This window comes from Schistocerca nitens, chromosome 11, assembly GCF_023898315.1.
Source record: "Schistocerca nitens isolate TAMUIC-IGC-003100 chromosome 11, iqSchNite1.1, whole genome shotgun sequence".
Lineage (NCBI taxonomy): Eukaryota > Metazoa > Arthropoda > Insecta > Orthoptera > Acrididae > Schistocerca > Schistocerca nitens.
This window is the reverse complement of record NC_064624.1, coordinates 212,136,484-212,358,940: the sequence shown is the minus strand read 5'-3', so window position 1 is coordinate 212,358,940 and position 222,457 is coordinate 212,136,484. Positions and strand designations below refer to the sequence as shown.

Below are 222,457 nucleotides of genomic sequence, written 5' to 3'. Positions count from 1 at the left end.
GTGCCTAAAGGATGCTGGTTACAACAGCTCAAGTCAATAACATTAATGGTTTTTATTGCAATAAAGTAGATTGACAATACTTAACTTTGCGACGCAAGCAATTGGCGACATGCAAATAATCAGTGTCCTTCTCTATATACAATGTCCATACAAGTAATTCACACAAGATCATACAGACCACGGCCCATCTAGTGCCTCTCTTCTAGTGCGTGGTTTCTGGTCTGGGTCTACTTGTGCACGTCTTCCGCTGTCCGTCGAGGCTGGCAGGAGCGCCGCTTATATTCTCTTCGGGTAGAGGCCGCTCCTGCCGTGGTGCGATCCTAGTCAGAGTATTGGTGGCTGACGTCCTCTCACAGCCTTCTCTGCTCTTGCGTTCTTCATCTTCGTGTCGGAACTTATCGTTACGCCGGCACAATTACGTTTCAGTGCACACAACTGCAAAAATAATTTACATATGAGTCTTGGAGCGGTTGGAATCTGTATCTGAAATTAACCTACATAGGTTAATTATAGTTATCGTTTCCAATATTCTTTACTTTTTGTAAATATTTGTTTGTCATGTGCTGGTTTTCTTTTAGAATTTAGTATCTCGGTTTCTCCACATGTTATGCTACTGTTTCGTATTTGTTGTCATTCATTTAATTTTCCTGTTTTTCTGGTACATTTTACTTTCTCCCCACCCTAAACACCCACTTTTCTGCGCTTCTCCCGTTAGATTCAATAAGTAATAAAAGATTAACGCTATTTTATAACAGTATGACTTCACCAAGAACTTTACTGCGCTGCAATAAAGGTTCTCTGTGCTTTCCTAGTCACATTGATTATTAGAATACATCTAACCAGACATAAAAAAATTTTTAAATTCGTGTTAATTATTTTCGTTGTCTTCAGTTCGTTTCGATATAATTCATGACTAAGTATAGAACTACGTGAACGTGATTCTGATATTATCATAAATTACATCGTTTGTTTACGAGTATGATCTCTTGCTTTCATACATTGCCTATACATACCATTTTGTCTATAGGCATGTGTAGTGGTTAATAAAAAGGAAAAAAGAGAAGAGAAGAAAAGAAAAGGTTGAAAATGTGGGAAGAAATGGTGAATAAAAAGGAAGGGGTTTTTAAAATCGTTAATGACCGTGAAAAAGGGAAAGAATGAAATGCAAATCGGACTTCGTACTACAGAAAAGTTATCGGACTTCGTGATTCGGAAAAGCTATTGTTGGGGTGGTCCTTGTGGCGTTTCTGAGCAAAAGTCAAACCAATTTCCACTGCAAAAATTGTTTGAAAAAAAAAAAAACAGAGAATAACAAAACGTGATTAACAGGGGGAATGGCGTTAAAGTACTGCGGTTCATCCTTTACCATGTTAACATGTCTTCTTTCATGCGGCTTCCAGGTCTTCAAAAATCTCGTACTTCGTTTCTGCGTGAAAAGTAGTAGCTGCTCCGAAATCTTGCAATCGTCAAGGAATCACTAATTTATACAAATCAAAATCGTCTTGAGATTAAATGCAATGTATTTTATGTTGCTGCTTCCATCCTCTGAATTTCATACAAATTTCCACAATACGTCTGCATATCAATAAGTTGTTTTTCGTCTTAATCAGACCAAGACTAGCTAATAAGTTTTTACGTCTGCATTAAGCTTCCGCTCTCGAGAGTCAAAAGACGGATAGAAAACAGAAAGAGTTACAATTTTAGCACCTTCATTTTCATATATATTTTCTCTGCCGTCGAGCGCTCATAGAGCTGTGACGGTATAATTTATATCTGAGGGAACGAGTGTAGCGCGGCGAAATTCAAAGTCCCGCTACATATGACGTCATTGCTCAATCGGACACTAGAATTTATCCCGATTTCGGACTTTCTGATGACGTCATGAAGCAATTCCTTGCGGCCAACAAGTCGTACGCCATTTTATGCGCTGTGAAATCTATTATGCTCTTTACATTCAGTTGTTATGGTTTAACATAGGGAAATTCCGCAGGAATTTGTAAAGTATATCTATGAGAAATTCTGATGTGTTATTTGGGAGAAAGAATCTGTACTGTACAGAACATACATTGTTAAAGTACTGCGGTTAGTTCATTAAATTCCAATAAACATGCATCATCAACTGTTATGGTGAGGGAATTGATCATACTTATTATTATTATTTATTATAAGTACATTAAGCTTTCAGGGATATACTGGTTAAATTGTTGGTAGCAGACATGGTTGGCGACGAACCTGCACTCACATAGCAAAGATCTCAAACACAGTCACTAGAAGGAGATTCATTAGTCCACATTAACATTGTCTTTAGCATAAACAGAGTGCACAGTTCTCCAACAAAAATTTTTGATCACCTGAGCAATGATATAAAATATCTGACAACCAGCAAAGTAAAATTTGAAAACACACTAAAAAAGTTTCTCCTTGACAGCTCCTTTTACTCCGTGGAAGAATTTCTGTTACTGTATTGTGTAAAAGGTGACAGATAGGAATTACAAACTCATGTATCTATAACTTTTTTCCTTTTTGTAATGTATATTAAAAATAAAAGAGAGTAATGCATGATGTCTACAGTGACTATTGTAGCATAATATTGTCACACGATCTTTCACACAATCCAAAGAAATTGTGGTCATATGTATGGGCTGTTAGTGGCACCGAAGTCTGTGTCGAGTCCCTGGCGAATGAGAGGGTAGCAAAGCAAAAGCTGAAATTCTTAACTTCGTTTTCAATTGTTCCTTTACAAAGGAAAATCCTGGAGAATTGCCCCAAACTCAATTTTTTTTTTTTTTTTTTTTTGCTCTGAGCACTATGCGACTTAACTTCTGAGGCCATCAGTCGCCTAGAACTTAAAACTAATTAAACCTAACTAACCTAAGGACATCACACACATCCATGCCCGAGGCAGGATTCGAACCTGCGACCGTAGCGGTCGCTCGGCTCCCGCATAATACAGCGTCTAGAACCGCACAGCCACTCTGGCCGGCCCTAAATTTAATCCTCGCACCACTGAAAAGATGAATGAAATAAGTATTAGTGTCAATGATGTTGAGAAAAAGCTGAAGCCGTTAAAACTGAACACAGCTCCAGGGGCCCAAGGAATGCATACCAGATTCCATACCAAAACTATGGCCAAGTTAGCCCCCGCTTCTAACTATAAGCTATTGCACATCCATCAAACAAAAAACATGCCCAGTAGATGGAAGAAAGCACAGATCACACTTGTCTATAAGAAGGGTGGTAGAAGCTATCCACAAAACTAACGTCCAATATCCTTGACATCGATTTGTTGTATAATCTTACAACATATTCTGAACTCAAGTATAATGAGGTATCTTGAACGGAATGACGTCATCCATGGCAACCAGGGTGGATTCCGAAAACATCAATATTGTGAAACCCATCCTGCAGTTTTCTCAAGACATAGTACCGAACGCTTTGGATCAGGGCAGTCAGGTAGATGCAGTAAGTATTTCTTCATTTCCGAAAAGCATTTGACTCAGTACCACACCTATGCTTATTGTCAGAAGTAGCCCATATGGGGTATAGCATAAAGTTTGTGATTGGATTGAGAACTTTTTGGGAGGAAAGATGCAGCGTGTTATCTTGGATGAAGAGTCATCGTTAGACGTAGGAGTAACTTCAGGTGTGCCCCAGCGGAGTGTGTTGGGCCCCTTGCTGTTCATGTTGTGTATTAATGACCTCGCAGACAATATTTATAGTAAAATCAGGCTTTTTGCAGATGACGCAATTATCTGTAATGAAGTACTATCTGAGAGAAACTGCATAAATATTCATTTAGATCTTGATAAGATTTCAACGTGGTGCAGAGATTGGTAACGTGTGTTCAGAAAGGTAAAATTTTGCAGTTCACAAAACGAAAGAACGTAGTTTCTTATGACTATAATATCAATGAGTCACTGTTGGAATCGTCCAACTCATACAATTACCTGGGTGTAACGCTTTGTAGGGATATGAAATGGAATGATCACATAGGTTCAGTTGTAGGTAAAGTATGTAGTAGGCTCCGGTTTATTGGTAGAATACTGGGTGAGGGCAATCAGTCTACTAAAGAGATTGCTTACGTATCACTCATGCGACCCATCCTAGAATATGGCTGTATTATGCGGGACCCATACCATCTGCCATGCATCTCATGGTGGTTTTGCAGAGTGCAGATGTAAATGTAGGCTTGGAAATGTTCAGAATGTAACCATATGTACTAGTTAATTTGCGATGTTAATGTAAAACGACCAGTTCCACATCATTTCGATCCATCGTGCAAAACTAACTTACTACATATAATTACTAACTAACTACTGGTAACATAAAACTGGTCCACTTGACAACGCGGTACACTTTGCGCAAGTATAACCACACCAGCAGATATTTCTAACCCAAACATATCAAGAAGATCATTCAGAGACACGAAAGTAATTCTCCCGTTCACAACAATAGCAATATTATGCGCTTAAACGCGTTTTTATGACACATTTAAGAATGGGGACGGGGAGATAATAAACCGTTTATCTACTCTCCTTTGGCAAAACAATATCGCAGTTTTAAAACTAATTATAAAATTCATTCATAAATGGAACCTTAGTATGTAAAATCACCAGAACACTGAGAGCTGGCTGTACGGCTTCAGGCCAAATCCGACAATAAATTAATAAATAAATCTTGCATTTTCTCTGTCCATAGATGTATAGCCTTGAATCTTTGACGTTTGCCCAGCACGAAACGTTTCTGTATTGTTATTTTCTGGTGGCTAGGTTGTGATTGCAATGGATGTTAAATGTGAAGTTGGTTCTAGCGATGGCAATTGCTGTTACACAGATTCTTCGTCATCCAGTGAACTCAACGAGGATAATGATCGTAGGGACCAAGGAGTTGAGATAACTAAAGGGACTCTTAATTCGATTTTAGACGATAATTCACGTACGTTTGAATTTCTAAGAAGTTTTGGTGTTCTTGCTGATAAGTACATATGTGCTACATGCCGAAAGCCAATGTCCTGTACTAAGGTTCCACCAAAAAGAAGTAGGGATCAGCTTATGTGGCGATGCCGAAAACACAACATGTGGAGGTCCGTCCGCAAAGGGACATGGTTTGAAAGTGCGAGGCTTACCATTAGAGCTATAGTGTTGATGACGTACTGTTTCTGTATGCGTAAGTCTGTGTTGTCGACAAGTCGCATTGCAGGATTGAGCGACAGAAGTGCCCTCGACTGGTTTCTGTCGTGTAGGGAAATTTGTTCAGCGTTACTGAAGAGAAGAGGAAAGATAGGAGGCCCAGGTGTTGTGGTTGAGATGGACGAATTGCCTTTTAGGCGTGTTAAATATGATTTGGGAAAGTGGATGGCAGAAGTCTGGGTTTGGGGAGCAGTCGTTTGTGGGAAAGAACACGGGCAGCTGGTTTTGAAAATGGTCGAGAAGAGAAACGCGAGGACTTTGCAATGTCTTCTCGAAGAACATATCGAAGACGGGACTGTTATATGTTCAGATAAGTGGAAGAGTTATGAGGATGAAGGGGAAGTGGACCTTCAGACTTTTGCAGCTGATCACAATTATCAGTTTCGCAATAAATTGATTGGTACTATGGAGCAACATTGGGAGGGCATACAGAGAGTTGTGGGGAGAGGGAAGAGAAGGCTCGGTAGTTTGCAGGGCCATTTGGACGAATATGTTTGGAGGGAGAGTGTGATTGGACAGGGGTGTGTGTTTCATTCTTTCATGCGAGGTGTGGGAACGCTTTACGTACCGTGTGTAGAGGACCCTACACCGGCACTGCAGGACTCTAGGCGTGTAGCAGAACACTCCAAGCCGGCAGCCGGAGTGCTGATACCTGTAGCAGTAAAGCAAGAACCTTCCTCTCCATTAGCAGCTGGAGACGCATCGCCAGCAGCAGTAAAGCGAGAGCCTTCACTGTCACCAGATGAATTCGAAGACCCGACACCAGTAGCAGTAAAAGAAGAACCTTCGCTGTCAGCAGCAGGTCCATCCTCACCAGTAGCAGCTGCAGTGAACGTTACAGTGCAGCCAAAGGAGAGGCCTACGAGGCACAGGAAACGTTTGGTACGCGAGGATTTTTGGTATCCCACCTCGTTTCAGGACTTTTGTGATGCGGAGTTAGAGGATTAGGACAAGGTTTTGGTGTAATGTTCCTTTATTTTCGGTTCATCTGCCAGGTTGGCGTATCTGGCAAAACACTTTAGAAATGGTCATTTTGAAACTTTGTCTGTATGGAGGCATTTTTTGTGATGGCCCTTTGCTCATTTGCACTGTCAGTTTATCCTCGTGACATTTGAGTGAAGACTGTTTGTAACTTTGTGGTAAGTATTCTGGAGTTTACCCTTCCATTTACATTATTGACTTAGCATCATTTGCTGCACTGCAAAATGTAACAAATATGCCATGTTATGTTGTAAGTACAAGAAGTAACTGTGAAATATCAGCATTATTTTAGGAAAGATTGCCATCTTGCTATTTTATGGTACATCACTTCAAAAACACGGGGACTAAAAAAATATTTTCGAACACATCGTACACTTCTCATCCTGTCAGGGTTTTTCTTTTCTGATAGATATCTTTAGTTAATCAGAACGATCTTCTGTATATCGTATTCTTGATATGTGTCGAGGTATGGAATGTGTCAAATAAATCAAAGATTGAAACCTAATTGTCCTCAATATTGGGCTACTTGTTGCTCGTGTTTACCTGTCTGCATTCCAGAATCTTGTTAAGATATTGGAGCCATTGATCAGAAACAATTTCACTCGACATTTGAATTTGCTTCTGGTTTCCTTTAGACTTTTTTATATCTTTGTATAGGAGACATGTATGTTCTTTATTTCACACTTTTCTCTGCTGAAGTTAGGTTTGCTGGTGGAAATGGTAGCTTATTGTTCCTTGTAGTATTGTGTGCATGAATTACTCTTAAATTACAGTGAATTATTGATATCAGGTTTGAACAGTGAATAAATCTGCCACGAGGCAATGGTTAATATTTCGAGTTGCTTAAACAGATCTTTTCCTAAGTGAGGAGTCACCCCAAGAATCATCATCATCATCATCAGCAAATGAAAATCTGAAAGAAATGTTAACTGCATTCTTCCGCATCAACCTTAGCATTGGAGCCATCCACTTCAAATCAACTTAATATTTGCACCTCATAGTCTTAAATATTTGATTTTTCATTCATTGAATGTAGGTCTACCTAAAGAGTTGGTAGACAAAATGTGGTATTCTTCGATACAGCCATCATTGGGCTTTCAAACATCAGAAAATAAAAACTACTCATTTTTCTGAGTAGTGTGAAATGAAATTGGTAACTTCAAAAGATCTGATGATAAACAGGTGACATTGTAAAGGTCTTGGTTTAAGCTTTAATGTAATATGTAGAACAGTTAATGCTGTAACATTTGCTTGATTTTAGTAAAATTTAAAAAATATATACATTTCAGAAAGTCATTAAATGCCCCTTTTGCTTAAAAGGTGTAATATTTTTCATAAATGTGTTTACAGACAGTAGTTTAAATGTCCAGATGGGAAGAGAACAGAGTCTTAAAATATACTGTTTAGGTCATTGTATTATATAAAAGAAATACTGATTTTAGTTAAAAATCAGTACTTTTCTTCAAAAACCAAACAGCGGTATTTAGGTTATTAAAGTTGATTTACCTATTTATTAATCCTATTGTGAAACTGTCATGGTAGTTAAGTAATAAAAGCTACCTGAAATAATGAACATGATTTGCATTTTTGTAGTAAGCAAGTTGTACACCAACTATTTCTGACAGTAAAATAAAAAGGCTGCACAAAGCAATCACTTGGATGGTGTTACCTGTAGTCTCACTTGCACGACCTCTTCCATTTAGACACCTTTTTATTAGAATAAGTGATTAATGGTCTTTACAGACCCTTCCAGCAGGTATCGTGGGCTTAACCTTTGTTTGGATTCAGTCAGCTGGCACTGCTGAGATTTCAGGCTTGGAAAAAGGTAAAATAAAATACAAAGCAGCAAGGTTCTTGGAAAAACATCGATATAGAAATCCTCGGGCTGAGAATCATTTCAGACAATGCAGATAATATTCCACTAGCTCTACTGCTCGAGGGCTTATTTCATTTAAAACCACCCAAAATAAAGAAATCTCATTGCCATCGTGTCACAGATGGGTCATTCCATGTCAGTTAAACCAATTTAAGGAAATGTTCCAGCTGACAGCCTCAGATTTGGCTGAAATGTAGCACACCAATGCTACCAAGTGTGGAACACTCGTGTACAAAATTTTAAGTTCCCCTGCTAATTGGTTCCAGAATTATGGCTCGTGAAAGAAGGTGGCGTGACCCGGAAATTGCAACCCGCATCTGGCAATCTATCTTCAGACCCAACTTCAGGTCTTAATAACTTTGGAACTATTCCGCATAGTCCAGTGAAATTTTTACAACCCACTAACATCCACTTACAGAACACACTCTATGAATCAAAACACCAACAACATATTTCTGAGGGAAAATAAAAAATTCCAAAATATGATTAAAAATGTAATATGTTAAAAGGTATATATTCTAGGTGCCCTCTGTGCCAAATATAAATCACTCAAAAAGGTTTTTTTTTTTTTTGAGCTTAATGTGGCCTAACCACACACAGCACTCATCTTGCCCATATCAGTCACACAAACAGTTAAACCAATAAGCACACGAAAATATAAAAATTTGAAAAATTGCCTGAAAAACATGGATTTTCTAAGTGTGGTAGCACAAAAGGGACAAGTGATATCGAAGCCAAATTTCAAACACAGCATAAGTAGACCATAATACAATATGTGGCAAAATTTGAACTTGTTATTGCAAGGAATTTATGTACAACAAAAGCTGACAGAGATGTATTTGGTTACGTTCCTTTTAACACGATTTAGCAAGTAATAGTGATGATGCAGACAGCTTGTTTCAGATAAAGCTGCAGCAATTGTTGGGAACCATTAGGCAACAGAAAGTCAAACAATGGTAGTTTTCAGGGACTGAATGAGTCATTGTTAGGCAGGAACAACAAAGGAAACAAGCAACCATTACAGGTTACTCATATTTTTAAGATTCCAGATCAGACTGGTCAGTACTGTTGTGCAAGATTTGTTGCTATGGAGATCCGGAACACATCCTGTGGGCACAAGAAGTACAGTCCCAGAAAACTTTAGTGTTTGTTATCATCATATGAAAGTGTTTCTGGATAAGTATTCTTTCCTACAAAGAAGTTGTTTTGATCCATTTCGGATTCATAAGAAGACAGTGAAGTGTAGCCTCAGAGAAATTGATATAAAATCAGTATTGAAAGTGAATCAGTGCCTGGGGCTTAACATGAAACCAGGACAAAAGTTATGTTCCAGGTGTGTTACACTGCTAAAAAATGAAGAATATTCTGATAGGGTGAAGTGGGGTAAGTGTAAACACGTTTTGACATAGTTCAACTTTGACACCAAATTGCCAACTTGTTATTGAAGATATGATTTTGAAGTTTCTCATGCTTAAAGTTTGACTTATTGACTTTTAAACAATCTACATTTTGTTTTTGAAAAAAGAAATTATATGGTCAATTAATTGTTTTCAAAATTTTGTGTTGTGAGGCTACACTTGCCCCATGGTTCGGGGCAAGTGTAACCCCACATTGTTGTACCCATACAGAGACTTAGGGTAAGTGACCAGATTACCCAATTTTTACTGAATTTGAGGATTTTTAAATTATTAAAATATCTTAAATTTTACTCAAGATATGAACTTTTTTGCACACGCCTCTTTGTATATTATGAAATACACAGAAAATGTTAGCTAAACTAAAAAATAAGTGTTAGCCTAAACCATAAAACACTGAAACAGAATGCTTCATAGATGATTTATTTTTGTTTTAGGCCAGTAATTGATTAGTTTAAATTCTACAAAAGTAATATTTTTTCTTTAGTAGGCAATTTAACAAAAATAATAAAATATCTAGTATCAAGAGAAAAGAAAAATTTACTTTATAAGTTCGCTTTCTATTATTTTTCATGGTAATTGAACTAAAGTTGTTGGCAATTTATGTTTAACGCTAAACTGCCCTAATTTAACTTATTATATTCACACTTAGGCCCTAACTATTATTTAGTCACTGAATGTTGTATGAATCAAATGTAACACCAAATGTCAGGTCACCCTGTGACTCAAAGTAGGCTCAGGCAGCACTGAAATGACATCAGAGGATGGAACGTCCGTCTCATCTCTTCTATCAGGCCAGTAGAATGTGGTGCCATGCTTTGTCTTATTTTTGCATCTCAGGAAAATCACTTCTGGATCTCCTAAATCACTAATTTTGGCAACTTGGCCAATAAAATGAACTTTCTTACATTTTGTTGCAAAAGCTACCAGAACATAGTTTCCAACTATAATTTTATCTTTGGCTTCAAAAAAGTTTGCCTCTTTTTCTTCTTCACAGTTTATCATTTCTTTCCTGAGATTGTCCAGTGTTATTATGGTCCCATTTTCTTCATCACTACTTATTAAAGATAGGCCTCCAGTTTCACTTTCTTCAATTGTCGATTCAACTTCCAGTCTTTTTTTCTTGTTACCCACATGAGCAATCAGGGATTTTTTTCCACAACATTCCGAAATGCCATTTCGAATAAAGTAACAGCACTTTGTTTGGAAGATTTACTTTTCATTGCCGAGCCCTTTTTTATGTCGATAATGCTTTTTCGTTTTGCTTTCTCTGTATTATTCTTGTTTCCTTTAAAATCTTTTTTTAATAGATGGCATCATGAAAAGTGATAACTTCAGCTCCTGGTGCAATCCTTTTCTTCTTTGTTTTACCAGGGGGACTACACTGTCGGACTGTGTCATATTTTATAAAAGGAAACGTGGTTTAAAAATATAGTAGACTTAAATAAAAAATAAAATATATCTCACACAAACTCAGTAGGCCTACAAATCCAGCACATCAGGTATTCTGGTATCCATATGTACGGGAAGACCAGTTTAGTTGATCTAGTGTGATGGCAAAAACAAGGTTACGGCTTAAATAAATAAATCTGTTCCGGTAAGTTTGTTTGGGGCAAGTGTAACCCCCCGTGGTTACACTTGCCCCAGCCTGTTGGTTACACTTGCCCCACATGGGAAAAAGTAGGGGTAAGTGTAACCATGCCTGGCATATCAAGAGCTTTACCAGTAGAGTAAAATGAATCTCATATTTGAAATTGTCATGCAAAAGTTAGTTTGTAACCAAAAAATTGTGCAGTTATCTTTAAAACTGCAAAAATGACAGACCACAAAATTCTGAGCACGTCACTCGCTCGCAGAGTGAAAATGTAGATGTCAATTTAAGTTCAAAAATTAATTACCAATTTATGTCAGATTTGACAACTTATGGTGAAATATAACAAAGAAAGGAGTAAATTAATGTGTGTGATAGGTCAGAGGTAAAAATACAGCTTCTTTAAGGCACCATAAGCTGGAAGAGTATCAGCCACCTACCACCACAGCGGATGAGCAATTAAATACTTCAGTGACTGCTCTTGGTTTGTCTCCCATGAAGATACACAAAATTGGGAAAAGAGACAGGCCCAGCTATGGTAGAAGAAAACTACAAGAAGCTCAAATGGAATTAAAACGCAAAATAGCTGACACACTAGTGGTGGAAGGGGAAGAACTATCTGCTCCAAAGGAACAGAAATCGTGCCATAAATGCTCTGATTTGGACAAAATTGTGCACGATTTGAAAGAAAAATGTGCCATATCCACATGCCAGAAAAAAGTTGCTATTCTTACCCTTGCACCTTCCAGCTGGTCTATTGACTTCACAGCAAAGGAATTCAACGTTTCTACATACACGGTAAAGCAAGCTAGGAAAATAAAAGCAACCCGAGGAGTGCTTCCACAACTTCAGCAGGCTCAGGGTAAGCAATTGGGTTCCTTATAAACAATGGACGCACATGCATCGCACAAGTCTTGAAACAAAGCAGAGCACAGTGGAAGATTTTGTCAAAAACTGGACAAACTGACCACACACAGCTTCACAGCAATGGCACAATCAGCTTATCTCCAGTTTTGTAAGGATAATTTGAAACGAGATGAAATTATGGTAATACTAGACTTCTCTGAAAATTATGCATTTATAGTTCAAGATGCCATCCGAGGATATCATTGGGACAAAAGTCAAGCAACTCTCCAGCTATTTGCAATTTACTGTAGAGGTGAATCAGGTGATGTGTCTGTCACGAACCTGTTCGTTTTTAGTGACTGTTTAATTCGTGATGCCATTGCAGTTCGTGCCCACATTGGCACTGTCGTGGCATATGTGAAAAACAAGCTGCCTCACATACATTTTGCAAAATACTTCAGTGATGGAGCAGCTAGTCAGTACAAAAAAGCAAAAATTTATTCATGCATTACCACGATTTTCAGATTCACACAGAATGGAATTTTTTCGCAACAAGTCACGGTATCGGTGCTACCATTAAGCGCACGGCATCACGAGCTAGTCTGCAGCACCCTACAGGAGGTCACATTCTAACACCTCTTACATTATTTACCTGGGTACAGAAAAATATCTCTGGCATACTATCATTCTATGTTTCGAAAGACGAGTTGAAATCAGTCGAAGAGTTGCTAAAAAGCAGACTAGAACACGTTAAAACTGTTGCAGGCGCAAGGAGTCGTCATCACTTCTCTCCAATGGACTCTGACAATGCGCAGATGAGCGGACTGTCCGGTTATAAGTATAGGTTCGTGCACAACATGTGTCTTCACAGTGTGTCTGACTCAGGATTCAGAAGCATAACATACAACCAGGTTGCTATGATATTGCTGTTTATGATGACAAATGGTACTTGGGATGTGTTGCTGAGTGCTGTGAAGCAGAAGGCGATGTATTTGTGAACTTCGTGGCACCAGCAAGATCATTTCATTGGCCATGTTTGGCAGACAGGTGTTGAATTCCTTTTGAACGTATTCTTACGACAGTTCCAGTTCCTACCACAGTGGAAGACAGTACAATTTGCCACTCAGTGTACAGAGTACAGTAGCTAAAGTGTGGGAGAACTTCTGTTCGAAGCATAATCGACTGATTTTTAGCAGTTAAGATGCAGTGAACATTAATGATAGGTTGTGTTAATCTGTCTATATGTTGTTGCTTAGTGATTAAACAGTTGTGGGAGAGGATAATAAGAGGCAGAACAGTTTACGGTATGTTTTTACAAAATTGCGTTGTGGAACAATGGCCACATCACCAAATACACCTCTCAGCTTCCATTGTACACAAATGTCTTGCGATAACATGCTGAAATTTTGAGATATATATCATTATGGTCTACTTTTGCAGTGTGTGAAATTTGGCTCGGATATCACTTGTCCCTTTTGTGCTACCACACTTCGAAAATCCGTGTTATTCAGGTAATTTTTCAAATTTTTGTATTTTCGTGTGCATGTAACTCAGTTTTTGTGACTGATATAGGCATGATGAGATCTGTATGTGTTTAGGCCACATTAAGCTTACCACAAAAAATTTATACCCTTTTTGAGTGAATTATATTTGGCATAGAGGACACCTACAATATGTACCTTTTAACGTATTACATTTTTTTTGACATTTTGGAATTTTTTATTTTCCCTCAGAAATATGTTGTTGGTGTTTTGCTTCATGGAGTGTGTTCTCTAAATGGATGTTACTGGGTTGTAAAAATTTCACTGGACTGTGCAGAATAGTTCCAAAGTTATTAAGACCTGAAGTTGGATCTGAAGCTAGCTAGATTGCCAGATGCGGGTTGCAATTTCCGGATCGCACCACCTTCTTTCACAAGTCATAATTCTGGAACTAATTGGGAGTGGAAACTAATACTTTGTACACGAGTATTCCAAACATGGTAGAATTAGTGCTGAATTTCAGTCAAATCTGAGACTGCGAGCTGGAGCCCCTGGTTGAACTGACATGGAATGATCCAGATATTTGTGAAAATTTGGAGTAAGGAAGTACATAAATAGAAAGTGATAAATAATTTTTTTCAGATTTTATAGATCAAAATTGTAGTAAGTGGGCCATTTTGAAATGTCTAGCATTTTCTCCATCTGGCATCAGTACAAAAGGTAGGTTGAAAGTTTTTAACTACTATAACTCCCTTATTTATAAATCAGTTTTATTCAATTTGGTGTCATTAGAAAGATGAAAGGACCAACTATATCACTAAACTATAAAAATGCTGTAACTGTGCATATAAATATGTGCAAATCTGTAATTAAAATCATTTTTCAAGTTTTTTTTAGAAACATCATTAAGTTTTTTTGTCAAAATCACAAGTTTCACCATTTTAAATTTTGTCTCAAAGAATTCCTATTGTCATACATTTCAACATAAGAAAAATCAGAAGGGTGTTTGTTCTGTTTAATCATTTAAAACAGAAAGAACATAAATAATAATATACACATTTCATTTTGTGACTCTTACCTAGTGGTCACAAATGATGATCACATTCATAAAATTCTAAAAAGCATTCATTCTTTCAAACAAGTTTTCAATGGACAATATTATGTCTGATTCAAAAGTATGTAAACGACCAGTACTTGTGCTTGCACTAGGAGCAGGCAACGTCATTATAATGTTTTCATAAGGTATCCAGCAAACGTCAGTGTGAAGTGGCCACGAATAACTTGAGGAAGGGCCACTTGGACACATGATCTTGAGTTTAGCATATCCGTATTCTTCACTTATCTCTAGAAATTTTCCAAGCCACCACTGGTTATCGTAGATAGCTGCGACAAATGTTTCTTCTTTAATAGTGTTAAAGGTAGTGTTTTGAATTCCGAGAGGAACTCGAACGAATTTAGTAGACGAGGAGTCGAGCAGTATATTGCTCCCTCCTACGTATGTCTCGCGAAGAGACCACGAGGATAAAATCGGAGAGATTAGAGTCCACACAGAGGCGTACCGACAATCTTTTTTTCCACGAACAATACGAGACTCGGATAGAAGGGAGAACCGATAGAGGTACACAAAGTACCCTCAGCCACACACCGTCGGGTGGCTTGCGGAGTATGGATGTAGATGTAGGTGATGAAACGTGCTTTATCAGCAACTTGTTTTCATTCAGTGGTTTGAAAACATGATTCACTCTTGTCCCAGGAATGGTAGAACCAGTCTCACATCGTTTTTGTAACATGTTTGTGAACTTTATCTCCTCTGTTGTAACAAATGTGACTGTCATGTGGATGCTGTAAACTTGCTCTTGTTGCTAAACGTTTAATAGTACCATCAACTCCATCACATGCATTTTTGCCATGACTAGTGGCAAAAAAAATCCATTCTGCAGTTACTCCATGATCTTGCTTGTGATGACACAAATTAAAAAAGTTCTTAAAGTTTTTGTATTGTGCAGAACTGCCATCACTGAAGTACATAACATGCTGGATAGGTGGTAATTGTTCCAATACATATGTGAGAGCAGTTTTCTGGAAAACATAGAATGTGTTTGTATCATGCTGCAAACAGTCACTTATACACCACAAAAGGATGAAGGGTGACTCGAATGTTCTGCCAGTGAAATCCTTGTGTAGCATCCTGAAGTAAACAGGTACAGTTCTCTGCAAAATCCACTACGATGATGCACGTAGTATCACGGGGGGTTTCTTTGGTCGATTTGAAGTAGTGACTCTGAGATTTTGATACATAACGACGTTTTGTTAAGTTTTGAAGTTTTTGCACGATATACAAATTCGTCAGTCGTCTTCATTAGTGTCTCCACTGTAGGTCGATCAGTTTGCACCCGTTGTTTGAATACGACATTTCCACAATCTTGTAAGGACTCCAGCTCACTGTCCGTATTCGCCAGGCCACCGAGAACAGCGATGCAGCGTGCACTCCTCGTTTTCCAGATTGCACACGAGATTCTGTAGAAGTACAGTGTACGGTTCTTTCACACGTGCAGCATGCATTAACAGTTTTACCTTTCGGTGATAGGTGCATACACGTACGTTATGCATTCCACGACTGTATACAGTAACACATTCTTTTGGCCTAAGTTCACAAAATTTAGTAAAACCAATTTTATCTTCAGGGTATTTTTCTCTGAAAGCTAAGTATACCTGTTTCAGATTATGTAAAATTAGTCTTTTTGTCTTATACACTCTTTTGCCATTTTCTCAAGGGACAGACAGGCAGTCTTTTTTATTAGCAGAAATGCGACTTATATAATCTACACAGTGAAAATTCTGGACACGTTTTTCCACATCCTTACCTGTTCTGTTTCCCACTTCCCTTTCGACGAAATGTGATCTTCTTTTAGCACTACCCTCGATTTCTTTACCGTTTATTCGCTAGTGTTAAAAAACATTTGAATTTTTTTTTACTTTGTGAAGCTGGTACTAAGGGAAGTATTTGTAGTTTTTCTTTAACAAAACTTCTGCTGAATTTCTCTTTTAGTTTTTGCAGTAAAATATTACAGTTATTACACTGCAGTTTAATTTGCACATAGAAAAAAATACAGCAGTTGACATTTGCTATTTTGAGTGGATTGAAAATGACAAATGATTAGGAACTGTCACACATAGTATCTGCAAATGAAGGCACCTGGAATCCATACATACAATAGTTTAAATTTCACTACCAAAATGAAATACTTTTCAATAACAATGATAAAGTTTTGTTTTATTCTGATGAAGATCATTGGTTACTACTTGGTGATCGGTTTGAGGAAAAACAAGCTCATAGTTAACACAAAGAAAACCACTTACCTAAACTTCCACCTAAGATCAAATAAAATTATGGCCGATATGAAATTATACGGTTCCCAAATATCCCCAAATACAGAAACAAGATTTCTAGGCCTATGGATTTAGGATAATCTAAAATGGCAAACACACATTAGTAAAACTAATAGTAAGCTAAACCGAGTGTGCTGTGCCCTACGAATCCTCGCATACTGCACGAGCCCAGAAACTGTTCACGCAGCCTACTGTGCACAGTTCCCCAGTGTAATTCAGTATGGTATTATATTCTGGGGAGACTCTACACATAGGCCAAACATTCTCCTCCCCCGAAAGAGAGCTCTATAAGAATGACGAACGAGACAAAGCCGACTGATAACTGCAGACCTCTCTTCCAAAAGTTGCTCATCCTACCCGTTGGCAGCCTGTATATAGTAGAACTATGCAGATTTGTAAAAAGTAATATTACAAAATTTAATAAAAATGTAAATGTCCACGACTATGGTACTAGACAGAAAATGAAACTCCACGTTAAAGAAATGCGCATCTCTGCCTTTAAAAAGTCTCCCTTCAACAAAGGCATTAAAATATACAATAGCCTGCCATCAGAAATAAAAAAACAGTAAGTCCCTGACTGTATTTAATAAAAATTTAAAATCATCCCTACTTCATCATTGCTTCTACAGTGCAAGCGAATTTCTGGTCCACATGGGTGGAAAGAAACATGAAACAAATTGCAGCAAAGAATTTTGTGAAGAGTAAAACATTAATGGAAGTATGTGCAAAAATCTTGCATCTATATCATCTGCTACTAAGCAAATTAAGTGCAGAAAGAATATCCAACCTGGTACTGTTGTGTATATGTGTTAGAGGAATACAGCACTAAAATACAAATGTGTAACTGAGTATGTAATTTGTGTTTTCATAAATTTGTGTGTTCATAACTTCTCAGAAAATATGTTTGTGTAAACTTTTGGCATATTACTTCATGCCAGCAAATTATCATAAGGTCCATCATCAAATGTATGTATGTATGTGCATCACCATGTGCATGTCATGTACAGTATTGATTCAGATGACAATAAATAAACAGCTCAGTTTGTACATTCAGCACTGCCAGTTTCTTCAGACACATTTTTCACTGGAGCACGTAGCACTTCTGATGCTGTTTGCTGCAATTTTAAAGCTAAGTGCCGAGACTTGTAACGCGTGTATTCTGGATATTTGTCTTGTGCTCTCTTGGTAATCTTAAATTGTGAAATCTCATGTAATTCACAACTTTCATTAAGTTTCTGAAAAGCTGTAGATGGATCTGGTGTACATTCTTGATCTTCAACTTCACATTCATCCATCCCTGGAAGGTTATCCCCCATAGGAGATGGAATGTCCTTACGGGATGTTATGCACAGCTTGGTACCTGGGATAAGTCCGAGGGTTTTATATTTCCTTGCCACGGTTAAAGAAATGGGTTTCGAAGATTTCTTAGCAGTCTTTTTACCATGCTTCTTAAAAGGGTCACCGCAAAAGCTTTGTTTGTCTTCAAATGTTCCCAAATGGAGCCTTTTGTGAGAAGGAAAAACACTCTCCATATTTTAGGTGCATCCTAGCTTCAATAATTCAATATCAGCTTGATTCAGGCTTGACATATCTATTAAATCAAGCTCTTTACTACTATTACTACTACTACCACCACCACCACCACCACCACCACTTTTCTTCTCACACACAACTGCTGACACAAGACCTAAAGAACATTTGTGTTCCATTATGATTTTTAATCAACTGTGTATGTTGCAGAAAAGAACTGGATGATTTGAAACTTTTTCTTGTTCTATAATTAGTCAAGAATATACTATGAAGAATCTGTAAGGGGGAAAACGAGAAAGAGTTAATGACCACTTCATTAAGTGATCTCTGATATTCACATTATGGAACAACTTTGTATTACAGTCGGACCCTTCAATATGTAAAACCCCTCAATATGATATTCTAAAACCCCTCAACTTGATAGTGTGACATATTTTACGACAATCAGATGCTACTATAGGAGTGTAGTAAGATTCATAATACATAAAACCTCCTGTTGTGGAATTGAATTATGTTTATTATAAGTTTGTTTTATTTATTTTATTTGAATTAATGTATATAACTAATAAATTTTACATAAATAAAGAAAATATTTTTTGTTTAAATTCTGTGAAAATATGTAAAACACTTATAACCCTAAAAATGTATTTATCAATACTTAAAACCCTTTAAAATGAAATACCTTAAAAATTAACTTTCACCTGTCAATAACAAAAGCAATGACAAAAATAATTGTTGTTGTTGTTGTTGTTGTTGTTGTGGTCTTCAGTCTTGAGACTCGTTTGATGCAGCTCTCCATGCTACTCTATCCCGTGCAAGCTTCTTCATCTCCCAGTACCTACTGCAACCTAACATCCTTCTAAATCTGCTTAGTCTATTCATTTCTTGGTCTCCCTCTACGATTTTTACCCTCCACGCCGCCCTCCAATACTAAATTGGTGATCCCTTGATGCCTCAGAACATGTCCTACCAACCGATCCCTTCTTCTCGTCAAGTTGTGCCACAAACTTCTCTTCTCCCCAATCCTATTCAATACCTCCTCATTAGTTATATGATATACCCATCTAATCTTCAGCATTCTTCTGTAGCACCACATTTCGAAAGCTTCTATTCTCTTCTTGTCCAAACTATTTATCGTCCATGTTTCACTTCCATACATGGCTACGCTCCATACAAATACTTTCAGAAACGACTTCCTGACACTTAAATCTATACTCGAAGTTAACAAATTTCTCTTCTTCACAAACGCTTTCCTTGCCATTGCCAGTCTACATTTGATATCCTCTCTACTTCGACCATCATCAGTTATTTTGCTCCCCAAATAGCAAAACTCCTTTACTGCTTTAAGTGTCTCATTTCCTAATCTAATTCCCTCAGCATCACCGGACTTAATTCGACTACATTCCATTATCCTCATTTTGCTTTTGTTGATGTTCATCTTATACCTTCCTTTCATGACACTGTCCATTCCATTCAACTGCTCTTCCAAGTCCTTTGCTGTCTCTGACAGAATTACAATGTCATCAGCGAACCTCAAAGTTTTTATTCCTTCTCCATGGATTTTAATACTTACTCCGAATTTTTCTTTTGTTTCCTTCACTGCTTGCTCAATATACAGATTGAATAACATCAGGGAGAGGCTACAACCCTGTCTCACTCCCTTCCCAACCACTGCTTCCCTTTCATGCCCCTCGACTCTTTTATAACTGCCATCTGGTTTCTGTACAAATTGTAAATAGCCTTTCGCTCCCTGTATTTTACCCGTGCCACCTTTAGAATTTGAAAGAGAGTATTTCAGTCAACATTATCAAAAGCCTTCTCTAAATCTACGAATGCTAGAAACGTAAGTTTGCCTTTCCGTAATCTAGCTTCTAAGATAAGTCATAGGGTCAATATTGCCTCACGTGTTCCAATATTTCTACGGAATCCAAACTGATCTTCCCCGAGGTCAGCTTCTACCAGTTTTTCCATTCGTCTGCAGAGAGTACGCGTTAGTATTTTGCATCCGTGACTTACTAAACTGATAGTTCAGTAATTTTCACATCTGTGAGCACCTGCTTTCTTTGGCATTGGAATTATTATATTCTTCTTGAAGTCTGAGGGTTTTTCGCCTGTCTCATACATCTTGCTCACCAGATGGTAGAGTTTTGTCACGACTGGCTCTCCCAAGGCCATCAGTAGTTTTAATGGAATGTTGTTTACTCCCGGGGCCTTGTTTCGACTCAGGTCTTTCAGTGCTCTGTCAAACTCTACACGCAGTATTGTATCTCCCATTTCATCTTCATCTACCTCCTCTTCCATTTCCATAATATTGTCCTGAAGTACATCACCCTTGTATAGACCCTCTATATACTCCCTCCACCTTTCTGCTTTCCCTTCTTTGCTTAGAACTGGGTTTCCATCCGATCTCTTGATATTCATACAAGTGGTTCTCTTATCTCCAAATGTCTCCTTAATTTTCCTGTAGGCAGGCTAGTGAGATAAGCCTCTACATCCTTACATTTGTCCTCTAGCCATCTCTGCTTAGCCATTTTGCACTTCCTGTCGATCTCATTTTTGAGACGTTTGTATTCCTTTTTGCCTGCTTCATTTACTATATTTTTATATTTTCTCCTTTCATCAATTAAATTCAATATTTCTTCTGTTACCCAAGGATTTCTACTAGCCCTCGTCTTTTACCTACTTGATCCTCTGCTGCCTTCACTATTTCATCCCTCAAAGGTACCCATTCCTATCAATTGTTCCCTTATGCTCTCCCTGAAACTCTGTACAACCTCTGGTTTAGTCAGTTTATCCAGGTCCCTTCTCCTTAAATTCCCACCTTTTTGCAGTTTCTTCAGTTTTAATCTACAGTTCATAACCAATAGATTGTGGTCAGAGTCCACATCTGCCCCTGGGAATGTCTTTCAATTTAAAACCTGGTTCCTAAATCTCTGTCTCACCATTATGTAATCTATCTGAAACCTGTCAGTATCTCCAGGCTTCTTCCACGTATACAACCTTCTTTTATGATTCTTGAACCAAGTGTTAGCTATGATTAAGTTATGCTCTGTGCAAAATTCTATCAGGTGGCTTCCTCTTTCATTTCTTAGCCCCAATCCATATTCACCTACTACGTTTCCTTCTCTCCCTTTTCCTACTACCGAATTCCAGTCACCCATGACTATTAAATTTTCGTCTCCCTTCACTACCTGAATAATTCCTTTTATTTCATCATACATTTCTTCAATTTCTTTGTCATCTGCAGAGCTAGTTGGCATATAAACTTGTACTACTGTAGTAGGCGTGGGCTTCGTGTCTATCTTGGCCACAATAATGCGTTCACTATGCTGTTTGTAGTAGCTTACCCACACTCCAATTTTTTTTTTTATTCATTATTAAACCTACTCCTGCATTACCCCTAATTGATTTTGTATTTATAACCCTGTATTCACCTGACCAAAAGTCTTGTTCGTCCTGCCACCGAACTTCACTAATTGCCACTATATCTAACGTTAACCTATCCATTTCCCTTTTTAAATTTTCTAACCTACCTGCCCGATTAAGGGATCTGACATTCCACGCTCCGATCCGTAGAACGCCAGTTTTCTTTCTCCTGATAATGACGTCCTCTCGAGTAGTCCCCGCCCGGAGATCCGAATGGGGGACTATTTTAGCTCCAGAATATTTTACCCAAGAGGATGCCATCATCATTTAACCATACAGTAAAGCTGCATGCCCTGGATTAATGATTGGTTTGAATGTAATATATATTTCAAGTATATAAATTACATTTAATAAATATATATATATAAATCTTGATTTTTTAAAAAAATTTATAATTAAGTGGATGATATCATATAGTGAATAAATAATAATTTAAAGTGTAATAACTAATTATAAAAAACCTTCAAAATGGAGTTATAAATATAACAAAATTATAATTTAATTTATTTTTTAAATGAATTATCAGAAATCATAATATAATTTTGTATGAAACAAAATTATTTATTATTAATAAATAAAAATAATATTTATATTAATATGTCATTATTTCTAATGATAATTGATATAAAAAAAAACATGTGAAAAAACTTTAAGTAAAATTTGTGATCTTTTTTCACTCATTATAATATTTGATAAATAAAATTCACTAAAACAACTGATAACAAGCCACAGGTAAACAAAGCATATACTTCAACAACCGTTTGTGGGTTATAATGTGACCGGGTGGTCTAGCGTCACTTCGTAAAAGTTATACAACATCAGAGAACACTGTAATATGTCGAAAAAATGCAACCCATTGCACTTACGGAAGTTAAATTGAGTGTCCCCGGTTATACGTTACTGCGCAACTATGCACGGATCGGACGAGTTCTTTCTCTTTTTAATTTCAGTCATTCATTTTCACTATCTCATATCGAGGGCTTCTATTTCCGGAATGTTATCATATTGAGGGTTTCAACTGTACTTTCAAATAAATTACCAGACAGAATGGCTGCTTATGTAAGAAGCACAAAATCGAGACAAAAAAGTCCTTCAGATACATAAAGTGCACAGACACACAAAAACCTGACACACACAGCCTGTGTTGCATGTGAGTGTTGGTGCTAGACTGAATTTTTCATTGTTGTTTCATGTATTGTGGATTAGCTGTTTGAAGCAATTAATTGTTACAGCATTATTGAAAAAGTTTGAGATCTAACAGTAGAGGACAAACACCCTTGTGAGATGTTGAAACCTGATTCTGCTGTAGAAGGAGACCACATTTCAAAATAGTCTCCTAATTACAATTTTTGTCAAAAAATTCCAGAAAAAATATTTTAACTGTAACTCATTATGTACATTCTTACACCAAATTTTCAGAAAAAATCTGTGCCATAAGGGCAGTGGCCACTGGGTGATTTCACATGAAAACACCCCAAGGCAATTGCCACAAATCCAGCAGCAGAACTCTTTTTTTGTGTACTCTGTTATTCTCCCTGTGTACGTGTAAGGTTCTCAGCATTGTATTGCTGCACCTTAAATTTCTCTACATATTTATGAAGATATTCCTTCTCTCCTTGCAGTAGCAAGTGAAATCTATTAATTACACTAAATCTCAAAGTTGCTAACATTTTTTTTTTCTTTTTCATTTCTTCCCGGAAGCCCTTCTCATCCCCCCATTCTCGACTGTCGTAATTCAGCAGTTTTGTGTTCTACCTGTGTGGTACAAAAACTGCTCCTCCTGCCTGACCTCCGAGTTCTGTGGAAGAGTCTTACTGTACAGCCCAGTGTCTACCTGACTGTAACCACTGAAACAAAACCACACTAAAGCACTCGCAACTTAACACACCCGTTATTAATGTCCGTACTTGTCACATACGTCTAACCTTCCTCGGGAAAATTGAAACAGTAGATTAAATTTAAATAAAAACAGTAGGTAGTGAAATACAAAACTGTATGATTTACAGATATTTCCCACATATGAAATTAAACCTAGAAATACATCTGTTAGCACAAGAAGAAATAATACACTTGTTACACGATTTTACTATAATTATCCCAACACTAACAACTTCACTAATGTAAATATACTTAAATTGTGTTTATTCAGTGACCCGTACTTTAAAGTTGTTTGAAATCTAGTATTTATTTCATTATTTATGAAATTCACAACATTATGTTAACATAAGCTGCTATTAATCTGAGCCTCAGTTAAACCGTGTTTGTATTCATTCACTACATAATCTGCGGATATCGTATTCCACTGAGCGTCATTTTTCTGTTGTATTGGGGTGCTCTTCTACGTGATTATTGGGTTTAACGTTATGTGGTATATGAGGAACGGCTTCTTTGTTTTTGAAAGTCTGTTCGTCTTAAAGTTCATAGTTTTTTGATTGTACTGTGGAGGAGAGGGTAGGCGTATTTCAAAAACCACAATACGAGAAGTACAGATATTTTCCATTTTTTCAGTACAACTGAAATATGTGGCAACCGTTTATAAATGGTTATTGGAAATTACTGTAACATAACATCGTATTAATTTTTTATGTTTCAGGTCTGTGAACTTGACTTTTAACCGAAAGTGTAAGGAAGATAGAATGCCAGTGGTAATAGCTGATCAGGAAACGATGCAGCTTCCTCATCGAGATCTAGATTTGAAACAGGTATGCCATTTTTCAGTTCTCGATTGTGATTCTAGCAGTGAGTAGAATAACCTGCAGATTGTTGCGGAATTGGTCGATTCTGTCGTATTTCAATTTCCGTCTCAATGCTTTGCCGATCCCTGAAATGTACTAGAGTATTCCGAGAGAATTGAAATTTTTAAAAGCACCCTAAAAACTGTAATATCGAGTACCGACGCTCGTGCGTGCCTCGCGTGTGACGGGAACTCGACACTGCCCGTGTGACCGAACTCGGTGAGTAGCGTGCAGTACGACATTTTGTTCGAAATGGACTAACAGCCGCCGGCCGGAGTGGCCGAGCGGTTCTAGGCGCTACAGTCTGGAACCGCGCGACCGCTACGGTCGCAGGTTCGAATCCTGCCCCGGGCACGGATGTGTGTGATGTTCTTAGGTTAGTTAGGATTAAGTAGTTGTAAGTTCTAGGGGACTGATGACCTCAGAAGTTAAGTCCCGTAGTGCTCAGAGCCAGCCAAACTAACAGCCTGCCTAGAATAAAATTTTACAGTACACAGCATCGTTAGGCCGCAGAAATGGTATCTTTAGCAGTTTCAGTTTCTTAGCAAATTGTCACCATTCGATCTGTTTGAGAAGAAAGCAGAGGGTAGGGGTCAGTAAAATACTGGGAAACCAAATTACAAAAACAAACTTCCGCACGCACAACTACCCACGCTCGAATACATTACACAGTAATATGTCAAATTGAAACCGAACAGTCGGGAGGGGTGCCGAGATTTTACACGCGTCAGCTTGCCGATTGTCGGAAATGGAGGCGAGTGTCGACTACGTAATAGTGAAACAAAATGTCGTGTGGCGAGGGCCTCCTGTCGGGTAGACGGGTTACCCGGAGCGGGTCTTTCGAGTCGACGCCCCTCCCGCAAAACGCGCGTCGACGAGGACGGTAGAGTAATAGAGACGGCACGACACCCGGTCCCCGAGTGGAGAAAATGTCCGACCCGGCACGGAATCGAATCCCGGCACTCCGTACGGCAGTCTGCCGTACCGACTACTCGGCTTTGGATTACAAAGTAGCTAACTTTCGTATCGCAAATATAAGGTTAAATCCTCACAGCGTAAAGTCGATTGTGAGATATAGCCTTCTCGGAGGTAAAAACTAGCGGAACTACTATCGGAGGTGAGCCAGACGTACACTAGAAGTGCATCAGACGGCACCTGTCTACACGCGAAATCTGCGGATTGCGAACTGGTCACCGGCCTACACTTAGGCGTCCGGTACGAAATTGAGTTACTGTCGAATGTGTCGAAGTTAACTGTTTTTCAAATTTCAACTTAATTATTTCTGAAATTAGTAAAAACAAAAGACAGATCGATACTCGCCGTAAAGGTGGCACGTCGACTTGCGGATAGGTGCTACAAAAAGACACTCGCGTCAGCTTTCGACCGGAGCCTCCTTCGGAAAAGGAAACGCGGACACGTCCGTTCCCACGAGCGAGTACACCCCACACACACACACGTGGTCGCCACCTGTGGCAGCTCGGACTGCAGTGCGACTGTCGTGTAGGACAGAAGCGGCAGCCCGGAGGGGGCGGGACTGGCGTGCCTGTCAGTGGTGCGGAGCTCTGCCCACTCTGCTCTCCTCCCCTCCACCCACACCATCTACCCGTACCCTGCTATCCCTCCCCTGCCCACTGCCGACTGCTGCTTCCGTTCTGTGCGACAGCCGCATTCCGGTCTGAGCTGCCACAGGCAGCAGTCGTGTGCGCGGGAGGTGTACTTGCTCGTGGGAACGAATGTGTCTGTGTTTCCTTTTCTGAAGAACACTGTGGCCGAAAGCTGATACGTAAGTGGCTTTTCGTCGTGCCCGTCTGTAACTCGCCACGTCATTATTATGGTGAGTAGCAGTCTATTCTTTTCCTTATATTCTTGACATTCCAAACTAGTTTCTGTTCTTTGAAATCGATAAAGTTAATGTAGTGTTTTTTCTTCCACAGTGTGAGTATTAAACTGTAGTAATAAAATTTATAATCTTTATAATCTTTCACTTTAACAGATCAGGATATTAAGGAAAATAAAAATACGTCGACAAACTTAACCCGACCTCACGATTAAGTTGACCGATTCTCTGTTATGTGACAGTTGTAGATTGTTTATCACTCTAGGATGACTTTAATTGTTCTGGATCTGCTATAGTAATTAAATTTTAATATTAATTTCACAGTAACTTACAAAGAAAGTTTTAAGAACAAACAGTATGATCAGAAATTTACATTCGCAAATTCCAAAGAAAAACCACCACTAAAAACTGTCTGACAACCTCGTGTTTTACCGTGATGACTACGAATCCTGTTTTTGGCCTTCCTCTCGGAATTTTATTTTCTCAGCTAACCTCATTAATGCTTATCTTTCCATTTAAAAATTTCCGTGACAGTCATTTCTTAAATATCCAGGCTATATTTCTTCAATTCATCCAGTTTACATTTATTGTTGTTGTTGTTATGGTCTTCAGTCCTGAGACTGGTTTGATGCAGCTCTCCATGCTAATCTATCCTGTGCAAGCTCCTTCATCTCCCAGTACCTACTGCAACCTACATCCTTCTAAATCTGCTTAGTGTATTCATCTCTCGGTCTCCCCCTACGAGTTTTACCCTCCACGCTGCCCTCCAATGCTAAATTTGTGATCCCTTCATGCCTCAGAACATGTCCTACCAACCGATCCCTTCTTCTAGTCAAGTTGAGCCACAAACTCCTCTTCTCCCCAATCCCATTCAGTACCTCCACATTAGTTATATGATATACCCATCTAATCTTCAGCATTCTTCTGTAGCACCACATTTCGAAAGCTTCTATTCTCTTCTCGTCCAAACTATTTATCGTCCACGTTTCACTTCCATACGTGGCTACACTCCGTACAAATACTTTCAGAAACGACTTCCTGACACTTAAATCTATACTCGATGTTAACAAATTTCTCTTCTTCAGAAAAGCTTTCCTTGTCATTCCCAGTCTACATTTTATATCCTCTCTACTTTGACCATCATCAGTTATTTTGCTCCCCAAATAGCAAAACTCCTTTACTACTTTAAGTGTTTCGTTTCCTAATCTAATTCCCTCAGCATCACCCGATTTAATTTCACTACATTCCATTATCCTCGTTTTGCTTTTGTTGATGTTCATCTTATATCCTCCTTTTATGACACTGTCCATTCCATTCAACTGCTCTTCCAAGTCCTTTGCTGTCTCTTACAGAATTACAATGTAATTGGCGAACCTCAAAGTTTTTATTTCTTTTCCGTGGATTTTAATACCTACTCCGAACTTTTCTTTTGTTTCCTTCACTGCTTGCTCAATATACAGATTGAATAACATCGGGGAGAGGCTACAACCCTGTCTCACTCCCTTCTCAACCACTGCTTCCGTTTCATACCCCTCGACTCTAATAACTGCCATCTCCTATCTGTACAAATTGTAAATAGCCTTTCGCTCCCTGTATTTTACCCCTGCCACCTTTAGAATTTGAAAGAGAGTATTTCAGTCAACATTATCAAAAGCTTCCTCTATAGTCTACAAATGCTAGAAACGTAGGTTTGCCTTTCCTTAATCTAGCTTCTAAGATAAGTCGTAGGGTCAGTATTGCCTCACGTGTTCCGATATTTCTATGGAATCCAAACTGATCTTCCCCGAGGTCGGCTTCTATCAGTTTTTCCATTCGTCTGTAAAGAATTCGCGTTAGTATTTTGCAGCTGTGGCTTATTAAACTGATAGTTCGGTAATTTTCACATCTGTCAACACCTGCTTTCTGTGGGATTGGAATTATTATATTCGTCTTGAAGTCTGAGGGTATTTCATCTGTCTCATACATCTTGCTCACCAGATGGTCGAGTTTTGTCATGACAGGCTCTCCCAAGGCCGTCAGTAGTTCTAAAGGAATGTTGTCTACTCCCGGGGCCTTGTTTCGACTCAGGTCTTTCAGTGCTCTGTCAAACTCTTAACGCAGTATCGTATCTCCCATTTCATCTTCATCTACCTCCTCTTCCATTTCCATAATATTGTCCTCAAGTACATCACCCTTGTATAGACCCTCTATATACTCCCTCCACCTTTCTGCTTTCCCTTCTTTGCTTAGAACTGCGTTTACATCTGAGCTCTTGATATTCATACAAGTGGTTCTCTTCTCTCCAAAGGTCTCTTTAATTTTCTTGTAGGCAGTATGTATCTTACCCCTAGTGAGATAAGCCTCTACATCCTTACATTTGTCCTCTAGCCATCCCTGCTTAGCCATTTTGCACTTCCTGTCGATCTCATTTTTGAGACGTTTGTAATCCTTTTTGCCTGCTTTATTTACTGCTTTTTTATATTTTCTCCTTTCATCAATTAAACTCAATAGTTCTTCTGTTACCCAAGGATTTCTACCAGCCCTCTTCTTTTTTTACCTACATCTCCTTAAATTTCCAGCTTTTCGCAGTGTCTTCAGTTTTAATTTGCAGTTCATAACCAAAAGATAGTGGTCAGAGTCCACATGTGCCCCTGGAAATGTCTTGCAATTTAAAACCTGGTTCCTAAATCTCTGTCTTATCATTATATAATCTATCTGAAACCTTCCAGTATCTCCAGGCCTCTTCCACATATACAACCTTCTTTCATGATTCTGGAACCAAGTGTTAGCTACGATTAAATTATGCTCTGGGCAAAATTCTTCTTGGCGACTTCCTCTTTCATTTCTTACCCCCCATTCAGTATTCACCTACTATGTTTCCTTCTCTTCCTTTCCCTACTATAAAATTCCAGTCACCCATGAGTACTAAATTTTCATCTCCCTTCCCTATCCAAATAATTTCTTTTATCTCATCATACATTTCATCAATCTCTTCATCATCCTCAGAGCTAGTTGGCATATAAACTTGTGCTAGTGTGTAGGCGTGGGCTTCGTGTCTATCTTGGCCACAATAATGCGTTCACTATGCTGTTTGTAGTAGCTTACCCGCACTCCCATTTTTTATTCATTATTAAACCTACTCCAGCATTACCCCTATTAGATTTTGTATTTATAACCCAGTATTCACCTGACCAGAAGTCTTGTTCCTGCTGCCACCGAGCTTCACTAATTCCCACTATATCTAACTTTAACGTTTCCATTTCCCTTCTTAAATTGTCTAACCTTCCTGCCCGATTAAGTGATCTGACATTCCACGCTCTGATCTGTAGAACGCCAGTTTTCTTTCTCCTGATAATGTCATTGTCCTATGTTATGCCTGTGTGAAATTGTGGCTTTATTTACGGTTTGGTACCACAGTTTTTAAAAGGAAACATGTTACACTAGATCTAGAGCAGAAACTTGAAATTTTAGTCGAGTCGAACCGAGGTTCTTCACAGCGAGATGGTACTGCCGAGTACGGTGTCGGATGGGCGACTATCTACGGCAGAGGAAAGAAAGACATTGTTTGACAGTACGAAACCCAAACTGAGAGTGAGTCAGGAGAATGGGAGATTACACGGAAGAATGAGAAGTATCCTTTACAGATGCTCCGTACGACTCTGCATTAGAGCAGTTCCAATCAGTGGCCCGATAATAAAGGTAAAAGCAGCTACGTTTAACGAACGACTTGGCGGCAGTAACTTGTCTGCAGAAAGTGAAAGTCGGTTATTGAATTGGAAGAAAATGACACGGCGTATGTCAGCTTATAGTCATCGGCTGAGAAAAAAGGTGCAGAAGAGTTTGTAAAGAAGATACAGATGATAATGGTGGAAGAATATTTAACTGCATTTGTACAATGCAGATGTAATGTGCCTCTTTTACTAACCGCTACCGTCAAAAACATTTGCTGCCGAGACCAAAGGAAGTTCATAAGTACAAAGAATGGAAACAGTGCATAACATTAATGGCGTGTCGTAACGCAAATGGGAGTAATAAACTATTACTCGTGGTGACTGGGGAATTCCTACATCCACGTCACTATCGACAGTGACGGAAGTATCGGTGTAATATTGCCCTCTGAAGAAAGTGTGGGTAGACAGAGTTATATTGTCTCGGTGGTTTGACGAAACATTTTAACTGAATATAGCTGAGCAAGGAAAAGCTTCCTTATAACTGGCAGTGCTGTTAATCGTCAAAAGTACGACAGTATACGAGTACTGTTTCTTTCATCGAGTGGAGCAACCCCGATTTGGCCCGTCACTCGGGGAAATTTTAGGATCTATTAAATTTGGTTGTATACGTGCATTTCTCATCTCCTTGCCGAGTGGATGTGAAAACGATTCTACTGAGGTGATGTCAGAGATGTGGAAAGCAGTTAACTCACTCGATGTCGTTTTCCAAACACGAGAAGAATGCTACCGTAACAAAGGACTAGAGAAAACTGTGGTAATTTGTCGGTGCCGAGTGGAGGGTGTGCCGATTTGAATTTGCCAGCTGTTGACGTTTGGTACGTCGAAATGTCCCGAGATCGTCGAGGATGTGGGCAAATTGATGGAGGAGATGCTGCCAAATGAATAAATGAGGAAAACTGAGATAGACCAAATTTTAACGGACGGAGATATAATAAAAGTGTGGAGTAAAGCAATGATGAAAGCGACAGAGAGGAGAGCACAGGAGGAGATAGCACAAAGCGTCTCACACTGACGGTGCCGAAGATGTAGACTTCTTCCCCGAGAACGTATTGCAGCAACCAGACACCTGCAATACTGGCGTAGTGCCGGTATAGCTGTTGCACGATAAAGAATGCCACTGTCTAAAAATTTGGTATGTGTTTCATATTGACTGACATTACTTTATTTGTATGCGCACATATGAGAACTTAAGTTTTCTGCTAAAATGAAAGTATCTTTGCATTTTAAAAAGTATAGTTCCTATGTGTTTAAGTAAATTTCAGACACACTCAATAATCCAGCATATCTGTTAATCTGGCACCCGTACGTGCAAGGAATGGACCAAACAGTGAAAGTCTAGTGTATAAAAATATTGTCATGACCGTTGTGTAGTTAAGTAATATAAAATGTTTTTTGACCTTCTTAGTCAACTTCACCCCAGTGGTCAACTACACCACATTTCGTGGTACCGTTGTGCAGTCTCGAACTTCTCAGAAAGTAGCTCAGTGTACCGGTTCTCTCGTATCGGGAGAATATCGTAGACTTGCCACCGCTGGTGATTACTTTTAAAGTAGCGGATGACACGTGTAGGCGGGCGCCGTCTGGCCCGTCCCTAGTGTGTGGGTGCTCACCTGCACCAGTAATTTTGCACTAGTTTCCATTTCGTGAAGGGTACATCTCACAATTAGTTTTATATAGGGGATATTGTACTCTTATATTTGCAACTTGAAAGTTACCTACCTTTTGCCATTACAAAGCTAACTGTAGCTGCCAGTTCTGAGAATCATTACATACATCTGTGACGGTCAGTCGTACTTTGACGAGTCACTTTCTAACGTATTAGAGTGTGTGTAGTTGGTAGCAGAACTTGGTTTGTGTTTTTTACTTGGTCTCCTAATATTTTACTGCTTACTCTTTTCAGGTCATCTCGTGATTTCTTGTGTAGAAACTGAAACTGGCAGTGGTACCACTTGTGTGTCCTTAAGCTGAAACATATCATTAAAAAAATTTTCATAATGTTTCTCATTCACCATACATGTTTCAGTACCTGTGTGGCAGATCTCACATTATTGACGAGTCTAGTTCAGATCGTAAATTTACAGGGCACCATTCGTGGGGACATTTGTGTCAGTATATTATCCTCGGGTGTTCCGTACATTTTATGAACACTTTTTTAAAACTTTTACCTGCTTCACTGTTGCCTGACTTCTGTTATATGCTCTATTGAAAGAATGAAAACAAACTTTTGAGCAGATATTATAAGAGTATGCTAAATGTACGTGTACACTTGAAACTGGCTCGAATGTACGAACTGTCCGAGAGAGTGGTACGTAATGCTGTGTTTCGAATAAAATGACAGCCTCAGTGGTAAAGGATAGTTTCTTTCAATTTATTTGTTACGAGTGTTGGGCACAAGTATGAAAAATGACATTTATCAAAGTCAGATTTCTTTAGGAAACTGATAAAAATGACGCCTGTAACATTCCACAAGATTTTTAATGATTGCTCTGCTGATAATGCTATTATACAATCAGGAAGTGAAAACAAAAGTCAATGTAACAAGTATTTTAATACTTCAGTCCATTCCAACCGAGCGGCCGAAACTTCGCACGGCAACTCCTCGCCACAGAAGTCTCAATTTATTTTCGGCTGGGACGATAGTGAGATGTCTGTACACTATCGGCTCTGTACGCATTACGAGCTGCAGGTCGAGGGAATTACTCGCACTCTTTCTGACCGTTTGCGACTGTCACGACCAGTTTGACACGGGGCCAGAACGACTCGGTGCTCGGCCCCAAACGATCGGTGTCGGAAGAACTGCCATTTGATCGCCTCTTTTGTTGTGTGCACCCGTGTCCGTTAGTCAAAAACCTTCGAGTTTTGTTTACGTCAGTCCTTCCGCGTACGCCCCCTCGCCCGAGCTCGCGGTCTTCTCTTGGTCACGAAGCACCGGATCGCTGTCTGACCCCTCTTTGTCCGTACGGCTGCTTCGCTTTTCTCCGAAGGTTTCTTTAATTTTGCTCTGTCCGGTACCTGTCTTCTACAGCTTTGCTTTTTTTTTCTTCTAACTGTTCCTGACACATTTTGCGCTTTCTGTCGACCTACTTTTTTTATAGATCTGTACACCTATTTGGCTACTGCACATTTATATTTTCTTCTCTCATCCGTCGAATTTAATATCTCGTCAGTTATCTGAGGATTTCTGTCGAGTTCCACCTGTTTGGACATTTCCTCCCTACTTTGTTCTCTATCACGTCTCAAAGTGCCCCATATATCTCGTTTCGTATTTCTTTAACCTATTTCGGTCAGTCGTCACCCGACATTCCCTCCGAAGCTTTCGACAGTCTCCAGTCGTACGAACCTATCCGGGTCCCGTCTCCTTATTTTCCTATCTTTTAGCAATTCCTTCAGTTTTAGCTTGCAGTTTTTTACAAATGGATTAGTCAAATTTCATGTCTGTGCTTTGCATTTTAAAATGCAGTTTTAATATCTGTCTTAGCACCGTATAACCAACCTGAGAATGTCTCGGGTCTCCCGGTCTCTCCCTCGCATAAAAGTTGCCGTCCCTCCGATTTCTCGATCGCGGTCCGTATCCTCCAACTGCCACATTGTCGCCCGATTCTGGCAGTTCTGGTGGCGCCTAGTGCTGCGGTCCAGTACGAGCTGCTCCCTGCCCGAGTCGTGTCGGGTGTACCCGGCCCTCAGTTCGGGGATGCGTATAAACTGGGGACGCCGCAGCGTGCGGACACTCGTCTCGCAGTCTGACACGGTAGATTGATTATCTTGTAGTAGAAATAAGGGGAGGGCAGTGAATTCTCTCGCAATACTCCTCGTAACACGAGCGACACGGGACTGGAGCTGTGCAAGTGAACAGTTGTGTACGCACCTACTATTTTTCTTCTCGTCCTTTTCCAACTATAGTGTTTGAGTCCCACATCATAATTAAATCATCATAGTTGTTGTTGTTGTTGTTGTTGTTGTTTGATGCAGCTCGCCACGCTCCAAACTGCCTCATCACTGCGTAGGTCGTGCACGCAGCGTCCACTCGGACGTGCTTACTGCAGTCGATCTGTGACAGAGCCAGCCTGCATTGTCTCGGAGATAAAAGTCTTGCAGAATAACTGCGAGTTCTAGGAAGCGTGCAAATGATATTCACTACACAGATCTCTAAATGACGTGGGGTGTAATGGTACTTTGACTACCGCGCCTCCGCCAATACAAAGATATAATTTACGATCGCACCTGTGGAAGAGCGCTGCGCCAGCGACCGATTTTTATAAAAAAATTTTTTTTTGCTTAGGTTTTGTTTTTAACAGCTAATGGATTACTCTCTCTCTCTCTCTTGTCTTGATACGAAAGATGTGTATTTTTCTGCGCTGTGTTGAATGTGCTTTTGGGTGGAAATTAAAATTATATTACAAAACGAGGTTGTTTCAATAGTGATTCGAGGTGGTTATCGCCAAATTTGTGAATTGATCATGACAGTGACAACTTGAAGAAGTTTTCAACCGACGGAGAAAAGTGAAAGACGGGTCGTCCTACAAGGGAATTAGGAGGACAGCCATGAAGACTATATTGTAATTAGTACTGCGTTTCTAACAAGATTATAAGGTAAATTTCCACTAGTTTCTGATGCTATTTCCGTACAGTCGCTTTTTGTAGTGTTGCCGACCCGGTCTGCCATTCACGGTCAAATTACAGCACTATCTCAATCAGTGATACGAAGTCCGCCTTATCCGTAACTGAAACCACCAAAATTCAAAACCCAATCAGATTTTCTATTTTATATTTTCACGGCAGAACCCCGAGTAAAGGAAACACTACAGGGGGACCGATGACCTCACAGTTTGGTCCCTTCTCCCCTCTGTTAAACCGACCGACCTAAATGACGTGGCACTTTTCCACATTTAATACCACCGTAAAAACTACAATGATCGTGTTCAGTTTCACGTCAGACATTTTTATGCAAGTACGTACGTCCACCTCTCCATTTCACTATATACAGACGTGGCATTAACAACGTAATCACTGTGAAGTTAAGACTCCTTTGTAGACTCTGTATTTGCAGAACACGGTGGCCGCAAAGTACGTAAACGGTCCACATACTCGAGTTTTTGAGACAGTCACCGAGACAATTAAAAGTATAGTGCATAACGTGGTACGTTCGTAAATTTGAAAGAATCAGTACAGTCACTATGCGAGAAAAGTACACTGTATAAACTGCACTTACGAGCCGGTTAGATGTATACGGTCGAAAGATTTTCCTAGAAACGTTGAAGTGAACTCCACGGACACGGAATATTTGTACAGGTGTCGACAAGGTAACGGTGAGCTGCATCTTTTGCATACAGAACCGACACGTAGAGATGTGCCGTAAACTCGAGAATTGACTCTGGTGTGACGTGGACTAGCTGCAGCAACTCGGGATCCTGCACACGTGTCGTACGAGTGCTAGCTGGTCGTTTAATGAAAATTTTGGGTGACGTCCAGCTGTATAAAGACTGGCGTACAAACGTATTGTGATCTCAGAAACTGCGGAGTCATTTGAAAAATGGCTAGGTCAGATTTTTCCCCTGAGGATGGACTAAGGGTATTAACAATAACTTGGCTTATGAAATATGTGGCGGTTTAGAAAACCATTTTATGTGTCTGCATTTGGAATACCACCCTTACTGTTACGAGGGCCGTATTCAAAACTGTGGAAAATTGTGCAAAAATCTCTATCGATGGCTTAATTGATTAGTGAAATATGCCTTCTTTTGCTTAAAACCCAGGTCAGCAAAAATATAATGGCAAAGGTCGGAATATAATATGCACAGAAGCAAAATTTGCGAGGGAAAATTTCGTCGGGTAATTAGGGTAAATGAAATTTTAATATGTTACAGAAAACTTAGACATACGTGACTGGTGTCATTACATCCATAAATGCATATTAGCTCAGTCGTGCTGTAGTAAAAGTTGAGTTATTTGTATCTCTCAATTACTGAGGTTTCCAGGAAAAATAGACACCTAATTGTGACTGGCACTTTGTAAAGAATGCCTCAAATAATGAATTGAAATGGGGAATGGCTTAGTTAAGATTTTGAAAATATAATGTAATTATATGAATATAATAGAGGGAAACATTCCATGTGGGGAAAATATATCTAAAAACAAAGATGATGTGACTTACCAAATGAAAGCGCCGGCATGTCGATAGACACACAAACATACACACAAGATTCAAGCTTTCGCAACCAACGGTTGCTTCATCAGGAAAGAGGGAAGGAGAGGGAAAGACGAAAGGATGTGGGTTTTAAGGGAGAGGGCAAGGAGTCATTCCAATCCCGGGAGCGGAATGACTTACCTTAGGGGGATAAAAGGACAGGTATACACGCGCGCGCGCGCGCGCACACACACACACACACACACACACACACACACACACACACACACACACACACACACAAGCAGACATTTGTAAAGGCAAAGAGTTTGGGCAGAGATGTCAGTCGAGGCGGAAGTAAAGAGGCAAAGATGTTGTCGAAAGACAGGTGAGGTATGAGTGGCGGCAACTTGAAATTAGCGGAGTTTGAGGCCTGGCGGGTAACGAGAAGAGAGGATATACTGAAGGGCAAGTTCCCATCTCCGGAGTTCTGACAGGTTGGTGTCAGTGGGAAGTATCCAGATAACCCGGACGGTGTAACACTGTGCCGAGATGTGCTGGCCGTGCACCGAGGCACGTTTAGCCACAGGGTGATCCTCATTACTGACAAACACTGTCTGCCTGTGTCCGTTCGTGCGAATGGACAGTTTGTTGCCGGTCATTCCCACAGAGAAAGCTTCACAGTGTAGGCAGGTCAGTTGGTAAATCACGTGGGTGCTTTCATACGTGGCTCTGCCTTTGATCGTGTACACTTTCCGGGTTACAGGACTGGAGTAGGTGGTGGTGGGAGGGTGCACGGGATAGGTTTTACACCGGGGCCGGTTACAAGGGTTCTGGCTCCTACCCTTGTAACCGCCCACGGTGTAAAACCTGTCCCACGCACCCTCTCACCACCGGGTGTTGTCGGGATAAACAAAACTGGCATTCTACGGGTCAGAATGTGGTATGTTAGATGCCTCGGTCAGGTACTTAGGTTAAAGAATACGAAAAGGGATGCGGCTATGTCGAATGTAGATACAGTGGGAATCGGTGAAGTGCCGGCGTGGGAAGGGCGTGATTTGTGGTCGGGTGAGTACGGGGTTATCGACGAGAAATCGGATAGCGCTAATCTAGGAGTAGCCCCGGTAACGAATAAGAGAACAGGAATGCGGATAAGCTGCTACGAACACTGCAGTGAACGGGTTACGGTAAGTGGTACGGGTACGAGACCACCAGAGCGGTACGAGATCGTACTTCGACTCGCTCCGTACGCGACACACGGGTCGAAAGAACTTTAACTTTCCCCTCGAGTAGACACCCGAAGCGAAGTCCGGAATGCGGACGCGGTGCCGTCTGACGTCGCCTGTGTCACCTCGCCGGTAGTGGCTCGACCTCCTCTGCCGCTCCCGACTCCCGAAACGCGAGCCTAGGAACGGTCCGGCAGTTACACCTGTACGCGTGTAACACACTCGTTCTCCGGAACTGGCAGTACGCCGACTCCTACCCGTGCCTCTACGTTTGCCGGCCGCCTCTGCTGACGAGTTTGACTGTAGTGCCAGATGAGACAGCTGGTAAGGAAATTACTATGTTACTGTCTCCTCACTTTCTCCCAGATTGCAACTAAATTACAAAACTGCGATATGCGAATGTAATATATTTTTGTTTTGTGGTTTCCAGATGTAGAAACATACGGAAAAGGCAAATTGAATTCTCGAGTACGTATATCACAGAGCCGCCGCCACCCCTCCAGCCCTGCCTCCCGTCCTACACACTCGACACTCGTATCCGTACAGTTACGTTGCACCGGCGTAGTAGTGTGTGTGTGAGGGGAGGGGGGGGGGGGGAGTGGGCGCGCACGCACGCAATTGCGCGTGTGTACCTGTAAATATGTCTGTCTGCAGTAATTAGTAATATTTTCGCCATGCTGGTCGGAAGCTGCTGTTCTCGCATCTATTTACAATTCTTAAACAGAAGTGTAACAGGTAATACGTGTGGTAGAAAATGCACGTGCTAAGCTAAAACCGTGTTTAATGCGTGTCATTCACAATTGAACTGCACAGTTATTTAGTAGTACTGGACATAGCATATGTTTAATTATTTCCTGTGACAGTCAGATGCCCATTTATGTTTATTTCAGGATAGCAGTTAGACCCAGTCGAGTGTAAGGCTGCTATTATACACCAGAGACTGGCCCTACTGGTCCGACTGGCGTGTGTGGGCAGAACTGACAGAGCTGCAAATGAGCCCAGACCTTCACCTAAGGATAAAAGTTTGTGGTGAATGCCATTTCAGTAACAATACACATCAATATAAATTTAATTTCCATTTTATTACCAGAGGGAAGTAAACTAATTAACAAAACTTACAACTGCACCTGTAGAGTTACAATCCACTCCTAATACAGGTGACACACGTCCCAGACAATCAGCTCTGCTCACTCGAGTGTCGAAGAGGTCGGCTGTACGTTTACTGAAGAACTGACCCTCAGACTGTAATAACTCAGGTGCCAGGTTAGTGAACTAATTTATATATAAAGAAACTGCGTATGTAAATCCCGTGGTATTAAAAACATTGTCAAAACAGGTCAATTATCTTTTAAATCTGATAAATGTTTATGCGACGATTGCCACGTATGTGAATTGTGGCGTTACGCGGTTGAGGATTGGAATAGAAATGGAGGTAAATAATAATTTACACAGTGCACAGTAGCAACACGAGTCGGGTCTCGATATTAACTGCAGCAAAACTGCCGACGTACCGAGAGGGCCGTCAAAGTACGAGCCTCCGTTCGCCAAAATTATTCGGAGTCAGACACTCGCCACCCGAAAGGAGCCGAAGTACGTAACTGGTGCACCCGCTCCGCCATCGGGACGACCTCGTCGGCCGCCGAACCTACTCGTGACGGTCTGAAGTCTCCGGGCAAAAGACTGCCGTTCGTTCTCAAATACTTTCTACGATGTCGCACATTGCAGAATCCGTATTACGTATTGAAACGGTGAGCACTGTTTCAATGTAACACTATTTACGTGTGTACAAACGATGTTAGAATAATCTACAATGCTTACATTCATTTTGTGACCCACTGTTAAAAAATTGACAGTTTATTGGGAAACTGAGAAACGTGCTGATGTTCAGTTTTACAATACGAAATACGAGGGCGGTTCAGAAAGTAACCTCCGATTGGTCACAGTGCGGGTTGTGGGGGGAGTAGCGACGCCATCTGTGCGTTCACGCACTCGACAGGTCAGTCGGCATCAAGCCGTGGTCGAGTGAACGTCGTACCTGCGCTAGTTTAGTTTTTGTGGCAGTTTGAAATGTGTGCTGCAATAGAAAACCCCGCCAAATGTGAAGTGCGTGCTGTCGTAAGGTTTTTTACAGCCAAAGGATATTCTGCAGCAGCTATTCATCGTGAGCTTTGTGCCGTGTACGGACCGAGAGTTATGAGTGAAGGAGTTGTCCGTGAATGGGTACGTTTATTTAAAAGCCTCGCAAGATTTTCCTGCCAGAAAACTGATGGCAACGGTGTTTTGGGATGCCAGAGGGGTGTCGTTGGTTGAATTAATGGAACGTGGTACGACCATTAATCGAGACGTGTACTGTGAAACAATAAAAAAGTTACGACGGGCTATACAGAACAAACGCCGTGGTATGCTGACTTCCGGTATCGTTTTTTTGCACGATAACGCCCGTCCTCACTCTGCTCGCAGAACAACGGCCCTTCTCGAGTCCTTCAAGTGGGACGTTATCAACCGTCCACCTTACAGCCCAGACCTGGCGCCAAGTGATTATCGCCTCTTCATGCATTTGAAGAAATGGCTCGGGTCACAGCGGTTTGATGACGACGAAGAGCTCAAAGATGCGGTCACAGGCTGGCTCCAGGCACAAGCGGGTGATTTTTATGCAGAAGGAATTTCAAAGCTTGTGAAGAGATACGATAAGTGCCTCAATCGCTATGGAGACTATGTAGAAAAATAGTGCAAAGATGTAGTTGTAAGATGTATGTATTAAAATATTTTTATTTAACTTGGTGTATTTTTTTAAATCAACCGGAGGTTACTTTCTGAACGGCCCTCGTAGTTATGTTAAAATTTCAAAATACGTACGGCCAGCCTCGAGAAAATTTGTCCTTTGAGCCTCTAGACACGTGTTCTTTCAAGCAAATGTTTCACATTCATTATTTACACTTCTGTAGCAATTTAATATAACTGTTATTAATAGTCATTTACGTACATAACGATTTAAGTATATCTAGTAGTTATCCGTGGGCAGTCATTATCAGGGACGATTTGTACCGCGTGTAGCTCGTCGAGGATTTACACCTGTGTCACATCTGCATATCTAACTTTCAGAGAATTGTGTATAACGCTCAAACAATAGAAAATCTGGGACGGATTGTAACATTATTGTCACATATAAGAAGGTGTAATTAGACGAATGACAAACACTGACTTCACTCGACGAAGGTCTATTCGGCGAGAGTGTGAAGCGATCTGCCCGTGGCCAGAACACGTACGGTAAATATACAGTTACAGATCATTCCGGTGCAACAATTCTCGACATTTGTGGATACTTCTAGAATGTACTCGAACCGAATACAGAAATTAAAATTTTACAGTTCGGGCGAGTTTCGCTCTCTCGACCCTCCGCGCGACAGTCTAGTACCGTTACCACTACACTGCAGCGACCGTTGTACTCGACTTCTCCTGCGACAATATTACGAAAAGGAAAGTCGCCACTCACCGTACAGTGGAGATGCCGAGTCGCAGATAGGCACAAATAAAGCTTTCGGCCCGTAAGGCCTTCACAAAAAATACACACAGACGAGCACACACGCACACAGACACAGACACGGACACGGGTGCAACTCACACACACACACACGACTGCAGCCCGAGGCAACTGTAGGCACACTGCGAGCAGCACCGGTGCAGGGTGGGGGTGAGGAGGAGGCCGGTGCGGGAAAGGGGGGTGGCGGGGGACAGTGCAGTGCTGCTGGGACGAGGTGGAGAGGGTAGGGCAGCTGTGTGCAGTGAGGATGTTAGACGGGGGGAGTGGAAAAGGAGAGAAGTGAAGGCTGGAATGAGGGCTGTATAGTGTTGCAATGGGAACAGGGAGGCAGAATGGGTGAGGACAATGAATAACAAAGGTCAGTCACAGGAACACAACATATATTGTAGGTAAAGTTCCCACCTACACAATTCGGAAAAGCTGGTGTAGACGGGGAGGATCCGTACGGCACGGGCTGCGAAGCAGTCGTCTCGGCAACAGGGCGCTCCGCCAGTTTCTCGGCCGCAGTCTGTCTGCGGCCGTTCGTGCGGGCGGGGAGCTCGTCGGTCGACGTGCCCACGTAGAGTGCGGCGGCTTAGCTCGTAGATCTGGTTTGACAGGTAGCCCTGCCTCTGACGGGGTAGACGGTGTTTGTGATCGGACTGGAGTAGGTGGTGGTGGTGGTGGTGGGAGGACGTATGGGACAGGCCTCGCATCTGGGTCTGTTACAGGGGTATGAGCCACGAGGTAAGGGATTGGGAGCAGGGGTCGTGTAGGGACGGACGAGTACATTATGTAGGTTTGGTGGACGGCAGGATACCACTGTAGGAGGGGTGGGAAAGATAGTGAACGGGACATTCCTCGTTGCAGGGCACACAAATCGTATACACAGTGAGTCGTAATGATGTGGCACGCGTCTGCTGTCAGATGCACTATTTATTACAGGTACTTACTTAGCTTCATTTTCCACAAATCATATGCACAATCGTAATGGTGCGGCAAACATTGCAGATTAATTTGTAAACGTGCTGAACATTTTATTGTTTTTTTCCCCCCTTTCTTTCTTCCTTCTTCTTCTTCTTCTTCTTCATCCAAATATACAGATATGATTTAGTAATTTCATTTCACCACCTTTTACATTACAATAATAGAAATTCTTCTATGGAATAGGAGTTGTCAAGCAGAAACTTTTTCGGACATTTTATATTACTGGGTAGGTAATAATAGCTGCAGATTGTGCATCCTTTCTTGTGCTGCTAACAACAACATTAACATTGAGTAGTGAATGTCATTTTTCCATTCGGTAATGTGGTTATGTACGTCACAGTCCCTTTTGAGCTCTAGTGGATTACTTACAACAAACTTCACGAGGGAACGAATATACTGTGACGTAGTAGTCGGAAAGCGCAACTTCTTAAACAGATGTCTATGAGATAGTTGTGGGTGAGCGTCACGTATTATCCTTACGGCACATTTTTGAGCGATGAAGATTTTCTTTCTTAAAGACGGGTTACCCCAGAACACTGTTCCGTATGACATTATCAAATGAAAATATGAAAAAAAGTCAGCCTACTGATTTGCTTCTTCCCGAGACTTGCAGTGATTCTGAGTGCAGGTGTTGCAGTTGTTTTAGATGATCCAAAATGTGTTTTTTCCAGTTCAAATTCTCATCAGTATGGATACCTAAGAATTTTTGAGTTTCCACCCTATTTATTATTTCTTCACTATGTGCTGCACTTACCTCCAGACCTGCAGACCTAAATATGTTGTGTCTTTTTTAAATTGAGTGTGAGACCATTTTCAGAAAGCCAGTTTGTGATACTTTTAAGAACACTGTTTACAATTTCTTCTCGTTACTGTGTGAATGCTCGGATCGATTACAATACTGGTGTGATCTGCAAAAAGAACTGATTCCGCTTGTGGTATATTAGGCAGGTGATCATTTATATATATGAGGAACAGTAGCGGATATATGAAGAACAGTAGCGGACCTAAGACTGACCCTTTTCAGTTATTTAATTTTGACATTTAAGAAATTTCCAAGTCGCTGAGCTGCATCTGATAATAAATACTAAAGTCAGACATTCCGCAGGCAGTAAGCAGACGTGTTTCGTAGAACCCTGATGATCTGGATTGGCAACTGACAAAAATTACTCCTGTGGTGTGAAAACACAGCGGTTGTTAACATAACTAAAATAAGGAAAGCATGTGAGCTTATACATCTCGTCAACATCTGTCACGTACACTGTCTGTATAAAGGATCAAATACAGTGTCTCGTTATGAGAATGTTTCGTGAAACTGACAGATTAATAAAGCACTCTTAAGCAAAACCATCTGGATACAACCATCTTTTGTAGCGTTAACAAATATACTCCTAAGTGTGATGCGTAAAGTAACGGGAAAAAACTGAGAAATGAAACACTTTATTAAATGTGGAAAGGAGACAAAGATCTATAAATTAGCATATTAGTTACAACACTGTCTATTCGTGAAGACAGATACTCCTAAGAGTATATCTGCTTACGATACCAAGATGCGTGCACGAGCCTTTAATATACTCCTCGGATTGGCTGTAAGTTACTGATTTTACGAACGTTGCAACTGCTGCATTTTGGACACTTGGGTAGTTTTTGTCCACAATCAGTCCAGATTATTTCTTGAAAGTACTGTGAAACACGTACTTATTGCCTGTGGAATGACCAATTTTGTATTTATTATTGCTTGCAGTTTAGACACTTGAAAATTACTTAAATGCTGAAAATGAAAGTGCACATATTGTAACAAATTGTACAGTCCGTGGCAAAATGTTGTCGCTCAAAATATTCGACGAGACTGTGAACTGAGACAAATAACATTTTGTCAGGCATAAGACAATCTGTACAAGAAAAGCATTCGACATAAAGAGAAGCAGCTCTTTTTCATTGCGATGGCATAATTATTTCAGAAAGAGCTGAAATTGTTGTTCTTCAAAATACATAAGTCAGTGCCTATGATTAAATTTATAGTCCCCACTGATTTTAAATAAAACCCAAAGAAATATTCTTCACAACACGAGTAAAATTACTCTGGTCTTTATTTTCATTAAATAAGATGTTGTGCCAATGTTAATGTGAAAAAAGGTATAATTGAGGCAGAAGCCTACAAACTTATAGTTGGATTAGATTAGATTGTGGAACGTGTCAGGTTAATAAAAGGTGTCTATACAAGATGTTACATTAGACAAAATATTACATGACACTACTCTTCTTTTTTTTAGTTTGGGGAATTACCCACTTACTATATCCAAAAATTCATCTCACGAGTAGAAGGAGTTGCCATTAAGAAATTCTTTTAATTTCCTTTTAAATGCTATATGGCTATCTGTCAGACTTTTGATGCTATTAGGTAAGTGACGAAAGACTTCTGTGGCAGCATAATTTACCCCCTTCTGAGCCAAAGTTAGATTTAACCTTGAGTAGTGAAGATCATCCTTTCTCCTAGTGTTGTAGCCGTGTACACTGCTATTACTTTTGAATTCGTTCGGATTGTTAACAACAAATTTCATAAGTGAATATATATATTGTGAAGCTACAGTGAAGATCCCTAGCTCTTTAAATAAGTGTCTGCAGGATGATCTCGGATGAGCTCCAGCAATTATTCTGATTACACGATTTTGTGCAATGAACACTCTTTTACTCAATGATGAGTTACCCCAGAATATGATGCCATACGAAAGCAGAGAATGAAAACAGGCGTGGTAAGCTAATTTACTCAGATGTATATCGCCAAAATTTGCAATGACCCTAATAGCATAAGTATCTGAACTCAAACGTTTCAGAAGATCCTCAGTGTGTGTTTTCCAGTTCAACCCCTCTTCAGTGCATACACCTAGAAATTTTGAGTATTCTACCTTAGCTACCGATTTCTGATCAAAGTCTATATTTATTAATGGTGTCATTCCATTTACTGTGTGGAACTGAATATACTGTGTTTTGTCAAAGTTTAATGAGAGCCCATTTGCAGAGAACCACTTAATGATTTTCTGGAAAACATCATTTACAATTTCACCAGTTAATTCTTGTCTGTCAGGTGTGATAGCTATACTTGTATCATCAGCAAAAAGTACCAGCTTTGCATCTTCGTGAGTATAGAGTGGCAAGTCATTAATATATATTAAGAACAGCAGAGGACCCGAGGCCGAACCTTGCGGCACCCCATTCTTGATTGTTCCCCAGTTTGAGAAATCACCAGTTTTTTGCATATGACGTGAACTGTTTACTTCAACTTTCTGCACTCTTCCGATTGGGTATGATTTAAACCATTTGAGCACTGTCCCATTCATACCACAGTACTTGAGCTTATCTAGAAGTATTCCATTATTTACACAATCAAAAGCCTTTGAGAGATCACAAAAAATCCCAATGGGTGACTTTCGGTTACTCAGAGCATTTAATATTTCATTAGTGAAAGTGTATATAGCATTTTCCGTTGGAAAAACCCTTCTGGAAACCAAACTGACATTTTGTTAAAACTTTATTTTTACAAAGGTGTGAAGCTACTCTACAGTACATTATGTTTTCAAGAATTTTGGATAAGGCAGTCAGAAGAGAGATTGGGCGGTAGTTGTTGACATCAGACGTATCCCCTTTTTTATGCAGTGGTTTAACAATGGCATACTTCAGTCTATCTGGGAAAATAGCCTGCTTCAGAGAGCTATTACATATATTTAATGAAATTAAATGAAAAAAAAAATAAATATTTACCTATTTTTAAATTTGTTTTTAGTTGATTTGCCTTTCTTTCTTTCTGTACGTACGAACTTTGTTGTAGAACCTCTTATTTACGTGTGGTAATAAAAATTCATTTAGACAGAATTAAGTACATTTAAAATTACGTGAACTTAAGTCAACCCTCTCATGCTGATAAATTCATATTAACTGATTAAGAATATTTAGTTGAGAATTATATCTTTTACATAATTCGGCCTTGGCACACATTTTCTAAATGCAGTGGTGTTATATATATATATATATATATATATATATATATATATATATATATACTGAATTCTTTCCCGGCGTTAGCTATGGAACACAAGATTGTCTCTATTAGCAAAAAATGGTTAAATATTGCCAAGCCGACGTTTAATTATCATTGATAAAACACACTTCACTATACATTTAAGTTATTTGAAAGAACCAACAAATTGTTAAATTTCAACGTTAACTATCCGCCTATGATTGCACAAACGTGAAACTAGTAATAAATTCCGTCAGTCTCAGGATCGCTGTAAAAGAAAAACATTTTCTTAATTCACTGCTAATTTTTATCTGCTCCTGATTTACGGGTTTGGTTAATTTTTCGTAGTCGAACAATTTTTTAAATGTGCCGCCGCTGCAAATCGTTCGGTCGCTGCACAGCCCAGCAACACCGCTAAAAATGCTGAAAATTCTTTAAAGAAATATTATAGATGACATGGGCAAGCTAATTTACATTAGTAATACACACTTTTGATAAATTATAATGTATTTAGACCACAACAATAATTCAACTTACATTAGTTTGTAATTTCTCCTCTAATGGCAGCTAAATCTAGATACAGACAAATGAAGTTACCCATTCATAAAATGCTACGTCACAGGTTCCTCTCTCTCTCAGCTCTCGAGGAAGAAGACAAAGAATGCACACTATGTATTCCTATTTATACGACTCTCAACCGTTATTGTCTCTTTGCAATCTGCGGCTGTCTTTTACATTTTTCTTATCGCAGATATTGACACATTTCGTAATTACATTATGACTATAGAAATATTACTATCATAAATACATCGAGAATATTACTACAGAAAATATTACAATAATAACGAATGTCCTTTATACAAAATTAAATAATATTTTTTGTTAAATAATTACAGTATATACAAATTGCTTCATAGCGGCGTATATAGTAAAATTAAATTTTAGTTTATTAATAGTGTGTGTGCGGCCAGGGAACGTTACAGTATGTGGCTAAGAATCCCACTTATTTCTTGGGAACAAGATTTTATTATCCTGCTGGAAATGCCATCAATCCCATGTGAGCTTTTATTCTTGAGAGAGTTTATCATCTTCCTAATTTCAGATGGAGAGGTGGGTGGAATTTCAATTGTATCAAATGGTGTGGATAAGGCCTCTTCCATTAACTGCCTTGCGTCTTCTAATGAACATTTAGATCGTATTTTCTCTACAACATTTAAAAAATGATTATTCAAAATGTTTTCGACTTCCGGCTTGTTGTTTATCAAGTTTCCATTCGCTTTGATGGTGATGCCGTCATCCTGTACTCTTGGTTGCCCTGTCTCCCTTGTAATAATATCCCAAATTGTTTTTATTTATTTATTTATTTATTCATCTGTGGAACAATAAATATTGTATGGATGTCGTCAGATTACAACACATGAGCACACATACATTTACAATTAAACAGGTTTCTCATATTTTGTGTAGTTTTTATAACTATTCATACACATATTTATAATTACATAATATTTTGGTGATAATGTCATATGTTGCTAATAATCTACACCCATGTTAAATATTCTTTTACAGTATAACAACTTTTACTTACTAAAAAGGTTTTAAGCTTTTGTCTGAAAGTGAGGGGCTCATTTATTTCTTTAATTTCTTGTGGTAATTTGTTATACAGTTTTATCCCAATATAAAATATACTTTTTTGCGTCTTTGCCTTGTTCTTTCTATCTAGATGGAGGTGGTGACAAGCTCTTGTTTCATGGTCATGTATTAGGCTGTTTGTGTTGTACATGTTGAGGTTTTTTCTTAATGAACATTATGTTCTGAAAGATATACTCACAAGAAACAGAATTCCTAGCTTTCTAAATAATTCTAGACAGTGGGCCCTGTTGTTGCTGTTTGTTATTATCGTTATGGCTCTTTTTTGTACTTTGAACACAGTTTGTATGTTACTGGCACTTGTTCCCCAAAACATGATCCCATAGCTGAGGACTTGAGTGTAGATATCCGTAATATGTTATTTTAAGACAGGTATTATTGCATACCGGTGCAAGGATTCTAAGAGCATAGCATGCTGTGGATAATTTCTTTGCCAAAATGTTGACATGGTTTGTCCATTTCAGTTGGCTGTCTACATTCATCCCTAAGAATTTGGTACTTGTTACACATTCTAATTCATTATTATTAACTTTTATTCTAGTGGCATTGTGTTTTTTGTTCAATTGGAAGTTAATATAGTTAGTTTTCTTTACATTTAGGGTTACTTTATTTTTTAATGACCAGTTGTGGACATCATTGAGAGCCTCGTTTGCTCTTTCTGACAGTTGTGTTGGATTTTCACCTGTTATTACTATGTTGCTGTCATCAGCAAAAAGTATTTTTTCGCCATGTCTGATACTTTGTGGGAAGTCATTAATGTATATAAGAAACAATATTGGGCATCCCTGTGGGACGCCTATATTCACATTTTCTGGGTCAGACAGGTGTTTTATAAGGGAATTGTTTGAAACTTGTGATATCTCAACTCGTTGAACTCTGTTTTCCAAGTATGATTTGAACCACTTCTTTGTCACACCTCTTATTCCTATTTGCCCTAATTTATGAAGTAAGATTTTGTGGTCAACTGTAACAAAGGCCTTGGACAAGTCTAAAAAGATACCACTTACATTTTCACCTTTGTCCAGTGCTTCTAAAATTACTTTAGTGAACTGTGCTATAGCATATTGTGTGCCTTTTCCGGGCCTAAAACCAAATTGGTCATTGGAAAGAAGATTATATTTATTCAGGTAATTTAGCAGTCTCTTTTTGACTAGTATTTCTATTATTTTAGAAATGATAGACAGTATAGAGATCGGCCTGTAGTTCTCTACATTTTCCACATCTCCGTTTTTAAGGATAGGTATAACTTTTGCTTGTTTTAGGTACTCCGGAAAGTATCCAGATTCGAAAGATTCATTAATTATGTCTGTTAATGGGCCCTTTATGGAGTCTATACAATCTTTAATTACGCAGACTGGGATTTCATCAAGTCCTACTGAAGTTTAATTTTTTAGTTGGTGTACTTCTAGTGCCACTTCCCTTCCTGTAGTTGGCAAGAGCACCATTGAGTTTGTTGGCTGGTTCTGAGTAGGTAAATCATACGTATCTGGAAATTTCTGCTGTAATTTTTTTGCAATACTACTGAAATATGAGTTTACAAAATCAGCTAATTTTTTAGGGTTACCTACTGGTACATCTTTGTTTTTAATATGTGAATTGAGGTCCATTTTAGCAGAGTTAGATGTTTCCTGTTTGACGATGTTCCAGGCTGCTTTGCTCTTGTTTTCAGCTTCAAGTAATATTTTGTTGTTTGAAAGTTTTTTTGCGGCTAGCAACACCTTTCTGTAAATTTTCCTGTACTTTTTGTAGGATTGCAGAACTTCTGGGTTAGATTGATTATTTTTTATGGAGTTGAGATATCTAGGAGTTTCTGAGGATTTTTTGATACCTGTAGTCACCCACTGATTTCTCTTTGTAGTTTTAATTTGATAAAGAGTTTTGGGAAACATCTCTTCAAATCTGAGTTTAAAAATTGACATGAACTTGATAAATTTCTGATTTGCGTTGGTTTCTGCATAGACTTCCTTCCAATCTTCATATTCTAGCTGGGATTTAAACTGATGCAGGGCTGATTTGGAAAACATTCTTTTGTATGTACAAAGTTTAGGAGGAGTTTCTACATGAATGTTAGTTTTTAAGATCTGGCAGAGGTGGTCTGCTAGGCCCAGGTTTTGGACAACAATATGACATTTTTTACTATCAATATCTGTAGCTACATGATCTATAGATGAGGAGGATTCTTTCGTTATTCTAGTTGGACAATTAACAAGGGAGGATATTCCATAACAGCTTAGAATATTCACATATATGTTGCTAACCTTATCAGGCTTCATCATATTAATGTTTAAGTCACCACAGATAATTACATTTGCTTTTGGTCCAGAAACCTTGTCTAAGCTTTGATTCAGTTTTGAGAAGAATATATCAATGTCTCCACTGGGAGAGCGGTACACACAAAATATGACTAATTTTTTTGCTATGCCAGGTCCTATTATTTCAACAGCGGAAAGTTCGAAATGTTTGTCCTCACCTAGATCTAAAAGATCATATCTTACTTTAAATGACATACCTTTTTTTACATAGATACATGAACCTCCACCATTCATTGAGATTCTGCTATAGTAACATGCAACGTCAAATGAGGCTAATGCAATGTGTTCAATTTGCTTCCCTTTGCACCAGTGTTCAGTGATACACAAAATTTGGCTATCAAATTTTTCCAATTCTACTTCTAGCTGTTGTGCTTTGTTCTTTATGGCTTGAATGTTTTGGTGAAACACTGTTAGGCATTTGTTTTCACTTATCTTGGTGGCGCCTTTCCCTTTAGACCTGATGCTAAAAAATCCTTTAGATGAGCTGGTGGCATGGTTATTCTTCTGTTGATGACAGTGGAGGTGAGTCTGTTGCCAGTTTGACTTGGAAGTTGGTGTATCTGAAGGTATCTGCCTTATGTTAGTCTTGTAACTGAGGCCGGGTACCAAAAATCTTGCAGAGTTGTAAGTTTCCTGGTTCTTGTGCTTCTTCTGTGTGCTTCTGTTACTGCTGATGATGGTGAAAAGTCTTTCACTGTTGAAGACTGAGGAGCAGCCAATACTGATGAAAGGTCATTGGCTGTTGGCACATCAGGTGTTTTTTTTCTTGTTAATGATGCAGTTGCGTAGTATGTAGCTGCATCTGCTGAAGCTGCTTTGGAAACTTCTGTCCTAGTTGAATCATTTATCTCAGCTGTTTTTGAAGAAAGTGAAGATTCTAGTGCTGGACCTGTTGTCAGTGATTCAGTTTCATTTTCTTGTCGGAAATTTTCAGTTACTGTGTTCGGTGGTGGAAGTGGTATGGTCGTGCTATTCTTGTCCTTAACTGCCTTCACTGCATTAAGGATTTCTCGACTAATGAATGATTTTCCGAGTTTATTTCTGTGAAGCCCATGCCTTGTAAAATGACTTCCCTCTGCGGATGGTACGTCCACATATGTGGCATTTGGGAGGCTTCGGCAGATTTTCTCAAATTTCCTATTAGTAACTGTGATTTCTTTGTTGACACATGATTCTTCTATAAGATCATGTCTTTGTGGGATACTGGCAATGAAGAAGTTGACATCTGTAATTTTCTGTAATGTACTTCTTAGAGCTCTTGTGGCGAGTTTGCCCTCATTCCTATAAACATCATTAGCACCTCCTATTATTAGACAGTTGCTTCCCAGCTTCAAAGAATGTTCACAGTCTTTTAAAACTTCGCGCAAAGGGGCACCCGGTTTCGTTATTCCACTAACCTTGAATATAGTTTGCATGTTACACAAAATGTCGGCTAAGCCGTTTCCATGACTGTCTGAAAGTATGAAAATATCTTCTTTTTTCTTCTTACCTGTATTGGTAGATATCTCGTTTGCACGATAAGTATGTTCCATGAATTTTCTGGTATTTCCTTTCTTGTTATTACAGGACTTCGTAGGCCTACTGAAATGATTTGTGGTCGCTGCATTTGATGAAAGTACTTCCTTTCTTTGGCTCTTTTCACATATTTCATATTCATCACACGTTAAAAATTCAAACTTATTTGCTTGTGGGAGACGAAAGTTGTTTTCGTTACGATTAACACGACAAAACTTTTTAGGCCTAATAAAGTTACCGTTTTGTTCGTTTACAACCGTTTCACTACCCTTTGAATGGTCGATCACTTCTTCCAGCTTCTGTACACTATCTATCACTGATTCAAGCTTCTCTACATATAGTTTAGCTAACATAAGATCATATTTTAATGAAGAAGTCGTGCATTCTTCTTCGCATTCCGTTTGTAAACACACGATATAACGATAGTTACAGTGCACATTTCCACAGTCACAGGTCATGTTTTTTTCCTCTAAGACATTTAAACATTGACGATGGATCCATTTCTGTAACCACGAACATAATTTAACACCATTTTTCATCTTCTTACTGCATTTTACACACACAGGATTTAAAAACTCGTAATTTTCTGCGGATCGGTTTATTAGTACGTCTACACGCGTCGCCGTACTGTGTTATCAGAGGTATTAATCTCAGACATGATGCACATGCTTCTGCACTTTTTAATAACCTTTCTTAATGTAGCACAGTAGTTTTTATAATATTTGGCTGTTTCTGGGTCATTACTCTTTCTTGTTGTTAGATACAGTTCCCTTTTGTGGTTACAAGATATTTTTATTCCTTTAGTAAGCCAAGGTTTTTTTGCATGGTTTCTTATAATTAGATTTAACTACTTTCTTGGGGAAACAGTTTTCAAATTCTCTTACAAGAGTACCATGAAATAAATTATATTTTAAATTAGCATTGGGTTCCTTGTACACCAATGCAATGGATAGGGAAGAGAAAGGAAAAATTAGGTTTGTGCAAAAGTTCATTGCATTTTTCCATAAGTTTAGTAAACAAAAGATATACACATAACAGAGACTTTAGTCATCAATAATATATTCTCTTTCACTACCTGCAAATTAGCAAATTACCAATGCTTTTCGACTTCCTGATTAGAAATCTCGTGGTTTTGAGAAGAATGTGATGTTCGGAGCACATTTTGAACCGGAAAAAAAGTTCCTTGAAGGTCATTTGGTGGAAAACGGAAAAGGTGGAAATCTGAGAGTGCAAGATCAGGTGAACGAGGTGGGTGCAGAGCGACTTCCTAGCCCGACTCCTATGTAATGTGTTTTGTCAGCCTAGCAGAGTGTGGTTGGGCTTTATTGTGAAGTAGCACAACTTGTCACAGTTTCCTGGCCTCTGTTCCCAGACTGCGTCTGCAAGGCAGCTCAGTTGTTGTCAGTAAATGTCGACGGTGAATGTTGCACCTCAGTGAAGCAGTTCGTAGTACTCCACACGGTTGCTGTTGCACCGGATGTACAACATTACGTTTTGTGGAGACGTGCAGGTCTTTGTTCGGGGAGCTGCTGCTGTCTTTGGGCTCCACCATTCCTCTCTTTTTATTATGTTAGTGTAAGGACACCATTTCTTGTCACCTGTAATGACACGAGATTGGAATGGTCAGTATTGTTCATGAGCCAATTAATAATGAGTGAGCAGAGATGCTGTGGTGTTACCTTTTATTATTATTTTCTCATTATCTATTGAAACAACATCGCCTTGTAATGTAATTTTAATTTTTCACCAAAAGCACATTCAACACAGCGGGAAAATACACGTCTTTCGTATCAAGACAAGAGAGAGAGACCTCCATTCGTTCTTAAAAACAAAAAAGCTACGCAAAAGTAATAAAAAAAAAAAAAAAAATTATTTACAAAATCGGTCGCTGGCGCAGCGCTCTTCTGCGTGCGCGATCGTAAAATATAACTTTGTATTGGCGGAGGTGCGGAAGTCAAAGTACCATTACAATGCCTCCTCTACTGACACGCTCCGCAAGCGAGCGTGGCAGTATAGAAAATTTACATAGATACATACATATATGAGAAAATAAGAAATTTACATATTACAAAAAAAATATTTCTGAGCACAATGTTCTTTGCATATCAGTCTTTGTATACAGTCTTTTTGGTGTGTACCTTCTTTAGGAGTCGTAACATTAATGTCTTTGAATTGCAGCGTATTATTGTTGCTTAGCACAGCGTTTGAATTCGTTCACATGATTCGTGTTTACAATGGAATTAATTCGAACAATAAATGTTTCTATTATATTGCTCCAATGTCTTTAAACGTAGTATCGGATTCTGAGTGTGTGTGTACTGCCTGGATCTCTTGTGTGTGACTTGAAAAAAAATCCAAAGTTTGTTCAATGTGTCAACACGAAAATGTGATCTCCAGCAGTCGAATTTTGGTGGCGTCTACCGGGGTATAAATGGTCAATGAGGGCACAGGAAACACCTCACTGCCTACGACAGGTGATGAGCTTGTCTTTTACACCAACCTGAAGACCTGCCGGCTTCCACAACACCATACACTTCAAAGCATATTGACACTACGTAAATATTGCGTGACCAGTGTTCCATCATGTTGGTTTCTTCTTTGCATTTGCAGTTCCATTTATATGAATCATGTGCTACATGCACAAGTCCTTTGCAGCTCATTAACATCTCCTTAAAATACATTTCTTGATATAGGAAGTACAGAAATATACAAATATTTACAATTAATCATTACATGAGATACATTGTTGTCATACAGTACATATACAGAATTAAATGAAAAATATAGTAAATTTTTACGTTACATTCAATACCATTGTGCTGACATGTGAATTACATTACATTCAGATTGCAATATATATATATATATATATATATATATATATATATATATATATATATATATATATATATATATATATATATATATATATATATATATATTTTCGTTACACTTGCAACATTTGAAGATAATTGTGGCAACTCGCTAGAATATTCAACTTAAAATTCATCTTGCCTCCTGGAATAAAATTTACACATATTTCAAGCTTCAAGACAGCCCTCTGTAGGAGGATAGGTTCATGGGATGGTTGCTGACTACTTCATAAATACTAGTAAAGTCATCCCCTACAATGGACTACACAAAATAAAATATGATAAATAAAATACATGTTAACTTAATATAATGTAAAAGTTCCTATACCTAATACCGTTTAGTTTGTGTAGTTCATCTCCTTCCTTTCATGAGTATCAAGTAATATAAATAAATGTTTTACTTAATAGATAAATAAATCTTCTTAGATAATTGCTGCTGCGTTCCATGCTGTATATCCATTCTGTATTTACCTTGTGGTACCTGTAAAATTCTATTCATAAATAAATGTGTGTGTATGTCTCTCCATACTGTCAGATAATCACGAATTATATAATGTCAAATATTTTATCAACATGTATAAATTTTTCTAAGGGAGGGATGAGAGTATGAGCCGCAACAGAGGACTGACGTTTTGTTTTCTCCTTATTCTCCTTTCTATTTAATGGTGCATTAGTTCAGTTCAGTAGACGAGCTTTAATCATGTCACTAGATGACTGCTAAATATGTTCTCTTAAATAATTCTTCCAATCTGAAGTGACAAGCCTACATAACTCCAAAAATTTCATTACAAGTTCCCATTAGATTAGTGTTAAAGTATTATAGATTTAAATCTTCTGGTATATTTCCAACAGTGGCTGCTGTAAATAATTCTTTCCACATAAATCTATACTTTCACCTTTAGTTATAAGAATATATAAGACACCACATGAGTTATTATCTCAGGCATACCAATCTTTCAATAAATAATTTTCTTTCCACTACTTTCATTCTGTATTCCAAGAGTACATGTGATATAGCGTTCAAATCTAGTTTCTCTCCTCTCAACATATTCTCAATTACTCATAACATTCTCACCTATCCATTATTCATTCTTCGCAAAATAACATACTTATTCCTCAGCATTATATATATATTTTCCTCTTATTCATCACCACTTTACCTCTCTCCATATTACTATTTATCCTCTTATTAAACTAAAATTACATTCACTCATTACATTCAGTCACTCATATCAACATTACTATTATCACATGCCTCCTAAAGAAAATAATTCTGTTCAGTTCTCTGCCTCCTCTAATGTGTATATGCCTCAATAGCAACTCCTCTTATAACCAAATATCTTATTAGCTATTGGATGGTTCACATTGCTTTCTAGACTTACCTGCATTCATTAGATTGTAAGTATCTGTATAACTTAAATGTAGGCTCATCATAACTGTATATCATATTAATTATCTTCTTCTCATTGGCTAACATTTTACTGTATGTATTTTTTCAAATGTCTGTGTGGATGTAGACCTCTGGGTTTATGTGTTAATGGATATTCTAATGAATAACAGCCAGGGTGTGGAATATTTGCAATTCGGTATGGTCCAGAGTATAAGATCTGCCATTTCCTGTTTAAATGTTTCAGTTTTGTGGGTTTAGGATGTGTTCTTAGTAAAACTAACTCATCAACTTGAAATGTTTGTGCTTTCCTGACACCTCCTTAGCTTTGTCACATAATGTTGTGTAAGCTTGTCTTACCTTTTCTTCTAAACTAACATGATTTGTTGTTGCTGTAAGTTTAGGTAGAGGGTCTGTCCATTCATTTCTTTCTGTTTTATCCATAATTAATTCAGTTGGTGTGTATCCAGTAGAAATGTGAGTTAAATTGTTCACTATTTGTTCAAATGGTGCTAGGTATTCTACCCATTTTGTGTGCTTCTCTGGTGTGTGTGTTCTCATAAACTGTCCAAACTCTCGAAATGTTCTTTCTACTGGGTTTCCTGCTGCGTGAAATCTTGAAATTAAAATATGTTTAACATTCTGTTCTTCAATAAATGTCTTCCATTTTAAACTGGTAAAATATGCTGCATTATCCGTGATCATAACTTCAGGTTTTCCTATTCTTACAAAATAATCTGTTAATAGACGTCTGGTAATAGCAGTGGTAGAAACTGAACGTAAAGCATATAATTTTAAATACTTTGTGAAAACATCTAACACAGCAAGGATGTATTTCATTCCTCCATGTGCTTGTGGATAGGGTCCTGCAATATCTAAAGAAATTAGCTGTAATGGCCTCTTAGGTATGATTGGGTGCAATTCATTCATGCTTGTGCGATTAGAATATTTGGCTTTCTGACATATGATGCATTTCCTAATATTACTCAATACTCTTCGCCTTAAATTTGGAAAGTAGCAGTATTGTATAATCTTATCTGTACATTTGGTTACACCATAGTGTCCCCAAGTTCTGTGTGTAAATAAAATAAAATCATCAACATGAGCATCAGGTAAGCAAACACACCAATGCTGTGATTCAGGGTTTCGTCGGTGGAATAATACTTCTTTGTGCAACGTGTAATATTTTTCAAGATGTGGGTCTGTTCCTGCACGTAATTTATTCTTTATGTGGATCCACCTGGGATCATTGTCCTGCAATATGGCTAACTTCCTGCACATGTTTTTGTAGTAAGGTGCAAATGTACCGTCATACATGAGTAAAATTTTAAAATCTGATGTTTGTTCTGTCACATCTGAAAATTCTTGTAGGCCTTGTGGCAAACGAGATAGAGCATCGGCTATAATGTTGGATTCTCCTTTTATATATATAATATCAAAATCATATTCTTGTAATGATGCACACCAGCGTGCAAGACGTGGATGTAATAACTTGCATGATAGCAGGAAAGAAAGAGCTTGATAATCAGTATAAAGCTTAGTATGTTTTCCCCATAGAAAGTAGCGAAACTTGCGAAACGCCCATACTATGGCAAGTGTTTCGCGCTCGGTCACTGAATATGACTTTTCGCATTCAGTGAGCGTGCGGCTAGCAAAACTTATAGGTTTGATGACTGTTCATCTTCTACATGAATTTGGAATAAAAATGCTCCGAGCCCATAGGAACTTGCATCTGTTACTAGGCAAAAGTCTGACGTCATGTCAGGATGACATAACAACGGTGCATTAACTAAAGCATTCTTAATCACTTCAAAATCTGTCTGACAGAACTCTGTCCATTTCCAAATATTATTTCTTTTGAGTAAAGATAGAAGATGTGGACTGTTAAGAAGGTGGTAGGGTACAAATTTCCTGAAGAATGAAGATAGACCAAGAAAGGCTTTGAGTTGTTTACGATTCTGTGGGGATGGAAAATTCTTTATTGCATCAATTTTTCTTGAGTCTGGATAAATGCCTTCAGTTGATATGATGTGACCAAGGAATTTGATTTCTCTCCTCCCTAATTTCGTCTTTGATAAATTGATAGTGACACCTGCGTCAGAAAATTTAGTCAGAAGTTGCTTCAAAAGATTTACATGTTCTTCCCAAGTAGTGGTGGCAATGACAATGTCGTCAACATAAACTGTGATTTGCGATAACAATTGTGGTCCAAGAACAGCATCTAAGGCTTCAATAAATACTCCAGCACTCACTCGTAGACCAAAGGGTAGAACACAAAATTGATAACTACGCCCCTCACATAGAAATGCAGTGTATTTACGACTGTTTTTATGGAGGTTCACCTGCCAAAATGATGAGCGGAGGTCGATATTGGTTAAATACTGTACATTATGAAATTTTAAAAGTTGTTCTTCCAAATTAATAGGTCGTGTGTTGATTGGGATTATAACTTTGTTAATTTCTCGTGCATCCAGCACTAACCTTACACTACCATCCTCTTTATTAACTGCTAGGATCGGACTGCAATATGGTGAATGTGACCTTTCAATGATACCCCAAGCTTGCATTTTTTCAATCTCTTTCAAAACTGCGGGTTTCTTTGACCAAGGAATATTATAATATGTTCTACAGTATGTTTTGTGTGGTTTAACATCCATCTCATAAGTATAGCCTCTAATAATTCCAGGTTTCTCCACAAATACCTCAGCAAATTGCTGCAAAACTTCAAGTAATTCAAGTTGTTGTTCCTTCGTCAGATATTCAGATTCTGTGCATTTCTCATATAAATTATTAGGTTTAATTCCCTGAGATATAGCTTCATTAAAAGTTAAATCACATATGTTTATTGCTGGTGGATACAGAAAATGTAACTGTTCAAATTTACCTTGTTTACTGTTTAGGTTTTTACCCTGTGTTAACTCTATTGTCAGTTGTTGTTGGTTTACGGTTAAATGACATTTCCCTTTTCCTAAATCTATGATTGCTTGATATTCATTCAAAAAGTCAATTCCTAATATGCAATGCATAACTAATTTGTCTACTACCAGAAAACTGTAATTGAGTGGTATATTTGAAAATGTGAAGTTAATTAGCACTTGAAATTTCACATTCTTTGATTTGTTACCGGTGGCACTTATAATGTGACAATTCTGTACTGGCAATGTTTGTATGTTCATTATTTGTTTGAGTTCATTATATAAGGACATTTAAATGACACTTGCTGCTGCTCCTGTATCTAACATTACTTCCACTTCATAACTACCAATCATAACTCGTGTTATAGCCTGAATAATCTTCTTTGTTTTACTGTTACTATTAAAATCTACATCCTGATATAATTCTTTTTCTATTTTCTTACTGTCATCATATCGAAGAAAACAAATCGTCGGTTCCGTTGCGCTCTGCTCCCTATTGACCGTAACTCGAGCGCTTAGCTCGGTCGTCGTTCGTTTTCCGGCAAATTCGGTTGTTGCTGCGGGTTGGGTTCATTGCCCAACTCAATAATATTTACATTTCTGTCGCGCGTCACCCAAGTATCAGCTGTTTGGTTGTTGACATTACCCCGCGTCGCATTGGGAGTTCCGTTAGGTACAAATTGAGGGTTGCTGTATTGCCTGTGTCGTGGCGGTTGTCCATTGTGATTTCCCCATACATTATTTCGCCCATGACTGTAACTGGTATTGTCATTACTGTTATTCCTGCAATACATGTTTGGGTGTTGTTGGATGTTGTTTCTCTGAAAATATCCTGGATGGTACCTGTTATCGTCTCCTCTTTGATCTCTATAATTTCGGTTCGTTCTTCTGTTGTTATTTTGAATATAACTGTTATTGTTCTGATTGTAATTACTGTTCGGATAACCATTATAGTAATAATTACTGTTTCCTTGCCAATGCTGCGAGTTGTTTCTCCTAATATTGAATGGATTTGTCCCAGTGTAGTGCGAATTGTTTCTTTGAGTGTTTTGTTGTGGTGTCGGAGGCGGATTCCAATAGCCTGTCATTTCTGTTGTGCGTACGCGAATTGCTTGGATGGATCGGATACAATTGATTGAAATTCCTGATCTCATCTCTGTAAACAACATCTATCTCATCAACATAACTGAAAAAAATTCTTTATGTTGTCCTCGGACATTCCTATTAATTTATCACGGTAAGGAAATGGTAAGTGGCTTTTAAGTGTTCTAATTACGTCTGGTAAATCTGCTGGTTTTGTCCAATATAATGTTTTGTCTAGGTAGCGTTCAAAGTATTGTCGTAAAGTCTCTTTCTTCGGGTTGTAAATTTCTGGATTGTATACTTCTCGTTTTAAACTTTGCTGTTCTGTGATCGACCAGAATTCCTCAAGAAATGCTTGTTCAAACTGTTCAAATGTTAAACATTGTCTTTTAATTGCTGCTCCCCACTTAGCTGCTCTTCCACGTAACAAATTTGTAACATATCGAATTTTGTCGGCCTCCAACCAATGTCTCGGGAAAATACCATCAAAAGAGCGGATGAAAACAATCGGATGCACTTTGTCTTTCTCATCATATGAAAATGTCTGAAAGTATCCATGTCGTACTAATGTTTCATCAGCTACTCCTGATGGTATTATGGGTCCTGTATTTTGTGTCAAACTGTGCATAGTATGTGGTGATGTCTGATAGTAATTTTGATCTTGTGGTAGCATTGAAAATGGTTCATTGGGATTTGTGTCACTCATTGGTAATTCTATTTTCGGCTGTGTGCTGGGTCTAGGATTATTATGATTCTCATTTATGTTTTGGTTGTCTGTTATGGGTTTTGGTATCACTGACGAACTTGGTATTACATTCTCTTTAAGTTTACGTACCTCTTTCTGAATATTATCTGTTTCTCCCTTTACTTGTTCCTTTGTCTTATCTAAAATGATCTGTGTCATTGTCTCAAACTTCTCATCTAAATAATCATCACATTATTTGCATTCATGTACAAGTTTTTCTGCTAGAGTTGTGTCATTCTTTAAAGATGCTACATCTGCTCTGTCTTCAAGCTTTTCTAACTTTTCCTGTAAGGATTTCTGCTCCAATGTTACATCATTTAATCTGTCTGAAAGGTCTGTAATCGTCAGGTCTAAGTGTTCTTGGTTTGTTTTTACGGAATTGTGTGACTGTCGTAATTCGTCAACTTGGGTACTGGTTTTCTGTTGTTCAAAAACTACTGTTAACAATTTCTCATTACATCGTTGTAAGTCAGTTTTTGTCTCGTCACTGAATTCCACAAATACCTTTTCTTGTCTCGTAACCTTGTCTGATAAATCAGTAAATTTCCTTCCAAGACTACTGGTGGTGTCTGTCAAGTCGGCAATTTGTTTCGATTGTTTTTCAAAATTTTGTTTTATGTCCCGTGTCAGTTCATCGAATTTAGTGTCAAATCTTTTGTCTAAAGTGTCAAATTTTTTGTTTTGGTCACCAAGTAACTTCAGGATCTGGTTGAGCATGTCAGAGTCCTGTGTCTTAGTTTCGTCATTTTTTCGTGCCTGATTGATGTCTGGTTCTGAAGTTGACGTTGTCAATGTCACGTTTTGTCGCGTAGTACTCACTCTCCATTCGCCTGTATATCTGTTTAAATATAGGGGTTGTTGTCTTAATCGATCCGGTAAAATTATGTCTTGAACATCTTCCCTATTAAGTTCAATATTCATTTGACTGTCGGACATGTTTTGCAATGTCACTTTCACTAAGCTCGTCCGCGGAAACAATTTCTACGCGTCTAGCGTCCATCTTGCGATTTTCATAATTAATTGCAAATAAAATTTTCCAATGGTAAAATTTTTTTTTTTTTTTAAATATGATATGTTGAAATCTGAAATTTCTCTTATGGAAATGGATATTTCTATATGATTTCTAATTAGAAATGGAATTATTAAACTGGTACTGAAATTTCCCTCTCACAAATAAATGACTGTGAATATGCTCTTCACTCACCATTTCCAATAATAGTAGTAAATCAATTGTAACTACAATTTGAAAAAAAAATTTCGAAATAAATGGATCGGAATAAAGGAAGTACAGATGGCTGCTTGAAACTGGAAAAATGTAAATTTCTGTACTCACCAATTTTTTTTCAGTCTTATGTTGCAAATGTAGCATCAAATATAGTTTTCAATCCAAAATTTTTCTTTCGCGTCCGTGCAAATTATTTTATGGAACGTTATCCTTTTCCCATTTTTTTTTTACCAAATTAATTTCCTCAGCGTGAAAATGAAAATTAACACAAATTAATAACAGGGAAAACAATATTGTTGTAAATTTCATGCACGTAACATTACAATTGAAATGAATGAGACTTAGTCCAAATTCATTTTCTGATGCTATTAAGTGGTTAAAATTAGATAAAATGTCCAAAATTTATAATAACTGCACCTGTATCAAATCCAAACTGCACTTGTATCAAATCCGAACTGCACTTGTATCAAATCCGAAGATTGCAAGTCCTGTCACTAGGACGCCAATTGTGGTGTTACCTTTTATTATTATTTTCTCATTATCTATTGAAACAACATCGCCTTGTAATGTAATTTTAGTTTTTCACCAAAAGCACATTCAACACAGCGGGAAAATACACGTCTTTCGTATCAAGACAAGAGAGAGAGACCTCCATTCGTTCTTAAAAACAAAAAAGCTACGCAAAAGTAATTAAAAAAAAAAGAACAAAATTATTTACAAAATCGGTCGCTGGCGCAGCGCTCTTCTGCGTGCGCGATCGTAAAATATAACTTTGTATTGGCGGAGGCGCGGAAGTCAAAGTACCATTACAATGCACATATGGCCACCCATTAATTTGTGTGATTTTGGCTTAGAGCGTGCGGTACCTGTACACTTTATTTTTGAACCTTCCCCAAAGTGTGCCGATTTCACATAATGGTGAAATGATCACAGTTGTCAAGTACACTTAAGTGAATCATTGTGAACTAATGCATTTAAACAATCATCACGAAACCTAGATACAGATAGTCACTAATGTCAAAATGATCCTCCTCGAAATGAGAAAGGCATTTTCTTGCCATGCTCTGTCCGATGGCGTACGTGACGCAAATAGTTTCTGGCTGCCTCTTCTGCTGTCATTAGTCTATTGATGTCAAACAGAAAAATATGTCGAAAATATTCTGATTTCTCCTCTTGGCACTCCATTTTATAGCTCTGACAGCTCCATTAACTTTCTCCAAATGATGAAATGACAGTATGTAAATTTAGAAAGCAACAGTGAATTACAAATGAAAATTGAAAGTCTATAAATGAACCCGTAGCAACTAGAGTACGAATGTACAAAACAGAAATGCTATGAACTTATGCACCGATCTAATAGTTAGAGAATATGGACAGTGATTAGCTACGAACTGCAGACTACAACTGATCAAATTGCAGAATCCCATAAATCAGGGATTTGGGCTTTATGCCAACCGGAGGTTGCCGGATGTTTTAGGCGGAGCATTACGGAATATGTAACTAAAACAGATGAAAAAATACCACAAATGGGGGACGGGCATTTTCGAGAGATGAAATAGCGAAGGAAGCAAATGGACAAAGCTCGGTAGAAATCTTTGGATAATACACAATATATTAAATTTAATTGAGGAAAGGAGAAAAAGTATAAAATGCAGATGATGTAGCAGGGAAAAGGTAATCTGGCTGTCTAAAGAATAAAAATTACAGAAAATGTAAAATGGTGAAGAAGGTACTGTTAGAGGAAAAATGCAAAGCACATACTTGACTGGGGGAAAGTTAGATGCCACTTATGGGAGAACTTGAAGAATCCTTTGGGGAAGAGAGAGTAGTCGTACAAATGTCAGGGACTCGGTTGGTGAGCCAGTGCTGAGTGGGAAGTCTGAAAGGTGGAAGAAATATGTAGAAGGGCTTTGTAAAGGAAAGAAGCTGAAGACCGTATGATGGGAAGGGAAGAAGAATGGACAAAGATGTGATGGAATAGATAATAATGTGAGAATAATTTGACAGAGCACTGAAAGTCGTAAGTTGAAACGACCCCTGGAGTAGAGGACACTGCCTCAGAATTATAGAGAACCCAGAGAGAGAGAGAGAGAGAAGAGAGAGAGAGAGAGAGACTCCTAGACTGTGGCTAAGCCACTTTCGCGCGATATCCTTTCTTCTGGGAGTGCTAGTCCGGCAAGGATTGACAAGAAGTTCTGTGAAGTTAACTTCGTACAACTCAACTAAATTGCAGGCGGATTACAGTCAGTGAAATGAGTGACTGTTCCTCACACGAGCTAGTGTTCTATAATTAAAACAGTTATCAGACTTTTTCTTAATAGTGTGTGTGTAGTGACAGATGGACCCACGAGCTCCGTCGAGGATGAGGTAAGTCCGGCACACCAAATTGCTGTTCGAGGTCAGAGGTCAAAAAACTGTTGTGGATAACTTTCCAGAGCCCACGAACCTGTGCAGAAATTGTACAAGTAGGTAAAAATCACACTGATGTTCAGGGTCCAAGACCACGAGCCTTCGTAGAAATTTTACACGTCTTTAATACCGTTCTGCCAGTAGTGCCCACAACTTCTCAGAGTTCCTAATCTCCTGTAGAAAGTCTACGAAATGAAGACTTATCACCCGACAAGGGAATCGTGACCGACGCTCCGCTTGTCGCCACACGCCGCTAGGTAACACCGCCACTCCGCAGGTGTACTGAGCCCAGAAGACAGGTTGTGTGGCCCTGACGCTATCAATGATACTTTTTACCTTAGCTACTTTATCGCACAGAATTTTCTCAATGCAGTAGGCCTGCTGTGCAACGCCACCAACTTTTACCACGTGAATTCTCCTCAATCTGCAAAGTATTGAATGCTGGAAGAGAGCTTTGTAGTATTCCAGCTGTGAAATGATGTAGCTGTTTTTTAAATAGCTGTTATATAATGTATTGCTTGTATGTAACGACTAGTGAACCCAACGCAGTTTTGCAATTGCCAAAATTTACTGGAATTGGATATACATTCTGATCTCCTCATAAACCCCCACCCCTCAATAATGTCCATGCCCCCCTCAATTTCCTCCCTCCCCCTCTCTATGTCCATTTCCTTCACCCCCCCCCCCACCCCCTCCTGTCACCACACAGACACTCTCCTTTCCATCTCTTCTCCCCATTCGCTGACCTCAAGTCTGTTTTATCGTTATTGCCAACGAAAACTTTAATGAGAATTGAAGTTGCTGAAAATAATGGGTAAATCAGTTACTGTTATTGCTATATGGGGTACGAGAGACTTCTCCAGCCACTCGATCTATGAAGATGGTAGCTTCAGTGACAATATTTAGCATAGTTTTAATCAGCAAATGGGTGGGATTACAAAGTTTTGCACAGTACATATTCCGTAGTAGTATTCTAATCGTAAGGTGAGAAGCTGTACGTACAGCTTTCGTGTTTTCTGTTGAAACCGATGCATTGAAGAAAACAAAAAAGCAGATAGTTGTGTATATTATTTGTGTCTAAAATTACATATAAGTAGTACGAATAGTTTTTCGGCCACCAGCAAAATTGAGGAATTTATTGTGCTCAGTCAGAGACGATCTCGGCCTTAGGAAACGTGGCATGTATAAAATCCCGTGCAAATGTGGAAAATCTTATATCGAATAGACATGCTGAACCGTGCAAAAACGTCGCATCAAACACCGTCGTCATACGGGCCTGGGGCAGCCTGTTAAAACAGCAGTAGCGGAGCATTGCCCGGACACGGGACATTGTATGCTTTACGAAAAGACAGAAATTTTATCCCCAGCGTCATCTTTCTGGGACTGTCGTTAAGGAGGTCGTACACACCCGTACGGCAGACAATCTTATCGACAGGGATGCAGGTTTTCAACTGAGCCCTCCCTAGAATTGAGCACTGGCTGCCATTAAATCAAAACAGGCAAAACGAGAACTGCCGATTCGTCGAGTGACGCGACGCACACGTGAGATTTCGTTCAGATTTAACCCCGGGAGTGTCCGGCAGCACAGCCGTTGCCCGTAGTGCACGTGCAGATGGCCTTTCTGTGGCTCCCAGCAGGAGTACCACGAGCGCCGCTTTCCTCCAACTACGAGCATCTTCTCGTCCACGCTTATTGCCTGCTCCCGGCACAGTAAATTCTGCCACCGCTGCCGCACGATCGTCACCGGTCGTGCCTTGCGGCAGTGACAGCAGCACTTACCACCACCCGATTATGTCAGGCAGTTGCATCGATGAAATATTGTGCAAATTACACGGTACTAGCCTGCGGCAAACCAGAGAAGCGTATTTGCGACAGATCCAATGGGAAAGTGTGAAAAGCCACGGTATGAATATATGTGGGACAAACAGTGTATATAATTGTTCAAATGCACTGGTATTGTAGTTGACTGTGACAAGGAAAATGGTACTGCACATTTTCACAGCACAGCATTTTGTTTCTCACAGTTGATTTTAACAGAAAACATGTACGTAGCTATTTAAAAAAGTATGGAGTGCTCATCCATCTGAATGTATGTTAGAGTATTAATATGTAACATATGTCTGTGTGAATGCATAGTAGAGTACCGTTTAATAATTTGAAGCAAATCAGTCCAGGTCTTTTTGAGAATTTTTCTGGAAACATTTCCCCCATTTATATGTACTTCACATATCCTTAAAAAAATCGTAGTCATTGTCAGTTCATAGGTTTATCGGGTACCTTGTAAAATTTAGAAGTAAATTGGTCTAGAACTTTCAAGATTTCTGTTAACAATATTTTCTCTTCACGTATTATTATACACATATTTATATACGGCATGTATTTAAAAAATATGTAACCTGTGTCCGTCTCAACATTTATTAGAGTGTCGTATGAAAATTTGAAGTAAATTGCTCAAGAACTTTTTAAGATTTTTGTTACTAATGTTAAACATCGACTTCTCATCGTGTAGTAGTATAGATTTTAAATATTATTTGTATAACACATTTGTCAAAAAGCACTGCAGCTTATGTCTGACCCAATATTTGTAAGAGTTCCGTGCGAAAATTTGAAATAAATCGGCCAAGAACTTGGTGCTTGCAAAAACACACACACACACACACACACACACACTCACAAAACGGTGTTAAGCAAAGATGTGCGTACCACCCCTATATGGAGTCGATCTGTGGTTACAGAACCTACAAAACTACACATACTCTGTCCGATAGAAAGTGTCCAGACTCCCGTCAGTGGATATTAATACGGGCTGTGGCCCACCTCCACCTTTACACCAGCACGAACTCTGCCGGGGACACTTTTGGCGAGGTGTCCGAACGTCTACGGAGGAAAGGCAGGACACTTCCCGTTCCTCGAGGTCCGCCTCTGTAGCCGCGCACCCGACTGTCGTGCTGAGGTCCCGTGTCGCAATCTCGGCAGTGCGGCGGGTACGGCCCGCACTCGGCCACGCGAGTCCACCCGAGGGGCCTTTCGACCGAGAGGTAGCCGTTTCGACCGGTGGAGGATGACGCGGTGGTCGGTCGAGACCGAATGTGGAATTTTAAATTTTTATTCCTCCTCGAGAGCCAGAGAGAGAGAGAGGAGACGCCAGGTGCGGGAATCTGGAATGTAATTGACGTCGTAACTCGTCCCGCAGCCGTTTAGCCGGGTTCTGTCGGGAACTCTGGGCGAGTTGGCCCATTTTGGTAACATTATCGTCCACAGATCGTCATTCCGCAGACGCCGGTTTGACGGGGTGCACTGACGCGCTGACAGACTCGGTCGTCACCTCTGAACTGTTAGTCTACTGTATACGGTACACAGTGCTGTGTAATGTGTTTGTATCCTCCTGCATTTTCTATTTCCTTAAGCACAACAAGAGGATCACAGTCTCGCTACGAGAAACACCCCCGTACTGAAATACCGCGTCCTCTGTACTTCGATGTCAGTACTAGACACAGTGGCGGTCAGTTCTCGGGGCTATTTGTGAGACCCGAAACGTTCAGCAGGATTGCCAGAGAGTACGGCACGAGTGTGACTCCGCACCTTTGGTTTTCGGGTGTCCGACATCCGTTTACGCCGTCTCCGATCAGAATTTGCGAGTTATTCCTTCACCCGTGGTAGATGACACGAGTGTGACTAGCATTAAGCAGAATAGTGATAGTTTATTGGAAATACAGTACAAAGATGAAGTTTATACGATCTCTCTGTCCCGTATTAACATGTACCTGAACTCGTTCCACGTACGTCGAGGTTTTCTCCCTTCCCGGGATCTGCAGAACGCCGCGAACGGATGGACGAGTGTTTGACTACAATAAGTGGGTCGGAGTGGCGTGTGTTGCAAAAATGGAGAGGCTCGCACAGGCTACACTAGCACCGTGTGTCGTCCCTTTTATATTTTGACTGGAATCGGGAAATTTAATGCCAGTTTTCCGATCCGGTATCTAAAGATAACGACAGTGACCGTATCGGAATGTGCCGTACTGCGAGTCTGTAAAACCGGTGATTCAAATTCCCTGTGACAGGCTTCTAGGGACTGTAGAGCAGAATCGGTAAACGAAGTTTCGATAAGGAGATTGTGTCCGGAAGCACCGTTTAGACGTAAAATCAGTTAGAGAATCTCCCGCCCGATCGTACGCGTGCGGCGCACCCGGTGAGGTCCGAGTCGCGTGCCGCAGGAGCGCACGCCACGGGCGGGTCGGGCTCTCTCCTGCGTGACGAGGGACGTCCCCTACGAAGTCGAGAGTGTGGCGCACCACGGCCTGCCGGCCGGCCCGGTTTCGAATGTATCGATTTCTGTAGTCGTGGGACAGAGGTGTTACGTGACGTCGCAATTAGATGTGAACTGACAGTGGTGCCCTCTTCTCAGTTTTTGTGTTTACTGTGGCGTGGGAGATACGAAAATTATCTGACATTCAAACTTATTTCGTAGCCAAACAGTACATTTTCAGACACGGCTTCATATCAAAACTTCATTTACTAAGTTCCCTGAGAAACCTGCAATAGGAATTTTGAATAAAATCACCCTGTGCCCCCCCCCCCAAAAAAAAAAGACAGTTCCTTAAACGAAAATGAGAAAAAAGTCTAGCAAATGAGGACTCTAAAGAGCTCTTTGCTTTTTATATTTTGCAAGGAGATAGTGTGGACCAAAAAAAGAAAAAAGTTCAGCAAGCATGCACAGTAAAATGCATACAGTAAGAGGTATGAGTACTTCTTCAGTAGAAGAGAGATGTTTCACACTAGCAGAGATAAATGAGTGGTCATAGCTCTTTAAAGTAGGCCTATGCATTTTAGAGCCAATGTTTACTAGACATTTTTTACTTATTTTATGTTTAAGGAACCTGTTGGCATTTTTCTGACACTGTATGGAGGGGGGGGGGGGCGGGGGGCAGGTGGGCACATCTATGTGGATAAAAATGTATAAATCATTGCAACACCCTGTGTGTGTTACACACTTAGTACAGTATTTTGTGTTACTTTCTTCTTCTTCGTTTTTCCTTTGATTTATTTCTGTTTTGTTTTTTGCAGGTTCAGATTTAGGTCACAATGCAGAAAACAGAAGATTTCTCACAGAATAACATTCTTGTACACTTGCACCAATGACAAAGCAGTTACAGCAGAGGTAGAGAAATTTAAATACTTAGGGACATACATTGACAAAAGTGGACTGGGTAATAGCAAAGTAAAACACAGAATACAACAAAGCAGAAAAGCAATTGGATGCATCAGTTCTTTTGTGGACCGAGAACATTTCTAACGACAATAAGAAAACGGTGGGTAGGCCGATGGTCAAGTCTGACCTGTGCTACGGATCGGAACCACGGATTTTAAATGTTCACCTTTGAAGAAGACTAATAACTGTGGAAACCGATTATTTGAGGAGGAGCTTCAGAATATCGAGACTCGAGGAAAAAAGTAATGACGAGTTGAGAGCTCGAATGAGCGCAGACGAAACAGTGGTAGAACTGGAAAAAAATCATTAAAGTGGTATGCTTATTTACAGACTATGCCAGATCAATAGGGGTCAAAGAAAATTTTTTAAGGGAAACCACGTGACAGATATAAATACGGCAGACCGTAGCGTTCTCGGAAATGCCACATCGACTAAATAATGGAATGTTGAGGTGTGCACGAAGAGCGAGCCTCAGTAGAGAGGCGTGGCAGAAGACAACAACAATACAGCATAATGTTTTATTTATGTATGTATTAATCAATATAATAATAATAATAATAATAACTGTAATAATAAATAAGAAAGCTCTCGGTTTCACAATATTTATTTCAGTTAATGTATTCTAATGTCACAATTCATTGATTTCAATGTTCATATATAAACTCTATGTTATTACAGACAGTATTATCTTTTGACAGTCAGACGAGACCTGAATGACTGACGCAAATGCCACAGTACATTTACAGGGCTTTTACATTGCATTTGTTTCTGATTATTACAATGGAGCAGAATGAGGCTGTGCACAGTGTGGCTGACCCCCCCCCCCTCCTCCTCCTCCTCCTCTCTCTCTCTCTCTCTCTCTCTCTCTCTCTCTCTCTCTCTCTCTCTCTCTCTCTCTCTCTCTCTCTCTCTCTCTCTCTCTTTCTCCCCCTCCTTTCTTTCTTTCTCAGGTGTTGGCCGGCAGACTCCATCGTGGTGACCAGTGCTGCAGATTGAGAAAGATGATACGGCAATATCAGGATGTGCGGATTTGCTGACATTAAACTAATGTAAATACATTGGTGTGTAAAATTGTAAATGCTTACGTGGCATCGTTCAGCTGGGAAGGCAGTAGTGATATCACAGGCCTTTGTCACGCTCTCTGCAGTGTAACCACAACAGAAATAATCAAAATATTATTCGGGAAATGTCCGAGTGTTAACATTGAATGCTAACTGTAGTGGAGGAGAGTTCCTTTTACAAAAGTCCTGTCTTTTCAGAACCCATAGTATCAGAAAGGGAAAGAATGAAGTTGGTGTGTTCTATCCAGCAATAATTTTCCTTTCCTCCCTTATCCCCCCAACCTCTCACCCCAGTGTGACATCTGCTTTTTCTCAGTCTTTCCTAATTAAAAAGGTGAAATACTTCTTTCTAATACTGGTACAATTGTAACACAGTGAAAATGTTTAGCAGCAGATAAATCTGACAAACTTTCAGTAAAATTCGACATGCTTCCAATTTAGTTCCCAAATAAATCATCAACATCTTGTCCCCTGTATTCTCTAACAAAGTTTCCACGTAAAATTTATATGTAAGAAAAATCACATATCCAGGTTAATGCCACAGAATAAGTACAAAGGCTGTCACAAAACAGTGTATACACTCTTTGAAAATGAATACGCCTTTAATTGAAGCTGATATAAAAGATAATTTTTTAGTGTTACATACATTAAGGTGAAACTTGAGGTGTTATATCCTCACAATGACTGATGCTTATCAGTGACAACAGAACAGAGTGATGTACCTTTTGTATTGTTTCTGGCAGTGTGTCGTCACAATCTCCTGTCGTATTGCCGCGGACGGAATGTTGTCGCAGGCTTGCTCGGTACTTGCCGGAGGTAACTTTAACCTACCGAGGATAGACTGGGACGTCAGGAGGTGCAGACAGACAGTCTTCCGAAGTACTTTTGAACACGTTTTCCAAAAAGTGTCTTGGAGAGCAGCCCACACACAATGGAAATATCTAAGATCTCGTAGCAACTAATAGGCCGGACTTCATCGACAGTGCCAGTATAGAAACGGGGACTAGCAATAACGGTGTCATTATAGCGACTGTAGTTACAAAAGTTAATAAATCAGTCGAGAAGGCTAGGAGAGTATTTCTTCTAAGAAGAGCAGATAAGCAGCTAGAATCTCACACAGACAATGAACTGTAATCATTTAGTTGCAGAATGATGGACGGAATTATGGGCAAAGTTTAAACATATTGTAAATCGTGATCTGTAGAACTAGGTGTGTAGTAAGTGGATTACAAATGGAAAAATACTCACCAGGGTTTAATAACAAAATTTGGAAGGGAAGTACTGAGGAAGCAAAGGCTGTTGCACTCTCGGTTCAAAGGAGAGAGCACAAATGGCAACAGGCAAATATTAATAGAGATTCACGTGTCTGTAAAAAGATCTACGTACGAAGTGTTCGACAACTACCACCGTTATACCTTAGCGAGAGATCTAGCCGAGAACGTGAGAAAATTCTGGTCCCGTGTAAAATCACTTAGTGGGTCTAAGGCTTCGATCCAGTTGCTCCTCGACCAGTGTGCTGCGCCAGTTGAAGATGGCAAAACTAAAGCCAAAATTTTAAATTCCATGTTTAAGAAATCATTTGTGCAGGAGAATCGTACACATATACTGTCGTTTAACCGTCACACAGACTCCCTTATCGGCAGTGTAGTAATAAACATTCCTGCCGTAGAGAAACAACTGAAAGAGTCGAAAGCGAGTAAGTCGCCAGGTGTGGATGAAATCCCAGTTCTGTTTTACATAGAGTACACTACAGCATTGACCCGTTACTTAGCTTTCGCTTATCACAAGTCTCTCGCCCAGCATAAACTCCTAAACGACTGGAAAAAAAGTGCAGGTGACTTTTATCTAAAAAGGGTAAAAGAGTGGACCCACAAAACATCGATTTGCTGCAGTATTCTAGAACGTATTCAGAATTCATATATAATAAATTTCCTAGAGATTGAAAATCTTGTATCCACAAATCAGCTCAGTATTAGAAAGTACAGCCTGATAACTCAAGCTAGAAGTAAGATACAAATATGAAACTGGTGTCTAATTGTTTACAAACTATCAAAGTTTTTTTTCACACAGCGGTAAACATCCACATGAGCACCCTCGGTAGCATGTAGCATATCTAGGCGATATTCAGTTTCCGTCCACACATTAGCCAACATTACTGGAGGGACCGATTCGACGACTGTGGTTATCCGTTGCCGCAGGATTTCAAGATCTGGTACACGTGTTCGGTAGACCTCGTCCTTGACATAACCCCATAAAAAGAAGTCTAATGGGGTTATACCAGGAGAGCGTGGAGGCCAAACCGTTTGCCCATCATGACAAATCCATCGCCCAGGAAAGGTCGTATCGAGATATGCACGGACGTCCAAACCCCAATGAGGCAGTGCACCGTCTTGCTGAAACGAGACATTGGGGTGATACTGAAGCAGCTGAGGAACAGCATACAGTTGCAACATGTCCAGATACACTGCAGATGTGACGGTAGCCTCAGCAAATAAGAATGGCCCGATAATTCGATCGTACAATAGCGCGCGCCAAACATTCACCTTTGTACTGCCTCTGGTGCACTCCGTGACCTCGCCAGGGGGCTGTGAACCCAAATGCGCACATTATGGCGATTCACTACTCCACTGACAAAAAAGGTCGCTTTGTCGGAAAAGGCAATTCGTCTGAGATAACCATTATCGTCCTCAACACGTGATAGCATTTCGACCGCGAAGTCATATCGACGTGTACTGTCATTGAGCAACAAGGCCTGAACGATTTGCACTTTGTATGCACGAAACAAATGTTTGTGTAAAATGTCACGGAGAGAGCTTTTTGGCATCTGTAATTCACGCTAGGCCCTGCACACCGATTTCTTCGGACTTCGCAGAAAAGACTGCCTTACAGCTTCCACCCTGTCTGCTGAGGTTCTCGGTGGACCAGACCTCGGAAGGTCAGCAACCGATCCTGTGTTCTTGAACTTCTCGTACGAGGCTTTAATGCTCTCGACATCGGGTGGATTCCTTCCAAATGTGGTCTGGAAGTGTCTCTGCACTGTGGTTGGTGATCGTCTCTCATGGTACCACAGGACACACTGTGCTTTCTCCTGATTGGTTAACATGGCTTCTTGGACACTGCACCTCATCCACTACTTACGTACTGCGAACCTAAAACAGAAAAAAAACTTTGATAGTTGTAAACAATTCGACACAAGTTTCATATTTGTATCTTACTTCTAGCCCGAGTTATCAATTTATGTAATCAGGGAAAGACTTTTCGAATACCCTGTATTGCTCGTGTGAAACTTGCCTTGCCCTTTCCTCACACGATATGCTGTGAACTATGAATATGGAACTTGCCTGTTGCCTATCAAAGTTCCATATTTCTAGATTACCAAAAATTATTTGACACGATACCCTACTGCAGACTGTCAAAGAAGCTAGGCGTACGGAATATGTTGTTGAGATATGCGAGAGGCTGTAAGACTCCTTAAGTAATGGAACCCAGTATGTCGTCCTCAACAGAGTGTTCGTTACAGAGAAGGAACTGTCAGCAGTGTCCCATTGTAGTGCGATAGGAGCACTGTTATTTACTATATACGTAAACCGCACGGTGGACGGGGTGGGCAGCAATCTGTGGCTGTTTGCTTATGATGCTGTGGTGGACAGAGAGGTGTCGAAGATGAGTGACTGTACGACGATACGAGATGACTCAGCAAAGTTTCTAGTTGGCGTGACGAACAGCAGCTCGCTCTAAATGTAGAAAAATGTAAGTTAATGCGGACAAGTAGGAAAAACTCGACCCGTAATGTTCGGACACGGCATTAGTAGTGTCCCACTTTATACAGTCACGTCGTTTAAATATCTGGGCGTACTGTCGCAAAGCACTTTGAAATACAGCGAGCGTTTGAGGATTGTGGTAGTGAAGGCAAATGGTCGACTCCGGTCCGTTGGGAAAATACGGTTCTCGTGTAAAGGAGACCGCACGTAGGACACTAGTTTGACCTATTCTCGCATACTGCTCGAGTGAATGGGAACCGTACCAGGTCAAATTGGAGGAAGACATCAAACCAATTCTGAGACAGGCAGTAGATTTGTTACCGGTAGGTTTGAACGACACGTAAGTGGACGAAGATGCTTCGGGAACTCGGATGGGAATCCCCAGAGGTAAGGCGATATTTATTTATATATATTTTTTTTTTTAGAAACACTATTGAGAACATTTAGAGAACCATCATTTGAAGCTTATTGCTGAACAATTCTATTGCCCAGCAACATACATTGTGCATAAGGACCACGAAGATAAGACACAGGAAATTAGGGCTATACAGAGGCACATAGACAGTCGTTTTTCTCTCCGATCTGTAAGTGGAACAGGAAAGGAAACGACTAGTATCGGTACCATACGCCACGCACCGTACACTCGCTCGTGGAATATTTGTGTACGTGTAATATTTGCTCTCTTAAATTGTCCAGTGTCTGTGGCTCGTTACGGAACCGTAGAGATAGATGTCTGAAAGGATTAAATTTCTGGATACTCTGCAGCATTTCCTCTTCATCCTGTCCATTTCAAAGGGAATGTGTGGCACAGAAATACTCTCGCCTCGAGTTGAAAATTAGGTGGCACCGTATCCTGTCGAAGATAATTATCTTCTCTGGTAGAAATGTCGGTTTAGACGTGGAGTTACCGCGATCGTCCATTTCTAGGTGAGAGGCGTCTGTACGGCCGAGTTAACCGTCTGACACCAGAGTGTTACTTGTGGTCGATTAACGCAGCTTTCTCCTGTCGCATACGGATTCTAGTTAGCCCAGTACACACACGATATGGCGATTAATTGTTCTGTCAAGTTTAAAGCTTGCTTCCTCTGACATAGGAATTAGATCTCGAAACAGTCATCTTCTTCACACACGCTGGTGAACCGCTCACAAAATTCAGTTCACCTGTCGACACCGTCCCCGTTTGGGGCACGTAGAAGTGTCGGAATGTTATCCTTCCCTCTGTGAGCACGTGCAAACACTGGGTCACAGACTTTTCAGAGACTGTGTGTGTGCGCCCGAGTCACTGAATCGATACTTCGTGTTCCGAATGTCTTTTTCTTCTACTGCGTCCCTTCTATACATTGTGCGCTGTGCCACTAACTTCCAACCTGTCTCAATTCCTTCTAATTGTTAACCGTGAAGGCGGTGGTGGTGCTGCAAACTAAACTTCTGATGCTTTTAAATCTCACTTATGTTCTGTTTTCGGGTAACCTTTTAGCGCCCGCTTTCGGTCTTTAAGATGATAACACCTTTTTCATTTCAAAGCCTGTAACAAATGGAAGCCTTCCTAAGTTTTTCGCTGTATTCTGAGTTGTTACTGTCAAAAATTTATTTCTACCTGCTTTAATCGAGGGGAGAGATTCACTTTCAGAGATTGTACGCATTAATTATTTTGAGACACCCCATACAAAAAACGTTACAAATGTACTAGAGACACAGGTGTGAGCCCACTTTTATTTTGGCAAATAAAGCCATCTAGATTACTTAATCTGTAAGGGACAGTTAACTGACAGGGGGAAAATTTAGTAAATTGTTTATTATTTTGAAAGTAATCACCATATCTTTTAATACACGATCCCACTTTGGAAACAGATAGTAAGTGCCTTCATCGAAAAATGTTTGCAGTTTTGCATAGAACGGCCTTTGTATGTAGAACTGGACCACTTTGTTCAAAGCAGATTGATGGCCACGTATGTCTGAAGGGCTCCAAAAATATGGAAATAGAATGGAGGGAGAGAGGTCAGTACTGCAAAGGCAACCCAGTGAATTTTCGGCAGCATAGTCGAAACGACATCATTCTGTTGCAGGATAATTTCTGCACATGTGTCGTTGAGGTTGTTTAAAATACACTGGGAAGCCCTTACACATCCTCAGTACAGTCCCGATCTGTCCCCAGAGCCCAGAAGGACATCCTGGCTGACTATTTGCTTTGGACAGAGAGGTGCACTCCTGCATACAATCGCAGTTCCGTAGGCATCTGAAAATATTTTTCCATTATGGCATTGACCGTCTTATCTCACAGTGGCAGCTATGGAATTACTTTTGAAATAACAAACATTTTAGTTACTTTTTTAAATTGTTTTGTTTTCATTTGACTGTCCACAATATTTTCCTTTATTATGACATTTGGGCGATTCCCATCATAATACACTACTGGCCATTAAAACTGCTACACCACGAAGATGACGTGCTACAGACGAGAAATTTACCCGACAGGAAGAAGATGCTGTGATATGCAAATGATTAGCTTTTCAGAGCATTCACACAAGGTTGGCACCGATTTCCCATACACAAACAGCAGTTGAGCGGCATTGCCTGGTGAAATGTTGTTGTGATTCTTCATATAAGGAGAAGAAATGCGTACCATCACGTTTCCGACTTTGATAAAGGTCAGATTGTAGCCTATCGCGCTTGCGGTTTATCGTATCGCGACATTGCTGCTCACGTTGGTCGAGATCCGATGATTGTTAGCAGAATATGGAATTGGTGCTTTCAGGAGGGTAATACGGAATGCCGTGCTGGATCCCGACGGCCTCGTATGACTAGCAGTCGAGATGACAGGCATCTTAGCCGCACAGCTGTAACGGATCGTGCAGGCACGTCGCGATCCCCGAGTCGACATATGGGGATGTTTGCAAGACAACAACCATCTGCACAAACAGTTCGACGACGTTTGCAGCAGCACGGACTATCAGCTCGGAGACCACGGCTGCGGTTACCCTTGATGCTGCATCACAGACAGGTGCACCCGCAATGGTGTACTCGACGACGAACCTGGGTGCACGAATGGCAAAACGTAAGTTTTTTGGATGAATCTAGGTTCTGTTTACAGCATCGTGATGGTCGCATCCGTGTTGGGCGACATCGCAGTGAACGCACATTGGAAGCGTGTATTCGTCATCGCCATACTGGTGTATACCTGCCGTGATGGTATGGGGTGCCATCGATTACACGTCTCGGTCACCTCTTGTTCGCATTGATGGCACTTTGAACAGTGGACGTTACATTTTAGATGTGTTACAACCCGTGGCTCTACCCTTCATTCGATCCCTGCGAAACCCTACATTTCAGCAGGATAATGCACGACCGCATGTTGCAGGTCCTGTACGGGCCTTTCTGGATACAGAAAATGTTTGCTTGATGAACTGTGGTATCGTGTTGAAGCTGCATGGGCAGCTGTACCTGTACACGCCATCTGAGCCTTGTTTGACTCAATGCCCAGGCGTATCGAGGCCCTTATTACGGCCAGAGGTGGTTGTTCTGGGTACTGATTTCTCAGGATGTATGCACCCAAATTGGGTAAAAATGTAATCACATGTCAGTTCTAGTATAATATATTTGTCAAATGAATACCCATTTACCATCTGCATTTCTTCTTGGTGTAGCAATTTTAATGGCCAGAGTGTATATGAGCTAAGTTCAGTGTTCTTGCAAGAAAACGTTATGCCTAAGTGGAACATTTTATTGCTAAAACCACATTTTACACGTTCTAAGCTTTTACTGACAATTGCAGCCACTGAAATGTTGTCATAATTGAAAATCTGTTAAGCAATCTAGATGCTATACTCGTAAACAATTGTTATGATTGCAGGCTCATTTGGAGAACGTAGTACCTCTGTTAACCCTCTGTCAGGCAGTGTCACTCTCAAGCATTGTCAGAATTGCTCACATTTTCCGGCAACACGTTTCAAGTTTAGTCTTCGGCCAGGCGGCGGTTGTAGTGGGCGACATTCGAGCCCTCTGATCCAGTCTCAATCTGCTGTCCGTAGTGCAGAGTTTCCAGGCAGTGTGCATATTTAGGAAGACACTGTACGAGCTTACGCGAGTCGTCTGCAAGGATATAACAACTCGATTAGAGCCTCGATCTCTGTCACATCTATAAAATGGGCGTTTCTTTCACACCGGTATTTTGCTCGCTGATATTTTTCGGTGAGCTAATCTGTGTAATTCACAATAACCTGCGTCATTGAAATATCAAAAACTTGCTCCCAAGTTCTCACCCCAGGAGCTGAACTATTGTACCACTCAGTGTGTTTTGTTTTCCTCTTTTCCAGCACATTGGGGTTTTCTGCCATCGCAAACTGTCGATAATTTTATCCCTCTTTTTCTCTAAAATGATGAAATAATTGGTCTCCATCACACAGATAATTCAGCACATAATTATCCTGACCGTTTGAATCCTCGGTCCAGTCTGTTTCTGAATATCCTTTTCATTCGTCGACAATTTCTCGTCCATCTTCATAACTCAGAACTAGATCAGAGCCACCTTCTGTTTCCTCTAAAAGAAGACTATTATCTTCTTTACTGTGATTGGGGTAATTCAAATTGTACGGTTTTCACTTTCTCATTTTTACGTGTGAAAAACATCAGGACTGTGGAACTCACAATGATACCACAGAACTCGAGTTGTTTTTAAGGCTATTAAAAGTTTCGGTACCACAAATGAACGGTCACTGAAGAAATATATCATACATTATCTCACGTATGTATCACATCAGCTCTCACGAGAAAGAGTGTAGAGAGAAAAAGTAGTAGTGGAATTACTCGGGAATGTGTCATAAGAAGCGCACACGTGTCGATTTGATACTGAATGGAGACCTGCAGAAGCCGTCGGCAAACCTCACCCCCTCCTGCGGCCAGTGTGAGAACAGGCAACGATCAAATATGAAAACAGAGGAGACTTTACAGGTCTTGCATTCCCAAGGGTTAAATGTGAAAATTTTTGGTTAGTTTTTATCGTTACTGCTATTAATACTGCTACGCGTTTCGGTCGGATGAACCTCCACTGTCAGGTGAAATTACGTCATTTAATTAATACGGCACGTATGTGTCATATGTACGACCTTTGGGTAATCTGTGCTGCTGTCCAGTAGCATAAGACAAAAAGCAAAACATTATTTTAGTATGAGGCTCAAAATTGTGCGGGGCTTTAGATTGCAGAGGCCCAGTAACACGAATTTAAATGCCATTCCGTGGTCACGGGCTCCTTTCCCTGTTACGTTTACATCCACATACACTTTGTGTATGCCGAACTGAGGAAAGGTAGCTTATTAGAAAATGTAACACTTGTAAAGAACGTCCAAAATAATAATTAAATGAAAACAGCAAAGGCTGTCATTTATTTCAACTTTTTCTTTGGTTGACACCTAATTTCAGCTTTTTTAAGACACTGTCCAGTGTTTAGCTCGAAAGGGGATGCTACGTGTATTTGTTTTCACATTGCATATTTCCGTTTGTTTTGGTTTACAAATTTAACTTTTCTCAATGTTTCGACAGTGCACCAAGTATTAAGAACAGTTAAATTTGCAAATCGAAACAAACAGAAATTCGAAAATTAATACTGTGCAATGATGTTTACTGCACTAGGTTTACAATTCAAAGCACTTTAATTGCAACTTCAGTATTAAACGACCTGCTGCTTATGGCCAGATCTGACCTCATTCACTATAATTTGTGGACAGATGAAGGGTAAGCTGCGCGCTATGCTCGACTGAATTCCTGTGGTGGTGATTGTTTGAGTGCAGTAATCTGACACTGAAGTGACCCAGAAGTTTTCGTGTGGCAAGTAAATCGTTAACACAGTTGCTAATTACACTGTTCTCCCGCGTAGGTGGTAATATCAAAATGAGCATGCTGTGTACAGTAAGTATCACTTAGAAATGACACAGTCCACAGTCTGAGCCTATTGTCATTATTAGCAGAAGGCATTATCAGAAGACTAACACATTTCATGATGTTAATTACAAGTTCACACTCAGTCATTAAAAACATTTAGAATTTAGATAACTCGCGATACATTTTCGACTCGTATTCTGTGGTTAGCCACCTGTGGTACGTCGCTTCGTAACCTGCCACAGACTGACTCAAGTGGCTCCCAGAAGCCTCCCTCTCTTTTATTACGACTTCTTTCAGCTGTTGTTCTTCGCTGTCTTTTTACAAAAAAGAATGGCAATTGCTACTCAATTCTGCTGCCTTATTTGCCAGAATATAGTCTCAGTAATAATGTTTTTATGGAAGGTCTCAATTACTCTGAAACTAAACTAGCGCAAAAGTTACTAACGGATTTCCAGCATTAGCTGAATAAATGCTTCACTTATCGATATATTCTTTTGATCTACTTTATCTGAAAGTTAACAGCTGAGTATATGTTTACATGTGGACAATGATGATGAAGTTTGCAATCAATGGTATTTTAGTTATCACAGTTTTTAGGTAAACTAATTACACCAACAGATTCTGATTGACTAAATAAATGTACTGGATAATAAAGTTAAATCGGCTAAGCCCTGTATTAATATGAGACATTTGTGGTATTATGCATATGTCACATCAGTGATGATCTGTAGGAGATACTTGCAAACCAAAAATTTTGTTGGGGGTGGGAGGGGGGGGGGTGAGAAAAGCATAGCAAGGGGGAAAATCCACCTGCTTTGTTACAATTGAAACTTGAAAAAATGCCACATTCACTTAATAAATTTATACTTGAAGAATCAAGAAGATGTTACAACACACATGCCATATTTTAATTATTATTACTATATTATGTTAATACTTCTGAGTGTGTGGGTGGGAAGCCTCAGAGAGAGAGCATAGTTTTGATTATGACAGCTGTGAGTTGTTAAGCACGGGATCCCGCCTCCCTTCCTTTAATTTTTAAATAGGCTTTTGGCTTATGACACAAGAGATGGGAGGAGCTACAGGAAACCCAGGTTAAGATACATGTTCTGCGTCGGGTTACTCTCCCCTGACCCCGAGTTTTGGGTGACCTTTCGTAATAGTTCTCATTTCCCAAATCTCATCAGTTCATCAGTCCTTGCCCTTTGTCTCTCTTCCTTTCCCTTCTGCCAGAAAAAGTAACCACTGGCTTCAAAAACTCGTCCATTTCCACATCTTTTTTGTGTGTTTCTTCTTTTTTATCAGTCCTATTGTCGTTGTGGTCTTCAGTCTGAAGACTGGTTGGATGCAGCTCTCCATGCTACTTTTCATCTATGAATAACTATTGCAATGTACACCCATGTGACACTTTCCTCCACTGTTAAATTGGCGATCCCTCGATGTCTCAGAATGTGTCCTATCGACCGATCCCTTCGTCTAGCCGAGCTGCGTGACAAATTTCTTTTCCCCCAATTCTGTTCAGTACTTCCTCATCAGTTGTACGATCTACCCATCTAATCGTCGGCATTCTTCTGTAGCACCACATTTCGAGAGCTTCTATTCTCTTCTTTGCTAAACTGTTTATCATCCTCTTTTCACATCCGTACATGGCTACACCCCATACAGATACTTTAGGAAAGACTTCCTAACACTTAAATGCAGATGTGATGTTAACAAATTTCTCTTCTCTAGAAAAGCATTTCTTGCCATTGACCATCTACATTTTATGTCCTCTCCACTTTGGCCATCATTTATTTTGCTGCCCAAATAGCAGAACTAATCAGCTGCTTTAAGCATCTCTTGTCCTAATGCATTTCCCTCAGCATAACCCGATTTAATCACTACATGTCATTATCCTTTTTTTCTGTTGATATTCATCTCATATCTTCCTTTCAAGACACTGTCCATTCCATTCTGCTGCTCTTCCAGCCCTGTGCTGTCTCTGACAGAATTACAGTGTCATCAGCAGACTTCAAAGTTTTTATTTCTTCTCCCTGGACTGCAATTCCTAAAGCAAATTTTTGTTTGGTTTCCTGCACTGCTTGCTCAGAGTACAGATTGAACAATATCGGCGATATGCTACAACCCTATCTCACTCATATTATATATATTTATTCTCCAATTGGTATACGTAAATGGATTCTGCTGATGTGGGGATGTAATTAGTCGTGTCATTACTCGATATAATGTATCTGAGAAATGGTCGAGGCAATGTGTGGATTATGCCTATAAATCATTTAAACAGACAGGTATGCTCTTAACGTGACAGGCACGGGCGTGAGACATGCCAGGTAACTGCTTATTCAGAAACCACCTCGGATCAAACAAAAAAACTAATTAACAATGAAAATAATCAATTTTTGACAATATAAGGTAATCAGATGGATAAAAATCTGCTCACCGTGCAGCGGGAGAGAAACACAAACACAAGAGGTTTTACTTCTGTGAGCTTTGAGAGCCAGTGGCTCCTTCTTCTGGCACAAAGTTCGAAGGGGAAGGATGAGGGGTGATGAAAAAGGACTGGGAAGGTTTAGGAAACAGGGTAGATTTCAGAAAAGTCATCCAGAACCACAGGTCGGGGGATACTTCCACAGGTCCGGGAGATTCTTCCGAAGTCTCCCCCTTTTCCTAAACCTCTCCAGTATTCTTCCTTCACCCCTCTTGTTTCCCTTTCAACCCTCCCACTGGAAGAAGGAGCCACTGGCTCTGGAAGCTCGTGCGAGTGTAACCTCCTTTTACGTGTGCGTCTGTCTGCCACCGCTCGGTGAACAGATTTTTCTCTATCCTAGTACATTAAGTAAACTAATTCTTAGGTGAATACGATCTGTCACTCTCCATCCGAGATAACGTGCCGCATATTCCCTACCGAGAAATCGTCAGTCCAGTCACACATTCTTTTTCGTACACCACGCGAAAATATTTTTGTAGACAAACACTGGTGTCATCCCGTGCCAAATCCTTTTTGGAAGCCAGGAAAAACTGTGTTTACCTCATTGCCCCAGTCTGTTGCTTAAATTTATTTATTTATTTGTCCATATAAATCTCTTTTTTTCAGTACATACAAGGTGCATCTGAAGCGTTTGGTGAAAGGTTTGAGAAAATTGAGGAAGCAAGAGTTACAGGCAGATTACCTTCACAGGCTGTCAGATCAATCACCGTCAGCCACAGTGCAATTCTGACACCGGCTATAATGCTGTCGGAAATTGTCGACAGCTGCTCCTCGTGGAATTGCTCGGAGCCTCGAAATCGCACGAGAAGTTGGAGCCCTGGGGGCGACACCCAGACCGGAGAACTGACGCCCTCCTCCAGTCCTCGCCGAGAAGGGATCCCTCGGGACACTTCCTCCGTGGACTCTGCCGACGGGCAGTCGAGCCCCAGGTCGCAGGCCGTACAACTTCACGTCACAGAATCTCGGGGAGACCGGTCCTCGCAGAAGTCTAAATCGTCCGAGGACGAGAAGTAGTCTCCGAAAAGAGTGAGTGCCCGCACGTTCCGACTCTGTAGCCGAGGTGGCGTTTCCAGACCCCGATTCAGAATAAATGTGTTCTCGCGATGTATCCTCGCGACCAGTGGCAGCAGGTGGCTCTGAGGCACGACCTGCCTCTTTGCACCCCCACAGGATACTGGTACCGTGATCTCTAGTGGAACTGTAGCAGCTTTTTCCACCACTTGTCCTAGCTACGATTAGATTAGTACTTGTTCCATAGATCGTGAATGCGACACTTCGTAATGATGTGGAACGTGTCAGGTTAATAAAACGTGTCTATACAAGATATTAAATTACACAAAATATTACATGACACTTAATTTTTTTGTGGGGGTTGGGGAAATTACCCACTTACTACATCCAAAAATTAATCTAATGAGCAGAAGGAGTTGCCATTAAGAAATTATTTTAATTTCCTTTTAAATGCTATTAGGTAAGTGACGAAAGACTTCTGTGGCAGCATAATTTACCCCCTTCTGAGCCAAAGTTAGATTTAACCTTGAGTAGTGAAGATCATCCTTTCTCCTAGTGTTGTAGCCATGTACACTGCTATTACTTTTGAATTCGTTCGGATTGTTAACAACAAATTTCATAAGTGAATATATATATTGTGAGGCTACAGTGAAGATTTCTAGCTCTTTATATAAGTGTCTGCAGGATGATGTTTGACGAGCTCCAGCAATTATTCTGATTACACGCTTTTGTGCAGTGAACACTCTTTTACTCAATGATAGTTACCCCAGAATATGATGCCATACGAAAGCAGAGAATGAAAATCGGTGTGGTAAGGTAATTTACTGAGATGTATATCGCCAAAATTTGCAATGACCCTAATAGCATAAGTAGCTGAACTCAAAACGTTTCAGCAAATCCTCAGTATGTTTTTTCCAGTTCAACCCCTCATCAATGCATACACCTAGAAATTTTGAATATTCTACCTTAGCTACCGATTTCTGATCAAAGTCTATATTTATTAATGGTGTCATTCCATTTACTGTGTGGAACTGAATATACTGTGTTTTGTCAAAGTTTAATGAGAGCCCATTTGCAGAGAACCACTTAATGATTTTCTGAAAAACATCGTTTACAATTTCACCAGTTAATTCTTGTCTGTCAGGTGTGATAGCTATACTTGTATCATCAGCAAAAAGGTACAGGCTTTGCATCTTCGTGAATACGGAATGGCAAGTCATCCCCAGTCGCCCTCCAGGAACCTCGCTTCCCGGCAGTGCACACCCTTACCCTCTGTGGCTATTGGGGCTATTTTAAGAATCGCACTGACTGTGAAAATGAGTCAGGTGGTGTTTGCACATGTGGAGTGTGTTCAGTAAATTCCGAAACATTTGTAATTTGCACTCTTGGCGTGCCAGAGTAAAATGCAGTTGGCATCCCTGCACACGCTCGTGTTTAATGTGTAACTGCCGGAAGTTTCATTGTTGTAAGCCTGTTACTTGTCGTTCGGTGCCCTACCGAGTAGATCATTGTCGCACAGTTTGCGAATTTCGAGATAGCGGAGTTGGAGGAGCAAAGTGTCTGCATTAAATTTTCCACAAAACTTGAGAAAAACTTCACACAGAAACACCAAATGATGCAGGAAGCCGACAGTGCCGAGTGCTTAACCCGTACTCGGTGTTCTAAATGTTTCGTACGGTTTAAAAATGGCCGGACGGAAGTTAAAGACGGTCGTCGTCGAGGATGCCCTTCGATGTCTACCGGCGAAACTCGTGTTGGGAAAGTCGACGTAATTGTGCTTGACGATCGTAGACTGACTGTCAGAGATATAGCAGAAGAATGTAACTTTTCAGTTGGATCGTCTCACGAAATCCTGACAGAGCTTATCGGAATGCGTCTCGATGCCACCGAGTTGGCCCCCGGCTCTCGAGTTGAGACCAGAAAGATCTTCACCCCACATTCTGGTGAAGAGCTTTTGGATCTTGCAAATGAGAACGAGATGTTCTTTAAGAGAATTGTATCTGGTGATGAGAAGCTGGTCCATAGTTGTGACGTCGAGGCCGAGGGTCAGTCTTCACGGTGGGTCAGGAAAGTTTCTCCAAAACTAAAAACAGCTCATCAGTTCAGATCAAATGACAAAGCCGTGCAGGTAGTTTTCTCTGGCTTCAAAGAATTAGGTTATCACGAATTTGTGCACAGATACAAACTGTTAATAGAGGCTACTATTGAGTCGTGTCGGGGTGCCTGTGAGAAAATGTGAAAAGGAAATGGCCTAAAATGTGGCAAGACAATTCACGGTTCTCACATCACGATAACTCACCCGCACATTCGTCCCCGGGTGACTATTGCACGAAAAAACAAATCACTGTGCTGCCGCATCCTCTGTGCTATCCACACCTGGCCCCTGCAAAGTTGAAAAACCCGTCGGAAGGATGAAGATTTGCAACGATAGACGAGATAAAAGAAAGTCCGCAGATACTGCTTCGCGCGATCCGGCAAGAGTCGTGCCGAGACTGCTTTCGGAAGTGGAAATGGCATTGGGAGTGGTGCATTAATTATGGAGGAGAGTATTTTGAAGGAGGCCGTGCACAATAAGTAAAAGGCAAGTATCTAAAAATTTTATGTTCCAGAATTTATTAAACAGACCTTATATGTCCTGGAATCTGTCTACTGCAAACACGTGCCACTCGAAACGATTTTCTAGGCTGTGGCTTTTCGTGTGAGACAACATCTCTGGAAGTTACCACCTGTAACGTGTATCTCCCTCCCGACGATTAAGTGTCCCACGATGTGTCGTTTGCACTGTTTTCTTAGCTCTCACCACTCTTCATAATACTGGCCGACTTCAGTGGCCGCAAGAGTGTGTGGGGTGGAACTACGAACCCCGGGTTCAGTAAAGCTGTCGGAAACTCGCTCACAGATCTCGGTGTTTGCCTCGGGAATTCTGGCATTGCCACACACTTCATTGTGGTATACGGGACTCATTCGGCTGTTGACCTTTGCATTTGCAGAGACTGGTCGTTCTCTCCCTCTGCGTCACTGGCGTGGGCGTACACTGAGGTGGGCTCTCACCACTGTTGTTGCCAACTTGTGTACCCAGTTCTCGTCATTTGCGCGAAGCTTTAATTTTTTGCTTTAACATGAAGAAATCTGCGGCCGTTCCTCTTAAAATGCTGGATAAGCCCAGTGGTGAAGGAACTGTTAGTGGAAGAACGTGTAGAGAATGTTTTCAACGCCTTAAGAACGCCGATTTTGATGTCAAAGACTGGCACGGTGATGGAAGACAGAACGTTTTGGTAGCTACTGAAACAGACGAAGACAGTCACAGGACATTATCATCGAAAGCAAGTGATGCGTTCGAGCCCAGCACTGACACACAAACGGCCACAATACAGCGATAGACACGTAAAGGTAATTTTTGAGCAGGTCAGTGAAGTCCTGTCCCTCCCGCCGTGTTCTCCGTACGTTGCTCTCTCTCTCACTACCACCTTTTCCGACCAGTGGCATACAGTCTAGCTGACCAGCACTTCCGATCGGATCCTCACAAAAGACGCCCAGTTCTTCCGCCAGGACTCGTATGCTATCCAAAACATGGGAGAATGTGATGGCCAGCGATGGGCAATACTATGAATCATAATTTTTTGTACGTTTTTCACAATAAGCCCCGAACATCGAGGGGGGGGGGGGGAACACACAATGGCGGAAGCAAAGTTGTAGAGATAATATTTGAGCTGAGAACATGCTCTTTTCTTTTTTTTTTGTTTAATTATTAAGAACACATGTTTACATAGAATACATAATTGTACAAAGAAAATACACAAAAGTATGTTACAGAAAGGAAAGCTCGAGCCGTCAATTGTTTTTCCACACTGAATGTTTAACAGATAGAATGATAAGTAAACTGGACTTTTTGTGTTACCCATTGACACTACTTAAAATTTGATAAGTGATTCAGATAAATGAAAATATGAGTCCTACAGATTTTCCTCTATACTTTTAAGGAAACTGACAATTGCTTTATGCAGACAAAAGTTTGCAGTAAACAGAAGACGCTGACTGAGGGAGGAGGTAACCTGTACTCATCAACGTCTTCAGAAACTCTGATCGTTCATTGTACTGTCAATTTAAGAATACGAAAACAAGATGTGGTTGCAGCCTTATAGGAATTTGAAATTGTAACGCCACGTAATATTCGCCTTTCATTAGTTGTGACATATTCCACATATTTTGCCATTGCAGTTTTCCACGGCTCTCTACTTCACGTAACTAGTCTGTGTATGTTAATTTCAAACTGAGAACAGTTCCTGTAAATTTAGGTCACTTCGCTAAGATGTCAACTTTCTAATTACAGGGGACGCAAGCGTCAGACTCGACCGACAGCAGAACGGTTGTCTCCCCTCTCCGTTTACAGTGAATACAGTCCGGCACCACATCCACAATAGAACGGTTGGTTGTTTTATTCCATCTTCAATGTTAAGTATTTTCAAGAACTCTCTGGGAGAAGGAAGTTGGAGATACAAACTTAATTGCTTCCAAAATTGCAACAGTCTCCGCCATAAAACTGAAGCAGTTTGTAGGCTTCATTGATTTGGATCCGAGGGCATCAGTATATAACAGATATAACCGAGCCACTGAACTTCAGTCAGACAGTTAAATCTGCAGTTTATGTTAACAATCGTCAAGCTCGTCATATTATAAATAATAGACGTGCTCTAATATTGCACAACTGACAGACAACAATGACTCGGATGCTAGTTTTGTGGATCATTTCTGCTGTCCATCTCGTGGAATGCTGTGACCTCTGCTTCCTTCCAACCACTTGGCACGAGAGGGATCTGTGGTGCGTTACGGTTAACACGGGACCTAAAACAGTTGCGAAGAAAGTACAGAATCTGACGGTGAGATTTTTGGGGAAGAAGACCTGGACGCCGCACGAGAGAAGACGTGTTAACACGGTAAAGGACGAACTCTTATCTACGCCATTTCCCCCTGTTAATCACATTTTGTTATTCTCTGTTCTCTTTCAAATAACTTTTGTAGTGGAAATTGGTTTGACTTTTGCTCAGAAACACCACAAGGACCACCCCAACAATAGCTTTTCCGAATCACGAAGTCCGATAACTTTTCTGTAATACGAAGTCCGATTTGCATTTCATTCTTTCCCTTTTTCACGGTCATTAACGATTTTAAAACCCCCTTTTTATTCACCATTTCTTCCCACATTTTCAACCTTTTCTTTTCTTCTCTTCTCTTCTCTTTTTTTATTAACCACTACATAGGCGTTGTTAGTCAAACGCAACTACAGTTTGATTTTGAAGTTAATTTTATTACTTATTAAATTCTTCACAGGTTCAAAGATTCTTAGGGCCAAATACCACACTGCTTTTTCTGCCGTACTAAGGTGGGGTTATAGTGTAAATCATTTCTCCTTCTACACTGAAGAGCCAAAGAAACTGGTGCACCTGCCTAATACCGTGTGGGGCCCCCGCGAGGACGTAGAAGTGCCGCAACACGAGGTGGCCTGGACTCTACTGGTGTCTGAAGTAGTGCTGGAGGGAACTGACACCGTGAATCTGGCAGGGCTCTCCATAAATCCGTAACAGTGGGAGTGGGTGCAGCTCTCATCTGGACAGCACGTTGCGAGGCGTCCCAGATAAGGTTTACGAGGTTCGTGTCTGGGGAGTTTGGTGGACAGCACAACTGTTTACACTCAGAAGAGTGTCCCTGGAGCCAATCTGTAGCAGCAATTCTGGACGTGTGGGGTGTCGCAATGTCTTGCCGGAATTGCCCGAGTCTTTCAGAATGTACAACGGACACGAATCGGACAGGGTGCTTACACACGCGTCACCTGTCAGATTCTTATCTAGACGTATCACTCCAACTGCACACACCCCACACCATTGCAGAGCCTCCACCAGCTTCGACGATCCCCTGCCGACATGCGGGGTCCACGGATTCGTGAGCTCGTCTCCGTGCCCGTACACGTCCGTCCACTCGATATAATTTGAAACGAGGCCTGTGCGACCGGACGACACCTTTCCAGTGGTCGACAATCCGATGTCGGTGTCGACGGGCCCAGGCGAGGCGTAATGCTCTGTCTCGTGCAGTCGTCGAGGGTACACTGGCGGGCCTTCGGCTCCCGAAGCCCGTGTCGGTGATGTTCTGTCAAATAGTTCGCACACTGACACTTGTCGGTGGCCCGGCGCTGAAGTCTGCAGCAATGTGCAGGAGGGTCGCACTTGTGTCACGTCGAACGATTACCTTCGGTCGTCGTGGGCCCCGTTCTCGCGGGATCTTTTTCCGGCCGCTGCGCTGTCTGAGGTTTGATGTTTTACCGGATTCCCGATATCCACGGTACACTCGTGAAATGGCATTACGGGAAAATCCCCACTTCGTCGCTACCTCGGAGATTCCGTGTCCCGTCTCTCGCACGCTGACTATAACACCGCATTCGACCTCACTTAAATCTTGACAACCTGTTACTGTAGCAGCAGTAACTGATCTAACAACTGCGGTAGACACTTGTTGTCTTAAATAGGTATTGCCGACCGTAGCGCCACATTCTGCCTTTTTACATGGCTCTGTATTTGAATACACTTGCCTACATCAATTCCCTTGGCACTTTAGTGTAAATATGTATTAAAAATGTAGGTGTAAATATTTATTACACTATCATGCAAAACTTTCCAGTAAATTGTTCAACAACAATTTCACATTATTGTTAAGAAAATTTTTCCTACTATACACACACACACACACACACACACACACACACACACACACACACACACAGTGTATTTATTTATTAAATAAATAAATAAATATGTAGCCTATGTCTGTCTGACCATTTATTAGAGTATCATATAAAAGTTTAAAATAAATCAGTCACGAATATTTTGAGACATGTGGTAGTAACATTAAACAATGTCTTCATACAGTAGTATATATTTTATATATATAGTGTCAGTTAAAAGAAAGTTGCAGTACATCCTGTTATGTCAAAAGTCTTGCAGGAGCGGGGAATTCTGAATATTCCAGTAAGGTACGGGTGAAATGGTCTAAATCTTTTTCGGTATGTATCGAATACGGGCGCCAACTCGAAATCGGCCATATCGAACCTGGAGGTGCTTCTGAGTGCCAGTTGTTAAAATCTGCTACTGTGACGCAGAAATTCCACACTCCAGACATCAAAGTGGCTTCAGTTCTCTCCTCCTGGGTCAAAGCCATTTTCAGTTACCTGAAACAAAAACAAAAAAAAGTAACTTTTGAACCATAACCGCTACTCCGAATCTGTTTACTGCAATGACCTTGAACTTGTCAGAAAATATTGGTGTTATCTGATACATCACACGAACCTGTTCCCATTTTAAAAAATTGACAGATTCGAGATCACCGATTTCGAGAGGGGTCCACGGTCAGTACCTACTGTAACGGATAGACCGCCTCACCCGTACCGTAACGGAATATTCAGGTTTCCCCATTCCTGCTGGATTTTTGACATAACAGGGTGTACTGTGACTTTTGACTCACTCTGTATATTCATAAACCATAAATTTTTAAAAATTTGTAGGCTATGTGTGTCAGAATGATAACACAGGCCAACGATGGAAAAACCTTTTTTGCTGAAAATACCTTATTATTATGTTTTTTACGGTGATAATTCCAAATATGATACTTAAAAAACTGTGTCACCCACCATTTCTGCACATTTTGCAGTAAAAATTTATTAAATTAAGCAATTTTTAATGAATTTAACAGCTTTCATATAGTTAAAATAATTTAAAAAGGAGGTGTAATGAATGCAGATCACGTTGGTAGCACTGCTGAAAAACATTTGCTGGCAAAAAAAGGTCAATTCCATTTTTGTGTTAACAGATGGCGTTTTGTTTACTGCCAACCTAACCTCACTTTCCCGTTTTCTGTACATGCACTCAGTACAATGTCTAATCGTGGTTGTAAAATCTCTGCTGACAGTATATTTGTTATAGTTGTGGTGAATTTGTGATTAAAAAACACCAAAGAAACATTACAGACTTTGTGAAAAAGGTTTATTTGTCATACTTTGTATCTAAACTTGGTGATCGAGATAAATCTTGGGCACCGCTCAAGTATGTTATGTGTGTGTTGGACATCTGAGAAAATGGTCCAAAAAGGAGAAAAATGCCTTGAGATTTGCTGTTCCTAGGGTACGGAGGGAGCCAAGAAATTGCTACTTTTGCAGTGTCGATATTACTGGTCATAATTCGAAATACAAGAAGCTAATAAGCTACCCTAACCTTCCGCCCACCGTCCGACCGGTAGGGCACGGTGTAGATTTGTCGGTTCTTGAACCACCAGAAGATTTAAATTCTATTCCAACAGAAGTATTTTCTGATGTAGAATGTGATTTACATGAACCACATGATGATGAATTCCATTGTAATAAAAAAAGTCTAGAGCCCAAATTGTTTACTCAGACCGAGCTTAACAATTTGGTTAGGGATCTGGGCTTAACGAAAGAAAAAGCTGAATCGCTTGGCTCTAGATTAAAAGAAAAGAACTTCCTGGCAGTTGGAATCAGCATATATATGTATAGAAAGAGAGAGAGAGAGAGAGAGGGAGCAGCAATTGTCCAAGTTCTTTCAACAAGAAGGTGATTTAGTGTACTGCTCAGACATTCCAGGTCTGATGAATGAGTTTGGCGATGAATACCAAAAGGATGGCTGGAAGCTGTGTATTGATTCATCCAAAACTAGTTTAAAGGCTGTTTTATTGCACAATGGTAACATGTATGCATCTATACCTGTTGGACATTCTGTACATATGAAAGAAAGCTATGAAAACCTAGAAGTATTGCTAAATAAAATTGGTTATTCTGTTCACGGTCAGATGATACGTGGCGATCTAAAAGTAACGTGCATGCTCCTCGGTCAGCAAGGTGGCTTTAACAAATTTCCACGTTTCTTGTGCGAATGGGAGAGTACAGCCAAGGATCAACACTGGTGCAGGAAGAACTGGCCTGTGAGGGAGTCTTTAAAACGTGGCGAGGAGTACATTCTACGCAAAAACCTCGTAGATCCAAAAACAGTACTCCTACCATCTCTACATATAAAGTTAGGTGTAATGAAATAGTTTGTAAAGGCTTTGCCTGAAAATGGACCATGTTTTAAGTATCTCTGTCAAAAGCTTCCAAAGCTGTCTTTGTCAGATCTGACAATAGAAAATTGATGTTTGGTGTTAAATTTGAATCCACAATGACCTTAAATGAGAAAGAGGCAAAGGTATTATTCAAGCATGTCATTACAAACTTCTTAGGACACGAAAAAGACCAAGAATATGTTTCTGTTACAGCTACAATGTTAAAGAAGTTTAAAACTTTAGGATGTTTAATGAGCCTGAAAGTTCACTTTCTGAACAGTCACTCGATTACCTCCGGGACAATATGGGAGATGTTAGTGAGGAGCAAGGAGAGTGTTTTCACCAGGACATTAAAGTGATGGAAAAACGCTATCAAGGCTGCTGAAACACCGACACGATGGGGGACTACTGTCGGTCACTTCACCGAGAAGTTCAGCAAGCGCCTCATCATAGAAAAAGCTACACGAGAAGCTTCAAAGTAAAAAGAGAAAGAAAATACAAACCAATTTCAGCTGACAAGTGAAACCGCTATTAACACATATCATTGTTTTAAATAGCTTACTGTACATACAAACCGTGCTTATGTTGTAACAAAAGATTTCATTAATTTCCCCTTTTACCGTATAGCATAGGATTTTTATACTATATAATAAAAAGCAACTTGCTCGAAAACTATGGGTGATACAAAAAAACTAAGGTTAGATTTGGATTCAGCTCATAAAAATCTATCAAGATCAGCTACCAAAATAAAAAATGTTTTTCAAAAAAATTTTTCATTAGCCTGTGTTAATTAGAGTACCATTTCCCCTTTGTGTGTGTGTGTGTGTGTGTGTGTGTGTGTGTGTGTGTGTGTGTGTGTGTGCGTGCGTGCGTGCGTGCGCGCGCGTGTGCATGCTAAAAAAAAAAGTAGCCTGTGTCAGTCTGAATTTTTATCAGAGTACTGTGTAGAAATATGAAGTAAATCAGTCAAGAACTTTTTGAGATTTTTGGTAACTACATTAAACAACGTCTTCTCTTTATATAGTAGTACAGATGACATGAGGGATACGCTACAATCACGTCTCACTCTCTTCTCGACAGCTGCTCTCCCCTTTGATGTCCTACGACACTTGGAACTGCAGTCCGTATTCTGTTTAAGTTGTAGATAGCCTTTCACTTCCTCACTATCTCTGCTGCATTCGCAATTTAATAAGGCATAATCATCAACACTGTCAAAAGCTTTCCCTATATCTACGGATGCTTTAAACAATGGTTTGCCTGTCTTCACCCTGTCTTACCTTATAAATTTTAAGGTCTTCATTGCTTTAGGTATTTGAACATTTCTCTGGAACTCAAACTGTTTTTTTTTTTTTTTTTTTTTTTTTTCCAAAGGCCAGCTTCTACCAGTTTCTCGATTCTTCTGTAAAGAATTGGTGTTAATATTTTGCAACCACGATTTATTAAAGTGACAGTTTGGTCATTTTCACACCTGTCAGCGCCTGTAGATTTGAAATTACTTTATTCTTCCCAAAGCCCGAGGAAACCTCGCCTACCTCATACATCTTGCACACCGGATGCAATTATTTTGTCACGTCTGGCTTTACCTAGGATCTCAATAACCTCTACTACAGGTGCCTCGTTTCAACTTGGGTCTTTCAGTGCCCTATCAAATTCTTCTCGTAATACTGTAGCTCCCATCTCGTCTTCATCTACCTCCCCTCTCTTTCTATAATACAGAGGGGTCCATAAAAATGTAGACACTCTTCGATAGTCGATATTAATGAAAAAAAAAAAAAAAAAAAAAACAAACAATATACCGTTACAATCCTCGCTCACGGGGAATGTTAGTTCGTGTGCTCAAAGTGACGCCCATTAGCGACCAAACGACTTCGATGCCGCTGAACTGTCGACCAAACTATGGCTGTCGGTACTGGCGGTGTGACAGCCACACAGGGCATCTCGAGTTCCGTGCACATTACGCCGTTGCCGTTGTACATCCGTCATGTTTTCGTACTTCCTGTACCACTTTCGTACAGCCTCGTGTTGCTCAAACAACAATCTTACTTCATTCACTGTCAAACTGTCATCTGTTGCAAAGCGTGCACCGAGATCTGTCGAGAAAACAATGGACTACGCTACCACGCAAAATTGCAATGATATGTCATTTTTTCCAAAGGTATTAACTTTTCCTGGACTCGTCTGTATTGTCTTCAAGTTCGTCTCCCTCGTATGTTCCTTCTACATACTACTCCCCCTTTCAGCTCTCCACTCTTTCCTTAGTACTGCTTTGCCACCCGAGATCTCCATATTTGTATAGCTGATTCTCTTTTCTCCAAACATCTCTCTGCTTTTCCTATAATGACACCTGTCTTTCCCTCAGTCGTGTATGCTTCTATTTCTTTACATTTACTCTGGAGCCATTCTTACTTAGACAATTTGTACTTTCTGACCATTTCATATTTCAGTCCATCTGTAGTGGCTTTCATTTGCTTCATTCAGTGCATTTTTATATTTTCTCCTTTCATCAATTAGATTCAATCTATTCCGTGTTATCCAATAACGATTTCTACAAGTCCCCATCTTTTTACCTATTTGATCATCTGCTGCTTTCACTATTTAATCTCTCGAAGATACCCATTCGTCTTCTACTGTATTCCTTCCCCCCCCCCCCCCCCCTATTCTAATGAATCTTTGCCCAATGCTCCCTCTGAAACTCAAAACAACCTCCAGTTCTTTTAACTTATCCAGGTCCCATCTCTGTAATTTCCACCTTTTTTATAACTTCTTCTGTTTTAGCCTGCAGTTCGTAACTGACAAATTGTGGTCTTAGTCCGTATCTGCCACTGGTCATGCTTTACAGTTTATAACCTAGTTTTGAAATCTCTGTCCTATCATTAAATAATATATTTAATAATTTCCAGTATTTCCAGATCTCTTTATTTTATACAACATTGTATCACAGTTCTGAAACCAAGTGTTCACTGTAATTAGATTATGCTGTGTGAAAAATTCTACCAGGTGGCTTCCTCTTTCATTCTTTTCCTTCAGTCCATATTCTCCTAGTATTCTTCCTTCCTTTCAGCTTCCTATTACCAAATTCCAGTCACCTGTCACAATTAAATTTTCCTCTACCTTAATAAGTTCTTTTATCTTATCATACATTCTTTCAATCTCTTCTTCACCTGTGGAGCTACTTGGCATATAAACTTGTAGTACTCGTACTTCGGTGGCCTCTGGCTTCGTATCTATCTCGGCTACTGTAATGCTTTAACTATGCTGTCTGCACTACCTTTCTCACATTTCTGTTACAGCCATTACAAAGCCTACTCCTACATTACACTGACTTCCTACATTACACTGACTTTATTTTGTATCAATAACCCTGTACTAATGTGGCAAGAAGTCCCATTCTTCCTGCTACCGCACTTCACTAATTCCCACAGTCCCTAGTTTCAACCTGGCCATTTCCCCTATAAAATTCTCTTACCTCCGTACCGATTAAGGTATCTAACATTCCGAGCTCCGATTCACGCAATCCCAGTTTCGTTTCTCACGAGGATTATGTGGTGTCACCGCTAGACATCACACTTGCTAGGTGGTAACTTAAATCGGCCGCGGTCCTTAGTACATGTCGGACCCGCGTGTCGCCACTGTGTGATCGCAAACCTAGCGCCACCAAATGGCAGGTCACAAGACACGGACTAGACCTCGCCCCAGTTGTACGGACGACATAGCTTGCGACCAGACGTACGAAGCCTTCCTCTCATTTGCCGAGAGACAGATTGAATAGCCTTCAGCTTAGTCCATAGCTACGACCTAGCAAGGCGCCATTTGTATCAGTGCTTATAGCTAACGAATATTCAAGAGAGATGTATTCCAAGGATTCATTAAAGTTAAGTATATGACAAGCTCCATTCTTTTCTTTATAGTTTTCATCCAGTATCCTGTTTCAGAATTCACGCCCGTCTGCGTTAGCCTTGCGTGCCTATCTGCTACCTCGTTGTGTCTGGACGGTATGAACTGGACACAACAGATTATATCCTCCCGAGTAGTCCCCACTCGACGAACAGAACGGGAGAATATTTTACCTGCGGAATATTTTACCCGAGACGATGCAATCGCCGTTAAACAATACGGCAGAGCTGCACGCCTTCAGGAAAAATACTGGCTGTAGATTCCGGTCACTTTCAGCCGCTAGCAGTAGCAGCGGGAAAGGTCGTGTCGGCCAATGACGTGAGGCCGTATCAGTCGACTGTACAGGCCGTTGCCCCTGTAACTACTGAATATACAGCCGCAGCCTCTTCGGGAGCCACACACTTGCCCGACCTCCGCACACGTACCCCGTCCGTCCGCCGCGGTCGCAGTCGAGATGCCGCCGCCCGTACACACCTCGAGGCCCGCGAGCTGCCCCGTCTCGACAAGGTTCGCGGTTCCGAGGGAGGAGTATACGAGAGAAACGAATCGGAAGACGACAGTAGAGAAAGGGAAGGTGGGAGATACGATAATGTGAGAAGAATACGACCGGGCACCGAAAGGCCCGAGTTGAAACGAGGCCCCCGGAGCTCGCGACATTCCGTAAGAACCGCGGGCAGCCTCGGCAGAGCCGGCCTCGAGGAAGCTCTCCGATCTGGTGTGCGAGATGAATGGGACCGGCAAAATACTCTCAGACTTTGAGAGGAATATATTATTTACAATTCTGAAGATGGCAGTTTCTGAAAGGTGTGAAATTTACCAAACTATGTTTAATAAGCCATCATCATCATCATCATTTAAGACTGATTATGCCTTTCAGCATTCAGTCTGGAGCATAGCCCCCTTATAAAATTCTTCCACGATCTCTTATTCAGTGCCAACATTGGTGCCTCTTCTGATATTAAGCCTATTACTTCAAAATCGTTCTTAACCGAATCCGGGTACCAGGAGACTTGGTCTACCCCGACTCCTCCTACCCTCTACTGCTGAACCCACGAGTCTCTCGGGTAACCTTGCTTCTCCCATGCGGCGTGTAACATGACCTCACCATCTAAGCCTGTTTGCCCTGACTGCTACATCTATAGAGTTCATTCCCAGTTTTTCTTTGATTACCTCATTGTGGACACCCTCCTGCCATTGTTCCCATCTACTAGTACCTGCAATCATCCTAGCTACTTTCATATCCGTAATCTCAACCTTGTTGATAAGGCAACCCGAATCCACCCAGCTTTCGCTCCCATACAACAAAGTTGGTCGAAAGATTGAACGGTGCACAGATAACTTAGTCTCGGTACTGACTTCCTTCTCGCAGAAGAGAGTAGATCGTAGCTGAGCGCTCACTGCATTAGCTTTCCTACACCTTGCTTCCAGTTCTTTCACTATGTTGCCATCCTGTCTGAATATGCATCCTAAGTACTTGAAACAGTCCACCTGTTCTAACTTTGTTCCTCCTATTTGGCACTCAATCCGTTTATATTTCTTTCCCACTGACATTACTTTCGTTTTGGAGATGCTAATCTTCATACCATAGTCCTTACATTTCTCGTCTAACTCTGAAATATTACTTTGCAAACTTTCAATCGAATCTGCCATCACAACTAAGTCATCCGCATATGCGGGACTGCTTATTTTGTGTGTTCACATATCTTAATCTCACCCAGCCAGTCTATTGTTTTCAACATATGATCCATAAATAATATGAACAACAGTGGAGACAGGTTGCAGCCTTTTCTTACCCCTGAAACTACTCTGAACCGTGAACTCAATTTACCGTCAACTCTCAACTGCTGCCTGACTATCCATGTAAAGACCTTTAATTGCTTGCAAAAGTTTGCCTCCTATTCCATAATCTCGTAGAACAGACAATAACTTCCTCCTAGGAACCCGGTCATATGCCCTTTCTAGATCTATAAAGCATAGATACAATTCCCTGTTCCACTCGTAACACTTCTCCATTATTTGCCGTAAGCTAAAGATCTGGTCCCGACAACCTCTAAGAGGCCTGAACCCACACTGATTTTCATCCAATTTGTCCTCAACTAATACTTGCACTTTCCTTTCAACAATACCTGCGAAGATTTTACCCACGACGCTGATTAAAGAGATACCTCTGTAGTTGTTACAATCTTTTCTGTTTCCATGTTTAAAGATTGGTGTGATTACTGTTTTTGTCCAGTCTGATGGAACCTGTCCCGACTCCCAGGCCATTTCAATTATCCTGTGTAGCCATTTAAGAGCTGACATTCCACTGTATTTGATGAGTTCCGACTTAATTTCATCCACCCCAGCCGCTTTATTGCACTGCAATCTACTGACCATTTTCTCCACTTCCTCAAATCTGATCCTATTTCCATCATCATTCCTATCCCATTCTACCTCGAAATCTGAAACATTACTGATCGTATTTTCACCTACATTGAGCAACTCTTCAAAATATTCCCTCCATCTGCCCAAGGCATCCACAGGATTCACCAACAGTTTTCCTGACCTGTCCAAAATACTTGTCATTTCCTTCTTACCTCCCTTTCGAAGATGCTAATTACACTCCAGAATGGTTTTCCAGCAGCTTGAACCATAGTCTCCAACCTGTTTCCAAAGTCTTCCCAAGATTTCTTCTTGGATGCTGCAATTATCTGTTTGGCTTTGTTTCTTTCTTCAACATAACTTTCTCTGTCTACCTGAGTTCTAGTATGTAGCCATTTTTGATACGCCTTCTTTTTCCTTTTACAGGCTGCCTTGACTGTGTCATTCCACCAAGCTGTTTGCTTCATCCTACTTTTACACACTACTGTTCCAAGACATTCTTTAACCACTTCTAGTACTGTGTCCCTGTACCTTGTCCATTCCTTTTCCAATGACTGTAATTGACTACATTCAACTAACTGGTACCTTTCTGAGATCGCTGTTATGTACTTGTGCCTGATTTCCTTATCCTGAAGTTTCTCCACTCTTATCCTCCTACATATGGACCTGACCTCCTGCACTTTCGGCCTCACAATTCCAATTTCACTGCAGATTAAATAATGATCAGTGTCATCAAAGACTCCCCTGAATACACGTGTGTCCCTCACAGCCTTCCTGAGTTCCTGATCTGTTATTATATAGTCAATGACAGATCTGGTTCCCTTGCCTTCCCAAGTATACCCGTGAATGTTCTTATGTTTAAAAAAGGAGTTTGTGATTACTAAGCCCATACTGGCACAGAAATCCAAGAGTTGTTTCCCGTTCCCGTTGGCCTCCATATCCTCTCCAAATTTACCCATAACCTTTTCATACCCTTCTGTTCGATTTCCAATCCTGGCGTTAAAATCACCCATGAGCAGAACACTGTCCTTGTCCTTTACTCTAACAACTACATCACTGAGTGCCTCATAAAAACTATCCATCTTATCTCGATCTGTCCCTTCACAATGCGAATATACTGACACAATCCTAATTTTCTTGCTAGACACTGTCAAATCTATCCACATCAGTCGTTCGTTTACATACCTTATTGCAACTACGCTGGGTTCCATTTCTTTCCTGATGAAAAGCCCTACACCCGATTGTGCTATTCCTGATTTGACTCCTGATAGGTAGACCTTGTATTCTCCCACTTCCTCTTCTTTCTCACCCCTTACCAGAATGTCACTAACAGCTAATACGTCCAGCCCCATCTTACTTGCAGCCTCTGCCAGCTCTACCTTCTTCCCAGAGTAGCCCCCATTGATATTAACAGCTCCCCATCTCATTACCATTTGTTTGCCGAGTCGTATCTTAGGAGTCCCTGGTTTGTCAGTTAGAGGTGGGACTACATCACCTCCAAAGGTCCGAGGCATCTTGCTCTGATTGTTGCCAGCATCATATTTAAAGTACCAGGGAAGCAGGTTGCTAGCCTTACTTGCCCAGAGTCCCATCGGTTTTACCCTTAACGGCTGAGGGACTAACCGGTGGATTTGGTAGTCTTTGCCGTACGAGCACAAAGGTGACCACGACTCAGAATATGTCCGAGATGCCCAGCCTTCTTCCAAAGTAACTGGTATCCCGACTGTCGGGACCACTTACTTGGCCACTCGTACGTTGCCCGTCGTTCGTGAACTAGGACGTGACTACAGGAACGCACACCACGAACCACAGTTTAATAAGCCACGGTTGCAAAAAAAGTAACAATTCTTTATACAGGAATGGAAAAACTGGTAGAAGCCAACCTCCAGGAAGATCAATTTGGATTCTGGAGAAATATAGTAACACACAAAGCGATACCGATCTTACGACTTATCTTAGAAGATGGTTAAAAAAAGGCAAACAAATGTTTATAGCTTTTGTAGATTTGGAGAAAGCTTTTGACAATGTTGACTGGAAAACTCTCTTTGAAATCCTGAAGCCAGGGGGTGGTAAAATACAGGGAACAAAAGGCCACTGACAACTCGTACAGAAACCGGACGGCAGTTGTAAGACTCGAGGGGGGAGAGAAGGGAGTGAGACAGTGTTGTAGCCTATCCCCAGTGTTATCCGATCTGTACATACGACAAACAGTAAAGGAAACAAACAAAAAATTTGCAGTAGGAATTAAAGTCCAGGGAGAAGATATAAAAATTTTGAGATTTGCCAACTACATTGCAGTTCTGTCAGAGACAGCAAAGGACCTGCCGGAGCAGCTGAACAGAAGCCCGTAACAATCGTGAAACTCTGTCTGCCTGCAGACAGGCACAACAAAAAGACACTTACACATTCAGCTCTCAGGCAAAACCGTCTTCAGAAAAGGAAGCGCGTGCGTGTCCACACACACACACACACACACACACACACACACACACACACACACAACATATATATATTCACACAAGCAAGCACATCTCACACACTAATTACCACCACACGTGGCAGCTCTGAACAGAATGCTGGCATTTTCTGAAGAAGGCTTTGGCTGCTATCCCTTCCCGTTTCCAATCCCCGTCCCCTTCAGATCACTGTTGTCATTCCATGTGACAGCTCCATTCCAGTCTGAGCTGCTGGAGGTGGCGGCCACATGTGTGGAGGTGTGCTTGCTCGTGTCAATGTATGTGTGTGTGTGTGTGTGTGTGTGTGTGTGTGTGTGTGTGTGTGTGTGTGTGTTGTAATGGTACTTTGACTTCCACGCCTCCGCCAATACAAAGATATAATTTACGATCGCGCACGCAGAAGAGCACTGCGCCAGCGACAGAGTTTTATAAATAATTTTGTTCTTTTTTTTTACTTTTGCGTAGGTGTTTGCTTTTTAACAACTAACTGATTACTCTCACTCTCTCTCTTGTCTTCATACGAAAGGCGTGTATTTTTCGGCGCTGTGTTGAATGTGCTTTTGGGTGGAAATTAAAATTATATTACAAAGCGAGGTTGTTTCAATAGTGATTCGAGGTGGTTATCGCCAAATTTGTAAATTTATCATCACAGTGACAAGTTGAAGTTTTCAACAGACGGAGAAAAGTGAAAGACGGGTCGTCCTACAAGAGAAATTAGGACAGCCATGAAGACTATATTGTAATTAATACTGCATATCTAACAAGATTATAAGGTAAATTTCAATTAGTTTCCGATGCTATTTCCGTACAGTCGCTTTTTGTAGTGTTGCCGACCCGGTCTGCCATGCACGGTCAAATTACAGCACGATCTCAATCAATAATACGAAGTCCGCCTTATCCGTAACTGAAACCATCAAAATTCAAGACATCAATCAGATTTTCTATTTTATATTTTTCACGGCAGAACCCCGAGGAGAAGGAAACACTACAGTGTGTGTGTAAATATGTAACTGCCTTTTTGTTGTGGCAGTCAGCAAGTCGACGTGTCGTCTTTACGGCGAGTAGCAATCTATCTTTTCCTTATATTTGTGATGTTCCAAACTAGAATTTCCATTGTTTGCTTATGTCCTGTATAGATTTAGAGAAAGCTTCTGACAAAATTGACTGGAATACACAACGAAATTCTGAATGTAGCAGAGATATACGAAACAAAAGGATACCTGTGACTCTTACAGATCCCAGGTCGCAGTTAGATTCAGAAGGATGTAGGCTGCAGCAATTATTCAGAGACGGAGAGGCTCGCACAGGGTGAAGTACCGAGGAGAACTGCACCGAAATGTTTTTCGTACCGAATACAACAACCGATGATGACGAGAGTTCTGAGATGAAAATTATGGGATTGAACAAATTTATGATAAAATACAAGGAGTTACTGATTTGTTTAACTTAACTACGATGTGGGACTGCAACTCTGTGGTAGGTAAAGGAAGAGAAGAAAAAAAGTAGGCGCGTACGTAACTGTTCGGTGGCAGGCCTCGGGTCCCGCGCCGGCACACTCGTGTTACGAGCGAGCGGCGCGAGAGGACTCGCCGTCCTCCCCTCATTTCTACCGCGAGGTACTCGATTTATCGCGTCCGACTGCGACCCGAGCTTTCGCTCGCTGCGGTGTCTGCGAGTTACCCTCCTGCCCCGAACTGGTGGCCGGACACTACGGGCGGGGCCACCGGACGCGATTCTGACAGAGCAGCTCGTACCGGACCGGACGGGAGAGGCGCGGCACTGGGCGCCCGTAGGACTGGCAGAACGCAGCAGCAGGAGCGTACGGACCGGGATAAGGAACTCCGAGGGACAGTGGCACTCGATACGAATATTATACCGGCAACTTTTATGCGCAGAAGAGATTGGAAGACCGCAGAAAGTTTCAGACAGATTGTACGGTGGTAAGACAGAGATATGAAAACCAGATTTTAAAATGTAAAACACTTCCACGAGCAGATATGACGCCTGACCAATTCCTGTGTTACGAATTGTCGACTAGAAATGATGAAACTGCACCGACATAGGAGGTTACGGAGACGGAACCCCGACAGGTTCTTACGGACGGAGGTCGTCGAAAGCCTCGAAGAGAATGTCTGGCTACAACTGACACGAGTGATTTACCGAAATAAGGCGAGTAACGAACACCGCAGCTTTCAGAAATGCGAGAAAATGAGGTTCGGTAGAAATCCTCGCACGGTGCAGGAAACGATGAATTCGACTGATGAGAGGTGAAAATATAAACGTCAGCAGGCAAACGGGAATATAGGTGTGTAAAAAATGTAGACTGACAGAATGTGCAAAATGAGGCAACACAGGCAAAAAGCGGTGCCCGAATGGCAGTTCTTCGAACTCAAAATGTTCGGGACCGAATACCAAATTGTTCCGGCAGTACCTCAAAGTTGCAAGATCTGTAAACAGTTCGAGTACTTTTCTCGGACTGTAACCCTGAGCATGCAAAGAGCCAATCGTGCACAGACGTGACACTCTCCCGGCAGACGAAAATAAAATGAAACTTCTGTGACGGCAAGCTGTTACACAAATTTTCAATTGCAAACGTAGTTGCAGCAGACTAAAGTAATACGGTATTTGTTACACTGTCTTCTGTTTTCATTTTCTGATTGTACTACAGCATTATTAGCAGACCAAGAATAAAAGCTTTCACAGAAAATCTGAGGTGTTATCTTTAACAATTTGCTAAATGTCCTGTTTCAAACTTTTGCCCACATCCACAGTAAATAAATTAAAAGACACTGTCCTTTACCACTAAAGCTGTCAGATTATTTACAAAAAAAAAACCACCCATTCCACAGTAAGCCTTCGGTCGGTTTATACTGTTCGGCCAGTTTCAAGTGTGCACATACATTTAGCGTAAACTTATAATACGTGTCCAAAAGGTCCTTTGCATTCTTTTAATAGTGTGCTTAACAGAAGTCACACAGCAGTGAAGTAGACCAAAGTTTAAATAAAGTGTCCGCGAAATGTCTCAAACACACGAGGACGATATACTGACACGAATCTCCCGAACAGTGATACACTGTAAATTTAAGGCATAAACTAAATGTATCGGTGATACGAGATCTGCCACATAGGTGTTGAAACACGTGTGGTGAATAAAAGCATTCTGAACAATTTTTTAAATACGAGGGCACGGTGAACATTAATGTGTCCAAATTTTTTATGTCCAAACTCTTAAATCCTTTTAAGTAAAACAAACCGTATTAATATTCTACATGTTTATTCTTTGCCTCTACTTATTTATTTCTCAACACAATCACACCGGTGACGCCTAACTTCTCCCGACGAGAGACCAGTTTGTCGATACTGCCACTACAGAATGTGAGGCCACAACTTCACCACTGCTCGTGCCGCTTCATCACTGTCAAACTGAAGTCTTCACAGGTGTTACCGCTCGGGAAAGAGACGGAAATCGGAAGGGGTCGAGTCGGGACCGTACAGAGGACGGTCGACGACATCAAATCTGCGGTGTCAGATTCTCGCACGTATCGCAATCCGAGTGTGCAGTCTGGCAGTCGCCCTGGAGGAGAAGGTGCTCCGAATGTGGACAAACTGTCCAAATTTGAACCTCAATCACAGCACGCAGTTTCTCACAGACCGACACAGTTACGTCACATACTGCCTGCCACGTTACACACTACACTTCGGAGCCCTCTAGCAGCACAGTGCTGCAAACACGTAGACGTGAAGAATAAAGATGTAGAATGATAATAATGTTTTATTATTATTATTTCTTTTAAAAAAAAAAAAGAAGAAGAAGAAGAAGAAGCTCTAAGAATTTTCACTTGAAATATTTGGAGGCATTTCTTTTCATCATGCCCTCTTGATATATTTCAGCCTTATGACACACAAATGGTAAACTGTCTTCTGCACACACACACACATTACACAGTACAGGCAAGCAGCCCAGGAGTGTGAACAAATGTACGTACATTCTCTGGGGACCGATAACTCTGCGTTATGGTGCACAGTAGATAATTTTCAAATGGCAAATATAAGATTAAAATATTCACATATAAAACTGACTGTGACATGTGCAGTTCAGAAAGTGGAAACTATTACAAAGTGACAGAACTGCTGGTGTATGTGAGCCACCCACACACCAGCAGTCGTTCGTTCACGCGGCACCCACCTACAGGCACGGTCCACTACTTTCGAACTAACCGCCAGCGGTCATGCATCCGGTAACAGAGAACTGACGAACTGCGAGATAGCAGAATGGTACCGTCAACTGTGGTGACGTTTTACATCAAACAACTACACATTGGTGACAAAAATTCATTTATATCAGTTATTATACTTCCTGTTCACAAGTTCTTAACTCGTGGTAATGGCTAAATGTACAGACAGTACACTGAAGCTCCTCTGAATACTAATTGTTTTCAAAAGAACTGCCTTTTTTGCACTTTTTTAATGTACTAAAAATTTTATTTGTTTGACCAACAAAACAAATTTTGTGTCTAGGTCTAATGTATGTTGTGCTCTGAGCCTTCACAATGACAACCAGAGCAAAAACCAAAAATTAATGTATTATTTACTTGCAAGTATCGTGAGGTCGTTAGCATCTCTTCATTATTCTGTAATTTTCCTAATACTGGGTCGAGTACTAGGTGGTGGGCAGCCTTTCGAAATTTCTCGAGGGTATTTTTGTTGTTGTTGCAACTTCAAAAATGCGTGGTTTTTTTTTTTTAACAGGGTGCATTTCGCTTAATTGAGGTAAAGCATCAGCATTGGTCTCTAATTAAGTTATTTACACTTTGATTTGGTTTAAGATCGAAAAGCAGTTTCCTAAGAATATATCATTGTTTTCTGCATTATACACTGATAATTTTGGTCTAATTTTTAGTTGTTCTGCAGCACTATACATTTCTTATGTTTTTCAGAGCAAACTTTTATGCACACCACTGTTCTATGTTTTTTATTTTTTTATTAGATTATTGTGTGTGTATGATTCTATTTAATTATGGCTGCTGTGTATTCATATATTGTGTAAGAGTAGGAAAGGAATAGCGATGTACGATTTTTATTGTGTGTGGGGGCAAGGGGGAGGGAGAAACCATGATGAGTGGACATAAGTGTATAGTAGGGTGATGCAGTGTGAGCTAGAGGAGAAGGTGGGGAGCAAGAAGTAAAATGAAATTCTGAGGGGGGGGGGGGGAGGGAGGGGGACGAGTGGGAGGGGGACGAGTGGGAGGGGGACGAGTGGGAGGGGGACGAGTAGGAGGGGGACGAGTAGGAGGGGGTGAAGGATGGAAAAGGTCCTTTTCTTTTTCATTTAATTTCATCAACTATTTTATATAGAGTCTGGTTTCCAATATTTATTAGGTCATTGAGCAACTGTTTCTATTGTGTTAATGCTTTGTGTATGTCAAAATTTTCTTAGAAAGGAGAAAGATGTTTGTCTTTACTGATTTTTATGATATAACTTTTTCAATATTGCTTGATCTATGGTGTTCTGGTTTTAGATGATCTGTAAATGTTTAATTGGTTTGCACCGTATTCAACTGCTCTGATGTTTTCTTTATATCTTGTGTCAAATGTCCTACCAGCCATTTCAATGTATATCTGCAACAGAGCTGATAGATGCCAGATTGTTGGTGTCTGTCTGGTTTCGATTTCAGTTTTTGGATGTGCTTTTGTGTTGAGTTGTTTGTTTAGCAATATTCATGCCTTGTTTTTTAGAACAAGTTACCTATTTTACGTGAAAATTTGTTGTTGTAGGTCATTGTATGCCATTTCTTTTGTAGAAGTGCAAGTTGTATGAGGTTGTGTGGTTTGGTTAGTTTTCTCCATTATTTGTCTCTCTATTTTTTTTGTTTAGTTTGTCAGCCATTATTTCTATGTGTCCATTTTTAATGCCATTTGTTTTACAATGGCTGGCTCTTCCTGGTAATTAGAAGCGTTTAGGGGGATCCATTCAGCCTGTTTATCGTGTATCTGATTGCTGCTCGTTTATGGCTCTACGGGTGGTTTGAGGTTCCATTTAAGGTAATGTCACTTGTTGTGGGTTTTCTGTGTATGTCAAATGTGTGTTTATTATTGTCTTTTCTTATGGTTATGTCTAGAAACTTGAGTGAGTTTGCTTGTTGTTGTTCTGTTGTGAACTTTATTTTTATGTGTACAGTATTTGTCTTTGTGTAGTTGCTGTATTCCATTTTCAGGTTCATCTACCACGCATACTATGCCATCCGTGTATCTATACCAGTAGATGACAATGTAGCTTTTCTTTGTTAATATGTCTTCAGATATTACTTTTTCTATATGATTCATGAAAATGTTGGATTAATGTTCCTGAAACAGATGAACCCATGGGTAAACCACCTTATTGTATGTAGTATTCTTGGTTGAATTCAAAATAATTTTGTTGTGTTATTAACTGTAATAATTTTATTGTTTCACCTGTGTGTTCATGAGACAGCTGGTTGTGTGTTTTCAGGTTTTCTTCAATTATTTTTATGGTTTCATTAACAGGGTCCGCCCCCGGTAGCTGAGTGGTCAGCGCGACAGATTGTCAATCCAAAGGGCCCGGGTTCGATTCCTGGCTGGGTTGGAAATTTTCTCCGGTCAGGGACTGGGTGTTGTGGCGTCCTAATCATCATCATTTCATCCCCATCGACACGCAAGTCGCCGAAGTGGCGTCAAATCGAAAGACTTGCACCAGGCGAACGGTCTACCCGACGGGAGGCCCTCGTCACACGACATTTCATTTCATTTTCATTAACAGTGATACAACTGTACATACTTTCTAAATCTTAAGAGAGCAGTGCTGCTGTGCCGGGGATTTTAGTGTGTCTTACATGTTCAACCAGTTGAGAGGTATTTCTGATTGTTCTGACATTGTCTAGTTTACAGTGCTGGGTGAGCTGTGACTGCATTTGCTTTGCCAGCAGGTGTGTAGGAGCTGCTCGTACGCAGTCGAATCGAGAAGTGCCGGCCACCCTAAGTGGTCGTGTTCACCGTCGTGGCTACTACGTATTTATGCGGATTGTTTTTCACGAGTCTCATTGCCTAATTTATGAAGTCTCCTTGTCGACTTCACGCTTCTGAAACCGTACTGTCGTGAATCCATTCTGTGGAGAAGTCTTCTCTCCCGTCATGTACCACGTGCGACATTCTCCGAAACCTCGCCCGAGGTATCGAGAGGGCGAATGGGTCTGTAGGACTTCGGAGCTACGGGATCGTCGTCCTCACCTGTTTTAAAGATTAGCACATTTGCTTTGTCCACGTATCTCGTGTTGTGGAGAGAATCTCCAGAGGCAATGTGGACAGATGTAACACAGTCCTTTAACAATTATATTCAGTGGTGCCGAGGAGTCAGTTGTCTGTCGCATCTCAAAAGACCACGTACGTGCTGTTAAAAGGACACCTTTTACGAGGTCTGACGGTCAAATCGAGTGACAGGTCCGTAAAGAAGAAGCCCGTCACCAGGTATGTAGGCACCGTCTCAGACAAACGACACAATTATGTTGTACATATTGGAGAAATGAGTAACAGAGGGAGGAACCCAAACAAAATTATTACTCTCATCAGTTATAATTACGAGCTGCCAAAGTAGACAATAAGAACGTACCGTAACGCCGTCTTAACTGCGATCGTAGGACACTGTGCGGAGTGCTCGGGGCCACAGACTTTCGCTCGGAACACCGGCACGAATAGTTAACAGGGTGGGACACGGAATACTCGTCGAGATGTCGCGAGAAATAGTTGCGAAGTTTCCCCTCGACCTCTAGATACGGAAAAAGGTGGCAGTGTACTAGTCGGAGGAAGAACAATACCACGAAGTGCCGAATTTAATAGGAACACGGTCCACAAGTGGGCAGCAAATTCAAAATCGTGTTCTCCACCTGTAGCCAAATGTAAAACAGAAACGAGGAGTGAAGCACCCGAATCCCTCAAGGGGCCCGACACACTACTCAACCATTCACAGGCCCTATGCCACCTACCGGCATCGGATTGGTAGACGATAAATTCCCAAATGCGCCTACGGTGAGGAAGGTGCACCAAAACATACTATCCGTGGACTATCCGAGTAGCCTATACCGATCGCTAGCAACTAAATCTGAGAACAGAAGACTCGATGTCGAGACGTACTGCGATGTGAAACAGAATGGCAGATCTGAGACAATACTGCCGACACTATTTTTAGAAAGGCTCGGGTAGTGCAGTTATCTTACGAAACGATCCCCGACCCCGTCTACCGCACTAAGAGAGGTCGCGACAGACGATCGAGAAGCGACGCGGTGGAGGCAGCCGAGGTCGACGATTCCGAAAGGAGGACTGCCGACACCGTACGCGTGTCCGTCGGAACGACACCGCAGGTAAACGCAGCCACAGGTCGTATCTCGGCACCCGAGGAACCGGAACCCGGGTGCCGCGAGCCGGACCGCGACTACACTCGTCACCAGTAACGACGGTACTGGCTGGGAACGGGCCAGTCTACAAGCAGTGGAACGCGCAGACGCAACCACAGCACCCGAGGAACTGGCAGGGCGTGCCTGCTGGCCGAGGAGCAACGGACTGCATTGTGGAATGAGATAGAAAAAACTGAAGCTATCGTAACAGTGGTAGAGCAGATTTGGTACTAGATGCCATTTTTATTCACAGTAGAAATAGTTTTTTATATTAGTAGTAGTAGTAGTAGTAGTATTAGTAGTAGTAGTGTCCACGCTTCCTCCCCAAAACCTTCCTGGTGCAGGAATACAATACATAAGGTCGGCAAGTACTAGGTGATAAATACAGTGGACTATGGCATACAGATGTAAACAATGTGACATACAGAGGTCCGGCTCGGTACGGAAAGTGCGCTCAGATAGCCGCAGCGGGTAAGCGGGAAATCCGGGATTCGAGTCCCAGTCCGGCACGTATTTCCATACGTCAGTGACAGGTAATACGTCTCTACCTAATACAGCTGATGTCAAAGAATTCACAGTCGGCAAATACATTTAAAATTATTTTTTACAGCTGTCGATCATTAATGATGTCCATTCTTTCAGATATACAAGTAAATACTAAACTGTACACGAGACGTAAACACAGGAGTTGTTTTATGCGAGCCACACAAATAAGTTTAGTTCATTAAACGATGGAAACTCCGGGTGGGAATATCGACAATGTAGGATAAGACACATTGCCACTTGCCGTAAAAAAGACCTGTTAAGTTGCAGACGGGCACAATTAAAAGACAGTTATGCAAGACACTTATGTACGTATCTTAATTGTGCCTGTCTGTAACTTAACAGGTCTTCTTTACGGTGAGTGGCACTATATTTTCCTATGTTGCTTTTAATTCATTAAAGGAGTTAACAAATTCAGTTCTTTTCAAAGCTTTAGCTACTCAGAAAGAAATTAAGAATATTGCACATTTAGCAATCGGTGCGAATTACGAACTTTTTAACAGTAAACATAACTAATATAAAAGAATTTTCATCGCCTATGTGCACTTGTTTAACACACATTGTTTTTTGACCTTTTCGGTCAAATTCAGCAGACGAGACACGAGACGGTACCGGTAGACAGCCTCGAGCTCGTCACTTAGCAGCTCGGTTTACCGGTTCTCTCGTACCGGACGTGTACGGTAGACTTGCCGCACTGGCGATTAGTTTGAAAGTGGCGGATCACATCTGTGGGCAGGCACCATCTGAGCCCCTTCTAGTGTACATATGACTCACCTACACCTGTATTTCCACAATCTTTTACTACTTTTAACTCTGAGAAGGCTATATCTCACAATCAACTTTATACTACGAATATTTTAACTTGACATTTTTGATACGAGAGTTACCTACTTTCCACTGTTACGTAGTTGATTCTAAACTTCAGTTCCATCAATCAGAGAGCAGACAAATGTACAATCTGAGCAACCCTCCTAACTGTTCAGTTGTAATTTGATGCATTACCGTGTGAGGTACTCGAGTGTGTGTGTGTAGTTGTGTGTGTGTGTGTGTGTGTGTGTGTGTGTGTGTGTGCGCGCGCGCGCGCGCGCGCAGAAGTTGGTTGGTTTTCCTAGTATTCTACTGCCCTCTCCCCTCTGCTTTCTCCTCAAGCAGATCGTGTAATGTCATACTGTACGAATGTAACGTCCGACTGCCCGGGCACTTTCAGTTTACACCTGATGACATCCGAATGTACAGCATTAGCAGACTGCGCACTCTGCCGTAGTGGAGAACGAAACATTAGAGGGCGAGAACTAGCACCCGACGTCGCGCTCTCGAGGTACTGAAGCAAACATTTTACAGTGATCGGCAGTCGACACGGAAACTGAAACGCGGCACAAATGAGCAGTCCCACACTACCGCTCTATTCACTGCTGCAATCGCAGTCACAAATTAAAAAATGACAAACCTCTATCAGATATAGACTCTGGTGAGGACACTGCATTATTTCCTGATCGGCAACCGCACCTGGCACTCTGTCTTTCAAACTCTTTCAGTCGAAAGTGGAGTTCACGCATCTGCAACATAAAAATTAATGTCAGACCGTGTGACACTACTTTCCAAAAACCATTTACAAACAGGTGTCATATGTTTCCACATATACTCACTACGAAGGTATTCCTATGCACCGAAAAAGTTGCCAAGTTAACTGTCTCGATGTCGATCGACAGCTAAAAATAAGCTAAGTGTACGATCGAGTCTTCCCTGTCACTTGTCTGCTCTACACACCGAAAAACCGTTCGTTTAGGTTTTTACGTGAAATCCCCTGTGTGTAGACGACGAATAAATATAACGACAGTTGTATTTCAGTTATTATAAAACACGGATAAAATGTCAGTGAAACTTCCCACCGTTAATGTTTTGAGACGTACTCCAAACGGAAATTATATTTACTTCTAGTATTGTGGTCTTCGAAATATACCTCCAGACTTCCCCGAGCTAAGAACGTCGAAGTAAATAGGCATTTAAAAAGAAACGAACCATTCCTCGTAGATCACAACATTAAATGCAACGAGCAGATAGAAATCACCTCCACATTAAAACTGAATGTAATAAAATGTCCACAGATCCGAGCACTGAATGAACAGAGAATATAGTTTAACCGAGGCCCATATTAACAGCAGCGTACAATTCAGACGTAATAATGTGAACTTCACTTCGTAAGTAATAAAATAAATAAGGGATTAACAAAAATTTTAAGCACTCATTGGTGATACAAATAGAATTTAAGCATAATTACATTAGTGCAGTGTTGGGATGATTATAGTAATATCGTGGGACAAGTGTAACATTTCTTCTTGCACTAGCAGATGCATTTCTAGGCTAAATTTTACATGTGGCAATAACATCTACAAAGAGTATACTTTTGATGTGACTACACCAACAATTTTATTTACATTCAAGCTGCAGTTTAAATTCCCCAAAAAACAAATTAGACATAAGCCTATACGACAACCGTGGATGTGACCACCGGGAGTGCTTTAGCACTGTTTCATTTGGGTGATTACAGTCAGGAAGATATTGGGAAGACTCTTCCACAGAACTGGAGATTACTCTACAGAGATCATACAGGGGCAGCGATTTTCCCCTTACGGACACAAACTTGCAATTATGACAGCTAACAAGGGGGGACACAAACTTTAAAAATTAAAAATATTCTTATTACAAATATGAATATCATTTCTGTTAGCTGAAACACTTTTTTTTTTTTTTTTTTTTTTTTTTTTTTTGAAGCTTCATTTTCATGTTACAAAGTGCTGGAACTGAACAAATTGCTTTACAGCTTGTCTAAAATTTCAGCTTCTAGACCCTCTAAGAAATTAGTTTTCAAGAAAAGTACTACAATGATGCATTGTAAAGTAATTTATTAACAGAATATATCTGAAAAACTTTACAAATACCTTAGGTCAGCCCATTTCAACAGCTTCTATTGATTTTATTTAATTAGTTAAGTCCCCAGGCTGATTTATTTTTTATTGCTATCTCTTGTCATTCCGTTGCCAAAAAAAGTGTGAAACTTATTTTTCAGGGTCAATGCAATTTTGTAGAATCCTGAAAATAGGCAAGCAAATACAAATTTATGAGATGGATAAAAGTCTCACTACAGAGAAAAAAAAATCATTATAAACAATATTTTGTAGTGGTAACATCTACATGTTGGCTATACTGTTAGCAAAAACTGGAGGAAAAATGGGGAAATCCCACAAACCAAGAATGTACTTTTCCAAGAGACGAAACTTACATTCAGTGAGTCTGAAGAGTAACTGCTGAAAGGTGAATTAATAAGCTTCATTAGTGCAGATTACAATTAAGTGACTAAATGGCTGCATACTACATGTAGAATGGAGTTAATTATTTTGATAAACTGTATTTCTTCTTCCATAACCTATGCTTTCTATGGGAAGCAATAGCAATGCCAAAGCCAGCCGTTGTGGCCAAGCGGTTCTAGGCGCTACAGTCTGGAACCACGCGACCGCTACAGTCGCAGGTTCGAATCCTGCCTCGGGCATGGATGCGTGTGATGTCCTTAGGTTAGTTAGGTTTAAGTAGTTCTAAGTTCTAGGGGACTGATGACCACAGATGTTAAGTCCCATAGTGCTCAGAGCCAGCAATGCCAAATTGTATGAAAACCTTAATATTGCCTATAGAAAAACAAGTTACTGGCTTCCTATGTACTGCAACAGAATGTTGATTATTTCTGAAGGTCACTATGTATTATGCATAAATAATAGAGACACTTTTATGTATTATGTTGTTAGAAGATCACTATATTGAATTGAATTTTTTATTTAAAATAGATATTGGCTTATTTCTGACAATTACAGCGTACCCACAGTAATTCTCAAACAAGATATTTCATTTTTACAGTTCTTATCAGACCTCTCACATCAGCTGAGAAAATGAGACAATACCGGAAATGACTCTAGGAGAAAGGGTTAAATGATGATATCAAGGGGAAGGACCGGGAAAGGCAAAGTTTAACTCCTAATCAACATAAGAAGCGAAGAGAAAAAGCGACACTTAATCAAAGAAAATTCAGAAATAAAGTTAGAGCCAGCAGCAAAGGCGACGGTGGCGATGCTCGCATCATCGACACCGATCGTCCATATAAATCTCCCGCTACACTGAGGAAAGCAGTTAAACGTGTGGAAACTAGTTTACCTAGAAGTCCAAGAAAGTGCAAGAAACTTGTCTCGGAATTAGCTGCTGCTCACGGAGTTTTAGTAAGCGAACAAAAGGTGAAAAATCAGATTCGATGCCTAAATCCAGGCACAGAAGAACCCGTTGCTACTTTTTATGTTCGAGATGACATTTCGTGGCAAACTCCTGGAATGAAAGGTGGAAAAACCAAAGTCCAGAAGAGATACATGACCACGACATTGAAAGAAGCCCACACTATATATCGAGAGGATTTGCCTGACATGCCAATAAAATTGTCCAAGTTCCGTGCATCGAGACCAAAGTTTGTGTGCATCTCACAGGATACACCGCACTACGTGTGTCTCTGCTGCTACTGTGAGAACGTAAAGCTACTTTTGTAAGTTATACACGACATTGTTCCACAATTGAAAACCACATTTTCTGACCTCATTAGCACAATAGTCTGCAATCGAGAGAAAAACGTTTGCATGTTGTCAAAACGTGAAAAGTGTGCAAGTGTATCTTTGAAAGATAAGTACTCTTTGGATGAGAACTTAATGAAGAAGCTGATCAAAACGGATCCAATGGCAAACAGTGAACCGGCGCGGCGAATCACTCGGAAAGAAGTTCGTGGTACTGTTGGTCAGAGTCTTGTCTTGATGCTCTTTCAAACATGCTACCCCAATCCTTACAACATACATTTATTAAAAGACAACAATCAAAATTTTTTGAAAACAAAAAGAATTCTGCAGACAAGAACATCTTGGTGCAAGTAGATTTTGCAGAAGATTATACTGTTCAACTGCAGAATGAAGTCCAGAGCACCCATTGGTCAAAACAACAAATCACTTTGTTTACAGCATATATTTGGGACTCACAAAATGATGTATATCCTTGTGCTGTTGTTAGTGATGAACTTGATCGTGATAAATATTCAGTGCATGCTTTCCTAAGTAAAATTGTAGAGCACATTATATTCACGAACCCAGAGGTAGAATCTGTCACATTCCTGACTGATGGTGCGGCCGGTCAATTTAAGCAGCGTTTCCTGTTCGCCGACTTGACATTTTTCAGATAATGCCACAGAATAAATATTTCGTGGAACTTGTTTGCCACATCACATGGCAAAGGTGTCGTGGGTGGGATTGGTGGAACTGTAAAGCGTGCAGTCTGAAATACCTGCAAAGCTGGGAAACACGTTCTACCTCGTGCTGAGGACTTTACAAAAGTTGCACGTGAAAGATGTCGTGGCATACACATTTTTTATATCTCTGCTTTGCAAATTGCAGAGAATACAGAGGAATTAGATCAAATGTGGAAGGGAATAGTTCTAATAGAGCAGACAAAAACCATCCACGCTGTTACACCTATTGCTCCACGTATTATTGAGTACTAGCATTACTCGCTATCTCCCCAGAGGTTTGTGCACAATTTCAAAAAGCGATCTTCAGCCAAAGAAAATTCACAAGAACTGATCAATCGTACAGCTTTGCATCGAGGGGATTTTGCTCTGGTTTCCTATGCCGTAAGAAACAGATCGAGATTTTTTTGTAGGGCAGGTGATTTACGTGGAAGATGGTTACGAAACTTCACTACTTAGAAAGAATGACGCAAATGGACGGATATTTACATTTCCCCCCAAAGGAAGATAAATGTTAGGTAGGAAAAGGCCAAATTGTAGAGAAACTAGTTGCACCTACTATAAATGAATAAAACTGGTAATTTTCGAGTGAAAGTGTCATTCCGTTACTATTAAGTGTCATTCCATTACAGTGATTTTTTTAATTTTGTTAGTAAAATATTGGTTTCGTGCATTTATCTCACGCCATTTTGTTTCCAATTTATCCCTCTTCACAATATAATTTTTGTGAATTTTTATACAAAATGGATGAGCTGAATTACTGTTGCATTATAAATGAGAGCAACATGCATGTCTGAATTGTGCCATTCCGTTACCAGAAAGTTTCTTTTACATTAGTCTCATTATATGAATGAAACTTCAAGTATTAAATTACATATCTTGTGTTTCTTTGCTTATGTAGAAAATACAATATTAATTTTTTTGTCTTATCATGACTCTTGGCCTTTTCACTCCTTAATGGGTAAAAACAATCACCGAGTGTCATTCTGTTACTGACAGAACTACCCAGACATGTAAATGAAGTAGCTCAAACATCACAGTTTGGTTCCTGACGGAATGTACTGAATTCACAGATTGTTACTAAAAACTCTGTTTCTTTTATGTAATATAATGGCCTTAAATTTATATCTCAAGAATCCATTCTTTCTCCGTCCTGAAATTTAAGCCACTGTTTGCAAACACATATATGAAAATATATCTTTTTCATTTAAAAAAAAAGAAACAGCATTTTGACTTTTTCCAAAACTAAATTTTTTGAAATTTTACTAAAATCGCGCATATGTTGCAGCATAGTAGTGCAACATATCAAATGTTCAAATGTGTGTAAATTCCTAAGGGACCAAACTGCTTAGGTCGTCGGTCCCTAGAATCACACACTACTTAAACCAACTAATGCTAAGAACACCACCACATACACCCACAGGCTTCAACCTCCAGCGGGAGGGGCCACGCAATGCGTGACACGATGCCGCAACGTATCAGACTAGAGCTTAAGCCAAAAAGTTTTAAAATGTCATCATTTTAGTGTGCCAGTTACATGTTCCATAGACCATTTGAATGATTACACAGGTCTGCAACTAATAAACTGCACAGGATTTTTTAACTTTTTCTTGTAGATTTTGACCTCCCAAAAACTGAAAAAAATATTCAAAAAATTCTATCCCCTAGGTTTTTATGTATATTGCAGTATTTATATTCATTAGTAATAAACCTAATTTAATAATTATTAAAAATTATATCAATTATAGTTGATAAAATAAACTTAAATTTAAAAAAATACAATGTTAACTATTCTTTGTTACCACTTGCAGGTTTTACCACGAACTCCTGGGCGGCAGAAGCAAATGCAAACAATCTTACTGTTCAGTTTTATCGTGTTGCGATAAGTCAAATGTCGATTTGTATCTCGCATGAAATGAGGAGAAACTCACAGTAGACATAGCGCTATTCGAGTCAACAGTGCTGTCGTTTCTGTCTAGTCGTGGCTACGAGAGGTTGTATTATTTCTCCAAACAGTTTTTGTTATATCTGTGGTGAATACACTATTGAAAGTCAACAGGGAAACATAAGTGATTTTGCGAGGACAGTTTATTTTGCTTATTTTAAATTAAAATTTGGTGATCGAGATAAACCATGAGGCCTGCATAAGGTGTGTAGAAGATGTGAAGAAGATCTTCGTTTGTGTTTTAAGGTTAAGAAAAATGCTTTTCGATTTGGAATTCCTACGATATGGCGTGAGCAGAAAAACCGTACCACTGATTGCTACTTCTGTTCAGTTGACGTAAAGGGATTCAATTCAAAAAAACAAAAGAAGCAAAAGTTATCCTAACCTTGACTCAGCTACACGTCTAGTGCCCCATAGCTCTGAAATACCTGTCCCACGGCCACCTTCCAGTTTGTACGAATACCCGAGCGAGTTGCGAGACGAAGTTACATCATTTCCTGAGGGTGAATCGAGCTCAGATTTTTCTTCAGACGAAGATGGAAGGCCTCAACTATTTTCTCAAAGTGAGCTCAATGATCTAGTAAGAGATTTGAATCTTTCAAAAGATGCAACCGAATTGTTAGGTTCCAGATTAAAAAATAAAAACCTTTTATCATCTGGCACCTCATTTTCATGGTACAGACACTGAGAAAAAGAATTTACCCAGTTTCTCTCAAAAGAAGGAAATTTGGTTTTTTGCAGTGATGTGGAAGGACTCGTGCAATGCTTTGATATGCAGTGGGACTCATCTGAACGGCGCCTATTCACTGATTCATCCAAAACTAGTCTTAAAAGTAGTATTACTGCACAATGGAAATAAATTTGCACGGCTTCCGATGGTACATTCTGTGCAAATGGGTGAAAACTATAATGATTTGGCCCTTATCCTAGAAAAAAATCAAATATCGGGACCATCACTGGATGGTTTGTGGCGACTTCAAAATACTCACGATGCTTTTGGGTCGGCAGGCAGGCTCTACTAAATACCCATGGGATAGCAGAGCCAGAGAACAGCACTGGACTAGAAGTGATTGGCCATCCGGAGAAACTTTAAAACCTGGAGAGAAAAATGTTATCAATACTACTTTGGTACCACCAGAAAAAGTTTTTTTGCCCCCCCCCCCCCCTCCATATCAAATTGGGGTTGATGAAACAATTTGTAAAATTGCTGCAAAAGGTTGGGAACTGTTTTAAATATCTAAGTACAAAATTCTCGAAGCTGTCAGAAGCAAAGCTGAAAGAGGGACTTTTCACTGGCCCCGACATAAAAAAACTTTTAACTGACACCCTCTCTGTGGAAAGTATCAATGAGAAGGAAAAAGAAGCTTAGGTATGATTCAAGGATGTAGTGCAAACGTTTTTGGGAAATACTAAGGATACTGACTACAAAACCACTGTTCAATGGATGCTAGCAGCATACAAAGCTCATGGCCGCAAGATGAGCTCGAAGGTCCATTTTTTACACTCCCACTTCGACAGTTTTCCTGAAAACCTGGTAGCTTACAGTGAAGAACAGGGGGAGCAGTTTCAGCAGGATGTCCACGATATCGAGAGACGGTACCGAGGAAGATGGGATGTCACTATGTTTGCTAGTCGACAAAGATGGGATGCTTAAGTGGGAACCTGAAGTTGGAAATCGGGAAAGGACTCGGCGAAGTACCGAGGAAAAGAAGAAAAGTTTTAATAAAAAACATGAATAATTATAATAATGTTATTATATGTCTCAAAATAATGCTTCATTGGTTGTAAAAAAAAATTATGTTTGATAATTTTGAATAAACAAGTGCTTTTACAATTTTTTGTGTTTGAATTTGGAAAAAAAAGCCTTATGTGATAGAAAAAAATGGACATCACTTCTGAAATCAGCACATAATTCAGCAAAAGTATCTCGTGCAGCTGACAAAATTTTTTTTTTTTTTGCAGACCTGTGTTATTTTATTGAAATGATGTGGAACGAGTCAGTTCACAGGACATGTAGACAAGACCAGTGTTGACATCAATAAACACACCATTATTTCTAATCCTACTTGTACAACTACACTGTATACATAATTTTTACTAGCTACCAAGTTTTAAGCAGCATCCAGCAGTGGACTAGAAAGATCTGTCTAAGAGAAATGATTTTATATTAGATTGACAGTTGCTTCACTACATGTCAGACATTTTACGTATGGTGATTGGGCAAACGATCAAAAATTTTTTTTGCTGCATACGGAACTCATTTCTGAGTTACTGGCAGATTTAACAGGGGGTAATAAAGGTCATTTGTTTCTGTAGTACTGTAGGTATGTACATCACATTCCTTCACAAACTGTGAGGGATTATTTACAATGAAGCTCATTAGCAAAAATATTTACTGTGACGGCGCAGTTAAAATGCCTACCCCAAACACCACATATCATTTCTACTGCTCGCTTTTGTGCACTCAATACTATCTTTCTAAGTGATGACTAGCCACAAAAAATTATCGTCGAGCAAAAGTAGCTGAACTTAACTGGTTCAGAAGCTCAGTAATATGCTCCTTCCTGTTCAAGTTTTCATCAATATGTGCATGCAAAACTTTGGAGCATTCTTCCCAATCCACTGACTCCTGCTCACATGCTATCTCAATTGATTTGCTGAACAGAACTGAAAGTAGTGTAAAATGAGAAAACAAAACACCTTCAGGTGTCATCAGTTTCAGCACTCCATCATGCCATCTTCAGACCTACTGACCAACATGTAAGAAGAATCCCAACTCTAGTCCAGCCAAAATAGGGGCCAGCATTCAGTGACTGACACCTGCCAATTTTTGGCACAGTGATCCCTTCGATCGTCACTTGCCGACGGTGGCCTTACGGAGACTGAATGTAGTGTGTGTGGTCTTCTTTTTTTAAGGTTTAGGGAGAGTCAATTTTTAGAGAACTACTTAGTAATTCTTTGGAAAATATTATTTGCAAACTGCTCTGTTGTTTTCTCTCCAATGGTATTTATTGCACTACACTAGAATCATCCACAAAAGTACAAATTTTACTTGTCGAATGTTGAGGGTAAGGTCATTCACATATATGAGGAATAGGAATGGGCTCAAAATGTTTGAAAGCTCAATGATCGATCCAACGGAGAGAGCAAAATTTTGTTTACTCTACGAGTACATACAACACACGAACAATAATAACACATTTAACAGTACGAGGTCCAAATGTTCGTTCAATTTGAAGGGAATTGGACCGATGCTAAGGTGTGGCAGTCAGACCACTTGGCATGGAATAAAACAGTTCTTTTTTTCTGTAAATTTTCAGTCACTGATGCCCTACAGGATAATTTCTGTCTCAAATACTCATTTAGGGAAACAGTATTATTGCACAGTAGAAAATAATAAGAAATTATATGTGAGACTCACAAGTCTACATCTTCCAGGAATCTGCTTAAGCAAATGGGATTTAGCATCCACTGACAAAATTTTTTGTCACAAATCCACTGTAATTTTAAAGTATTTCATTTATATAATACTACAAGAATTAACGACTCTTGCCACCAGTGAACGTAAATTGGCAGAGGAAGCAGAGTTGTTTCTCCTTAATAAGTATAATACCACAGAGGGATTCTGGAATATGAAAAGGTAAATATGTCCGACACGTAGTCCCATAATAATTAGCTCTCAGTCATTGATTCACTTGAAACATTTTATACATTTACACTAGGCACAGACATGATACACAGAACTAAATACGGATATGCATCACAAAAAAACCTTGACAATATAATACATGTGTGATATGTCCAAAAACTTCTTTTTTAGTCCCTGTGTTAATAAATATATATACCATAAATTATATGGGTGGCATTTTTTCCTAAAAATCAACTTATCTATCACAGTTACCTGTTGTACTTACAATATAACATGGCTTATTCGTTACATTCTGCAGTGCACCAAGGAATGCTAAATCAGTACTGTAAATGGAAGGATTAAAATCAGAATACTTACCACAAAGTTGCCTAGTCTTCATTATGCTGGCAGACTGACAGTTCAAACGAGGAAAGAGCCATCGCACAAAATGCTCCACACAGTTTAAGACCAACCAATTGTAGTAAGTCTTTGACCATATACTCAATTTAAACAGCATCGGAACCACGTCACCCCTTCAACAACAACTTCGTGCTAATCTTCTAGATATGCAATGTGAAGATCACGGGTTGAGGGATACCAAAAATCTTCACGCACAACACGTTTTCTGTGCCTCGTAGGTCTTTCCTTTGGCTGCACTGCAGCTGCAACTGGTGAGGATTGATCTGCCACAGCCAGCAGAGGGTCATCATTTACTGCTGTCGGTAGACTCCCTCCGGCAGCTGGCGTAGGGTCCTTTATTGCTAATGTAGGATCTTCTACTACTGGTGTAATGTCTTCTACTACTGGTGTAGTATCTTCTACTACCACTGTAGGGTCCGCTACAAATGGAACATAAAGTGTTCCAACACCCTGCAAGAAAGAATTAAACACACACTCGTGTCCAAACACACTTTCCCTCCAAACGTATTCATCCAAATGGTTTTGCAAACCACTGCGGCGCCTCTTCCCTCTCCCAACAACTCTTTTTACTTCATCCCAATGTTGCTCCATTATACCAACCACTTTATTCCGAAACTGGTAATTGTGATCTGCTGCAAAAGTCTCTAGGTCCACTTCCCCTTCATCCTCGTAACTCTCCCATTTGTCTGAACATATAACAGTCCCATCCTCGACGTGTTCTTCGATAAGACATCGCAAATTCCTTGCATCTCTCCTCTCGACCACATTCAAAACTAGTTCGCCACGTTCTTTCCCACAGACGACTGCTCCCCAAACCCAAAGTTCTGGTAAATACTTTCCCATATGATTCTTAACACTTCCAAATGGCGATTCGCCCACCTCAACTACAACTCCTGGGCCTCCAATTTTACCTCTCTTCTTCACCAACGCTGAACAAATTTCCCTACATGATAAAAACCAGTCGAGGACAGAAGTCTCGCTCACTCCCGCCAAGAGACTTGTGGATAAAACAGACTCGCGTACACAGAAACAGTATGTCATCAGAACAATAACTCTAATGGTAATCCTAGCATTCTCAAACCATGTGGCTTTACGAATTGACCTCCACACTTTGTCTTTTCGGCAGCGCCACATTAGCCCATCACTAGATCTTTTTGTTGGAACCTTGACACAGGACATGGGCTTAAGGCATGTAGCGCATATGTACTTATCAGCAAGAACACCAGAACTCTTCAGAAATTCAAATAAACGCGAATTATCGTCCAGAATCGAATTAAGAGTCACAACAGTTATCGAAACTCCTTGGTTCCTTCGTTCATCACACGAGTTTGAAGCTCTTTTTCTTTTACAGCAGCTTGCCTCCCTACAACCAGCATCACTTGTAACATCCATTGCAATAAATCAACAAAAAGCGACATGAAAACAGCCATACGCAAACAAACGCTCAAGCGCGGAATGTCAAAGATATGAGGAAATACCGACAGCAAGATGTTTTGAGCCTGTTTTATATGAGAACTTGTAAGCTATGTGTATATAATGTATAAAATTACAAGTACTTGACATAATAACTTATAACGGCATAATCGAATTTATATGTAATCGAAATATCAAGTTTAACGAAGGTCAATATTCGACTACAAGGGATATAAAAGTTTACATGTATGCCCTAAACAGAATGCATGACGACGAAAAAATGTTAACTTGTTATGTGTGTCAGTACATTTATTTGTGACGGCTAAAAAGTTGTATGCTAGAAGCCAATAAACAAAAAAATAAATAAATAAAAGTCTATATCAAGAGAAGCGAATGTCAAGCCCTACAGTATTTTCATTATCACATGGAAATGACTAAACTATGTACAGCCAAAGTCAAATAAACAAAAAAATCAATATCTATGCCTCCATTTTGCAAAAATCTTTCGCGTTGCTATAGACATTCAGTGTGGAAGTGGGCCAAACGGTTATTTTGGAGTAACTGCTACCGCGGCTAAAGTTATTTATTGTTACCGTTATTCGCAACGCTATAAATAACAATCATTTATTTTTCACTGCCGAACCCCCATGAACGTCTCCATGTCCGTGTATTTTATTCTTGTTTTAGTTGTGTCACTCCTTGCCCCTGTGGGGCAGGGGAATTAAAAAAAAAAAAAAACACCTTGTCTTCTCTCTTCCTCTCCTGCCTCTTCGTGTACCCGCTGACGCCCCTACTCTCCTCATCCCACCGCTTCCCCTGCTGATCCCTTGCTCTCCCCTCCTTTTCCATCCTCAGCAGGTCTCACCTGGCAGTTTTATTCTTCGTCGTGTGTGCTCCACGAGTGTTTAAAGTGTGTTGTTCCGGAGTGTTTTTCATACTGTGGCCTACTTTTAACCTGTGCATGCGCATTCAGTGTCTTCTCTGTTTTAAGAATCGCCAACTGTGTTTTTTAACTTTCTGGTGACTTTTTTTAACTGTCCCCCATGAACGTTTCCATGTCAGTGTATTTTTACCTCCATTTTCTCCCCTTACCCTGTTTTATGTTCCCCTTTTTTATCGCCTTATGTGTGTAACATTTTATTCTTGTTTTAGTTGTCGTGTCACTCGGCTGAAGAGCGGCGGATTGTGCGCTGGCAGCCCTCCCCTGCCCATTTGGGGCAGGGGAAAAAAAAAAAAAAAAAATTCGCTGCCGAATACTCCAGTGTCCAGATCCAAAAGGAGTCATAGTTAAATAATGAAGTAGGTGGAATCCATCAGTTTAGCTAGCAGATTAATTACAACTGTTAGTAGTCCCAAGTGGCAGGAATGTCATATGAATCGTGCCATAGCCTTAGCTAATTAAATGCTCGATACATTTCAGTTGATATCCGGTTATTGGTGTTCCATTTCATATATGTGTAGGTTATCGGTTGCATGTTAGAAATATTATCCTCGCAGCTGCAACAGAAAGCATGCGAAACTTTGTCGCAGCACTGTTTAAGTGAATTGTTAAAAACGTGCTCTAATCCGTAAGCTGAATACAGTAGGTAAAATTCGAAGCTTAATTTCTTGTGCTGTTCACTTAAAAGAATAAGTTTACGGCCTTGTAATACAACACAAAAACGGCCTTGTAATACAACACAAAAACATACATAACATGGTAGATTCGTTTACCCTTGTACGAGATAGTCCAACTGAGGAAAGTGCGAGTACGCTAATCCAAGTCTTATGTGAGATTTGAAAAACTGCGTGATTTCTTCAGCTACTGTGAGTATCTTTGTTTTTTGGTGGTAGAATGACTAAGTTACATTTCTCCAAGCCTTCAGTTCGTTGAGTATCTCTTACATATGGCATTATTGCACGCAGAATTCCAGTGGACGATTGATTGTATTGACCTCTTAAGGTTAACAGATTTAAACACTTCAGACTTTTTTACTCTGTTCATCTTATTCTTATGGGATCCAGATTGTGAGAGTCTGAATTAATAGTATTGATGTTGGGAATACGAATTTGCATTTTCAGAAATTTCTCCTGGCCTGGGTAATATCTTACCTGTAGATCCAATGTTTTGCTTTTTTCCCTTCTGTCACATTTAAGAAGCATAACACTTCATCTGTCAATGCTACCCGCCTGCCTTTACTTTATTTTCATTTTTACAATTTAATAGGCCGGTATTAGACTATCAAATATCTTTGTCAAAGAAATTTGATGGTGTAATAGGGAACTTTGTCAAATCTCTTCTGTTGTCAAATAAATTTGATCAAATCTAGGGCATCGCTGTAGATTTGAGCAAAGAAGTCGCTTGTCTTCTGTTCAGGAAGACTCAAGTTTCACACGGAATTTGCAGTCTCCCCTCCACAACAGCCGAAGGCTGGTCATGTGATTCCACCTCCACACAAGGGGTGACTGCCAACGGTACTATTCAGCAGTTTGCTGAGAACGGCCTTCTGTTCACTGCAATGTATATGTTACCACGTGGAGCGCTAGCATCGCTACAGCGTTCTGTCATCTGTAGTGTTTTTATAAACATTTCCGGTAAATACAATTGGTGTGTGCCGACAACTACAAAATTAATAGAGATCTATGAAGCTGATGAGGCGCTTTACAACGTGAAGCACCCTGAATACAAAAATAGATTAAGAAGATTGGAGACCTTACTCTCTAGTCTCTCCTGTAGCGAGGAATCGGAGTGCTACAGTGAGACTGTCTTCTGCAGCTATAGCAGTTCTTAAGTGAGTGTTGTGCTTTGTGATATGAGGATAAAATTCACTGAGCACATACTGAATTGTATGCTCATCCGTTCTTAAGTAATTGATGTACGACTTTACGGCCTCCACTATAAGCTCACGTAACAAGTTTTGTTGAATGTGGTAAATAACAAGTTGTTGTTGTCAGACATCTTGAACTTTGACGAAAAATATTATGATAGTGTAATAAACTTTTTAGTGCCTTTTCAAAGATCACTGTCAAATATATTTGACGAATATTTGATCACATCTTTGACAAAGAAATTTGATAGTGTAATAGCGGCCATGTCAGTTTACTGTCTGAATATGTAACAGACTAATTCATGGACGAGATAGGTGAACACTCAAAATGAAGGACTAAGTTTTGCATATAACAGAACCTCAACACAGTAATGGGTGTGTTGCATACTCTTTATAATATTTCATAGCTTTCCATGTATAAGTTATTGCTTGTACTACTAGCCTAATAGTGACAACACAAAGAAACATAATAACACGAAATGGAAGTAAATATCCTCTTACGTAACCAAAGGCCGGAAAGTTACTGGCACCTCTTCCGGAACTACAAGATATGGAGACAACAGAATGCCGTTATCTGTCCACTATCTGCAACCCTCGATGGCCAGCGGTTAGGCCGGTATTACACTATCAAATTTCTTTGTCAAAGATTCGATCAAAGATGTGATCCAATATTCCGTCCAATATATTTGACAAAGATCTTTGACGTAGCGCTACAAGGGGTATTACACTGTCATCAAATTTTTCGTCAAAGTTCAAGATGGCTGACAACAACTTGTTATTAACCGCAGCAGTTCTACGTACTCCAATTGCATTGTGTGCACATGTGGAAAAGAAGTGGGGGGAAAAAATGGAACCATACATACGAGGTTGACAGTTTTAAAAGTCCTGGGATTACAACTTGATAATAAATTCAGTTGGGAGGAGCACACCACAGAACTGCAGAAACGCCTTAACAAATCTGTATTTGCAATTCGAGTGTTAGCAGACATAGGCAACATAAAAATGAAAAAGCTTGCATACTTTCATTCCATAATGTCATATGGGATAATATTTTGGGGTAAATCTTGAAGTCAAACAAAAGTTTTCAAGGTCCAAAAGCGTGTAATACGTATTGTTTGAGGAGTAAATTCACGGACCTCCTGCAGAAACCTCTTCAAAGAACTGGGTATACTAACTACTGCCTCTCAGTATATTTACTTCTTAATAAAATTTGTCGTAAATAATATATCTCTTTTTCATGATCTGCACAAGGACTTAAAAGCACGTACTTTAGTTCAAAAAGGGGTCCACTACTCAGGAACACTCATCTTCAATAATTTGCCAGGAAACATAAAAAATTTAGTTAGAAATAAAGATCAGTTTAAAAGGAGCCTGAAAGACTTACTACTGGCCAACTCCTACTCCATTGGCGAAATTTTTAATAGAAACAAATGATGTATTGTATTTATTCATACTATTAGTATTTTTATTTCAGCTTAAAAAAATCGACATGTTCCATATCCACGAGGATCTCCTCAGCACGGATCTATGGAACAAAAAACTAATCTAATCTGGGTGAAGCCGTGGTTTTTACGACGACACGATAAAAGCATTCAACAAAACTTGTTACGTGAGCTTACAGTGGAAGACGTCAAGTCGTACATCAATTACTTAAGAATGGATGAGCATACATTTCTGTATGTGCTCAATGAAGTGTATCCTCATATCACAAAGCACAATTTTCACTTAAGAACTGCTACATCTTCAGAAGACAGGCTCACTATAACACTCCGATTCCTTGCTACAGGAGAGGGTTATGTTAGGTCAGGTTAGGTCTCCAATCTTCTTAATCTGTTTTTGTATTCAGGGTGCCTCACGTTGTAAAGCGCCTCAAAAGCTTCAGACATCTCTATTAATTCTGTAGTTGTCGGCACACACCAATTGTATTTACCGGCAATGGTTATAAAAACACTACAGACGACAGAACGCTGCAGCGATGCTAGCGCTCCGCGTGGTAACATATCGCATTGCAGTGAACAGAAGACAAGCGATTTCTTTGATCAAATATACGGCCTCGGCCTAGATTTGATCAAATATTGGACGACATTTGTCAAAGATCCCTATTACACTATCAAAAATCTTTGACAAAGATATTGGACAAAGAAATTTGATAGTGTAATACCGGCCTTATTTCCGTAGCAGTACGAAAATATTTTGTTCACCCCAGTAACTGTCCTCTCTGGAAATATCACCGGATTCTACGACCTTTAACTGGAGTCGGGAACGCAGGTACCAACTTCCGGATTGCCTGTAGTTGTAGCCCCTAGCCCTTCAACTGCAGGAGAACAAGAACTGTGGGCGAATATGGTAACTGCCAGAGAAAAATACCGATCTCTGGCAGTTATTTCCATACTAGCTCGTATTCCTTATGGTAATTATTTGTACTATCTGCCCAAACTAAATTGCACACAGAGCGATGACTCAATGGAACGATCGTACATGTGTAATGCCTTTACGATCGCTCTTATCAGCTATTGCTCTGACATTAACTAAACAAATATAGGTGTATGATTACTAGTTTAGAAAATTTAAACTTGCTAATCACGGGAAATTTCATAAAAAATAAAATATTGCAAGAAATAAACAACGATACATGTAATAAACTGTCGACTAGCGACGCTGCCCTGTGAATACACACAAGAAAAGGAACAATGTTACTTTCAAAAAAGGTCTCAGATGCTATAACTGCAAGTACGGGCATGTAGCCACAATTGTCTTAGCAAGAGAAAAATTTATTTCGTCCATAAACGATTTGATAGAAAAGTATCAGACATGTTACATACACATAACATTTACAAAATATGATAGAATAAGGTGAGGAAATGGCAGGGAAACGGCTATACCAGAAAAATTAACCAAAGGGACAATGGTATGTTTTGCAGATGACACAAATTAATTAATCAGCAACAAGAGAGCCTTCAAAAACAGCTGCAAATGTAATACAAGATTTAACATAATGGTTCTGTACAAATACGATAATAATAAATTCTGAAAAAAAAAACTGTGTCACTCAAGTTTCACTCTTCACAGAAACTCCACCCGGCAACTCCAATTTTTAACACTGATGGAAAAACTGCCTTATCTCTGAATGTAACAAAATTTTTGGGTATACGTATCCAGGATAACCTGAAATCAGAGAGAGACATAAATAAAAAGCTAAATGACTTACACATGCTGTAAGAATCCTCTCACAAAATACAAGCCGTGCTTCAGTGGTCACAGTGTACGACAGCAGTATCTGTTCACTACTGATGTATGGAATTATCTTTTGGGAGAACTCCTATGTAGCAGAATTACATTTAGCCACAGAAAAAAGATGGTTAGAATAACAACACATGCTAAATACAGAAACTCATGTAGACCAATATTTTAGAGTTTCAGCATACTGCCCTTTCCTTGTTTGTAAATCTATGAAGTACTAACCTCCGTAAAAGTAAGCATATTAAAACAAGAAAATATCCTAAAGCATTATTGTGGTTTCCAATCTCATTATACTAGCAGAAGAATTACCTGCATGTCAGTTCAGTAAGTGCAGACATTTGTAGAGGAAGAGTGTATCATACTGGCATTATGTTATATAACGACATGCCATCCTTTCTGAAACAGATACAAAATTTACCTAAATTTAAAGTGAAACTAAAAGAGTACTTGTTTGGCCCTGCTTCTATTCTGTTTCTAAGTTTTTGGAGCACCAAGATGGATGAGTGGGGACAGTGACTAACTAAGGTCGAGGCCAGGAGGGTTACAGGGACGTAGGATTTATTGCAGGGAAAGTTCTCACCTGCATGGTCCAGAAAAGCTGGTGTTGGTGGGAAGGATCCATATGGCACAGGCTGGGAAGCAGTCATTGAAATGTTTGCCAGCGTGTTCAGCAACAGGGTGGATTACTCTCTAACTGAAAACTTTACAGAAAACCTCAGTTCACTCTTACTCAAGTTCCCCAATCATACTGTAACCATCAGTGGAGACTTTAATCATCCAACAATTAACTGGGAAAATTACAGTTTTGATAGTGGTGGGCATGACAAGACATCCTGTGAAACTGTACTAACTGCCTTCTCTGAAAACTACCAAGAACATGTAACGGGACATACTCCTCTAGCATTACTTTTCCTCAACAGTAGTTGACAATACCTGTGTTATTTTTTGAACATTGGACAGGGCAATATTTTCTCAGTTGCTGTCCTGAAAACATTCATGTAATTTTATACACAGTATTTCAAGCTAAAATTCATGAAAGTTAATTACTTTATAAAATGTTTTAGTCTAGATGTTGTAATTAACAAAACTAGTTATGAACGTACAGTTTTTTTTTTTTTTTTTTTTTTTAGAAATGTTTGATATTACAAACTATTGGCACACTTTAAAATTTCTGGTATTAATTGTGCAATACTGTGAACCCTTTGGAATATAGTTATTTTGACAGAGTGTGAGAGTCGTAAGCACACCTCTGATTTGATTGGACGTATTTTTGTATCTTGTGCGAACAATGTGCACTACCCTCCATAAGTCTGGAAACACCAATTGATTATGAGCAATGAAAGCAAGTACATTAGAAAACAAATTTTATTTCTCTTTTCTAAATGTTCATTAATCTCAACCAGTTCATAGTTAAATGTAACTATTAAATTTTAGATTCCTCAGGATAGGTACTCTTTACTTCAATCACCGTCTCGCACATTCTCGGCACTCGACGGGTCAATGTTGCCAGAGTTTCGCTTGGAATTAGTAACCATTCTCGCTGCAGGATGTCCCACAAGTGTGTCCCGCTCGTGATTACCAGTATTCGGATCGTCCAGTACAGCCCATCCGACAGTAACTCGATCGGGTTACTGGGGAGGCCATTCAGTCTTCTTCAAAATTTTCTGAACCTCTAGAGGTCTTACATAGTTCTCACACAAGAGCGACGTGTGTTTTGGGTCATTGTCTTGCTGCAAGACATACACTTTCCCAATCAGACGGAAACTGGATTTTTTGGCATGTCACTGAAGAATGGGTTACTAATCATTTCGGTTCATTTTTCCATCCACTTTCATCAAATATCTGACCTTATTCCCTCCGAAAGACACCCATACCGTCACAGAACCCCCTTCGTGATTCGCAGTTAGAATTATGCTCTGAGGAGTCGAGTGTTCGTGGGTTAAACGGCGTACAAATTGAGGGCGTTTACTTCCAAATATTTCAAACTTGCATTCACCAGTGAATAAGACTCGTTCCCGACCAACTACTGTCCGATGTTAAGTGGGTCGCAACGCAATTAAGCCTTTCCTTCTCGTTAACAGGCCGCAACCGTCATTTCCTTGCTGTTGCATAATCCAGGAACTCGTTTTCTGCCAGCCACCATCTCACACCCAGCTCACTCACTGGTGTGTCCCTAGTTGTGTTTAGTTAAGCAGTCAATTCACGGGCATTTTTGAGTTTTGCCAGTCACTACCAATTAGTTCTCCCGGCGTGCGGATGTTTCGTCAGATGCTCCTTAGCGAAGACGATCATCGCAGGAGCCCGTATCTCGACACTGGTGTACGGTATTGACAACTCTGCTGATGGAAATCTTCAATTTATCTGATATCTGTCGGACACTATTACCTTCTCGGTGCAAAGTGATTACCTTTACCCGTGAATAATAAGGAATCTGCCACTTTGGGACCATTTTCATTTCCTTTCGACGTGTGTACTAATTTTTTTCGCGGCGGGTCCTACCTTCGTACAGATGTAACTGCAGCTGTACGTAACTGTAAACGATGTACCTGTACATACTCTGGCCGTCCACTGGCACCCCGTCAAGTGTTTAGTGGTGCCACATGGTCAGGTAAAGTCACCTTATACAAAACTGAGCCATACCAATAAGCTTGAATATGTACAGTAATTATCTGCACAATACTGTGTCAATATTAATCGTTATTTGAGTATACTATTCAGTATTCTAACCAATAACTTACAAATATTACTCCCGTCTTGCACCGTTTTAATACGTAGCACGGTGTTTCCAAACTTATGAAGGTACAGTAATTTCGGCTTTGTTAATGGAAAAAAAATCAAGTGACTATCATATATTAAAATGTGAGAAAATGTATCTACATAAAAACAAATATCCTACAACAACAATCTTCAAATTTATTTAGACTGTAGGGAAGCAGCCAACTCACGCCTTATAAAATTCACATCAGTCTTTCCACTGTGTGCCAGCCTAGTCCGCTGTAACTAGCTCTCACGTCATAAATATTGCACAATACTTTAAAATGAAGTAAGTCACCTGAAATGTTTCTAGCATGTCAGGAGTAATACAAAATCAATATGTGTTGGATATCAGTTCAATAACTTTAACCCATTTTCGAAATTTGGATGTTTTCCTGTAAAAATCATTGGCGCAACAGAAAAGAGCTAGAAACTTAAAAATTTATATTTAGATTCCTTTTGCATAATAATTTAGAAGGAACAGTATTCTGGATCTCACAAATTAAAATTTTAGTTGAAATTCATGATTTTCTGGTTTTTGTCTTAGAAATTAAGGAAGCAAGATAGATTAAGTAGGCGAATAAATAAAGCTAGGATGTTTAAATTTAAGTAGAAGGGAGATCCGCTATAATCATAAAAATGTGAGAAGTTTCAACAGAATAACTATAAAACTATAGCTATAGCGTATCTCCAAAGAGCAAGTTCAGAGCTCGTCTACTGCGTGTAGTGTAATTAAATTAATTCTCTCGCCCAAAATATTTGACTTAGCCACGTCAGACTTTTATTATGATTACTTACTTGTGTGCTGATTGCACAATTAAATTGAGAGCTTCATCGGCCATCAGCAAAGGAAGCAATGATTTATTCGATAACTTACAGTGTTGCATTACTAGCCCAGCGGCTAGTCGAGAGAGCAGATTTGATCAGGCGTTCCCTTAGCCGTCCGCGCCGCGGCTTTATATGTAAGGACGCTGCGCGAGAAAGAAAGGAAGGCCCCAGTTCTGTCCAGAGGCTGATTGGCGCACCACCTGTGCCGGGAGTCGCGTCACGTCGGTATCGTTGCTGTAAACAGCCTCGGATGCAGTAATAAGTTACTCGGGATACGCGTAACCGTGAAATCGTTTTCGAGTGAAGTGTTAATTCTGGGATGACTTTAATGATCTATCTTCAGTTTGCGTATGTCGTATTTTCACGTGCCACTGCAGGACAGACATTCTACCATTATTTAGCGTGGCATTTGATGAAGATTATCATCAAATTATGACGAGCATTCACTTAAACATTTAATTTGAACAGTTATAGTGGCATCAGCGCATTAGACTCTGAACTACTCTTGTAGTGGGATTGTGTGGATTCTTTTTGGTCTGTGACTTTCAGAATATAGTGAACATTTTAGAGAGAATGGTTTTTGATTATGAATCCCAGACAATCTCCTAATTCCTCAGAGCTATAAGCTGTAGCTATAAATGTATTTCTCAGATGAAGTGGGCACTAGGAATTCTAATTACAAGCTTCACGTTTTGCTAATCACTTTCTGGTTGCCAATAATGTAGTTAGAGAGCCAGTGTTGAGAACGGCAAACAGCATAAATACAAAACATTTATTCTATTATTCCACCCGCCACCCCACAAGAGCAATAAAATGTGACATTTTCCTCTTCAAGAATCAGACCCCTAGACAAGAAGAACTGGAGCCAACTCTACATCACAAGCCAAGTAAACTAGAAAGTTCATTGTAATCTTCGCTCCTCTCAAATCTTCATAAAAGACTAATGTGGACAACAGATCGAATTAGGAAGAAGGAGGTAGATTACACACAGATATATAGAAACACCACTCACGATGGAAATAGATTTGATCTAATGGCAACAAATAGATCCGATTTCTTCGAGGATGTCGACATCGAAACTGGTATCATTGTACACGATATCATTCTGGCAACAATGATTAGCAAAATATAAAGGACAACAAAAACCAGCAGAAAGATACGTACGTTCAGTAAACCAGATAAAAAATCAGTAGTGTCATATTTCAAAGAGGAATTGAAACTTTCAGCACAGGACAGGAGCACGTGGATGAACTCTCGCTCAAGTTTAAAACAATACTTCGGCGTGCACTGGATAAATATGTACCCAGTAGAACAGTTTGTAATGGGAGGGAATCTCCGTGATATACAGTCACTGTAAAGAAACTTCTAAAGAAGCAGACACTACTGCATAATAGGTGTAAGACGAAGCATAGGGCTATAAGTAGAGAGATGTCGAGTAAAACGTGTTTGGTTGCCAAGAGAGCAACTGAAGAAAATTCTGGTCGTACGTAATGGCTGTCAGTGTCCAGTCTCTAGCAAATGAGACAGGTGCTGAAACTGAGGGTAGCAAAGCAAAAGCTGCTACGCTCAATTCTGTTCTCGAATGTTCCTTTACAAAGGAAAACCCGGGAGAATTGCCCCAATTCAGTCCTCGTTCCACTGAAAAGATGAATTAAATAAGCGTTAGAGTCAGTGGTGTTGAGAAACAGCTGAAATTGTTAAAATGGAACAAAGCCCCAGGGCCCGTGGAGTCCCTGTCAGATTCTATACTGAATCTGTGGCCGAGTTAGCCTCTCTTCTAACTACAATTTAGTTTAGATGCCTCAAACAAAAAACCGTACCCAGTTTTTGGAAAAAGGCACAACTCACATCAATCTACAAGAAGGGTAATAGAAGTCATCCACAAGATTACTGTCCACTTTCCTTAACATTGATTTGTTGTGGAATCTCACAACACATTCTGAGCTCAAAAACAATGAGATATTTTGAACAGAATGACCTCCTCAGTGCCAACCAGCACGGATCGTGTGAAACCCGACTTGCACTTTTCTCACTGAAAGCCTTCGATCAAAGCAGTCGGGTAGATGCAGTATTTACTAATTTCTAAAAAGCATTTCACTCGGCACCACACCTACGCTCATTGTAAGTAGTAGGATCTGTGGAGTATCGAGTGAAATTTGTGACTGGATTAGGACTTTTTTGGTAGGAAGAACACAGTAGATTATCTCGGATTGAGACTAATCGTCAAATGTACAAGTAACTAAAGGTGTGCCCCAGGGAAGTGTGTCGGGACTCTTGCTGTTCACATTGTATATCAATGACATTGCAGTCAATATCAATAGCGACATCAGACTTTTTGCACGTGATGCAGTTATCTATAATGAAGTACAATGGGAAATGAGCTGCACAAATGTCAGTCAGATCTCGATAAGATTTCACGGTGGTGCAGAGACTGGCAACTCGCTTTAAATGTTCGAAATGAAAATTCTGCAGGCCGCGCAGGATTAGCCGAGCGGTCTGAGGCACTGCAGTCGTGGACCGTGCGGCTGGTCCCGGCGGAGGTTCGAGTCCTCCCTCGGGCAGGGGTGTGTGTGCTTGTCCTTATGATAATTTAGTTTAAGTAGTGTGTAAGATTAGGGGCTGATGGCCTCAGCAGTTAAGTCCCTTACGATTTCACACACATCTGAACTTTTTCTTTTAATAGGGGATATTGAATGTATACAGAGAAGGGCAACTCAAATGGTCACAATCCACTGTAGAGTGAAAATCTCATTCTGGTCACAGGTTTATTTTCTCTGTGGGAGAGTGTCACAGAGATACTGAATGAACTGAACTGAAAGACTTGAAGATAGACAAACTGTCCTGAGAAAGTCTATTAACAAAGTTTCAAGAACTGGCTTTAAATGTTTATTTTAGGAGTACACACTAAATGGCCAAAGAAACTGGTATACCTGCCTAATATCATATAGGGCCCCATTAGCACACAGGAGTGCCACAACATGACATTGCATGGACTCAACTGATGTCCAAAGTAGTGCTGGAGGGAATTGACACCACGCATCCTGCAGGGCTGTCCAAAAATCAGTAAGAGTACGAGGGGGTTGATATCTCTTCTGAACGGCACATGCAAGGCACCTCAGATACGCTCCATCACATTCATGTTTGGGGAGTTTTGTGGCCAGTGGAAGTGTTTAAACTCAGAAAATTGTTTCTCGAGCCACTCTGTAGCAATTCTGGACATGCGGGGTGTCGCATTGCCCGAGTCCATCAGAATGCACAGTGGACACGAATGGATGCAGATGATCAGACAGGATGCTTATGTACGTGTCACCTGTCAGAGTCGTATCTAGACGTATCAGGGGTCCCACATCACTCCAACCGCACACGCCCCACACCATTACAGAGTCTCCACCAGCCCGAACACTCGCCTGCTCACACGCAGGGTCCAGAGACTCGTGAGGAGGTCTCCGTGCCCGTACATGTCCGTCCACTCGATACAATCTGAAATGAGACTTGTACGTCCAGGCAATACGTTTCCAGTTATCGACAGTCCAATGTCGGTGTTAGTACGCCTAGGCGAGGCGTAAAGCTTTGTGTCGTGCAATCGTCCAGGGTACAAGAGCGGGCCTTCGGCTCCAAAAGTCAATATCGATAATGTTTTGTCGAATGATTCGTACAATGAAACTTGTTGATGACCCAGCATTGAAATCTGCAGCAATTTTCAGAAGGGTTGCACTTCTCTCACGCTGAACGATTCTCTTCAGTCGTCATTGGTCTCATTCTTGCAATATCTTTTTCCAGTGGCAGCAGTGTCGGAGATTTGACTTTTTATCAGATTCCTGATATTCACGGTACACTTGTGAAACAGTCGTGGGGGAAAATCCCAACTTCATCGCAAGCTCGGAAATGCTGTGTCCCGTCGCTCGTGTGCCGACTATTACACCACATTAAAACTCACTCAGATCTTGACAACCTTCCATTGTAGCAGCAGTAACTGACCTAACAACTGCTGTCTTATGTAGGCTTTGCCGACTGCAGCGCTGTATTCTGCCTGTTTACATATCTCTGTATTTGAATACGAATACGTATACCACTTTCTTTGGCACTTCAGTGGACTACAATCCCATACCTATCACTCACATAAGGATCCTGAGGATTACATTAGAATAATTACTGCACACACAGAGACATTCGATAATCATTCTTCCCACGTTCCATACGCGAGTGGAATGTGAATAAATCCTAATAACTGGTACAGTGGGACATTCCCTCTGCCATGCACCTCAGGTGGTTTGCAGAGTATAGATGTGGATGTACAGGTAGTCCAGTGGCACAATTTCTCAGTTAAATTTAGCATTTTTGAAGCATTGTTTTTAGAAATACCACCAAAGGATCGACTGTTATTCTAAAAGTCTTCAAAATAAAATTACCGAGTGTGGCACAGAACACAGTTCACATTTACATCGTGCATCACTAAACACAGTGTCTTGAAGTAATGCATAAAAAAAGGTTCCACTGAGATATTTCTTTTGAATCATCTCCTACAATAATCATTTGTTAAAAATGGTCCAACTTTCCTATTATAAAAAAACACAATTCAGTCAAAATATTCACAAACATGAATTAAAGAATTCACTAGTGAGTTCTTAGACACTGACATTAGGAAAGAATGGTGACAGTTCAGAAAGATATTTTTTTTTTTTTTTGCTTCATGCTTAAACAAAACTGAAAATATCATGATAAACTTTTCATTTTTCCCATCAAATTATATAATTAAAAACATCAATTGGAAAATATGCAAATACAAAAAAAATAAATAAATAAATAAATAAACTGCATGAATGCAGAGTGGCAGGTAGAAGAAGAGAATGCACGGCCCTTTCTCGACTTCCCGTCTGCCACAAATGAAACGGATGCCTCGGCCACAGTGTCTCTAGAAAACGTACCCACAAGCCACCATCACCTGGCACAGAATCACACTGTGTTACAAACTTCGGTGCACAGTGCCAGAACGTATCTGACGCTTATAACCTGCCGCACGAACCGAGCCACCTACACACCGTCTTCAGGAACGACAGAGACAACATTCGTCAAGTAAGTGAAGTGACTTGAAGCTGCTGAAAAGACACACGAGGACTGCGGCAGCAATCACCCGACAGTCGCCACTCGAACGGACGAGGAGTACGTAGCCGGGAGCCCGAGAAAATGTAATCGGTACAGGTCACAGTTTCCCTAGGATAAAGCTTTCTGTCGAGGAAAACGGTTGTGGGGTCGGTAACGAGAATGACTGGTGTCGGGGAAACTGGAATGGGGCGCACCGAAGAATTAAAGGTAACCGCCCGGGACTAAAAGTAGCATTATGCAAATTTTGCCAGTTATTATCCGAGAAATGTGTTCTGCCCAGTGCAGTCGGCACTTACAGTACGTGCATTTGCAGTGTTTGCGAAAATGTGAACCTCGTCTCCGAAGGTTTCCCTCAGGGATACACAAACGACGTATTTTTTAGACGTACACGTTTGCAGCAACGTGTGCTCCGCGGAGTGCAGCAGACCTGCAATGTGCCGTTCTACGTAATTATCAAAGTAAAAATATAATTCACATTATTCCTGCATTTTCGTATTCAGAATTACTTATTTTGCCGTGCAGTTCCGACATTTCCAGATCGAAAGAGTCGGCACGTGACACAACAGTCAACTCGACGAACACAGACACCGTCCGACTCGTACCGTTTATAATCTCGCACAACCAAAATGTCGTCCGTCGACGTGTGGCAACTGCCCGGGCTCGTGTTCTTTCGTGTCGTACCTAGGAGTGTCGCTCGACGAAATCGGAGTTGACGACTTAACTTCCGAACCGTGGACAACTCTCCAGACACGTCTGTCTCCTGTGGGAGGCTTCTCGAAAAACATCGACAAGAAACGTAAAAAAGTTCCTACCGCGCTCCTCCGTAGCCACCCGACAGTCCGAATTTCTGCGACATCTGGAAGAGACACTCGGTGACGGTGAATACGTCGTTATGTGTGATTCTGCGGAGAATTGTGCATCTGTCCTGCAGGGTGAGGTCCAGGGTTTCAATGGAATGATACGTGGGCTACAATTCTTCCATTTGTTGTCGGCTTCAGCTATCCAGAAACCCACACAATTGGTCACATTTCATTTGTAATCGTATCCGAATGACAAACACGACAGTCTGAGGGTTTGTCTTTTCGGACATCGTTTGGTCGACTTCGCGATATCCCATTTCCGTACGACGACAGAGTGGACGTATCGGTTCTCTGACGGGGCAGTTGCTCGGTAGAATTTTGCAAATGTGTGATTTCGGTCTCTGTGCAACGGGGCGTTTCTCCGGTACGAACGGCGCCACGTGAGACCCGCTTCTCGTGCCAGGCTGCCGTGTGTCTACGACTCCCAGGTGATGACAGACACTCTCTCGTTCGAATGGTGTTCTGAGAAGCACAGAGGGGTTAGCGCAGATCTGCACAATTGTCGGCACCCGCAACCTGCACTGTGTTATTCCCATCATCCCTAACAGAATTCAAATGGAGTTTTTCTCCGGTGCACCATTCATCAGAAACGGGTATCCGACACGGAGACGACAAGCCTCTCGCCTCGGTGATGTCGGTGCCCCCACGAGAGACTTTCCAGTTTCTCAGACAGACACCTCCAGCCTATTACCCGCAGTCTGCTCTCCCGCGTAAAGTCCACAGCTCGTGGTCTAGTCGCTAGGTGTCGCTGCCTCCGGATTGTGGGGCCCCGCGTTCGATTCCCGGCCGGGCCAGGGATTTTCTCCGCCTCCGGACTGGGTGTTTGTGTTGTCCTCATCATTTCGTCACCATTCGGGTAGTGGCGAGACTGGAAATCGAAAGGTTGCAACTTGTACTGGCACTGATGACCACAGTGTTGAGCGCCCCACAAACCACCACCAGCACCACCACCACCACCACCACCACCACCACCACCACCACCACCCTGCATAAAAGATACTGACCATTTCCTCCAGCGATTCTCCGCAGATCCTGTTCCTTTGCCACACAGTGCCCGACTCATCATTACCGGTGCCACCTCCCTTTACACCAACATTCCTAATGCCCGCAGCCTCGCACTATCGAGCACTACCTTTCCCGACTCCCGACAGACTGAGGACCTGAGACCTCTTTCCCGATCACCGTGACCGACTAATCCTCACCCGCAATTACGTACCCTTCGAAGGCGTCACCTACAAACAAATCCGCAGAGCAGCTACGGGCACCCGCACGGCACCGTCCTATTCCTCCAGATGCTTAACATCTTCTCCTCCGCTCACTTCACCCGGTCCTCCTCGACCCTACGAGCCACATTCCTTGATGTCGACCTCCACCTCAAAGATGGCTACGTCAGTACCTCTGTCCGTATCAAATCTAGCGACCACCTCCATTTTGACAGGTCCCACGCATTCCGTAGTGAGGAGTCCCCGTCGTACAGCCTAGCCACCTGCGGCCGAAACACCTGTAGTGACGAGCGGTCGGTCTGTCGATATACTGAGGCCCTCGCAGACTGCAATTACTCTCCCGACACTGTACGGCGACAGATCTCCTGTGCCGTATCTCTCCGGTCACGCACCACCTCCGAAAGACCCGACGTCTGGCCGCAGAGGACCGTTCCCGTCGTGATGCGGTACCACACGGTACTGGAGCAACCGAATTACACTCCGTGCCCGGGTTTCAAATACCTCTCGTCATGACTCAAATGAGAAATACGCTACCCACTATCCTTCCGACCACTCCCACAGTGGTATTCCACCAACCACCGAACGTACAGAATAGCCTCTTCCATCGCTGCACAAACCCCGTTCCCGACCCCTCGCCTCTCGGCTCGCGTCCCCGTAATAGACCTAAATGCAAAACCTGTCCCGTACGTCCTATTGCCACCGACTACTCCAGTCCGGTCACAAACATCTTCTATCTCGACAAAGGCAGGACTACCTGCGAAACCGGCCACGTTATCTGAGAGCTGAGCTGCCACCACTTTGCTCCTACGTGGGCCCGACAACCGACGAGCTGCCGTCTGCACAAATGGCCGCAGACAAACTGCGGCCCAGAAACACCGCACACTGTTCTTCATTTTAATAACTTCTGCAAAGCCTGTGCAATACGAACCCTTCTTACTGACACCAGCTCTTCTGCACTGTGCAGGTGGGAACTCTCCCTGCAACACGTCATACATTCCCGTAACCCCCCCCCCCCCGGCTCTGACCTTCGTCGCCCACTCTCTTTTACCCACCTATCCGCATCCCTGCTCCCCCTCCGGCACTCCACAGTCCTCTATTCCACCAATGCACCCACAGTGTTTCAACTTCTCTCCTTTTCCGCCCCCCTGCACTCCGCCTAATCTCCCGACTGCTCTCAGCTGCCCTACCTTCTCCCAACCTTGTCCCCGTTTGCTCCCACAAGCACCACTTTACCATTCCCCACCCTACCCCACTATCTTTTCCCATCCCCACCTTACCCACACCAACCAGATAGCTTCTCCCATCGTGTGCAGTTGCATCCAGGCTGGCCTCGGCATCCGGAGACGGTGTTCGCGCGCGGGTGTGTGTGTGTGTGTGTGTGTGTGTGTGTGTGTGTGTGTGTGTGTGTGTGTGTGTGTGCGCGCGCGCGGTCTAACTCAGAAGAAGGCCTTTTGGCCAGAAACTTACTCTTTGACATGCCTGTCTGCGACTCAACATCTCCACTTTATGACGGTTAGCAACCTATTCTTTTCATAACATTACTACGAGAAGCCAAGTTGCCACTCACCGTATAGTGGACATGCCGAGTCACAGATAGGCACGACAAAAAGACTCTCACAATTGACAAGAGAAGCACAGGAAAGAAGAGAAGAACTGACGTAGGGTATAGTGATGCAAAAGAAAAAATTACATTCCATTCTGGATTTTCCATTGTTGGATTTATCCTTTTCATAAGATTGTAATGCAAATTATTTAGCAAAGATACTGTTAAAATACACCATTTTACCCAGAAAACAAAGGCTCCTCGTTCGTTCAAAACTGTTACGTTTTCACCGAGAATGCACATCACTCTTTAGTTTAGTTACTTGTCGTTCCAGTTGTCGGTGCAAAGTCTTAATGCCGTCGTGTATTCCGATATTCGACACCTCTCGTGTCGCATTTGGTGGTTTTCAAATCGTAATTTACAAACTAATATAATGAAATTCTTACGTACTCTAACACAATTGAGGTCGATCAAAAGTGTCTCATTTTATGACAGTTTGAATAAAATGTTGACAAATGTGACATAAGTGTATAACTGTGTTAACTCCAGTTTTTCTCTTTTAACAGTTCCACGTGTACTTCCTTTTAATGTGAACAGTACGATGCCTCGGTACCCCACACAAAGCTACTGGAACAAGAACACAGATTAAGGAGGCCAAAAACACATGTGCTCTTTCATTATAATTTGTCTTTTCATTTCCTGAATAGTCTTCCAAAATATCTGTATATCCTCAGGTGCAGACTACGTATGTTGTGATATGGGAGGTATCGACACCAAATAAATAACATTATTGAGACATTTATAAATTTAATCACACAGGTCTTGCATTGTCAGTTGTCTATTTTATTCCTGCATTGGGTGATGACATGATTATTTGAAGCTGCAAGAAAATGCTTCACACAATCATCAGGCAAAAAGGCTTCTAGATGATCACTGAACAAGGAAGGGACAGTGTGTTTTACTTGGCAGGTGAATGAAGCAGGTGACTTATGTAGTACGAATGTGCACTCCGACATGGGCAGAGCAACAATTCACTTTATCAATTCTGAAAAGCAACAGAATAGGATTGGGGTTAATACCAAGAGTGAATTTAGGATCAACAATGCCATTCACAATCACAATGCTGAAACTGATAAAACACACAAATAAAGCTAAAACAAAACTCTACAAATGATCTCTGTTGTACAGTCCATGCTACAGTAGCGGCCAAAGGTGTATACAGTGCAACCTCACTTAACGAGAACTTCCCACAATGCGCAACTCGCTTAATGAGTGAAACAAATTGTAAAAAAAATGACTCGCTTAATGAGCGATGTTTTGCTTAACGAGTGGCAACGATTTAGTGTGACGTCACCAGCCATTTGTACACAGTAGGGGAAACGTTCAGTAATACGAACACCTTTCACTGTCGACAGCGTCTACGAACAGTGCCTTTGGTACGTATTGCAGCCTGGGTTTAGTGCTCTTTCTGTTACGATCGTAGTGCAGCTTGACATCACACATTTTTCTAAACTTGTGTTTACACAGTGTTCTTTTGTGTGCAAATTCGAATAAACTTCACAGAAATGTCCCAAAAATAAAGCCACAAGTTGACGACAATAAGAGAGAGAAAATGACCTCGAATGTAGTGTGAACATTGCCGATTCAGTACACACACACAGTCGGTTTACAAAACTATTTGCACTAACCTCAAGAACGAGGACAAGATTAAGGACATAGATGCTTCAAAATGAGTAGGAAGAGTATCTGAAGAACAGTTTTGTATTCTGAATTATGTATAAAGGTTGCCCCATATATGTTTACATGAAAAGCAATTGTGCAATGCGACACTATTAACGAGAACAACATTTTTGAGAAGGCGAGAATGATTTTCACTGACTTTGTCGAGAAGATACCAGGATCACCACCGGCGGAAGAAGCATTCGGGGGATGGCGCGGACGGTTCGAGAAGCCTAAGAGAAGAACCGGTACCGACAGCTCTGCGAGGCGCGGTGAAGCAGCCAGCTCCGACACACAGGCGGCAGAGAACCTCGCCGGCAACTTCGAGACACTCGCAGATTCCGAGGGTTATCTGCCAAAACAGGTTTTTAATTGTGACGAGACAGATCTATTCTGGACAAAGATACCGCCCAGTCACGAACCGACGAAAGACCGTCTCACACAGTTGTTCTGTGACACTGCGAGTGGTGATTTGAAAATGAAACCACTGCTCGTTTACCGTTCAGAAACTCCGTAAGCCTTAGAGAATTGTAAAGTCCAGAAGTGCAGGTTAAACGTGATGTGGAGGTCTAACAACAAGACTCGGGTGACACGTGATTTTTGTGATCGAATCAATGAAGCGTTTGGTTCTTCGGTGAAAAAAAAATTTGCTCGGGATTAACCTGCCACTCCACGTCTTGCTTGTTATGAACAATGTTCCTGCCCACTCTCGAGGCCCACGAGACCGCCGCCTCAAAGAATTTCAGTTTGTCAAGATTCACAACACCATTTCGTTACTGCAGTCTACGGACCGTCAGATTATTTCTAACTTTAAGAAACTCTACGCTAAAGCACCCTTCGAGCACTGCTCCGAGTCGACCGAAGGTACCGATCTCACTCTAGGAGAGTTGCGGACTTATGACTTCGACACTGTCGCCGTCGTCGTGACGGTGGGAAAGGCGCGGGAAGGGGTTACTGACAACTCTCACTTCTGCTCGGAAGCTTTGCCCAGAGTGCGTTATCGAATGTGACTCTGAGCCATTTGGGTCAGTACCTGTGGAGTTTGTGTCTTTGTGCAAGTGCATGGGACGAGAAGTGAACAAAGATATTGATGAGCTTGTGGCAGATTACAGACAAGAAATGACCACCGGACAGCTTACGAGTTGTCGTGTGTTTCACAGCAGGAAGTTGTGGAGAGGAATTCTTCAGAGGAGGAGGAGGTAACAGCAAAGCAGCAATCTTCTGGCGCAATAAGAGAAATTCTGAAAGCACGGGGATCGGCTGCATCGCACGTTGAAAATCGTCACCCCAATAAAGCTGTTGCTAAGCGTGCTACAAATTTACTAGACGATAATGCTGTGTCACATTTTGCCAAGTGTTGAAGAGTCCTAAAAAAAAAAAAAAAAAAAAAAAAAAAAAAAAACAAGGAAGAGAGAGAGAGAGTGAGAGAGGGGGAGGCTATAGATAGCTTCCTAGTAAAGGAGGATTAGTTATGTGATTCTTCAGTTTCTCTCAGCATATTTCTTGTATGTCCAACGGACACTGTGGACCGGCAGTACACCCGTGGGCTGTTCGAGCAAGAATTAATTATGTATCACGAATAACAAAGTACATAATACTGTACGTACAATTATCTCTGAATAAGTGGCACAAATAAGACCAAACTTTCAGTAATTTTTCTGCATGGAACACATTATCGTATTTTATAGCAATTTATATGGGATAAATTGCTTTGCTTAACAAATGTTTTGTACTACGAGTAAGATTCTGGAATGAATTATGCTCACTACATGGGGTTTGACTAAGAATATGCAGTGTTACGTGGCTTTATGCTTAATTATAGACTTACTGTTTCATCCGTCGATTTGTTTTCTCCACGTAACGCCCGCGGTTTACGTCCTCCTTCGATGCCGAGCGATGTATCACTTTTCGTTCTGACGTTGCAACTCTTCCTTTCCTATATCTTTACTACTTTTTATCTATATAAATGACGAACTATTGGTTTTGCCGTTTAACAACTTCTTAATAACTGTGGAAGTATTACAGGCATCGGGTCCCACCTAATGTGTCACCCGCCTATATGTTTTACAAGAACCTTTCGAAACTCGATCGATCTGTTTACAAAGAGAAAGCAGAATATCTCTTCCTCTGACGTCGTCCGACAACCACCTAGGAGGCTCGACGCCCTCGCGGCCCGGGCTCTTCCGCGGCTCGAGGTAGTTTGCGGCATTCGTTTTATTCCTCGCCCACTTGCCGCTACGTCGAACTTTTGTGGTGATTGTCGAGCAACGTGTTCCACGTTATCTTCAACATAAATAAACTTTCTTCACACAGTATTTCTGAAAACCCAAAAACAAACTTAAAGAACATAATAATAATAACTGTTCTTACAATTTTTCGTATAAGTCTTGGTCGCTTTAATGAGGGGTGGGACAGGGCTAAGCCTTGCGACACCACAAATAATAATAATAATAATAATAATAATAATAATAATAATAATGATAATGTTGTTGTTGTTGTCTTCAGTCCAAAGACTGGTCTGATACAGCTCTCCATGCTACTCTGTCCTGTGCAAGCCTCTTCATTTCCAAGTAACTACTACAACCTACATCCTTCCAAATGTGATTACCGTATTCACGTCTTGGTCTCTGTCTACAATTTTTACCCCCCACACTTCCCTCCAATATTAAATTGGTGATCCCCTGAGGTCTCACAATGTGTCCTAACAACTGATCTCTTCTTTTAATCAAGTTGTGCCACAAATTTCTTCTCTCTCCAATACTATTAACAACAACAACAACAATAATAATAATAATAATAACAGCAGAACTCCCCAATGCTGGTTACACCCACAGACTCGTCTTGCAACTGAGGACGAAGGAGGAGGGTGAGGGATAACAACCTCATCCGGCTCTGGACGGTAGCACCGCTGCCTGCGGTTACTGGCGGAACCCCAAAACCCAGACACGTCTGCGAGGCAGCCACCCGTACTCTGGTCGGCCTCTGTGAGCTCGACTGTCATCAAATCCTCTGGTACTCAAAACTGCAGTCGAAATTATGAGAGATCCTTTGGGGTTTCACCATTAAAACTGGACACGAACCAATAATCGTGATAGAACAGTGTGAAAGAATCCACAACTCTGGGCCCCGACCCAATCATTGTATTCCGAGGGATCGGGCACGTCATGTAGAAAAGAATCGGAGCTTCTCGAAAACCCTCGAGACGGAGAGAATATTTTACACGGGAACAATCGACACGAACAAACTAGTGCAACCGGGTAAACTGAAACAACTGACAAAACACTGTGGATAAATTCCGTATCAAAATTCTGGCAATACAGGAAACACGATTCTGAGATGAGAACCTCACTGATTTGGAAAACTGAAGAACGAGGGGAAAACAGCCGTAACCGATCTGGGAAGGAATCTTACATTCTTTGGAACAGGGTTTGTAGTACATAGGTCAATACTAGACTCTGTAGTGGATTTCACTTCAAAGTCAGCAAAAAATATCAACACTCACAATTGATCTGGAAACAAAGCCAATACACTAATCAATACACGTGCCGCCACAAACAGCTTGTAATGGTACTTTGACTTCCGCGCCTCCGCCAATACAAAGATATAATTTACGATCGCTCACACAGAAGAGCGCTGCGCCAGCGACCGATTTTTATAAATAATTTTGTTCGTCTTTTTACTTTTGCGTAGGTTTTTAGTTTTTAACAACTAATTGATTACACTCTCTCTCTTGTCTTCATACGAAAGACGTGTATTTTTCGGCGATGTGCTGAATGTGCTTTTGGGTGGAAATTAAAATTACATCACAAAGCGAGGTTGTTTCAATAGTGATTCGAGGTGGTTATCGCCAAATTTGTAAATTGATCATGACAGTGACAACTTGAAGAAGTTTTCAACAGACGGAGAAAAGTGAAAGACGGGTCGTCCTACGAGAGAAATTAGGAGGACAGCCACGAAGACTATATTGTAATTAATACTGCGTATCTAACAAGATTATAAGGTAAATTTCAATTAGTTTTCTGATGCTATTTCCGTACAGTCGCTTTTTGTAGTGTTGCCGACCCGGTCTGCCATGCACGGTCAAATTACAGCACTACCTCAATCAGTAATACGAAGTCCGCCTTATCCGTAACTGAAACCACCAAAATTCAAGATATCAATCAGATTTTCTATTTTATATTTTTCACGGCAGAACCCCGAGGAGAAGGAAACACTACAAGCTGTGACAAGAAAACACACAGACAACAGAAGATTTCAGGAAAGATATGGAAGAAACCGCCAACAAAATCTTCACAAAGCAAGTAAAAGTTTTGCTAAGAGATTTTAACTTACAATTAGGGTAGGGAAAGAAAATTCACGGACACAACAGGAAAGCACGGGGTACACGAGAGGACAAACAAAATTGGAGAGAAACTGATAAACTTCTACAGGTATTTCAACCTCAAACTCACAATGACCATTTCACAAACCATACAAGAAACTATAATCTTTGAAATCCCCCAATGACACCCTATGAGAATTTCATATAGGCCACACACCAATATCTATGAAAGACACCAGCAAAATTACAAATGTAAGAAAAAGCAAAGGATTTTTCAAATCCAAGTATCACCTAGACCAAATCAAAATGAAATTTACACCCAACAGAAAAATCAAAACAACCGACAGAACTTTAAGGACAGACCCAGAGTATCTACAATCAAACAAGAAAAATATAACCGAAAACCTTAATAAAAGAAACAGTAATCATTGGACAAACTGTCAAAAAATGAAGGAACTGATAAAATTTGGGCAACCACCAAGAAAAAGGAAATGCAGATGGAACGTGACAAGTGACAGAGCCATAGAAGTTAGAATACAGGACTGGAAAAAATTCATAGAATTCAAAGAACATCTGAAAAATGGGAAGAATTCAACAGGATACAGGAGACCACTTCCAAAATAACCCTTAGAGGAAAAACAGGTTACGAAACCAACAGATTGAAAGAGAGAGAAGAGGACTTCAACAAAAATAGCACATCAATTTTTAACAGGACATTCAGAGAAAATATGACAGCAAATGGACCACTGAGCTTATACTTAAATCTATATTTTCAGAAGCCACAACCTACCCTCGATTCCAAACTGCGAATACAGAAGATCGTGAAAATAACAAAAACACTGAAAAATAACAAAGCACCTGGAGAAGATGGACTGATTGTGAAAATCTGGAAACTGGACCACGCACACACACCATACCCAAAAAAACAGAATCATCAAAAACATCTGGGAAACAGAAAAGGTGTCAGAAGGAAGGAAGTCCGTGATAATACACCCCCTCCACAAGAAGAGAGACAAAACAGACTCTAATAATTACAGAGAGATTTCCCTACTGCCTGTGATATAAAAAATTCTATCAAAAGCCACGTTAAATCGGCTAGAGCCACAGATAGGAGAATAACAAGGAGGGTTCAGAAAGGGAAAAAAATGCAGTGAAGACATCTGGTGCCTGAGAACAATACTGACAACAAGGAAGTCCAGGAACACCACAGTAACATTTGTCGACTTCGAGAAGGCCTACAACTCCACAGAAACACACTGTAACGCACTGCAAGAAATAAAGGTATACAAGGCCAGAAAGCTGATCCAGCAAAACATTAACAAAAACAACATACAAAGTGAAATATGTGGGACAGATTTCTGAAATATTCAGACAGGAGTGAGACAGGGAGATTGTCACCCATTCTATTTAACTCTGTTTTTGAGAAAATAATCAGACAAAGGAGTCAATGGGGTAAAGATGATGAAACACATGGATAGGACCATCAACATAAAACGTTTGGCCTTCACTGGTGATACAGACATCACAAGAAATTACAGAACAGAAGCTCTAGAGATGCTACACAAAATCTCAGCCAAAACATGACTACAACTCGCATATCATAAAACGCAGTACATGGACACAAAATCCACAGACACACACCCGCTGGTAATGAAGTATGGACAGTTAACACAACTAGAAAGTTTCAAATACCTGGGAGAGATTATACATTAAAAAGGACTGAGCTCTATGTTCGATAAAGAAAGGATCACAACACTACAAAAGGCATACGGACTTACATGGAACCATGAGAACAAAAGAAATATTTCCACCAATGTGAAATTAAGACACTATAATGCAGTAGCCCGACAAGAGGCCCAGTATGCTCAGAAACAACAGTAGCAAGGGAAGAACGAAAATCGAGGATATGGCGAAACAAGAGAGGGAAATAGCGACAAAGATCTACGGTCCGGTTCAGAACAGAGGATCCAGAAAAGAACTGTAAGAACAGATGGAGACGATTACAAATGTCTTCGTGAAAAGAGCAGCAAAGATGTTCGGACACGGACACGGACACACACAGAGCATGAATGAAAACAGATACTGTATAAGATTTTTAACATAGTGACAATCAATACAGTGAAAACCAACTGGGTAATGAAAATCGTAGAAGACCTCAAGAAATTGAACATCTCCACAGAAATCGAGCAGACAGAGAAAAATACAGAGAAAACATCAGGAAACAGAAATTTCAGCAAATGCCCAAAGAGAAGAAAACAAGGAAAGGGTGAACAGAAGAGAGAAAGAAGAAATACATCAAATATATGGGAGGTTTTCAGGAAGAAAAAAGAAAGAGAGAGAAAACGACACTCCTCTTTAGGAAAGAATTAATGGTGGTGGTGGTGGTGGTGGTGGTGGTGGTGGTAATATTACCAAATACACTATGCAGGGGGGCAAGACGGCAAAGTGCCGCACACGAAACCAGATGCTTGGGGGTTCAAACCACACTCAATGCTAGGATTCTTATGTGCCACTTATAACTCTGCATAGCACAACGGTTGGGAGTCCAGGCTGAGGAAAGCTAGGGCCTCGTAAATAGAGCACTGTCCGGTGTTCAAAATAAACTTCGGACTGATGACAACTCTACTACACCGTGCACTGATTCCTACAGTTCACAACGGAGTTGTATACTCTCCTGCAAATGTACAGTAGGTTGCTGTTGGATGTGAGGGGAAACTGAAAATCCCCAAGTATTCACAAACAAGGGAAAACTGTACCTTATTACGAAGTTTTACATGTCATTTAGGCAAATGACATTTCACATTCCTCGTGTAGTACAAGGGAAGACGATCGTGACAGAATAATGTTAAGTAGGGAGTATGTTGCGGCACACACACTGTGCACAGTCGTTTGTTTTCATACGTGCAGATATTGGACGGGAGTCGCAGAATATGAGAAAACGTCAAGGTATTACGACAAACGGCTACACCTCCTGTGGGCGGGGCCTTCTATGTTTCGGTGTCACGACCGTCAGAGACCGGCTGCACTCTCCGAAAATGAAAACAGAAGATAAGACGGTTCTGTGACCGATAAAATATATTGTAATCTCGAACATCGTGTCGAACCTTCGAGGCATATGTAGTACGAAAAGAGTTGTGTTCTCCTCTAATTCACGGTTCACTCTAATGATCTGCACACCCATTTGAGGAAATATATGTCTGTAAAACGAAAGAAGTGGACATGCTTTTTTGTGATACGAGTAGAGGTTATCTCCTTTGTTCCAATAACAGCTGCAGAATGTAAAGAAGTCGAGCCTTTCCTTGGTTACACAAGGGACTACTTCGAGAGTGTCACTACAGTGATTGGATTTTTTTTTGTTTTAATATATATATTTAAAAGAAGAAGAAGAAGAAGAAGAAGAAGAAGAAGGGGGGAGGGGGGAGGGAGAGGGATAGAGAGAGAGAGAGAGAGAGAGATAAGAAGAAGAAGAAAGAAAAAAGAAAAAAAACAATGGATAAATGCATCAGATATTATGACTGGTGACAAGTCTCGTGAAGTATTCTGACTCAGCTTCAACTACTACAAGGAGCGAACCAGCAGCTACGTAAAACCTTAAACTGACAAGAAAAACACTTCAATTAGGCAGTGCCACAATTTATCTCAGTATTTGGATTAAGAGATGCAAATTGTGCTCAGCTCCAGTGTTCATATTAAACAGGTTTTGACAGAAGAGCGATAATGGATGGTGTACTTTTTGGAGTTGCGTAACTGGTTTGTTTGAAATAGCAGCAGCAGATTAGTCCGAGAGAAGAGCTGTAGTCCTTTCTTCAAATCAGTAGCCTTTTCGTATGTACAGTATAAAGCAATTTGTAAGTAATTCCCTGTAATTGTCATTACAAGCACCGTTCATAATTTGTCATCAATACACTTTCCAGAAGCAGTGTCTATTAAGAAACGAATTTCAGTTGACTCGGTAATTCCTATTACGGTAATGACTCGCTCCAGACATTTCGCTCACACAGATTTTCTGCCACACGTCTTTGTGGTTTCACTGGCCCTGACAAGAGAGCACACAGTAAGTCTCTGAATTCGTCACACTCCTTGGCGAAGTGTGCAAAAAGTTTCAAAACACACAGGAAGGAAAAAAAAAAAAAAAATAATAATAATTTTTTTTTTCTTTTTTCTTTTAATGTACAATGTCAACTGGAATTTGAATACACTGGGTTTTACTTCTAAACAGGAAGGTTCAGCACACAGTGAGAACATTTATAACAAACTGAGACAGATAGCTCACGTCAGACTGTGCTTTTCCGTGTCGTCCTAAACAGAATACAATTGACGACAGACGGGGCAGACGCAGAGGCCGTTCTGCAGTGTTCCGTACTGCACGACACGGCACTTTAAATCGATTGGGTGTCACCTCGTCTCCGTCAAGTTGTTTGAAGCAGCAAAGCGAAATGTATTGCAGACAAAATAAAGTAGGGTTTATATGACTCTGAACCACACATTGTAAGTAACAGTTTGTTCATTATATCAGTACTTTATTCTGACGAGTGTAAATTAAAATGTACACTGTTTACAATTTAGCAGTTTTAGATTTTCGCCGGCCGCGGTGGTCTCGCAGTTCTAGGCGCGCAGTCCGGACCCGTGCGACTGCTACAGTCGCAGGTTCGAATCCTGCCTCGGCGTGGATGTGTGTGATGTGCTTAGGTTAGTTAGGTTTAAGTAGTTCTAAGGTATAGGGGACTGATGACCACAGCAGTTGAGTCCCATAGTGCTCAGAGCCATTTGAACCATTTTTTTTTACATTTTCCTCAAGATTTGATCCATACGTGTAGCTCCAGGCTCTTTTCTTCTGAAGGAAAAGTTGTTACCCACTTTTCGAGAGGCACAACGTAGAACACTTCCAAGGTTTTACTTTACCTGCAGCGGCCCACGGACCAAACTGTTTGGCAGGTGTAGATAGTGGTATTCTCCGCTGTTCTGTCACAGTTTTAAACTCGATTGGGTCGAACTGGTATCCTGAAATGAAAATATAAGAGCACACTATCGTAATAAGAAATGGTTAAAACATTCTCATGTACAAGACATCTACACACACACACAGTATGGCAAACAGTTGTCACACTTGCTGTACGTCTCAAAAAACAGAGTGGGGGCTGGGGTGCAGAGCAGCTGTCTTTGCAGTTCTTACAAAACCTGTATCTCAGTGGTGGTAGGATCGTTCGTACTGCAGTCAGTCTCAAATGCCAGTTCTCAAAACTTTATTGATGAAGTTCTGCGAAAAGAGCATCACCTCGCATCGAGTGATTCCCATCTGAGTTCACACGGCATTTCAATTCCCCGTGTGTCGACTGAATGTAGCAGTAACCTCTGAACTGTTTCAGTGTCTCTTTAGTTAGGGATCCCAAACACTCGACCAGTATTCGAGAGTGGGTCGCACGAGTGTTCTGTATGCATTCTCCTTTATAGGTGAGCTACACTTTGCTACGATTTTCCAAATTCGGCGCTCTGCCTTACCCTGACCTGTCTGTATCACTGCCCACCGTGAGATGTTTAACCGATGCGACTGTGTCGAGCAGCACACCGTTAAAGCAACAGAGTATTACAGGAGTGTATTTCGTACTCATTTTCACTAGTTTACATTTTACGACATTTAGAACAAGGTCCCAGTCATCACGCCAAATAGAAATTCCGTCCAAATCACCCCGTGTCGTTCTACAGTCACTCTGTGACGATACTTTCACGAACCCTAGGGCCGGGGAACGGTCGTCGATTGCTGCTCGCCCCACCGGCAGATTATTCACGTATATACAGAACGAGAGTGGTCCTACCGCACTCTCCTGTGGCGTTCCCGACGGTACTTCGGTCTGTGACGAACACTCGCCACCTGGAACAAAGTACCGGGTTCTACAGCTTAAAAGTGATCGAGCCTCTCACGTATACGACAACACGTTCCGTACGCTCGGATCTCTGTTAACAGTCTGCGTAGGCTCTGTGTGAAATGCTTTCTGAAAAACTAGGAATGCAAAATCTGCTCATCACGTTCCACCTGCGGGTCACAGGATATCGCGCGAGAAATGGGAGAGTCGAGTTTCGCACGAGCGAAGCTTTCTAAATCCGTCTTAGGGAAATTTATTAAACTCAAACTTTGAATATCCACAGTAATTCTACAGCAGATCAAAGATACGGGTACCGGTTCGTAACTTCGGAGGTCTGTTCTTCTCTGCTTCTCGTATACGACAGTCACCCACAGTCAATTGGGACATCGCACTGGCCGAGAGATTCGTGACAAATGCGAGCTAAGTAAGGGGCCAATGTGGAATAGCACGCTCTGCAAAGCCAAAGCGGGATTCCGTACGGCCCTGGTGACTTCTTCGTTTTCAACTCCCGCAGTTACTTAGCAACGCCGAGGGTGCTCGTTTCCACCTCCTCCGTGCGGGAGTCAAACGATGGCACACCTATCCGATCTTCCCGAGTGGATGATTTTTTTTAAGCAGAATTTAAAACTTCAGTTACCCTTCTGCCCTCCCCTATCGTCATAACAGACTGGACGAGTGACCGAAAGAGACCTTCGATCCACTAAGTGATTTTACGTAGGGCCAGAGCTCTCTCAGTATCTCGGCAAGGTCTCTCACTAGTCTGAGACACTAGAAGTTGTCATGAGCTTCACACGGTGCACTCGACATAGAAACTAATAATCAATTACGTGGTTAAATTTTGAGGGCGGCATTCATTCTGTGCCAAGAAATACGTACAGTTTACTCAAAACATCGTTTTCCTTTCAGGATAGATGGCACTGTAATCGACAAATACCAAATAAGTTTACTTCTGCAATTAAGAACTGACACATTTGATTCTATATTTAATTTCCAATGTAAATGTAAACTTTGTCTTTTAACGGTTGATATTTACTTCGGTGTTGCAAATTTGATTGTACAAGACAGTATGTTTCGCTCGTTCAGTGTCCGGTTGGAAACTGTATTTAGTGCGATCCAGAAGCGGCGATGCGGACGTAATCGCCTTCTGTGTCCGTCGGGGTGCCCGACGTCTGCGTGACCCCCGCCGCCCACCACTGGGGCCACCCTACTGCGACGAGTATCCGCGGCAGGTGCAGCACTTCTCACTGACGCTTCGCGGACATTCTAATTTGTTACGATCGCTGCGATTTCTATTCTTCCGTTGACCACGTAGCGGCCAGTGTGAAACGCAAGGCGGTCGGACGGAAACGAGCACCGAAATCGGTCACGCCGAGGGCGGGGTCCGAGGGTTGCCACCGAAATCTAGCATTCCGTAGAAGCATCTCGTCTGCCGGGATTGTATTGTACAATCACATTTGGAAAACTCGAGTAACGTTTGATCGTCAGTATCGACCATTACAAATCGAAGGTTTACATTTATGTTGTAAATTAGATGTACAATCAAATGTGTCTTTTCTCAATTGCAAAAACAAGCACACTCAGTATTTCAAAAACCTCGTAATAAATGTGCCTTTGCGACCTAGACCATCCTATGATTTTTAAAAACACAATATTTATCGATTACAGCACCATCTACCACAAATACGAAATGGTTCGAGTAAACTGTACATTTCTTTTCGAACAGAATCCAAATATGCAATAAAAATGGGGAGGGGGTTTCCCAATTAAAAATACGAAGTCGCCTCCTCCCACGCAGGAGGTGCAACCAGAGATGGCCAGTTGTAGCACGGACAGACGTCCCCTTTACTAATATTAATTTTCCAACGAGAACATTTTTTTTCGCACAGCACATATTTTTCGAGATATTTAGTCATTTCGAATTAAAACAACCACTGCGTACCACTGCTGCCAGTCCGACGTATCCGCGTCGGCCGAGTCTCCTACCCGTCGTCCGAAAGTTTCCCACCTGCGGAGATTGTGTACTCGTAAGAGACACACGTCGTGCGTCACGACACCGAGCCGTATGCAGGCGGCAGGTATATGGGATGACGCTTTCCACAGATGTGGTACTGCGCCAATACACTTTGTGACTTATTTCGGGTGAGTGCAAACTTCCTTTCAGTTGTCATTTTCGGTACAAACATCATTGTGAATTTGTGCAGTGAATAAATCATCTTTTAACACAGCAAGCAATCGTCTAAAAAGTGCACATCAAGGAATCTCCCTTCAGAAAGGGCAGTAGGTACTTAAATACAGACGTATACAGCCGTGACTCTCACTGCTGTTGAAATCGTTACCACCTGACAGTTGGGACGACACCATTGCCCACGGTGGTGAGAAAGCCGCAAGGGTAACGCTCGCTTTTTAATTAACTCTACAGTTAACTTACAAAATCGCTGTTTTATTTTTGCATTCCCAGCATTAGTAAATTATCGAGACACACGTAAAGCAGCAAAATAAATGTAAGACTGGCCGATTTCTCATATTCGGTGACACGAACTGCAACTTATTCGTGAAGAAATACTTTCAAATTGTGTACAACTGCAGCTTACTCTGCTGACAGCGAGAGAATATAAACACATATTTTGTTGACGAGAATCGTATACTTCTGTCGCTGTCTGTTCTTATCGTAATAGCCACTTTCCTCAAAACGTAACAATTTTGTACGTAGTCTACCGATTTGCACTTTCTAATACACGAATATTTTTGTACATGTAATTACTGTTGCTTCAAAAGCTAATGTCTTTAGCATCCTCTGTGTCTGTGGCTGTGATGTAGTGACAACTGTGAAGTTGTTTTTTTTTCTATTGTGTTGGACGAAGTTTTATTACTTTTGATGTTTTATATGAGACCACTATTATTTTCCCTTCAGTTACAGTTCTGATGGCTTATTTTGTACATTTAATAATGTAGGTATTGCATTCAATACACATTTCCTACATTCCACATTCACAGATTTGACCGAAAGTGTAGTAACGGAGACATCACATTACCGTGTAGATCTACCGTACATGCAAGTACGGTGTCAGCAATATCGTATTTATCCACCGACACTGGGCAAGTGGCTTTCAATTACAATCTCTCTCCTGTACGGGAATGTACATAACCGATGTACGAGTGCAGATTGTAGACACACACGGTTGACGATGTACGGAAGTTTGGGTCCGGCTGTGAAGTGCGCACGGATAGCCTAATAGCGAGACGACCACTCGCAATAAATGAGAAATCCAAGTTCGAGTCCTGGTCAGACATAAATTTTTATCGGCATTCCATTACACAGCTTACAGTTGTCCACAGTGCAGTTAAGATTTTGTCAGCGATACAATCGAGGACCTACGGATGCCGACATTCACAGACAGCATCGGTACTGTCTAAGGAATGGGATGAGTGAGCAGAGCAAAAAGTACTGGCCAATTACACGTATTGGCACAAAACGTCAAAAGAACTGGCCTTTCATCTGAGCACAGTCCAAGGAAATCAACTTACGAGGTCAGTAAGCAGCAGCACATACCGCAAACGGAGGTTTGGTATTTCTGAAAATGAAGTAAACAGTGTAACTGTAGGTAATTCGAATTTTATAATGTACAAATTACACTACGGCAATATCGGAAGTCTCATTTTTGGAGACAAGGTAGCTCTGTGTACGAGCGGCGAGATTAACCGACACGTCATTTGAACGCGGTGTGGAGAAAAGTCTTTGTGTGCATCTGAACATCATCGTGACTCACTGAAGGGCGTACAGTGTGGAATGGGTAATGACCTACTGTTAAATGTCATCTGCGTGATTCAGGGACGCAGTACAGAACACCTATAAAATAAGTACAAAAATTGTTTTGAACTTTCTTTTAAATTCTCTGTAATTTTTATCGACAAATCGGAAGGAATTAAGTAGTTACAACTGTTTGTTATCACTCGTGTAAACAGTAAAACAGTCATGTCTCTTTGTCTGTCTGAAAATGCTAATCTCCGAATCTACTGGACAAATTATCAAGATGGAACTTGAGAATAGCTTGGTGCAACAAATGTGCTTTACTTCTTCAAAATATGATCACAGCTAAAAACAGGGATTGTAATTTAAAGACTAATCTACAATTGTCATATCTGTCTGTCTAAACACACTAATTTCCAAAACAACTAGATGAATTTGAAAAAGGTTCTGGCAGGTAACTTGAGGGTAGCTTGGGACAACATACAGGCTTTACCTCCATCATAATTAGATTTATTAATAACAACAACAACAACAACATCCTAATATAAAGTGTTAGGGGTCTGCTAAGCTTAGTAGTTTGGATGTTTACAACTGTAGTGACACGATCATCAAGGGGTAGTACACCAAAGAAACAACAAATGGTTGGTATTTTTTTTTTTAAATAATAAAAAAAACCTGCAGTAGCAGAGTTAAGTGCCACAATATTATCTTTATGGATGTGAACTAACACTGAATTTATTTGAATAGGATACAAGGATTTACTGATTTTGCTTTGTGTATCAAAAACTTAATGAAATTGCTTTATTCTTTCAATACTTTTTACTTATATTGACTTCTTGTTTAGGGAAAACGGATTTATTGATGCAGAGATCCTACAGGGGTTGTCTTCTACCGAACGAGGTACACAACCATAAAAACTGACGGTATCTAAAGGCCCTTCTTTAAATTCCATTGCAAAGCACGAACGTATAGCAAGTTCTACACATTTTCTTAGAGATCTGTAGTGATTCCCGACATCAAATTTACAAAATCTAAATGTTGTTGTTGTTGTGGTCTTCAGTCCTGAGACTGGTTTGATGCAGCTCTCCATGCTACTCTATCCTGTGCAAGCTTCTTCATCTCCCAGTACCTACTGCAACCTACATCCTTCTGAATCTGCTTAGTGTATTCATCTCCTGGTCTGCCCCTACGATTTTTACCCTCCACGCTGCCCTCCAGTAGTAAATTGGTGATCCCTTGATGCCTCAAAACATGTCCTACCAACCGATCCCTTCTTCTGGTCAAGTTGTGCCACAAACTCCTCTTCTCCCCAATCCTATTCAGTACCTCCTCATTAGTTATGTGATCTACCCATCTAATCTTCAGCATTCTTCTGTAGCACCACATTTCGAAAGCTTCTATTCTCTTCTTGTCCAAACTATTTACCGTCCATGTTTCACTTCCATACATGGCTACACTCCATACAAATACTTTCAGAAACGACTTCCTGACACTTAAATCTATACTCGATGTTAACAAATTTCTCTTCTTCAGAAACGCTTTCCTTGCCATTGCCAGTCTACATTTTATATCCTCTCTACTTCGACCATCATCAGTTACTGTGCTCCCCAAATAGCAAAACTCACTTTACTACTTTAAGTGTCTCATTTCCTAATCTAATTCCCTCAGCATCACCCGACTTAATTCGACTACATTCCATTATCCTCGTTTTGCTTTTGTTGATGTTCATCTTATATCCTCACTTCAAGACAGCATCCATTCCGTTCAACTGCTCTTCCAAGTCCTTTGCTGTCTCTGACAGAATTACAATGTCATCGGCGAACCTCAAAGTTTTTATTTCTTCTCCATGGATTTTAATACCTACTCCGAATTTTTCTTTTGTTTCCTTTACTGTTTGCTCAATATACAGATTGAATAACATCGGGGAGAGGCTACAACCCTGTCTTACTCCCTTCCCAACCGCTGCTTCCCTTTCATGTCCCTCGACTCTTATAACTGCCATCTGGTTTCTGTACAAATTGTAAATAGCCTTTCGCTCCCTGTATTTTACCCCTGCCACCTTTAGAATTTGAAAGAGAGTATTCCAGTCAACATTGTCAAAAGCTTTCTCTAAGTCTACAAATGCTAGAAACGTAGGTTTGCCTTTCCTTAATCTTTCTTCTAAGATAAGTCGTAAGGTCAGTATTGCCTCACGTGTTCCAGTATTTCTACGGAATCCAAACTGATCTTCCCCGAGGTCGGCTTCAACTAGTTTTTCCATTCGTCTGTAAAGAATTCGTGTTAGTATTTTGCAGCTGTGGCTTATTAAACTGATTGTTCGGTAATTCTCACATCTGTCAACACCTGCTTTCTTTGGGATTGGAATTATTATATTCTTCTTGAAGTCTGAGGGTATTTCGCCTGTCTCATACATCTTGCTCACCAGATGGTAGAGTTTTGTCATGACTGGCTCTCCCAAGGCTGTCAGTAGTTCCAATGGAATGTTGTCCACTCCCGGGGCTTTTCTTTCAACTTAGGTCTTTCAGTGCTCTGTCGAACACTTCACGCAGTATCGTATCTCCCGTTTCATCTTCATCTACATCCTCTTCCATTTCCATAATATTGTCCTCAAGTACATCGCCCTTGTATAGACCCTCTATATACTCCTTCCACCTTTCTGCCTTCCCTTCTTTGCTTAGAACTGGGTTTCCATCTGAGCTCTTGATATTCATACAAGTGGTTCTCTTTACTCCAAAGGTCTTTTTAATTTTCCTGTAGGGAGTATCTATCTTACCCCTAGTGAGACAAGCCTCTACATCCTTACATTTGTCCTCTAGCCATCCCTGCTTAGCCATTTTGCACTTCCTGTCGATCTCACTTTTGAGACGTTTGTATTCCTTTTTGCCTGCTTCATTTACTGCATTTTTATATTTTGTCCTTTCATCAATTAAATTCAATATTTCTTCTGTTACCCAAGGATTCCTACTAGCCCTCGTCTTTTTACCTACTTGATCCTCTGCTGCCTTCACTACTTCATCCCTCAGAGCTACCTATTCTTCTTCTAGTGTATTTCTTTCCCCCATTCCTGTCAATTGTTCCCTTATGCTCTCCCTGAAACTCTGTACAACCTCTGGTTCTTTCAGTTTATCCAGGTCCCATCTCCTTAAATTCCCACCTTTTTGCAGTTTCTTCAGTTTTAATCTACAGGTCATAACCAATAGATTGTGGTCAGAGTCCACATCTGCCCCTGGAAATGTCTTACAATTTAAAACCTGGTTCCTAAATCTCTGTCTTACCATTATATAATCTAAATCTAAATATTTACAAATATACGGTTGTCCTAAATAACTTACTTTAATTCTCGGGTCATTCCACGTCAAATCGACGCAGAAAAAGACCATTTTCAACCTCGCGTATCATTTTTTTCTTGAAATTTGGCACAGGTGTACTACTGGTGTACACTTGAAAAAATACGAAATTTTACTGAGACTTGTCAATTTGTTTTTGAATTATGAAGTCGTAAAGTTGTCATAAATGAGCCCAAAAACAGGAAATCACCATTTTGGAAACTGCTGTAAAAGCTTTCATAACTGGTGACAGAATGAAGGTTCTCAAGACCGGATGACGTAGCTGCCGGTAAACCTTTCGGGGTATCGGGTTGTGGACAACGGTCTTATAGCCCGAAAGATTTACCGGCAGCAATTTCCTAAATGAGCCACACACCCAGTATCCCCTTTCCTATGACACACAAACACTGTAAAGGTTAACATTAGAAAAAAAATTTTAAACAAAATTTAAATTTTTAGTTTAATTTTTTTCAAAAAGCACACATTTCAAAAGTTATTCCACGAATAGTCAGTACAGGGTGTACATGCGGACACTTTTTCCCAAGCGAAAATACGTTATAACCCAGGTCGAAAGTACATTTTTTCCACGTTAAGTGACAATATACTTTCCTTCGAAGCTGTAAAACTTATCAATCCTTAGAATGGTAAAAGTTTTGTACACCAGCAGAGAATTTTCTGGGTCTTTAGAAAACTTAACCCAGTACAACACCACCACGGTTTGGAAAGATTTCCGATGTGCGGCAGCACGTAAACTGCGTATTTTTGTACCGTGAAAGTACAAACGTGAATTTCACCAAATACAGCACAACAACTTCCGAAGCACTGAAATCGAGATCACACTACGAGATGGGCTTTCGTCGGCCAATCGTAGCTCGTGTAATGTGATTTTATGAGCCAATGACAGAGGATATTCAGAGCACAGGGTATGTGATGTTGTCAGCCAACAGGAAGATCACTTAAGTAGTGCGAACATATAAATAGGAAAAGTTAATGGTTGAAATCAATATACATACAGTATAGCTACAAGAAAAGACAAGCTTTTACGGACAGGGTGTCTTCACCACCCTAAATAAGTGTTTGTCCAGATGCAAATTACAAAATGTTTCAAGCAAATGTCCTTTAGCCGTCGGGGGGACACGAATCGGCACGATTGCCTCCGTTGTAGCTTTGTTTTTTTACAAAGATACGAATGGCGGTATGACTTTTTGAAATGGCACCCTGTATTTTTTTATTCGGTAATTCATTTCCTCTCCTAAAGACCTATTCAAAAATGTATCAGAGTGTACCATTCATTGAAACACATTATTAATTACGTAGCACAACACTCACGTTGACGCTCCCAGCGCTCAGTGCAGGTACTGGGGGTAACGGAACACATCCACGTGCTGACATTGAAAGAGGACAAATGTAAACATACGTAGAATGCACACCCGTCATTCCGTCAACCACTGACAGTTGAAGAGTTGTGGGAGTAGAATGTACACCGACAAAGAGAAGGTAGAAATGCTACTCACCTGTAGGGGATGTAAGTCAGCAGAACAGTAACTGCAATACTGGTTTCTTATGTACAGGTACATTTAATACAGCAGTTTAGTCCTTTTAAATACTGTTGTGTAGAGTAGCCATACAGTAAAGGCTGTCCTTCCTACAAATTGCATCAACATAATATTTGTTTTATTGTTGTTGAAGGTAGGTGAAACGCTACGCAGGCAGCGGAACTGTACAGAGAGTGACAGCCTGACAAGAACCCAGCTTCCCGACAGACGTTTTCTCGTCCCGTTGCGACGCTTCGGGGAACGAGAAGTTTCAGCCCGAGACAATGCCGTCGTCACAGACTCGTACAGACGAAGCTGCCGAAGTTACCGTTCTCACTTCTGTCGCTACGAATCTACGTGTGAGCACACGACAGCTCGAATGTGAGATTGGCATTCCTAAAACCAGTGTACATCTTATTCTTACACGTCACCAGTTGCACCCTTACCGAATACACCTACATTAAGAATTGCGTGGGAACGATTTCCAGAATCTTGTACAGTTCTTTCAGTGGGCACAGCAGCAAATCCTTGCCAACCCGTACTTCTCCATTGTTCTATTTACTGACGAATGTTCCTTCTCAAACAAAGGACAGGTAAATACGAGGAACACGCATTATCGGTCCGGCGACAACCCACGACGGCTCGGACAGGTGGAACATCGGCGTCACTGGAGAGTTAACGTCTGGTGTGGGATACTCGCTACTACAATTATTGGCTCTTATTTCACCAACGGTGGTCTAAACGGCACAGCGTATGCCAACTTCCTCAGCCAAATTCTTCCTCCTCTTCTAGACGAGGTGCCGCTACGAACCAGAATAATTACGTGGTACCGACACGGTGAGTGTCCTTCCGTGCACGTCGCGTTCTGAACCGGAGGTATCCTGCCAGGTGGATCGGTCGAGGAGGAACAGTTGCTCGGCTCGCTAGGTCTCCCGATTTAAATCCTCTGGGCTTTTTTCTTTGGGGACGCATTAAAGATGTCGTCTATCGCAATATTCCGACAACTCCAGAGGACGTGCGGGAACGTATCGTAGTGCCTGTAATTCTCTTAAGCGGGCAACACTGGAAGCAGTAAATAATTCTTTCATTCGATGAGTGCGCCAGTGAATAGGTGTCCGGGGTCACCACTTTGTGCAACTTTGAATGTTCTACTCCTGGGCAATGGTACAGGAGAGTCAAAGTCAATTTTGTGTTACGTTTTTACTTGCTTTTCATTTGTTTTCTGACAACTCTAGCAAGTGGACGAGTTCGTGATCCCGGGATCAAAGTCAGTGTTGTGTTATGCAATTAATAACGTTGTGTTTCAGTAAATGGTACACTGTGATACATTTTTGAATAGGTCTTTAGGAGAGGAAATGAATTACCGAATAAAATATACAGGGTTCCATTTACCCAAGTCATACCGCTGTTCGTACCTTTGTAAAAAACAAAGCTACAACGAAGGAAATCCTGACGATTCGTGTCCCTCGGATGGCTAAAGAACATTTGCTTTAAAAATTTTGTAATTTGCATCTGAACAAAGTTATTTAGGGTGGTCAAGATAAATGGGACACCCTGTATAATACTGGTCATCAACACTGTTTTTCCTGTTTTCTTCCCAATGGTATGGTTAGGCAGGATCCTAAGAGCACAGCTTAAATTGCAGCAGGTGAATATTCTGACAAGCACAGTTATAAATTTCATTGCTGTGCACTGAAGATTTCATACGTTACCTGGCTGAATGTGTGTTCCGTCAAGCACTTCAACTTTTTAGAAAAGCCAATTATCTGCGAAACTGCTCAAGAACTGAAGTAGCACGCCCCTCCTCCCTCCCCCCCCCCCCCCCTTTTTAAAGGGATAATTATACTTTTTGCCATTTTTACTGCATAATTCGTAATCTATGAAAGAACTAAAATAAATATGAAAAACTAATCTTTAAGCTCTGTGTTTTTTTAGCATGTGTTAGACTTTAAGATACATCAAACTCAAATGTGCTAATAAAATTTTAAATAATTGGATAAATGGCTTCTTTTCTGGGCGCAAAATTTTTCTAAGTGGTTCATTCTCGAAGCGTCAAATTTTGAATGAGACTCAAAAACATGCGGAATTTAAGAAATTCGTCACATATTTTCACATTTACATAACTCATCTTGGGTAAAAGGAAATTTACTTTGAAAGTAACACTTCTCAGTCCACCATCCCCAATATTTTTCCACAACCTGTTAGATATGTGAACAGTTGTGATGTCTCACTTATCAGAAGCAGTTTGTTGTCAGGAAGTCCTCGTCCTAAAACCTCCGAAACATTTTGCTGTCGGGAGACGTTTGCGTGTGCACTGTGTTTTGTTGTTGTAAATGGTGCATTTTCTTTACAGCGAAAGTTTTATTTTGGTGTTATTCACTTGTTTACATTTTACTGCTGCAGTAATATTCTGCAGTAGCGGGCTAGAGTAAAATTCTTAGAGTATCAGTTCTTACAAGTCAAAATTACAAAAGATTAACTGAAAACTGAAACAATGAAAAATTTCCGAAATTCTAGAAAAAATTCACAAGTGAAATAATTCTTGAGTTTCACGCAGATTTCCTGATTGTCCAGGAGTGTACACACCTTGTACTTCTTGTACTCCATTCGGAGATTCGAGGGCCACCTTTCAAATTTATTTATTTATTTATTTATTTATTTATTTATTTTGTCTCAGTGTCAAATTTTTTTGTTTTTTGTTCCTTAAGTCAAATAAAAATTGTGTGGGCAGTGATTTTCCGCAGGTGATAAGTCAAGTGAATATAGATATCAAGACATTAATCCAATGGTCTTTTTCCACCAAATCTGCAATCGTTTGACGTGATGTGTGACACAATGAAGAATGACATGACATTTCCATTTTTTTCCCCAATTTTAGTAATGACTTATGGCAAACAATTTGTTGTATACCACTTGGCATTAACTGTTCCTCAATCTTCTAAAGCAAAGGTCGCAATGTATAAGTTTAACCAAAGGAAAAGGCAATCATTTTCACGGAACTGCTTTACGAACGAATCAAATTTGTAATATTCGGTTCATCTCAGTGCACCTAAATTTTTGACTGTAGCTTACAACACATATATTTCACCTCTCCTTACGGTGTTGCACACAGATTTTCCATCTGTTATGTCACATTTTTTGAGTCTTTCTTTATACCGATTGAGATAAGCCTGTTTTTCAGCACCAGTCTAATTCTGCAGAATCTACTGCAAACACATCTATTTCACGGCTAAATGTTGGTGCAGTATCGAATGTAATGGTATTCCTTATGCCACCTATCTCTCACATGACAATCTCCTTCAATTGTGTTGCAAATGGGAAGGATGACAGAATTTCATTATGAATATTCCATAACTGGGATAGGGATAGGGTCACAACTCTAGCATCTTCAGTTTTGTTGAAATTTGTGCAGAATGTCCCTAAAGGACTCACAGGGAAACATGCTACATTCTTCAAAATGAGAAACACAGTAAGCTCCTTATGTTTGGCAAGCCACTATTTCTGACATAATAGAGTTGGGCAACTCCAACTTTAAATTACAGCAACATTTTGGACAGAACACAGAAATGAAAGAAAGCAATGGCCATGCCAGAATCTCTCTTCATACTAAGTGAAAGTTTACCCCGCAACAAGTTCGTATAATTTTTGACAACGAATAGGTAAAGAATGAAAGCTACCGAAAACACGATCATTTGTCATAGCCACCCTGCTGGAAAATTAGTGAACTGTTAAGTTTCCCACAAATCTATTCACTACATTGTGAGCTGCTTAAGTTTCCAAAAATAGTTAATTTTATCTATACTCGATACCACATAAGGCTATTCTTATTAACACCAATGAAAAGATCATACCACAGTCCAGCAGAAACACGAGGTTGGCCTCCATCCAAAAATCTTTTAGTTGTTCTTCCAGTACCCATCCTGAGGACATGCCCAAGCCAGGCTATTCCTCTACTTTTTATAATTCTTACGATGTCAGCTCCTCGTACGAGGCGGTCCAACTCTACATTCCAATATCCCGAGCTACTGCTCGTCGACACTCGTCGGCATCAAGTTTCGCATCCGCAGGTTACAACTGGCCTGACCGTGACTTTGTATAGATGGAGCTTCGACTGCCTATTTCAGAACCTAAGGCCAACAATTTCTTAAACATGTGCAAGCATCTATCTGCTTAGGACGTGCAGTTTGATTTCAGTTGACATGGAATTTGTGTTGCTAATATTAGCAAAGTTCTGCACATGTTCAAAATCTAATTTAATAAAAGAAAATATCAGTTAACTTCATTTATGAGCATTCTGGTCGGCTACCTCAACTGATTCGATTTCATTTCGACCGTTTGTGCCCTCGAGTTACCCGCCGATACCAGCTGTGGACACTGCAAGTTCACTTTTACACTAGCAGTTTACCCCCATTTATACTGTTACTCTATTCTCCGTTGTCGGAGTTAGTTCTTATATAGAAAAGACTTGTGGGCAGTATAACTGAAATGTTCAATTGCCTCGAAAGTGTATTATTTTAAATGCAGCTCCTGTCAGATTTGATGTAACGCAACACCGCACGAGACGTAGTCCGAGGTTGTGGTCGTGAAAATGCCACGAGTGGGCTCAATTTTGGTGAATTTGAACAAACTGGTGCAAGCGCACAATGTTTTAATTGTCTACATCAGAACTAACTGGCCAAAGAAATGAAGGAAAACTCTAATATATCTAATTGTTGAGGAAAAAAGTTTCATTTTGACCTCAGAGCTAATCCATCATATAGACTATGGAATAAATTAGGTGTTTCAGAAAGAAAGGTAAAATCAGAATGAAGTTAGGAAGCAGGAATACTTGCACGTCCAAAAAGCGAGTGTGGAAAGTACCTTATCAAACCTACAGGGCAAAAGGTTACGAAACGTTTTTAAGATCAAGACATTAGTCAAATTTGTCCAACAAATGAGACTCTTCAAATGCTATTACAGCACTATCTGGAAGAAATGTCTATTGCTTATCAAAACAGACACGGATCTGAGGCTAAATTTTCAAAATTTTGTCAATTACATCCAAAGTGGCACGTGACTGTACACTCAGATCGTACGTGGACTAAATGACAGAATGTAATGCGATCGGCAGGGAACCGACACGACAATTAATATAATTCTTGTTTTTCTGTTTACAAATGTAAGCCGTACTTTTACAGCTCGGATGAAATAACACAAAAGTGAAAATAAGAGCATCTACTGGTGTTAAAAATTTTATCTTTAATATACACACTGCGTCAATTCATAATTTTCCAGCACATTTGAAAAGAGACAGTGCCAGGGGCACTGCTTTCTGATCTCCATTTACACCAATTCTCTGTTCCGAAAGAAAACACCGTCCAGACGACAAGTTGCCGGCTCCTCGCTCTATCGAGCTAGAAAAGACGACTCGCCAAACTCGAGGCGTTATCGTGCGTTTAGAGCTCTCGAGGGGGTGGCCCTCGAGAAGGTGGCCCCAGTACCTGCTGTAACTTTGCCAAAGTTCGTGCAGCACTCTTTAAGTACATTCTGTACAAATTTCAACAAAACTGAAGACCGGCCATTTGACGGCATCTCCCAGGCGGGGTCATTACGAATGCCAAAAGCCGATCCGAACCATTACCCCCCGACTGAGCCCGTATCGAAATCTTAAAAAAGTCACCCGATCGAAATCCTCGCACAAAAATCAAATTTTTGATAACACTATTTCCTTAAATCCACAGTGTAAAAAAATTAATCTTGTAATTTCTGGGCTGCCATTGTTCTAACAAAAGAAGATAAATTTAGAAGGAACGGTCCAGCCTAACAGCAATATTTAGTGACTGTAATAAACACTCAGAATAGGACCCCCGTAACGGCGCACCCGAGGCCGGGAACGAACGGCGGCACTCCGTGAGTTGCGAGTAGAGACCCGGACGAACGACAGGAGAAGTGAACCACTGCCATCACGGGGGTGCAGAATGCTTTTCGTTTTAAACAGAAGCCGTGTGGACAGGTGGAGTGTGGCAGGCATTCCGTTTCGTATCAGTCTGCAACCGACAGGACAGTATTTCAGCCCACGAGAGTACAGGACTTTACGTACCGTAGCCGTGTACAGAAAATACTGTCGGCCTAGAGTGGCACAGGGTTCGTATTTATACACTACGTGCAGAGAGGATTCTCCGTGTCGGCATTCTACTCGGTACCCGGAATTGTGACGAGGGTGCAAAATCTGAACCGCTAACTGCCCGCAGTGGTCCGGCGCGAGGTCTGGCCCGACTCCGCTGCCGTCTCACTGGAGTGAATTGTGACGACTGTGCTGCTACGCTACGGTCGTCACAAAGCTGTACAGAATTGTGACCGTATCTTAACTTATCCTAGATACAGATTTCTGTGAAAAGATTGGTTCATTACCCCAAAGATGAACATATAGTGACCACTCTCTTTTATAGACATAAAAGTTTTCTGGGTATAGTACAGCATTTAATGTATAATGAATAAAACTACTGTTGCCAGAAAAAAAACAATGTTTCGGCGACTGCAATCGTGGCCGAAACATCGGTTTTTATCTGTCTCTGACAGAATTACAACGTCATCGGCGAACCTCAAAGTTTTTACTACTTCTCCGTGGACTTTAATACCTACTCCTAATTTTTCTTTTGTTTCCTTTACTGCTTGCTCGATATACAGATTGAATAACATCGGCGATAGGCTACAACCCGGTCTCACTCCCTTCCCGACCGCTCCTTCCCTTTCGTGCCCCTCGAATCTTATACCTGCAGCAGCAGTAGTTTCATACATTACGATGCAGTACCAGATGCAGGCAACACTTGTGTCGAATGACTCTGGCTGTGGGAGCCTACACAATTAAACCCTCTTTTATGTTTTTCGAGCAACTTTAAAAATCGTGTAAATGGCAGAAAAATGTAAATGTTACGAAATAGGTATTCATATCGAGTAAAATATTCAACTTTTTAAAATATAATATAACTGGATAGATAAAAAGTCTACTCACCAAGATGCACCAAGAGAAAAGGCATATAAAGGAATTTAAATACGCCAGGTTTCAGAGCTAGTGCTTCCTTCTTCTTGCAGAAGGTTTGAAAGAGAAGGAGGAGGGGTGAAGGAAAAAGACGCAATATTTAGGAAATAGGTAGTGTCCGGTAAAGTTGCCCAGAATCCCGGGTCAGGGAGACGCATTGGACAGGATGAGAATGAAAGCCTGACCATTGGTGATTGCACTGGACAAGATTTGAGAGCTTAAAGGTCGAACATAGGATAATGTGCAAGACAGAGATTACTGACAAAACACTGTGCACGAGTTAGGTTCAAATGGTACTAAGCACTATGGGACTTAACATCTGAGGTCATCAGTCCCCTAGACATAGAACTACTTAAACCTAACTAACCTAAGGACATCACACACATCCGAACCCGAGGCAGGATTCGAATCTGCGACCGTAGCAGCCGTGCGGGTCCAGACCGAAGCGCCTAGAGCTGCTCGGTCACAGTGGCCGGCGCACGAGTTACTAAGTGCGGAAAGCTAAGTGCACTGCATGTGGTAGAGGTGGGAGGTGAAAAAAGGACAGGAAAGAAAATGAAAAATGTAGAAAAGTAAAAGGGATTGAAGAATGGAATAGTTACTTAGAAAGAAAGTAACAGTTACTTAGAAAGACAGCCAAGACTGAAGATACTGACCTAAGTCAATCCCAAGTGTGTTATCATGTTAGTTCTCACTTGCAGAGTTCTGAGAATCCGGTGTCTGGGGGGAAGAATCGAGATGACACGTGCGGTGAAACGGGCACCGAAGTCAGGACTGTCATCTCGCAGGGCACGCTCTGCAACAGGATATCGAGCGTTGCCAATATACGTCCTCCGTCTGTGCCCGTCGATCCCGACTGACAATTAGGTGGTAAACGCGCCGACGTAGGAGGCCAAACAGTGGTTACGTAACAGCCGGTACACGACGTACCGTTTCACAGGTGGCTGTCCCTCTGACAGTATACGTTTTGCCAGGGTCGGAATAGTCGGCGGTAGGAGGGCAGCAGGAACGGTCACAGGGGTAGGAGCCGCAGGATAGGCAGACGGGTCCAGGAGGAGCGAAGGGTCCGACAAGGATATTGCGGATATCGGAAGGGCGACAAAAGTTATCCTAGGTGTGGTGGGAAAAATCTCAGACAAAATGGACCTCATTTGAGGGCACGATTTTAGATAGTGACAGCCTCGGCAAAGTAGCCGATTAATACATTCGAGACTAGGATAATACTGGGTGACAAGCGGTGTGCTCCGAAGTTTTCTTTTTTGCAGCGATCGGCAGTAGCCGGTCCGGATGTGACGGTCTGAGAAATCTGCTTTCGAACTAGGCAGGTGGGGTAATTACATCCAGTGAAGGCAGAAGTGAGAGAGGAGGTGTGCTGCTGTAAAGAGTCTCCATCCAAACAAATATATTTGCCTCGAATGCAGAGGCCGTACGGGAGAGAATGTTTGACACGGAAAGGACAGTAACCGTCAAAATGTAAGTGCTGTCGTTTGTTAGTACATTCATTGCGGACACAAGCGCGTAGCTGAAATTCGACGAGGACGAGATCGACATCGAGGAAAGTGGCAAGAGATTCGGAATACGACCACGTGGAATTCAATTTGGAGAAGATATTTAGAGATTACAGAAATTTTAACAGGTCTGCCTCACCTCGAGTCCGTAGGGCAAACACGTCACCTACATATCTAAATCAAACCAGGTACTGAAGGTTTACGGATACCAGGAAAGCCACCACCGTGCAGTCCACAAAAAGGTGGGCATAAGAAGGAACCCACTGCTGTACCCCTGATCTGTTTGTACGCTTGCCCCTCAAAGTTGAAGTAGTTGTCTGTAAGTTTAAAGTCGATTAAGGTGAGCAGGAAGGATACCGTACATTTGAAATCGGGTCAGCGCCGACTGAGTAAATGGTCTGGAGCAGACAGACGACGTACGTGGGCGACGGATGTACAGAGGGAGTGGCAGCAGTGGGAGTAGGGAAGGCACGGCTTTCAGACGGTGTGGGAAACGGTCGGTATCTTTAATGCGGGAGACGAGTGTCTGTAGTATACGTCGAAGGTGTCGATCGACAGAGGCAGGTATACGTTCGGCGGGTGCTTCCGAGCCGGCAACTACGAGACGGTCGGCGGGACTGGGTACGTGGATCTCGGAAAGGAGGTAAAAGGAAGGAGTGTGCGGTTCGGACGGGATAAGAAGTTCTACGAACTGAGGTGTCAGTCCTCGTGAGGGTCGCGAAGTTTCGAGGAGGGACCGTAGGCGAGTCTGTACCGCAGGGACGGGTTTTCGACGGCAGACGCGTCCCTCGTCTGCCGGGAGAATAACGGAGTTGTCGGCTTTCGGGGAACGAAAAGCCCGGAGTTCTGCAGAGGACAGGTTAGGGTCACAACTGTAGAGTCCCGAGGGAGGTCGAAAAGCAATTCTGGACGCGAGGAATTCTCGGAAGGCTCGTAAGGGACGGTTCTGAGGTAGCGGTGACGGATCCGATCGGGACCGCGGTCCGAACTGTCGGAGGCAGTGTCCGACGTGGGGCTCGCCGTCGGAAAGGTTTCGGCGTCGGGTCGCAAAGTGATACTTCCAGTTTACGTTACGTGTGAAGGAAAGTAGGTCCTTCACCGAAGCGACACTATTAAATGCGGGTTTAGGGCCGAAAGCGAGACCCTCGGATAGTACAGATAACTCAGAGGGGAGAGTGCTTTAGACCGAAGGTTAAGAAGACTGCGCGACTGTGACTGGTTCCTGTGATTCTGAATGGAAACTGGTAGATGAGGCATACAGGTCACAGACTAGCCTGGTAAGTGCAAGAGGTTTCTCTATTTGAAACAGTTGAAGAGGCTGGTGTACAAAAGCATTATAGTCAGAAACGGGGACTTTACTTTTTATGTGTACATTCTATAAAATCTGCATAAGCCATTTTACTAACAGTACTAGCCTACAATTAAAAATGCTTATTTTTACAATAAGCATAATATTCCACTAAAATTTCTATTTTTCAATCAAAAAATGCAGAACAATTGTTTCAAATATTTCTATTTATACTGCAGGTAGCAGCTACTGTAGCTGTTACCGGACGACGCTTGCAGCTAGTAATGTAAACAGTAGTCACGCGCTCCGTTTTTCCGTGCGTCGAGTTCATTTTGTGCTACAAAATGTCTGAACCTCCCAGTAGAAGTGTGCAATCACTACACAAGAAATTCACCTATCTGCTCACATTTTGCGTAGTCAGACGTGCGAGTCTTCGTGCTCAGTGCGGGAATATTTCGAGGAGGCGGAGGAGGAGACGGCGATGCGACTCTACCGTCCGTAATGAAGGCAGTCTAAAGAACTGCAGACACTCTGAAGATGTACGAAAATACTGTCATCAGAGTTCGGAAGGAAAAATGCCGTGTCAAATGGGAGGAGGCCGGTTCGTCCAAACTGCGAACACCTGGTAAAGGAGGACGAACAGAACGACGAGCAGTTAAGTACGGCCCTTTTTGACAAGCTGCCGTTCGTCACCACATACACGGATATCATGGAAGACAAGAGCATTCCACTATAACAAAACTGTGTGTTACTGCTCACGAGGCAGAGTTATTCGGCGACACTTCTCTGGTAACGGTCGTCAAAGCTCTCCGTTTTTTATACAAAAAAATTGACGGACAAAAATTATAACGGAGAGAGTGACATCGTAGTGTGGCAGTGTCGGTTTTGAGAAACGTCATTAAGCTGCAGTTCGAAGAAACCTGAATAAATGTCTGTCATTCAGACAGAAAAGACAGGACAGATGATAATGTATGTGTGAGTTCTGCTGTTCCCATAGGCAACAGTGCAACAATTATTGTCTCGCAAACCAGAATTGCATCCGGTTTCGTACCTAACTGTCTCCTCGTTTACAAATCGAGGAAAACGAGTGACTACTACGAAGGAATGAAATGCAATAATTTTCTGAAGTGGTTCGAGGGATAGCTATTTGAAAACTCATCGTAATTAGTAATGCCCCGTAGCATTCAGTTACTAAAGATAAAGTCTCGACCACAGCGACAAAAGAAGCTGACGATGTCTAACAGTTCAAATGCGACAGTTTGGAAATTCCACACAATTTGTGTACAGCAGAACTCGTGGGAACGGTGACAAAAAATAAGTCAGTTTCAACGGCACATCGCTGACGAGGCAGTTAAAGACTGCGGTCACAGCATTCTGGGCTTCCGCAGTACGACTGTCACTTGCACACCGTCGAAACGGTGTGGACGCAGATTAAACGTTACTTGGCAACAAACGATAAAAGCTTCACTGTGGCAAAAATTTGAAAACTGTTAGTGGAAGCAGTGAAACAATTAACGCCAGAGAAGAGGGAGTTGTTAAGGAAGGATGCAAAAGTGAAGCGAAGCTAGTAACACTGAGAGCATAACCGTATCCTCAGGTAATTCGAGTGACTCTTCCACGGACCAGAGGTCAGATAATGACAGTCTCGAGGAAAAAGTTATCCTGAACTAAGTGGCATTTACCCTTTGCCGTCATTCCTCTCATTTCTGCTTATCTGTTTCAGATTTTTGGCATAATGGTGTGTTCTGCATTCACTGAATAAATCTCATCTCATTACTAAGAAATGCTCCGCTCCAAAAGTATCTGCAGGTAAATAGAGCGAGGGAAAAACGACACTCTAAAAGCCTCAGTACGAGCCCTAAATTCACGCATCTCGTCTTCACGGTCCTGACACAAAATGAATGTTGGCAGAGTAGAATGATTCTGCAGTCAGCCTCAAATGACAGTTCTCTAAGTATGCACAACAGTGCCTCGCAGAAAGACCGTCACTCTCTATCTAGGGATTCCCATCGGACTTCACAAAGCTTCCCTGTAACACCTGCGCGGTGATCAAATCTACCGGTAACAAATCTAGTGACACGCCTCCGACTGCTTCGACGTCTTCCTCTGACCCGATCTGGTGAGGTTCCCGAACACTCTGATGGTACTCGAGAATGGGTTTACTAGTGTTCTATAAGCTGTCTCCAAGAATTCTCCAAACAAAACGAAGTCGAGCATCCGTCTTATGTACTATCAACCTAATGTGCTCATTTTGCTTTGCAAAATTACACCTAGATATTTAAGCAAAGTGACTGTCAAGCTGCATTCTACTAATGCCGTATTCGAATGTTACACAACTGTTCTTCCTGCTCATAAACTTTTCCACAGTTCACAGTTTGGTGGGTGAGAAAAGTGCAAGCCGAGTTTCACGAATGATGTTTTCTAAAACTGTGCCGATTTGCAGACATAAGCTTCTCAGTCTCCAGAAAGTTTATTATATTTGAAGTGAGAATATGTCGAAGGATTCTGCAGCAAACTGAAGTTGGGGATATCGGTCTGTAGTTTTGCAGGTTTGTCGTTCGACCCTTCCGATACGCTACAATCGCCAGCGCCTCTTTCCATTCGCTCGGGACTTTTTGCCGGGCGAGAGATTTGCGATAAATGCGGGCTAAGTACGGGGCCGGTGCCGTAGAGTACTCTCCGTAAAACCGAACTGGGCTTCTGTCGGGACGTGGCTGCTTACTCGTTTCCAACTCTTCCGGCCGCTTCTCTAGACCGAGGAATCGGCACGACAGTCAAACAGTGTTACGTTCGTGCAGTTCTGTCGCATAAGTAATTTCTTAAACTGAAATTTAAAACTAGAGTTTTTCTTTTGCCACCACACTGGTCTGCAAGTGACTGGGCAGAAGCTCTACACGCACTCTACAGAGACCGGTAAGTACTTACGCAGTTCACATTATCTTAACAATGTGAGATATCGTATTTACACAAACGATTCAGATCCAGTTTAGCAGCCCTTTCATCGAATACGACAACCGAATGGGATTAATTCCGATTATTGTGAAAGATAGTGACTTTTGTCGAGATAAACAAATAATACAAACACAGTATCAATTTACACGCAGGAATGCATTCGCCAAGTCACGAGGATATTACGATCTCTTAACGCAAATTCGATACTGCCCATCGAAGGCAGCAAGAGAACACATTCGGTAACGAACTGCACAGCCGTAACCGCTACAGCCACGACGCGCGCACCTGCCGGCAAACCGACACAGCCCCCTCCCGTGCCCGACCGCGCTCCGGCGTCAATCGTCTCGTTCTTTCGTTCGAAGTGTAGTTTGTACATTTGACAAAAGAGGCGTCGCGTGCGTCGACAGTCCAAAACTGAGTTGTCCGTCATCCGGAGAATGCTCGACTGTGCTCTCACGTACTGCTGCCAACTTTCCTACCGTTCGGACCCAAGTCCGGCCCGACACGACACACTGTCGGCTGAGATTATTGGCGAAACACGACGCGACACGTAGTACAGAATATAATAGTCTCAGTTTTCGAGCGACGTCAAATCTAATAAAATTCTCGAGCTTCTCAGTGGTCACCTCTGCCACTGTCGTCAGGAGTAAAACTATCGACTGTCGAGGCCGGCACCGTTTTCCACTCCTACAGCCACAATTACGACCTGGCACCGATCGGAGAGGGCCGGCGGCGCCGGCCCGCCGTGGGGTCGACTTACGTCCCGTGGCGCCGCGCCGGAAACTGCCGCTCCCAGATCACTACGAGTGCCGACAGTCTGCCTCTGCTCTCGTCGACATTTAAAGTCCCCCCCCCCCCGCCCTACCGAGTGTGTACTCCCGGTCTCTGCTGAAACTGTCGCCGTCCGTTCGGATCGTGGCCACTTCCTCTGTAACGGAATTCCGAAACGTCGACTCCCGAGCCGAGAACTCTCGTTCTCTCGAATACTGTTTCGAGTCCATTTTCCGGGCGACGCTCAGCTACGGCCGGCTCCTCAATTTCACTTTGTTTAATATATCACTTGCGCCCGGTACAACTGTCTGCGACTGTACAAACTGTGTGACCCGTACAGACACTGCCACATCCGCGAGGGACACCGTACACGCGGAGACCCGTGTCGTCTCCGACAGGGCCCTCGGTGCTAGAGGCTACGTCAGAGCAAAATCGTGTCGGCTCTGCGGTCGGCAGTTTCACTCCCGACGGCAGTGGCAGAGACGGCCGTCGGACACTCGAGAATTTTGTTCGAATCGACACGGCTCGAAAACTGAGAACCGGCCGGTGCGAAAGCCTCTGAGGACACACGTCTTTCCTCTACGGCGAGGAGACGTAAAGTGCCGTGCGAGACTGCCGAAAAAACGGCAGAAAAAGAAATCGCGTCTGCCGAGTTGTTTAGCATTTTTGCAATGCCGCTGGGACGAGGAGGTAACTCTTCACTTTGCTGTAGTTGAGGATCACATCTGAACCGCTGCAGTAGAGAGAATTTTGAATAGCGTACAGCGGACAAGGTACGAACTCTATCTCTATGGCAGAAACCTACTCGACTGCCGTCAATTTTTGTCACCGACCTAGTCACCGTTCGATCGGTAGTGGGTGGGAGTAGCCGCGGCAGCAGAACGGTGCCAGATTCGTGCCACTTTGATCCCTTAACTCACAGAAGTGATGCGGAGAATGGTAAGTCCCACAGAACAGTCGTCAATCTCTCCGACCGAGAACCGGACGACGACTCCTCGGCAGCATCGATAGAGGACTCAAATTTTCACCGGTCCCGTGACACGTGCCAATTTTCGATATTATTAGTGGAATAGAGCGATGCACTCGGCACCTCTCACACGACGCAGCTGAGGACGTCAGACTGACCGCCGGCTGTACACTGGCAAAAGCTAAGCGAAATCAAATATTAGCTGGGACGAATGACGTGGCTTACGCTCGCTGTGGTTTCGAACACTCGAGACTACCACTTAAAGGTGCTACACACGTTACAGAATGACGCGTACCGGAAGCTCAGTCACGACGTCACACAGGTCGTCGCCAGGAAGACGGGGAAGTTAATAAATGACGTGGTGAAGACATTAATGCCTCGTGCCACCAAAACTCTCGGGCTTTACAGATTGCTGAAGATGTGTAAGGAAAATATCCCTCTTATGCTCACTGTTAGTGCAATTAGTTCCCGCACCTACAAACAGGCAATACATCTTGTAGGATTATTACTGCCAAAACTGGGATGTCGTGAACACTGTTGGAAACTCGCAGACATTTGCCGAAACACTCGAGAAAATGGAAATAATCAAAAAGCCGTAATGGTTAGTCTGGACACAGTGTCACTTTTTACGAGGATGAAAGTACGAGACACACTGGACCTTTCGACCTAACAGTTTCCACCTGGAATCGACAAATTGTACCGGCACATTCTGACGACGACGTACTTCTCGTACTGTAAGGAACGTTACGAAACGACCGACGGCACAGCGGCGGGTTCACCACTGTCTCTGGCAATCGAAAATTTCTTCGTGGAGCACTTTGAGGAGCAAGCTCTGAACTTGACGGCTCACATCCGTCTACACTTCCTGGGGTACGTCTACAACTCCTTCCCGATACGGTCACACGGTGAAAAGTTGCTGCAGCAGTATAACATAAACAGTTTCCATCCCAAATCAAATTTATCATCGAGATTGAAAACTGTGGCCGGCTACCGTTCCCGGACGTTTTAGTCCGACAGGTGGCAGGAGACCGTCTCGATCGTTCAGTGTACAGGAAACCGACGTGCGCCGATCGATACCCAAATGTCGACAGTTTGCACCACTTTGTACACGAGTAAGTGGTCTCTAACATGTTAATACACAGAGCAAAAGTTACTTCTGACGACGTCCGAATTACTGCACTCGAGACACGTGTTCAGAGAGAACGGTTACAGCAAGAGAGATATTGCAGACACTTTCAGTTGCCATCGCAGAAGGACACCTCACGAATCAGTGGGGCAGCCGGCAGCGAGTCTGGACACGCGCTGCAGAGGCACCGACTGACACCCGTGCTCTGGACCACCCCTGAGACACGAGATGTGCTGCGCCCTGTTAAAGGCGACACAGCTTTGCGCATGCCGGGTGTACACAGTGAATGCGGCCGCATCTATATAGATCAGAGAATTTATACAGTTGCAGTGCATTGTACCGAGCACAAGTGACATATTAAACAAAAGGAAGCTCGACGAGTCGGCCATTGCTAAGCACTGCCTTTAAAAAAAAAAAAACAGAGAGAGAGGGAGAGAGAGAGAGAGAGAGAGAGAGAGAGAGAGAGAGAGAGAGAGAGAGACCATACACTGTCTGAAAACATGACAGTCTCAGCTCGAGGGTCAACATACTGGAATTCCGTAATAAAAGAGGAGGCCGAGATTACAACAACAAACAGTAACAATTTCGACAGAGATCAAACGCGGTGCCAGACCTCGATGCCACTCGATCCTGCAGCGGACCAGAGCTGCTACGAGCTGCCCGATCGTGACCTGCACACGGGTTACTTTGCTCTTCTCCGAGTGGTGCCAGAGGCGGCAATAGTGGCTGTATAAGTGGAAAGCTGCGCCAGCCCGGACAGTCAGTAGTTTCACTGCTGGCTACTACAGAAATGGCCATCGAAAATTCGAAAGTTTTATTCAAATTGACGCTGCTCGAAAACCGAGAAGATTTTACTCGGACGTGCCGACGCGAAACATTCCGAGGGCACACGTACGTAGTACAGTTATTCCCAGGTTGGCAGCATTAGGAGACAAAGCACTAAATGCACAGCTTGCTGTGACTTCTACTGGTTCAAAACTACAGACTCCAGAAATCGAAGTTCACCGAGTAATGTTTGCAAGTAGTGCTCGCAAGTCAGTGCCACCTGTGCAAATCGACCAGTTTTCCATTCCACGCAAACACTGTTTCATTAAGTGTAAATGGGGGGGAATCCGAGTGGATGGACACAAAGGCAGGAGCTCATTAACATTAGGCACAAAAATTTGAAGAACCTTATAAAGAATGTTGTAAACAAATAAAAAATGCTAATTTTGGAGATGTAAAAGTGGGATTATACCAAAACACATTTTTGTCGGACTACCCTGGGGATACTAGTAGGTATCAGATAGATTATATAATGGTAAGACAGAGATTTAGGAACCAGGTTTTAAATTGTAAGACATTTCCAGGGGCAGATGTGGACTGACCACAATCTACTGGGTATGAACTGTAGATAAAACTGAAGAAACTGCAAAAAGGTGGGAATTTAAGGAGATGGGCCCTGGATAAACTGAAAGGACCAGAGGTTGTACAGAGTTTCGGGGAGAGCACAAAGAAACAATTGACAGGAATGGGGGAAGGAAATACAGTAGAAGAAGAATGGGTAGCTCTGAGGGATGAAGTAGTGAAGGCAGCAGACGATCAAGTAGGTAAAAAGACGAGGTCTAATAGAAATCCTTGGGTAACAGAAGAAATATTGAATTTAATTGATGAAAGGAGAAAATATAAAAATGCAGTAAATGAAGCAGGCAAAAAGGAATACAAACGTCTCAAAAATGAGATCGACAGGAAGTGCAAAATGGCTAAGCAGGGATGGCTAGAGTACAAATGTAAGGATGTAGAGGCTTATCTCACTAGGGGTAAGATAGATACTGCCTACAGGAAAATTAAAGAGACCTTTGGAGAGAAGAGAACCACTTGTATGAATATCAAGAGCTCAGATGGCAACCCAGTTCTAAGCAAAGAAGGGAATGCAGAAAGGTGGAAGGAGTATATAGAGGGTTTATACAAGGGCGATGTACTTGAGGACAATATTATGGAAATGGAAGAGGATGTAGATGAAGATGAAACGGGAGATACGATACTGCGTGAAGAGTTTGACAGAGCACTGAAAGACCTGAGTCGAAACAAGGCCCCGGGAGTAGACAACATTCCATTAGAACTACTGACGGCCTTGGGGGAGCCTGTCATGACAAAACTCTACCATCTGGTGAGCAAGATGTATGAAACAGGCAAAATACCCTCACTCTTCAAGAAGAATATAATAATTCCAATCCCAAAGAAAGCAGGTGTTGACAGATGTGAAAATTACCGAACTATCAGTTTAATAAGTCACAGCTGCAAAATACTAACGCAAATTCATTACAGACGAATGGAAAAACCGATAGAAGCCGACCTCGGGGAAGATCGGTTTGGAATTCGCAGAAATGTTGGAACACGTGGGGCAATACTGACCCTACGACTTATCTTAGAAAATATATTAAGGAAAGGCAAACCTACATTTCTAGCATTTGTAGACTTAGAGAAAGCTTTTGACAATGTTGACTGGAATACTCTCTTTCAAATTCTAAAGATGGCAGGGATAAAATACAGAGAGCAAAAGGGCTATTTACAATTTGTACAGAAACCAGATGGCAGTTATAAGAGTCGAGGGGCATGAAAGGGAAGCAGCGGTTGGGAAGGGAGTGAGACAGGGTTGTAGCCTATCCCCGATGTTATTCAATCAGTATATTGAGCAGGCAGTAAAGGAAACAAAAGAAAAATTCGGAGTAGGTATTAAAATCCATGGAGAAGAAATAAAAACTTTCAGGTTCGCCGATGACATTGTAATTGTGTCAGAGACAGCAAAGGACTCGGAAGAGCAGTTGAACGGAAGGGATAGTGTCTTGAAAGGAGGGTATAAGATGAACATCAACAAAAGCAAAACGAGGATAATGGAATGTAGTCGAATTAAGTCGGGTGATGTTGAGAGTATTAGATTAGGAAATGAGACACTTAAAGTAGTAAAGGAGTTTTGCTATTTAGGGAGCAAAATAACTGATGATGGTCGAAGTAGAGAGGATATAAAATGTAGACTGGCAATGGCAAGGAAAGCGTTTCTCAAGAAGAGAAATTTGTTTACATCGAGTATAGATTTAAGTGTCAGGAAGTCTTTTCTGAAAGTCTTTGTATGGAGTGTAGCCATGTATGGAAGTGAAACGTGGACGATAAATAGTTGGACAAGAAGAGAATAGAAGCTTTTGAAATGTGGTGCTACAGAAGAATGCTGAAGATTAGATGGGTAGATCACATAACTAATGAGGAGGTACTGAATAGGATTGGGGAGAAGAGGAGTTTGTGGCACAACTTGAGAGGAAGAAGGGACCGGTTGGTGGGACATGTTCTGAGGCATGAAGGGATTACAAATTTAGCATTGGAGGGCAGCGTGGAGGGTAAAAATCGTAGAGGGAGACCAAGAGATGAATACACTCAGCAGATTCAGAAGGATGTAGGCTGCAGTAGGTACTGGGAGATGAAGAAGCTTGCACAGGATAGAGTAGCATGGAGAGCTGCATCAAACCAGTCTCAGGACTGAAGACAACAACAACAGTACCATTTAAATATTCAGTCAGAGCAAATGACTAAACAGCGCTACAGTTTTGACTGGAATACAGCAGGTAGCAAAATGACCTATACTGACTAAATTCTGTATGTAATTGAGTTCATTGCTTCAATCAAACTCATTAACTGAAAAATTATGTACCTTTCACAAATCTGGTATTCGGTGGTGTCACACTGCGCTCTCTGGCTCTGCTATTATAGCCGGCACTCCGTACTACCGATACTCAGATGACTGTGACGTGAGGTAGCCTGCAACAGATAAATTTACGTAAGCCAACATTACTCAAATTTCCAAAAATTATTCGAAAATAGTTGCTCTATATTACACCTACACTGTGACTACAGTTGTGTCAACAACAGCACCCATTAAACTGTGCTAGAATTAAATGCTGCTAGAATCGAGTTCCGTATTCCGTATACAAAGGGAAACGGACCCTTCAGTGTCCGACATTAAGGTCTCGGCATCTAAACGACTGAATATAAAGGTGGCATCGATCCACCTACAGTCAAACGTCGCAGGAAATAAGACAGTGTGGTCCTGGGAATTGCGGTAACAGATACAAAAATGAAATGCGAGGTGTTTACTACACCGTGCAAGTAAATGTATTCACAACTGTTACTGGTCTGGTAACATTTGGACAACACAAAGTGTGGCAAACCCAAATGTGATTTAATACAATTTTCCCAAATGCACCACTGGCCTGCAAAAGAAGGAAAGGCTTCGAACTTTGTGGTAACTTTTTAGTTCACTACTGTGCAATACACAGCAAGAATATAAGAATTTAAAAAGCCACCACAAATTCCTCACAAGCCTCACCTACTGAGAGATAAAGCTCCCGTCAGCCAGAGGGTAATTTCAAACAGCAGACAGTGCTACGTTCATCTGCCGGGTGTGATCCCGCCACACGAGGTACGGCCTCACCTCGCTCCCACCTCTAAATTGACTCGTCTAGACAGTTTTTACAAATCGGGACCTACAATTCGGTGCAGAACAAAGCACTGTGCAATCCCTCAGTTTCGACAAAGCCAGAGGTGAAAAATGTGACAAATTACTGATAAAAATCTTACAAATGACTACGGAGCAAACCCGAGACCTTCGGATCCGAAGTCCGGCAGTTTACTGTGGAGCCACCAATCTGCACACCTCTTCGACAGTAGAATTTTTTTAACTCCCGAGGTGGTGTGCAATATGAAACACTATGACCAGAAACAAAATCACTTCAATTTAACTGACGATCGACGATTAATGTAACGAGATGCGTACAGATAAAGTGAATGTGACTGCACACAGAGTACAGTTAAATTAAGGTCTAGACGAATAGCATCTGACGGAAGGATAAATTCTCGGACGGGCAAATGTTAACTGACACTCGTTCCACAGCCACAGGGGCAAAGCGCGAAGCCTTCGGTAGCCGCAAAAGTAAAATATTGGCACAGAATCGGTCCCAAAATAACGGGAGGTTTTATCACGTGTCGAGGTTGTCGGTGGATCAAAAATCGGTGTCCCGACACCAGTGGACGAGACACAAAAGTTAAAGAGAAAGTAACAAAACAAAACCTCACGTGTGAGGATTCTGCGTCAAAATACTCCTTCGCAAAGGAAAATCGAGAAATGCTCCTACCGTCATTTAAGTGCCGTACCACCGCCAAAATGAGTGACGCGACAGACGTTACTCTCGGTGTCGATAATACGACGGGTACGGGTGGCCTCCGGTGGGGCAGGAGATCGGGTCGAGTCAAAACCGGCCAGTCGTCGCCAAAAACTTTATTTCCCTCACGGAGTGTACTGCGAACTCTTATTCCTGTCGGGTCGGCCCGGATTACTCTGGTGCCTGCAGCTACGTCTAACTCGCCACGGCGTTGTCGAGACCTACCGACACGCGCGTGCTCGGGCAGTGGGCACCGCCGCGGTGCCAGGTGACGCAGCTGGGCGGTAAGCGGCCGGTCCGGTCTCTCGGTTACAGACAGTGGAGCGGAGACCCACACTGCGGCAGACACTGACCGGTCAATTGGGAGACTGGTCGCCCGGTATTTATAAGAGCCAAAGGGAGCCTGTAACGGTGCCACGAACGTAGAGTACGTCACGTGCCGAAGCGTTTCCGGTTTCGGTGACTCGCCCTTCACTGACAGACAGCCGGGCCGAACCACCTAAATGCCTACTGTGCCGCATACTGTGCCGGCATATTACAGCCAGTGACTTCCCCGCGGCATTACGAGGAGTGGCTTCGATCCCCGACATTAATTAGGCCCTCCGGTCCGACGGAGACTGTATCGAGTTCTGCACAGAATTTGTAACCGAGTTAGCTCCACTCCCGAGTGTTCTTTATAGTAGATTTATTTTTCCCCGCATTTGGGAAAAACCACGAGGTACACTGTCGACAAAAATGTGGGTACAACTTATTGGCAAAATTACTCTCCTGTATCGTTCTTATCTAAATATGCTCCAGTATTTTGCAAGAAACTGAGTTCTAATATAATGAACTATCGAGCATAAGTGAACCTTCACAGAAATCACAATAGATTCCAAAAATATGTAACACACTAAACTCGACTCTCGATCATTTCATTTCACACAATTTCCTTAGTACAATGGACAGAGAAAATCGGAACGATTTGGTGTTCCTGGACTTTTCGACTGAGAATCCTATCAATGATTCCCGGAAAAAATACATTACTGAAACTTTACGAGGAGCTGTCAATGTTCTCTAAAACTACAAATCGGCAACGTCTGTTGAAGCTGTCAGAGGATGTGGATGTAGCGATTGGGATACGGCCAATTTGAGATGCTGTAACAATATTTGTGTGTCAAAATGTGTTTACTATAACAACAACCTTACCCACAGGGTGCATCAAACTGAACTTTTTGAAAACAAATCATCATTTAAACACAAACATACACTAAAGAACTGTGCACAGCACACGTAGTGACACCAGAATACAAAGCATAACGAGCTTTACAAACTCGCCAGCCGACAGACCGACTGGACGTGTGTAGGTTCTTTCTACAACTGACTGATTAATTTTTCCTGTAGGGCAGTCATACCCGACTGACTGCCTGACAAGAAAAATTGATCAGTCAGTCGGTCAAAGAACCTACACTTATCAGTCGGGTACGACCACCCGACAGCCGAACCCCCTGATCACTTCACCGGATAAGATGTGTCGCGCCAACCACCTGACAAAAGTTGGTCTTCTGTCACTCCGTGCACGATTAAACATTCTTCAAATGCTACTAACGTGACAGAAAGCAAGGTGGACGAAACTTTGTTGCCAGAGTTTCTAGAGAAATTTAAATGTTCCAGATGTTTCGAGAAATTCATTATTTAATGAAATGGGACATAGAGACAGCAAAAGATATTTTTTTATAACCTTCTGTATTCACGTTTTATTTCCGATACTTCTCGAAAATAGAATCTAAATGCTGAGATACAGACAGAATGGATTTGAGATTTCATTCCCGATACACATCGGAAATAAAACCCAAAAACAGAACTATAGATAGATGAAGGACTTATGAATAAAATATACTTGCTACATTGTTGGAAATGTTACAGAAAATCCTGCCTAGACTTCTGCTACAAAGAGCAAAGTATAAGACATTTTTCCAGTTCTGACAATTGCTAAATGCTTCACTTCTTATGCATATCTTTCTGTATTTATTAATTATAGGTGACACCATTGTAGCCTTTCTTCTCATAACCTGAAATGAATTTCTTAAATTTCTAGGGACATCTTTCATGCTGTATACAAAAATAAATTAATAAAGTTTACACACACATCATTTGTTTTATTTATTTTGCTTTATCACGATGTATTTCGACCAGTTACTACAAACCGCGTTGCAGGTTTCAGGAACCTTTTTAATAAATAACTGCGGTGTGGAGATACAACAACACTGAATCTGAGGTCCTCTTACCTTCCGCCAGAGGCTGGAAACCGTAGTGTAGCTAACAGCCCACCCTCGCAGCTTCCAGCCTCTCTCACTATTTTATTCCCGATATTCTGCCCCCCCCCCCCCCCCCAGTTCTGAATAGTTTCATGATGTTCAGCAGCTCTGAAAAGCATATGTCATTCATTCTTAGATAATTCTGGGAATCATTGGCTCCCAGCTCTTTAAACACAGAAGCGTGGGTGATTCCTTCTATTGCGTTAGCCACTCCTTTGCCCGTACTTTCTCTCAGTTTTTATTGGCCACATTACCTCTAACACGGCAAAGGTGAGTCCCCATTTTTGTTTTTGCCTCACACAAAGTGACACTTCATCGAACATAACCACAGTGAACTTACTGTAAACAATTCGCACTGTGGCACACTGCAATTGCCGAGTGGGGCCAGACGGGTCACGTGTATGGCCCTTAAATGAAAATGAGGTACCTCTTTTAAACCTAGACTTTGATCAGAACACTGCATCATTTCCTGATAAGATATTCCATTTAGCAGCCCATTTTTCAATCACATTTAGTTAAAAGTGAACTTCAGCATACTGATGTAAATATAATTACATTAGTGCAGATTTTAGCATTGGGAAAAATATAATAAAATTACGCAACAAGTGTATTCTTGTGCTAGCAGACGTATTTCTAGCCTTAATTTTAGGAGCAGAAAACATCCTCAAATCGTATACTGTCGTGGCTACCCGACACTGTCAGCCGAAGAGCGATCTCTGGATTTGAATACTGTAGTATTCTTCCTGGTGAAGTTCATTTGCACAGACTGCAAGCGGGGAAAAAAGTGCACTGTCATTTAGTCACGGACGTACTTCAGAGCAACACACTGAAGTTGCACCAGTGTAACATTATACAATAAAATCACGACTGTGCCCAACACACACAAAAATCTCTGATGAAATATATTTGGCTCACAGGATATCGCCTGCTGTGCCTGAGTAGACAATACTTTTGATTCCGATTGTCTACCTTTTTTTTTTCTCAATTTAATATACAGTTAAAATTTTCCCAAAAAGCTTAGAACTATGCGTCAAGTACGGACATTACCACAGGTTGATTAAGCTGGGAGTGCTTTCGCACTATTTCATTTGGGTAATTACCGTCGAGGACACACTAGGGTCTACAATAAGACTCTTTCATAGAATTTTAGATTATTCCTGAAAGATCAGAGAGGAGGGAGCAGTTTTGTACCCTGCAGACAGTCAGAATACACAAACTTTGAACTATGACATCCAAGAACAGGGGGAAAGAAGGCAAAATATGGAAGAAAAATTATGAGAAATCTTGAAACTTAGTGAAAAGATTTCCACTTGCTACCAGAATGACAGAGGGAATATCTTCATAAATATGTAGAGGAAAATAACATGCAGCGAAACATTACTCAAAACTTTACAGGTGCATACAAAGAAAACAGAATATGTAAGAAAGAGTTCTGATGCCGGTCATACAATGAAGGCTTCCACGACCGGATGTTTCAGCTGCTGAGAATTCTTCCGGGTCGTACGGCCGTGGTCCACGGAACTCTTCTATCCCTGATGTTTCGTCCGAGGCTGCGTCGGACATCTTCGAAGGTGCTGACGGTCGTGCCGAGTCGGCGAGGCTTGGCACAACCGGGGGCACCTCCGAAGATGTCCGATGCAGCCTCGGAAGAATCATTAGGGATAGAAGAGTTCCGCGGACCACGGTCGTACGACCCAGAAGAATTCTCAGCAGCATTCTGATGCTTAAAATTTCAAAAGGAAGGTATCTTACCACCTGAGAGTTCAGGTACCATTTTTCAAGAGACTGCTTTGTGCAGATTTTCTTGTTTTATTGTGTGGGAAAGTGGTCACTTACAATTCATCAAACAAAATACAGATTGTGTGCATTAAAGCCATTCTTACACAGCTGTTTATATTTCAAGTAACTTTCACTCCGTAATTTATGTATCAGTACAAATACAGTCCTAAGATTAATAAACAGGTAAATTGGTTATTAGTAATCCAGATATTTCAGTTTGGTTTTTCAAGGAAAGTACCCATTTCATCGATAGTTACCACTAAAATCTATTTCTTTTACGTAATAGGCCTACAGTGGTCTTAAATTTTATATCTCAAAAATTCCTTTCTTCATCATTTTGAAATTTAAAGCACTGCTTGAAAACACGCAGACCTATATGAAAAACACTACACCTTTTCTAAGAAAAAAAGTGTTTTGAGATTTTTCAAAATAATTTCTTTTTGAAATTTTACTAAACTCAAGCAACTGTTGTAGCATAGTTTTGCTGTGTAAAAAACTAAAACTTAAAGCAAGATCTTTACAATGTCATCAGCTAGCATCAACAGTTTTGAAATTAGGCCTACTGACTGTTTCACAGTAGGTACGCTCAGAAAAATGACATATTTCTAGTTTTTGATATTTGAAAACCAAATTATTGAAGCACTGAAGAGTATGCAATTTTGTTTAGTCTGAGGGTACATACAAAAAACTAAAAAGTAATACGAGGTGCAAACCTTAGGTCAATTTGAAGTGGACTGGCCCGATATTAAGGAAGGGATACGAGACACCTCAATAAAACGACACATTTAACACTTCTTTCAAATATTTATTCACTGATGTCCTACAGGATGATTTCTGTAAACTCCCCACTAAAGAGAAAGAAAATGATTAGAACTATGTGTGGGATTCACAAATCTACATCTTCCAGGCATCTGTTTAAGCACCTGCGATTTATTCACTGATGAAATTTGTTATCAAAAATTCACTATAATTTGAGAGTAATTCATTTATACAATACTACAAAAAACAATAGTGTAGCTAGCCTTCCCATTAATGAACCTAATTTTGACAGAGAAAGATACAGAATGCTTAAGAGAATGCAGAAGCAAATTCAAATGTCATTTGAAATTGCTTCTTCTTAACAAGTCAGACACCACAGAGATATTCTGTAATAGAAAAAGGTAAATACATCCTGCACGTAGCCCCATGTTATAAATAATTAGCCCTCAGTCTTTGACTCATATGACACACTGCATGCCTTGAGACCTATCACAAATATGGTATGTATGGAAGATGGCACTAACTATAAGATACACATCATAAAAGAAAAACTCTGACAGGATAATAAAAGTATTACGCACCCAAAAACTTTTTTTAAAGTCCGTGTTTATAAAAATGTACCATAAAATAGACGGGTGGCAGTGTTTCCTAAAAAAAACAGCTGATCTTTCACAGTTAGCTGTTGTTCTCACAATACAACATGGCACATGTGTTCTATTTTGCAGTGCGGCAAAGGGTGCTGAATCAATAATGTAAATGGAAGGATAAACACCAGAATACTTACCACAAGGTTACCCATAGCCTTCACATCAATGTCGTGCAGAAAAACTGGCAGTGCAAACGAGAAAAGGGCCGTCACACATAGAAAGTTTCAAAACAACAGATTCTAAAGTCTTCGGTGAGGTATTCCATAACTGACAGATGAATAAAAGAAAAACATTATATCCCCAACATCTCCTCTCCAATATGATTTGGGTTACCAAAAATACTCTCATACGACACATTTTCTGCGCTTCTTAGGTGTTTCCTTTGGCTGCACTGTAAAGTTCATTGCAGGTGCTACTGTTGAAGATGGACCTATTGCTGACAGTGACGGGTATCGCTCGACTTTTACTGGTGTAGAGTCCTCTGACGACTGCGAAGGGCATCCTTTTCCTTCTGCTGTCGTCATGGCTCTGGCTGACAGTTTAAGATATTCTGTTACAGGCGTAGGGTCCTCTACACACGGTACATAAACTGTTCCCACACCTCGCATAAAAGAATGAAACACGCACCCGTTTCCAAATACACTCTCCCTCCAAACGTATTCATCCAAATGACTTTGCAAACCGCTGCGCCGTCTCTTCCCTCTCCCCACAACTCTCCTTACTTTCTCCCAACATTGCTCCATGGTACCAATCACTTTATTACGAAATTGGTAATTGTGATAGTCTGCAAAAGTCTGCAGGTCCACTGCCCCTTCGTCCTCATAACTCTCCCACATATCTGAACATATCACAGTCCCGTCCTCGACATGTTCTTCAAGAAGGCGTTGCGAAGTCCTTGCATCCCTCTTCTCAACTATTTTCAAAACCAGGTCCCCACGTTCTTTCCCACAAACGACTGCTCCCCAAACCCAAAGTTCTGGTAACCACTTTCCTTTACGATTCTCAGCAAGTCCGAAACACGATTCGCCCATCTCAACCACAACACCTGGGCCACCAATCTTCCCTCTCTTCTTCAACAACGCTGAACAAATTTCCCTACATGACAAAAACCAGTCTCCGACTGATCTCTCGCTCAAACCTGTCATGCGACTTGTAGATATAAAAGACTTGCGCATACAAAAACAGTACGACATTAAAACAATAGTTCTAACGCTAAGCCTCGCAGTTTCAAACCATGTCCCTTTGCGAACGGACCTCCATACGTCGTCTTTTCGGCATCGCCACATAAGCCGATCTCTGCATCTATTTGGTGGGACTTTAACACAGGACATGAGCTTCCGGCATTTAGCACATATATATTTATCACCAAGAACACCAAAACTCCTCAGAAATTCAAACATACGATTATTATCGTCCAAAATAGCATTTAGAGTCACAATAGTCATCGCAACTCCTTGATCCCTACGGTCTTCATCTTCACATCGTTCACTACACGACGAAGCCGATGAGTCTCTTCTCCGGCGATTGCCCACACTACAACAAGTATCACGTCTGACGTCCATTACAAACAGTCAAACACGTTACACAGTACACACTACAATCCCGATGTTCGCAAACATCACACAGCGCGGGAACAGGGAAGTCAAAGATACGAACTACGAAGATATGCCGACAGACAGACTTATGCTTGGAGACTGCAAATTGTAGAGCCGATCGGGTGAACTCGGCTAACTTCGGTTTGGCAGACGACTGCATACGACGAGCTCCCGCTACAACATGGCTACCACAGCCGACAAGCTGTGGGTAGCATTTCATTTCACGCTAGGTGAGGACAGCTCTACGTCATAGTGACACAGGTTCGCGTCATCGTGACGTAAATAACCCAAATCGACTACATGAGTACATATATCGATCTTTGCAGTAGTACCGATAACGTCAACGGTAAATGTAAATACATGGGTGATCTATACAATCGAAGTGACAGGAGTTTTGTGATATGCTTATCCTAGTGGACCTATGGTCTGAACGGAGGAACCATAACGAAAGTATAAATATCATGTGTACAGAAGCGTGTGTTTCATGAAAAAACGAATGTCGGAAGGAAGGAATCATAACCATAACGAACGTTAAGAAAGTGTCTAGTCATTTTTTTATATCTGATTAATCGTGCGTAAATAATGTGGATAAAAACGTGGGAAATACGGAAGCGTCCGATCCCGCCCGTCTGCTTTGACCCATGACGTCACAAATATGGCGGAAACAAAAACAAACGCACACTCTTTCCAGAAGAAGCCTAATGACACTAACGGGACAAGCGCGGGAAATAGGGTGTTTTGGGTGGGGGGGGGGGGGGGGGGGCAAACTAAATATAAATAAATTCAGACGCCTTGCGTAGCTACGACGTGTAAGTGAAGACAGCCATGCATGAATACCCACCCACCTCCCCATGGGTCGTAACGCCTGCAACCCATAGACGATCAAGATGCTTCAGTAGCTGATTAGTGTTTTTTTGGCTTTTAAAACAAAAAAAAGCTCACGGGATAGAACGAACAGATCAGAAAGATAAATATAATAAACTAAAACAGAAATTGGAGGAAACAGATAATTAAAATAAGTAATAAGTGTTTTTAAATTTAAAAAAAAATCTCACGAGATAGAACGAACAGATCAGAAAAGTAAATAAAATAAAACAGACCTGGAGACAGCCACACTCAAACCAAACTCCACGACACCACACACGTCACGGGTCAAAGCCGACGCGTGGGATCGGACGATTCTGTCGACCAAAAACGTGAAATAGGGAGAAATTAAAGTGTTTCGTATTTTTATAAAAGCCGATGAATTGTACACAATTCATGTGGGCAGACACGTTAAACTGAAAAATTGTGGTGGTTCCGATGTTGGTGGAAATATTATACCTTCATGTTGTAAATTAACTAAGAAAATTTTGCTCTCCAGAAATAAATGTTTGCTGCTGATCATAATGTACTGACCATTTACAACATGCGTCATTATTTCTTTATAAGCTGTATATCGTGAAAAAACAACGATAAATAAGTCACATTTACCAGCATTTTAAGCATCTGAAAGCAGTGAGTACTGTGCCATTTTTAGCTACTTTTTGTATGACTTTCACTCGGTATGGAAATAGCTACAGTAATCATGCCATACACCCACAAAATGTATGCCATGTCTATTGAGAGAATAAGCACAGTATGCCACCATCACATATGAAACATCACACAGCTCAAGAATCATTCACGAGTACTCTTTAGTCACAAACTTTCTTTAAAAGGAACTTCATCCTTTGTGTATTGATAAACAAAATGTGCAGTTACTCATAAATTTTCCTATTAAGTGTATGGCTGACATTCATATGCTTCTAAGAAAATTCTTAATGCCTCGGAACACTTATCACATTCGTCCATATTACAAACAATCGTAAGTTTTTTAATGGGAAAAGTGTGACTGAAGCTGAGAAGGTTGAAGGAAACTTTTGGCATTATGTCAGTTATTTGGTTAAAGATGCAGTGGGTACCTGGTGCTTAAAGGTGACAGACATCTCAGTATTTGGATCTAGCAAGTGGATCTATACTCTAGGTGATCAGTTAATGTACTAGTAATTTGAAATGTAAAGTGCAAAACAGTTTGAAGTTTTCCCTTAGATGCTGCCACGAAATGAGGTAATAGTTACTAGCATTTAGCTCTCTGTATAAGATTCAAAGAAGTAAGGAACCCCCCCCCCCTCTTTCAAACTGTACTGATTCAGATATTGTACTTCTATACAGCTGCCAATATGCCTACTAGAGTTTTAACTGGTTGGATAAAAATACTAAATCCCAAGGTAACAACTTATAGAGAAGTATTTCTCTCCAACTGAAATAGTACAGTATATGCAAGAGAAACAGAAGAAATATATTTTCTGTCTTATACGAGATGAAAATTTCATTTGACTGGTTCCTACTGAAAGGACAATTGGTGTTTTATATCTTTTCTGCTGGTGCACTCATTAGAAACAGAGCTTCCACTTGTTTTCTGCTTTTGGTCATGAAGAAAATGGACTTCCTGATTTGCCTGGGGAAACTATGGCAAACCTAAATCTGCACGGCCAACCTGGAGTTTGACGCTGGGTCTCCTGAATCCGAAGCTAGCACAATAGCTACTGCACTAACCATGCTAAATTATAATGATATCTGTTTGTGGGTGCTTCCAATGCCTTAACTTTTCGTCACAAATAAGCAGTTACTATCTATCATCTTTTATCAAAATTGTAGGCTTGTATTGGTTGAATTGTTGACTACCAAGCATTCCCATACAGGAGCTCAGTCTGACAAAAGCACTTGATGTCACCAGATTACAAGAGCTGCAGTTAATCACAAACTTATAAAAGGTTTAGGTGCCAGCTGATCATTAGATTTGTAGTTTGTTACAGTGGTGAAAAGACACCACCTCTCATTCTGACAGCATGTTCCGAGTGAGTGAGTGTGTGTGTGAGAGAGGGTGCTTTTCTGAAACACTTCTCGAAGGATCGTCATTTCTCTTATGTTACAATTTTAAATTTTTGACTGCTTACTTCACCTATAGAAGTCCATTCTAAAGACAAATATTTGAAATTGACTAGTGACCTCACTGGAGTACAATCCCCTAGATTGTAAGCTTTCTGATAAAGTAAAAATTTTAATGGGTCTTCTGCTAATTGACACACACATGGAAATCGAAATACTTTCTGCTGCGTTGGAAAAGGGAAGTACATCCACTCATTGTCCCACTGCCTCAGATGAAAGGGTATCAAATTAGCATACTTAAGTATAACTCATTCAAGGCAGGCAAGTTAACGTGTAACAATTTATTTCCTTTCATTTGACTAATTCAGTAATTATTTAAAGACTATAATATATATGATTTGTGTGTTCAGCCAATCACCTCCTCACAGTGATAAAGTGTTCTTAGACAGCAGCAGCTTGTTTGAAACCTTGATAGGCATGAAATCAATGGAACAATCACTGAAATTCATTGTTGAGAATAAATGGCATGCAACAATTACTCTATTTGGCCTCGGCTGGTCTTTGTCTTTCTGCGAGACAGGTTATTCTGTTACCAGAGTGGCCCTATCATTCTATTTTTATACAGTATGTTTTAAGTGAATTAGTGCTCAGTCAGTTGTGATAGAAAAAAGGCGAATTCTCACTGTTGGAAAATTAATAAAAACACAATGTCATTTGACCACCTATACCTTAGGTAAAACTCTACAAAAAACAGAAGAGCTGAGTGAAGAATGAGATTTGATATTTCTGCGATCCAATATAAGCTTTCCACAAGATCAAGAAAGTCCTACTATGTTTGGTCATCACAGATACTATTACTGAAAAGTTTCTGAAAGTCATCAAAAAACTTGTGATCCTTTAAAAAAACACAAACAGTTAAATATTTGAGGTCAGTTTGCTTGTCTAAAACATTAAGTGCTAAATTAATCTATATGAATCCAAACCAAAAATTGTGCGTAACATGTTGTAAGATTTGTGAACAGAAAACTGACATCAGTAATAGAAATTAAAGTGATGCAGATGGCCCAGAGGTGACATTTCATGAGTCAGTACTAAAAAGTCTTCTAATCTAAAACATTAGAAGAGTAACTTCTTCTGAAAAGCCTTCATTCAATGAAAATGCCTCACAATTAACATGCACTCATCCTCAACAAAATAATTTTGTAGAAGCAGTTTATGACAGGTGGTACTTTGCCTTTGTCAGAAATGTATGTGATGAAGAAGGAAATGTTGAACTACTTTTTCTCCACCCACCTGGTCCAGCAGTGCCATTTTTTTGGCCTGTGAAGGCAGACTTGTTTTGTTCCTTTGAAAAACATTTTATGTGCTGTTGGTGTACCTAAATCAACATTATGCAAAAACGTGTTACTTTCATGAAAAGATATGAAGTTAACAGAATATAATTTGTCACAGTAGAAAAAAATCAGAGATGCTGTTAAGAAGTTTCATAGTTTCAGGGATCTCCACTGCTGAACATTTACATTTTAAATTAACATTAGTGTGGCTAGAATAATTGTTTAAATATGCTAATTTGACACCCTAAATAAAGTTTACCTGTGTAATGAAAATGTTTCAGTTAAATTTATAACTTTTGGCTCTATTTTCATGAGCCACCCTTGCTATAGGTTGTCATTTTACACAATCTGATTTGAATGATCTTCTGAACAATGATGTGACATGTGTTAAATGAACATCCAATATCTATCAAAACTCAGGGTGCCACTGCTTTTTTCTTTTTTTAAAGAAAAGAAAAGCAATCAGTTTCAATAAAAATAAATCTTGTATCAACTGTCAGAAAGTGTTTTACATATTTAAAATTCATTGTCTCGAGAACAGCTTAAGTTGATTTTCTATATTCCCATTAGTCAAGTTGTTGTGGTCTTCAGTCCTGAGACTGGTTTGATGCAGCTCTCCATGCTACTCTATCCTGTGCAAGCTTCTTCATCTCCCAGTACCTACTGCAACCTACATCCTTCTGAATCTGCTTAGTGTATTGATCTCTTGGTCTCCCTCTACGATTTTTACCCTCCACGCTGCCCTCCAATGCTAAATTTGTTATCCCTTGATGCCTCAAAACATGTCCTACCAACCGATCCCTTCTTCTTGTCAAGTTGTGCCACAAACTTCTCTTCTCCCCAATCCTATCCAATACCTCCTCATTAGTTACGTGATCTACCCACCTTATCTTCAGCATTCTTCTGTAGCACCACATTTCGAAAGCTTCTATTCTCTTCTTATCCAAACTAGTTATCGTCCATGTCTCACTTCCATACATGGCTACACTCCATACAAATACTTTCAGAAACGACTTCCTGACACCTAAATCTATACTCGATGTTAACAAATTTCTCTTCTTGAGAAACGCTTTCCTTGCCATTGCCAGTCTACATTTTATATCCTCTCTACTTCGACCATCATCGGTTATTTTACTCCCTAAATAGCAAAACTCCTTTACTACTTTAAGTGTCTCATTTCCTAACCTAATTCCCTCAGCATCACCCGACTTAATTTGACTACATTCCATTATCCTCGTTTTGCTTTTGTTGATGTTCATCTTATATCCTCCTTTCAAGACACTGTCCATTCCGTTCAACTGCTCTTCCAAGTCCTTTGCTGTCTCTGACAGAATTACAATGTCATCGGCGAACCTCAAAGTTTTTACTTCTTCTCCATGAATTTTAATACCTACTCCGAATTTTTCTTTTGTTTCCTTTACTGCTTGCTCAATATACAGATTGAATAACATCGGGGAGAGGCTACAACCCTGTCTCACTCCCTTCCCAACCACTGCTTCCCTTTCATGCCCCTCGACTCTTATAACTGCCACCTGGTTTCTGTACAAATTGTAAATAGCCTTTCGCTCCCTGTATTTTACCCCTGCCACCTTTAGAATTTGAAAGAGAGTATTCCAGTCAACATTGTCAAAAGCTTTCTCTAAGTCTACAAATGCTAGAAACGTAGGTTTGCCTTTTCTTAATCTTTGTTCCAAGATAAGTCGTAAGGTCAGTATTGCCTCACGTGTTCCAACATTTCTACGGAATCCAAACTGATCTTCCCCGAGGTCGGCTTCTACCAGTTTTTCCACTCGTCTGTAAAGAATTCGCGTTAGTATTTTGCAGCTGTGACTTATTAAACTGATAGTTCGGTAATTTTCACATCTGTCAACACCTGCTTTCTTTGGGATTGGAATTATTATATTCTTCTTGAAGTCTGAGGGTATTTCGCCTGTCTCATACATCGTGCTCACCAGATGGTAGAGTTTTGTCGTGACTGGCTCTCCTGAGGCCATCAGTAGTTCTAATGGAATGTTGTCTACTCCCGGGGCCTTGTTTCGACTCAGGTCTTTCAGTGCGCTGTCAAACTCTTCACGCAGTATCTTATCTCCCATTTCGTCTTCATCTACATCCTCTTCCATTTCCATAATATTGTCCTCAAGTACATCGCCCTTGTATAAACCCTCTATATACTCCTTCCACCTTTCTGCCTTCCCTTCTTTGCTTAGAACTGGGTTGCCATCTGAGCTCTTGATATTCATACAAGTGGTTCTCTTCTCTCCAAAGGTCTCTTTAATTTTCCTGTAGGCAGTATCTATCTTACCCCTAGTGAGACAGGCCTCTACATCCTTACATTTGTCCTCTAGCCATCCCTGCTTAGCCATTTTGCACTTCCTGTCGATTTCATTTTTGAGACGTTTGTATTCCTTTTTGCCTGCTTCATTTACTGCATTTTTATATTTTCTCCTTTCATCAATTAAATTCAATATTTCTTCTGTTACCCAAGGATTTCTATTAGCCCTCGTCTTTTTACCTACTTGATCGTCTGCTGCCTTCACCACTTCATCCCTCAGAGCTACCCATTCTTCTTCTACTGTATTTCTTTCCCCTATTCCTGTCAATTGTTCCCTTATGCTCTCCCTGAAACTCTGTACAACCTCTGGTTCTTTCAGTTTATCCAGGTCCCATCTCCTTAAATTCCCACCTTTTTGCAGTTTCTTCAGTTTCAATCTGCAGTTCATAACCAATAGATTGTGGTCAGAATCCACATCTGCCCCAGGAAATGTCTTACAATTTAAAACCTGGTTCCTAAATCTCTGTCTTACCATTATATAATCTATCTGATACCTTTTAGTATCTCCAGGCTTCTTCCATGTATACAGCCTCCTTTCATGATTCTTGAACCAAGTGTTAGCTATGATTAAGTTATGCTCTGTGCAAAATTCTACAAGGCGGCTTCCTCTTTCATTCCTTCCCCCCAATCCATATTCACCTACTATGTTTCCTTCTCTCCCTTTTCCTACTGACGAATTCCAGTCACCCATGACTATTAAATTTTCGTCTCCCTTCACTACCTGAATAATTTCTTTTATCTCGTCATACATTTCATCTATTTCTTCATCATCTGCAGAGCTAGTTGGCATATAAACTTGTACTACTGTAGTAGGCATGGGCTTTGTGTCTATCTTGGCCACAATAATGCGTTCACTATGCTGTTTGTAGTAGCTAACCCGCACTCCTATGTTTTTATTCATTATTAAACCTACTCCTGCATTACCCCTATTTGATTTTGTATTTATAACCCTGTAATCACCTGACCAAAAGTCTTGTTCCTCCTGCCACCGAACTTCACTAATTCCTACTATATCTAACTTTAACCTATCCATTTCCCTTTTCAAATTTTCTAACCTACCTGCCCGATTAAGTGATCTGACATTCCACGCTCCGATCCGTAGAACGCCGGTTTTCTTTCTCCTGATAACGACGTCCTCTTGAGTAGTCCCCGCCCGGAGATCCGAATGGGGGACTATTTTACCTCCGGAATATTTTACCCAAGAGGACGCCATCATCATTTAATCATACAGTAGAGCTGCATGTCCTCGGGAAAAATTACGGCTGTAGTTTCCCCTTGCTTTCAGCCGTTCGCAGTACCAGCACAGCAAGGCCGTTTTGGTTAATGTTACAAGGCCAGATCAGTCAATCATCCAGACTGTTGCCCTTGCAACTACTGAAAAGGCTGCTGCCCCTCTTCAGGAACCACATGTTTGTCTGGCCTCTCAACAGATACCCCTCCGTTGTGGTTGCACCTACGGTATGGCCATCTGTATCGCTGAGGCACGCAAGCCTCCCCACCAAGAATAGTATTAGTCAAGAATAGGTATTAATTTTTTCCCAATAAAGATACATCCCTTCTGTCACATCTCGGAAAAAATGACAGTGTGTGATGAAAATAAGATGTTATTTTTGTATGAAGTAATGCAACCCAAATGACTAACTTTACTTGCAGCATTTAAATTTGTAAAAAAATTCCAGTTTTTCCCCTCAAATTACATGACATGTGGAGAAATTTTGCACTATTGCCATGCAGAGTAACACGTAGAAAAAGTGCATGTCATCTTATATAGAATTTTTTTTTTCCTACGCAATACGAAGTATTGTGATTTTGCATTTGTGTATCCATTTGAAAAACCCAGTAGTAATTTTATTTTATTACAATGTTTACTGTCCTGGGAATTATTTAAGATCAATTTTAAGTTCCCACCAGGGTGGAGAAATGTGACAAGCATTTTTCAAGGTGGCTGTAGTTTTTCCATAACTTGGAAAGTGACATTAAAACTTTCTGTATTGTTTTTTTTTTTTTTTTTTTTTTTTAACTTTAGTGCTTAAATAATTACATGCCAGTTAAGTATGTGCATCTCTTAACTTATGAAAAAGAATCCAAATTGAAAGCTTCATAAACACCTGAGTTTTGGGCATTTATTTAGATATGTACTACACTCCTGGAAATGGAAAAAAGAACACATTGACACCGGTGTGTCAGACCCACCATACTTGCTCCGGACACTGCGAGAGGGCTGTACAAGCAATGATCACACGCACGGCACAGCGGACACACCAGGAACCGCGGTGTTGGCCGTCGAATGGCGCTAGCTGCGCAGCATTTGTGCACTGCCGCCGTCAGTGTCAGCCAGTTTGCCGTGGTATACGGAGCTCCATCGCAGTCTTTAACACTGGTAGCATGCCGCGACAGCGTGGACGTGAACCGTATGTGCAGTTGACGGACTTTGAGCGAGGGCGTATAGTGGGCATGCGGGAGGCCGGGTGGACGTACCGCCGAATTGCTCAACACGTGGGGCGTGAGGTCTCCACAGTACATCAATGTTGTCGCCAGTGGTCGGCGGAAGGTGCACGTGCCCGTCGACCTGGGACCGGACCGCAGCGATGCACGGATGCACGCCAAGACCGTAGGATCCTACGCAGTGCCGTAGGGGACCGCACCACCACTTCCCAGCAAATTAGCGACACTGTTGCTCCTGGGGTATCGGCGAGGACCATTCGCAACCGTCTCCACGATGCTGGGCTACGGTCCCGCACACCGTTAGGCCGTCTTCCGCTCACGCCCCAACATCGTGCAGCCCGCCTCCAGTGGTGTCGCGACAGGCGTGAATGGAGGGACGAATGGAGGTGTGTCGTCTTCAGCGATGAGAGTCGCTTCTGCCTTGGTGCCAATGATGGTCGTATGCGTGTTTGGCGCCGTGCAGGTGAGTGCCACAATCAGGACTGCATACGACCGAGGCACACAGGGCCAACACCCGGCATCATGGTGTGGGGAGCGATCTCCTACACTGGCCGTACACCACTGGTGATCGTCGAGGGGACACTGAATAGTGCACGGTACATCCAAACCGTCATCGAACCCATCGTTCTACCATTCCTAGACCGGCAAGGGAACTTGCTGTTCCAACAGGACAATGCACGTCCGCATGTATCCCGTGCCACCCAACGTGCTCTAGAAGGTGTAAGTCAACTACCCTGGCCAGCAAGATCTCCGGATCTGTCCCCCATTGAGCATGTTTGGGACTGGATGAAGCGTCATCTCACGCGGTCTGCACGTCCAACACGAACGCTGGTCCAACTGAGGCGCCAGGTGGAAATGGCATGGCAAGCCGTTCCACAGGACTACATCCAGCATCTCTACGATTGTCTCCATGGGAGAATAGCAGCCTGCATTGCTGCGAAAGGTGGATATACACTGTACTAGTGCCGACATTGTGCATGCTCTGTTGCCTGTGTCTATGTGCCTGTGGTTTTGTCATTGTGATCATGTGATGTATCTGACCCCAGGAATGTGTCAATAAAGTTTCCCCTTCCTGGGACAATGAATTCACGGTGTTCTTATTTCAATTTCCAGGAGTGTACTTTGCATTAACGTTCTTGCAGAGCCCAGTTATCAGAATATCACTACATTTAAAATCCAATATAAAGAAATTTTTAGTCTGAGGACAAAAAGATTTTGCAGAAGGTGTTATAAATACGACCAAACATGCAAAGTGTCATGAAAATCTGAGATGAGTGGCATGACCTGCGTGATTTGACATTTAACGGCCCTGAATTTGTATTTTGTACACAGCTTTAGGCTCAGAATGTTGGTTTTCAACAAAATAACACTTTTCCTAATTCATCTCATCCTTCACATTTTTCCACAATTTGCACATCTGCAAAATATTACCTTATATGAGAATGTAATAATTTATGCCATCAATATCACAAAGTATTTAGAAATGAAACAGAAAAAAAGAATCAAAATTTGGTTTTACTGGACAAACAATATGATTACAGTTTTCATTAAAAACATGGTATACATCCATAACATATATACACTGCTCATCTGTACAATTTATTATGGTGTGAGACAGCCACTTTATTTACAAAAACAAATACATTTGTAGTTTTTTAAGAGTTCATTTACACAAAAATCCTATGTCTATAGTAATAAGTACAAAAAAATTCTTATGTATTTAACAGTTACAAGATTATCAAATTTTAAATATTAAGTACCACTTAGCTACATAAACCAAATCCACGTAAGCTTACAGAATCTACTTATTCCCATTGACTTCACTAGAGAAATCAAGTCACACCACAACCACATGTAGTTTTACTTCACAGACAAGACAATTTGCAATGTGAAGAAAATTTAATAGAGATTCAGATTAATGAGCACAAACAGAATCTATGGATGTGAACCTTTTCCCTGCTGAGTCTGAATCCCAATACCAATGCAGTACAGAACAGTGACACAAAGCAATGCAAGTTAATTTGCTAGATGATATATACAAAATATGACTTTCCTATGTTTTGCCTCACACTCAATGCAAAGATGTGGTGTTTAGTGGTCGGATTTTTCTTTTCCTCGACCATCCTTTTAAGTTGATTGTATGAGTGCCAATTTATGAAGTTTTACAAATTTCCAAGAGATGGAACAATCATCATCCACAGTTAATGGGTTGGGTGCCAGTTTCTTAGAGTTCAAGGTAAAAACTATTAAGGATTCATATCCCTTTTGGAAAAAAACTATTTACATTATTTCACTTGGACACACTTGACACTTCTGTCTTAGGAACCAGGTTATATAACTGTAGAAAATGGGAGTGCATTACTTCTTGTGGGACATATTACATCACCTGTTGTTACGGAATCATTAAAACTTAACGGGGCACAAATTTTGGCAATATCCTTGCATGAAATTTTGTTGGTTCATATCTAATTCTTGCCTGTGGGGAACATATTAATTTTTATGTTGCAATGCGTACTACTAGCCAGCTGCATCTTGAAGGATAATTAAAGAATATCAGTGTGTGTGTGTGTGTGTGTGTGTGTGTGTGTGTGTGTGTGTGTGTGTGTGTGTGTGTGTCTGTGAGAGATCCACGAGACAATGGTTGAGGAACTGCTTTTGGAAGTAGTCACTCACTCACACTCACACACAAATGGTGTTGAAACATTACTGGATTTATGGTCTTAGCAATAGTTCTCTCTCTAACCTCATTCCAGACTGCCAGAAAAATCCTACCATTGAAACATATATCCCTGAGCCTGCACAGAAAGATACAACAATGCAATGGTGTCATATGCTTTAGAAATTGACTTTTGTACTGAATCAGTGCAAGCAGTGAGTTTGAGTATTTTGTGCGGAAACTGTAGTGGAACATAAATGAGTGCCAAACCCTCACTTGTTGCAAAAGAGACAAAAAAGCCCTGTAAACATTACAAATTTTTACATAAACCCTACATAAAATGTAGTTAGAATGGTCAGTCATTTTTCAGTAATGGGAAATGAACATGGCACATGTGCATGTGCTTCTGTTTTACATGAAAAGTGTTGTTGTTTAACTTCTGATCGAACATATATAAAAACAACACTTTTTAACATTAAACAGGTGCACACATGGGTCTCTAACTCTAATATGAAATAGGCACTTCTGCACAGGCGCCATGACATTTTCATTACCCATTACTGGAAAAGTTCCATACTGAATTGTCAAACACTACATAAAAAGTCTTAGCTATAGCATTATAGAAAATCTCATGACAACAGTGGTGACAGTTTTTACTCCTGTATATTTACATGTAGCTTTCTGTAAAATTTGATCAGATCTGATTTTTAGGAGCCATTCAGAGTTTTACTTCTCTTGTATCAAACTTCAGTAATGACCATTGGTACCACCTATTATGTATTTCTCCAATAACTCTGACAATGTTTGTAATAAAGTGTAATAATAATAATTATTATTATTGTTATAAGAAATAAAGAAGAGCTTTTTGGTACTTCCAGTCTTGCTTCATGCTACCAATACCATTTAACAAAAAAAGTATCAGTAGCAGCACAATCAGCACACAGTTGGGTATCTACTTTAACTATTGATGGTAAAATGTATTTATGAGGGTATGGCAAGTTGTGTAACCATGACTTTCATTTTGGTTGGGAAGTTCTTCCAGTTTTAAATTTGCTGTACTACCACATATTTTAATGTAAAACTGAAAAATCTCCCAATGTAAGTGATTGCTGTAGACACTTATCTCACCATACTCTGATCAATCCATTTCATTTTTAAATCTGCATGAACATCCAGAAAAGCAAAAGGGCAAATACGTGTTTCACAAATCCTGCCTCCATTTAAATGAGTGTTCCTACATTTTTGAAGATGATGTCGCTGCTAAAGGAAGACCATTTTCTGTAGGGTTCGACAATCTTCCAATATGTTCCACATTTTTAAGTGCCTCTAACACTTTTTTTATCGTGTCACTGTCACAACTGTATGTGAGATTTATAATGTTCCGACATCTCTCTCTCGCCTCTCGAAACAAGAGATGAAGAAGAAGCTGATGGTTCAGGAATGTTATGCTCTTCATTCGTAGCATCATCACTGCTGGACTCCTGTCTGTGAAATACAGCTGCCACTTGCACCATACCCATATGACCTATCCAAACAAATTAACGGGCTATTTCTGTACTTTTCATTTACTTTGTCAAAACCCCATTGAGGATAGAAAATAAAGATGGCACAAAAATGTTTACACATACATTTTTTCTGCTTTTGGTAATCTTCACACGTACAACTTGGTTCCGCAAAGTTTACAGTATACCTAAGATCTTTTGAAGTGTCGCTTTTCACGGAAAAAACACCCTCACTTATTACTGACACTGACTCTTTACTGAAGCTTTCTTCTGCAGAAGAATATCGTTTCCACAAGTGTGTTATAAATTCCTGTGTCTTTCCGTGCAAAAATGCAGGTACAACTTCATTGTTCTTTCTAATAACAGAATTCATTTGGCAATACTTTTTCATGAGGCCAGGAATGAAACTATTTACTAATACTTTAACAACTCCTGTTAATGTTTTGTCTGTGTCATAGTTCAGAAAAGACTTTTTGACCTTCTTGTTCATTGTTTCAGCACCGTTTGTGGTTCTAATGTTGGCAAATATGCCAATATTCTCAAAAGCTCTCACCCATTTTTCAGCAACTGAGAGCCATCGATTTTTAAAATAAATAAGTGCCTCGGGGTTCCTACGAAAAACCTCAAGAGTCTCTAACATTTCAACATTGAGTTTGAACTGTTCCTCAGATGGAGACGCTGCAACATAGCGCCACAGCTCCAGAACGGACTCCTTATCAGTTCCTACAGTTAGATTCCCTCCCTTTTTAACCCATCGCCCCCAAGCCTGTTCCCTGTGAAATGAACACAAGTATACTTTTGAAAATGGAAATATTTCTTTAATTGCTGCTATCTCGGACTCTGAGAAATCCATAACCCAGTAGGTTGGGTTGAAGTTTGTATTCCATCTCTCGAAAACAAGTAGCGCTTCAGCAATTGACCTCGTATCTTCTACCTGAATAAAGAAAAAACCTACCACTAAACAGCATCTGTTTGCCTTTACTGTAACAAAAACTAAAGGAATGTCATATTTTGTTGTTTTGTAGGTGTCATCAAGCAAACATACATCTCCATATTTTTTTAACATATCATTCTGCCATGCAATCTCATAACAAAACAGCAATGGCTGTATTTCTCCATCAACATCTGAAAAAGGCCTGAAAAAAAATATTGTCACCTCTATATTCTTTCTGCCACTCATTAATCTGCATTTGCAAAGCATCTTGGTCAAACACACTTTTCTTCAATTTCTTAAGGGCCCTGTACATATGACTATATATTGTGAGATGTGTGGGGTAAAATGTAGTGTTCATATTATCTGGCTTGTGTGGTCCAGTGAAGGTTATGTTCACAAATCTTTCAAGGTGTAACTTTATTATTCTCACAGATGTAGTTCCATCTTCAACAACTCTTGCTATTTCCGCAGCTAGCAAGGGATGTACGTCTCCACTTGCTTTTACGCTTTCTGTGCTGTGGGTACGGTGGTCTGGTGGTGACGCCCTCACATAAAAGCGGAGAACACTTTCAGGTTTATTGGCTGCCTCCAAAGCCTGTTTTAAACTATGGACAACCTTTAACACAAAAATAACTATAATTAACAAGAGACAAAGCATTAAGTACAAAGAGTTTGTGGAGCAATAGACTATTTCTAGAACAAATGACATAAAAACATCAAATTACAGAATAGAAACCACATACTTACATTCTTTTTAATTTCACGATCATCTACTGATTGAACAGAATAGCCTGGATACACTTTAACACATTTAATTGAAAAAGTGGCAGGGCAATCACTCTTTTTCGTATCCGTAATCAACAATCTCTTTTTTGCTGGGTTAACATGGTCAGCCTGAAAGTATAAAGAATATTAAATATATCTTCAAATGCTACATCCAGAAGAGTCACATACAGGGTTTTCTCTAGGCCAAAATAATTTGAATTTTACAAGAAACCTAACAGTGAACCCTAGATTAAAAGGTACATAAAACTATATGAACAAAGTACTCTAAATCACAATCAATATTTAAATCTCAGACTTAAGTATTATTTCCTAACACTTTTAAACTCAATGTACCAATGTACACACCAAATATAATCTCCCCTCCCCCCAAATGCAGTAAAGTGCTAATATTAAAATTACAAAATTGTAGAAAATATGAAACACATAACATGAACTGTAACAAGAAAAGAACACCGAAATATTCAAATAGTGACATCACACACAAAAGTGCTACAGGATGGCAGATAAAAATAATAACATGACAAGACAGGAATATGAATCATTAGTGTAGAGGCTATGCTTTAAATGTTATGGCATGTACATAACCACTTCATAATTACTCATGGCATCGTTTTCTGGAGTACTGTACAGATGGTACAACCAATATTTAAGTTATGAAGTAGGGATACAAAAAAGAGCAGTGCTCTGTTCAAAACTGCTTCGAGTTCCATGCAAGTATATCTTTCGTACAGTGATCGAGGTTTAAAATGACAGTACCTCAATCAGTCAAAGTGCAATAACCTGTAAGCCTTAAGGGCCCACTTTCACGATCTATGCTTCGTAACACTTCATTTCATATAATCACCGTCATAATCACTGTATCACGTGTTTTGCATTGTACTTCACAAAACTTTTCGACAATTTAAGCAAAAAAATTAGTAGGGTTTTTGCTACACCTATCAAGTTTTGGGAAGTGCAGTGCCTTTTGCTTAAAAGTTAGTGAAAATTTACCATAAAAACATTTGGCACCTCATATGGACTACACTGATGAAGGTATAACATGACTTGTTAAGATGTGTAATGCCTGTGATCCACTGTAGTTTCAAAATGTAATGTGAAATCTTTGTAATTACTGCAGAATCAAATAATTCCTACAGAACATCTTTCATACACAAAGATGAAATTACATCCGACCAACACCAAAATCTTAAAAATCTAAGGTAAATGCCAAATTTGTGTCCTGCACACAGGAAAAGGCTGTAATAAGCTTCCACAAGTACACCAAAAATATTATTGTCATCAGGAGAGTTCTAAACTCTGTTAAAGAGCTACTAAATATTATTGATCTAACTTGTGGTTAAGGATAACATTTAGTTCTGTTCAATAGAACAGTGTCAAACTATCCTAACAAACAACTGTTTTAAGCCAACATATGCTGAAAATGTTTTCTGTAAGTGACTGTGCTTTTCATGTGCCAGAAAGTACACATTGGAGGAATCTCTTATTGAAAACCCAGTGAAGAAATATGTTACAGCCTATTATCAGCCATTATTAGGCACATGAGCAACAGATGTGTAGTTGTGCTGTAGCCATATATATTTATGCAACCAGAAGCATCATATTTGTTTTAGTGACTCTCTCTCTCTCTCTCTCTCTCTCTCTCTCTCTCTCTCTCTCTCTCTCTCACACACACACACACACACACACACACACACACACACACACACACACACACACACACACGCGATTGCAAGAGTTCCATCCTACATGGAGGCCAACAAAATGAATTAGTATGGTGTAATGTAAGAAAAAATCAGAAAGTTTGCATTATACAGAGATGTGGAATAGGAACTGGGATATTTCAGCCAGTTTCTGCCTGCATAATGTGGGGTGAAGTGAAAGGAGTCTGAACTGAATAAGTAAATGAGACAGAATCGAAAGTACAAGAACCCCTTCCCACTCATCACCCGGGTAGGACCCTATTTACGGAAGGAACTGATAAGCTCTCTGGTGGCTAAATGGCCAGACTGCAGAGAACAGACACTTTAGCCTGCTTCTTCCACCCCCTGAAAAATAATATCCATATTTTAAAAGATGGGACCTGATAAAACTTCTGACATCACTCTCTCTGTACACTACCACTGTCTACTACTAAGCAAGTTAGTATGACACCTCTCAACACCAATAGTCTTGATGATATAAGACACTGCCTCTGTTCATTATGGGCTTCCTTCTTAAATGCCAACAAAGATAATCGCATGTAATTATTATGAATCAACCCAGTTCACTAAGAGCAACTTTAAGTACATCAGAAATTGAAGCCTTCCAGTAATACTCTGCAAGGAACTTTAGCACAATTGTGAATTTTGAAGAAGCATTTCTCATAAACTATTGGAATTTTGAGTTCTTTTCCTGTGCTTGCAGAAAAGTAATTATGAATTGAACATGGGCCCACCTTTTAGCATACACAATTATTGTTTTAATATACAAACATTTATCACAAAGGTTGTGGCACCTTCAATGGTTTATTTCTTTTTATCTACTTTCTGTGTGTCCAGCATCCCCCAACCAAAATGCTGGTGGTGGTGACGATTGGTTTGTGGGGCACTCAAATGCGTGGTTATCGGCGCCCACACAAATTCCGAACCTTTGCTCAGCACAATCACACCACTTTCAAGATGAAATGATGAGGACAACACAAACACTCAGTCTTCTCGAGGCAGGTGAACCAAAATGATACACGTGTCTAAATTAATAAACTTGTCTTTCGACCCATGGCTGATTTTGGTTTGTCAGTCACAGGAGATACACACAAAATAAATAAAAGAAACTGCTGAGGACGCCACAACTATGGTGATACATATTTGGGTATTAAAGCAATACAATAATTGTACTCTTTCAAAAAAGATGGACCTATTTATGTGTAGCACCTCATCTTTTTCGTGTTCAAATGCCTCTCTAATCCAGAAGCTGTTTGTATTAGATCAGTTGCTAGAGAAGATGTGCAATACACTCACTACCTTTGTGATGGTGACTCTGAAGGTTTTAAGTGTTGAGGTTGGTGAAACCAAAAAACTTGAATTTATAGGACATATGCAGAAGAGAATGGGAGCAAGACTTCAGGAACTCTGCAAGGACTTGACAGGAAAAGAACACTCTGATAGTGGAGGGATCGGTAGACAAGGCAGACTCACGAAATCAGAAATACGGAATGAGGATGTTCGTGAGAAACAGCAAAAATGTCGGTGAGGTGAGGTGAGAAAAGAAATTTGAGCAACTCTGTTTCACTGAAGATCCACACCAATACCTCTGCCCAAAAGGAAACACTTCACGATGTTAGTGTACTAACTGTGAAGCACATGGACAAAAACTTACACATGCACATCATGCCAGAAACTACTACGGCAGAACTAAAGCCAACATATGGAGATCTTTCAAATTTTAAACTCCTGGAAAAATATTTACATGGCAAAACACAGAATGCAAATGAAAGCTTCAATTGTTTCATTTGGGAATGCTTGCTAAAGACTATTTTTGTTGGCATATCAGCTCTTCACATAGGTCTGAAGGACACTGAAATATGTTGGAATGATTTAGTAATGAGCAGATTAACAACGAGCAGACTAGGCATCAGAAATAGGGACAACATGAAAAGTGGGCTGCTACAAGTAGACAGGCAATGTGTTTCTGAAGCAGAAAAAGCTGCTGAAAGCTTGATAAAGGAGTCCACAACAAAAAAGAAAATTAAGAATGCTATATGAGATGAAAGGGAACTCGGAATCAACAAAATTATAGAGCTGGAATGTTTTGACGTGTTATCATAAAGAAGAAAATAATAAATCTTCAGTTTCAATTTCACACAAACAATGTTTCTGCTTAATTAAGAGTCTATCATCTCAACCACTATTACAATTATAAAAGCTAAATTTTGAATGAACAATAATATAGTACTTGGGTACAGAGTGAGTCATATTAATCAACAGTGTATTAAATATTTTATCCCGGAGAACGTCATTTTTTTTAAAGAGGGGGAAAACTGACTTCTAAAAATACTTTTTAAAGTTAAACAAAACAAATTAAAAGAATAAATGTATTTTGACCTTTATTTTGGATACTATGGAAGTACAGTGTACCTAAAATAAAAATTGCATGTAATTCAGTACATAAGATGAAAATCCTTTCCATTCCACAGTTTCTAAATTTAGTCACATTAAACTAATTAGTTGATTAAATTCTGGTTTCAATATCAATTTTTGGGGTTGTCCTATTTCAAAATAATAGCAAAAAATACCAACCATGATGTCCATGTCCCCTAATTCATTAGTATTTATAGTTAATGAATCCCCCCCATGAACCATGGACCTTGCCGTTGGTGGGGAGGCTTGCGTGCCTCAACGATACAGATAGCTGTACCGTAGGTGCAACCACAATGGAGGGGTATCTGTTGAGAGGCCAGACAAACGTGTGGTTCCTGAAGAGGGGCAGCAGCCTTTTCAGTAGTTGCATGGGCAACAGTCTGGATGATTGACTGATCTGGCCTTGTAACATTAACCAAAATGGCCTTGCTGTTCTGGTACTGCGAACGGCTGAAAGCGAGGGGAAACTACAGCCGTAATTTTTCCCGAGGGCATGCAGCTTTACTGTATGATTAAATGATGATGGCGTCCTCTTGGGTAAAATATTCCGGAGGTAAAATAGTCCCCCATTCGGATCTCCGGGCGGGGACTACTCGAGAGGACGTCGTTATCAGGAGAAGGAAAACTGGCATTCTACGGATCGCAGCGTGGAATGTCAGATCCCTTAATCGGGCAGGTAGGTTAGAAAATTTAAAAAGGGAAATGGATAGGTTAAAGTTAGATATAGTGGGAATTAGTGAAGTTCGGTGGCAGGAGGAACAAGACTTTTGGTCAGGTGATTACAGGGTTATAAATACAAAATCAAATAGGGGTAATGCAGGAGTAGGTTTAATAATGAATAAAAAAATAGGTGTACGGGTAAGCTACTACAAACAGCATAGTGAACGCATTATTGTGGCCAAGATAGATACGAAGCCCACACCTACTACAGTAGTACAAGTTTATATGCCAACTAGCTCTGCAGATGACGAAGAAATTGATGAAATGCATGATGAGATAAAAGAAATTATTCAGGTAGTGAAGGGAGACGAAAATTTAATAGTCATGGGTGACTGGAATTCATCAGTAGGAAAAGGGAGAGAAGGAAACATAGTAGGTGAATATGGATTGGGGCTAAGAAATGAAAGATGAAGCCGCCTGGTACATTTTTGCGCAGAGCATAACTTAATCATAGCTAACACTTTCTTTAAGAATCATAAAAGAAGGCTGTATACATGGAAGAACCCTGGAGATACTAAAAGATATCAGATAGATTATATAATGGTAAGACAGAGATTTAGGAACCAGGTTTTAAATTGTAAGACATTTCCAGGGGCAGATGTGGACTGACCACAATCTATTGGCTATGAACTGTAGATTAAAACTGAAGAAACTGCAAAAAGGTGGGAATTTAAGAAGATGGGACCTGGATAAACTGAAAGAACCAGAGATTGTCCAGAGTTTCAGGGAGAGCATCAGGGAACATTGACAGTAATGGGGGAAAGAAATACAGTAGAAGAAGAATGGGTAGCTTTTGAGGGATGAAATGGTGAAGGCAGCAGAGGATCAAATAGGTAAAAATACAAGGGCTAGCAGAAACCCTTGGGTAACAGAAGAAATATTGAATTTAATTGATGAAAGGAGAAAATATAAAAAAGCAGTAAATGAAGCAGGCAAAAAGGAATACAAACGCCTCAAAAATGATATTGACAGGAAGTGCAAAATGGCTAAGCAGGGATGGCTAGAGGACAAATGTAAGGATGTAGAGGCTTATCTCACTAGGGGTAATATAGATACTGCCTACAGGAAAATTTAAGAGACCTTTGGAGAAAGGAGAACCACTTGCATGAATATCAAGAGCTCTGATGGAAACCCAGTTCTGAGCAAAGAAGGGAAAGCAGAAAGGTGGAAGGAGTATATAGAGGGCCTATACAAGGGCGATGTACTTGAGGACAATATTATGGAAATGGAAGAGGATGTAGATGAAGATGAAATGGGAGATATGATATTGCGTGAAGAGTTTGACAGAGCACTGAAAGACCTCAGTCGAAACAAGGCCCCCGGAGTAGACAACATTCCATTAGAACCACTGACAGCCTTGGGGGAGCCAGTCCTGACAAAACTCTACCATCTGGTGAGCAAGATGTACAAGACAGGTGAAATACCCTCAGACTTCAAGAAGAATATAATAATCCCAATCCCAAAGAAAGCAGGTGTTAACAGACGTGAAAATTACCGAACTATCAGTTTAATAAGTCACGGCTGCAAAATACTAACGTGAATTATTTACAGACGAATGGAAAAACTGATAGAAGCCGACCTCGGGGAAGATCAGTTTGGATTCCATAGAAATGTTGGAACACGTGAGGCAATACTGACCCTACGACTTATCTTAGAAGAAAGATTAAGGAAAGGCAAACCTACATTTCTAGCATTTGTAGACTTAGAGAAAGCTTTTGACAATGTTGATTGGAATACTCTCTTTCAAATTCTGAAGATGGCAGGGATAAAATACAGAGAGCGAAAGGCTATTTACAATTTGTACAGAAAGCAGATGGCAGTTATAAGAGTCGAGGGGTATGAAAGGGAAGCATTGGTTGGGAAGGGAGTGACACAGGGTTGTAGCCTATCCCCGATGTTATTCAAAGTGTATATTGAGCAAGCAATAAAAGAAACAAAACAAAAATTCGGAGTAGGTATTAAAATCCATGGAGAAGAAATAAAAACTTTGAGGTTCGCCTATGACACTGTAATTCTGTCAGAGACAGCAAAGGACTTGGAAGAGCAGTTGAAAGGAATGGACAGTGTCTTGAATGGAGGGTATAAAATGAATATCAACAAAAGCAAAACGAGGATAATGGAATGTAGTCGAATCAAGTCGGGTGATGCTGAGGGAATTAGATTAGGAAGTGAGACACTTAAAGTAGTAAAGGAGTCAAAATAAATGATGATGGTCGAAGTAGAGACTAAAATGTAGACTGGCAATGGCAAGGAAAGCGTTTCTCAAGAAGAGAAATTTGTTAACATCGAGTATTGATTTAAGAGTCAGGAAGTCGTTTCTGAAAGTATTTGTATGGAGTGTAGCCATGTATGGAAGTGAAACGTGGACGATAAATAGCTTAGACAAGAAGAGAATAGAAGCTTTCGAAATGTGGTGCTACAAAAGAATGCTGAAGATTAGATGGGTTGATCACATAACTAATGAGGAGGTATTGAACAGAATTGGGGAGAAGAGGAGCTTGTGCCACAACTTGACTAGAAGAAGGGATCGGTTGGTAGGACATGTTCTGAGGCATCAAGGGATCACAAATTTAGTATTGGAGGGCAGTGTGGAGGGTAAAAATCGTAGAGGGAGACCAAGAGATGAATACACTAAACAGATTCAGAACGATGTATGTTGCAGCAGGTACTGGTGGAGATGAAGAAGCTTGCACAGGATAGAGTAGCATGGAGAGCTGCATCAAACCAGTCTCAGGACTGAAGACCACAACAACAACAATAAATGAATATAGCGGAATTGTAGCCAAGTAATGTAGCTTAAGAGCATTAGCCCAGATGTACACACCTGTGTGTGTGTGTGTGTGTGTGTGTGTGTGTGTGTGTGTGTGTGTGTACTTCAAAGCATCCCTACATTGGATAAACACGTATACAAATGAAAATAAGTGAAGACAATTTCATGTAACTTACCAGGTGACTTGGAACAACAGTCTCCTTTTTACTATAATATTTGGGGCCCAGGGTGCATTGTTGATAGCTGGAATATTCCACCGAAAACGGATATCCCATAAATGGGATTTCAACGTTACCCTAAAAGTGCTGGAAGAAGATTCGTGGGTTACCTGGAATAGAAACAAAATATGAAATATGTTGAGACACTAATTTACTTACTGGTGGCGGCTTCTTGCAATTTTTGGTGATGGTGGCTGCTCCTTACCGAGTATGAATACCCTATCCACTTAAGACTATTCAATAGTCTTTTGATCGCTCCTTACCGAGTATGAATACCCTATCCACTCAAGACTATTCAATAGTCTTTTGATCTCTTCCTCCGAATCACAGTAGCCATGGTATTTGCCATCGTTACCGACAGCGAAATCTTTCAGATTATCTTGAAGGATCTGTTCGAAAGCTTTCTCATCTCCGTTAGAGCCCATGTTCAGAACGACGTTCACGCGAGCAACACCGGACAAGTGGACAACAGTCGATCGGACAACTCGTGGAACACGCGATGATGCGTGCCTACGTGGGGCTCTCCTCACTTAAGGGGCTCAAAATCATGAAAAGTTCAATTTTTACTTTTTTGCGTTTTCTGAATCTGCAGACTATTACGTTTTAATAGATATATAATTTATTCAATTCCGAAGACTACAACTATTTTTAAATTTGTTCTACATGGGCGTGACCCACTGTGGCACTGTTAAACTGCTGTCAAATGGTGTTGTTATTAACGTCCGTGTTCATCAGGTACATTTTAGTGATGTGAGATAAAGTATGTGTTGTGGCTAACCTGTGATGGTTCAATATATATCGCTGGTGTGATTGTCGATTGTTTCATGTTTATTTACTCTGTCGTTATCTCGAAAATATTCGTAATTAATTCTGTTTCTTGAGTCTCGTTTTGTTGAAGTATAATAATGAGTAAAAGTAAAGTTATTAGAAATCCTCTGAAGGCTTTTAAGAAAAGGAGAAATGTTGGAAAGCCAAAGGTATTTAGAGATATGGGAATGAAGATAGGTTCTAACATGGTACGAGCGATGCTTGCTTTAGACAAGGAACGCCTTCGGGCTGCAGACAGGGCTGTAAAGAGTCTAGAAATACAAGCAAGAATAAACAGGAGGAGGAACAAGAGGAAGCTGGAGGAGGAGTTTGCATAGGATGAAGATAATCCATCCTGTGGACCTGGAATGCACTAAAAAGTTAATCCAATCTTTGTCGCTCGATTCCCAAAACTTTTATTTTCTCATACTAATTACATGTTTTCTAAGGATCTTCCAAACATATTTGTTTCAAACTTTCAGTAAATGTTACACAGTACCTTCTGCATAATTTAACACAGCCTTTTTCCAAAAAACTGTATATTTTTTAATATATAAATAAAAAATTGCAAAAAAAATGTTGTGAATTTTCATTACAATTGAAAAAAAATCATCTTTAATAACTGAACTAAAATTTTGTAAATTCCCTGTGTTAAGTTGTAGCCCATATTCCAATAAATAATCTGTAAAAAGTTCAACTTCCTACCTCAAATACTTTGTGAGGAAAGATGTAATTTATAAGCGTTATTTTAACATTGCAAGTATAGGGCGTTCCGGAGCCCCTTAACGTGAAATGAATGCTACCCACCAGCTGTTTCTAAAGAATGCTGCCCCTCAATTTATCCATCAACTACGAGGATCACAAACAAATTCTGTGAATGTACGAGAATGTGCATCGAAACGTTTGACTTCTTCGTCAATGAAGTGAAGACACGCATTTATTATCTGACCACAAACTCTCAATACTCAACAAATATATAACACTGTTAAGTATGAAAATGTTGTGCCATTACATCCGTTGCTTGCATAGTGTCTGTGATTGGTGCGCTGCCCTTGGAAGTTGCGCTCTGATTTGTAACTGATCATTTTCAAGAATTTTTTTTTTTTGTTGAACTCTTTACGTTGTAATCCTTATCGTATGTTCAATGTTTTATCCATAGTTTTTACATTGCATGTCAGAGTATATTTGTCAGGTGTGGCCAAAGTACATTTGATGTGCCTCATTTGCTGTACATGAAGTCACGCATCATTCCTGGCATGTCAAATGTATATTTAATCTGTTTCTTACTTTTAGATAATAAATAATTTCACAAAACATTTGAGCCACTTCATTTTTCTTTTTATTTTCAAGTTTTAATCAGAAAGTATGACCTTATTCACACCTCAGTTGCAGTTCTAGCGTCTGATTTTCTCGAAATGTCCTAAATTTAAAACTTGATTCGAAGGAAGCCTTTTCGACATCGCTATTTCATAAGTCTGAGGTGAATTATTTATCAATAGGTTGCACTGGACTGAAGAGTCAGAAACAGCTGGCAGGCTTCACGAAATAAGGTAATTAGCGTAATTAACCTATTATTAGAGTAAGATCTACACATTACCCGTTGGTACTCGAAATATTTTAAAAATTGGGAGATCTGTTTCTATAATCTCAGTAGTAGTGACATAGGGTATTTACTCGCTAATGATATTTCGGGTTAAGAAATTGTTAGTTAAGTGCAACCTGTGTGTTTACAGGAATTTACAAGTACTTTAGAGTAACAGTGCGAGTTCACAACATTAATTGCCTGTGTGCTCTGATTGCCATTTGTGTTTTTTGATGATAAAGAAAAAGCAAATGAAAATCATCGCTGCTACTGATAAAGGCTTTAAAATGTAAAGGAAACCGTCATAGCACGATTTTTATGTGGTTAGAACCATGGTCAAGTAGAAGACAGTATCTTTCTTTGGTAAGATTTGTAATCTTAATTGCCTCAGATATGCATTTTAAATAGCACATAAGACATTCTGTATCAGATTGTTGAGATGTCTATTAAAATGTCATCGGTTACCACTTTGATGAAATTTGGTTTGAATTGCATGACAAGCCTAAAGTTTGGTAAGTTGGTGTATCATTGTCAACATAATTCTTTAATGGCAACATTTGATACATCCACAATTATACTTAAGGAGAATGCTCTTGAAATATAATCAGTAGTGTGGCCATGTAGATAAAACAAATCTATACTCTGTAGCTTCTCAGCTGATTTTCATTCTGAAGTGTATGACAGAGGTTATGCCCTATGTGCTGATTATTAGATTCCCCCCCCCCCCCCCCCGTTCCATTTACGTAAGGAGTGCCTCTTTAAAAAGGCTCCAAGAGTGCTGTAAAAATTTGCAGATATGTATTGGTATATATAATAGAATGAAGAATTACCCACCTTTTGCTACATATTTCATGAATCAGAAATGGAGAGGCCAAGGAGGTAATTGATCCTGCTCCTCATCTCCAAAATATGAGAAAAACTTCAGTACACTAGTCAATTAAAAAAATATGTTTTATGTGTTTTTGTAAAAAACATAAGAGAAGTCACTGACAGGCTAAGATGTTTCTTTGATGACAATGACTTAATAATAAACACTGGAAAACTAGCCATGGATATACACACAGCACTAACAAAAAATCTGGTATCACCCAATCTAGAGCTATATGGACAGACAATTGCCAAAACATGCATCATATGTCAGAAAGCCAAATATTATAATCACACAAGCATGAATGAATTGCATGCAATCATACCTAAGAGGCCATTACAGTTAATTTCTTTAGATATTACAGGGCCCAATCCACAAGCACGTGGAGGAATGAAATACATCCTTGCTGTGTTAGATGTTTTCACAAAGTATTTAAAATTATATGCTTTACGTTCAGTTTCTACCACTGCTATTACCAGACGTCTATTAACAGATTATTTTGTAAGAATAGGAAAACCTGAAGTTATGATCACGGATAATGCAGCATATTTTACCAGTTTAAAATGGAAGACTTTTATTGAAGAACAGAATGTTAAACATATTTTAATTTCAAGATTTCACGCAGCAGGAAACCCGGTAGAAAGAACATTTCGAGAATTTGGACAGTTTATGAGAACACACACACCAGAGAAGCACACAAAATGGGTAGAATACCTAGCACCATTTGAACAAATAGTGAACAATTTAACTCACATTTCTACTGGATACACACCAACCGAATTAATTATGGATAAAACAGAAAGAAATGAATGGGCAGACCCTCTACCTACATTTACAGCAACAACAAATCCTGTTAGTTTAGAAGAAAAGGTAAGGTAAGACAAGCTTACACAACATTATGTGACAAAGCTAACGAAAGAAAGCAGAAATATGACAGAGGTGTCAGGAAAGCACAAACATTTCAAGTTGATGAGTTAGTTTTACTAAGAACACATCCTAAACCCACAAAACTGAAACATTTAAACAGGAAATGGCAGGTCTTACACTCTGGACCATACCGAATTGCAAATATTCCACACCCTGGCTGTTATTCATTAGAATATCTATTAACACATAAACACAGAGGTCTACATCCACACAGACATTTGAAAAAATACATACAGTAAAATGTTAGCTAATGAGAAGAAGATAACTAATATGATATACAGTTATGAGCAGCCTACATTGAAGTTATACAGATACTTACAATCTAATGAATGCAGGTAAGTATAGAAAGCAATGTGAACCATCCAATAGCTAATTAGATATTTGGTTATAAGAGGAGTTGCTATTGAGGCATATACACATTAGAGGAGGCAGAGAACTGAACAGAATTATTTCTTTAGGAGGCATGTGATAATAGTAATGTTGATATGAGTGACTGAATGTAATGAGTGAATGTAATTTTAGTTTAATAAGAGGATAAATAGTAATATGGAGAGAGCTAAATGGAATATAAGATGGGAAAGGGGTATTATTATTGTTGAAGTAAAAAAGTAAGTGATGATTAATAAGAGGAATATATATATACAATGCTGAGAAATAAGTATATGTTATTTTGTGAAGAATGAATAATGGATGGTGAGAATGTTATGAGTAATTGAGAATATGTTGAGAGGAGAGAAACTAGATTTGAACGCTATATCACATGTACTCAAGGAATACAGAATGAAAGTAGTGGAAGCAGTATTATTTATTGAAAGATTGGTATGCCTGAGATAATAACTTATGTGGTGTCTTATATATTCTTATAACTAAAGGTGAAAGTACAGATTTATGTGGAAAGAATTATTTACAGCAGCCACTGTTGAAAATATACCAGAAGATTTAAATCTATAACACTAATCTAATGGTAACTTGTAATGAAATTTTCGGAGTTATGTAGGCTTGACACTTCAGATTGGAAGAATTATTTAAGAGAACATACTTAGTGGTCATCTAATGGTATAATTAAAGCTCATCTACTGTACTGACCTAATGCACCATTAAATAGAAAGGAGTATAAGGAGAAAACAAAACGTCAGTCCTCTGTTGCGGCTCATACTCTCATCCCTCCCTTAGAAAAATTTATACATGTTCATTAAATATTTGACATTATATAATTTGTGATTATCTGACAGTATGGAGAGACATACACACATACTTATTTATGAATAAAATTTTACAGGTACCACAAGGTGGGTACAGAGTGGATATACAGCATGGAACGCAGCAGCAATTATCTGACAAGAACTAAGAAGATTTATTTATTTATTAAGAAACATTTATTTATATAGCTTGATACTCAAGAAAGGAAGGAAATGTACTACACAAACTTTATAGGAACATGATTGACTTGAACTAGATATATAGCCTATATACACTTACCACACTGATGTACATACTTGTAGGATCCTAAGATATTTAGAGGGGCACCACTCTTAGAAACTGGAATAGAGGGGTACCACTCTTAGAAACAGCAATAGAGGCGACACCAAACTCAGAAACGTTATTAGGTATAGGAAATTTTACACTATATTAAGTAAACATGTATTTTGTCTATCATATTTTATTTTGTGTAGTCCACTGTAGGAGATGACTTTACTACTATTTATGAAGTAGTTAGCAACCATCCCATGAACCTATCCTCCTACAGAGGGCTGTCTTGAAGCTTGAAATGTGTAAATTTTATTCCAGGAGGCAAGATGAATTTTAAGTTGAATATTCTAGCGAGTTGCCACAATTATTTTAAAATGTTGCAAGTGTAACGAAAGGGAAAGGAACAAAAAAAAGGAAAGAAAGGAAAAAAAATGGGGTCAACAGAAAGGTCCGATCTTACTCGTCGGCTTTGACCCGTGACGTAAGCGTGTTGTGGTGTGTGACGTCATTACGGCGCGGAAAACCTAATACATGGTTTGATGTACTCTTGTCTAAAGAACATGTATACGTAATATGAAGCAATTTGATGAACATATTGATCTGTAGCGTAGCCCACTTGAGGTTAGGTTGGGAGTTTTTTTCTTTGGAATGCGGCCGCGGCAGCGGCCGCCTATGATTCGAAAATATTGATTTGACACTAATGAAGCCTGTGGGGGGATTGGGGGGGCACTGCAGACTCCCCCCACCGCATAACGACATATTTAGTTTCTCCCCACCCAAAAACCCCCAATTTCCCACGCTTGTCCCGTTACAGTCATTAGGCTTTTTGTGAAACTTGTGTATTTCAGTGTTTACAATACGTATTCGGTGTCTTTATATCCGCCATATTGGAATTGTTGTTTATGGTCGTTTCCGCGGTATTTGTGACGTCATGGGTCAAAGCCGACGGGTAAGATCGGACGCTTCTGTATTTCCAAAAAATGAGCTAACAAATAAAATGTTTATTTCAATCTGAATGTAATGTAATTCACATGTCAGCACAATGATACTGAATGTAACGTAAAAATTTACTATATTTTTCATTTAATTCTGTATATGTACTATATGACAACAGTGTAACTATCTCTTGTAATGATTAATTGTAAATATTTGTATATTTATGTACTTATTATATCAAGAAATGTATTTTAAGGAGATGTTAATGTACTGCAAATGACTTGTGCATGTAGCACATGATTCATATAAATGGAACTGAAAATGCAGAGAAGAAACTAACGTGATGGAACACTGGTCAAGAAATATTTACGTAGTGTTAATATGCCTTCCTTGAAGTGTATGGTGTAGTGAAAGCCGGCAGGTCTTCAGGTTGGTGTAAAGGATAAGTTCATCACCTGTCGTAGGCACTGAGGTGTTTCCTGTGCCCTCATTGACCATTTATACCCCGGCGGACGCCACCAAAATTCGACTGCTGGAGATCACCATTACGTGTTGACACAACGAACAAACTTTGGATTTTCTTCAAGTCACACGCAAGAGATCCAGACAGTACACACACGCTCAGAAGCCGACACTACGTTTAAAGACATTGGAGCAATATAATAAAAACATTTATTGTTCGAATCAATTCCATTGTAAACACGAACCATATCAACTGAATTCAATTTCAAACGCTGTGCTAAGCAAAGCAACGATAATACGCCGCAGTTCAAAGACATTAATGTTACGACTCCTAAAGAAGATACATACCAAAAAGACTGTATACAAGGACTGATATGCTAAGAGCATTGTGCTCAGAAATATTTTTTGGAATATGTAAAATTCTTGTTTTCTCATATATATATATATATATATATATATATATATATATATATATATGTAAATTTTCTATACTCCCACGCTCGCTTGAGGAGCGTGTCAGTAGAGGAGCCATTGTAACGTTACTTTGACTACCACGCCTCCGCCAAAACAAAGATATGATTTACGATCGCGCATGCAGAAGAGCGCTGCGCCAGCGACCGATTTTTATAAATAATTTTGATCTTTTTTTTTTTACTTTTGGATAGGTGTTTGTTTTTAACAACCAATGGATAATTCTCCTGTCTCCATACGAAAGACGTGTACTTTTTGGCGCTGTGTTAAATATGCTTTTAAGTGGAAATTAAAACTATATTACGAAACGAAGTTATTTCAGTAGTGATTCGAAATAGTTATCGCCAAATTTATAAAATAATCCTGACAGTGACAACTTACAGAAATTTTCATCAGACGGAGAACAAGAGGACCAGCAAACAATGAGAAAAAGGACATCCGATGAGAAATTTAAGAAGTATTCCAGACGCAGCCACGAAGACTATATTATAATTAATACTGCGTTTCTAACAGAATTATAAGGTAAATTTCAACTTATTTCTGATGCTATTTCCTTACAGTCGCTTTTTGTATTGTTGCCGACCCAGTCTGCCATTCACAGTCAAATTACAGCACTATCTCAATCAGTAATACGAAGTCCTCCTTATCCGTAACTTATTCCAACAAAATTCAAAAGCCAATCAGATTTTCTAATTTGTATTTTCATGGCAGAACCCCGAGGAAAGGAAACACTACAGTACCAGTGGTTACAAGTGGCAGTACAGCAGTTTTTTTAATTTTTTTAGTGAGGGAGGACAGAAAGAAAAGGTGTTCAGAGACAGGCTGAAAATGACACTCACATTGATAAAACTGGCAGCAAGAAAGCAAATTTTAATGTACACAATTCATGTAAGCAGCCTCTGATTGAAACTAGATATATTCAAAAACTGACAGAAAAATTAGATTCACCCAGCTGTCATTCAGCCAGTGCAAGAAAAAACAAATAAAATAAAAAAACAATTATCCTTATTGCATAAGAATATCCTAAGACTAAGGGGTAAGCTTAATGAGTTGCTTATTTATGTTGAAGAATTAGAGTTCAGCAAACCAGTGGATATAATCAGCCTCTCTGAACATCATGTGACCACTGGTAAAGATACGTTACATGTTACAGGATTCAAGTTTGCTTCTTACTTCTGTAGAGAAAATAGGGAAAAAGGAGGAGTTGCCACATTTGTCAGAAACTTTTTTGATTTTCAAGAATATAGATATTAATAAATTTTGCTCATACCAGCACTTAGAAGCTGCAGCAGAAATGGTATTTCATAGCAAGTCGTTTATAATAGTAACTATATACAGAGCACCTTCAGGAAACTTTAAACTCTTAATAAAAAATCTGGTAGCTCTGTCGTCCCATCTCACAGTAAAAAACAAGGAAATAGTGGTTGCTGGTGATTTTAATGAGTCAGTGAACAATTATTGCGATCAGTAACACTGTCATTCAATTTAATTCCTACCGTGAATTTTGCAACTGGGGTATCTAAATGCTGTGAGACTGCTATTGATAATATTTTGTTGACAAATCTAGCGAAAAAGTCATATTACAAAACCAATATTAAATGGACTTTCTGATCATAACATGCAGCATCTTGTGTTAAAGTTGAAAATTATCAAGATAAAAATCTATTATTTCTGAGTACAGGAGGGTAATAAATCAGTCAAAAATTGCGAATTTTAGGAGATTGCTCAAAGACATGAACTGCATAGATGTTTACAATACTTCTGACTCAAATTGAAAATACAAATTATTCATTAATAAAGTTACTTCCTCTTTTGAAATTTGTTTTCACCTTAAAGGTAATTCAAATCAAACGTAAGTCTAAAAATAAACCATGGATTACACAAGGAACAAAGGTATCATAAGGGACAAAAAGGAGACTGAAGATTGAGATGAATAGAACCCAATATTGAAGCAAGTAATCCAGAAACCAAAACAGCTTCATTATGAGCAAAATACAATTACATTAGGAATCAAAATAAAAACTGTATGAGATACAGGAAGACAGAGACAGGAGAGGCCAAAATGGAAGAGGAACATATAGCTCTAAAAATAAATGAGGCATTAGCAACAAGTGCATGCAGTGTTGCAAACCTCTTGAACAAGTACTTTGTTTCTGTTACTGACAGCTTGGGGTTATAAGGTTCGGTGAACAGAACACCTGAGACAAATCTTTAAAAATAACTTCAGCAAAATTGAATTGACACTCATGTTTTCCAAAGAAGTACCTTCCATCATAAAATCCGTAAAATCTAAGTATTCTAGTGAGTGTGGTAACATATCATAGAAGTTAATCAAAGAGTGCTCATGCGAGTTAAGTTATTAGTATAATTAATCTCCTATCAGCGGAAAATTCCTAGAATTGCTAAAATATACTGAAGTTAAGCCTCTTATAAGCATAGGGATAAAGAGACACCATCAAACTATTGACCAATTTCACTTTTGAGAGTTTTTTCAAAAATAGTTGAAAAGGTTGTGTTGCAGCCTCTTCTAAATCATCTGACTGTAAATAATATATTGTTTAAGTCACAGTTTG

General features: G+C 40.7%; 4 protein-coding genes across 14 annotated transcripts; 1 reads left to right on the top strand and 3 right to left on the bottom strand.

The window, feature by feature from the left end:
• The first annotated feature begins 4,735 nt into the window (after positions 1–4,735).
• On the top strand, positions 4,736–69,880 carry LOC126212995 (uncharacterized). Of its 4 annotated transcripts, none has more exons than XM_049940540.1 (5): positions 4,736–6,328; positions 24,319–24,427; positions 38,248–38,379; positions 38,515–38,620; positions 69,055–69,880. In XM_049940540.1, the coding sequence occupies exon 1, from the start codon at positions 4,782–4,784 to the stop codon at positions 6,135–6,137; it is 1,356 nt and encodes a 451-aa protein (XP_049796497.1). In that variant the 5' UTR covers positions 4,736–4,781; the 3' UTR covers positions 6,138–6,328; positions 24,319–24,427; positions 38,248–38,379; positions 38,515–38,620; positions 69,055–69,880. The 4 variants fall into 4 exon arrangements, with proteins under 4 accessions (XP_049796497.1, XP_049796495.1, XP_049796496.1 ...); XM_049940538.1 differs by having other exon boundaries at positions 38,248–38,386; XM_049940539.1 differs by lacking the exon at positions 38,515–38,620 and having other exon boundaries at positions 38,248–38,386.
• A 20,341-nt stretch (positions 69,881–90,221) lies between these two features.
• LOC126212997 (uncharacterized) lies at positions 90,222–126,307 on the bottom strand. Of its 5 annotated transcripts, none has more exons than XR_007541029.1 (5): positions 126,184–126,307; positions 118,404–118,510; positions 113,089–113,239; positions 111,597–111,705; positions 90,222–90,610 (listed from the first exon to the last, which is right to left on the bottom strand). XR_007541029.1 is itself a non-coding variant. In XM_049940542.1 (5 exons), the coding sequence occupies exon 1, from the start codon at positions 122,852–122,854 to the stop codon at positions 121,595–121,597; it is 1,260 nt and encodes a 419-aa protein (XP_049796499.1). In that variant the 5' UTR covers positions 122,855–122,954; the 3' UTR covers positions 90,222–90,610; positions 111,597–111,705; positions 113,089–113,239; positions 118,404–118,510; positions 121,421–121,594. The 5 variants fall into 5 exon arrangements, 3 of the variants coding, with proteins under 3 accessions (XP_049796499.1, XP_049796498.1, XP_049796500.1); XR_007541028.1 differs by lacking the exon at positions 126,184–126,307 and adding an exon at positions 123,741–123,789; XM_049940542.1 differs by lacking the exon at positions 126,184–126,307 and adding an exon at positions 121,421–122,954.
• Positions 126,308–128,596: 2,289 nt separating this feature from the next.
• On the bottom strand, positions 128,597–189,737 carry LOC126212998 (uncharacterized). 3 transcript variants are annotated; one of them, XM_049940545.1, is made up of 4 exons: positions 188,182–189,737; positions 181,056–181,162; positions 152,176–152,274; positions 128,597–128,847 (listed from the first exon to the last, which is right to left on the bottom strand). In XM_049940545.1, the coding sequence occupies exon 1, from the start codon at positions 189,604–189,606 to the stop codon at positions 188,389–188,391; it is 1,218 nt and encodes a 405-aa protein (XP_049796502.1). In that variant the 5' UTR covers positions 189,607–189,737; the 3' UTR covers positions 128,597–128,847; positions 152,176–152,274; positions 181,056–181,162; positions 188,182–188,388. The 3 variants fall into 3 exon arrangements, with proteins under 3 accessions (XP_049796502.1, XP_049796501.1, XP_049796503.1); XM_049940544.1 differs by lacking the exon at positions 128,597–128,847 and having other exon boundaries at positions 151,483–152,274; XM_049940546.1 differs by lacking the exons at positions 128,597–128,847; positions 152,176–152,274; positions 181,056–181,162 and adding an exon at positions 181,180–181,451.
• Positions 189,738–200,157: 10,420 nt separating this feature from the next.
• LOC126213001 (uncharacterized) lies at positions 200,158–219,682 on the bottom strand. Of its 2 annotated transcripts, none has more exons than XM_049940549.1 (3): positions 219,407–219,682; positions 204,500–204,646; positions 200,158–204,368 (listed from the first exon to the last, which is right to left on the bottom strand). In XM_049940549.1, the coding sequence occupies exons 1-3, from the start codon at positions 219,440–219,442 to the stop codon at positions 203,937–203,939; spliced, it is 615 nt and encodes a 204-aa protein (XP_049796506.1). In that variant the 5' UTR covers positions 219,443–219,682; the 3' UTR covers positions 200,158–203,936. The 2 variants fall into 2 exon arrangements, with proteins under 2 accessions (XP_049796506.1, XP_049796505.1); XM_049940548.1 differs by lacking the exon at positions 219,407–219,682 and adding an exon at positions 212,320–212,482.
• Between the last annotated feature and the right edge of the window lie 2,775 nt (positions 219,683–222,457).

Bases quoted from the DNA above. Each gene is read 5' to 3' on its own strand.
- LOC126212995 (XM_049940537.1), top strand. From the start codon at position 4,782: ATGGATGTTAAATGTGAAGTTGGTTCTAGCGATGGCAATTGCTGTTAC.
- LOC126212997 (XM_049940542.1), bottom strand. From the start codon at position 122,854: ATGGATGTTACAAGTGATGCTGGTTGTAGGGAGGCAAGCTGCTGTAAA.
- LOC126212998 (XM_049940545.1), bottom strand. From the start codon at position 189,606: ATGGACGTCAGACGTGATACTTGTTGTAGTGTGGGCAATCGCCGGAGA.
- LOC126213001 (XM_049940548.1), bottom strand. From the start codon at position 212,418: ATGGGATATCCGTTTTCGGTGGAATATTCCAGCTATCAACAATGCACC. The intron at 204,647-212,319 runs GTAAGTTACATG...TTATACTTTCAG, and splicing joins CTGTTGTTCCAAGTCACCTG to GCTGACCATGTTAACCCAGC. The intron at 204,369-204,499 runs GTAAGTATGTGG...TTTGTGTTAAAG, and splicing joins ATCGTGAAATTAAAAAGAAT to GTTGTCCATAGTTTAAAACA.